This window comes from Girardinichthys multiradiatus, chromosome 2 (assembly GCF_021462225.1).
Source record: "Girardinichthys multiradiatus isolate DD_20200921_A chromosome 2, DD_fGirMul_XY1, whole genome shotgun sequence".
NCBI lineage: Eukaryota > Metazoa > Chordata > Actinopteri > Cyprinodontiformes > Goodeidae > Girardinichthys > Girardinichthys multiradiatus.
This window is the reverse complement of record NC_061795.1, coordinates 23,911,080-24,195,648: the sequence shown is the minus strand read 5'-3', so window position 1 is coordinate 24,195,648 and position 284,569 is coordinate 23,911,080. Positions and strand designations below refer to the sequence as shown.

The 284,569-nt window shown below is 38.9% G+C and overlaps 15 protein-coding genes across 26 annotated transcripts in view; 6 read left to right on the top strand and 9 right to left on the bottom strand.

Annotated features, from left to right (window-relative positions):
• Window positions 1–11,294, bottom strand: part of pidd1 (p53-induced death domain protein 1) — a 13,880-nt gene extending 2,586 nt beyond the window's left edge. The window contains exons 1-14 of one of the 3 annotated variants that reach the window (XM_047347237.1): window positions 9,739–11,294; window positions 8,229–8,642; window positions 7,942–8,094; window positions 7,809–7,860; window positions 7,507–7,708; window positions 4,977–5,126; window positions 4,720–4,893; window positions 4,504–4,651; window positions 4,286–4,421; window positions 4,044–4,194; window positions 3,775–3,898; window positions 3,528–3,643; window positions 1,227–1,334; window positions 763–959 (exon numbers count right to left, since the gene is read on the bottom strand). In XM_047347237.1, coding sequence (XP_047203193.1) covers window positions 763–959; window positions 1,227–1,334; window positions 3,528–3,643; window positions 3,775–3,898; window positions 4,044–4,194; window positions 4,286–4,421; window positions 4,504–4,651; window positions 4,720–4,893; window positions 4,977–5,126; window positions 7,507–7,708; window positions 7,809–7,860; window positions 7,942–8,094; window positions 8,229–8,642; window positions 9,739–10,333 — 2,720 coding nt within the window. In that variant the 5' untranslated portion in view covers window positions 10,334–11,294. The remainder of the gene's footprint in view (window positions 1–762; window positions 960–1,226; window positions 1,335–3,527; window positions 3,644–3,774; window positions 3,899–4,043; window positions 4,195–4,285; window positions 4,422–4,503; window positions 4,652–4,719; window positions 4,894–4,976; window positions 5,127–7,506; window positions 7,709–7,808; window positions 7,861–7,941; window positions 8,095–8,228; window positions 8,643–9,738) is intronic. The other 2 variants (XM_047347256.1, XM_047347248.1) reach the window with 2 other exon arrangements.
• Window positions 11,295–11,430: 136 nt separating this feature from the next.
• pnpla2 (patatin-like phospholipase domain containing 2) lies at window positions 11,431–27,457 on the top strand. The gene is made up of 9 exons (XM_047347269.1): window positions 11,431–13,293; window positions 16,951–17,183; window positions 19,385–19,450; window positions 20,940–21,149; window positions 21,389–21,449; window positions 21,825–22,031; window positions 23,567–23,699; window positions 24,638–24,760; window positions 25,327–27,457. Exons 1-9 carry the CDS (start codon window positions 13,107–13,109, stop codon window positions 25,646–25,648), a joined length of 1,542 nt encoding a protein of 513 aa, XP_047203225.1. The 5' UTR covers window positions 11,431–13,106; the 3' UTR covers window positions 25,649–27,457.
• A 4,598-nt stretch (window positions 27,458–32,055) lies between these two features.
• zmp:0000001167 (protein phosphatase 1 regulatory subunit 12A) lies at window positions 32,056–55,848 on the top strand. 4 transcript variants are annotated; one of them, XM_047393156.1, is made up of 24 exons: window positions 32,057–32,457; window positions 41,088–41,218; window positions 41,336–41,454; window positions 43,283–43,439; window positions 43,547–43,691; window positions 43,789–43,863; window positions 43,984–44,063; window positions 47,295–47,464; window positions 47,602–47,711; window positions 47,798–47,992; window positions 48,158–48,240; window positions 48,325–48,414; window positions 48,607–48,708; window positions 50,232–50,333; window positions 50,407–50,497; window positions 50,584–50,700; window positions 50,779–50,881; window positions 52,192–52,295; window positions 52,390–52,428; window positions 52,527–52,613; window positions 52,689–52,793; window positions 52,896–52,946; window positions 53,179–53,229; window positions 54,723–55,848. In XM_047393156.1, exons 1-24 carry the CDS (start codon window positions 32,182–32,184, stop codon window positions 54,807–54,809), a joined length of 2,670 nt encoding a protein of 889 aa, XP_047249112.1. In that variant the 5' UTR covers window positions 32,057–32,181; the 3' UTR covers window positions 54,810–55,848. The 4 variants fall into 4 exon arrangements, with proteins under 4 accessions (XP_047249123.1, XP_047249112.1, XP_047249132.1 ...); XM_047393145.1 differs by having other exon boundaries at window positions 32,059–32,457; window positions 47,271–47,464; XM_047393167.1 differs by lacking the exon at window positions 53,179–53,229 and having other exon boundaries at window positions 32,056–32,457; window positions 47,271–47,464.
• Window positions 55,849–64,539: 8,691 nt separating this feature from the next.
• pgghg (protein-glucosylgalactosylhydroxylysine glucosidase) lies at window positions 64,540–72,512 on the top strand. 2 transcript variants are annotated; one of them, XM_047381370.1, is made up of 14 exons: window positions 64,543–64,757; window positions 65,475–65,773; window positions 65,849–66,059; window positions 66,969–67,404; window positions 67,487–67,606; window positions 68,025–68,156; window positions 68,229–68,340; window positions 69,592–69,664; window positions 69,959–70,095; window positions 70,180–70,313; window positions 71,498–71,593; window positions 71,666–71,763; window positions 71,853–72,076; window positions 72,189–72,512. In XM_047381370.1, the coding sequence occupies exons 2-14, from the start codon at window positions 65,530–65,532 to the stop codon at window positions 72,263–72,265; spliced, it is 2,094 nt and encodes a 697-aa protein (XP_047237326.1). In that variant the 5' UTR covers window positions 64,543–64,757; window positions 65,475–65,529; the 3' UTR covers window positions 72,266–72,512. The 2 variants fall into 2 exon arrangements, with proteins under 2 accessions (XP_047237334.1, XP_047237326.1); XM_047381378.1 differs by lacking the exon at window positions 71,498–71,593 and having other exon boundaries at window positions 64,540–64,757.
• Window positions 72,513–73,968: 1,456 nt separating this feature from the next.
• On the top strand, window positions 73,969–85,786 carry LOC124861187 (inner centromere protein). Of its 4 annotated transcripts, none has more exons than XM_047354716.1 (21): window positions 73,969–74,223; window positions 76,060–76,208; window positions 76,306–76,416; window positions 76,506–77,137; window positions 77,241–77,286; window positions 77,899–77,965; window positions 78,068–78,215; window positions 78,344–78,380; window positions 78,535–78,622; window positions 78,739–78,879; window positions 79,023–79,040; window positions 80,718–80,827; window positions 80,912–81,029; window positions 81,113–81,220; window positions 81,582–81,712; window positions 82,471–82,591; window positions 82,759–82,845; window positions 84,323–84,358; window positions 84,576–84,632; window positions 84,731–84,887; window positions 85,073–85,786. In XM_047354716.1, the coding sequence occupies exons 2-21, from the start codon at window positions 76,069–76,071 to the stop codon at window positions 85,246–85,248; spliced, it is 2,529 nt and encodes an 842-aa protein (XP_047210672.1). In that variant the 5' UTR covers window positions 73,969–74,223; window positions 76,060–76,068; the 3' UTR covers window positions 85,249–85,786. The 4 variants fall into 4 exon arrangements, with proteins under 4 accessions (XP_047210672.1, XP_047210681.1, XP_047210669.1 ...); XM_047354725.1 differs by having other exon boundaries at window positions 73,974–74,223; window positions 77,247–77,286; window positions 84,573–84,632; XM_047354713.1 differs by having other exon boundaries at window positions 73,979–74,223; window positions 84,573–84,632.
• Window positions 85,787–87,679: 1,893 nt separating this feature from the next.
• On the top strand, window positions 87,680–92,808 carry fth1b (ferritin, heavy polypeptide 1b). 2 transcript variants are annotated; one of them, XM_047352539.1, is made up of 5 exons: window positions 87,680–87,702; window positions 90,844–90,947; window positions 91,034–91,180; window positions 91,340–91,465; window positions 91,557–92,808. In XM_047352539.1, exons 2-5 carry the CDS (start codon window positions 90,846–90,848, stop codon window positions 91,713–91,715), a joined length of 534 nt encoding a protein of 177 aa, XP_047208495.1. In that variant the 5' UTR covers window positions 87,680–87,702; window positions 90,844–90,845; the 3' UTR covers window positions 91,716–92,808. The 2 variants fall into 2 exon arrangements, with proteins under 2 accessions (XP_047208495.1, XP_047208492.1); XM_047352536.1 differs by lacking the exon at window positions 87,680–87,702 and adding an exon at window positions 88,876–89,044.
• Window positions 92,460–98,995, bottom strand: best1 (bestrophin 1). Its single transcript, XM_047352525.1, has 9 exons — window positions 98,694–98,995; window positions 96,270–96,364; window positions 95,948–96,181; window positions 95,600–95,754; window positions 95,435–95,512; window positions 95,189–95,341; window positions 95,021–95,101; window positions 94,773–94,924; window positions 92,460–94,692 (listed from the first exon to the last, which is right to left on the bottom strand). Exons 1-9 carry the CDS (start codon window positions 98,843–98,845, stop codon window positions 93,606–93,608), a joined length of 2,187 nt encoding a protein of 728 aa, XP_047208481.1. The 5' UTR covers window positions 98,846–98,995; the 3' UTR covers window positions 92,460–93,605.
• Window positions 98,996–99,740: 745 nt separating this feature from the next.
• On the top strand, window positions 99,741–118,427 carry rab3il1 (RAB3A interacting protein (rabin3)-like 1). Its single transcript, XM_047349859.1, is given in 15 exon segments — window positions 99,741–99,864; window positions 100,080–100,381; window positions 106,430–106,613; window positions 106,749–106,844; window positions 107,093–107,170; window positions 107,278–107,514; window positions 107,707–107,737; window positions 107,740–107,775; window positions 107,778–107,815; window positions 114,921–115,049; window positions 115,196–115,308; window positions 115,515–115,538; window positions 117,073–117,172; window positions 117,269–117,335; window positions 117,422–118,427. Coding segments are annotated over 14 exon segments (1,416 nt in total). The 5' UTR covers window positions 99,741–99,864; window positions 100,080–100,184; the 3' UTR covers window positions 117,508–118,427.
• A 141-nt stretch (window positions 118,428–118,568) lies between these two features.
• On the bottom strand, window positions 118,569–129,024 carry epx (eosinophil peroxidase). Its single transcript, XM_047349846.1, has 16 exons — window positions 128,937–129,024; window positions 128,786–128,876; window positions 128,543–128,715; window positions 128,132–128,264; window positions 127,247–127,376; window positions 126,966–127,172; window positions 125,394–125,760; window positions 125,147–125,307; window positions 124,290–124,548; window positions 124,040–124,210; window positions 122,520–122,757; window positions 122,238–122,449; window positions 122,007–122,171; window positions 121,311–121,394; window positions 121,127–121,223; window positions 118,569–119,935 (listed from the first exon to the last, which is right to left on the bottom strand). The coding sequence occupies exons 1-16, from the start codon at window positions 129,022–129,024 to the stop codon at window positions 119,878–119,880; spliced, it is 2,634 nt and encodes an 877-aa protein (XP_047205802.1). The 3' UTR covers window positions 118,569–119,877.
• Window positions 129,025–135,878: 6,854 nt separating this feature from the next.
• hps5 (HPS5 biogenesis of lysosomal organelles complex 2 subunit 2) lies at window positions 135,879–156,291 on the bottom strand. 2 transcript variants are annotated; one of them, XM_047351791.1, is made up of 23 exons: window positions 156,085–156,291; window positions 153,114–153,256; window positions 151,609–151,719; window positions 148,412–148,476; window positions 148,103–148,295; window positions 147,722–147,852; window positions 147,083–147,301; window positions 146,936–147,007; window positions 146,747–146,835; window positions 146,320–146,498; window positions 145,705–145,863; window positions 145,268–145,424; window positions 144,214–144,331; window positions 143,703–143,837; window positions 142,078–142,146; window positions 141,424–141,986; window positions 141,223–141,343; window positions 140,897–141,046; window positions 140,697–140,816; window positions 137,917–138,030; window positions 137,724–137,830; window positions 136,606–136,897; window positions 135,879–136,353 (listed from the first exon to the last, which is right to left on the bottom strand). In XM_047351791.1, the coding sequence occupies exons 2-23, from the start codon at window positions 153,219–153,221 to the stop codon at window positions 136,293–136,295; spliced, it is 3,333 nt and encodes a 1,110-aa protein (XP_047207747.1). In that variant the 5' UTR covers window positions 153,222–153,256; window positions 156,085–156,291; the 3' UTR covers window positions 135,879–136,292. The 2 variants fall into 2 exon arrangements, with proteins under 2 accessions (XP_047207747.1, XP_047207755.1); XM_047351799.1 differs by having other exon boundaries at window positions 153,114–153,226.
• A 5,033-nt stretch (window positions 156,292–161,324) lies between these two features.
• gtf2h1 (general transcription factor IIH, polypeptide 1) lies at window positions 161,325–169,860 on the bottom strand. Its single transcript, XM_047381982.1, has 15 exons — window positions 169,661–169,860; window positions 169,190–169,358; window positions 168,916–169,108; window positions 166,937–167,102; window positions 166,740–166,833; window positions 165,688–165,837; window positions 165,505–165,584; window positions 165,270–165,403; window positions 165,100–165,187; window positions 164,927–165,015; window positions 163,470–163,587; window positions 162,628–162,718; window positions 162,421–162,536; window positions 162,170–162,262; window positions 161,325–162,089 (listed from the first exon to the last, which is right to left on the bottom strand). Exons 2-15 carry the CDS (start codon window positions 169,341–169,343, stop codon window positions 162,003–162,005), a joined length of 1,653 nt encoding a protein of 550 aa, XP_047237938.1. The 5' UTR covers window positions 169,344–169,358; window positions 169,661–169,860; the 3' UTR covers window positions 161,325–162,002.
• Window positions 169,861–172,487: 2,627 nt separating this feature from the next.
• LOC124881484 (intestinal mucin-like protein) lies at window positions 172,488–186,544 on the bottom strand. Its single transcript, XM_047387062.1, has 19 exons — window positions 185,120–186,544; window positions 184,517–184,725; window positions 182,408–182,579; window positions 182,060–182,304; window positions 181,786–181,969; window positions 180,157–180,355; window positions 179,893–180,071; window positions 179,670–179,739; window positions 178,480–178,607; window positions 178,354–178,385; window positions 178,100–178,268; window positions 177,404–177,508; window positions 175,037–175,077; window positions 174,812–174,934; window positions 174,189–174,290; window positions 173,952–174,080; window positions 173,671–173,710; window positions 173,063–173,186; window positions 172,488–172,965 (listed from the first exon to the last, which is right to left on the bottom strand). Exons 1-19 carry the CDS (start codon window positions 185,259–185,261, stop codon window positions 172,788–172,790), a joined length of 2,571 nt encoding a protein of 856 aa, XP_047243018.1. The 5' UTR covers window positions 185,262–186,544; the 3' UTR covers window positions 172,488–172,787.
• Window positions 186,545–191,530: 4,986 nt separating this feature from the next.
• On the bottom strand, window positions 191,531–205,901 carry LOC124883469 (mucin-5AC-like). The gene is made up of 27 exons (XM_047390571.1): window positions 205,886–205,901; window positions 205,537–205,798; window positions 205,312–205,426; window positions 203,382–203,472; window positions 203,193–203,299; window positions 202,893–203,106; window positions 202,679–202,804; window positions 201,081–201,198; window positions 200,844–200,982; window positions 200,552–200,656; window positions 200,330–200,399; window positions 200,080–200,217; window positions 199,836–200,000; window positions 199,664–199,758; window positions 199,415–199,541; window positions 199,069–199,324; window positions 197,087–197,136; window positions 196,898–196,998; window positions 196,646–196,797; window positions 196,410–196,548; window positions 196,229–196,336; window positions 195,167–195,343; window positions 194,843–195,082; window positions 194,562–194,718; window positions 192,433–192,561; window positions 191,712–191,862; window positions 191,531–191,582 (listed from the first exon to the last, which is right to left on the bottom strand). Exons 1-27 carry the CDS (start codon window positions 205,899–205,901, stop codon window positions 191,531–191,533), a joined length of 3,600 nt encoding a protein of 1,199 aa, XP_047246527.1.
• Window positions 205,902–214,593: 8,692 nt separating this feature from the next.
• Window positions 214,594–242,480, bottom strand: LOC124883408 (mucin-2-like). Its single transcript, XM_047390537.1, has 36 exons — window positions 242,417–242,480; window positions 241,948–242,203; window positions 241,724–241,841; window positions 241,359–241,449; window positions 241,101–241,234; window positions 240,796–241,000; window positions 240,497–240,622; window positions 240,304–240,418; window positions 240,068–240,218; window positions 239,833–239,940; window positions 239,676–239,745; window positions 239,443–239,580; window positions 234,768–234,865; window positions 227,919–228,155; window positions 227,669–227,825; window positions 226,068–226,175; window positions 224,835–225,809; window positions 223,046–223,688; window positions 220,996–222,964; window positions 220,658–220,838; window positions 220,095–220,342; window positions 219,685–219,868; window positions 219,416–219,602; window positions 219,108–219,283; window positions 218,891–218,960; window positions 217,944–218,044; window positions 216,623–216,654; window positions 216,358–216,535; window positions 216,164–216,268; window positions 216,023–216,063; window positions 215,824–215,946; window positions 215,610–215,708; window positions 215,366–215,494; window positions 215,237–215,276; window positions 215,037–215,154; window positions 214,594–214,946 (listed from the first exon to the last, which is right to left on the bottom strand). The coding sequence occupies exons 1-36, from the start codon at window positions 242,478–242,480 to the stop codon at window positions 214,736–214,738; spliced, it is 7,986 nt and encodes a 2,661-aa protein (XP_047246493.1). The 3' UTR covers window positions 214,594–214,735.
• A 5,459-nt stretch (window positions 242,481–247,939) lies between these two features.
• On the bottom strand, window positions 247,940–278,048 carry LOC124883397 (mucin-2-like). Its single transcript, XM_047390529.1, is given in 37 exon segments — window positions 247,940–248,150; window positions 249,882–250,006; window positions 250,098–250,138; window positions 250,233–250,337; window positions 250,430–250,607; window positions 250,691–250,722; window positions 252,061–252,161; window positions 255,008–255,077; window positions 255,206–255,381; window positions 255,492–255,699; window positions 255,782–255,965; window positions 256,148–256,395; window positions 256,792–256,966; window positions 260,911–262,061; window positions 262,161–262,431; window positions 262,519–262,955; window positions 264,865–264,981; window positions 265,429–265,585; window positions 265,672–265,911; window positions 266,227–266,406; window positions 268,492–268,546; window positions 269,982–270,237; window positions 271,013–271,136; window positions 271,260–271,354; window positions 271,489–271,653; window positions 273,451–273,588; window positions 273,681–273,750; window positions 273,840–273,947; window positions 274,039–274,189; window positions 275,766–275,880; window positions 275,964–276,089; window positions 276,355–276,571; window positions 276,667–276,800; window positions 276,885–276,975; window positions 277,301–277,418; window positions 277,529–277,784; window positions 277,985–278,048. Coding segments are annotated over 37 exon segments (6,690 nt in total).
• Window positions 278,049–284,569: the final 6,521 nt, after the last annotated feature.

Genomic DNA, 284,569 nt, shown 5'->3' with positions numbered 1-284,569 from the left:
GTGAATTTTTTTTTAAAGGCAAATAACTAAGTTTTCTGTCCTGATGCTTAAAGGTCTCCATTGTTCCACCAGAATGTTTCCCTTTTCCAAAATTCTTTCTTTTTTGTTCATACTTAGACCCAATTGATTAGAAACATCCAGCATCTTCTTGTCACTGCTTGTGTACCGTCATTAAGGATGTTGTTTTAATTAAATTTAAATTAGATGTTTTTTGGACACAAAATAAAAAACTACTTACTAAAAATCCTTAAAATGTAGTGACTCCAGATTGTTGTAGAAATATAATGATTACAAAAAATAATAAACCCATAAACCAACAGTCTGGAGTTCTGGATACTTTTTGGGGTTAATAAAAAATAGATAAGGATTAAGGACATGCTTACATTTATAAATGGGGATAATCTAACAATACTTTCATTAGTCATTTTCTGTTGGATTCAAAACTACTATCTCTAAGAACAGGAAGGACATTTTATGCTTTTTTTTACATGTTGTGAAAAAAAAACAACAACAATTGTTCAAAATCTGACTTTACAGGTCAGACCTTAATAAAAAAGTAAATCAGCATTAACCAGGAAAGGCCTGCTTTGTGTATGTGTAGTAAGTTAGTAAAGTAAGTAAGTAAGTAAGTACAACTTTATTTATATAGCACCTTTAAAGATAAAAATCACAAAGTGCTTCAAACTCACAAATTTTGTGTGTCCAAGTGTGGCCTTAAATTCAGCCCATCATAAATCATAACTTAAGTTATTTTATTCTCACCTATATTTGTATTGTATGCGGTCCAACTCTTCATAGCTCATCCCAAGGTTAATACCAATAACACGCCAGTCCTGTCCAATCTGCAGAGAGATGGACAGCAGGTTGGCTTCCGTAAGGTAACCACTCTCAGGGTCACCCAGGTTCAGGGGAGGATACTGGAGCTCCTCCATGTTAAAACTGTTCTCTGAGTTCAGATCCTGCAAGAGACATGTGTAAATGTCCCCCTTTAGGTGGTGATATTATTCATAGAAAGTAGCCTAATGAGTGGCGGACAGCGGTTTAACTTCATAATAGCTGTAATTTTGTCAGTGGAATAACCATATAACTTAAAAAAAGTAAAAAGAGCAAATTAAACAAGAACTGTGCAAATATTTCACATTTAAATGTAAAAATTGACTGAGCAACACGATAAAGAAAAGCAACAATGTAAATGAGGAGAGGGAACAAACAAAATTTTAACTGACAGGAAGTCTTAACGGTAAAGTCGCAAGCCACTGGCTGTCAGGTCCTTTCCTCTTTCTGGCTACTTCCTCTGGCAGATTACTGGGAATCTCCCCTCTGTAAAATGACACCTGGAAGATTAATGAAAAACAAAAACATTTAGATGGAAAACTCCAATTTGGCCACATATGTTTGTTCCAAGTTTAGTTTTTGTTGTTTATATGTGCAGAACTCCCTCCAAATTCAAACCAAAACCATAAAAGAATGTCAGTAAGTTTGTTGAAAGCACGGACTGTACAAAAGGCTTTAAGCCGCATTATCAAATTTGTTTCCTATAAACAAGTACAGAAAGTACTCCTCTTTCAAACTTTACCCCACTAAGGACAGTATGAGCGCTGTTTCAGCCACGACCCTGAGAACACACTGATTCATGCTCTATCCAGCTTCCAAGAATGACTTCACTGATAAACAGCTGGGAGTCCATCGTTCCTTCTAAAGCTGCAACTATATATTTTTTTATCTTGTGACAAAGCAAGCAACATGAAAGATATAAATAGATAAAAATCTACCCAATAAAACCAGTAACTCTTTATTCCCATCATCCAATTAGTGTAAAATCAGAGGGGTGAGGTGTGACACTTCTCTACTGTTTAATCCTGTGGTAGAGTCAGCGGAGCAGTACTGATAAAGATCACAAACCATATGTAGCTGCCACCACTCATCCAGTTACTGCACCTTGATTAATGGAGTTATCAGATTAATTATGTGCAGCGGTGGCAGAACTCCCAGTGGGTACCTCGCTGATAACACCTGCAATCTGTGCAGATGCAAAAATAGCATTGTGCAAACCTCAGTTACCTTTAAGTACTTTAAAATGAACTTTTGTTACACATCCTATCTTCCCCAGAAGCCACCAATGGTTTCACCAACAGAAGAAGAGTGTTATTTGTGACAGAGGGCACTGAGAAAGGGAACCAAAAAGCATGAAGTATCCTCAGAACATTGGGATTGCTGACAAAATAGTGTTAGCACTTAGCCAAATATAGATTGTGAAATAGAAATATGGTAATGAGAACCTGCACTACTGTAGCTGATTATTAAATACACTGAATATTAAAGATATTGTGTTTCATTTCTCTTTTCCAGTGTCACTAAAGATGACATAAGAAAAAAAAAACATGTTTTATCCCTGCCACCATATACACATGTTTCTAAAGCATCTTCTAATTAAAAAAGTCTTTTCTGCACTTAAAAGTTCACATTTAGTAACTAGTTGAGATTTGTGAAGCACATAAAAGGAAAAGATTCCCACATAAAAAGTAGAAGGGTCCAAATTTTCTTATATCCATTTCCTTCTTGGAACGATCCAACTAATCTGGAAAGTCAAAACAGGCTAGTCCTTGATTTGTTTTGCTTTTCCTACAGGCAATAAATAAAATCAGCAGGTACATGTCATTATTCAAACACCAGCTCATAAATAAACCCAAAATGTGTTATATAAACAAATTCATAAATGCAGTTCTGTCATTGCATGGTAACATCATATTGAACTATTTCTGTGTTTATTCAAGCGCTTCATTTCTTTGCTGCACTGCACCATGAAATCATTGAGGGTGCCCCTGTGGCTCCAACATCTGACTGAATCTCCTTCACAATAAACCAGTTTCAGACCAAATATCTTCTATAGAGCAGTTCTGATTCCACCCACAAGATTTCTTTCTTAATATATTCGTTAAAGAGCTTATGGATTTGTATCCAATTTTTATTAAATACTGACACATTTGATGCATTTTTAAAGAATTGTGGCACTTTTGGATTTCCCTAGACATGCTCCGGCAAAATGTGGACTGGAAAATAGTAAATGGGATTGTTACGATTTTTTTTCTCTGAAGTTGGAAATTTCAAAATTCGGTTAATTTAAAATCGATCGAAATTCATCAGTTGTCAAAAGCAAATCTAATCAAAGTATATGGTAAATGGACTGAATTTATATAGCGCAGTTATACCGACCCCTCAAAGTTCTTTAAACTGGAGCCACGTTCAGCCAATCACACTCATACACATACATAAACCGATACGCAGATCAGTAGGCGAGGTTAAGTGCCTTGCTCAGGGGCACATCGACATGTAGCAGAAGGAAACTGAAATCAAAGCCCCAAATTTCGGATTACAACGACTACTATTCCCACTGAGCCACAGTTACCTGGAGCAGAGCAACAGCCCTGACCCTAATCAATTTTGTAAGTACTCAATGTTAAACTAAATTTTTATGCTCTTTGCAGACCAACCCATTATTATTTTATCCACTGTTCTGTGTGTCTTACCTGTCCCCTCACCGGTCCTTTTTGTCCCTGAGTAGGACAGACGTATACTTCCTTCACATTTTTTAGACTGGAGTAAAACACAAAACACAGACGCCCCTCAACACAATCCGGTCTGTCTGAGAAAGAAATAATAATAACACACTGAACTATATTAATGCACGACATCTTAAAAAATAACTTGTTTAGGGACAACTGTTACACAGCAACACATAATTCAACATGAAGGGCGGCAAAGATGGATTCCAACCTGTGACGATGTCTAAGCCCCTCTCAAAGCCAGCGAAGAACTGCTCTCCTTCCAGCAGGTCACACAGGTCTGAGGGCTGGGGTCCGTCATATTGCTCAGACAAAGACTGAACTCTGACCTCTATCTGTGCAGAAACCCCCACAATTACTGTTCAGCATCTATGCTGGAGGTTTCTAAGAAACTCATGGCCATGACAAACAAGATGAGGTTGATACCAAGGGGGAACTTATGATTTCAGTAAACTTAGCAATGAATGGAGGATGCCAAACCTTGTTAGCAGGGAGGCACTGCACCAGAACCTGAGCGGGATCCATCTTCCGCTGGAGGGCGAGGAACTGGACTTTGAACTGTTTTAGACGTTGATACACCTTTCTGACCACCCCGCTAACACAGCGCTTTGAGGTGTACCACAGCCAGTACCTGTGATAGTGCAGATATGGCTAAGTTACAGTACAGTCTAGAATCTACAGAATGTAGATCCCAAAGTGAGGAACATAGCACAGGGGCTTACCAGGAGAAGTGTGTAATGTAGAAAATGGCGTACAGATGGGTAACATATAGAGACACTTGTGATGTGATGTCAGTCCAGGTTTGGGCAGTGGGATCTCCGTGAAGCAGATGTAATAGAGACAAATCAGCTGTATGCCCTGAGGGTGCACTGCAAATGTTAATGCATGCTAAAATATTCTGCTCATGCACGTCTGTGAAAAGCATGATGGCTGATTGTACCTGTGACTCCTGGTGGGAGAGGGATTTGGACCCTAACTGGCTGCAGGAAATGTAAAGTGGGAGTCTGGGAGAGGCAAAGGAGGGGGCTGACTCTGGTCTGAGGATCACCACACAGAGCCTGCACCTCTAACTCAGACACCTGCAGCACCTACAGAAAGGGAGAAGCGTTAAAAGTCTGGCAAGGTTAATAATTTTACTGCTGCTGGCTGAAATTACCTGTAAAGTTATAGCGCGAGTCTGCGCTGTGGAGTCAGGAGGGAAGTGAAGCTTTATACCAGGGTCAGAGCTGGACACGAGAAGAGCTCCTGCCGGTGTAACAGAGCAAGTATCCCGTACAGGTCTGGACACTGCCATAAACCAGGAGAAGTGGTTCACAGAGGAGCACGCCAGCTACAAGCACAATTTTTTTTTATTCCACCAGTAATACGGTGATCTGCATTAGAAATGTTCAATTTTTAGATTTTATGGTTTACCCTGGCTGGACGTCCCCCAGGATGACAACTATGCTCCTCACTTCCTCTCCTTAGCTCAGTCGGCAGAGTGCTCCATGACTGCCCATCAAACGTGCGCAACACCACCTCCCCTCGTTTTGCCCGATGATACGGCACACACACCTCCACGGGCTAACATAACAATAACAACTGGGATTAAAACTTAATGAAAACATTGCTAACAAACAATCGGACCACTTGAATGTGAAGTGGACGAATATTAAAAAGTTTTCACATTTTTTAACAAATAAAATCTAAAAAGTGTGGCGTGCCCTTGTATTCAGCCCCCATCACTGTGACACCCTAAATGAAATCCAGTACATTCAATGAAGTATTTCTGTTAATGGAAACCCAAAAAAAGAGGCAAGTTCAAGTAATAACTTGGTATATTTTAAGGAAAACGTCTTGGTGACCTCAGCGACATAATAAGACCACAGAAGACATCAATGGAGATTGTTATATAGCCTGTTGAAGAGGTACGTGCTCTCAAACTATTTTGCTGAGTCTAAGTCCCATAAAAAAAGCAAATCGAGGTATTTACCTAAAACAGCAGAGTGGCAAGTTTAACGTTTGCCAAAGGCTCGTTGTTAAAAACCACATTAGCTGGGAAATGAAATTGTTTTACACACTTGGAACCAGTGGACTGTATAGGAATGAATGGCTTCCAAAGACAATGAGACAATAAAATACCCAGAAGGGCTCTGAAGTGTTCAGTGAGATTTAAGCACAAGGATTACAGGTGGAACAATCAAATAATACAGTTTAAAATGATGTTGAACATGAACTTATGTCTGCCAATAGTACCTTAAAAGCCAGAAAAATTTTTATATTCAAGGTACAAGGATGGCCAAGCATAACCACAGGTAAAACTGTTTCTTTAGTGAAGTCCAAATGTGTAAACTCTAGCTAGTCACTGTGTGTAAATGATTTTTCATAGGAAAGAGCTACTAACTAGCATTTAATCTCCATTTGAGCCCCTAAAAAAGAATAATATATCATAGGCATATGTCTCTTACTGGTTTACCAATACCAAGTTTAATGACAGTAAGATTTTCATTATACTGTTAAAATTTTGTTGTTGAGTGGCCTGAGAAAACAGACTTTAATCCGGTTGTATGAAGCAAAGAGCACAGGTACTCAAACTGTTACCACACACTGCTTGCAAGCTGGCTAACACAAGCTGCCCTTGCTTACAGAAAAGACCACACTGCTGTTTGGAATCAGTCATAGCATGAAAACGAAGAAAGAAACACCCAGTACTTCTATTAAGGTAAAACAGTTTTGATGCTGCCTCACATGTTTCTCAGTGAGGCTGAAATATTCACGTTAATGTTTTATGCCTCACGCAGCTTTTGCCAAAAGGGTCAGAGAGTATAATTTTGGGCCCATCTGACCAGAACACCTTCTTCCAAATTTTTGCGTCTGCCTTACATGGTTTAAGGCGCACTAAAAAGGAGGCTTCAAATGGTTTGCTTCTTGCCACTCCATTTAAAGGCCAGAGACATCAAATGGATGTACTGTTGACAGAGCTGTGGATCTCTGCAGCTCCTCCAGATCTACCATGGACTTCTCTGACCAACACGTGCCTTTTCTGTTAGTTTAGGACAGGGGTGTCCAAAGTGTGGCCCTGGGTCTTATTCGCGGCACCTGGATTTATTTTTGTGTTGCTCCCCAACTGCAATTCAAGGGTGATACAAATTTGGTCCAGCACAGGTGGTTGATCAGATGGAGACATTTTATTTTCAATTAAATCAAAATTATTACTTACAAATTCAAACCTTCCTACAATAACTTCAAAGTAAATAGGGCCAAATCTATACAGTGACTTTTACTCAACCTAAACCTGCTTTTAATTAATGGATTAAACTTGGGTAGATACAGTGAGCGTTTTCAACCTAAGCGTGATCCAAAACCTGTTCTTACTGCTGAGGATAGACAACATTTTTCAGTCAAGGCCAAAAGAATTGGATCCCTATCTTTTAATAAGGCAAATGTGCAAAACCCACTTTCAGTTTTGGATTTACAATGATTTACACAGCCGTTTCCTACAAAATAATCGGACTACTTTCTTTGTTTAGTTAAAATATTGATTGCTTAGTTTACTATTGGGCAAGGAACACTATATCATTTTTTTTTTTTGTTAATATTTGTTTTTGTCCCACAAACGATTTGTTGCACACGCGCCAAAAGGTTTGGACACCCCTGGATGGCAAAAGCCTTTAACAGAGCTCTGTGAAATATTTGCTGCCTGGGATATGGTTTTATAACTTAACTCTGCTTCACTAATGTTATATAACATCAGTCCACATTGGTGGCTAACCGAGTAAGTTCTAAAAGCGACTGCACCAGATTTTATCTTAAGGATATAAGAGTACAGTTGGGTGAATACATATACATGCCTCGCTTTACTATCTATTTTATCCAAATGTTCAATGGGTATTAATACTTTTGCAAGGCACTGTACATACCAGAGAGTCTAAATGTCATAAGCCATTTAGAATCACTTTCCTACCTTTAAAAACCCAACTCCGTGGGGACGAAGTTCCAGCGGACGACTCAGCAGGATGTCGTGTTCCTCCAGCCACACCCACTTTCTGTCTGGCCTTTTCTCAGCCCACCTAAATTTGGCGGTTGTCATCAGGCATCCGGGGGGGAACATCAGCTCTGCCCCCCCTGGGAGAAACACATGACAACCAGCAGACGAAACAAAGAAACTAAAGAGCAAAGAAGAGGGGACACGTTTGGTTACAGCTTGCAAAGCTTGAGCTGACGGTCTTAATTTAGAAATTTGCTCACGTTGCGGCAGAGCCGTACCTTTGCTGGTTGAGTTTAAGGTGCAACTTTGGAACTTTTGTCTGTGTGTGATCTGGTAAGACAAAACAATTGTAATAATACAGAATACAAAAAGTGCATTTATTCATTTGAGGCTTATTTTATCTCTGCTCACCGAGTACGAGAGGCAGAGGAGGCGGTGTCGGAGGTTTTCCCAAAGGATTGTCACGAACGTACATTTTAAGCAGAGGGAGTTTGTTCAGACAGTTTGGGATCACCCGGAGTTCATTGCTGTAGATGACCAGTTCCCTGAGAGAAACAAGAGAGCCTGTGCAATAAATAAAACGGAGTTACACCTTTTAACAACTCGTCACCAACCTAACTCCCAGCAAATAAAATATCCTGTTTATTTCTAAGGCAGTCTATAGCTCTAAAATTGGTCCTTCAACCTTAACCCCTTACCCATGCTCTCTGGCAGCTGTTTCAGCTTGTTGTGAGACACTTCCAACTTAACAAGCTCCCCCAGGGAACCAATTTCATCAGGCAGTTGCTGGAGAACATTATGTGATACATCAAGTATCTGCAGTGCTTTCAGCTGGCCCACGCTTGGGGGAACAGACAGCAACTTATTCCCCATCAGGGACAGGTAGGTTAGACATGATAAGTGGCCTAGATCAGGAGGCAAAGCTGAGATGTGGTTGTGACAGAGAAGTAACACGGACAGCGCTGGCAGTCGGAGCAGGCATGGTGGCACACAGGTGAGTTGGTTGAAGGAGAGATCCAGGTGTTTCAGGTGAGACAGAGTTGACACTGAATCTGGCAAAGTGGTAAGGAGGCCAGGCAGGGGGTCACCTTGTGAGTCACAAAGGCAGTGTCCTTTAATTAGAAAGAAAAGTAAACACAGAAGATGGTTAAAGCCACAGAGTGACTAAAATCATAAGGCAATAGTTAAAGAGGGATCGTCAGAACAAATGTTTGTCATTCAATTCCTACTAGTCAAAAATTTAAAAAAAAAATAGCTATATAAAACACCTTTGGTTCAGTCCACTAACAACATTCATGCAAACAAAACTCAATCTTGCAAAGACAAACGGTGTCACCTTTCTAATTCCGATGCGTTGGCAGTCAGCTCCAGATATCAACAAGTAGGTTTTCATTTAGAATAAAGCTTGTAGATCGCTGTAGATCTAACTACATTTTAATCTGAAAATGAACGTTCGCTCTTCAATAAGAGTTATTCTGCATCCCTGCTAATTACCTTTCTACTAGTCCAAACTTTCATTTAAAATTTCCAAAGTAAAACGCTAATCCTGATATTTCTAATATACCTTTGTATAAAATGTAAACGGGGAACTCCAGTGTTTTTTTCTGGCCAACCAAAAAAGATAATTCAGACATCAGTAGTTAAAACATTATTACCTATATCAATTTGGATGTCGACTGAGGACTTGATGGTGGAGGGTAAACATAAAACTGGCGAAAGTAAAATACCAATGGGTCACAAGATTAATGACAATATCTAAAATGTAAATTTCCAGCGTGTTGCATGTCCCAGTGGTGCAGAACCTGCACCTTATATTGAGGCCATGGTCCTCAATTCAGATGCCCTTGAGTCCCTACCCTAGGTCATCTACTGTCATTCCAGTCAAGCTGCTGAATAAAGGCCACAACGCCACAAAATATTTTTAAAAAGGCAGAAATAAAAAATAAAAAAAAGAATTTCCCCTTATATTTCAGATACAATGTTTATTGTGGATAGCTAAAATGGACATTGCGGATATCTAGAGCTAAATTTGATATCATGTGTCCTTAAGGGTGTTTTAGATATCTGAAATGTTGCTGGGATATTTTAAAAAAAAAGCAACATTTATCAATACATTATTAGTTTTTGTTTTAGTAGGATTTACCTTAAACTAAATGCTAAAATATTGTAAACAGACAATGTAAGGCATGCTAACGTGTTGGTATTTACCCCGGATGGCCAGTGAGCGAAGCCCCGTCAGATGGGGAAGCACATCCAGCGCAGCATCAAGCCCAGATTTATCCTCGGAGCCCAGTCTCAGGTACTGAAGGTCCCTCAGCCGCTCAGGGACAGACCCCCATAACAAAGGCAACGCAGCTGCTCCTTCCTGGTACACATCCAGGGTCAGTCTTGTATCTGTCAGAACCGCCGATAACTCCACAGAGGGAGGCAAAGGTGGCGTCAGAGACAGGACGGAGCCACTGGAAGATGAGGAAGATGAAGAAAGGAAAGGATGAACAATTGACGAGAAAGAGGAGGACAGGCTTGAGATGGTGCGGTCACAGGGGTCCTCCTTCTCTGGTTCAACTACTTCAGCTTCGCCTCCAGACGCATGTCGTGATATCCCCAATCCGGTCACCGATTCCCTACAAGCCAGCGAGGCTGTGGGGACTTTCTGATTTTTGGACGCTGTCCTCGATGCATGGCAACCAAGTGTAACACCATCATCTCCATCCTCTGACCTGCTTTGTTTTAGAGTCCAAAGAGGATTGTCGTCTCCACCTTCCTCATGAGGAGCTGTGTCTTCTTCAATCTTTCTTTCCATAAAAGATGTTTATAACAGCACTGATATCTGATTGACTGTTGGGATACTGTCTCTGAGGATTTCTCTCTTTATTACTCGTTACATGACCGATATGAAGCTCAAAGCAGCAAGGAAAAGTAGACAACTTCACTGTATGAAGAAAGTGTAACCGTTACTGTTGCAAGCACTGTTCGTAGGTAAACTTGAGCCATAACTATCTTTAAATAGTCGACCAAAGATACATATTATGGTTTTATTTTTTATTATTTTTGTTTTCTCTTAGCTATCGCAGTTTTACATGATAAAAACTGGAAACTTTATTTACGGGCTTGACTGTTCTCCGATGTGCGACGCCACTTCCTGGTCCCAGGACGTTTTGAAAGCAAAGCGTTTGCGTCACTGTGGCGCGCTTGTTTCAAGTTACGTCGTGTGCCGGTTAGAGCGGGGACTAACGCGGTTATTACAGTTGCAGCTCCCGCCCCTCTCTCCGGCTCTTGTTTGTCCTTGTATATCATAACAAGTAGGAAGTTAGTAGCGCCGCCAAAGTTTCGATTAAGGGCGGGACAGCTTTGTCAACGTGTCAAGTCGACGCAACTTACCGTTTAGCCATGTGGTGGCGCTGTTTATTCTGACAGAAAATGTGACATTTTGATTGCTTATAATTTAAAACGTTGTTGACAAAATGTAGCTTTTTTGTTTTGCTTTGGTTTACTATTCATGCAAAAACATATATATTTGTGTTTCATGGGCAGGGGTTCCGATCAGATGTTAAAGCAGAAGGTTTGAACAAATTTTTAATACTGTTTAAAACAAACGTGACTGCAAACATCAATACAATATTGAAAATGTTATTTAAGACAGAATGTAATTTGTTTAATAATACCTTGACTTAAAGCTACTTACCAGACCATTCTGTAAAGTCAATGAAAAACTGGATAGTTTTTTTTAATTTGATTTTCTATTTTGTAATAAAGTTATTTAATCAAGATTAAACCTGATCTCCAAAAAAGAAGCTTCCATTGACACATGCCTCTAGTAACATCACATTTTTTCTTTCTCATTACTCATATTTTTCATTAAATTCTTATTTAAATTTATTTATTTGTATTATGCCCAGCTGCACCGAAACATTCGAGCTGGACAATACAAGGATTTAGGGAAAGTTCCGCAGCAATAAAAACTTTAAAAGTATTATGTAATATCTGTAGGACCAGGGCTGACTGGAATAGCCAGAATTAATTATCAAAGATTGATCATTTTAGCTACATTGGGTTTTTAGTTAGTTTTTTTGTTTGATTAAGGTGTTTTTCAAGTCCCAACATCACCCCTGACATCCACTGAAAATAATTGACATGCAGACAGACCTATAAAGGATACAAATCCTTCCAGTTAGTCCCACCATGTTGTCCTATGAACCCCAATGGCAAATATGCAAAGAAAAATTCAAATATATTAGTGTCATTATTACCATCAGTTTCCCTATCAAAGGCAATTTCCACCATGGCTTTTAAGGAGTCAAACTTTGGCTCAAACGAAGTAGCCTGAACCAGTTTGCAGCTTAAGTGCACCTTGATAACTTTACGTTATCAGAGTTTAACAACTTTATATGATGATATCTTTCAAAATGCTGTTCATCTACCATAATGTTTTCTAATGTTTACTAATGTAACCTTTTCATCCGTGCATTTAAATATAATAGTGAAATACTGTAGCGGTAATTTAAATATTTAGCTGTAGTTTTTGGCCGTCTGAGTGACACATCATTGAGTAGTATCCCTACAACTTAGTAAAGAGCTCAGGGAGTTGCATTTTTAGTAACATGAACTGTAGCTGCTGCTACTTTCACAATAGAATGTCCTAATATGGACCTTTATCCTTTCACAACATGGACTATTTGTTGTCTTATTCTGTGAACAGTTTATTCAAGGAAGTGACCAGTCAGTGACATTTCAGAGTGCACTTTCTGTACCAGATATTTGGGGGGTTTATCACCTTTTTAACTTTCCATTAGTGACAAAACCTTCTAAATATTTGTTAGTTATATTAAAATTTGAATATCTTTCGATGTGCAGGCAATGCTTAAAAAAGCCACCTGCTAAAAGTGTCTCTATAATGAATAAAAAAAAAGGTTCATATACCGCATTGTGGTTTAAAGCGATCGATATGTCAACAGAAGGTTCCAGAATCCCATGTAGGAAATCAACACACCTTTCTTCTAATTAATGTTATTTTCTAAATACATGTATTGTAAAAGAACTTCCAAATAAGTCCTACTCTGGTCCCTGAAAAAAAGTCTAAAAATAAAGTAGGAACATAAACACTGAGCAAAACAAAACAAATGTTCCGCCAAGGGAAATAACTTCACAACGTTAGAAAAAGTGACCGCGTACTGACTTCACCCATAAATCTGCGATCTGACCTATAACTGGTTAAAATTACAACTTGGCTCAATTCTGATTGGTTACGGTTCTTTTAAGGATGAAATGAGATTGGACAAGCTGTTCGTCCTGTACCCTCCCTCTCGATTATGCAAACAAAGCGTGTGAAATAATAACAATCGCCCAAAGTTTACTACGTATTTATTACCTCGATCCGAGCTAGGTTTAAACTAAACTTGCTAACAACTTTAAGTATCAAGGAATTTGCGTATTTTTTTTTCTAAATTATGTAAACTTGAAGTGGGTAACTGTCAAAGGGGAACTGCTAAAAATATAGTCTTTAGTTGCAAAATAAGTTATTTCGTGAACGATAACATCTAAATTCAAAGCGAGGCTCTTTTTTTGGTAGGCGCAGGATGTTCCCTTTAGACACGCCATGGAGCATCTCCTTCGCAGGCTGCGGCTTCCTCGGGATCTACCATGTCGGTGTGGCCAGCTGTCTGCAGGAGCAGGCTCCTTTCCTGGTGCAGAACGCCAGACACATCTATGGAGCCTCTGCTGGGGCCCTCACTGCCACTGCTTTGGTCACTGGAGTGTGTCTTGGTAGGTACCTGTCATTGTCTTTATGCACCTACATAGAATAGAGAGGCTATGAATCCAGCATGAATGGCAAAAGTTTAGGTTCCATTTAAATTGGCTGTATGAATGTAGCAGTAAACCCATACAAATAACACACAATTTAATTTAAATTCCAGCTTTTCAAGTCTTCTACAACAGCTCATTTTCTGCCACAGTTAAGGCTGATAGCAAAACCAAAACAACGACTAACTAAAAGGCACATAAAGTCTGCCTCCTCTTGTAATGCAATATATTTCAACATGTCACTGTAAAACTCCACAGCAAATCTTAATGCAGAAATGAAGCTGCTACAATATTTAACAAAATAAACACTTGGGTCCATCAGGTAACTCTACATGAATAATATCGTTTTATCATTGAATAATTTAAACTTTTGTTTTTGCTGAGGTTCAAGCTGACCTGAGCAACAATGTGGATAAGACTGAGACCATAAACCTACAGTATTCACCACAGCTAACATTGCTTCTACCAGTATGTGTTCATCGTCATACAGGAAAAAAATGCAACGTTATGTCACATGTTCAGTGGTCAAAATAAACATTATTCTTTGTAATTGGTTAGTGTTACTTAAGTAACCTAAGACAACAACATTCCTCACTTGAACTGAGTTGGTACATTTAAGATATAAGTTGAGTCAACTTAAATGCAACCTTCTTTTGAAGAGAAAAACATTTAGGTTAATCTAACTTCATTTGTGATGAAGTACTTTGAGTAGGACCCAAAATGCAGACAGCAGGACAGGAGCACTACAGTGCGTAGAAAAAATTAATTCAAACAAGGCAAAAGCTTACAGCATGACATGAGGCGATGTGGACATGACAATAGTGCAGAAACAGAACAATTCAGAAACAGAACATACATATAGCAAAAACAATAGTTGAGTGGCATGAGTGTGATAGAGGCAAGCAGAATGAGCTTGATTGTATTGAAGCAGAGACAAATTAACACATAGCTGAGCTGGAAATAAGGAGAAGAGATAAACAGAGTTATTCTTATTCTATGAATAATTCGAAATGTACAAAGAACATATGATTAGAACTAAGACACTGAACACAAAAGCATGAACTAATGCAGCAAGAACCTAATGGCAATAATCTGTTAGGGTTTGCGAGATATTGGACCCCATAATGCAGACAAGCAGGCATTGTGATGGTAAGTGAAAAAAGGTTTAATTACGAAAACTCACATTCAGCAGGAGGTCAGGAACAAAATAAACGGGCAGGCAAGACAGGCATGGCATGATCAAAAAGACAAGACTTGGTTTGCGAACAAGACATGAGCATGAGAAATGTTTCCGCAACAACTAACTGAACAGGTGTGTATAAATGGAGCATGGTACAGGTGGAAAACAAAACTGATTAACATGGTGCAGGTGAACCGAATAAACTTAATTGACAGACAGAACAAAATGTGGCTGCGGCAAAAACAGAGACTCTAATATACAAACAAAACTTGACAAAACATGAACAAGACTAAAACATGACTAGAAAAATAATAAACAAAAGCATGATTCAAAATTTAAGAAGAATACTAACAAAAGAACGAGTCAAAACCTTAACTGTGAAAAACATAAGAAAAAAACAGAAACCAAAAACCAAACAACCCCAAATCATAACATAAACAACATTAACCCAGAGAAAATGGTGAAAGAGATCATAATAAAATAATCAACATACACTTACTGGTCACTTTATTAGGTACACCTTGCTAGTACCGAGTTGGACCCACTTTTGCCTTTAGAACTGCCTTAATCCTTCGTGGCATAGATTCAACAAGGTACTGGAAACATTCCTCAGAGAGTTTGGTCTATATTGACATGATAGCATCACACAGATGCTGCAGATTTATCGGCTGCACATCCATGATGTGAATCTCTCGTTCCACCACAAAATCACATCCAAAGGTGCTCTATTGGATTGAGATCTGGTGACTGTGGAGGCCATTTGAGTCCAGTGAACTCATTGTCATGTTCAAGAAACCAGTCTGAGATGATTCGTGCTTTATGAAATGGCGCGTTATCCTGCTGGAAGTAACCATCAGAAGATGGGTACACTGTGATCATAAAGGGATGGACATGGTCAGCAACAATACTCAGGTAGGATGTGGTGTTGACATTATGCTCAATTGGTACTAAGGGACCCAAAGTGTGCCAAGAAAATATCCCCCACACCATTACACCACCACCACCAGCCTGAACCGTTGATACAAGACAGGATGGATCCATACTTTCTTGTTGTTGACACCAAATTCTGACCCTACCATCTGAATGTCGCAGCAGAAATCGAGACTCATCAGACCAGGCAATGTTTTTCCAATCTTCTATTGTCCAATTTTGGTGAGCCTGTGTGTCAGGAGTGGCACCCGGTGTGGTCTTCAGCAGCTGTAGCCCATCCGCCTCAAGGTTCGACATGTTGTGCGTTCAGAGATGCTCTTCTGCATGCCTTGGTTGTAACAACTGGTTATTTGAGTTACTGTTGCCTTTCTATCAGCTCGAACCAGTCTGGCCATTCTCCTCTGACCTCTGGCATCAACAAGGCATTTGCGCCCACAGAACTGCCGCTCACTGGATATTTTATTTTTTTCAGACCATTCTCTGTAAACCCTAGAGATGGTAGTGCGTGAAAATCCCAGTAGATCAGCAGTTTCTGAAATACTCAGACCAGCCCGTCTGGTACCGACAACCATGCCACGTTCAAAGTCACTTAAACCACCTTTCTTCCCCATTCTGATGCTCGGTTTGAACTGCAGCAGATTGTCTTGACCATGTCTACATGCCTAAATGCATTGAGTTGCTGCCATGTGATTGGCTGATTAGAAATTTGTGTTAACAAGCAGTTGGACAGGTGTACCTAATAAAGTGGCCGGTGAGTGTATAAACAAACAAAAACCAAAACCCAACCACTTTAAAATTGTGACATTCGCTAATACAAATTAAATGACTGACTGAAGTGAAGTTCTCGTAAAATTATTCAAATATTTTATTTTAAATCAAACAATACCTTTAATTTATTCAAGGTATAAATATACTTTACTTGTTTTAGAACATTAAGTGACTCAAGACAAGTTTCCATAGTTGAACTTAGTCATTCAATTTAATTTTATGTTTAAATAATAGAAGAAATAAGCTTTGTTTCTTAGTTGAGCCATGTTATGTTTTTCTGCTGGGTTTTTAGAATTACATGGATCATCTAATGACTTAATTATCACCATATAATTAGGATTTTAGTGCATAAATATGAAACAAAACAGTGCTAATTGTTGTTCTTTATTGTACCTTGTCACTGTTATTGCTATTTACTGTTTAAATTGTTACTTATTGGATTTCTTTTCTAGCCTTAGGCTCTGCTCAATAATTCCTATGTACCCAGATGATGTGTATGCACATCTTATCTAAGATCTTTTCTAACTGTTTAGATCCCCTCAGTAGTATACTTATTAGGTGCTACATTTACTTTGCATTCTAAGTAAAGCAGCAAGATGTTGTTTATTTGTCTAGAAGATTTCGCATATCTAACACCAGTCTAATAATTTACTCTCACTAAAGCAATATGTGTTGTCCAACCCTGATCTTTGGTTGCTGTTCACATGATCATGAACGTCCGTTCCTTCCATATCCTGCAGGAGATGCTGGGGCAAGCATCATTGAAGTTGCCAAGGAGGCGAGGAAGCGGTTCCTTGGACCCATGCATCCCTCCTTTAACCTGGTGAAGATTGTCCGTCATGTACTGAGGCGCACTCTGCCCGCCGATAGCCACCATCGGGCCAATGGGCGGCTGGGAATCTCTCTGACCCGAGTCGCAGACGGAGAAAACGTCCTGGTGTCTCACTTCAACAATAAGGAGGAGGTAGTGCAGGTATTTATAACATAAAATTAGGCCTGGGACACTTTTTCCATAACTTCCAGGGTTGCCAATTCTCACTTCTCTGGAGTGAAACAAGCTTTTCCTCTAATTCTCACGCTCTTACTCTTACATCTTACGTCATGTCTTGCTTAAACTAAGAAGCAGTTATGCTTTTAAAATGTTTAAAAGGTTTTCTAGAAAAAGTTTTATTGACTAAAACATATAGTCTTGTTTCTTAAAAATCAATATTATTAGGTGGTAGTAGCATACTACTATTTATAATGTATATAGTGACTTTGCAATAGTCAGCTAAAGATTGTATGGGGCCCTAAGCAGAATTTGATCCAGTATATTTAGAAGTAGATTTTATCCTAAATATATAACATTTAAAAAAATAATAAATTTAATAGGAAAATTGACTATGTTGTCAAGTGAGTTTGGTTGATTTTCCAGAAAGGTCTAGCTAGTGGCTTTCATTGTCTTTTGTCAATGAGTGGTTCTACTAACTAACTCACAGACTCTTTAGTACTACTGGCCCTAAAGATGTACAATGCAACTATCAGAAGGAAGATAGACCATGAGTGATGTAATTTTAGAGAGTGGTGCCATTAGCACACACCCCTTGTTGTTGGTCCATTTGCTTGTGCCTTGAGCCAGCTCTGGAGCCCACCTGCAACCCATTTCCTGCCAAGCTCTGCTCAAAATCTGTCTACACTTTATCCTGAGCTGGATGATAACTAATTAAATATCAAGATGCGTTTGATATTTTTTATCTTCATTCCAACTCTGAGAATTTTGTTAGAAATCCCATAAGTGCTTTAAGATTTTAGTTGTTTTTCAGATTAAAAAGAAAGTTGCACCAAAGTGCTGCACTGCACCAAAGTGCTGCACTACGAAAGAAATAAAATAAACTCACATCTGTAAAGACAATCAACTATAGGCTTAGGCTGCTGGAGGACATAATGACCATTTTCCCTCATTCTGCTACGTTCTCCTACTACTTTCCAATTTTGGATTATTTACTGTTATTCAGCTTTTTACTTTATGTTCTCTCTATGTTTATTTCTCTTCATAGAAGCCCCACCTGGTCTGGCTCAGTGTTTAGCACCTTCCCAGAAGGGGGCATTGACAGAGCTACTACTGATAACTACTTAATGTTCTTCTTCTACAGATGATACACTTGGCCCTGTCTTGCAGTGTTTAACCCTGTCTCCCCTAGACAGAGCGACTGGTAGAGCCTTTACTATGTCTAACTGTATGTGCTCTATTTCATACTCTAGACTTTAAAACTGGCTCAGAGTTTATCTGCTTAGCTGTTTTTTCTCTCATAGATGAAGCCACCAAAGGAGCTACTACTGCTTTTAAAGTTTTTATTTTCTTTTACACAGGAAATAGTCCTGGATCAGTGCTTCTGTGCTCTTTTGTGTTCTCCTGAAGGTTTCTTCCTGTTAAAGGGGAGTTTTTCTTTCCTCCATTGCTACATGTATGCTCAGTATGAGGGATTGCTGCAAAGTCAGCAGTGCAATAGAAGAGAGTGTCCACTGTTTCTGTCCTCCTCATCCAGGAGGAGTAAATGTTGCAAGTCGCTGACTCAATGCAATCTGCTGTGTTTCCTTAAGATAGAAAACTTTTTAGCCAGTTTGAATAATAAACTGAATTTGTCTGTATTGTTTGATGACTGGGATCAATTGGAATATATGTACTGACGTGAAATCTGTATAATTTAACTGAATTGACTTCGTAAAGTGCCTTGAGATAACGTTTTGTGTTCTGGTGCTATATAAATAAACTTAATTGAATTTAACTGAATTTAACCAAATAATCTTACATGATAAGTAAATACTTCAAAGATATGTTAATAAAACTTTATTCAAATAAACTAGAAAAATAAAACATTCTGTATTTGAGTAAAAAGGTTGTTTAAAGAGTTTGAGCGATCAGGTTTTGCCCCCTTTTTTGTAATGTTTTGTTTGTTTTTAATTCAGAATATGTCCTTGTGTATATTTGAAACCAAATTGTTTGGGGGGAGCAAATAATTATTTTAATGTCTAAAAAACAATTAAATAGTATCAAAATTAAAAAGCTGCCACTGACTTGATTCCAGTTGAAATCAATTAATCAATTCTAAATTGTTTCATTCAGTCAGTATAACCTAATGTGATTTATTACAGTGTAAATATATCTCTCTGTCTGATGATGTGCTTTATTATTAGGCATGTGTCTGCAGTGCCTACATCCCAGTGTATTGTGGTCTAATTCCTCCCACACTTCAAGGAGTGGTGAGTAAATTCACTTGTGTCCCTTTTTCTGTTGTTGCCATTCTTCTGTTTTCAGGCTAATTAAGCTAAGTTTACCTCAGTGATTTGGGAGGCTTTACATAATAAAATGACATCAGGGATTTTTTTCTAATGAGATGTAGGGGTAATTTGCTTCTTTTATTACTCACAGTGTTTCCCCTCGTTCTGTTTTGTTTTTGTTCCTTTTGGCACATTTTCTCTGTCTGTATTTGTGCCCACTGGGGCCCTCCCTTCCTTCAGAATGTGTTTGTTATTAATGGCATGAGTGCGTAAACAATAATTATAAAATTCCACTAGCATTAGTGTTTGTCCAAAATTTCACTCTCGGAGGGGAGGTGGAAAATATACTCTTTCCTCGTTCTGTCATGTTGGGCGTGTTTCTGGTACAAAGGTTTTTTCCTTAGAAATATTATTGAGCAATGCCAGCAGTCCCACCCACCTACTGTGACCTTTGTGACGAGATTTTCAGAGTTTACCATGAGTGTGTGCGTGTGTATGTTTGGCTTGAGTCAAAACCTATAGAGCCAAAATGTGATCAGGTAGCTTCACATGTGTTTTGTTTGCTCAGTGTCCTCTTGTGACTTAAATCCTGATGTCACAGTTTGTTCGTCAGAGTCGATGTTTAAAGAGAGCAACCAGTGGTTTATTTTTCTCTTCTCAGAAATGCACACTGACAACAAAAAACCAGCATGGGTTTCGACTGCAGGATTTCACACAATACTACATATTTGAAAAGCACCCAGAAGAAAAACAACAGATTTGTGTGAATTTGGATTTTTATGAGATCAGCCAATCAGCTGGGATTATTGTAAATTATAGTAGACAACTATGCGACTTTTGAAATATTTTGACAGAGATTCAGAAGCACTTGAATTGAATTTGAGCTGCAAGAAATTCAACTCTATGTGTTTGAGAAAGATTCGGATTCTACTAACCCCCCAAGCTATGATAAAGAAAATGGTGATATTGGCAATAATTGTCTTCTCGCATGAGGTTCAAATGCTTAGCAGCAGTTGTGCCTTAATCCAAGTGCACACCTTCGAGGAAGAAATGTGCTTAAAAACATGAGAATAAAGAGGTAAAAACGAGGAAAATACAAACTGTATACAAACAACTGTGAGCCTTGTGCCTTATGTGATGTCACTAGAGACATGTTTGCAAGGAAGCTTCTGGTAATAATCTTGATTAAATAACAGAAAAAAGAAAAACAAATAGAAAAACAGATATTCTGAAGGGGGTAAACTATATCTAAAGGGAGTCTGATTGATTTTGCAGAAAAGTCTGCCTGGTAGCTTAAACCTTTCATAATGTTTAATAAAAACAAAGCCTGATCAATACAGAGGATATGACCTTACTATTATCATATCCTGTTTATTTTCTGTTTTGTGGATGAATGTCCCCTTCTGGAAACGTTGTGCATTCATTGATCCGACTCTGTTTGCTCTGTTGCTATTTATCTTTTACCATTCAGCGATACGTGGACGGAGGAATCTCAGACAACTTGCCACAGTACGAGCTGAAAAACACCATCACGGTGTCGCCCTTCTCTGGAGAGAGCGACATCTGCCCCCGAGACACCTCCACCAACATCCACGAGCTGCGCTTCACCAACACCAGCATCCAGTTCACCCTCACCAACCTCTACAGGGTCTCCAGGGCTCTCTTCCCACCGGATCCAATGGTAGGCCTGTCTCATATACAGAAAACTATTGCCTTTCAACTTTAAAATTATGTGCTTAATTGTGTAGTTCTGTTACATTGAATCCCAATAAAATACATTAAAGTTTGTGGCTGTAATGTGATCAAATGTTAAAAACTTTAAGGGGTGTGAATAATTTTGCAAGGCTTTCTAAGATGGAGTGAGAACACTGGACTTCTTTGACACATGACAGATTAATATAAATGTGTGTTTGAATGCAGGTTATGAAGGCCATGTGCAAGCAGGGATATAAAGATGCTCTGTACTTTTTAAAGAGAAATGGTAAGAGTCTTGTTTTATTCTGCCAAAAGCCTCAAAGCTCCTATTAGTAAATCTTGCTGCAAACAAACATAATTGATTTTGTGTTATGACCACAAAAGTTTAGCTTGTACACAGCGTGTTGCCCTGATACACTATCAGAACTCGTGCTTCCTGTTGCCATGTCAGCAAATCAATAGATTCCTTTCCTTGTGATTGCGCTGAAATTCAGTTATGTTCCCTGTAGTTATTTAAGTTGCACCCAAACCAACATGGTTTCACCAAGTCAGCTTGCAGTGATTATTATAAGGTTGTTAAATAACACATTTACCAGATATATTATTTTCTGTACAGACTGATGAGCGAGTAAAGCTTATTTCTATTTTGTGTCAAATTCAGGATTGCTTAATTACACTGGGCCTCAAACAGACCGGCCATTGTTGGCCAAAAAAGAAGAGAGTAAGGCTTACAATGAAGGGAGGGATGAGAAAAACAGTGAGGCTGAAGCTGAAGATAAGCCACAGATGGAGGCAAAAGTGGTGCTTCATGCCAGCTCCTCACTAGATGAGCATATCATCGAGTATCTCCCACCCGCCATGCACAAAGGTAAGATCAGTGTCAGCACTAGAGAACTGACTGTGGCTCAACCTGACACTGTATCAAAAATAAGATATCCATTGACAGTTTTGTGTGACAGTCTTTTGGGAGCCTTTGTTTTTTTTTTTTACTTTTCTGTTTTATTGAAATCAGATTTTTTTAAAGGTTAAAACAACACTTAAACATGTTTTTTTAATTGTATTTCAAAGTTTTCAGTCCAGCTTTTTTTTTTAAACCATTTTCAGTATCTAACTGCTTCCACTGAAGGTTTTGTTTGCTTGCTTGTTTGGGTACTTAACAGACATTTTTCTTGACAGTGTTGGTGTGTACCAACTTTTTTCTAATAAATTAGCTTTTTTTGACCTTCTTAATAATTGCCTCTGTAGATGAGGAAACATTGGGTCATTCAGATGTCAGCAAATTGCTGCTCAGCCACATGTTTTGTATTGCCATAATCAAGCATCTGGCTTAATTTTGGCTGGATAAATTTCTTCTTATCAGAAATGGTAGAATGATTTAATTTTTTTGCTGAACTTAAAAAACATTTAGTTTTTAGCATTGCACCATTACCCACTGTAGAGAAACAAGCCCTCAGCATAATACTATCACCACCATGCTTAACAGTTGGTGCAGTGTTGTTAGGTGTAAAAGCTTCAACTTAACTTCTCCGAACATATTTCCTTTGTCAATTTCACAAAATAGCTTGAACTTTTTCTTATCTGAATAAAAGGAAATAAAAAGATTTTTTCTTGAGGACATTTGGATGGCACCCTCTAAGTTCATACTGATGTAAAACTTGCTTCACAGTGGCCAGTGAAATTGGTGTTCCTATGTGTTTGTAGACCATGGCAGACATGAACTTTCATGGATGCTGGTTTGATCCTAAGCATCTTAACAAGTTTCCTCTAGTCTGATGTTAAGAGGTTGGAACAGATTGTTTAAAGTTGGACAAAGTTGGGGCTTCCAATGGGACAAAGGTACCAAACACATCAAAACTGGGTTTGCAAGCTTCCTGATCAGTCTAACTGAAAAACTGTCCTAAATGCTGTTAAAAATGTATGGACTGTGCTTAAATGCTAGGTCTATGCAAACAAACTATCCAGTTTAATTGAACTCTAACAATTCTGCCAGGAAGAATGTGGACGAGTTGGACAAGGTGCATTTATCCAAATACAAGTTAGGGCATATGTGTATATTAAGACCAGTGTGTAATAGAGAAAATTCACAATGAATTCAAACTTTTTTTTTAAATTTAATTAGACGTTGCATTATCATTCCACATTGAAAAAAAAAATGGTTCAAATCCCTCATTAAATGCAATGCAAAGTTAATACACATTCACGCCCCTGGTGGCTTTATATGATATGCTAATTTGGATTCCAACAACTGTGGCAAAATGCTTTTATTCAGACGGGGTAAATTATATCCACTAAACTGAGCAATTGTATACATAACATAACTTATGAATCATGTTAACTTCTTTGAGATCTGCACTAACACAAAGACACAGAAGGTTAATTCTGCATGTTTGGCGCCCCCTGCAGCTTTACTCGAGGCCTGCATGGAGAGGAGGAGCCTGATGCAGTCTCTAGGCAGCCTGCTTCCTGTCAGGATGGCCTCAGCCATGATGCTCCCCTACACTCTCCCTCTGGAGTCTGCCTTGTCCTTGACTCTCAGGTTCTGTGTGACTTCATCACATCTTACCCCATTGTTTTTGAAATGCAATGTGTGTTTGCTTGTATGTTTAGTAATTTAAGCCATTTTTAAGGAATACTTTTTTCTTATTGAAACTGGATAGATTCAAAATGTATTTTATACGCTTTTTTTGTATGAAAAATATCTGAGTATCTGTAAGCATTACAGCTCCCTCAGTTATTTTCACCCCTGGTAAAAATGTGGAAAAGGCTATAAAATAGCTCACTTTTTATAGTGTAGAACCTTAACACTGAAAAATGTAGAAAGACACAACTTAAATTAAAGTAAGTTTATTAATTATGACTGGTGCAACAATCATTGGAACCTGTAGAAATGTTTCTTTGCTCTCTTTTAAATTTGACCACAGTTTCTAGGAACGTTTAATTAGTAATACATGACTTCATATTTCCCTGGGATATAAATGTGATAATATGATGATACAGTTGCCCATTTCTCTCAGCCACTCCTCAAAATCAGAAAGACAGGAGAACATCTCATTCTGATATAGCTGTGGCTGTATATATATGCTGTATATATATAGCTGTATATAAATGTGGGTTCAGGAGACAGAATACGGCTAAAACAAAAATGCTAATTGCCATAAATGTGCCCATATTTAAATTCATATCAACAATTTATACATTTAAATTGACTGGGAGTGAAACAAAATCAAGGCTGGATGAAGACCCAAGCCTATCTTGAGACCATGAATAGTGAGGAGTATGGTTAAATCATCTCTTAAACTCACTGTTATAGAACTACAGAAAAAATGGCACCAAGTCTCCATAATTTCACTTTATTTTAAGGCTTTTGTGCAAACTTTACCAAGTGTAGCATTGATAGTTGAGGGCAATGTTTATCGCTATTACTGGGGATACCTACTTTGTGCACTGACTGATGATGATGTCTTCCCTGTGCAGACTTCTGGAGTGGCTTCCAGATGTGCAGGAGGATGTGGGCTGGATTCGAGAGCAGATACTGAAAATCCTGAAGCGTATTCTCCATCAGGCTTCCAGAAACTTTTCCCAGCATGTGTCTGCCAGGTAGTTAAAACTGCTTCTAAACCAACAGGCTCAGTTACAGTTACAGCCTAATGCTGTATACATTTCAGACTGTGGTTTTGACAAGTCTGTACACACCTGACTGGCAGAGGTTGCTGTTGGCAGCGTGCCATCTTGATTGGATTTCAGCTTCGCAGGACTTGCAGAAACATATTTTAGCCGTTGAAGGTGGCATGAACGCAGAATGACTGATGTGTCATTAATCAAGCTGATACCGGATGACAGATTGTTGCTAACTGGCACATCCAGTTGTCAGTGTTTTTGAATAAGACAGTAAACATACTACTTTAGCTGTATGTTTGCCTCAGCTCGCTCCAAATAGAAAAACAAATCTTGCACCACTCTGCTCCTCAACTGTATCTACTTCCCATGTAGTAATAATCTGGATTAGTTTGGGTTTTGAGAAGTCTTTTCTTGCTGAAAATGTGAATGTGACGCTTTGAGAGCAAAGTTATGCCAGCACAAAATTTTACCTATCATGTAATTATAAAAAATATATTTTATGTGCATTTATTTACAATAATTTCATTTGCAACCCTTTCCGAAAGGTTGTTCTGTCACCTGGAGCTGCACCATTACAGGTCCCTCCCATCCAGGGCTAGTTCCACCAGCCTCTTTCCCACCTGGATGAACAGCAGCGGCTCTACAGTCCAGGATCTCTTCGACTGGTACAAGAACCGGCTGATGTCTGGGGTTCTCTGCATCGATATGGACCTGCAAGGCTCCTTCCAAACCGGAGTGATGCCACCAGATAAAAGCCGCGTGGCCAGCTTTTTCCAACAAGACTTCGCAGAACGCAAAGGCTATTTTAATAATTCTCAAAGTGACAAACCTGCTAAACCTCTGAGCAGATCAAAGAGCTTTTGGTAGGCTTCTGCTGTGATCACACTCCTGATCTAGAAACAGTGAAAAACAAAAATAAGGCAGAATGGTTTGTCTGTGTTCTGTCTCACACTAAGATATGTTAAAGCTTTAATGTTAATATTGCATTTGAAAAGCAACCAGCTTCTTTGTGTGGTGTTTGGAAACAGTCGCATTTATACCTCTGTAAACTTTACACCAACACAATGTTGTCAATAGTTCTGAAGTGGAAGAAAAAGTATATATAGTTTTTTTTTTCTTTTTCAAAATGAACATAATGAAAATAGCATGCATTTGTAATTAGCCCCCCTAACTCAATGTCTGTGGAACCACCTTTTGCTGGATTTACTACTGGAAGTGTTTTACACAGCTCTATACATTTAAAGATGGACATTTTTGTCTATGTGTCTTTGCAAAATAGCTCAAAACTCAGTCACAATGGATGAACCGCAATTTCAAGTCATGATGTCGACCAGATTCCCAACCAGATTTAGTTCTGGACTTGGACTGGACCTTTCCAGTGCATAAATATGCTTTGATTTAATCCATTCCATTGTAGCTCTGGTTCTATTTTTAGAGTCGCCTGCTTAAAAGGGAAACTACATCCAAGCTTCGAGTCTAAAGCACGCTCAACATGTTTTCTTCCAGGGTAGCCTTGTTTTTAGCTCCATCCAACTTATGACGGGCTACCCTATCCCTGCGGAAGAAAAGCCTCCCCAGACCACGATGCCGCACTGTTTCACTGTCTGGGTGATGTGTTCAGGGTTATGTGCAGTGTTTGTTCCCTGCAAAACATAGCGCTTTTCAAATGCATGCCACACTTTTCAAATTTGTAAATAATCTCAACAACCATGTATTTTTTTCCTTTCACTTCACAGTTATGCTTCACTTTGTTTTGTCTTTCACATAAAATCCCCCAAAATTACACTGACATAGTTAATTGTCGTGACGTGACAAAATCTAAAACAGTTCAAAAAGCATAGATTGTTTTTTTAAAAGGCACTGTCATTTACTCGGCCCACACTCACTGGGGGTTAGACTTTTTTGGACCAATGCCTCATTCTGAAATAAGCCATTAGCTTCAGGCAGCCAGGGAGTGTTACATCAACAGAAACACACTTAAACTTTGCACAGGTACTCAGTCATGCACAAACTTGAATTACAGGATGTTACAAAGAAATAGCACAGTTAAAAAAAAGTGTTGATGTTTTTATTTGAAGGCAGTCAGGCACAAAGTGAAGCAGCATTTTCCTGCTTCCATTTGCGTCTGGCTCACAGGAAGAGCGGGACAAAATGGAAAACATTAGAGCTGGTTTGTTTCAGGCAGTTACTCCATTTATGTGATGCAATTTTCAATGCATTATGCTTTAAAAAGACTTATTTTTTCTGTTTATTTAAACAAATGTAATAATGCAAATGTCTAAAACCAATTGGTGTGCATAAAAGAAAATACTGTAGCGAATAATAGAGTTTGGTCATGTTCATTTCCAAATGCTTTTTATGAGTTTTAATTGTTTGTTTTTTTATTTGCTACTTAGACTTATTTTTAAGATATCTTTGGTGTGTTGTTAATTGACATTTGTAACTGATCAATCAGTTTGAACTGCACATTTCCTACTTATGAAGTAACCGAGCTCTTTAAATACGCATCTTGTACAGTGTGATTCATTTTAATCCAGCAATCAGGCTGTCTGATTTGCTTAAAACTTCCATATACACTGTATATTTATTTGCCAAGTCAATGTAATGTGCTGAAATTGTCACCAGGTGTCATCATATTTACAGTTTGTGATCATGAAATAAACTGGTACTCCTCAAGATTGCTCATGACTACAACTCGGTTAAACAACAGTAACTCCTGCTGTGAAGAGAAAAACTGCCTTACAAGACACTGACGAACAGGAGCAGCAGTGTGCATCTGCTGCAAATTATCCAAGTTTGATTATAAACCGCAAAGCCTCTTTCGATGTATGTGGTTCAAGACACATAAACTGCAGCTAAGGAGTTACATTGAAGTATAAAATTATAGAAATGCTAATCAAGTTCAAAAGAAGAAAAACAGGAATAAGTTGCTGGCAGATTTTTTTAAGCCCCGATTTAATACTAGATTTATTTCTCTGACCTCTAAAACCACTATAGCCTCCTGAGACCCAGAAGAAAAAGGCTTTTGGCATCTAGATTTCTTTTAATATTTTAAGTATTAAAGTTGAAAGAAACATATTGCCACATTGTTTTTATATAAATGTTATTTATTTAGATTGTATCAAACGTCTTACACTGGACATTGGGTCTTGCTTGGTATAAAAGTTTTCTTCACTTAATGAGAATGCAAAAATGATAGATTCCATTTCTTTTCATTTTCTAAATACTTAAAACACATTAATCCTTTTTTAAATTCACAAACATTCAGAACACTGGAAAGAATTGCATTAAGAAGTGCTTATAAAACCAGTTAGATGTTTGAAGCACATCTAAACATCAAAATACCATTACAAATCATATTTCATTTTGGAGATTTCCGATTAAAATGCATTCTCTGTACTTGACTGTGACCCAGAGATGGGGCCTTTGGCCATATTACACAGCAGTAATAACACTACATGTGTGGTATAACATAAAGCAGTTTTTTTGTTTTAGACACGCACAAAAACATGTTACATTTGATGCACTTGACAAATGTTTTCCCACTGGATCCTTGTCTCCTGCACCGTGATGAATGTGTTGTCTCTCCCATCGTTGGCAAATGGAGAGCCCCATATTTTTTTATACCATCACTGGGCGGGGGTTCAACATGCCTTGTCATAGTATTTGGAATGTAATCTTCATCTTCATTGCTCCTCTAATCATCATCACTGGCCACCCTGTCAGCCTGCTGACCTATACCCTGTGCCTGAACAATCAGGTCTTCAGCCAGAAGCAACATGAACTCAAAATATTGGAGCTTCTTCCTCTCTGATTTCCCAGACACCTGGCGGTCTGACCTGTACTCAATCCAGCTGCTGGTGGCTGCCAGGTCAAAAACATGCATGACAGTATGAATGGTCCATTTTTTAGTGCGGCTTGACATTGAGTAAAAGCTGACCATGAGATCGCACAAATTAACCCCACCCATGTTTTTGTTGTACTCAGCTTCAACAGCAGGTCTGGGCACAAGAATGTGGCAACTCTCTTTTGCTGACCATCTTCTGCGAATGTCCTGGACCTCTATTCCATAGGCACTTGAAGCCATCAGAACCACCTTATTGTCCTGCCACTTTGTCACTGCATCCTCTGATGTTTTTTGACAACCATTTCAGATGTGCCTCTGCCTTGTTCTTGTAACATTTTTATCATCTGACACCGCTGACTTGCACTGTTTTTTATAATTGTTCCTGTTGCTTTTTAGCATATCCACTACATTGATTAAGGTAAAATACCTATCAAAGAACAGATGTGTTCCCTTTGCAACGGACTGTGCCAATTGATCGAATGCATTCCCTCCTATTTGCAGCTGCAGATCAGTGAATGTTTTCTTGCCTTTGTAACCTCATAATCCAGCACCAGGCCCAGAGCTTTCCTGCAAGACATTCTCCTCCACAATAGGGCTGAAACTAAGTTGATGGAAAAAAAGGAGCAGTATAGTTTAACATAATGCAATATATTGTATAATTACATATATGATTCCCATTACAAAGTTGTAAATAGTTGTGTGTATGTGTCTCAATTTAAAAAGATCAGATTTTCCTTTGCAGACACTATTTACAATAAATTCCACGACCCTAGCTTACACATTGCTTTTCATTCATAATCGTTGGCAGGTGTCTTCACTTTGTTCCTGTTCAGGCTCCTCAAAAGCTGTTATGTCTTCCTCTGAACTTTCACCTTCCTGCTCTACTATCTGGCATTCCTCCTCATCATCTCCTGATAGTTTTTATGTCTGATTCTCCTTCCACAATTCTCATTAAGATCCTCTCTGCCTCACTCAGCCCTCTGTTTCCTGAAGCATTAAAAGTGGTTAAAATAGTCATTAGCAAATCCAGCTGTCCCCTACAAATGACACTTGATAAAACTTGTGTTTTGACAGGGTTAACATTATTGTATATTTCTTAAATTTCACAAAATATAGAGGAAGGAAATGTCATTTTTAGCAACAGACATGAGTTTTGAAAAAAAAAAAAAAGAGCACTTACCTCCTCTGCTGCCATAAAATGTGGATGCAGGGATTTTCTCCATTTTGAAAGTTAAGTGCATGTGCTCCGTTAGCCACACTCCACAAATGTGGCATCAGTAGAAAGCCCAGGATGTCCTTTTTACAGCACAGTGGGACTAACATAGGTTGCAAATGTGATGTCTAAATTAGAGGGCTGCAAATCATGTCCCAGTCTCAGGATTGTAACACTAGATGTTTGTGGGTTTTTAGCAATTCAGCCGCCTCCATTATGAACCAGATATTAAAATGCAATTTAGCATGAAAGAGAAAGAAATTCAAAATATATTTTTAGGTGTATCCCTTGTTATATTCAGTGTTACAAAGTAAAACCATTTACTTTTTTTATGTAATTATTTTACATTGTAACATTGTAATACAAACAATTTGTAGAATTACATCCGTCCTTCCTTGCAGAGAACACCTATCACATGGATACAAAGACACACACTACAAACAGCCATTAACACACACTCACTTCTAAGGGCAATTTAGAGAGTCCTACAAACCTAACTGTCATATTTTTGGACTGCAGGCGGCAGCCGGAATACCCAGAGAGAACCCACACATGCATGAGAAGATCACGAAAACTTCATGCAGAAAAATCCCAGGTCAGGATTCAAACCTAGGGCCTTCTTGGTGCAAGACAACATTTCTGTAGCATTACATGTTAGGCACAACATAGTTATTTAGGCAGGAGATATTCATGTGGATTAGTAAACACTAAAACAAAAGGAAATCAGTTAAGTGTAAAGCAATTACAGATTTCTAATGCAGGAACCTGAAATGTTTATTTGAGTTGATAAAACTAAATTACATCTCCTTATCAAAACGTTTAGGATGATTTTTTTGGGGGGGATTTTTTTACTGTGTGTTTTTGTTGCTGTTTTAAACTTCAAATTAGTAAACAAAACAAAAAAATACAATATTGTATTACAAAGGTTAATTTTGTAATGCTTTATTGAAATCGGTATGACAAATATGATGACATTAACAAGATGAGAATGCCAATGTCGAACACTCAAGTAGCAGATAAGCTGTGAAGGTATTGTGCAACACTATAGATGGCAACATTCGTAAACCAACGAGAAAACCAAAATGTAAGTATTTGAAGACAACAAAAATAAATAAGATCACATGAAATTTGGATATCCAAACTTGATGTGGTCTTCAGATTTGCCCGAGATCAATGCAGAGACCAAGCAGCTGCATCCAAGCCTTACATCACCAAGTGCAATAGAAAGCAGATGCAGTGGTGTAAAGCATGTCACCAAAGGACTCAGGAACTGAGGAAGTGTGTTCTCTGAAGTGACTAACCACACTTCTCCACCTGGCAATCCCACTGATTACTCTGGGCTTGATGTTTGTCTGGAGAAGCCACTTGCTTGACTGCACTGTGTGAAATTTACATTTTGGGTGCAGAAGGGATAATGGTGTATTGCATCAGCATACCAAGACATTTTGGACAGTATAATACTCCCAACTCTGTGGGAACCGTTTGAGGACGGCCCCTTCCTGTTCTAACTTGACGGCACACCAGTGCACAAAGTAAGGTCCAAAAGGACATGGATGAGTGAGTTTGGTGGGACTTGACTGGCCTGCAGAGTCCTGACCTCAGCCTGGTAGAACACCTTTGGGATTAGAGGAGAGCGGATATGTTGACACATGGGCTCACTCAGGGCGACAGTCATACAAGACCACTGCTAATATTATTTGTTGGTGAGATGATGATAACTGAAAGCTTTTTAGTTTTAACAACTACATCAGACTGGAGTTTGTATTCATTTTGACATTGTACTAAAGAGCGGGGTTTTTATATTAAAATCTACCTTTGCGCCCATCTTACATGGAGTCCAGCTTATAAACTAAAAGTCTCGTATTGTAGTTTGTAAACGACTCCATCTGAGGTGGACTCAGACCAAAAACGCATTAAAATTGTTCTTATCGGGCCCTTAAAATTTAAATTACGGTTCACAAATCGCCAACTGTTTTCAAAGAATATGTAATTATTATAAAATATTTAGGCTGAAGTGTGTTAATTCTAATTAGCGGTGTCATTAAAAGCAGCAGAAAAGCTGTTTAGTCAAGTGCTGAAACTGAAGCAACATATTGGATGCTATCTTCAACGTCGTTAATCCTCGTCTGTTGTCATAAATTAATTCCGAGCAACCCCTGAAGGCACCGCGGAGGCTGCCTCTGAAGTTCTCAGGAAAGTTTGCGGTTTCACTTCTAGAGTTCGTCCACCAGGTGGCGCAGCCCGGGCGGGGTGTGAGAATCCTCAATCTAAACACCGCACTCCGCTCTTTCTCCTGCTCGTACCATGAGCTGAATTTGTCCGGGGACTCACCAGGGAAACATGGCGGCCACTGACCATTCCCGGTCCGAAGCTGCCAAACAACGACGGCAGGATCAGCTCCAGCGATGGCTGGGCTCGGAGACGGACCAGACGGGGTTTGAGGGCCGGAAAACCACGGGCGGTTCTGGGACGCGGCGGGCGAAAGTGCAGTTCGCGCAGGGAGCCGTGTTTATGGCCGCCTGCTCCGCCGGGGACCGGGAGGAGGTGGTGACGCTACTCCGACAAGGAGCTGACATCAACCACGCCAACGTAGACGGGCTGACAGCGCTTCACCAGGTGGGTAGCTTTTGGCTTTGTGTCTGTCATCAGCAGACTTTGTTTTTGTTTTTCATTTTTACAGGCGTCCGACTGTCTGTAAACTAACCGCAACGTTGATCCGTTAATGAGATGAGGCGTTCAGGTTATCCAACTCGTTAGGTAAAATGTGTTGCTTTCCCGGAAAGGAAGTCAACATTTGCTTTATGTCTAACGAAGCAGGTTCTGCAGCTTCAACGGAATGCTTGGATTTGTTCAGGGAGGTTCAGGCAGAATATGTGGCCTGTTTGTAGGTTGTCACAGTTTCTTTACTTTAGTATGACACGTCGGCCTTACTTTTCTCTTTGTTAGTTCTAAGCTGCTTTTTTAGTCTTGTACCACGCAGTAAAATGAGGTCATATCAAAGCTGCTGGGATTGTTTTTTATTCTTTTATAGACGCAGACTGACAGGGTTGAGGCAGGCACTCCCTTTATAGTGAGATATTGTAATTATCTAGTCAACAAACAGGTCCTCATGTAAAAAACCTAAATGCACTGGAGGGATCTGGAATTATTTCAATGGATCAGGATTCTTCAACTTTAAGTGTATAGATTAAGCATATCGATTATTTAATTTCATTTGTTTGACTAGGTTTGTCCCATTGAGATCACAGGGCTCATCTGGCCAAGACAGCAGGAATACAGTTCAACACTTATTCTTATAGTCTCCGCAATTCCAGATTATCAGGGCATTGAGTTCACTCAGGGAAGGAAAGTTTGGCAGATGAAGAAAACTTAACTTGCAAAATTTTCTGAATGAAGTGAAATGATTAATTAAACTTCATTCTCATAGTTTTTGTTGCAAATTAAGATTAAGTTCATCCTGAGCTACGTTCTTGTACCCTGTTAAAGACATGTTGGAGCTACTCAAAAGACTTTGCAAGACTGGGTGTAGTGGAGGGAATTACATTGTCGTTAGCATGGAAGTGAAAAGCTGAGTTCACAATGTGCTGTTCTGAGTTATTTTTAGATGGACAACAATCATGGATCAAGTATTGAGCCTTGCAGAACTCCTTTGCGGACTCAATTTGTGTTTGTAGCTATCTGAACTGCCTTGGTTTTGTCCCTATGCTAATTTGCAAAGCTTCCAACTGCTTGTTTTAAAAAACACAATATTTGTAAGATGTTTAATTAAAATCAAATGATTAGCAGTATCAAAGGCTTTTGAGGAATCCAAAGGCATAGAAAGATGGCACTGCTTGTCATCAAGGGCTTTTGTCATGCCATTGATGATCTTCATAGCAGCAGTAGAAATGCCATGATCTTTATGATAACCTTTATGATATTGCGAGGGTAAATGAACTATAGCCATATCATTTTTCACTTGTCCACTGACCGAGGATTACTGCACTTCAAGAAATGTTTCTGTCTTCTTGCAACTCCAGAGACCCTCCCTACTTTCTACTTCAGTCTCCACAGTGAGCCGCACTCTGGATCACGTCACTGTCACACAAGCTCTCTGTGATGCTGCATTTATAACGTCATTTATAACACAGTGTGTCAAACACTAGTTGTCTCATTATGCAACCTGAAGGCAAGGTCAGATACTGTCAGAGGTGATATTTAAGAAGAAGTGATATTTTTTCCTATATTTCAGGTTCCCAAAGGAGCTGCAAATGCCCCACATTTATAGCTACTAGTCAGACTCTTCTGTGAAAGTAACTAAACTTACCATAGTTTTTCACCTGGAACAGGTTCTCAAGGTGGTATTGGTATTTTTTTCCTATTTCGTTGTTCATTCAAGAAAAACTGCACTCCCAAAATCAAGCTTCCACGCTCACGTGCCTGTTCGTGTTCCACGTAGATGATTTTCAAACCCAAACAATATTATATATATACCCCTGCATCATCTGCCAATCCTGCTGACAGTGATCGCAAAGCAAACAGACTGATTATGACCCTATGCTACCAGTTAGCCCCAAGATGCGGAGAAGGGCCTTAATTGTTTTACAAGTGGCGAATATGTACAGGAACCACCCACATGGTACAATTTAAACAGGAATAATCAGATTTGTTCCAGTTAAAGTTAATCGTCTCTGTTTGCTTCAGCTTTGCCATCCACGGCGTCATCCATCATGGCTAGGGGGTCACTAGAGTCACATTCAGGCTCAAATATGTAAAGTAAAACCCTCTTTCAACTCAGATGTGACTTGAATGCTGTAGAATCAAACGTTGTTAATCCACCATAATGTTTAATAATCAGTTATTGTGTTTTATCAACTTGATAATTGTGCCTCTTGTGATGTCATTGACCCAGATTAAACACAAAGCAGAAGTAGCGGTTTGTTTTCACAGTGCCCGTTTTTTAAAACTGTGTTTTGTGAGATCCTCCATCAGAAACCTATACACCTTTACCCATCTGTGTTTATATTGCCTATCTCCCCCGTTGTTAGGGGGAAGAATATACCACCGGGTGTTATTTTTAAGGCAGTGGAAGTTACCCCAAGTTAAAGGTTGTGTGGTGCGTTCCTGTTTTAGTTTGATCCCTGTGCGGTACCAACTCACCAAGTGAGGTCTCTATCCATCCCGTTTTATCGCTGTTCCTCATCTGTTGCCTGGCAACTTGAATCAAATATAGGCCTACACTCTCCAAATTTTCCATCCTCACCAACCAAAGACTTTCTCTACAACACCGCCTTTCTCCTCCTCCTCCTCGTCTGACTGCCTTGTTCTCTCTCTTTCTTCCTCCTTCCTCTTTGCCAGCTCCCTATGGAAGGGACTTTGGGGATTTCGGATGAAGAAATGGAAAACATTCCTCAAACAGCACAAGCTGCTGTTGTCAAAGGCGATTTCTACAATGAGTCACTTGATAACTTGGAGAAAGAGTCTGCTTGGAGGGTCTGTGCGTACCTCTGAAGCCTTCAGGGGGGCAAGAAGTGCCCTCTGTTCTTTCATTGAGAGTGGAGCGGCTACTTGTTTGGATACCCTCCCACCAAACAGACACATAGCCCCTAGATTTGGGGGAATAATGCTTTTGGCACCGCTGCAATTATCCAATTATCTCATATTGTGATGAACGAAAGAAGGCTTGTAACATCTTTGTGAATAGTACATTTAAACTAAAAGCAAAGCCTTTTAGGTGGCTTAAGTCACTCCTGCAGGCTACGGTTCGGCGTGGGGCTTTAACGTCTTGTAGACATTCTCATTCCTCTAGGCTCAATTTGAGGAATAATAATCACTGATGTTGAAGTGACATCATTTACTTCAGGTTGGTAAATTCTGCTATCCATTTCCAAATTAATGAGACGGAGAGGAGGTTTCTCAGCAGCAATTGCCAGAAAATGTTCCCAGAGGACAATTCCTACTGGTTTTGTGGTCCACTCTCTTCTCTGACCACCGGTTGTTGTTGCCAGTTCAATGTCTTGACTTCTACATAATTTATCCTTTTAAAAGTTGCTGCAGATATCCCCATCCTGCTCGTGATGTATTGTCATCCCTCGGCGACCCCTTAACTTTTCATCTGGTGCTGGGAGAAGGTCAAAACTTCTGTTTTTTCAAGACATTAGTTCATGAGCAAACACTTGCAAAACTAACAGCATCCTCATGTCTCAGCTGTGTTTTTTTTTTTTTTGTTTTTTTGTAAGGTCAGGCTATTTTTAAGCAAAGCAGCCTATGTATGGGCTTAGAGAACTTGGCGCATGCATCTGTGGAGTACAAATACTTTTCCTGAAGACAAGTGCGGGAACTTCCTGTGTGGTCATTGCTAGAACGATCTGTCAACAAACGAAATGTGGTTCAGCTGCTGTTTTCTTAATGAAGTTAATATCTTGCTTATAAAGTAATGAGTTGATTTCTCTCCGACTTTGATGAGAAAATCCATAACAAGTAAAAATGACTATCTGGCACTGTTGCATTCATTTTAGTGTTTGCTTGAAATCACAGAAGGGTTAATTGTTGTTAATAAAAATAAGATGTGGGGAATTAAATGACAACGTCTCGCTAACTCACAGTTAGATTTAGGTCTAGTCAATACTGGGTCATTCTAACACATGAATAGGCTTTAAACTAAAGAGTTTCTCTTCCATAAAGCCTAGATTTGTGCATTCTTCTACCTGAGCTGTGGATTTCTGCAGCTCCTCCAGAGTTACCATGGGATGCTTGGCTGCTCCTCTGATTAGTGCTTTGCTTGCCTGCCCTGTAAGTTTAGGTTGACAGTCTTTTCTTGGTAGGTTTGCAGTTGCCAATTTCTGACTCATTACTAAGACTGACATTAAAATGCCTTCATCTCACGCTTATTTGGAGCTGCAAGGTGCTTTTTGTATCACTATACTAGATGAGCATCTGCCCACATAGCAATGGACGAAGAATCCTGTTTTCCTTTACATCGCATGATGTGACACTAGGTGTGCACTGTTTGTCATCCAGCGAGGCATTTGGTGAGCCATGTGGTTCACACACCTTTTTAAACGTCACATCAGCCGGTGTACCCAACAGCGTGAGCAGGGGATTTCAACTTCAACCATGTGACTGACATAAACACAGCGGACCTGTTTGGGTGCTGACATAAAATATATTTTCCAAAAATAAAGTCGGTGAATCTGCAGAATATAATGAATTCCGGTTAATAATGCAAAAGAATGCATCTCTGACCACCATTTGTCACTCATTATTCACTAGCCAGGTCATCTACAAGATGACTATTAATATGCCCACTTAATGCAAGACAACTTCAAATCAATTTGAACAATTATTCAGCCTTTTCTTCTCATGGACTCTCAAGTATTTTTTGGTTATTTTTTTCCTGAGGGACTAAAGCATTTGTGGATGCACATAATTAATGTATTCTTTTTTTTATCACACCTGTGCAAATCCTTTTTTCTACTGGTAAGCAAGGAATACACAGGTTTAGGTGCTTCAGTTAAAATTGAAAGAATCTAAATACCTCAGTCAAATGAATAGCCTTGCTATGTCTGAATTAGACCCAGTTTTTAATGTCAGCTTTTTAAGAAAGCTTCTCTAATATTCTGTCAACACATCAGCTAAAACAGTCATGGCGTTAACTTTTGTTTCTAAAGATATATCTGACTTGACAAAACAACTATAGTTTTCAGTAAACTCTATTTTTTTCCCCTGCTGGCAATGTTTTCATCCAGGGCAATTTTCTCAAAAGGAAGGCTAACATTAACATGCTTACACTCTGTTTTGATACGACATTTTGATAATTCAGCTCCTAACATATTTCACTGTGGTTCCAGTTTATCAGGCGTGGGAAAAAAAAGTTGTCCCCTGCTTCAGAAACTTTGCTTTAATTGTTATAGTTAGACAGGAAACTGCAGCAGCCAGTACAGTCTCTCAATCACTGGAAATGTCATTGTAAAGGGTGAAAAACACTTAGATTGTTATTGAAAATAATATGCACACTCTATAATGCTGTTTTGCAAGCTATGCAAATGAGAAAAAAGTAGACATGAAAGATGTATGGCTCTGTGGCAGAAGCTATGGGAGCGGCTGGCATAAAACCATTAGCTACAGGCGCTGTGAGTTGAGTTAGGTCAAGGTCCAGGGTGCAAAATATGCATTAAACCCATTTAACTGTTCATATATGCAAACTGAGCAAATAACTTGATGAGCACCAGCATCCTTTTGAAAAAGTAGCGGACACCAACTCAATGAAACGCATAGATTTAGTTAAACTAAATAAATTTGCAACCTTTTAGTTCAAAGCAAAATAATGTACACCTTTAATTGTGTTGCATCGATTTCTCAGTTTTAGAGCAAATATACTTTTATCAGACTCGTTTCTTTTCGCTGTTTGTAGTTTTCTTCCATGTTTCAATCAGAGAAATGTTGAATTAAAAAAGGATGCACGTGATAATCCCAAGGAAAATCTTATAATGACAGTCTGAATGTGCTCATCAGTTATATGATCCATGTTATTATCTTGCATCAAGAGTTTTGTTTGACTTTACTGTCATGTTTACAGAAATAATATATTCAGCTGTGTTCTTTGCTCATAGTAAGTAGGAAAAACCACAATCACCTTTTTTTTGAGGATTGAGTTTTCCTTGATTCATTAAATTTCTGTGTTTTAGGAACTGATGTTATGCATCGTAAAAATTTTTGTTTTATTTTATTTTGTGAGAATGATTATACATGGTGTAAAACAGATTTTTCCCCCTTGCAGATTTCTTCAGTTTTTTTTCTTATTTTGTCTTGTTTTGTGTCAATAAATACTTTTATATATTGAAAAAATATAACCCGAGTAAATAATGATTTTCTTACTATAGAATATGATCTTTCCAAACAACTTGCCCTATCTGACAAAGTAATTGTGCCATAAACCTAAAAACATGTGACAACACCTTTTGTGGCAACATCTGCCATCGGGCAATATGATAACTGCCAGTGAGTCTTTATTTTTTTTACATTTTTGTGAGGGGATTTTGACCAACTCTTCTTTCAGTTTTTTTTTTTGGTTGTGTGTTTGTTTGTTTGGTTTTTTTTAGCCAATCATAGGTAGACTTGTTAGTGTGCTCTGTGTCATAGTCCTTCTGCATAACCAAGGTACGCCTGATCTAAAGGTGGCAAACAGATCGTCAAACATTCTCCTTCAGGATGTTGTGGTAGAGACCATGGCTCCATTAATCACACCAAATTGACTTGATGTGTTATAACAAAGCTGCCCCACACCATCACACTACCATCACCATGTTTGACTGATAGGATGATGTTCTTTTTCAAAAAAGTGTTCTCTAGTCCATCTACAGAATATTTTCCCAAAAGGTGAACTGCTCCCTCTGGGTGACAGTCTCTGTGTCCAGCAGAGGGTTTCAGTGTCTTGGTGTTTGGTTCTGGTTTGTGATGGTAGAATAGAACGGGAGGTGGACAGACGGATTGTGGCCTTGTCTGCAGTAATGCGGGTGTTGCTCAGGTCAGTTGTGGTAAAGAAAGAGCTGAGCCAGAAAGCAAACTCTCGATTTCCGACCTTAACCTATGATCATGAGATATTGATCATGAACGAAAGAATAAAATCCTGGATACAAGCAGTCGAAATGAGCTTCCTCCGGAGGGTGGTTGGTCTCTGCCTTGGAGCTCCTCACCAAATTTCTGTCATCTGGGGAGTACAAAGTAGAGAAGCTGCTTCTTCGCCTCGAAAGGAGTCAGCTGAGGTGGTTCAGGCATCTGATCAGGATGCCCCCTGTGTGCCTCCCTGGGAGGAGACTCTGAGGAAGATCCAGAACTCGCTGGAGGAAACGCCTGGGAACACCTTGGGATCTCCCAGAATGAGGTGGAGGATGTCACCGGGCAGAGGGATGTCTGGGGTTCCCTCCTGAACCTGTTGCCCTGCGACCCAATCTCGGATAAGCGGAAGGCGATGGAGGAAGGTTTGGCGATCATCAAAATGTTTTTGGCAAATGCGAGATGGACATTTCTGTTCTTTTTGATCAAGAGTGGTTTCTCCTTGAAACTCTCCCATGTATGTAATTCTATTCCTTATTGCTGAATCATGAACGCTGAACTTATCTGAGGGAAGTGAAGTCCGCAGGGCTTTAGATGTTCTGGGTTCCTTAAGGTTCCTGGATGAGTCATTGATGTGCTCATGTAGTAATGTCGGTCCACTGACCACTCCTAAGAAGGTTCAACCCCTTTTCTTCTTTTGTGGATAATGTCTCTCACTATGGTCCACTGGATTCCCAAAGCCTTAAAAATGACCTTCTAACCTTTTCTAGACTGATGGTTGTTAATGGCTTTGTTTTTCATCTTTTCTTGAATTTCTTTAGATCAAACCCCAATTTGTTGCTTTTTGAGATCTTTTAGCCTACTTCATGTTGCCAGACAAGTTCTACGTATGGTTTCTTAATTCTAGAGGTAAGGTAGTAATTAGGTCGTTGTGTTGCTGGTAAAATTTAACTGAAGTTAATTCATGATTTAAATTGCAATTTGCAGGTAGTCAGGTTTTCTTTGATATTGAAACTGGTTTAGTGTTCTGAAACATTTAAGTGTGAAAGAAGCGAGAAACCAATCTTTATGGGGGGAAGTACTTTTCCACAGTGCTGTAAGTAGTTCACATGGTACATTGATCTGCATCTTAATGAACAGTAATATTCCAAGCATTGTTTGCATGTGTGTGTCCATTTCACATATATTTGTGTTTAGGTGCTTAAGTCTGCAACTAACAGACTAATACGAAGCAAACAGTTTTTCAGGATGGGTATAATAGAGATCCTGTCTTCTGATTTTGTTCATAAATATTAAGCAGCATAAAATAATCCCATGAGATTCACATGCAATTTATCTCGGGGCTTTGGTCGAATCACATTGAGATTTTTAATAGACTTTTCCTCGGGAAAACTGCCCAACAGATCCACTGTTCCATTCATCGCACAAAATGACAATTTTAGAACTGACTTGAGGGCTTTTAGCTGCCCATTTAGCAGAAAGTCGTTACAGCTGTACACAGTGTGGTCATTGTTTTAACTCTGCTGCTTTAGTTAGGTTTAATAGGTTTTGGAAATGTCTAGAGATTTTTCCTTTCTTACTAACAATGTAAACTGTTTATTTAGTAGGCCAGAGACCTTCTGAAACATACATCTGCTAAAGTTTGGACTTTTAGGAATAAAACAAAACCATTTTCACAGCCATGTCAATGTGTTTGTTTGTCTCCCTGTCAGGCCTGCATCGATGAAAATGCAGAGATGGTGCAGTTCCTGGTGGAAAACGGGAGCGACGTCAACAGAGGAGACAATGAGGGCTGGACTCCTCTTCACGCTGCGGCCTCCTGCGGCTTCATCCAGATCACCAAGTGAGTGCCGACCATCCTTAACCTGGCTGCTGCTGAGTCTGTATACACCTGTGTTTGGCTTCAGGTTATAAATGATACGTTATCTAAATGCTCTTGGACCACATCTTTGTTTTGAAGATACCTGATAGATCACGGTGCTAATGTTGGGGCAGTTAACAGCGAAGGAGAGCTCCCTCTGGATGTGGCCAACGAAGATGCCATGGAGAGACTTCTCAAAGCTGAAATCAAAAAACAAGGTGGGGGCGTTAAACACATCCTTTTACTTCTTCAGATCTGAGGCTGAGTCTGTCCTGTTGAGTCATGGAGGGGATTGTGACCTTAAAATGAAGAGTAATCTTAGATGCATTTAATCGCAGCTGCGCTTGTGTAAACTCCCCATTTATTTATCATTTAGTGTTGAACTGATCCGTTTTCATTTGTCAGGATGTAAGAAAATGTTTCTGGGTCTTTTTTGAGATTTGTTGGAAATTTATTTGGTTAAAAAGTAAACTTTTGATTTGGTTTTCATTTCTATGGATGGTTAATGTTAAGTAAACATTAATTGGAGTTGTTTGAATAAGAGTAATTTTGGTGTTTTACTCCTCCTTTGCTTTTATATATCCTCAAGACTGTTTTAAATGACTTTCTTGACATCTTTACAATTTGACAGGATGGCATTTGAAATAGCAACTTCTTAACTTAAGTTAGGTGGGCTTTTCTTGTCATTAACTGATTTTATTTAGAGATGCACCGATCAGAATTTTGTGTCCAATTTCCAGTCTTTACTTTTAAAAACTTTAACATACAGAGTTTAACCTGTTTTCTTTATAAGAACTATAATTTAAGAAGGAACAACAATTAAAATATTTGTTCTAACCGTTATTTTTTTTTTCTGACATTAATTGATAAACACCAACTGTCATTAATGCAGAATTTAACTGATATTTTGAAACCAAAACCAAATAATTGGTGTTAACATTTTGATCCGTTTAGCATCTTATATCAGGGTTTAGCATGGTTAGCTTTACTAATCTAACAAAAATCTTTGTGTGAATTCCTCATAAATGTAGATCCTTTCCTTAATATTAAACTTTCCAAAAGGCTGCCAACATTCCCAAATCTAGAATTTTCCACGACAGCCAGAGGCGGGAAGCTCAAACAGATAAACAGAGCACCTTTGCTGTACTCCAAACAGCCTTCCTGTTGGAGGTGAAAGTCTTGCTCTCTCTTGTTCTCTCGCAGCCAGAACATGTCGAGACATGGCAAATGGTTTCTTACATCTTCCTCTGACTTTATTTTTAAAGCTCACACTGATACTGAAAACAGGTAACAATGAGTGTCCTTCCATCAGTAGCATATACGCCGAAGATTGTCATTGTCAGCTTGACCCATTAACCCTAATATGTTCACTGATTGGAAGAGGATTGGATTTTTACGTTTTTGACCAACTCTGGTCAGGAGCCATGTTCTTGTTGCATCTCTAATAGTAAAAGGTGACAGAATTGGAGTATTTGAGGAGAAATGTATATTCACTCAGTTTGCCATAAATTAAGCAAATGTAATTGTTTGTGTTACTAAAGTTCCCATAAGTAAATACCAACATAAACAAGGACTGTGTGATATCAGAAAAATCATGTAATTGCGATACTTTTCCTGAATATTGAGACGGCGATATCGATTACAGTTAAACCATATTTACTTCATCACAATGTTTCCACCCATATTTGAGCTTTCGCATCTTAACCATTAAAATGATACATCAAGTGCAGGCATCAAGGGCAGTGGAAGTCCGTGCAACATGTCAGATACACTATTGGTATGCAGAATAGTCTACTTAAAAACATAGTAGCATCCTACCAAATATTGCATCCAAGTAGCGCGAAAATTTCACACATTGATATTAGAATGAAGATTGTGATTAAATATTTAAATCCGAATATTAAGTAATATTTTTGGAGAATTAAATAAAATAATCTCAATTTTATTTTTTATTCTGGTAAGGGTCTTAATTGAATAAATTATGAATTTATGCATTTTTTATTTTATTTTATTGTCATTGCCTCTCTGTTTACTTTGGTCTCACAGGGATAGACGTGGATAAAGCCCGGAAGGAGGAGGAGAGGATCATGCTTCAGGACGCCAGAGCGCTTCTGGAAGGAGGTGGCTCCCTTACTCCTCACCCGAATACCAGGGCTACGGCTCTGCACGTGGCCGCAGCCAAAGGTTACATTGAAGTCCTGAAGTAAGAATTAGTGCACACCCAAGACCAACGAGGGACTTTTGTCTTGTTTTGGCATCAGCTTTTGTTCACAGCTCTGCTCCTCCTCCTGTTCTTCCTCACCCCGTCAGGGTACTGTTACAGTGTAGGGTGGATGTGGACTGTAGAGATATAGACGGGTGGACCCCTCTGCACGCAGCAGCTCACTGGGGACAGGAGGAGGTGTGCACCCTGCTCGCTGACCACATGTGCGATATGGCTGCCGTCAACAATGTGGTGAGGCCGACTGAAATGACCTTTACACGCAATTAAATCAGTCGCTGAAGCTTTATTGTTTGTTCCAGCTGATAAAACGCTGCTAATTTCCTTATAGGGGCAAACGTCTCTAGATGTTGCAGACGAGAACCTCGCGGACACCCTGGAGGAGCTACAGAAGAAACAGAACGCTGTAAGTCTGCCTTCAAACGAACCCCGCAGCTATAATCACCTGCTTAGATAAACCTGATCTGATTGATGGTGCTGCGGCAGAGAATGTTCTGTGTTTATGTCTGTTTATATTCCTCTTCAGTTACGCAGCGAGAAACAGAAACAGAATTCTGTTATTGAGACCAATCAACCAATCTCCATGGTACCAGTCCGCACTCGCAGGTTAGTGCCACTGTGTTTGTGTGTGTGTGTATTGGTACACGCTTTGCACGTCCTTAGCTGAATCCCGTAAAACCCAGTACCAGTCGTCTGCATGCGACCAGCTGTTTTTAACTGTCCAGGAGTTCCTGTGAGCTGTGCAACTTCAGTCCCCCAAGGCGGGCCTGAATAGATGTACTGTGGAAGTGACTGTGTCTGCCTTGGTGCCATACTGGGTACTTCTGAGTTTAAACGTGTAGCATCAGAATTCATAGATGGAGAATTTAGAAGTTAAGAAAAAGAGAGAAAAAAAAACAGTGTTAAATACAATCATTTAAATGGAAAGCAGAAAATGGGTTCGGATCATTTTATTTGTGGAAAACTCTTCATCCTCCGTAAACATTCTGAAGTTTCAAATTCATTTGTGTAGCAGTGAGCTGAACCTTTGTTATGTTTTATGTGAAGTACTTTATTAGTAAAACGTCTGGTGCGGTTCTTGTTATCGGTTTTTGATCAGCAGTTTTAAAGTGGCTACTTACTGCTGTCAGGCGGTTCTGGCACTTTTCCCTTTTAAATGCTTGTACTAAGAGCTGTCTGCAGTTGTGGATGAGAGGTACAGATCAAACCATTGAGTGGCAGAGGACACATTGTGCTGTTATTCTGATTTACAGAGTTCCAGTGTTAACTACTTTCCAGCTCTGCAAAAGTATGGAAAAAGTAATTGATTCCTGATTTCTTGTCCTTGTCTCTACTTGATAAGATATATGAACTTCTTAAAAATAGTCCCTCTGTCTGTCTGTCTATTAATCCATCCATCATCCATCCATCCATCCATCTTTGTTTATCTGTCTGTCCGTCTATTAATCCAACTCTATATATCCATCAATCTCTGTCTGTCTATATGCCATCCATCTAACCATCCATCCATTCATCCATCCATCCTTTTGTTTATCTGTCTGTCCATTCATCCGTCCGTTCGTCCTTTTTTCCATCAATCCTTCTTTTGGTCCATCTGTCCATCCATTTGTCTGCCTATCTGTTTTTGATCAATCCATTTGCTGATCCACCGGCCATTCCCATCATCAACCCATTGTTACATCCACCCACCCACCTATTCATCCTTTAGTCTGTTAATTTGCTCGTCATCCTTCCATCCATGGGTCAACTGTGGTATTTCCGGCACCATAGTAAATAACCTACCATTCAAATGGAACGGTTTGAATAAAAATAGACTGCAAAAATTGTAATTTTAAAAGGTGTGGAATTGTATTTAAGAATCTGTTAATCCTGAATTTAATGTTAATTTTAAAGTTTAGGTTCTAAGTTTCATAAAAGATGGTGGAAAACATGTGATTAGCCTGGATTCTGTTTAACCACAGAACCGCGTTTTGTTTTGAATAACAAGACATTATTTCTTCACAGCTCTGTGCACTCATCCCTCTAAAAAAAAGTCAAGCTCCATTATTGGCTTTCTGTATGTCCATTTAGCTCTTCTAACTAGACATCATGCATCATACTTTCACAGCAGTGCATACTAGTTTGAACATTTTTGGTTGGTGTCAGTAAACAACAAGTAGCGGCAGACACTACTAGAAAGTCTTTAAAACTTAAAAGGTCACCGAAAAATCTTAATGCTCTGCAGAGCTCTTTCAGCATTGATGTAGTATATATTAGACTGTGCATAATGTTTGTATTTATGGTTTTTCTTCTTTAAAAATGTCCCTGTCCTTGTATAATGATGCAAAGATGAGGTTGCCTGTCCATGTCCCTCTTTACTGTAAATATTTTTGGCTCTTGGACCTTTCTCAACATCAGTGTTTTAAATCAGGACAGGGATTACTTGTCTGTTTCCCAAACCACTCAGCAGTCTCTCAGAGCGTGTTGTTTATAATGTAACAGCTGCACACAGTGTTCTTCATTTGAACTGTTAGTACAGTTTCAGCAATGCTTATTATATGGCTGCATTTAAAAACAGTTGTCTCAGCCGAGAAAAAGAGTGTCTTTCTGTTTTTTTATGTTTTAATCTAAAACTCTGAGCCCTCTTGAGAGCAGCTTATATACTAGAACCATTAAAAACACCAGGTTAACAAATAAATAGAAATCTTCACAGGAACTAAGTTTTGAACGTAGTAGAACAGAAAACTTAACTTTATTTCTATGAAGCTCTGTATGCAGTGCTTTGCAAAAGAGCTCATATACCTGCAATACATGTCCTGTTACAACCACAACCTCTAATATGTTTTAATTAGGATGTAATTCAGGTGTCAGACCAGCAAAAAATAGTGTAAAATGTTAAGTGGAAGAAAAATGATACATTGTTTTAAAAATGTTTTTTGAAAATCTAAAAACTATGGTGGGCATTATATTTAACCTCCCCCCTTTTACTCTGAATACTACAAAATACGTTCAGATGCAATTTGTTGTCTTCAGAAGACAACAAATTATAAAATACGGTCTACTTTGTGCTCAATTTATTTAAGAGAAGGGTATGGGACAACTGAAAATCGATAAAGAAGTAACGGGGTGTGCAAAGAAGAGCATTAATCAGAAAAGCAGCCTGGAGACTTCTATGGTAACTCGGAGGAAGCCACAGAGATTTACAGCTTAAACAGGAATGTCCGTCGAGAGCTCAACTGTTAGTTAGACACTCCACCAATCTGGCCTTTGCAGTTTGCCTCAAACAACGTAGTTCAAAGTTGCTCTGGTCACATTAGACTAAATCTGACCTTTTTGGCTATCCGGCAAAATTATATGTGTGGTGGGAGAACTAACATCCCCCTGAACACAGTATCTCCGTAGTAAAACCTGGTGGTGGCAGCGTCATGCTGTGGGGATGCTTTTCTTCAACAGGGACAGGGGAGCGGGTCAAGAAAAGTTGTAGTTTGTCGATGTTACATGACAAAATGTGATCAGGATGTTGATCAGGATGTTGATTATTAGTTTATGGCGTGACACTGAGACAAGGTATTGTTTTGTCACTTTTGTTGGTGATCTTTTGCTTTTTTATGCAAATCAAAGCAAAAGAAATGATAAATTGAAGTTCCATTAGTCAATCTGTTGACATCTCTACAAAGTGCATTAGAAAGAATCTAACTGTTCCACCTGCTGATGTGTTGATTGATGCTTGCTCGCTTTAATTGGCTGCACGTTGTACGGTTGCCCTCACTGATCGACTCCCTGCATGCCACCTGTCGTCCCTCCCAATATTGGGCTCCTCCCCCTCCCCCGCAGGACCTCTATCTCTCGCATGAGTAGCAAGGAGAAGATAGGCCTCCATGAGCGGGAGAAGCACCCACCTCCCGCCCTGCCGAGCAGTCCGGCCGTGGACGAGGAGGAGGAAGGCCAGACGGGGCAGAGCCAGGCAAAAGCCTCTAGCAGCTCCAGCTCAGAGGAGGAGAGCGAGTCTGAGAGCGACACAGAGTCAGGTGGGGGGAGCTGCTGCTGTGTTTTGTTTTGAATTTGAGATGTCCGTGCCAAAGTGCATGTAGGATTGTAGAGCTGCGTAATGTTTTACCGGATCGGATTTTTTTTTTTTAACCTGTAGTCACTTCTCCTGTTTCAGAGAAAGCAAAAAACAGAGAAATCATAAATAACTTGAACAATAAACGAAATACCACCAGCGGGCTTTCTACCTCCATGTCAGCGAGTGCCACTGCAAGCCAACTGAAAAAGGTAGCCTGTGAAGATGCTACATGGATACCAACTGCTTATTGTGCTTCACAGAGTTATGTAATCTTGGATTTTTACATATGTGGCAGGAACCAAGCAAGCCTCCAGCCACCGAGTCTCCCGGCTCATGGAGAACGTCCCTGAGGAAAGCGGGCAGCTCTGTAACTCTGGGCTCAGCCGGGCTCTCAGACTCCATCCAGGACACGAGCAGGACCACCGATTCTGGACTCGGAATGAGCCGCTCCGCCTCCAGCCCCCGTCTCAGCTCTGAAGCCGAGACAAAGGTACACACTCGTTTACAAGATTTATGCGCCCACAAAAGCACGACCGTTCTTTTATTTTGAGAAGAACATGATGGGCCAAATAAAGACATCTTTTACAGCTTCCACTCGCTGAGCTGCATAAATAACTGATAAACAGACCAAAGTCTCCCTCCTTTGTGTTTCCAGGAGCCAAGGCTCGCTCGAGTGCCGCCGACTCCGACACGGAGACTCTTCAGTATTCCAGATAATAGCGCTGACAGTTCCAACAGGTGGGATTTAACTGCTCTAGGTAGAGAAGCAGAATCTAAGTCACTGCATAAGTGTCCCTGTCACCCTGTCTCCCTCTCTCTTAGTTGGCTAAGCCGTAGCTCGTCTTACTCTCGGCGACTTCATAGTCAGTTAGGGAATGAGTTCACTAGCTCCACTCCATCTTTGCTACACAGGTCAGTCAAGCTGCTCACCAGTCATTTTGTATTTGTTTGCTCTGCTGTTTGTGTGTGATTGTGTTTGCATTGTCACGGCTCACCACAGCACCCCCCCTCCTTCCCACCAGAGCTGCAAATGCTAAATTGTTTGTATATGTTACTGTGAAACGGGTGCCTTTGTTTACCTTTCCTGTTTTGTCCTTTTACTAGCTCGTCTTATGTAAAGAGACTGGATGATGCCAGCGTGACCTCAGCAAGTACAGGAACAAGCTCTGCTGGACTCAGTCGCCTTAATAGTCTTTTAGCTCAGAGGTATTTTACTTTAAAAGTGCAGATATCTTCATTTTTTTACAAGGTTTTCTTTCCAGTTGTGTTCAGGCTTGTAGCTTCAAAATGTTGCTCCCAAATGCCTAAAATCAGGGAATATTTAAATAAGAAAAGTTTGAAAAAAAAAAAAAAACATGCAAAAGGCAGGCAATCTTACTGAAGAGTGATAAGGTTATGTTTGGAATGCATAACTCTAGCATCAATGCATAACATCGTGTCCACCGAAGACAAAGGTAGCGAAACCAAAGTCTTCAGTTTAAACTGAAGATTTATGTGCCGATTTATACAGTGAGGGGGAGGAAGTCATTGTTATCTGATGGCAGTAGTTTGGAGACCTTAAAAACCAGCAACTGGTAGAGGAATTTAAAGGTGCTCTGTAGCATTCTCAGTCTTCCTGTAATTCACCACAGATCATTCAAAACGCTTAAATTTAGACAGCGTTCAAATAGCCATTATAGTCCTTGCTCCATTTCTGACCAGCATTGTTACTCTGATGCATACAGACTTGCATTAGCACGTTTGTCCCAACAGGTGTGTCAACAGTATAACTTACTTTTATATAATAATCTGCCCATGTTTTACTCGTGGGAGTTTCAAAGCACCACAGTAATGTAGTTTTCAAACCACCATCCGCCACACTGTTCAAACTCTGTTAGCCCACTTGTTAGTTTCTTGGAAACATGTTGTGTGGCGCTAAAAAGTCACTATAAGCTAATGCTACAATTTGGGGTGGATCAAATGGAAACTAAAATGCTGATATACAATCAGACTGCAGGCAAACTGTCTCTCCTTCATTCGGCCGAAGCTAACTTTGGTGCTGGAGGATTGTTTGGAGAGATAAATTATTGAGATCTGTGGACATCAGCAGGTGTTTGGTACCAACAGAGAAGACAGAAAGAAAAACACGTTGTAAAAGAAATTATTTTCTTACCTTATAAACCTTTTGATCATAACAACAGCTGTGCTTCGGTGGTCTAGCTGGTTACTCACTGCTCAAGATGTCTGCACTAGCTGAGGTATGAAGTGTATTATGTCCTCTTCCCTCAGCTTTGGGTTGTTCCTTCTCATAAATCCAAGATTCTAGTCTTTTCATAACCCTGGTGCAGAAGTTGTTTATTTCACCTGTTTACTTTCATGGAGCTCATCCAAATTTTCTGCATAGTTGACCTTCGTAGCAAAAGTGATTAAACGTTGACCAAACATCTATTAAGCATAGTTCAATGGAAATATTTTTGTCCAAAAAGTAATCTGTGTTCCGTTAGCAAGAATAGTACAATTAAATCTACCTATTTTTAAGAAAGGAGTGGTTACAAAGTCTTTTTTTTATTGTCAAAAAGGGCTTTTAAAGTTACTTATCTGCTTTTAAGAACAATGGCAAGGTTGCATATTTTTTATGTTCCCTACTTTCAATATTTAAAGTTTTTATGGCCAGAAAACATGTGCCTTTTGAGCTCTGGGTTTTTCTTGTCTAATTTAAAACATAAACACCTTAAAACCTTCTCCCAAAGAATTCCTCAGGAACAGATGGAAAAGAAGGAACCACCCTCCACCAACACCTCAGTCTCTCAAAGCATGACGACAAGCGAACAGGAGAGCAAACAGAGGCGCAAGTAAGAGAAAAACATCTAGCTACAGGAAGATAGTAGTGCGGCTTATTCACTGAAAGCGATTCTGATCATGTAGGTCGTATCTGACACCCGTACGAGATGAGGAAGCGGAGGCGCAGAGAAAAGCTCGCTCCCGGCATGCACGGCAATCCAGACGCTCCACCCAAGTAAAGATTTACCTGCACACATTCCCTGCCTGTGAACCTCGGTTGGGCTGTGTGCGCCTGGTTCATCACTGTTTTTTTTTCCAAAGGGAGTTACGCTAACAGACTTACAGGAGGCAGAGAAGACCATAAAGACAGACAGCAAAGGGAGAGAAAAGAACGAGGAAGAAGAGAAGGAAGCTAAACAGAAGAAGGCAGATGAAGGGGTAATAACCCTTTTTAAATGGATGATTGGGCTGTTCATGTTTTTATCATTATGCAAGATTAAAACGATGCATTCACAGGAAGTGAGCTGGAGATCCCGTATTGCCAGCCTGCAGAAGTCGGACTTGCTTGGTCTCACACAGCCTGCTGGCTCCGCTCGTCCTCAGACATCTGAAGGAAAAGGTAGTTGCTTCTACAGTGCCCTGCAAACGCATGTTACATTCAAAACTTTAGTGCACTTTATTGGGATTTTATATTATAGAGCAATAGAGTGAAATTGCGAAGTGGAAGGAAAATAAATTCATAATTTTCAACTTTTGATGACTAAAAATCTGAAAACCGTTGTGCTTATTTGCATTCAGCCTCCTTTTCTCTGATACCACTAAATGTCCCAGGCTTTAACATGTCACTGAGGGCTGTTCAGTTCATCTGAAAATGTGAAATAGTATTGCACAATAGCAAACCTACCAAGACATGAAAAGAGAGCATTATTCAGAGAAGCAGCCAAAAGGCCCAATGTACCTCTGGAGGCGCTACAGAGATCCACAGCTCACGTGGGAGAATCTGTCAACAAGACAAATATTATTCTTGCAATCGACAAATCTGGCCTTTATGGAATAATGGCAAGAAGAAAGCCATTGTTGAAAGAAAGCCATTAGACACTGTTGCAGTGTGCCACAAGTCTTGCATGGGAACACAGCAGACATGTGGAAGAGGGTGCTTTGGTTAGAGGAGCCCGAAATTGAATGTTTGGGCCTACCTGGGCTTCTGTGTAAAACTAGCAATGAAGATCACTCTGATAGCACCATCGTTATGGTGAAACACGGTGGGGGCGCCATCATACTGGAGGAATTCTTCTGCAAGGATTAGAAAGCTGGCAAGACTTGATGGATGGAGCTAAATCTAGTGCAATCCTGGAAAATACAGTTTAGAGGCTGCAAAAGACTTTAGATGGAAGTGGAGGTTCACCTTCAAACAGGATAAGGACCCTAAACGTACAGTCAGGACTACAATGGAACAGGTTGGATCAAAGCATATTCAAGTGTTAGAATGGCCCAGTTAAAGACCAGACCCAAATCCAATGTATGTCTCCAGATGTCTGACTGAGCCTGAGCTGGTTTGTCTAGAAGCTAGCAAAGCTAGGAGAAACCTACCCTAAAAGACTTGAAGTTGTAATTATTGCAGAAGGTGGTTCTACAAAGTATTGACTCAAGGAGGTTGATCACAAATGCACACCACATTTTTCAGTTTTTTATTTCTAAAGACCAAAATTAAAGCAAAGTACACTTTTCGTTCTACTTTCTGATTAAGCAGCCTTTTGTATTGTCAAATAAAATCCCAACAAAACACAAGTTTGTGGTTCTAAAGTGACAAAATAGGAAAGCTCAAGTGTTATGAATACTTTTGCAAGGAGCTGCATGTTCTTTTTGTAATATAGCATAATCCTTCAAATACTTATTTTCACATCTGACATGCTGTGTGGTTCTGCTCAGATGTTGAGTCCATTACAGGAGAGAGCGAGACGGAAAAATGGGCCAGAGAGCGCAGGGAGAGGAGACAGGCTCGGGCCAGGAGGAAGGCTCAGAGGACCGGGGAGGTAAACACTGCAGACAGTCCTCATCGAGAAAAGTGCTGCAGGATGGTTTTACTGTCGTGTTTAAAGAACGTTTTATACCATCTGTCGTCTTCAGGGTGAAGACATTGAACCCAGTGGAGACGATGAATGCTCAGTAAGTGGGCTGGATCCACAGGTTGTACTTCCTGGGTGTAATCTAAGAGCATTCGACAAATAAAGCAACTGTATTTACCCTTTTTCTTCTGTACGCAGAAAGAAAAAGACACAAGTTCAAGGTTGGACACCTCGTATAACAACCGCGCCCAGAGAGAAGGATTGGAGACTAAAGATTTTAAAAAGGTCAGCAGCAGGAGTTGATTGTAAGTCTATGTGGTGATATTTCAATTATTAACTGCCTGCTTGTGTGTGTGGCAGTTGTTTGAGGAGGTTTCCAGAGAAAACAGCCAGCTCCAAACTCAGCTGCAGGACACGCAGAGGATTATAAATCAGACCAGGCTGGAGCTGGAGAAGGCAACACAGGTGATGAAGAAGTTGGGTTCCCTGTTTAAGATTTTTTCAATTATTAACTCCTTGAAGACCTTCTGTGGTGTTGTTGATGAAGTACTTGTTTTTTCCCAACAGAGACAAGAGCGCTTCACTGACTGTTCAGCACTACTGGAGCTAGAGAGAAAGGTAAAACCAACTCCTATCCTCCCTGCTGGTATTTTGAGTTGCTTGGTTTGTATTTTTGTAGTTCTTGTAGCTTCATGTGCCTCACCACCGCCACCTCTGCTGTCTGACACACTCCCCTCTCTTCCCCCACTTAAACCACTTCCTCACTTGTTTTCACTCAACTTCTGTCTCTCTGTCTCTTGCTCTCTGCCCCCCTCCTCACCCCTCCCCTCACGCTGTTTTCCAACACCAGGACCGGAGGATGTTGGAGCGGCGCATGGCAGAACTGGAGGAGGAACTAAAGGTGAGGAACGGATCCGTGCGAGTCTTATCAGAACTGCTGACACTTTGCTTGCTTCTCTGCTCGACTGGCCTGGCTTTGGCTTGTGGGAACACACTGCAGAGAGCTGCCTCTCACTGTGGTCAGGTGGTGTGATAAGGTTGGTGCTTAGCGCCTGCCTAGCCAGTTTTACCTGCGTGTTATCTGACCTCTGAGATGTCGGTGCTTAGTTTGCAGGTATGATGGTTTAACAAGATAGCTGGTAAACAATGCAAGTTCTTTTTAAGAAGTTTAGTATCTACCCTGTACTGTAAGTATCCTGGCTGTTGCAGCTTCTGAGTTATTCCTCGCTTCCTTATTGCATAATTTGTTACACAACAGAATAATTTTACCTTAAGGCTTTGGTACAGATTCAAGTGTTGGCAGACTCCTGCCAAACTTGTCAGGTGACTTCATGAACCACAAGGAAAACACCACAGATTTTCCTTCTCTACGCAGGATAGCCTGTATTTCCAACTTGTTGTCTTAAACCAGACATATTCAGCTAGTCCAGTGGCTGAAATACTTTGATTGTGGTTTTCAGAGCCTGTGAGAAGTGTAGAGTAATGCAGTTCCAGCCCTCACCCTCCTGTTCCTGCGAACTCCTGATCAGCTGGCTGAAAGTGGCTGACCAAGAGTTCCCCTTACCTACAAGAAAGACTAACTTGTCTGTCTGTAAAACAGTCATAATGTGAAAACCATAGAGAATCTCTAGTAGTTTATGTTGTTGTTGGCTCTTATTGTGAGATCATCAGTGGGAATACACACTGTTGTATTAGCAGGGAAATCCTTCAGCTTGTTACTGATTAGCTGTGTTTAGTATCGTACAGGTGCTGAGGACAAGAAAACACCACTGCCTTGTCTTTATCTTTCGGTTTAACAGGCTGTTGGTTAAAATTTCTTGTTCAATGTCATCTATTTAAACATTGAAATGTATTTCTGGACTGAAGATTCCACTTGACTTCTGACTGATTAAAGCTCTTAAAATAGGAAGCAGTAACGTATCTCTGGATACTAAGTAACCTGATGCCATGTAAGAGCAAAATGTGAAGTTATCACTTCTTTCATTTCATTTACCTAAATTTGAGAATAAAGAAATTGTTCAAAGAGAACCTGTCTGGCAAAATGAAGTGGGCTAAAAGTAAACATCATGATCCTATTAAAAGAAATTCAAGACCACATAAGAAACTAGTTTGAGGGCATCACTTAATTTTATATTTTATGATGGTACCATTCAGTTTAATAGGGGGCTATTATTTTAGATCATCTTAGTAAACATGAACATTGGTTCTTAATAAATGTGAGTATTTAAAGTCCTGGGATCCTCATCTTGAAACTGTTGTTACTGGATGGCGTTTGTCATCTTCATGGTGAGTCCAATTAGGCACATGTGAAACATCCCAAGTGACTACACACTCTGAAAACCAATGCTTCCTGTTCAGGCTTGATTTAATGTGAGCTTTAACTTCTACCTGCAGGTTCTGGTTGATCTGAGAGCAGACAACCAACGTCTTAAAGATGAAAATGGAGCACTGATCCGCGTCATCAGCAAACTCTCCAAATAGACTGAGAGAGGCGACCACCAGGGAACGCTCCCTCCCCACTCCTTTCATCCATCCCACAGTTTCCATACATTCCTCTCAGTGCCAAAGAGTGGGGGGGGGGGGAGCAGTGGAAAGTTCTACGCACATAAGCATGACAGCTTCACTTGGATTGTGATGCCTCTTCATGAACAGCTGGAGTGTCTTTTGTGTGCCTTATTGCTCAGTTGCCACAGGAGGACCTGTGACGATGTACTGTGACCATTTGTCAGGGAAACTGTGCACGGTCCCGCTGAGTGCATCCTTCCTTCCCACGATGCACATTCCACTGAGCACACAACATGACTTGTTTCTCCAAGAGTCCACTTTGTATTTATTCTTTGTGAACACATTCACATCACATCACACGTTGAGAAAGTTTCCCCTCACCAGGTCCAAAGTGTTTTTGTGTTTTCTTCTTCTGTCACATAACTCTGGGCTCCACCTTCTGTATTAAGCCATGCCATGAAGGCGGGGGGGCGTCGGTGAAGCTCTGTTGGGTTGTTTTGCTGCCACATGCAAGTGTTTGAACCCACCTACCTCTCTCCACCTTTGCATTTCCCTGCATCTTTTGTTTGATTTCTGTAATCACAGACATGCTACATGCTCTTAAAGACGAACCAGGTCGGTGGACCACAGCACTTTACTCCCTGCAAAGCAATAAAGAAAGATATGTGAGCCTTTGCCCGGTCTTTCAGAAAAACGACAATAGTCCACAGTAACATCATCACTGAGGAAGTAGCCTAAGACCATCCAAGTTCAATGGTTGCAGAAATTACTAATTTGTCCAGACCTACTATGCTATGAATGGTTTTTAATTGGTATAATTGGTTCTTTTTTTATTTTCACCATTATTTCCATTTTCAGTTCCTCTTTTACTAAGAAGCATGGTTAAATATGTAAATGTAAGTCTATAATATTACTCTTTTGAAGTAAAATTCTATATAGCCTTGCTTCACATGTTGGTTTTCTAATATATATTAAGTGGATCTGTGCACCCTAATAAAAAGTGTTTTTCAGCCTGCTTTTATCCATCAAAGATGTTTTGCTATCTTTCTATAGGTGCGTCTCAGTAAATTAGAAAACAGCTTATTGTACTTACTCAGGTTGTCTTTACTCACTAATAAAATTCGTTTGATGATCTGAAACATTTCAAAACAAGTTCGACAAAAAAGCAAAAAGAGAAGGAATCTGTTAGCGGCAAACACTTTTTTACAGCAGTGTGTGTCTAAATGAAACCCGAAAGAATTAAAAATATGATTTTTAATACAAAAATGTTATTTTTTGGCCTACAGTCATTGGGATAAATGCTGACTTGACAGTTGTCCAGCAAACGGCTACTGAGGTGGGTATGCCGCAAAAGGTCATTGCTAAATATGCTGTCTGTTCAGAGTGCTGCGTCCAGTCATATTAGTGGGTGGGTTAGAACCATCACATTACGTGACCAAGATCAACAAAACAATTTTAATACAGAAATGTTGGCTTACAGAAAAGTGTCCATGCACTTTACCTTTAATGCTCTCAATACTTGGTCAGGGCTTCTTTTGCATGAATTTCTGCATGTGCAATGTGGGTTGGCATTGAGGCCTGTGCCTTTGCTAAGGTGTAATGAAAGCCCAGGTTGCTTTGATAGCAATAGTGTCTCCTCTTCTGTAGACCAACACCAGCAAATGACATTGCTCTCCAAAACATCACTGATCCCTCCAGTGATTTCCAAATTAAATGCAGAACGTGTTTTAATCTGAAAGAGGGCTTTGGACCGCTGATCAACTGTCCAGTCTTTATTTTCTCCTCAGCTAAAGTATGTATGCTTCTTACATTTTCTCTGGTTCAGAATTAGTTTAACACGAGAGTTTTTCCTTCCACTCCACTTTATATTTGCAAAGGTACAGCACTCTGTAAACAACTAGCTTCTTTAGCAATGACCTTAATTGGCTCTTTCACCATGTGGGTAGTGTCTGCTGGACAAGTGTCAGGACAGCAGTCTTTTCCATGATTGTGTAGGCAAGAGCATTTACAGGTCCTTCTCAAAATATTAGCATATTGTGATAAAGTTCATTATTTTCCATAATGTCATGCTTAAAATTTAATATTCATATATTTTAGATTCATTGCACACTAACTGAAATATTTCAGGTCTTTTATTGTCTTAATACAGATGATTTTGGCATACAGCTCATGAAAACCCACAATTCCTATCTCACAAAATTAGCATATTTCATCCGACCAATAAAAGAAAAGTGTTTTTAATACAAAAAACGTCAACCTTCAAATAATCATGTACAGTTATGCACTCAATACTTGGTCGGGAATCTTTTTGCAGAAATGACTGCTTCAATGCGGCGTGGCATGGAGGCAATCAGCCTGTGGCACTGCTGAGGTCTTATGGAGGCCCAGGATGCTTCGATAGCGGCCTTTAGCTCATCCAGAGTGTTGGGTCTTGAGTCTCTCAACGTTCTCTTCACAATATCCCACAGATTCTCTATGGGGTTCAGGTCAGGAGAGTTGGCAGGCCAATTGAGCACAGTGATACCATGGTCAGTAAACCATTTACCAGTGGTTTTGGCACTGTGAGCAGGTGCCAGGTCGTGCTGAAAAATGAAATCTTCATCTCCATAAAGCTTTTCAGCAGATGGAAGCATGAAGTGCTCCAAAATCTCCTGATAGCTAGCTGCATTGACCCTGCCCTTGATAAAACACAGTGGACCAACACCAGCAGCTGACACGGCACCCCAGACCATCACTGACTGTGGGTACTTGATACTGGACTTCTGGCATTTTGGCATTTCCTTCTCCCCAGTCTTCCTCCAGACTCTGGCACCTTGATTTCCGAATGACGTGCAGAATTTGCTTTCATCCGAAAAAAGTACTTTGGACCACTGAGCAACAGTCCAGTGCTGCTTCTCTGTAGCCCAGGTCAGGCGCTTCTGCCGCTGTTTCTGGTTCAAAAGTGGCTTGACCTGGGGAATGCGGCACCTGTAGACCATTTCCTGCACACGCCTGTGCACGGTGGCTCTGGATGTTTCTACTTCAGACTCAGTCCACTGCTTCCGCAGGTCCCCCAAGGTCTGGAATCGGCCCTTCTCCACAATCTTCCTCAGGATCAGGGTCCGGTCACCTCTTCTCATTGTGCAGCGTTTTCTGCCACACTTTTTCCTTCCCACAGACTTCCCACTGAGGTGCCTTGATACATCACTCTGGGAACAGCCTATTCGTTCAGAAATGTCTTTCTGTGTCTTACCCTCTTGCTTGAGGGTGTCAATAGTGGCCTTCTGGACAGCAGTCAGGTCGGCAGTCTTACCCATGATTGGGGTTTTGAGTGATGAACCAGGCTGGGAGTTTTAAAGGCCTCAGGAATCTTTTGCAGGTGTTTAGAGTTAACTCGTTGATTCAGATGATTAGGTTCATAGCTCGTTTAGAGACCCTTTTAATGATATGCTAATTTTGTGAGATAGGAATTTTGGGTTTTCATGAGCTGTATGCCAAAATCATCCGTATTAAAACAATAAAAGACCTGAAATATTTCAGTTAGTGTGCAATGAATCTAAAATATATGAATGTTAAATTTTCATCATGACATTATGGAAAATAATGAACTTTATCACAATATGCTAATATTTTGAGAAGGACCTGTACATGTTAGAAGCCAATTTTATTGGTCTTATGCAATATTCAGAATTTCTGAGAAACTGAATATTGAGTTTTCATTAAACTATTATCAAAGTTAGTAGAAATAAACGTATATCACTGCATAATAAATCTGAGTTTCACTTTTGAATAAATTATCTTTTTAATAATGTTCTAAATCATTGAGATGCACCTATCTACCATACTGTATGTGTCCTGCTTGTGTCTCTGACTTCTCTGAAACGTGGATTAGTTTTCAATTTGCTCCCTTTTGCTTTGCTTTACTGCATTATCCATGCATATAGTGTAGGTTTTTCTGTATGCTGGTACACCGATGGCCAAAATTAGTTGTGGAAGAAAAAAGAAGACAACAGCTGCAGCAGTAACTGAAACTAAAAGAGGAAATGGAGCTACACAGATGTATTTACAGCATGTCTCTGCAGTAATCTGCTGCTGTTCCCAGGTGTACCATTCATCACAGGAGTTTGAGGAGACAGAAATGAGTTTATGTGCTGGAGGAGCACATCTGGGGCAAAGCTGCGTGAGACCTGATGCCTTTTGGCACCGCAGCGGATACAAGTTATCCGTTTGGCAAATCCGAGAGCAGAGATGGACCACTGTCCTGGATGGTAGGAGATCTGACAGCAGGCGAAGCTCCTAAAAAGGAAGAGCGGGCCAGCCAAGACGCTCTCTCTGTAAATATCCCTCAGGTCTGAGAAAGGCTGAGGAAGGGAGCTGGGGAGGAAGAGGGAAGCGGATGGATTGCAGCCTTATATGGATAAAGCGCTGCTTTTCCCATGGTTTGTGGTTCTGACACCCGGCATGATGCCAGATGCTGCACAAGATGGCTCCCTGGTGCCACCAAGGGGTTCAACTGATGTAATGCTCCAGTCCAGCTGTGAAAACGTGGTTAGGATTGTCTTATATTTATACAGATGGGTTGTGTAATCATACAAACACAATTTAAACAAAGCTGGATTCTCTCTTAGTGCCTCACGCAGACATTTGCAAGTCATTCAAGTTGTTCCTTATAAAACGCTATAAATGAAACATAACTAAAAAATGTTTACATGTATATTTTTTAAGTTAATCAGAGTGACAGTCTAACCTCACAGCCCACACACAGCAGACAACTGGGCCATGCTGTTTCTTGGAAGAAACTATGACCCTTTTCTGCATGACGTGGCAAATGTTTGTTCTAAAAATCTCTCAGTTTATCTCCCTGCCACTTCCTGTCAAAAAACAAAAAAAAAGATCAAAACTATCTAATATCAATATAATGAGATATGAGCTGCAAGGTGGTGCAGTTGTTGCCACTGTTGTCTCTCAGCAAGATGTAACTTGGTTCAGATCAGTGCCAAAGAGTTTGCATGTTCTAGTGCATGCCTAGGTTCTCTCCTGGTACTCCACAGGTTTAACGTAATCCATGACTTCCTATTTCCCTAGTATGGTACAGTTAGGTGACTCTTCAAAATAGTAAAGGCAAAAGAACATGCAGTTCACGTAAAGCTGAAGTGTTTTTAATCTTGATAAGAATAGAAATGGCTTTAAGAAAAGAGGTACTTGCCATAACTTGCTCTTATCACCAGTCAGAGTAATAATTAAAAATTTAAAACAACAGAATAACAGTAAGGGAGGTAAAAGAAAACATCCAAAGCTTACCTCATGAAGCCACTCTTCGGCTTTTTAGGGGTCACCAAGTCTCCATGACAACCATTTAATGCCATCTACATGTCAACCAGTTGTTTGAGAGTGATACCAGGAAAAATGTCTTTTCATCCCACTGACACAAGGATAAATGTGTGAAGTTTGAACTACGGTACTTAAACTAAAACTGAGTGCTTTAGTCAGAGGAGACCTTTCAACAACAAAGATTCGGGTGGTTTGTAACGAAGAGCAATCATGAACATCATGACATTATTAAGATCAAGAAACTTCTGTTTAGTGATTAATGACTTGGACCTGTACCTGGAACTGTGACAAACAAGGCTGAACGAGAACCCACGTTTATCTTGGCAAGATGCACAATGAGTATGATGATGAAAGTAAGTAAAAAGTCAGCAAACTTTTAACTGCAAGAAAAGGTTTATTTTAATGTTTTACACATCTTTATATGGTGCCCAATAATAGCAAGAACATTGTAGATTTCCAACTGACTTTTGCACTTTGCTGTATCTTGTAAATGTACAATGGTGAAACATTGGTAACCAGTTAAGCCCTCAAAGTTGTACGCGTTGACATCTTGTCTGTTAGTCTTACATAACATAATATGCTATTTAGTAAATAGATTATCTTTAATTAGGCCTTTATGTACATTGATTTACCCAGTAGATTTAGACAGTACCCCTACTACATATTTTTGTTGCAAACAAACAGACACTAAACAAACACGGCATGCCGTGGTCTAAAATGAGCGATGTCTGTTTCAAGGTCTGGGTTTTGCTGTTCTTCAGTAAAATGAAACATTTGCAAAGCTAAATCAAGCCTCTTAAAAGTCTTGCATACTATAAGTCTAAATTGACTTCCACCATGTTTTTGAGGGCCAGTTCTGGATGTGCAGAAAAATGTTGACTTCCTGATACAGATTGGTGGTAAGAACCTATTTTGTCTTATTTTACAGAAGGTTATTGTAATCCTGCAAATTTTTTCTTTACCATAGGCATCATTGGGAAACATTTGAACCTGTGGCAGAATGTAATTGAAACCACCGCCTTTCACTGACTTTGTACGATTGCACTGCACATACAGAACAGGCTCATAATTCATAAGAACTCCTGTCGCTATCACCACAACTGGTCAAAGCTAGAAGATACCTCTTATGGAGCCCTACCTTGGCTCCTTTAATGAATGAAATCGACATTTGTGGTGGCCAAGAGCCAATGAGTCACCTTTGCCCCCTGCTACCAAACCAGCAAGTCTTTCATTGAGCAAGTCATGAACTAAAAGAGAACATGTTTCATTTACAAACAGAGCCATTCAATTTGATTTGATGGTTTCAGCTTTGATTAATTAAAATATTTGCAAGTTTACTTTGTGAAAGTGCTAAGACTAATCTTCATTGTTTGAATGTTGTGTCAACATAGTTACAATCTGATGCTACTATTTTAATCTTTTCTTTGTGTTGAGCTTGGTTTATTCAGCAAACATTAATCCGTTATCTGTGATTGCTACTAAGCTCAGCCATTTAAACTTGGACCCCTCTCCTGGATTCCACCAAATCAGCATTATCGGCTGTTCTGGTGGTGATGTCCTCAACAAGAAGAGGGTCCCAAAATCAAATTCTTTAATAGACTGAAACATATAGTTAAATATTTTGTATTATTTTAAAACCAATAAAGGTTTATGGCAGACCTTTTTGTGGTGTCACCCTCATTTAGGAAATCATTACATAGTTTGACTTCCCAGCTATTTTTAGAGTAAAGAGTGAATCTCTGCATTAGTAGTAAGTGCTCATGAGACATTTATCCAACACATGCTGATGTTTCATAGAATATACTCATAAGACAGGAATTCACTTGTCAGATAAGTGAGATGCTGGGCGATCCTGTCAGCTGCATGTATTTTCACATGGGTTTGACTTTGATAGTTGCCACGAGGCCGATCCTCTCTGCAGCTCTCTCCCTGACTCAATTAGGGTGGCAGAATTTTACTTTATTGGCATTTATGTAACTGATAGAAGTAGTGTGCAAATGTGATTTTTAAAGTTATTTATATATATTAATTTTTTATGTATCTTTTAGATAGTAGTCAGACAGGAAATGGCGTGGAAAGAACGGGGTAATGGAGTGCAGAAACCATTACTGGGCCAGGATTTGATCCCAGGACAGTCAGCGTAGGCGTCCATACATGAGTGCGCTGAACCCCCTGCCCCACCAGCGCTGATACATGGTTTTTCTTTCTTTTTGACAAATACACATTTGAAGAGTGTCTCTATCAACTTTGCACACCTAGAGACTGACGTTTTTGCTAATTCATGGAAATTTGGTCGGGTTGAATGGAGCGCATCTGTGAACAGCAAATTTTACACCTTGTTAAAGATCCTCGGTTGGATTTAGGCCTGGACTTTAAAAATACCATTCTAATACATTAATATACCTCGATCAAAACCCTCTGCCCTGGTCTTAAGTCTTTGCAACTTAAGACTGCCAAACACTATTTGTCCTCTTTAAATTAGAGTGCAAAACCAAGGAGCTAAAGCCACAAAGGCCTTTAGATGGACTAATTAGCTGCAGACAGAAGAGATGATTTAGTTTAGACCAAGTGACGAGATGAAAACATAAACACTCTTACTGGGACCTGCAGAGTATTCTACTGCCTCTGCCAAGTCATGCCATCCTGCTGCTCGAACTGTAAACACGCACACACAGATGACAGCCTTTTAAGCTCAAGACATGATGATCAATGTCCAGAGTAGCCATGGAAGGAGGACATTTCAATACAATCTACAGGTCCTTCTCAAAATATTAGCATATTGTGATAAAGTTCATTATTTTCCATAATGTCATGATGAAAATTTAACATTCATATATTTTAGATTCATTGCACACTAACTGAAATATTTCAGGTCTTTTATTGTCTTAATACAGATGATTTTGGCATACAGCTCATGAAAACCCAAAATTCCTATCTCACAAAATTAGCATATTTCATCCGACCAATAAAAGAAAAGTGTTTTTAATACAAAAAACGTCAACCTTCAAATAATCATGTACAGTTATGCACTCAATACTTGGTCGGGAATCCTTTGGCAGAAATGACTGCTTCAACTGCTGAGGTCTTATGGAGGCCCAGGATGCTTCGATAGCGGCCTTTAGCTCATCCAGAGTGTTGGGTCTTGAGTCTCTCAACGTTCTCTTCACAATATCCCACAGATTCTCTATGGGGTTCAGGTCAGGAGAGTTGGCAGGCCAATTGAGCACAGTGATACCATGGTCAGTAAACCATTCACCAGTGGTTTTGGCAATGTGAGCAGGTGCCAGGTCGTGCTGAAAAATGAAATCTTCATCTCCATAAAGCTTTTCAGCAGATGGAAGCATGAAGTGCTCCAAAATCTCCTGATAGCTAGCTGCATTGACCCTGCCCTTGATAAAACACAGTGGACCAACACCAGCAGCTGACACGGCACCCCGGACCATCACTGACTGTGGGTACTTGACACTGGACTTCTGGCATTTTGGCATTTCCTTCTCCCCAGTCTTCCTCCAGACTCTGGCACCTTGATTTCCGAATGACATGCAGAATTTGCTTTCATCCGAAAAAAGTACTTTGGACCACTGAGCAACAGTCCAGTGCTGCTTTTCTGTAGCCCAGGTCAGGTGCTTCTGCCGCTGTTTCTGGTTCAAAAGTGGCTTGACCTGGGGAATGCGGCACCTGTAGCCCATTTCCTGCACACGCCTGTGCACGGTGGCTCTGGATGTTTCTACTCCAGACTCAGTCCACTGCTTCCACAGGTCCCCCAAGGTCTGGAATCAGCCCTTCTCCACAATCTTCCTCAGGGTCCGGTCACCTCTTCTCATTGTGCAGCGTTTTCTGCCACACTTTTTCATTCCCACAGACTTCCCACTGAGGTGCCTTGATACAGCACTCTGGGAACAGCCTATTCGTTCAGAAATGTCTTTCTGTGTCTTACCCTCTTGCTTGAGGGTGTCAATAGTGGCCTTCTGGACAGCAGTCAGGTCAGCAGTCTTACCCATGATTGGGGTTTTGAGTGATGAACCAGGCTGGGAGTTTTAAAGGCCTCAGGAATCTTTTGCAGGTGTTTAGAGTTAACTCGTTGATTCAGATGATTAGGTTCATAGCTCGTTTAGAGACCCTTTTAATGATATGCTAATTTTATGAGATAGGAATTTTGGGATTTCATGAGCTGTATGCCAAAATCATCCGTATTAAGACAATGAAAGACCTGAAATATTTCAGTTAGTGTGCAATGAATCTAAAATATATGAATGTTAAATTTTCATCATGACATTATGGAAAATAATGAACTTTATCACAATATGCTAATATTTTGAGAAGGACCTGTATATAGACCTTTGAGTCCTTGCTGCGCAGCAGGGTTGAGACGGACTGGGATTTAGTTTCCATGTTAAATCCATGCCAGGTTTTTCAACAGACCACAGCTAGGTCCAGTTTTTTCCATGTGGCACAAGAAGGGGCCTGTTCTTGCAGCAGAGATACTACAAAAATAATTTGGATCCACTTTATGAACATCTCTGTGTTATTGTGAAAGCTGAGAGAACCCAGAGCACACAGGAAGTCTTCTTGAACTCATGATGTAAAGAAAGGGCGGTTCGGGAACTTCTTCAGGTTGTTTTACCATTGTTTTTCTTAGATTGTTCTTTGTGTCACAAACATATCTTTCTTCCTGTTTATGTGACAGTGAAACATTCCAACGTTGCTGATGTACTGTGTTTAGGAGAATAACGTGATAACTGGGCTTTTAGGAATGTTTTCGACAGAAAAATGCTATAGTTACTCTTTTTGCTTATTGCTTAGTCTGCGTTTGATTTTAAGCGTTTTACTAAAGCACATGACTAAAGCTTACATTTGGTCATCTTGTGACATTGAAAGGGTCAAAGTTCACAGCCCCTAAAATTGATCCGGTATCTTCTTGCTTTGTGAGCTTAAAACATACACATTTTGTCACACTTGAAAATTTCAGATTATCTAACAAAATGGAAATTTGGGCAAACATAACTTAAGTAAATACAAAATTCAGTTTTTAAATTCTTATTTATTGAGGGAAAAAACTTTCCAAGCCAATCTGAAATTATAACTACCCCTTTTGTTAAATTATGAATCAACTGTGATTACCTAAATTTATTTGGCCAGTTTCATTAGTCACACCAAGGCCTTATTACTGCCAGACCTGTAGAATCATGAACTTCTATGACAGCAGGAAGTAGGCAGAAACACATGAGAAAAAAAGTTATTGACATCAATCAGTTTGGAAAGGTTTACAAAGTAATTTCTACATCACTGTGTACACACAAAAAATAATGACATTAACTGTGGTTTCTTTAGATAAAAACATTCTGTAACCCTCATCAAGTGACTGTGAGAGGAGCACCTCCGAACCATGTCATGTAACTTGGACCCCTACATCTTCACCACTGACACCCTTCCCAGTGACCTCCGTTTCCTCCCTCCTCTTGCAAATGGGCTCCTGGGCTGGAAGGTGTTCAACAACATCATGCACATGGGTGGTGTTTACAACGGGGAGGCTGGACATTGCCACAGAGCCGATGTCCCCTGCCCTCTGGCTGTGAAGATCGAGACAGAGGACCATGCCCAACACAGCTACACCCTGGACACCCACACAGGTAGTCTCTGCAAGTGTAAGTGACTCTTCCGTGCATGCTCGCTTGTTTTTTTTATCGTTTTCTTCTCATCTTCAGGTATTTTCTCCCACGATCTGAGATCATCCACTGTGACCGCCTCCCAGTCCCTGTATTCTCACCGTTTTTACCCCAACATCTTGGTGATGGAGGTTCTGTTGGAGCGCCATGTGACCTCAGAGGAGCCAGTTATAGTTAATTTGGTCAGTTCATTCACCCCTCAGAGCAAAGACATTCAGTTTGAGTGCTCTCCTGACTACAAAGGCGGAAGGTAAGCAGTGTCACTGCTTTAGGAGAATGGTACATGGTTTAAATTTTTTATTTGTCTTATTTTTACAAATATAAATCTGAAAGTGTGGCTTGCATTTGTCTTCAGCCCCATTTACTCTAATACCACTACACAGAATCTGGGGCAATTTGCATAAATGGAAGAGAGGCAAAAAGACAGCCTCTGTTGAAGAAAGACGTAACAAACGCCCTCTGCCTACATTCAAAATGCTATGTGTGGTGCTAAAACTGACACCTTACCCTGAACACACCATCTCCACCAGTGGGGATATGAGATGTGTCACTCTCTGACCAGGGAAGCATGATCTTGGGTGCACTATTAGTATTCAAGTACAAAAACAAAAAATCTAAGGAAAAAAAGGATTTTCATTAGTTCTTTCAAAAATATGTTTAAACACTAATAAACAAACCTAAACAAAACAAGCTATCAATGTTTTTTGTTTTTTTTTCTTGGAATTAGGAAAACCTTAAATAGAGAAAAACATTAAAAGCAAATGTCATGTATAACATTTTTTGTAAAGCACAAGACATTCATGCAAGAACCACCACTGAACTCTATAGTGCAACATAGAGGTGACAGAAAAGCAGGTGGAAAGTTGGATGGCGCTAAATACATGTCAATTCTAGATGAAAACCTTCTAGAAGCTGCAGAAGTTTTGAGACTGAGGTTTAGGTTTAACCTCTTGCAGGTCAACAACCATAAACATACAGCCCAAGCTGAAAACTGGGTGTCATTTTACTTCTACTTCACAGTTCTGCTTGGTTTTTGTTCTATCCCACAAAATCTCAATAAAATACATAAGTCTGTGGTTGTAATGACCCCTTATGTGAGAAAGATCAAGCTGTTTGATATTTTGCACTTATGTCCTGTACAACCATGTGGTCCACCCAGGCATATTCAAGGACAAACCTCCACAGCTGAATTCCCAGGGGGCTCCTGTCCCACCGTCCACCTAATCTGGACCCCTGTGCCTTCCACTCTGACGCTACCACCAGAGCAGACAAAAGCTCGCTGGGGGTTCATCCTGGTCGTGGCCAACAGCTTGGAAGCTGCCAGGTCCAGCTATGATGAGGGCCTGAACCTGATGGCGACTGGAAACCTTCGCCCGTCTCACGAGAAGGCCTGGAAGGAGCTGTGGCTCCAGAGCAAGGTTGAGGTAACAGGGTCCCAGACCCTCTGCAAAGCTGTTATTGGCTGCATGTTCTACCTTCTTAGCGCCTTCCCATCCATCCATGACACCTCCAGCTGTTTTGGAGGGGTGAGTCCAGGTGGGCTTTCCAATGGCGGAGATGGCCAAGATTACTGGGGTCATGTTTTTTGGGATCAGGTGAGGCTCCAGGAAGTTGATAGCAACCTATGTTGTTTATTTGCTATATGTATCACAAACATTGCTCCTTTCTTCCTGACAGGATGTTTGGATGTATCCAGGAATAGCACTTTTCTACCCTAAACTTGCCCGATCCGTGCTGGAGTACAGGGTTAGGACAATAGATGGTGCGAAAGACAACGCCCAGAAGCAGGGCTACAAGGTGAATGGTGCCACCATCCAAGATGTTTTCTACTACAAAACCATGAAACACTGAATGCAGTATTTGCTTAAATCTGTCTGTCACAAAACCAAAAAGTTAACTATTTTGGAGACTTACGTGGGTCTGCCCCACACAGTCATGATGAGAAGAAGGTACAAAAATGCAATTAGGACATATTAAAAATCTTGTCTTCACAGGTAGATGAAATATTTAACCTCAAGTGAACAAAAACACTCAACAGATTAAACATTTTCATAATTTATTTAGCTAAAATGGAGAATGTGTGTGTTTAAAACTAGATTACAGACTTTGACAAGCTGCAAAGGAACCCTTCTGCATGCAGCTCAGGTTCCAAATTTTAGCAATTAAAAACAACAACATTGTCTGAGTCTTCTTAAGAACAGGTGCCATTTTCCAGGGGCTGAAGTTCCCATGGGAGAGTGCTGTGTCAGGGAGAGAGGTGTGCCCAGAGGACATTTATGGGCAACAAGAGATTCACATCAACGGAGATGTCACGTTGGCCTTCCAACACTATCTCTACCTCACTGAGGTAACAATCACTGACCCCTACTTCCCATCACCTCATCTGCCTCTGTGAGGTTAACTGAGCTGTTTGTTGCAGGATCTGTCCATGTTCACAGAGGGAAAGGGCAGCGAGGTGATCTTCGGCGTGGCTGATTACTGGGTTTCCAGGGGGATGTGGAACCCTGACGACCAGAAATATCACCTGATAGGTAAGAATAAAGAAGCTACCTTTGCTGTATTTAAGAGGTCCAAACTATAAAAGTGCTGTAGATTTTCTGTTGTTTGTTCTTTACATCTAAGAATGTAACATTTGTCAAATGAGCCAGAACAGAATATTTAAAAATTCAGAATTCAGGTTTACTTTTATTCAGTCGTGTTAAAAAAATCTGTTATTTTAATGATGAAGAACTAGAGGTAATTTGTGTGTATGCAAGTATATTTTAACAGTAATTTAAATAAATTTAGATAAATGACTGTTTTTTTTCGACTGAAATCCAATGTAAACTGAACCTGTTCATTGTGCTGAACCCTTATAAGACGTTTACCTTAACAGGCAAAACAAAATATTTTCTTGAAAATGTCTTTTTGGATTAAGTTAAATTACTTAACAAGCTTAAAAGATGGCTGACTAAAATAAATGTAATGATGTTAGAGTTTGGTTTTAAAAATGTTACATTAAATGAAAACACAAATGCTCATCAATACAGAACCATTTAAAACAGAAATAAGGATTTTGGAAACATGGCTGTTCGTAGGGGACACTTGATGCAGTAAAAAACAGAAAAAACTTTTTTTTTTAAGTCTCTTGTCATGGATACTGGATATTATGCACAGCTTTAGTAATTATACAGTTATTGAAAAGGACTGAGGGCACATCTTTTACGTTGATTTTTGGAAAAGTTATAACAATAAAATGCATTTTGAACATATTATTACACTCAACTGAAGTAGATTTGTTGAAACAAAGCACCGGACCGGCCCACAGGCTGTATCCTCAGTCACTGAGGCTGCTAACCAGTTGCCCCCCTCCTCTCTCTGCCCCATCCAGAGACACTGACCATACCTCACTATTATAATAGCTGTGAACTGGACATTGCATTAATCAAAACTTCACTCCAATAACTAACTGTACATTCTCTCTGTGTGTTGATATGCTTCTACATCCTTCAGTATCACTGTTACTGTTTATTACACTGAACTATTTATTGCATATTATTGTGTTTATTGTGCTAATTGTACAGTGGGTGTTTATGGGACTTGGAGAAGGCCTTGCACTATTTTTGCACTTTATTACATGGTTGGTATCACATTTGGTTTGTTATATTTATAATGACAATAAAGGATTGAATTCAAATTGAATTTGATTAAAACATGCTTATCATTTGTATGAATTAATTGTTTTTGTTGTTCATAATTCATTAAATGAACACTTACAAAGTGTTTCACTGTTTTGCATTTAGGTGTTATGCCACCAGATGAATATTACTACAACGTCAACGACTCAGTGTACACAAACACAGTGGCCCAACTCAGGTATTTGTGTTAACGTTAAAACATTATAAGAGACAGTTCCTACTGCTTTTACTGGCACCTTGGTAAAAGCTTGCGGAAAGCTTTAAGAAATTTATGCAAAGTCTCCTCAGTGATTGGCTTCCCTATCAAATCTACAAAATGTGTGTATGTAATAAAAGCTGAATTTACGCCGCGTTTTTCAAGTTGTTTTTTTTTAACACACTATTACCATGGGTGCCAAAGAATGTAAAGGGAGCAGTATATTACAAGGTGGCTCATAAATATTAATGATAAAAGTAGTTTCTCCTCGGTTAGTCTCCAGTTTGCTGTCGAGCTGGCTGATCTTCTCCAACATCCGGCACCAAAAGAATGGCAAGAAGTTGCCAAGCGCATCAACATACCTTTTGACCAAGAGCTGCAGTACCATCCTGAGTTTGATGGCTACAGTAAAGGTTTGTGCCTCTCTTACACCAAACCTCAGAGAAGGATCAAGCATTCCGATAACATCCAAATGTTTTGTTGGCTGTCACACGCAGGTCAACCAGTGAAACAAGCAGACACAGTAATGCTGGGGTATCCCCTTGGGGTGCCGATGTCTCCGGAGGTTAGGAGGAATGATCTGGAAGCCTATGAGCCAGTCACAGACCCAAATGGGCCAGCCATGACATGGGTAAGTCAGACTTAATGAATTGTATTTTCAGCACAAATTGCAAACACTTTTACAAACATGAGCACTAAAGTACACTGTCTTGCAAACGCTTTCATACCCTTTCAACTTTTTCCTCATTTTCTCATCTTACAACCACAAACTTTGATGTATTTTATTTGGATTATACATGATAGACCAACACAGAAATGATTGACATTAACACCCTGAGCAGACGATGCCCACCATGAAGCATGGTGGCGGTAGCATCGTGCTATTCTTCTGCAGGCACAGGGAAGTTGATCATAGTTGATCAATATACGACAATCCTGGAAGAAAACCTGTAAGAGGGAGCAAAGGACTTGAGACTGGGTGGTGGCTCCCCTTCCAGTGGGACAATGAACCTAAACACACACGCAGAGCTATAATGAAATTACATTTATCTATCCATTTGTGTGATAGAATGTTCTAGTTAAAGTTCAGGCCTAAATTCAACTGAGGCAGAAATGTGAAGGGGGCATCATCATGCGTACACATTATGCTGCGGCATGTTTGTTGTTGTTGATTAGTGTTTTTTTTAAATACAAAAGATATCCAGAAAGCTAAAACCAGACCAGCACAATTGGATCTGGTATTGCTCAGAACATGCGCAGACATTATTGGAAGCAGGTGCTCAGGCAAAAAAGGGCATCCATTCCCAATTTTGTTTTATAAAATTAGAATAAAAAAATTAAAAGATATGTTTATGTTTTTATAGCCTCGCTTTGCTTGGCATTATGCTGCAAAATTTGTAAATGAAATAAATCAATATTCTGCTATGCATTGTACTGAATCAGGTATATATTATTTGACTGTTTTCTGACAGAGTTGAAACATTACACTAACAATAAACCATTAATAATATAAATATCGTTTACATACTATATATCGCTTAAATATTTCCTTTAGACTTTAACATCAAAATAATTAAATGAATACAAATGCACCCTACGCCTTTCAGGTTGTGATTCAAAAAATCTTTTGAAAGCTATGTATAATTTTTCTTCCACTTGCCAATTAGGCACTACTTTATGTTGGCACATCATATAAAACTATGAAATACTTTAAAGTTTGTGGTTGTAAATGTTGAAAGGTAAGTGCAAAACCCAGCATTCTGAGTTAAAAGTTGATGTTTTTGAACACAACTCCTTTTTGCTTTCCATTGTCAGGGTATGTTTGCAATAGGCTGGCTGGAGCTGGGCGAAGCTGAGAAGGCTCAAACCTTACTTGAAAAATGCTTTAAGAACATCCAGGGGCCTTTTCAGGTACGCAGTGACTCGCACGCCCTCATTACAGCAACATTAATTTAATGAATGCTTCATCACCTCTCCTCACAGGTATGGAGTGAATCATCAGACGGATCTGGAGCAGTAAACTTTCTCACAGGCATGGGAGGATTCCTGCAGGCTGTGCTGTTTGGGTACACGGGCTTCAGGTTGGTTATTTATCCTGCCAACATGTTTAGCGTACAGATAATCATATGCCTGCTGTCAGCGCTTTAAGGGCTTTACTCACTGTTTTTAGAGTTAAGAAGGAATGCTTGGCCTTCTCCCCGCTGCTTCCGGATGAGAACTGGGAACTGTGTGTCCGTGGGATTAACTATTTGGGCAATCAGATGGACTGGCTTATCAGAAAAGATGACATCTGCATCATACTCAGGGAGCAGACTAGCCGAGCTGGAAACACTCACCCCCATAAGCTGCAGGTTGTCCTGAAGGCATCAGGAGCTAAAATCCCTCTAACACCAGGTAACACAAGCGGCAGCACGCAACAGCAGTGTTGTGTTCAAGTTAACAAACATTTAAGTTAGAAGAATTAAAAAGTATTATGTCTTTTAATACTGCACCTTTGTGATTTCAGGGCAGCCGGTCACTTTTCCTGGAGAGGCCGGCTATGTATGTAAAATGGATCCCCCGTCTTCCTGCTGGCCACTTTAAAACAGGAGTTGGATCAGTCCTCGTCATTCCATCAGCAGAAAGACATGCAAAGTTATTATGTCTTTAATATGCGTCGTATGTTTTCCATTTTCAACACCGAACATGGAAAATTATATGTAATATTATAAAAGGGCAATAGGAGATAAAATGTTGGGATTATTTTTGCTTTTTCTAAGAGAACATTTTCACAAATGATGTGCAAAATGTTGTTTGGTTCAATAAAATAAGTTTGACATTGTTTCTTTAACTGAAATTCTGAGTGATTATAATTAAACAAATGGTTTGAAGAAGCATATATTTGACCTACTTTGCTGTTGCAATGTTTATGGTCTTGGCTCAATGCTACCTTCAGTAAATTTAAGATACACTGATGAAAAAAACCCACAGCAGGATTTCACAAAATACAAAGATTTTAAATCCGCACTGAAGAGAAAAAAAACACTCATTGATTCTGCCTTGTGCATATTTGTGTTGATGACATCACTAAAGGCACAAGAATGGGTGAGATCAGCTGGCGTTACTAAACACTATGGCCAACTAGCAACTTTTGACAGATTTTGACGCATTCTGAAGCTTTCTAGTTAAAAGGGATCCAGCCTTACATGTTTGAGCCAGAGCGACTCAAATGACCCTGAGCCATGTTGAATACTGATGAGGAAGATGAAGTTTTCCATTTGATTTAAGTTCATTTGATTTAAGTTCATACTATCCACTTGTAAAATTAGTAAATTATGTATTGCTCTTGTGTCACCCTAGGGTGACACAAGATGGTACAGGCTTTACTGCATGTGCACGTATGGTGGGGCTTATTAATCAGACTGGCTAAATAGAAGTCTGCCTGGTGAACGTTTTGGAGGAATTTAATAAATATACATATAATATACATTTAAAAAAATGTAAGGGTACAGTTTTCACTGATGCACAGCCTTTAAAAAAACAGAAAAAATCTTATTCAAATGAAATGTTTAAGGTGCAACAGCCATGTTTTTGCCTTTAATTTAACAGTCAATAGGACCACAAACATCCAGTGACTTTTACTAAAAAGCAGGCTTTGGCATACCCATTTATCAAACCTAGCAAAATTAAGTAAGAGTAAGTTATTTCCTGTACTTGTTGCTGAAAAGAATTAAAAAAAAATCTAAACAAAGATGATCAACCTGAAAACTTCAATTGTTTGATTCAAATATTGCATGTTGGGTTTATTTTCGAGCAGGTAAAAATTTGAAAAATAAATTCGTTTTTGAGATTTTAATAAAAGAAAAACAAAATAATCATGTTACGGTCCCCACTTCTGGTCGGCACTGACCCAGATTAATTTGATGTTGAATATACTGTTGAATTGATGCGATTCATTGCTACAAACACCCTGAACTGAAGACTTGTTTAAGGAGAGTAAACTGCACCTGTGTTCTCGTTTGCAATAGAAGATTAGATAAAACACATATAGAAGTCGTTTTTATTATTTACAAGGTTTAAAACATTTGAGACCTTTGTCACTGTGCAACACTGTCGTGAGACGGACATGAAAAATCTAACCAGTCAGTGATTGGTTGATTTAAATCTGACTCGTACGCCATAACCCCGCCCTGAGCTTCCGTTGTGTTTGTATAATAGCCATTCAGACCAAGTAACTGTCTCTCCCCGCACCATGCACTGCTATTGTTTGCGAGGTTAGCTCCGTTCATCTCGGATGTCACGGTGTAAACATCGAGCAATTCGAACGGCTGTTCCGCTCTGTGATTGGCTACTGAGGCTTGAACTATTTAAAACGGTTTCAGCGGGTTGTTGGAAGGATTGCTGCTGGCTTCCCTGAGTGCTAGCAGTCAAGTATTTACACGCGAAAGTAGGGATCGTTACCGTTTAGCTCGTTTTTTAAATGTAGGTATGCGATTGATTTAGTTTTTGTAAATACCAGAGCAAGTCTTCGTAGCCGTTTTAAAGAAACGTGGAAATTAAAGGTAAATATTTAAGCTTATTGGGTGATTGTGAACGTTACCTAGCTAACATGTTAACATGGTGTTTTCTGAAGGAGTTAAAAATAAAAACGTTACTTTAAGTGTATCTCACAACTCAGTCGGTTGTTTGAAAGTTTTATTGTCTTTTGTTGTGGATGTTTCTAGTTTTATTTGTATTACCTTTCCTCTTACGAATTTCCCCCTCAAGCTAGCATGCTACACGTCGAAACTCAGTAGTTTCCTTTGTTAACTTTGCTTACGTAATTCTTCAGAGTGTTTCAAATATAACTAAGGTATATGGGCGTCAAACCTTTATTATATTTCAGGTAATCTGTGTTTGTTATTCCTAGTTGCTATGATTCTTCCATTGTTGCAGATACGACATCCCAAACTGCTGCTTGGTGCTTCCGGTTCTGCTGGGCACTAACAGATCACTGTTCAACATTTTTAACTTAATTAAAAATGTTATTAAATTGTTTATTTTTCGACTAAATCTCTGCAGTTTAAATACAAGGCACAACCGGACAAAACAACAATACAGATGGCATTAAAAGGAGTTTAGGACTTTATCGTTTGTGCCTCAGCAGTGAAAAGGTTTTAATATACTTCAGGTTAAAAGATTTTGAACCATCATGTTCATGCATATAGTTTTTTACAGCACAGTTGTAAAATCATTTCTTTTTTTTACATGTTTTAAGAAGCATGGTAAAGCACAAAAATATTCACGCACTTGATAGATTTAGATTTAAAGTTATTTTTATTCAGCCAAGACGTTTGTTTCTGATCTGACATGTCTTCCAAAGGTAAAGATAATAATAAAAAAAAAAAATGGGAAAGCCTTTATTAGTATTACAGTAAGCAAAAACTTTAATTGCTGTCAAGTTTTTTTTTTTTTTTGCATGTCTCTACTTGTATTTTTTGCTATTCATCTTCTACAAAGAGCTCCTACTTGCCATTATTCTAATCTTTAGCTCCTTCTGCGAATTTTCTTTTAGATTAAAGTCGGGGCAATGGCAGGGCCATTGAAAAAAATAAAACTTAAACCAGTTTCAGTCGAAAGAAACATGGTAAAAGATTACTTTGAATCTAGATTTCCAAAGGGGTATGCATAACTTTGTCAAAGTTAAATGGCCATAGCCCTAAAAACAACAAAGTGCAACATGGAAATACACTTGACTAAAAAGTAGCACTTGCTCTAGAAATTAGCAGTACTGTATTGTTTAAGATCCGCTGTTTCAAAAATGTAAAAATAAATAATGAATCCACCACAAACACTGGACAGCCTGCGATTATGGTGATAAACTCCAATTAACGTTTACCTCGAAAAGCAGTTGGACAACGCAAAAATGTACCTTTTAGTTTGTGTATAAGATACATTATTATCAAGTTATGGATAGTTTCTTAAATCATGTTGTAATCAATGTAGTTCTTAAATTTAGATATTTAAAGTCTTATGGACTTAGTGAACTTGCAAAAATCAAAACACAACAACATTGTAAAATCTTAAGGCTATATTTCCTACAACATATTAACTTACATTTGTCTTTGCTAGTATCTGTGTACAGTAACGTAATGACAAAGGACTGCTTTAATAAGACACTATTTCAAGTGTCATACATGGATATCTGACATATATTTAGCCACAAAAGAGACTTTTGTTATTGGTTAAGAAAGAAGAGTCAGTAAAATGTGGGTTAATCCTAATCATCCCAATGTTTAGCAATAGAATCGCAATTATATATTTAACTGGTATTGTGCAGCCCTAAATTTGAACATTGTCTCACATTTTGTGAAAGTATATTCTCTAGTCAAAATTTTAATCACTGTTTTCTCCCTCAGGCTGCCACCATGAGCTCCGTACTGTCGTCAGTGCATTCCCTCATGCAGATGTTTGATGGGAAAGCGCAGGAATTCATAAGGGAGATCGAAAATGTCCACTTGGTTTGGCTCAAAGAAATCCAACAAGAGGCCAATTGTGTGTTCTCTAGGTAGGCTTGTCCTGATGCAATAAATGTCTGCTAAATGGAGTGTATTGAACTTTTTTTTTTTTTTTAATCAATGTACCTCTCCTGTTTCTTATTTAAGCGACTCTAATGCTGAACCGGAATTGATGCCAAAAACACCGTCACAGAAAAAGAACAGCCGTAGGAAGCGTGTGTCTTTAGGGCGTCAAGAGGAAGGTCAAGCAAGGAGAAGGTTTGTTAGTTTAATTTTTTGGGGAAAAGAATTTGAATTATGTTGTACCTGTGCCTCTTTAGCAGCTTATCTTTGTGTTTATAACATAGGTTCTCAAAAGGAAAGCGTAGCAATCTTCGTGGATCATCTGTTAAATCTCTGAACTTAATTGCTGAAGAAGAAACTATCCCTGAGGCTTCAGCCTCAAAGGCCAGTAACGCCGTCCAGCCAAAACGCACCACTCGTAAAAACAAACAAACAAATCCTCAAGATGTAGAAGATGAGATCCTGTCATCCGGTGACACCATTAAACAAGATGAGGTGCAGAACAAGAAGCCAGAGCTAGTTGAGGAAGAAGATGAAGTGGACAAAATTAAAAAAGTGAAAGATGCAGAAATCAAATCGGATGATGGGTGCAACACTTCTCAGTCTCCTCCAAAGATACCTTCGCCTAAGTTAGTCGTCAGCATCTCAGCAGAGGATCGCTTGTCTGCCGAGCTCGCCAAGAAACCAGAGGCCTCTCCAGGTCGTATGGCTACAAAGATGGCAATAGCTGATGTTACTCGGCGCTCAAGGCGGAGCTCTGCACGTTGCTCCCTCAAACTGCGCCACTCACTGGCCGGTCTTCGTCACAGTATGACCCAGGAATCTGTTCGCCGGGCTTCACGCCGCTCTATGCTTAAAAGGATGTCTACTCGCATGGGAAACTCCACAAGCAGCAGCAACAGCAGCAATGTTGGTGGTGAGTTATTCAATCTTTCAAATACCAACGTCTTTTTTTTTTTTTTTACAAATTCTTTGTCATTTTCATTTAACTCCTCTGTCGTGTTTGACTTTTTGCGTAGGAGCAGAACCTTCCATTGATGCTATGGATGAGGACGATGGAGAAGTGTGAGTAAAACCACTTTCTTTTCTTTGCATTTACTTTATTTTGTTTTCCTGTAGAAAATTTAAACCATTTTGCGTATTTATAGTTTCAGGAATAGATGTCCCTTTAAGGTATAAAATGGGGTCAGTTCTGTTTTTAATATGAGCTGTTATTTTTCAGAAATTACAGCCGTTTAAAATAAATCTTAGATGTTCCTGAATTGATGAGCTAGATGAAAAATTGCAGATTTTTTTTTCATAGAAAATGATGGTAAATCTTTTTCAATTAGGGATACTAACTATACAACCGCCAATGAAAGATACTTTATAATATGTTTATGTACATATTACATACATTGCTGTGTTTATGAACTGGAAATGATGGGAGTTCTTAGTTTTAATGCATTTGATTTAGAGATGTAAAGCTCTAATTTATAGCTAATTCAGATCGTATTTACATTGTAAAAATTCAAATTTTCTGTTGACTTTATCACCAGTGATACTTGTATCACAGTTTCAGAACCATGGCTCCATGTTGTTTCTTTATATTGCACCCTGTGCCGCTAGATACTATGATTGAATTCGTGAATCTGGATCCAGTGTCCCTCACCTTTTCTGTTTTATTTAATTTCACAGCCAAACCGAGACATTAACTGCAAATGCTGTCGATGATTTGCCTAAAAAGACAAAGGAAGCGCCAGAGGTAGGAAAACTTGCTTTTGTTTATTTAAGGTGTTTAACTTATTTTTTTGAATTTTCTTCCTTGATGATTACTTTTTTCTCCACTTTTTTTTTATCAAACAAGCCTGATACCAAGCTTAAGACCAGTCACAATGTCCCTGTGTCTGGTTTGGAACGCGTAACCCGCTCTGTGGCGGCTAATTCTCCCAAACTGGCACCCCCTCCGTTGTTTTGCTCTGAGACAAAAATGAGCACTCCTGTCAAGAAGTCGGGTATGTGATCCTTTTTGTATTTTTGGTTTTTACTTTAATTGTATTCTGTTTGATTATGGTTTTACATTAAACACAACTTCTGTCACTGTTGTAAAGTGATGTTTGCATTTTTTTTTTTTTTTTTTTAGTGGCTGCTGACAAGAAACAGACCCAGGCAGTTCGAAGGTGTGTGTTTGTTCAGCTGTAGAGTGAAGTGATTATTTAACGATTGGACTTACTGTCCTAAATTACAGATACAAGTCCACTGTTTCATGTCTACAGCAATGAGGACATCTCACTGCTAGCATCTTTGTTGAAGAAACATTTCCCGTGTCTTTAGATCAAGCCTCAGTACGAAACGGAAAGCCCCGGATACCGTGGAAGACAGCCCTTCAAAGCGGTTCTCTCCGCCGAAGAAAAGCCAAAGTGTACGACAGAAAAATCTCGTTGGGATTTTTTTCAAGCGTTAATACGGGAAACTTACTGAGTGGATTTACTGACGAAGTTATTAATACATGGAAATTTTCGTTTCTCTAACTTATAGGCAATCAAACCGAACATGAGGTCTTTTCTTCACACTGTGCATAAGAATCAAATGCTGATGATGACTCCTACCTCTGTTAACCGATCCGCTGTCATAAAATCCTTTATCAAACACACCACGCCTCTGAAGGCGGATCCAAAAGTAAGTTGCTCTCTCTAATCACACCTCGTCACTGAAGCCTGAAGTTATATTCTGTTGGTTTCCCACTGGTAGTTAATATTGTGTATAGATTGATTCTGTTAGTTTTGTTTTGCCTGGTTTAAATGTTTTTGTTTCTTCCTCAGATGAACATGGGTACTGTGGTAAGTGTAATGTTAAAGCTCAGTCTGTAGGAATCTGGAGGTGTCTGAATGGATTAAATGTCACTTGGCACAAAAAGCCCCTTTCCCACAGTTGCATCCTGAAAAAGGCTCCAAGGATATATTTTGAAAATCTGATAGAGAAACGAAATTAGTCTTTGCTCAGAAAATGAGCCTTAAGGCAAACAGTGATTCTATGTCACAAACACTGTCATTGTTTGGGGTCCATGTGTGGAAGGGTCTGGTAATTGACACGTTTTGCCAGCAGGTCCTATATTAGAAATTAATAATTGGTTTTTTGCTTCTAATTGCTGTCTGAGTTTCAGTATTTGCTTATTAAAAACTAATATTTCACCATAACCTAACAGCTGTATTTTGGATCACACAGATTAGTTCACTTTGGGTGTCTAGTCAAGATTTGGGGTATCTGGTGTATGTGTTTTTTTTTTGGTTTTTTTTTTTTAAAGTAATACATTTTGAAGTCCCTCTCGGGTAACGTCCAACATCTTATTTGTAACGGACATCGGGTATTTGTTTCTTTCTTTTTTTCCTGAGTCTCAGGATCTGGTTTTGATTTGTTCTGTTTTTAGGTGTATGGTTTTTTTTATTTTTATGTTTTATTCCAATTTTTAAAGAGCTCTAATGCCCATTCTATGCTAGCAGGGTCGTGGCTTAGTCAACATGAGCAAAAAAGAAAAAGTATATCCAGATCTTTCAGTCTACATTTGAATTCCAATTGAATGCGTCTTAACTAGTGTGTGTGGCTCACACACCAGTTCCTCTGTAGTTGTTTCTGGCACAGAATGCTATATTTAGCATAAAGTGAGCCTTGATGTCGTCATTTTTATTTCTAGATATCATGACATGTTTTTACCCCCTTTTATTCATTTAAAAAAATAAAATAAACTTTACAAACAAATTTTTCCTTCCATTTGGCAAAACATCCATACAGGTGTGAACAGAGCCTCAGAGAGAATTCGGATTACTTTTCGCATTTCATTTCTAAATGTTCTCCCTGCAATAAATTTCAAGTGTTCACTTGGCTCTCGATTGGAAATGACAAGGATTCTTGGTTAAAACATTCCACTACGAATTTTGACAGTCCTTTATGATAGTTTTTATGCCATACTTTTTAAGTATGTTTAATTTTGCATTTAAAAAAACACAATTTTTTTCTGTATGCTTAAAACTACCGTCGATATTTAGCTTGCAAACTATGCCGACATCTAAAGATGTATATTTTTAGTGCAGCACAGCTTTATAGCATTTTGTTTAATGCATTCCTCTGAAGAGGGTAAACGTTCTGCCGTCTTCTGCCTGCTAGAGATGGACTTCAAGAAATTCCTGCTACTCTACTATGATGGTGCACGGGATGGTTTTCTTTTCGGTTTTATTGTGTTTTTAAATCACTTTCAAACGTTCTCATTTAGTTTAAACATCTTCACATTAGACATGCATTGTACCACATTTATGATGCATCCGTCTTCCACTAAAATTGTGTATCCAAACATGATTCATGTTTTTACATCACTGGTTGCTTTTTTTTTTTTTTTTTTTTCTCATCACAGCTATCTAATGTTGCCTCAGTTTATCAATTAAATCACTTTTTACTCTTTAAAGCTTACATGTAATTATAACTACTGTATTTTTATTATCTGTTTCTGTATCGTTTTCTTTCAGGCAAAAGAGCGCCTCAAGCTGGAAGCACTTAGAAAGAAGCAGGAACAGGAGGAAGAAAGGATGAGGAAAATGGAGGAAGAAAAGAAGAAAAAACAGGAAGAATTGAGAAGGTTTACACTGCTTTAAAAATAGTCTAGTTGTTAGACCGTTTTGATTTATTTTTTATTCTCACTTCGAAAAATTTGATTTCACAGGAAGAGGGAGGAGAGGATAAAAAAAGTATTTGAGGCCAAAGTAAAGGAAGAGCAAAGGGAAGAAGAAAAGAAAAAGAAGATTGAACAAAAGATGGCTCAAATTGAGAAGAATGATAAAGTATGTAAAGGGTTTGGTGGCTCCTCCGTTGTTTGTAAGCTCCTTAAGTCTCATTTGAATGATTGATTATTGTGGCTTTACAGCGTCAGGCTGATGAGAAGGCTAAAAAGAAGATGGCAACGAAGCGCCAAGAAGAGCTGGAGCAAAAGAAAAAGTTGGAAGAAGAAGCCAGAAAGAAAAAGATTCAGCAGGTGAAGACTTAGTTCGTATCATCTTTGTTTTGTCCTTGCGTCTGGTTATTTGATGCATCATATGTCTCCGGATAAAAATCTTTTATTGCAAAAACAAAAGTGTTGACTTGTAGGTCTACTAACTCAATAGCCGCTTCATATTTTAATGTATCGTTTTCTTTTTTTTCCTCACTCCTCCCAGCTGAAATGTTCAGAAGCTTACTTTATGCTCATTTTATTCTATGCTGTTGTGTTTAGCTAATAGAGCTGATTTCTATTCCATGTGACAAAAGCTAAAAAAAAATAAAACCAACAACCCAGAAACATTGAGACATTAGCGTTTCCAACAAAATGAGTTCCTATTGTCGTCTGAACCATTCAGGAGGAAGAGAAACGACAGCAGGAGCTGGCGGCAAAAAAGAAAGCAGAGGAGGAGGAACAACAAGCTCGCAAAGCACTGGAGCTCAAGAGGGAGCAAGAACTGGAGCGAGAACGGCAAGCTGCCGCTGAAAGGTCTGTTAGAAATGGGATTGAACGGATTGCAATGACCACAATTATCTGTAGTGTTATTACAGTACTATTACAACTTTTTTTTAAATTAAAATTTACTCTAAAGATGGACATTTAAAAGTTTTCATTTTTTTATTTTAACAATAGTTGACGATGCCTCCAAAACCCAAACACCGTTAGTGTGACTAAGATGGTTATACTGCAGTTCAAACTATCTCTCTGCTATTTATACCATGAACTCATCAATGAATACTAGATTTGTTTTAAAATATGTTTACAGTAAAGTTAAAAGCCTACTTAAAACTACTGAAGTGCCCGATTTAAAGATGATCAAGTTTTATTTCTGTGAGATTGACTCGCTGTCGTCTGTTTTTTATATGTACAACCACCCAACCTAAAGTGTTGTGATCATGCCCTGTATACCAAATAATTTCATTGTTTTAATTAGGGCTCGGATTAATTGTGATTATTCGATTATTGAAATGATCTTCAACCAGTTTAGTCATCGAATAATCGTTAACTGGAGGATACTCCTCAAGTGGCATAGCTTTATCTTCACCTGGTTCATTTTGTCAAAAATCTCCTATGAGGCACCTTTTTGGGATCTGATTGTTTATGGGTTAATCGAAGAATAGTCAACAGATTAATCAGTTAGCTTAATGATTGTTAGTTGCAGCCCTAATTTTACTGACACCCATCCAAGTGCAAACGGGTTTAGTAGTTGCATATTGAATTTACCTGAGATACCTTTTTGTGTGCAGAGAACGGGTGGAAAAGGAAAAGGCTCTTGCCTTACAGCGTGAACTGGAGAGAGCAGCCAGAGAGAAGGAAATGAGAGAGCTGGAGCAGAAAAGGAAAGCGTTGGAAGAAAAAAGGAAACTAGTAAGAAATGTTCTAAACAAGTCTGTTGCGAAGCTTTCAGCCTATAGTAACAAGTAAGACCCGGACCATCAGCATTATCCGGAAATATATGAAAACTCTTTGGATATTAGATGTTAATGTTTGGTGATTTGTGTTATTGTGTAATTTATTGTTCTGTGTTATTTCAGGAGGAGCAGCAAAGACTGGCTGTGAAAGAGAGAGCTCTTAAAGAGAGGGAAGAAGCGAAACAGAGAGAAGCTGCTGCTAAAACACGGGTAAGTCAAAGGGCAAAAATAAAGCTGCAGTCAAACCCTTCTCACAGCGGCTGAACTGCTTTCTGTGTGTTTCCATTGCATTTGTCAATTTTATTTTCTATAATGAGCTCCAAGTCTTTGAGGTGGAAAGACCTGCTTGCATCACTATAATCTTCAGCTCCCTTCACAGGTTCTCTATCAGATTTAAGCCTGGCAATTTGCTGGACCACTCCAAAATGTTAATATTACTTCCAGTCAGAAGAAACATATTGATCAAATAAAGGATTACTTTCAACCTAAAATCTGCCTGATACGATTAGATTGACTTTGTAAAGTGCCTTGAGACGACGTGTTGTGAATTGGCGCTATATAAATAAAACTGAATTGAATTGAACCTCAGTCTGTCAGGGTGTGAATAATTGTTGGCCCGCTCATATAGGTAGAATGTACTAGGTGGTCAGAATAAATCTGCAGCTGGCAATAAAGAGATCAAACGTTTTCAGGTTTTTCACCTTAATCAACAAAAAGTCAGTGCTTTTTTTTTTTTGGTTCCATTTGGCCTTTAAAGGACTTCAGTGCAATGCTGATTGGAATGGTGCTGACGTATACCTGGACTGGTTCTGATTATCTGTTAAGGTTCCAGTGGTTAACAGAGGCTGGTGTTGGAGCCGGTTCTTATCCACTTGTATAAAAGAAGTCGTTTGGTCTTCCTGAACCATAGAGCCAACTCTGGGCCGTGTAATTAAGTCACCATTAATGTGTCATTATTTAGTTTTTTGTTGCGTGCAGGGAGACAGTTTTACTACAGATATCACATGATTTACGTATACATGTTTCCCTACAACTGGAGAGCCTGATATCAGTAGCTCAGTTCATTAATGCCGTTGTAAATGAGCCGATCTGAGTCCGAAAACAGGTTCATGGATTCAGCTGAAAGTGTCTGCTGTGAGCTACTTTAACTCTGACAGCCAGGTGATTATAACTACATTAGAATATGGTGAGCCAGTATTATTACTGTTCAAATCCTGCGTTATTCATAGCTTCCTAAAAAGCTATGAAATGGTAACAATGAAAACACAATAAAAACAAGTTTCTAAAGAAATCGGGCTCATAACCTCCACGTTTTACTCCTTTTTTCTGCAAGGGGTTTTCTTTTTATTTTCTTTACTCAGAAGTGCTAAACATGGCTGACATAACATTTGGACTTGCCGTTGACCTCCATGAGCCTCCAGCCCCTGACTAAAGCTGGAGGGGGGGGGGGCTCATGAGTTGGAGCCAGGTTAGCACCAGTTTAACCAGTGAAACCACTAAGAACAACCTCTAGCGCCAGTGAGTACTGGTGGAAGAACCTCCTGAGTTATTAAATGTTTTGTTTAAATGTTTTTTAGGATGTGAAATATTCGATTCAATAGACGGTTTTGTGTATTTATGCATTTTATTGTCTGATCTAAATACTTCTTTTTTTTTTTTTCTCTTTTGTCTCTCAACTGTATTAAAGCCTGCTGACCTGCTGAATAAAACCGTTGATATTGAGGTAAGCGTCACAAACATCCCATAACCCTTCTGTAGACGCCCTGCTTTGGGTGTGTTAATAGCCTAGGCATTTGTCTGCTATTTTAGGGTTTTATTTTGCGTTCTTTACCCAGTTAACAAGTAAAGAAGCTTACACATGATCAGTTTTCATGTAACTTCTTAAACATGTTATTTTCCTGATCCTCTGTCTTTACCTGTGTATTTTTTCCTCCCAGCAGTCGGTAATGAAGACACCTGTAGGGAAGAGTGGTCTAAATGTTACTGTGGATTTACAGGTATTATTTTGTTCTCTACACATTTTTGACACCATTTTAATTGCTAATATTTTTCATCAGAAAGGCTCATTGTGTGCTTTCCTTCTTTTCTCCTGCAGGAAATGTCTCCTCAGTCATATAGCATCACTCCTAACGGTGGAAATAAGAATTTGATCATTTCAAAGAATCCAGAGGATTATGGAATGGACCAGAACAGCGACGATTCTACAGACGACGAGTCTGCCCCGAGGAAACCCATTCCCTCCTGGGCCGAAGGTGTGTATCACAAGTTTGGGTATTTTGATCAGGGTCTTTTTGAGATTTCTGTCCTGTTTTTCTGGGGTTCTTGGTTGATCAGTGTGGGGCTTTCCAATCATCATTGTGGTATTGTGTATTAGTCAATTACATGCTTGTATGCCATTTTAAAACTGGCAAACAACTTGTTTTGTTCACTTTTCCAGGTCCTATTCTGAAACAGCTAATAATGAAGCAATACTTCAGCCCTCCTGATTTGGATGCTTTCTTTGGGCCTATTGAGCCACCCAGACTGGAGGACATTTTCTACAAAAGCAAACCCCGATACTTTAAACGCACCAGCTCTGCAGTGTGGCACTCTCCTCCAGCTGGAGCTAAGTGAGACCTCTACACTGACACGGAATGGGTGTTGTACACTGCTGTATAAAGTTTATATTTTTGTCTGTTTCAAATAAAGTAATATGCATTTTCTGTGCTTTTTCTTTCTTTTTTTGTTTGTTTGTTTTTTTTTTTTTCAGATATTGAGAACTTGTGAAATAGATGACTTAGCGATAATTTGTTTGTAACATGGGGAGAAACGTACAGTGCTGGGAATGGGGGGATTTATTCTGCCTGGTTGTGTTCTGTTGAATTTCATCTCATTAGCAGTTTTATTCAAAATATGTGCTAACCACGTGTCACTAAGCAGTTAAACAAGTGTGATTCGGTTTTTTTTCCTTTTGATTTGAATGAAATGCTTTGAGAAAACCAGCAGAGTGCAGTATTTACCAAAAAGTTTGTAACCCTGATGTCTGGGATGGTTGCTGGTTTGGAAGCTGCGCTGGTCTCATGTAGAGGATTTAAAGTGATATTTTTAACCTTCCAACACTGTAACATTGATTTGATTTGCAATAAAACTGAAGGCTATCAGTGTAACCTAATCCAGTCATTATCTTGCATAGCTTGCTTTTTTATCTTGTTTTTAAGGTGAACTTCAACATGTGATCATATAACATTTCTTATCTCTACTGTTTTGAAAAAGAAAAGTTATTTACCCTGTACAGATTTCTTCTGTTGCTTTTTGGTCACACTTAATGTTGCCATTCATCAAATTTTACTGTCAAAAATGACCTTTGTAAATTAAATTACTTTTCAAATGGTTTCTTTTAAGAGAAATGCTATGTAAAAATGTAACTACCCCCTATTGACCCACACTTATTTGTAGAGTTCTTTTGATTCAGCCACATCGCTTGACTTTTAAACATGAACGACTTGTTCAATGTCAGCTCGATTTTAGTCTAAAATTTGACCAGGCTGCTATAAAGCCTTTTTTTTTTTAACTGAAGATATTCAGGGGTGAACTTGATAATGATCATTATTCTGATGGATGGTCATTCTGTTTTAGGATTTTGTGCTAGAAAGTAGAATCCACTGTTTCATCAAGAACAATAAGTTGTCCAGGCATATCACACTACCACCACCGTGATTAAATGTACAGGGGTTGGACAATGAAAGTGAAACACCTGGTTTTAGACCACAATAATTTATTAGTATGGTGTAGGGCCTCCTTTTGCAGCCAATACAGCGTCAATGCGTCTTGGGAATGACATATACAAGTCCTGCACAGTGGTCAGAGGTATTTTAAGCCATTCTTCTTGCAGGATAGTGGCCAGGTCACTACGTGATACTGGTGGAGGAAAACGTTTCCTGACTCTCTCCTCCAAAACACCCCAAAGTGGCTCAATAATATTTAGATCTGGTGACTGTGCAGGCCATGGGAGATGTTCAACTTCACTTTCATGTTCATCAAACCAATCTTTCACCAGTCTTGCTGTGTGTATTGGTGCATTGTCATCCTGATACACGGCACCTCCTTCAGGATACAATGTTTGAACCAGTGGATGCACATGGTCCTCAAGAATGGTTCGGTAGTCCTTGGCAGTGACGCGCCCATCTAGCACAAGTATTGGGCCAAGGGAATGCCATGATATGGCAGCCCAAACCATCACTGATCCACCCCCATGCTTCACTCTGGACATGCAACAGTCTGGGTGGTACGCTTCTTTGGGACTTCTCCACATCGTAACTCTCTCGGATGTGGGGAAAACAGTAAAGGTGGACTCATTAGAGAACAATACATGTTTCACATTGTCCACAGCCCAAGATTTGCGCTCCTTGCACCATTGAAATCGACGTTTGGCATTGGCATGAGTGACCAAAGGTTTGGTTATAGCAGCCCGGCCGTGTATATTGACCCTGTGGAGCTCCCGACGGACAGTTCTGGTGGAAACAGGAGAGTTGAGGTGCACATTTAATTCTGCCGTGGTTTTATGTTTTTTGGATACAATCCGGGTTAGCACCCGAACATCCCTTTCAGACAGCTTCCTCTTGCATCCACAGTTAATCCTGTTGGATGTGGTTCGTCCTTCTTGGTGGTATGCTGACATTACCCTGGATACCGTGGCTCTTGATACATCACAAAGACCTGCTGTCTTGGTCACAGATGCGCCAGCAAGACGTGCACCAACAATTTGTCCTCTTTTGAACTCTGGTATGTCACCCATAATGTTGTGTGCATTTCAATATTTTGAGCAAAACTGTGCTCTTACCCTGCTAATTGAACCTTCACACTCTGCTCTTACTGGTGCAATGTTCAATCAATGAAGACTGGCTACCAGGCTGGTCCAATTTAGCCTTGAAACCTCCCACACTAAAATGACAGGTGTTTCAGTTTCATTGTCCAACCCCTGTAGATTATGTCCTTCGGATATTAGTTGGTTTCACGCCACAGTTACCAGATACTTCAAAGAAGTTCCTCAGTCCACAGATTATCATTGAAGTCCTGCAATTCATCAAGGTGATTCTGACAAATGTGAGACAGGCTTGTGTTTCTTTTGACTGGCTGTGAAACTGTCCTAGAGATATAATTTCTTGTCCAGTCGTTGGATTGATAATTATTTCCAGACTGATGGAAGTCATTTTATTCCCCTCCCCCCACTGATCTCTTGAATATCAGAGGTTAGTGCAAGGTGTGTTGCTTTATGGGATTTTCTTTTAGCTCATCCTGTGGGGGTTTTTAAGTGATTTTTGTTTCTGTATTCTATATGTCTGGCTTGTGAAATTGAGCCAAAAAACTGGGTAATCAGAGTTAATTTATGATTTAACATGTGTGCCAATTTATGTTCATAAAGAATGAGGTTGGTTTGAATAGTATTTTACTCTTAAAATAAAAAAATAAAAAATCCATTTACTAAGGTTATCTTTGATATTAGGATTCGTTTGATCTCAGGGTGATGGTTCTTGACCAAATTGACCAGGGGGGCAAGAATGGGGCCAGTGTTTTTTTTCATGGGGGAACAGAACAAAAAATGAAACACAAAAAACGGCAATATTTTATCAACCTTCATCATCACGTTGCCGACCCCTGATCTAACAGATAAAATCGATGATCCTGTCCTAATACGGCTGAAGCTAAAAGTGCCTTACATCTTAATTTTTAATTTACTGTGAAATCTGTAAAGATAAAAAAAATAAAGTGGTCCAAATGACCAATTATTTAAGGTTTCTGTGCCAGCCCATATCATCATAGGAAATTATTTTAGTATGTCTTCAGTACTGAGGCCCGGACCAGTTCTAGGGGCATTGGCCCTTCTTGGCCCCTGTCTAGAACCGCCCATACAAAGAAATCTGTAAAGGGCTATCATATTTTCACAGCACTGTGCGAAGTTTGCACAACTGCACATTGGAGAACATAAATGCACACGGGAAAAACAAAACACGTCATTAACTCTAGTTATTGCTACTTTCAAGTCATCTCGGACAGGGGACATGCGACCGTATTTGTGATTTTTACACGATTTTGCCACATGAGGTTGACAGTCTCTATTTTTAGTTAAACCGATAAAAAAAAAGCATCTAAGTGGTTTGTTTCAAATAAAGAACGACAAGATAACAGTCACAAACGATGACAATGGATTGCAAATGAGTGTAGCTGAGTTCCCACGGTCAGTGAATGCAACATAAATGTCAACTCCACCTCCTGACGTAATTGCACGGTGGGCGCCTTTACTAACGGTTGACATTGTGTAACATTCAGGTAGCGTGCGTCTCTTAAGGCTTTAACATTAAAATCATTTAACTGAATTACAGCCAGTAGTTATCCAGGCAGGGAGGAAGAAAGTGGACAATATTTAAAGCAGGTAGGTTCATGCTCCGATTAGCTGCATAGTTTCTCAGCTAGCTAGTTCCGTGTTAACTCCTGTTTATAAGATGTGTTAGCTAGAGCTCCTACTGTCCTGTTTAATGGGTTAGCTCTGCAGGATGTAGACCTCATTCAAATGCTGGGCCCCTTTTATGCGATTTAAAAAAAAAATAAAAAAATCATTTGACATTCAGAGGTTGGAAACCATCTCAAACGGGTTTAATAATAGTTGCGCGGATTATTAACAGATGCAGGGCACGTTTGGATCAATATGGTTGCTGATTTCCCTTCAAAGTCCAGTGCATCCAAATGTGTAATAAAATCGGTCAAATGAAATAATGGACTTTTCAGATTTTGTCATGTTATAACTGCAAACCTGTATTATATATAGGGTTTTATATGATGGGCAAAACGTAGTGCTGAAAGGTGAAGTAGAATATAAAGGATTTATGGTGCATTGGTGTTAGGGTGGAATGAGCGATCAAGTCAAACCACAGTCAATCAAACAGAAGTCTTTCTACTCGCTGCGAGGGTAACTGACACCAGCTGCAGTGTGAAGATACAAAAGGTGTAGACTCTCGTCAGGGTTTATTATACAGAAGAGTGAACAAACATTTTAGGTTACAAAAAGCGAGTATGCATGACATTTAGAGATTCTCAGCTAGGGAGTAGATACAGAAGCAGTTGCATACAGACCAAAGTAACAATTTCAGTACAGACTGTTCCAGAATACTGAGTCACATCTGCATGTGACTTTCTAGAATGCAGGGAAGGCTGCATGTGAGTGATAATAGTGAACACGAATATATATATATATATATATATATATATATATATATATATATATATATACATTCAACCTAACAATTTGTGTTTAGGCCCCTGTACTCTGATACCTCTTAATAAAATTCAGTGCAACACACTGCTTTAGAATAGAACTAAGGTTCTGTGAAGGCCTCAGGGGTTTGTTAGTAAACAAACAGCATCATGAGGACCAAGGAACACATCAGACAGGTCAATTTGTGGAAAACATTAGGCTGAGTACAAGTGCATGCCACACTTTTCAGATTTTACATGTAAACGCTGGATCCTTTTTCTGTTACTGTACAGTTATGCTTGACTTTTGTGTTGGTCTAACACATATAATCCCAATAGAATAAATTGACTTGTGGTTTTAAAGTGACAACGTTCATGGGGTGTGAATACTTTTGCATGATGCCTACTTATGCCACAATGTAAACAAAATGGTCTGTCTGTGTCAGATGAGTTTGTGTGTGCGTCACCAGCACTGATAAGTGACTTTGTTTTTCTTGAGGTTAGTCCTTTAAAAGTTGGATGACATTTCAGTTTCAGCATCTCAAATAGAAGCTCAAATTAATCAATTCAGTTTTTCAATTAAGTTTTATTTATGTAGCGCCAATTCACAACGAATGTCGTCTCAAGGCACTTCACAAAGGGTTTGGAATGGTGTAGGGTTGTTGGGGAGGTTAGAAGAAACTACTGAGTGTTAGAGTTTGGCCATTTTAGAATGGACTATGTGTAGGGGTACTAAGTAAAATAATAAACTGATAAAGTTTGTCCATCTACAGCACACTGGTGGCCATTGTTATACTAAAAACCACAAGGATTGGGGGTACCTCTTTCTGTCAGACTGATTATAATCATTGGAAAAGAGAAGGGGTCGCACAGGTAGCAGAGATGGAGGGTGTCTTACCAATCCTGGTATATTATGTATTAGATATGTCCTGCAGACGCCTTGTAAAGTCATTCTCTTATTTAACTTTGTAATCTTCATAGAAATGAGTTCCCAAATCCGACAAAACTTTCATGAGGACTGCGAGGCTGCAATCAACAGACAGATAAACTTGGAGCTGTATGCCTCCTATGTTTATCTCTCAATGGTGAGAAACACTTAAAAGCCATTTTTGTTATGTGTTTTATAATTTTGTGGAAAATGTATTATTTCTTCCTATGTTTTCTCTTTCAGGCACACTATTTTGACAGGGATGATAAATCCCTACCAAATTTTGCCATATTCTTCAATGCACAGTCGAAAGAGGAGCGTGAGCATGCAGAGAAGCTGATGAGTCTGCAGAACAAGCGTGGAGGCAGAATTTTTCTGCAGGACATCAAGGTATTCACTGATTGTTAATAAGTTATTGTTCTCCATAGTTGGGGCGTTCCAGATTATAAAAAATGATTTTACAACCAGTGGTGCCACTTCTGTGTGTTCAACCAGGTACTCTTGAATAAATAGATGATTTTGTATTATCATGAATTATTTGTGTGTTAGAAACCTGATAGAGATGAGTGGGGGAGTGGCCTTGAGGCACTGGAGTGTGCCTTTCAGCTGGAGAAAAGTGTAAACCAATCCCTGCTGGACCTGCAGAAAATGGCAGCCGAACACAATGATCCTCATGTGAGAAACAACCTAGAACAACATCCTGTTTGGTATCTGTCACTATGATCTGACATTGTGGCAACATAATGTGTTTCGTCTTCCCATACAGATGTGCGACTTCATAGAAACACATTTTCTGGATGAGCAGGTGAAATCAATCAAACAACTGGCAGACTGGATCTCAAACCTGCGTCGCATGGGAGCCCCTCAGAATGGGATGGCTGAGTACCTCTTTGACAAACACACCATGGGAGAGGAAGCCAGTTGAACTGACTGCGAATCGTCATCCTTCTCTGCTTGCCCTACTCACCTCTGGAGATGCAAGCATTCTGTGTGTTAAAGATCATGCAACATTTCTGCAGATATGTCATCTAACATTACAGTTATTTATGCATCAGCCTCCTGTGACATGATTTAGATAAATAGGTGTGTGCGATTTAAACCATGACAACGTAACATTTATTGGTTGTATGATGTAAACCAAAAAAAAAAAAGTCCCCTTCACACCGGATTAACACCACCCTATGATCTCCACTCAAATATAAATTCACTCGAATGTCCCTGTAAATCACTGCAAATTTGGGAAACCTCGTTTTAGTGTGGAAGCAAGCAGTACGATACTGTGCTCATACATTGTGCTTTTAGTACTTGGCACATACATTTGTCCTTACTGCTTTGCTGGCTATCCTACCATTACATCTACACTAGGATTTTTCCTCATAATCTGCAGAATTGTTTTTCTGGACATCTGTCATCAATTTTTTTAGCTTTACTGTAGAAGAGGAAACATTGACAAAATTGCTTATTGAAATACATGCTTCATTTCCAGCTGTGAAATAGTTCTGCTTCTTTTGATATAGCCAATGATGCAATGTTTTTTTTTATTAGCTTTAAAGCCATAATCTGCACTTAGAAGTGAAAATATGATGAAATACAATCCTACAAAACAAGCCATAAACAACAAACTCTTGATATTTAATGCACTCAATATACATATTGAAAGCTTTAATGATTTTATTTATTTTTCTCTCAATTGATCTTTTTATTATTTTAAGAGGTGAGTGCCTATGGCAGTGCTGTTACCAGTTTTTCTGTTATATATTTATTAAATAAGTACTTTGTCCGTTATTGAAAGAACATTGGTTTAAAGGGATTTGTCTGTAATTTTGGGTTTTTTGGTCATTTTCTTTCCAACGTTCAAATTTGAATTATTTTTGCCGTTACGTTATAAAAGTGTATATGCTTAGTTTTTCATATATGTTATAGTGTATGTATAAAAAGCTTGTTTTATGAAAATGAAGCAATATTATGCAAATCCTTTGTGGGCTTCATTTTTATTTAAATAAACAATGATGAAAGTATCACAGCTTGTTATTTAATATGTAAATTAACAGTACACTGTTGGGACACAATGGTAAAAATCAGGATACAATCAGTTTAGATTTTTGTTGCTCTGTTTTCAGCAAAAACGTTTCTGCTGCATTGTTGACTCGGTGTCAGTTGAGTCAGTTACGGGGAGTTTTGCATAAGAAGTAGGTCAATTTTGAGAGTTAATTCGGGAAGTAGGGTTTAACACAAAGTCTTTAATAATTTGCAGATTTGAGTCTGTTGACTTAAGCAGTAGCATTGTCCAGTTTGAAAGCAACGAGTCACACATAGAGGTGTAAGAAGTCCAACTAGACTAATTGAACAAGTGTTAGATTGTTTTACAAAAAGCTAATTCCTTTTTTCCATGATGTGTCTCATTTTATAAATTTCAGTCTAAATTTATTGATTGAACACGGTTCCAGATTTAAATATACACTACATTGCCAAAGTGTTGGGTCACACCACCAAATCAATGAATTCTGGTGTTACAATCACTTTCATGGCTACAGGTATGGAGAAACTTGACTGGCCTGCTCAGAGTCCTGACCTTCAACCTTTTTGAACACCTTTGGGATGAATTAGAACTGAGGCTGCAATTCTGGCTTTGTCATCTAATAAGAACACACTCGTAAACCTTGTGGAAGATGTTTGCAGAATAAGTTGCTATTGCTGGTAATGGAGGGTTCTTCAACAACCTTATAGATCAAGAATAGGATGTCATCAAAGTTCATGTACATCTAAAAGTAGACAGACAAATACGTTTGTCAATATAGTGTATAATGGCTTCAAATTAGTTAGTTTGTTCTTCAGTCCTGCTCCCTTTCTCTTCCTTATTCATCCCACCATCCACCAGAACTCCCAGCAGGTCCCCCTCAGCCAGTGAGATTCCCGAATCATTGGCTGAGTTTTGCTGACTCGCTTCTTGTGATGGTGCAGATGTAGAAACTGTGTTCATGTTGGTGCTCGGCCCGCTGCTTGTGGCCCCATTGCTCGTCCTCGGGATTGAGGTGACGTTTCCATGGTCACTAAAACCACTGTGGCTTGTTCCATTGCAAAGACTTCCTGTTGTGCCAGCGCTGTTGGTGGCTGTTGCATTAATGCTGCTGGAGCTGCTGTTGGGATTACCAGGATTTGGTACCGCTGCGTGAGAGGGGGGAGTGAATGAAAATGTCCTTTCACCTTCGCCTCCAGTAACCCGAGCACTTGGGGGACCTGGCTGACTGTCAACAGATGGGAGGGTTTCTAAAGTGAGGCGAGGGGGAGGAGGGCGTCGAGACAGGAGGCCATGTCCTGGTCTGAGTTTAGATATTGGACAGAGTTCTGGTGCTGAGTCAGGGAAGGAGAATGCCGGTCCACTCTGCGAATCTCCCTCCCCACTCACCCAGGGAAATGCAGAAGATGGTGGTGGTGGGAGATGGCTGGGTGTGTCAGGAGCCAGTAACTGGGAGCCCACTATTGGAGGGGCTATAGAGCTGCAGCTGCGATCCCACTCATTTTGGGTCCTTCGGGCATGCCGAGGGCGAGGTACTGCAGGGGGGACACAGTGAATGGGTGTTTGGGGGCAGCTGTAAAATCCTGGTCTCTCATACATGGGCACAGTGGAGAAGGCGTAGTCTGGATCCCGCTCCTGGTTCAAAGGGTGGCAGGCGTGATTAGGGGTCGATGGTGCTTCTGGGTGCAAATATAAAGGGAACCGGCTCAGTGGAGCTCCAGGGCGGTGACGCAGCAGAGGAACCCGGGATGAACGAGTAAAGTTTGGGTACTGGACCCCCAAAAGACGACCCAACCCTCCAAGCAGTGGGGTGGTATAGTTGGCTTCTTCATTTTCTTTGATCTGCTCCAAGTTGGACTGAAACTCCATCTCCTCCTTAGGAACACTGGATGGCATCAAGTAGATGATTACCCAGATGTAAAGCATTCTTTGATTGTTTTTAAGGAAATAAACACGATAGTTTACCTGATATCTAGAGCTGAGCCCATGAACGAAGGTTTACGATGTTCAGCAGTGGAAGGAGTGTAGGGAGGCTGCGGCTCCGACTCATTCCAATACATGTCTCTCTCAACCAGTGGAAGGCTGTCGTACATCTCATCCACGGACAACAGAGACACCTGAGACACCATGAAAACCACCACAATTCAAACAAGACAGCTGCTATTTATTAGATTTAAAATACAGCTGGGAAATAGTTTGGGCCAGATCCGCACCTGCAGGTTTCGATCAACAAGCCAGTTTGTTTCAAAGTCATCATCGTCTTCACCAAAAGGGTTTATGAGTTGCTCAGCTACCTGAGACCATCAAAACAAAACCCAACTTTAATAATAGCTAAAAGTAAGGAAAGAACAAGTGATGATCATCTTTTAGCTCTGTCTCACCTTCAGCCAGCCAACATAGAAAAAAAACTGCAGTAGGGTAAAAACTGGCAGGTAGAAATCCACATCATGGCCTGGATATCCTTGAACGGGATCCAAGAACTGTCGACCAATCAGACATGCCAGAAAGAAGCTGTAGACCGCAACTGTTGCCACCTAATTCAAAGGGATCAGTCATGTTTTTTTACTGAGTTTTTCAGTTTGCATTTTTTATTGAGATCCCCATTATAGAAAACAAACCCCACCAACCTGAGTATAGACGAGAGGGAGGCTAATCCAATCGTACCCGTACAACTTCATACACTTTGCCCTTAAACTGTTCAGCTCCTGAATTGAGAAAAACAAAAAAGGATGAAGGATATTTATAAGCTGATGCTCATCTTGCCTGCAGAATGATGTAACATAAAGACCTACAGTGAGAATGGCTGTGAGGGCCACGTCATTGTTGATGCGACCCTCAGTCCGTGCTCTCAGAGCCAAGTTGACAAACCATGTACAAGGCACCCAAAATTTGTTATGAGGGGAAGGTAGACCCTCCAGGTATCTCAGTTCCTCTGAAGTCATCAAACCTGAGAGGACAAAACACACAGATGAAGGTTTGTTGTGTGTCTGTATCCATAGTTAGGACCACAGCTCTGTCCCTGGGTAATGTTGCCTTTGAAGCACAAACCCAAATTCTCAAAAGACGTTTGAATGCAAAATATGTTGGATGTTTAGGTCATTAATGAAGTCCTTAATGAAGGTTTTGTGATCATGCCCTACCTGCCTGTACCAAATGCTTGGTGGTTGGAAACCTCTTGTAGACAGCAGTACTGACAGAGCGGTAGATCAGAACTCCTGAGAGGTTGACATAGCGCATTAGGGTTCTTCGGGTCAGCCTGGCAGCCTCATCGGTCCCACGGACATGGCCTCCAACTAGTGCTGCCAAACGATCTGGCCAGGGTATGTTCTCGAATTGGCCCCACCAACGAGAGACAACCAGAGTAACATAGAAACCTGGTTTAAAAAAAGAAAAAATCGACAACAGATTTTAATCACAGTTTTAAGAATATTAGTTGGACTTGACACCAGCAAACCAACTCACCCAACACAAACGACACAGGAATGAGTTCTGCATAGCGGTCACAGTATATTGACAGCTTCTCAAACAGCCTCTTCTGCTCGCTGCTTAATAGAAACCTGGTGGAGAAAAATACTAACTAAAGTTCATTTATAAACACTGAGGGGTTTGACATGCTCCTAGTGGATTTTGGTGGTGGCTATACTGTATCTCCAGTGGGTAATGGCTGAGAGGTGCTCCCTGAATCGGTATGCCAGCCCATCACAAGGCAACATAGGGACATACAGGGGTTGGACAATGAAACTGAAACACTTGTCATTTTAGTGTGGGAGGTTTCAAGGCTAAATTGGACCAGCCTGGTAGCCAGTCTTCATTGATTGCACATTGCACCAGTAAGAGCAGAGTGTGAAGGTTCAATTAGCAGGGTAAGAGCACAGTTTTGCTCAAAATATTGAAATGAGCACAACATTATGGGTGACATACAAGAGTTCAAAAGAGTAGAAATTGTTGGTGCACGTTGCTGGCCAATTTGTGACCAAGACAGCAGGTCTTTGTGATGTATCAAGAGCCACGGTATCCAGGGTAATGTCAGCATACCACCAAGAAGGACGAACCACATCCAACAGGATTAACTGTGGACGCAAGAGGAAGCTGTCTGAAAGGGATGTTCGGGTGTTAACCCGGATTGTATCCAAAAAACATAAAACCACGGCTGCCCAAATCACGGCAGAATTAAATTTATAGAAAAGACCTGGCTAGGATTTGAACCCCTGACATTTTCGATGTAAGGCAACAGTCCTACCAACTCTCTTTCCAAATGAAATTTCAGTTTCCCATCAGCTCTCGGTTTGTGTGCTGAAACTCTCAAAAAGGTCTTACTGGTTCTGTGAAAAATCTCTTCCCTTTGAAGTACTAAGAGATTTACGCAAGTCTCTGAAACATAGCAAGTGGTCACAAACAAGCTTTAAATATTTTCTTTCTTTTTACTAACTCACATAATCCTCCTAGTTTGTGTCAGGAATGTTAAAAAAATCATGCCAATACGTCTCTCATATATGAAGTTCTACCAAACCTTATATGTTGTCTCAGCTTTTATAAATGGTAAAACTGCCCTTGAATGTTCAGAATGATTCTTAAACCGGCTAATGAGAAGAATCACTGAACATTAGGAAAGATATGTATTCAGTTTAAGTTCAGGTCTTAAGGCCAAATCTGACCTTAAATCCGCAGAAATTGTTCACCCAAAGGCCCTTCAAAATATCTTTGACTGACCTTTTTACCGTAACCTCAAGTGTTCTACTAAAAGAAGTGTTGTTTGAATGCCTGTAAATATGTGTCAAAGTACAATCCTGTGAAAAAAGCATTTGCCGCTTGTACATGTACATTTCTGATCATCAAACTAATTTTAATATCAAAGATAACCTTGTTAAAAGCAAAAAAGCAGTTATTAAGAGATGATTTAGTACCTTAAAAGAAAAAAAGATGTCCAAACCATTCTCGCCCTATGTCAAAAATAAGTGGCCTCTAAGCCTTCTGACTGATCAGTCTTTTACTTTGTTATAAAGAAATTTTGGCCCACTCTTATGTGGCAAATTGCTTTAACTATTTGCCTATAAAAGGTTATGTTTACAACAGATGTAAGGGGACACTGTATTTCCAAAGAGTTCATTTTTTCCTTGTCACTCCACAGAACATTTTTCCAAAATCCTTGTTGGTCATCAGTCGTTGCTGTGGACATCTCTCCCTTTTTTGTATTTGACCTTGTTGGTTTGAAGAGCTTTTTGCCCCTAAAAAAATAAATCAGCATTTGAAAACTGCTTTTTGTAGTTACTCAGGTTATCTTTATTTGATACTAAAATTTCTTAATTTTTCTGTCACTACTGTGACAAAAAGCACAAGGGGCAAATACTTTTTCTTTTTTCCTCTCTCAAACGTTTTTCAATAAAATTAACATAGATTATATAATTTGTGTTTGTGTTTAAATAATTGGTGTGATTAATAATCAACATAATCAAATGTATTATTTTTCATGATTAATTAATTCTGAGAAATATGCAGCATCTCCTTTGCTTCTTTAAAATAGGATGGAATCGTAAAATGGGATAGGTAATGAATTCATCCTTTAGACGCAATGGTATGATTAATTGTAATGCTGATTATTCACATACATTGTTACATTTACAGTAGCATATCTACACTATGAATCTTTCAAAACAGCTAAGCCTCTTTCTAACATGGATACAAAACAGCTAGAGTTTTCAATGTGAGGAAGAAAATTATTTACATAAATAATATGCACAAACATTCAGTTAAATGGCATTAAAATGAATTTGCTCCTGATTTTATTAAAGCTAGAGCTTTGATCAGGTTTTATACAGAGTACTACCCTATTCCTTTTAATGGGAACTTGCTGGGTTTGAATGATCGGTACACTCAGTCTGCAGTTACCTGTAAACAATGCTGAAGAAGTAGTAGAGCACAGTGAAGATGATGAGCTCTCTGTACAGCAGTTTATAGATGCTGCCTCTCCATCGCAGGAGCAGGTGAAAAAAGGTCCCCAAACCTGCATCAGCAACTCTTCGAGAGTATGTCACTGTCATTGCTGCTGCTTATAGACCAATCTGTAGGCAGTCTGTGGTCCAACATGAAAGAAACTAGTGTAGCTTCTTCGATTTTTTGGGCTACGCTTGAGCTCAACTTCAGTGTTTGGCCCAGACCTCATAAGGTCAACCTGGAAACATATCTACAAAAATGAACAGAGGGTTTAGTTTTATAAAATATGACACTTTTATTATTATAGAAGTATAGCTGCATATTGACCTGACATACAGCATTGATCTCATAAAAAATCTATTTTATCTAATCAAACTGTCATTAAATATTGATTTTATTAAATGTTTTCCAAATTGAACGGATAAAACGCAGCACAGAGTCAACTTTTAAAGTTATTCTTTTAAAGCGTTACTATTTAACGCTCAGAACTGATTGATGCACTCACCAGTAAAAATAAAAACATCTAGCCATCCTACTTGCTGTTGCTGGAGATGTGGGATGGCAGCGCCCAGGGACAATGTTGAAAACGGGAAAGAAGGAAGGGAAAAAGTAAGCAAGGCTCTCTCACACCTCCGGTCACTTGATGTGTTAATCTGTCTGTGCAACAAAGCTGTATTGTGAGGCCAGATCCAGTTAATCTGAGGAAATCTAAGCACCGCAGAGCTGCCACAAATAGATTTGATTGTGGAGTGCTATGATTCAACTCTGAAGAGTAAATCTCATAAACGTTTGATTCATGTGCACACACACACATACACACACACAGTTATTTTACTATATTAAAATAGCATCTTGGACCACATCATCTCTGAATGTCAGGAAACTTGATGTTTTTGACTAGAATAGCCGTGAGTCTTCAGGTGAAAGTTGTGTTCGACCCCCTCAGCTGGAAGAAATGTGTACAGCTGAGTTATTACTGGTCAGAAGAGGTTAGTGATTAACCCTTCCTTCCAAGTCTTGAAGGAGGGCGAAGTACGTAGTTTAGTGAGCTAAATTTGTAGGATTAACAAAGCAGAAAACTGCTGTTTTGCAGATTTTTGTGCTCTGGCAACAAGAAAGCATCCTGGTGAGTTTTTCCTTTGTATTTCTTAGTCCTAAAGATCCTTTAAACATGTACAATTAGAATATTCTATATGCGTGGTGCTTAACTTATGTCTGGTTATTTTCAAGAGATGTATCTTCAGCCTAACGTGTAAAGAAAAAAAAAGTTTTTATCCCTGTGGTGTGGATTTTAAGGTATTGTTTTTAACTTTTTTCTCTATCTTGTGCTAAAAACCACAGAAATCAGCTTTATCCTACTCAACTTTAACAACTTGCCAAACCAAATCTTCACAAAGGGATACATTGCTGCTTCTGGCTTGGACTGCTTGAGAGAGAAAGAAAAACATGGATGCTTTTGAGGGAATTCACAGCGTCCATATCTCCTCATCTCCAACTTCAACCCCAGGATATGAAGTCCTCAAGGCAGGACGGTCTGGAATAACAGTCTACTCCTCTCCTGTCTTCTTCGGGACATCTAATGGGCCAGCAGTTAAACACAAGTCCAGCAGGGTCACAGAGGAGGAACGCTGTGCTGTTGGACAGTAAGCTTAACTTGCTTAGCAAATTGTGCCAAAAAGTCTGTTCGATAATGCCAAAAATTAAAGGTACTGTGTTATGTTTATACATGTATTGCATATTTGTTTTTATTAACTACATAGTATATATCAATATAAGTGGGCAATAGCAGTATTCCATAATGGCAATGTGGCTTTCTGCCCAGGGCGGCACACAACATGGTGCAAAAAATTATAATTTTGCTTTTAGTTGTTAACCTATCCAAGTTTCTGTTGGTCATTTGGATGCCCAATCCATAGGAATAAACATTCCAGTATGGAAGCACTGTAAAAAAATATTGCTGTGGTTTAAAGCTTTTACATCTTATGCGGTGGGCGGTGCACACCTCTTGAAATCTGTTGTTCTTCCAGGACAGAGTGAAGTTGCTTTGTGCCAAGGTGAGGGACAAGACGCGTGCTTCTCATTCCTGAGCATGCTGGCCTGCATCTACACCCAAGTGATGTCATATATATGCCTGAATTCAGAGACAACCTGGCACATGTCCAGGAAGTCCAAAAGGGAGGGACACAGGCCTCAGTATCTTTGGCATTTTAGCACAAACGCTAAACCAGTTTCTGATAAGTTACAGAATGCCGCATTATAGAAGGGGTGTGTTTAATTGTGTGTTGGGTCTCAAATACAGATGCTCGTCCATGATATCAGTCATGTTAGGACTACCATAATTAAAAAGCAGTTTGTATAGGAGCTGCATCGCAGGTTTTGTAGTGCTAGCATAACACAACTTTCTTTACTTCTATGGTTTTCACCTTGATGCGAAAGTTTAGTAATAAAAAATTTTGGAGCCGAAGTGTGCTTTAAAATTGTGCATAAAGTGATCAGTGACAGTGTCGGTGTCTGCTGGGATGAGTCTGTCGGGGAACTGGGAGTGGAGGCGCTGTCATGTGACCTGAGAGGAGGGCAGACGGAGAGGAGAAAGTAGTTTTCTGTCTTAGGAAATAATGATTTAGAGAAACGGAGCAATACTCCTGGAAGGTTGTTTTTTTTTTTTAAACCAAGCTGCTTTATTTTGTTTTCGTGTCCTGCGCCCCCGCTGCTGCTGTTTTTTCTTCTTCTTTTCCTTCTTGTCGACGTCAGCGTCCGCATTCCTCCGCTGTGATTTAAAACGGCTGGCTTTAGTTTCAGTGAAACTAGCTAACCTCAGTTCACACTCTGCTCCGTCGATTGTCTGTCTAACGACGAGAAGAGTGGAGGAACAAGAGGAGAGGCGAAGCTGAGACGCGTGGGGACACCAGGGGGACATTTATCTGCTGTCCTGGATTCTTGACAGGGTAAGGCTGGACATTAAAGATTATCGACTTGGACCTGACAGCTAACTAGCTCAGTCTGCTGAAATCTGCTGCTGTTCCGTACAAAAACTTTGGAATTTAATTTAAAAAAACAAGAAATTTTAAGGCTGCTAATGCAGAATCAGAGGTTTCCAAGCTGTGGTTCGGGGTCCCTCTGGGGCCCGAGGCTGGAGTGCTGTTCTAAGTGGGAACAGATATTAAAGCAAGAAGTGGGCATTTTAGAAAATTCAGAGGGGTTGCATGTCAGTCCTAGAGGTTTCATTCAAAGAGCATTTGAGAAACGTTCAAATGAAATCCAAATACTCAAACGATGCACGCATGAAGAAGATCATGTGTTCAGGTTAAAAATTAAGATGGTTACAATGTTCTAAAAGCTGAACTTGCTCCAGGTCAGTTCGCAACCACACTTGTAAACAAACCATTTTGTACCCATAAATCTAAACCATGGTGTATCCATGCAATTTTTGCTGCATAGACGACCTTTTGCTTTATTTACTGAGAAAATCCCTGAATTAACACATTTAATTTAATTCAGTTATTTAACAGGTACATTGCACATAAACAGCATTGCTGCAAATGTACCAGTTTGCCAAAAAGCTGTTTTTTATCTGCAGTTCCCAGGACAGAAAAGTTTGATTTTATTATCTGAAAAGATATTACTCTGCATTCACAATTATCTTGGCTCTGATGCCTGTTTGGACCAGATGATTGTTATAAAATATGATAAATTATGACCCTGCTGGTAGACAATATGTATTGAAGTCACAAAATCTAATTTTTTTAAAATTAAGCTCAGATTTTTTTCCCCCCTATGGATACATCAATGTTATCTCAGTAACATAACATCAAAAGTAATGTAGCCTGTACTTACAAAGGAAAACACTGTGAATTCCACATCCTTGATCCCAGTATACATGCACTATTCCAAACTGGAGAGGATAAAAAACGACGCACACCTCTGAGACATGACAGGATTTAATCTTCATCTCCTCCATTTTAGACCCACTTCATGTGTTTTTCATAAAATCAGCATAAATGGCAAGGTAGGAAACAATGTGACATCTTGAGATAGAAATTCCATTTTTGATGGAAACCAAACCTTGTGTGGACTACTGAAACATTTGCTCATGTCACAAATGAGTTGACTTTTTAGTACATAGGTACTAGTAAACATCTTACTTTCTCTTTGGTCGATTGTTGGACCAAAACCTCAACAATCAGCCTATTGTATATTTATACCCTCAATGTGAATTCTCGAAACTGCAACCTGGATTGCAAATAAAATACTTTTTTTTTTTCCTTAGGGGACATCGCAGCCAGTAGCATAATCATCAGTCAAGCGATTGGTGAACAAACACCAGTTTTACTGGTGCTGTCTGACAACATTATTACTACAAATATGTACGAATGACAGGAAAACAGCTTTGTTTGGAGTTTTTAGTTTTTACATGTTACAGAATACCAATAGTGATTTAGAAAAACATCAAACAAAGTAGTGCCTGAATCTTCTAGCTGCTTTTAATCTAGGGTCTTGATATTGTGCAAGTTGACTCACTAGGAGTTACCGAAAAGGACATTTATATTAGAGTTGTCATGCTGTCATAGAACATTGTGGTCTTTCTTAAAAAAAAAAAAAAAAGTGGTCTATTGTTAAATCAGGTACAAAAAGTCTCCACAGAAGGTACAAACTGATGGACGGTCGGTGTGAAACGTCCTGGGACAGATAACATATTTTCTTACCCCAAAGAGTTGTATTTCCATTGCATAAAATTTAAACAAACTTTCATATTTTACTAACATCTTGCATCTAGCTTCAAAATGGGAAGAGTTGCAAAATTCTAAATTCAAGGATGAAAAATATCCCTTGATGTTTTTACTTTCTAGGTCATATAAGCCTGAACTAAAATGCCGTTTGGTTGTTTAAAACAATAAAACGTTGCATTTACATTAATCAGTGTGCTAGGTGGTAAGATAAACTGAGGTTCTCATCGAGCTGTATATTTCCAGTTGTTTTAAGTTGTTTTCTAATTTAGTGGTTAAATGGACGTTTTGGCCAGAAGGTATTTCCTTGCAGCCATTTTCTGATCAACACATCTGCCCTAAAACTGACGCAAACCGTGCAACTTCAAAAACTGTAGAGGACTTGAACCTATCACACTTCCTGAGCATGGAATGATACAATCTTGATCTGTTACACTGTATGATGGAAGATACCAGACTGCGTGAAATGTTACTGGAGCAGAATCAGAAAGGTCAAATGAATCCAACAACAACAGGAAAGCAAGTTATGGCTCTTAATGCTCTTATTATTAGCATTAAACTCTGAGAAGAGTGAGAGGAGGACGAGGGAAATGGAAACAGAAAAACAGGGCAGACGTTTGTCACAAAGTCATGCTGCGAGATTTTATTGTAGATCGTTTATGGTCAGGGGAATACTTTTGGTTCAGCTGTCGCACAAAACAGCAGAGGACCTTGTTGAAGATGGTGGATAATTGTGATTTTTGAACTCAGGCTTTCATGAATACTTTGTTCTCTCGAGTTTCCTATTTTAAAGAATGACAGAACCAGGAAGTCGGAGCTTCCTAATTAAAACACACCTCAATCAACTTAAAGAATGCATTGAAAAAAGCCTTAGTTATGTAAATTTCTTTTATGAACTTTGAGGGCTGACTGTAATTGGTACCAGTAATTAAAAAAAAAAAAAAATGTCCCATCTAAATAAATGTACTCAAAGTTCAATGTGAGTTTATGCTACTGCAATAAAAACTGTTTATTTTAGGGCGTTTTACACCTTTTTTACCAGATATTCCAAGAAATCTGTCCAGCACTATGTATGTATTATCTGTGGACATACAGGTCCTTCTCAAAATATTAGCATATTGTGATAAAGTTCATTATTTTCCATAATGTCATGATGAAAATTTAACATTCATATATTTTAGATTTATTGCACACTAACTGAAATATTTCAGGTCTTTTATTGTCTTAATACGGATGATTTTGGCATACAGCTCATGAAAACCCAAAATTCCTATCTCACAAAATTAGCATATCATTAAAAGGGTCTCTAAACGAGCTATGAACCTAATCATCTGAATCAACGAGTTAACTCTAAACACCTGCAAAAGATTCCTGAGGCCTTTAAAACTCCCAGCCTGGTTCATCACTCAAAACCCCAATCATGGGTAAGACTGCCGACCTGACTGCTGTCCAGAAGGCCACTATTGACACCCTCAAGCAAGAGGGTAAGACACAGAAAGAAATTTCTGAACGAATAGGCTGTTCCCAGAGTGCTGTATCAAGGCACCTCAGTGGGAAGTCTGTGGGAAGGAAAAAGTGTGGCAGAAAACGCTGCACAACGAGAAGAGGTGACCGGACCCTGAGGAAGATTTTGGAGAAAGGCCGATTCCAGACCTTGGAGGACCTGCGGAAGCAGTGGACTGAGTCTGGAGTAGAAACATCCAGAGCCACCGTGCACAGGCGTGTGCAGGAAATGGGCTACAGGTGCCGCATTCCCCAGACCTGGGCTACAGAGAAGCAGCACTGGACTGTTGCTCAGTGGTCCAAAGTACTTTTTTCGGATGAACGCAAATTCTGCATGTCATTTGGAAATCAAGGTGCCAGAGTCTGGAGGAAGACTGGGGAGAAGGAAATGCCAAAATGCCAGAAGTCTAGTGTCAAGTACCCACAGTCAGTGATGGTCTGGGGTGCCGTGTCAGCTGCTGGTGTTGGTCCACTGTGTTTTATCAAGGGCAGGGTCAATGCAGCTAGCTATCAGAAGATTTTGGAGCACTTCATGCTTCCATCTGCTGAAAAGCTTTATGGAGATGAAGATTTCATTTTTCAGCCCGACCTGGCACCTGCTCACAGTGCCAAAACCACTGGTAAATGGTTTACTGACCATGGTATCACTGTGCTCAATTGGCCGGCCAATTCTCCTGACCTGAACCCCATAGAGAATCTGTGGGATATTGTGAAGAGAACGTTGAGAGACTCAAGACCCAACACTCTGGATGAGCTAAAGGCCGCTATCGAAGCATCCTGGGCCTCCATAAGACCTCAGCAGTGCCACAGGCTGATTGCCTCCATGCCACGCCGCATTGAAGCAGTCATTTCTGCCAAAGGATTCCCGACCAAGTATTGAGTGCATAACTGTACATGATTATTTGATGGTTGACGTTTTTTGTATTAAAATCACTTTTCTTTTATTGGTCGGATGAAATATGCTAATTTTGTGAGATATGAATTTTGGGTTTTCATGAGCTGTATGCCAAAATCATCCGTATTAAGACAATAAAAGACCTGAAATATTTCAGTTAGTGTGCAATGAATCTAAAATATATGAATGTTAAATTTTCAACATGACATTATGGAAAATAATTAACTTTATCACAATATGCTAATATTTTGAGAAGGACCTGTAAGTAGGTTATCAAGAGTAAACGCGTTTCCCCTTTTTAAACAGTAAAGACATCTACAGTTTACTGCACTCTCTCGCTGTAAGGACTAGTTTTCAGTTTTGTGTTTTCAAATAATTTAATGATCCCAACAATTAAGAAGTGTGGAAGCTGTACATTAAAACCTCCCCGAAATAGCCTAATTTAATTCCATAAAGTTGCATTATACTGCATAAGTTTATGGTGTGTACTCAACTAAATATGTTTTCTATTCTACTTCTAAGTTGATATTTTTGCAAGCATTCTAAGTATTTTTGTGTGTTTTTTGCAGGTTGGTAGATCTGGATCCAGAGCCAGTGACCATAGTGGAGGGAGGAGGCCGGGATGGACCCACCTCTGGCAGGCCCCACGGCGATCTCTGCCGGCTCCGCAGCTCCTCACTGGAGATTAAAGAAAAAGAAATCAGAGAGAAGGGGTCAGAGATCCTCCGGGAACAGCTAGACGCAGCAAAGAGGGTGTTGTAACCTACTTTACGTTTGCACGCATGGGCACACTGAATATGCTTTGGAAATGAACAAAGAATAAAAAGCTGACACTGCAGAAGTTCTCCAGTAAAATGCGTTTCTGTCGTTTGCTTCTTTGCATCTCAGGAACTGAAACTGAAAGACAAGGAGTGCGAGCGTCTGTCGCAAGTCAGGAATCAGCTGGAGCAGGAGTTGGAGGAGCTGACTGCCAGTCTGTTTGAGGTCAGCAGTGTTCAACTCTTTCTGCTGATTGTAACTTTGATAGATGCTGACTGAGAGTCGTGCTGTAAAAGTTGTAAAATTAGCACAAATGGTTGTGTTTGAACCCACGTTATTGTTTTTCTAGTATTCCTCAGGGCATAAGGTTATGATAAAGGTCATAAACACAATAAATGCCAAACGTAATGCCAGATGTAGAAACGTGGGAATGAAACGTCCTATGTTAAGCATCTGGAGACTTTCTTTGACAGGAGGCCCATAAGATGGTACGTGAAGCTAATGTGAAACAAGCAGGAGCAGAGAAACAACTGAAGGAGGCTCAAGGAAAGGTGTGCCAAGTTATTGTTTATCTTTTTCATTATGAAGGCCTTTTATCCAGTTTACCCTTCTATAACACAAAGTTAATTAATATTTGTGTCTGCATTTTGTTTCCCAGATTGACGTTCTGCAAGCAGAGGTGACCGCGCTCAAAACTCTGGTGTTGACATCCACACCTTCCTCACCTAACCGGCAGCTGCATCCTCAACTGCAGTCCACGGGTGCCGGAGGATCCTACAAACGTGGCGCAGGCCACATCCGCAACAACAGCGTCAGCGGAGCCTTTCAGACCTCATCTGGAAAACCCGACCCTTCAGCTGTTTCTGTTCAGTCTGTGGCTAATGAGGAGCGAGAGGTAAGTTGTAGAAATATTTTTCTCTCCTCTCTGTTCTTCTGGACTTGTGCATTCCTCTTTTCCTGTTCATTCCTCTCTTTTCGAGCCAGATCCTTTGCATTCAGCTGAGTTGTCTTTTCTCTTTTTTCATCTGCAGCTACTAACCCCTCCCTGACCTGTTCTTCCTGTCACTGGTGTCTCTTCCTTTCTCAGCCTGCTGTTCCTGCTCTCCTTTCTCTGATTCTCCGCTGCTACCAGGCCAGTCAGTCAGTGTAAACGCTGGCAGGACCAGGGGGAGGGCCTAGGTACTGATAACAAACAGGTAACCTAGTCATAAGACATTTATTCTCTATACTGTAGTGTGTCATTTGTTAAGCGAGAGTATAATTATTCTACTTTCAGGTTTTTAAATGCATCATTAAATCGTACCATTTTTTGTTATGAAATATAAAAATTGTTCCCAGTACCTTTTGATAATGAGTCACTGAACATCTGGAAGTTCCCAGACAGTCGGTCGATCCTTTAAATATGTAAAAAACAATATGAGACGGTGACATCAGAGCAAGAGTTGTGTCTCCCATTCTGACGCAGCTGAACACTGTGCAGTGTTAATTGTGTTGATAAAAGATTCATGGTTTCTGTCAACAACCGTTTTTTTTCCTAGATGAAAGCTAAATAAAAAATCTTACAGATCGGCGACATCAGCGATTCAAAAAAGAGACCCAAATATGGGAAGGTGATGAAACAAACAGATGTAAATGTCGTCATGTGGAAAAAAAAAAAAAAAAAACAGCCACTGAGACTGAATCCTCCTCAGCAGAGATGGAGTTTACATCTTTCTATTGAAGGATCTTATGATCGAGAGAAGAAATGCTCCTGGACCGATGTGAAAAACAACAGAAATAGTCTTTGTGGAGCTTTTGGTGCAGGGACACCTGAGAGTAGGCCCTCCTGAAATCCGAATTCTTAACTTGATGAGGAATATTGTTTGTATTTTGTAAACAATGCACATCATATGTAGGAGTTTTAGTTTTTGAAACATTGTAAAAAAAAAAACCCTAATCCAAATGAAGTTGTGTTATTTCGCAAGACATGTGTCTATTTCAAAACATTCCTTTACTTTAGTTTTATCCTAGGATAAATATTTCATATAGATGTAAAAAATAAATATTCCTTTTAAAATGTCAGAAGCCCTAAAAACACATTTTCTTGTAACTAAATTGATATTAATCGACTTAGTCATATTAGTCAACTAAAACAGGACAGAAACCTAATTTTAAATTTTCACTTCTAGCATGCTGCTTTTGGACACGTGTGACTTTTGCTTCTTCCTAGTTTCATGTGTAATTTGATTTAAAAGTATTTTATAATTCCGAAGGAACCTAATTTGAAACTAAGTTCTGGGTGTAAATCGGAGATATATTTAAAATCACCGCCTCTGACTAATAAACTCGCTCTGTTACTATTCGCGAGAATTATTTACTGTCATAAGCTGGTAGCCACATGACAGAAATACCAACTACTATAGAAATATTTAAATATATATTAATAGAAACTGTGTCTTTACACATTAATAGCCATTCTATGGTAGGCATGTTTAAATATATGGGTTCAGTTATTTAAACACAATGAAAAAGTAGTTTTACTGAAAAATAGTGTCACCCCTGGGAAAGATGTGTACAGATGCCCTAAAATAATTCACTTTTATTGGGCAGTGGCCCAAGATGTCCCTTTTTGGAGCTGTTCTTTTACCTCCCGTACTATCTTCATCACTGCGCTTTAGGTGGTAAGATAAACCATCTAGCCTTGTCAGAGTCCCAGTTGTTTTAAGCTTTTTAATTAAAGCTTTCAATCCCTGGCATTAATTTATAAAACTACTGGACCTTGCAAAATAATTTATACCATTTGTATTTTTTAACATTTTGCCACATTACAACCAAACACACGGTAGTGCATCATAGTGAAGTGAAAATGAAAACGGTTGGTACATGTGTATCCAGCAATATTGCTGTCAGAAGTCACCTGATCAGCAAAGAGTTAGGTAATCAGGTCACCTATGCTTGTGTTAATCTCAGTGTAAACACAGCTCTTTTATGAAGGCCTCAGAGGTTTGTTAGAGAAGACTTTCAAAAACCATATATCTTTTTCCTTCTGCTTTAAAGTTTTATGTTTCTTTGTGTTGATCCATAAAATCCTAATGAAGCACCATGAGGTTTGGGTTGTAATGTGAAAAAGTTCAAGGGGTACGATTACTTTTGCAAGACAATGTAGGTTTATCTGTCAGCGCCAGTCATTTTGACCAATCTAGGACCACATACCAGAGGACACAGAACCTTTTATTTCACAAGTTGAAACATTTTTAATCAAATTGTTTTTCAGGCACTTTGCAAATAGATTTGGAAAAAAGAACATTCGGCACCTTTTAGAAGGAGAAGATTATCACACGGGCACAAACGGTTCCTATTGTGGGAGCTCACACTACCACAACCACTGTGATAGAAAGCCAGGAAATGAAGTAATGGTTGAGGATTAATAACTTCTTTTTGAGGTGACTCTCATACGGTTCCAGTCAGAGGTTTACATGCAGTCATCATTAATGTATATTCATGGTAATCTTCCTAATGATGCCAATGAACCCTTTTTAACACTTCAATGACTGTATAACATACACCGTCAAAGAAACAAAAAGAAATTTGACCATAACTTGTTCTTCAATGTGTATTTTTGTCAAATCCATGAAAGGATATTTAAAAGAAATATGTACATACACCTGTAATACACCTCTAATATTTAGGTAAATGTTTCTTAGTAAGTTGCACCTGGAGTTTGGTAACCATCTACATGCTTATGTCTTAATCTTAATTCTGGCTGAATATTTGACCACTTTTCTTGATTAATTTGGTAGAGATGACTTAAATCCCCTCCTTGAACCATCACCTTAACGTGGTGGAGGGGTTTGAGTGCTCAAATGATCCTAGAGGCTATGTTGTCTGGGGCCTAAATGCCCCTGGTAGGGTCTCCCATGGCAAACAGGCTCTAGGTGATGGGTCAGACAAAGAGTGGTTCAAGAATCCCTCATGAAGAAAAAAATATCGAGGCACGTGACGTCGCCCAGTACGGCGGAGCCGGGGTTCCACCCTGGAGCCAGGCCTGGGGTCGGGACTCGTCGGAGAGCGCCTGGTGGCCGGGTTGCTCCTTGCGGGACCCGGCCGGGCCAAGCCCGAATGAGAGACGCAAGGCCATCCCCCAGTGGGCCCACCACCTGCAGGGGCAACCGTGAGGGACCGGTGCAAAGAGGATTGGGTGGCGGACGAAGGTGGAGACCTCAGCGGCCCGATCCCCGGATGCTTAGGCTGGCTCTAGGGACGTGGAATGTGACCTCGCTGGGGGGGAAGGAGCCTGAGCTTGTGCGGGAGGTCGAGAGATATCGACTAGAAATAGTCGGGCTTGCCTCCACGCACAGCGTGGGCTCTGGAACCCATCTCCTTGAGAGGGGTTGGACTCTCTTCTACTCTGGAGTGGCCCACGGGGAGAGGCGGCGGGCTGGTGTGGGTTTGCTTGTTGCCCCCCAGCTCAGCCGTCTCGTGTTGGGGTTTACCCCAGTGGATGAGAGGGTCGTATCCCTGCGCCTTCGGGTTGGGGAGAGGTCTCTGACTATCATTTCAGCCTACGGGCCGAGTGGCAGTGCGGAGTACCCGGCCTTCTTGGCGTCTCTGTCGGGGGTGCTGGATAGTGCCCCTCCCGGGGACTCCATTATTCTGCTGGGGGACTTCAACGCCCACGTGGGGAACGACAGTGACACCTGGAGAGGCGTGCTCGGGAGGAATGGCCTCTCCGATCTGAATCCGAGTGGTGTTTTGTTATTGGACTTCTGTGTTAGTCACGGTTTGTCCATAACGAACACCATGTTCAAACATAAGGTTGTCCATCAGTGGACTTGGCACCAGGACACCCTAGGCAGGAGGTCGATGATCGACTTTGTTGTCGTATCATCAGATCTTCGGCTGCATGTTTTGGACACTCGGGTGAAGAGAGGGGCTGAGCTGTCCACTGATCATCACCTGGTGGTGAGTTGGATCCGCTGGAGGAGGAGAAAGCCAGTCAGACTTGGCAGGCCCAGGCGCATAGTGAGGGTCTGCTGGGAACGTCTGGCGGAGCCCTCGGCCAGGGATGTATTCAACTCCCACCTCCGGGAGAGCTTCGACCAGATCCCGGGGGATGTTGGAGACATAGAGTCCGAGTGGACCATGTTCTCCGCATCTATTGTCGATGCTGCTGCCCGTAGCTGTGGCCGTAAGGTCTGCGGTGCCTGTCGCGGCGGCAATCCCAGAACTCGGTGGTGGACACCGGCAGTAAGGGATGCTGTTAAGCTGAAGCAGGAGTCCTATCGGCTGTGGTTGGCTTGTGGGACTCCTGAGGCGTCTGACGGGTACCGTGAGGCCAAGCGTGCTGCGGCCCGGGCTGTGGCAGAGGCAAAAACACGGGCCTGGGAGGAGTTCAGTGAGGCCATGGAGAAGGACTACCGGTTGGCCTCGAAGCGATTCTGGCAAACCGTCCGTCGCCTCAGGAGGGGAAAGCAGTGCTTCGCCAACACTGTTTATAGTGGGGGCGGGAGACTGCTGACCTCGACTAAGAACATTATCGGGCGGTAAAAGGAGTACTTCGAGGATCTCCTCAATCCTGCCATCACGCATTCCGTGGTGGAAACAGAGGCTGGGGACTCGGGGTCGGACTCTTTCATCACCAAGGCTGAAGTCACCGAGGTGGTTAAAAAGCTCCGCGGTGGCAAGGCTTCGGGGGTGGATGAGATCCGCCCTGAGTACCTCAAGTCTCTGGATGTTGTAGGGCTGTCATGGTTGACACGTCTCTTCAACATTGCGTGGCGGTCGGGGACAGTGCCTCTGGACTGGCAGACTGGGGTGGTGGTCCCCCTTCATAAGAAGGGGGGCCGGAGGGTGTGTTCCAACTACATGGGGATCACACTCCTCAGCCTCCCTGGTAAGGCCTACGCCAGGGTATTGGAGAGGAGAGTCCGGCCGATAGTCGAAACTCGGCTTCAGGGGGAGCAGTGTGGTTTTCGTCCCGGCCGTGGAACACTGGACCAGCTCTATACCCTCTACAGGGTGCTCGAGGGTTCATGGGAGTTTGCCCAACCGGTTCACATGTGTTTTGTGGACCTGGAGAAGGCATTCGACTGTGTCCCTCGTGATGCCCTGTGGGGGGTGCTCCAGGAGTATGGAATCGGGGGCCCTTTACAAGGGGCCATCCGGTCCCTGTACGAGCGGAGCAGGAGTTTGGTCCGCATTGCCGGCACTAAGTCGGACCTGTTCCCGGTGCATGTTGGACTCCGGCAGGGCTGCCCTTTGTCACCGGTCCTGTTCATAACTTTTATGGACAGGATTTCTAGACGCAGCCAAGGGCCGGAGGGGGTCGGGTTTGGGGACCAGTGGATTTCGTCTCTTCTTTTTGCAGATGACGTGGTCCTGCTGGCCCCCTCTAGCCAAGACCTACAGCATGTGCTGTGGCGGTTCGCAGCCGAGTGTGAAGCAGCTGGGATGAGGATCAGCTCCTCCAAGTCCGAGGCCATGGTACTCGACCGGAAAAGGGTGGCTTGTCCTCTTCAGGTTGGAGGGGAGTTCCTGCCTCAAGTGGAGGAGTTTAAGTATCTCGGGGTCTTGTTCACGAGTGAGGGAAGAATGGAGCGGGAGATCGACAGACGGATCGGTGCGGCTGCCACAGTAATGGGGGCGCTGTGCCGGTCCGTTGTGGTGAAGAGAGAGCTGAGCCGAAAAGCAAAGCTCTCAATTTACTGGTCGGTGTACGTTCCTACCCTCACTTATGGCCATGAACTTTGGGTCATGACCGAAAGAACGAGATCCCGGATACAAGCGGCTGAAATGAGCTTCCTCCGTAGGGTGGCCGGGCACTCCCTTAGAGATAGGGTGAGGAGCTCGGCCATCCGGGAGGGGCTCGGAGTAGAGCCGCTGCTCCTCCACATCGAGAGGAGCCAGTTGAGGTGGCTCGGGCATCTATACCGAATGCCTCCTGGACGCCTTCCTTGGGAGGTGTTCCAGGCACGTCCCACCGAGAGGAGGCCCAGGGGACGGCCCAGGACACGCTGGAGGGACTATGTCTCTCGGCTGGCCTGGGAACGCCTTGGGCTCCCCCTGGAGGAACTGGAGGAGGTGTCTGGAGAGAGGGACGTCTGGGCGTCTTTGTTGAGTCTGCTGCCCCTGCTGCCCCCGCGACCCGGTCCTGGATAAAGCGGAAGACGACGAGTACGAGATTACTTAAATTTGTCGGTTTCTGGATGCAGAATAGGACCGAAGTTAGGGCTTTAGGTAGGCCAGTCCAGAAGCTTCAATGTTGTCTGTTTTGTCCAGTTTTGATGTGTGTTTGTTGTGCTGTTGAAACACCAAACACATAACCAGTTTCAACCACTTAACCCAAACTGGTATTCTTAGATGAAAGGGAGGAAGTTGGGATGTTTAAGAACAACCTTGGAAGCACTGAAGCTCAACTCCGCCCTGAGCTGGAAACTGGAACACCAGCATCTCTGTCCACATTGAAGCAAGTGTTGCTGTGGAATGAAAGGACGCCAACCAAAAAACAAGCCCCTTCACCAAAATCAACACTTTGTGGGTTAACATGCAAAGCTGCCCACAAGGACAAAGCAGACACGTTTTTATGAACGTTTTCTGGCTAAACTTGACAGAAATTGAACTATTTGCTTACAATGACAGAATGTATGTTCTGAGAAGTTAAGGTGATGGTTTCAATGCTTAAAACACTACCAGCTGTCAAGCATGGTGGTGGTAACATTATGCTGGGGGTCTGTTTCACTACAGGTGCGTTGGTACAGGTGCGTTACATAAAGTGGTTGAAATAATGAAGGAGAGCTACCTCCAAAATCTTCATCGGCTTCTCATCAAATAAAAAGAAAAAGCTAGATTAGTTGTTCTTGAACGTCCCTTTTTTCCTTTTCCTAAGGGTGACAGTTTGGGTCAGATGGATAAAATGTATGGCTATTCCAACAGGATAATGAATCTAAAGGACATCAAAATTAGTTTTTGAAAGGAAGAAGTAGGTTGATAATTAACCCCTTGAGATGACCCTCAAACCACCGACATCAAGGCTATTTGAAATGTGTTGACTAGGTTTAAATTTCAAGTCCATGCCAGGAAACCAACCAAATAAAATGAAGTGTGCCAGTTTTGCCAAGAAGAGTAAAATATGGGTTTTCATATGGTGGAGTATTTTTAACGTCTAACACAAATTTATTGTCTCAAACACAAGAAATATGTTTCATGTAAACCTTTTCTGAGAGCACATAAGGGTTCTCATACAGACTTGCTAATTAAAAGAGGTTAATGTAGATTGTACCTTCTGGACCCACAGAGAGTCAATTTACTAATTTGTCTCTACAGATGGACTCGGTTCTGTTTGCAGAGTTTTTGTTGTGGAAGGAACATCCGAGTCGGGACCGATCCACCGCCTTCCTGAGTCGCATTTACAGAGAAGACATCGGACCCTGCCTCTCTTTCACAAGATCAGAGGTCAGAACCTCACTGACTTGCTCCTCTTATATCTGTGTGTGTGTGTGTGTGTGTGTGTGTGTGTGTGTGTGTGTGTGTGTGTGTGTGTGTGTGTGTGTGTGTGTGTAGGGCGGTTGTGTTAACGTTAATGTTGCTGTTTTCCACAGCTGTCCCAGCTGATTCAGAGAGCCGTGGAAAACAACTCCCTGACTATCGAGCCTGTGGCCATGTCAGCTTTACCGATGGTTAAAGCATCTGCTTTAGAGTGTGGAGGTCCTAAGTGAGTCTGCATGTTTGCCATCAATAGCCATTCTGTCCTCTGTTTCACCACCTGGCGGCTAAGTCGATCACTATTTTGGGTCTGGGCTCATTCACTGATGATTTCTGATCCTTGCTGTAGTTTTTCCACTGTCTCACTGTTCAAGCAGTTGAATCAATTGGCTCATTTCCAGTCACTGTCTGACCTATAACCTTTTTCTTTTCCAGTGGATTTAGGGGTTCGGTAGAGACGTAAGTCCCCTCAGGAATCAGTCATCCCTTGTAATTTGCACTAACTTGTGTTTCTGTCTCCCCATCCAGATGTGTTAAAAACCAAATCTTTAAATGTTGCATGTCTTTGCATGAATACAAGCTACAACTCTTTCCTTTGCTTTCTGTGACTAACTCTCTGTTATCGTTTACCTCAGTTTTTTTCCTGAGTCTCTTTGAAAAGCTTCATCTCTGTGAAGTCCTTCAGTGTCATGCAAAAGTATTCACACCATCAACGTTTTTCACATCTTGTCATGGTGTAACAGTAAACGTCAATGTATTACATTGGGATTTTTTGTGATACACCAACACAAAGCCGTTCATGATGGAAGGACAAGGATGTTTATTTGTCATTGTATTGGTACTGCAAAAGTTTGGTGGCAAAACATCCTGACTATAGTATCCTAGTAACTATAATAAATGTAAAAAAAATATTTAAAACTAACGTAAAAACAACACAAAAATATAAAGGTGCAGAAAAATAGTACATAATTTAAAAATTTTTTTCATAGAGAATAATTCTTTAGATTTGTATTCAGTCCCCTTTAGTCTGATACCCTTAAATAAAATCCAGTGCAACCAATTATGTAATCTTATAATCAACCCAAGACCTCAGAGGTTTGTTAGAGAGAAATTTGTGAAAAATCAGCATCATGAAGACCTGCTGATAGGCAGCTGATAAGTCAGGGAGAAAGTTGTAGAGAAGTTGATAGCAAGGTTAGGTTATAAAACAATATCTCAAGCTTTGAGCATCTCCTAGAGCCCTTTCAGTCCATCATCTGAACATTGAAAGAGTATGGAGTAAGGAGCCAATATGACTGCGGTAACTATGGAGGAGCTGCAAAGTTACTATGTAGGCGAATCTATTAAGAGGACCAACATCAGATTCCACAAACCTTGCCTTAATAACATAGTGGTGAGAAGAGAGACATTGTTGGAAGAAATTCATAAGAAGTCCTGTTAACGTTTGCCACAAGCCATGTAAGGGACATAGGAAGCATGATGTGGGGAGATCTACAGCAAGGTCAGAGATGTTGGCCCCATGAAAGATGTATTAAAATATTTACAAGAAATTTGAGGGGTGTACTCACTTTTGTGAGAGACTGTATTTAGTCAAAGTCTAGTCTTAATTCCGATTGATGCTGACAGACACCTTCCATCCAATCTGACTGAGCTTGAACTATTTAGCAAAGAAGAATGGGGAAAAATGTTCTTAAGTATAACCGAGATGTTCAGAGTTGGTAGAGATAATAACCCAAAAGGGTTGCAGCTGTAACTGCACCAAAGGCTGGTTTTAGAAAATATTGACCCAGAGGCTGAATACAACTGCACTCCGTCTCTCCACCTTACAATTATGCCCTACTCTGTGTCACATCAAATCTCAAAAAATACATTAGTTTGTGTTTGTAACATGACAAAATGAGTAAAAAGTTCATAGAGTTTATTGTTTTGTTAAATACTGACTTTCTACATATTGGAGCAGAAATAGTTTAACAGCTGATCTGTCTGCTTGTAGAAAATGCGCTCTAAGCGGCTTGTCGCGAGTCTGCCGGCATCGCATCAAGCTGGGCGACAAGGGGAGCTACTATTACATCTCTCCATCAAGCCGAGCTCGGGTACCCACTGCTGTTTATTTACAAACTTCGTCATAAATAGTTGTGTTGCTGCTGTGAAAAGCCAACGAGTGTGAATGTTTTATGTCATCGTTCTAGATCACGGCTGTGTGTAATTTTTTCACTTATATCCGGTACATCCAGCAGGGCCTGGTGAGGCAAAATGGTAAATTAACACAATCATCTGGCTTGTACCTTTATTTTACCGACAGGGATCTTGTTTGATTGCATGTTTTTTCTGTCTTCTTCCAGCGGAACAGATGTTCTGGGAGGTGATGAGACTTCGCAGAGAGATGACCGTCGCCAAGTTGGGTTTCTACCTCACGGACCAGGGTTAAATAACTTGACGGTCATCCTGTCCTGATTAGCCACACAAGTCTGGGAGTTACAGAAGTCTAATTTCAGTTTTTGATCATTAGTGCTGAGGCTTAGCTCCGCCAACCAAGGGAAGCAAGACAGATGGCACTTTTGGGAATGTAATGAGACAATCAAACCATCACTGTTGGATAGCGACCTGAAAATAACAGTGAGGTTATTGCTGGGATTATTATTAACTCCACTCACAGTATCTATTAGGTAATACGAAGGCTAGCTCTAAAGAAATGTTCTACACAACATCTTATTGGAGCTCAGTGGGTTTTTTGTGGTTCAGAGGGACCCAACAGAATTAAAACCCTCTATGGAGTTTAGTTTTCTCTTAACTTGAAATATGCAACATTTGTTTCTCACTAGATGCTTAACCCCCTACCTGCATCCTAAACATCCCATCCAACACTTCTTTCTGTGTCAGCAGTCTTACTTGTGTGCTGCCCTGCCTTGTGTTAACATCATAAACTAGTCACCTTCAGCCTCTTACAGCTTCCTGTGATGCCTTCATGTAACCAGATGTGTTCTCATTCACTCTCAGCAGTCAAAGCTTTACAGTGTACAGAAGATAATAGAGCTTTATTACAGTTAATTACAATGCTTCAAATGTAAATGTGCACTATTCAATGAACAGTACTATAAACAAGCCATAAATTACATAGCCATATTAGACAATGAAGATTTACCTCAGAATGTAAATGTCTTATAATAGCCCATTTTTTGTTTTGAATAAAAATCTTTTGATGGTGAAAATGAAGGATTTAGTGTTAAGTGCAATATTTGCTTCTTAGCCAAATTATTGATTTGATGTTTTTTTTTTTTTTAACTCAATGTAATGATGAATAATTGTGGAAACACTCCAATAAACAAAGGCACTGTTGGTAAAATGTGATGTTTGTGTCATCTGCTGGTTTTAATGACAGGGTTGTTTATTACGCCCCAGCGTAAGACAAAGGAAGGGCCACTGGTTTCTTTTCACGTTAATGTCAGGACCGGCCTGAGGTATAAGCAATCTAAGCTATAAAGTGTGGAAATATCAGGAATTTGATATCAATATGTTTAAGGTCTGTAAAAATAAAAGGATATGGGAAGATGTTTGTATTTGCAGACTTCATTCTATGTATTTTCCTTCCTTATGTTCTACCATCCTTCCTCTGATCATTTTATCTTTGTCTTTTACCTCTGTTGCTTACTTGTTTCCCACTTCCACTCCTTGTGTCCTTCCTTTTATTCCTTCCTTCCTTCCCATTTCCTTGTTTTGTAGGTATTTTTTATAGATACTAAAGCTATAGAAACATTTGCCAGAAATGTATAGGGAACCTTTAGTATTTAACATTTTGACATGAGTTTAAAGGACTGGGAGGTCTGGGAAGCTGAGTCTAAAATTTCGACCTGATAAATGTGTTGGAACCTTGTTTGCTGCTGCTGAAGGTGGCCACAAAGAGAGCTGGATTTCTGACACAACATAGATCTTAAACCTTCAGATTTATGTTTTTTCACTAAAAACACTTTTCTAAAAGTAGTTGATGAGCGTACTAATTATAAACACAACATATTTCTGCTGCTTGGGTCTGTGCTCGGTCACATTTCATGCATAGTGAAACAAAAATATCTCTTTTAAGCGCAGCTAATTAATCTTGACCCCTTCATCCTTACACCACCAATAAAGATGTGTTAAACACTACCGTACACAAGAAACCAGATAAAATGAATAAAACCTGTTAAGAAATAACATTACATTGTGGAGGCAATGTGCTGCTGAGTTAATAAATGCACAGTGACAGATATAGTGAATTTAAAACATTTTGTCAATTTGGAAAATCTGTTGTTGGCTCATTAATCAACTATGTGAACAGTTTTAACTGGACAGCGTGCAGAAGATCAAGCATATAAAGAAGATGTTTGTGGTGTTGTGAAGACTGATGAGCTAAACTTGAAGTGGTCCTTGAAATCAAATAGTCTTTCAGGTCCCATCCAATCTTCTGTCTCCTCACCATGATAGAAAAACATTCTGACCCACAGTTGCCTAACATATTTGTAAGCAGTAAACAGGCTCAGTCACACTAAGACTGGAAATCTGTTTTTGGAGCAAACATTCCTGTAAGATTTCCAGTTTCCGGATTAAAGCAGGTTCTGTAGATTTCTGTTTTCATGACCTGCCTGGACCGACTACCGGAGACATGTACGAATAGTTTGGCCTGGGGTTTTATGAATGGATGCTGTCGTCATGTGGGGATAAAATGTGACGTCACGTGTCATTTAGGAGGGACTTATTATTAAACCATGGCTTGTTTGGCCACTCTGTGGCACCTTTGTAAGTAAGTGAGAACAGATTATAAAGGTCAACTGTTCCCCTGGTTGCATTCAGCAGAGATCAATTCTTCAGACTTTGGAAAGTATCTGCAAGAAACAAATTTAGATATTTGTTAACATTAAATCAACCGTTTTTAAAAATATTTTGATATTAAAAAGCTTTTGAAATTATTGTTAACTTTGGGTTTGTGGACTTGCATTATGTTGCAAAAGTAAAATTTTCACACTTTGTGAAGTTTAAACTGCAGCCTTCAGTGTATTTATTGGGATTTTACACAGCAGACCATAATAGCACGAACCTGGGAAGTGGAAATGATACATGGTTTTTGAAATTGTATATATTCAGCCACCTTCACTTCAGTCACAGCTGCGAGTGTTTTTTGGATCTTTCTACCATCTAGAAACAGTTATATTTGCCCATTCTTTTTTGCGAAATAGCACAGGATCAGACAGACTTGATGGAGAGAGTTACTGAGAAATAACTTCCATGGCTTCTCAATTGGATTTAGGCCTAGACTTTGACTAACATAATTATGCTTTGATCTAAACCATTCCATTGTAGCTCTGGCTGCATGTTTAGGGTAATTGTCCTGCAGGAAGGTGAACCTCTCCTCAAGATGAAGACATTCAGCGGGACTTTGAGGTGGAGACATGGAATGATAGGGCGTACGCCCATAATGCTGCAGGACTGTCTGAGCTCAACATAAAGCACACAGCAAAACAGATACGGCATAAGTCAAAAATTTCCCGTTGCCTTTCAGAACAATGGAAACAGAAAGCACACAAATTACTCGGGATTACTTTTACCCGAATAAAAAGATTCCAGGTATTTAAATCCTGGGACTCAGGTTTTCATCCATGATTCCTCTGTATTTAGCTCCATCCATCCTCTATTAAAGTCTAACATGGTTCCCTGGTGGAAGAAAACAGCCCCACAGCATGATGCTGCCAACACCATGTTTCACCATAGGTATAGTGTGTTCAGGGTGATGCACCGATGTAGCTATACTGAGATCAAATTTAACACAGGAGGACTTTATTATCTAATTAGGTGAATTGTGAAGGAAGTTGATTGCACTAAATTTCACGTAGGGTAAACAAAGTAAAGTAGCAGTACATGCCCCAATTTTCTGAATTTTATTTGTAAAAGATTTCGAAAACCATGTATCCTTTTCCATCAATTTCACATGTGTGAAAATGTTCAAGAGGTATAAAAACATTTGCAAGATACTACGCAGAACTCATGTATAAGCCCTGTTTCAACGTTTGCGAACACACCTTCGATAACAGATCAGAACCAACACCAGTCCAGCTGCACCAATGACCACCACTATCACTGCAGCCACAATGGAGACAGCAGACAGCGAAGAGGGCTCTGGATCACAGCAGTTCAGGATTAGAAATGACAGATGTCACTACTGATATGTACAATGTTTACATTCTTTCATTCTTCTGAACTGACCTGAGCAAAGGAAGGAACCAGCTGTGTTGAAGCATTCCAGATGTTGTTGACAAGAAGAGATCAGTTCCTCACACTCATTAATATCTACAGAAAAAGGTTTTAACCATGATGCAATAGTTTAAAAAGTCCATACTTTATAAAGAATTTACTTTTTTAGACAATCATTTTCACAAAGTATCCTTAAAACATTACTTTTATTGCATTGTTGCAATCATAAACTTTATAGAGATAATTTGCAGCACATATAAATGTCAACTATTAATCAAAATACTGTAAGTTTTGTCTAGTACATTCAAGTCTAAATGAAGGTATATATGTAGCGCAGTTTCTATATCGGTATTTAAAGTACAAAATAAATCAAGAAATCCACTAAAAACAACTTATGCACTAACCCATGAATTACATACACACATTTTCTCTTTAAAACATTCAATGATATTTCATTTATTTTGCTCTATAACTCTAATAAAAACTACTTAATGTAACCATTTTACTTCATGAAAACTGCTTCTTAGGAATAAAATTGGCACTTGCGACGTGCAATACTCTAATCCTCCATTAGGGGTCATAACACAGCAGGGTTTGATGAAAATACCAACAGGCAGAGGTCTCAGACATTGACTTAAAGGTACATTTGATGTTATAGGGTTGTATGAACAATTTGCAATGAATGGGGTTAGCAAATGTTTATTCTACCTTGACATGTTGGAGGTGGGGAGCTCCACTTCTGGCTCTCTGCATCACAGCTGATGGATGGAGAGCCCAGGAGCTTGAATCCAACTTGACACTGATAAAGGATGGTGGAGTTGCACAGTAAGGAGTAACCAGAGTGAATCCTGGGTATTGGGCCACAGGCAGGATCTGAAGGAGACCCAGTTTTAAAACAAAAATACAGATTTCAACATCTCCTCTTTTCCACTTCCTCACCTGTGATTGGCTCTTTCCAGGGGCTGAGGTCGAGATGAGGGATGAGTGGATGGGAACAGGTCAGCATGTCTTCAGGGCTTTCAGTGCGTGAAAAAGGGTCCACAGGAACACGGGTGACGTGGCTGTTGTCACAAATGATGCGGGACAGAGAGACGTTGTGCAGGTGTCTCCTCTGGGTTCTGGTAAAAACGCCATTCCTCTCCCACCAGAACCTGGACAAACAAAAACATATTAAATTGTCCCCTTCCTGTAAAATTATTCAATTTTGTTTTTTACTCCTACCTGTCCCCATCTCTCAGTGCTCTGAACTGTCTGGCCAGGAGGCAGGACAGCAGCGGTCCCACTCGTCCTCCGGGCAGAGCTGGCTCCGATATGGCCCCCACCCACACATCAATGTTGTGTGGGGTCCCGTATAAGATCTTGAATTTGTGAGCCAAAGTGAAGTTCCCAAAAATTTCTGCCATATCCGACGTCGTGTTGGGAACAGAGAGATTACAGAACCTTCGCCATGAGCTGTATCCTGATGGATGAGAAGAGAGAGGTAAGAAGAGATTTTCATAGTTTTTTTTAAAATATTGAATGATTTCCAGGACAGCTGGAGTATATTTCAAAACAGTAAAAATGGTTTAGGCTTTATGTATGTATTTGAGTTTGCATGTATAATTTTGATCATGTGTGGTTTAGAGCAAATCCACACCCAATTCCTGTTTTTAAAGCAATGCAAGTTTTATGTTGTTTCAACCCTGAAATAAGAATGGCTATAAAGGTAAAGAAAGTCTAAAAAAGGGGGTTCTCAAGGTCCCTCTTGTGGGGGAAGGAATATTGCAAAACAAAACATGAGAAGTCTTATATCCCTGTGAAAATATACAATAGATCAAACTTAGAAAGTAAATTACCAGAATGTTTTGGCATGACTTGAGATAAAAAAAAAAAAGAAAAACAGGTTTTCTAAATAAGTTAAAACAGAATAATCTTATCCAACAACTTTCTGCGCAGCTAATTTAGGGCTTCCTTAACAAAATACCTAGTCCTTCAGAACAAAGGGTGGATTATGTAGCCGTGTTTCATAAACTATACTAAGTTTCTGTTTTTGTTACTTACAAATGAATGCACTGAGATTATTGTGCATCAAAACAAGGCAGTAAAACTGGATGACATTAATCCTTAAACCTAGAAGAAATTTTAATGCGTTTTAATGGGGCGACGGTGGCCACGGTGGTAGGGATTGTGACCGGTGGGGTTGCTAGGGTTCGCTCCGTCCCTCTCAGGCACTGTGTCCTTGGGCAAGACACTTCTCCCCCTTGCCTCCGGATGGTGGTCAGAAGGCCTGGTGGCGCCTGTGTATGGCAGCCTCGCCTCCGTCAGTGTGCCCCAGGGCAGCTGTGGCTACATTGTAGCCTACCACTCTCAGTGTGTGAATGTGTGTGTGACTGATTGTAGTGTAAAGTGCTTTAAAGTCCCTGGACTTGATGAAGCACTAAACAAGTTCAAGCCATTTGCCATTTAACATTGAATGTGCCAGACGCTTATTACTTTTACATACAGTGCCTTGGAAAAGTAAACTTATTTGTCATGTAACATCCACAAGAAATGTATTGTTTAGATTTTACATAATAGACCAACACAAAGTAGTGCGTAATTGTGAAGTAGAAGAAAAACAATTTGTTTGATTGGTTTTCTGAATTAAAAGAAAATGTAAAAAGGGTGGAACTTGTCCATTAAGCTCCTGAGTCAACACTCGATTTACACTTGAAATACAGCTGCAAATCTATGTCTATATATGAGGTAAGAAAGCTGATTACCAGGCAAGCCATGGTCCCGGCCCCTCTGCAGGTTTAGGGCCCCGAGGTCAAGAGGCATTCCGCCCTGTGCCTGAAAGAGCCTTTCTGTGAGCTCCTCCACCATCATCTGACCTGGAGTCTGCAGCTTGGCGGGAGACAGCAACATGCCTCGCAGCACAGGGTCAATACCACCTAAAAAAATATCAGGAGAGAATGAATGACAAATACTAAAACTTAACTAATGTAGTTTTAGATATAGGCCCTTATTTACCTTCCTGCACAACCCTCCATGAAGCAAACAGAGAGTGATGCAGAGGCAGAGGCGGATACTTGGAGTTAAAGGTGTATTCTGGACCAAGCCGGGTCACTACTGGCTGCACTGTGACGTGGGCAAAGCGAAATGCAGCTGTAGCGAACGTGTTGGCGATGCTTGGGTCCATGTCTGGATCATACCTCTGGTAGGAGGGCAATAGCCTGGACATGGCTCTCTCACCAAGCACTCGTGGCAGGTAGTGCTCCCAGGTTAGGATCTGGAAAAGGAAATGAATTGGAGTCACTTGGATGTGAAAGGATGTCTAGTTTAGGGGTCTAAAGAGCCATTTGTGGCTCTTAATAGCTGACTCTCTTAGTAACGTTGTCTAAAACTTATAAACCAGTTAATGTTTGTAAATATAGATATAATAGTAAATGCAGGTTTTAACAGTTGGTCAGTTTTTTCATGAAATATTCCACAACGGAATGACACTAGAAATACCAGTAATAATTTTAACATCTATTTTTCCTGTCATTAGATTGGAAACTAAACTAAATGCATTTTTAACAAGATTTCCCACAAATATCAACATCCCACAAAATAAAATGTATCCATCCTTTTTTGCAAAGATTGTACATTTTTCTTTATTTGAAAACCTAAAAATAGAAATGAAATTGTGGTTCTTTAAAAACGACAATAAATATCCAATGGTGGATATTTATCAAAAAATATAAGTAGTCTTTTTTCATAAGGTCATGTATCATTTGCAGTTCTGAACGTGTTTGATTCAGCTGGACTGAAGGCAAAAATGCAAAAATGGCTCTTTGGATGTATAGGTTACAGGCCCCGGGTCTAGTTGACCCTTCTGTAAACACCTGGTGAATGGCTCCTATGATCTTTCTTGCTTCCTGATAGAGGGTATCTGGACTCCAGTGGGGGTTGAGCTGGTGCAGCTCTTTGACCAGCCGATTGTGTTCTCTCAGAAAGAGTGTGTGCAGCACAATCAGTCCCAGGTGCTCATTGACTCTTGAATCACCTGTAAAATAGATATTTAAGAAAAACCCACTAATCTGTGTGTAAGTCTGCAGAGAGTTGGATGATTCACAACATTCTCTAGCTCACCAGCGTGAAAGCATGAAGTGGTGTTCTCTCTGAGTGCAGATCTGCTCCATGCCCCCGATGTAGTGGAGATACGGGGACCGCAGGGGTCCAGGTGAGCTTGTACACGGGGGAGGAATGGCATGTAGGGCAGCTCCTCATCCCAGTACTGGGAGTTGAGGGCCATGGAGCCCAGAGGAGATGAGCGGTTCCTGAGAGCCGAGGCCAAACTGGGTGAGCTACCGTACACCATGCTGGCATCTACGAAGGAGGTGATGGCGTTGAGCTGCTCCCGGTGGCGATGAAGCAGGACTTGGTTATCACAGCTGGGGGCAGAGCGGAAGAAAGGCATACAGCTCTGGACCCCATTGCGAGGATCGGACAGTGGGATCTGGGAGGGAAATTATGATGTTTAACACTGGTGCTGCTGGAGAAACAAGTAACCACTGAGCAGATAATTTAGCATGGGAGAATTATACCTTCTATGTACTAATTTACTTCTAACCATAAGAAATATAATGGCCATCTACACTGTAGGATGCTAATATGTTAGAAGGTAAGTGAATAAAAGTGATACATTAATTTATTCTATATCTGTTCTTAGCATTTAATGAGTATGGTTGACACACAAAAAACTCATCTTGACCTCACATGAACTACAATGCCTTGCCAAAGTATTCATACCCCATGATTTATTTTTCACATTTTACTTTTATGTATTTTATTAGGATTTTGTGTGACCGACCAACACAAGTAGTTGATGAAGTGGGAGAAAAATCATACATAGGTTTGAAAAATGCTGAAACTTTTGCTGCAGTTACAGCTGCAAGTCTACGAAATTCTTGACTATTCTTGTTTGCAAACTAACTCATTTTTTTCCACACAGTTTATGTTCTGTAATCACAGTTGTTTCTTGGACGATTGATTTAGCAGCGCCTTCCTAACCTATCTGGTGTGTTTCTTGATCTTAATGATGCTGTTTGTTCCTAAATGTTCTCTAACTAACATCTGAAGCCTGCAGAACTTCTGCATTTATACTGACATTAAATGACATACAAGTGAAGTCTATTCATAAATTAGGTGACTTGTGATGGCAATTGGTTACACTGGATTTGTTTAGGGGTATCAAAATAAAAGGGGTTTAAATGCAAATGCACACCACTCATTTCATATTTTTATTTGAAAATAATTTGATAACCATGAATCAGTCTTCTACCTCACAGTTATGTTCTACTTTGCATTGGTCCAGCACATATAAATACAAGTAAAATACTGTAAGGTTTGTGCTTGTAACATGACAAAAGTTTAAGGGGTGTGAATTCGTTCTTGTTTAAAGCATCTATAATTTGTTTTACAGCAAGAGAGACCAGTGATTTATGGAGAACTTTACCACTTAAAAAGAGGAACAGATTTTCTTTTCCTAACATAGTTCTCTCAGGAGATAAAATACAGTACACTTACAGATAAGTTGTGCCTGGTTGCACAAAAGCAGAACAGGCATGATTTGAAAACGTTTAGTGGTCATATATAGCATCAGGCATAAAATGTGTCATATTAGATTTAATGGAGCAAATGAGAAGACTGAGTGAAGTGCACCTGAATAGGGAAGCAGGGCGAGTCCTGGCTGCAGCTGCGGGTGCAGTCGGCTCCTGTCTTGAAGGCGGTCGTGCTGGGGCTCTGAGGGGTCAACACCATGTCGTGGTCTATCCACTGACCCCAGTCCACCAGCAGGTGGGACAGAGTGGGGTCAACAGAGATCTTATCATTGTGAGTAAACAGAACTTCCTGCGACACGAGCCTCACCTGGATGGTAAAGAAGATGAGGAATGATTGAGGTGGACACAGGGTGAGAGTGTGAGCTGCAGTGGGGCCCTTACAGGAGGCAGGCTGAAGTTGTGGTAAGTGTGTTCAGGGTCCCAGCCTCTGGGCATCCCCCACAAGTCCTCATATTCTGGAGGCAGCCAGCGGGAATATGGGACGTTTGCAGCGCCCCATCTTGGATGTTGCCTGATTGGCACACAACAGACACAATTAACTGGGATTTTATGTAACGGGCCCAATGTAAAAGCAATCAAGACAACTCCATCTACTGAAACTGACCAACCGGACAAGCTGGGCATTATTTTAGAAATGCAACCAAGAGGCCCATGATGTCTCTGAAAAAGCCACAAAGATGCACAGCTCAGGTGGGAGAATCTAAGGACACTCAAAAAAACTCTCATCTACATAGTGGTGGCAGCATCATGCAATGGGGATGCTTTTCTTCAGCAGGGACAACGGAACTGGTCAGAGTTGATGGGAATATGGATGGAGCTAAATAAAGGGCAATAATGTAAGAAAATCTTTTAGAAGCTGCAAAAGACTTGAGACTGGAGTAGAGGTCTGCCTTCCAGCAGGACGAATCCTAATATACTGACCAGTAGCAAATCATTTTCAGATCTGTTGGGCTTTACTTTAGCTGCTTTGCAAAAAACAATTATCAAAAATCTGTCTTTAAACGTGCAAAGCTGGTGGGGACACACCCAGAAGACCGGCAGCTGTAATTGCAGCAAAAGGTGGTTCTACAAAGTATTGACCTAAGTAGGCAAAAGAAACTTTTTGTTTGCAAAACAGTTTTAAAACCATGCATATTTCTTTTCTATTAAGTGATACTTTGTGTAAATCTATTACATATAATCCCAATAAAACACACAGAGGTTTGCTGTTGTAACATGTTACAATGTGATGATTTCAAGGCCCTGCATCAGTGCCTGCACTCTCACCTGTTATTGCACTCGCCTGTGATGGACCTGTAGCGCTCAGACATGCAGTCTGTCTGACAGCTGGGTGTGTGCAGCTCAGCGGAGCAGCCCGTCATCTGCAGCAGACTCTCCACATCTCCCTCACTCAGAAGCTCTGAGGACACATGAAAATGAAACAAAGTGACCTAAAATAACAACAGCTTGAAGAAAATATGTCCATTAGTTTTACTTCATTAAAAATATATACATATTTCTTTATTTAGATTAGATCATTAAATTATATGTTTTTTCTCTAAACTGTGTTTAGATTTCAGTTTCAATAAGATCTGCAACTGTTTAACAATACATGGGACTGAGTTACACATTAAACTGTGTTATCGTGAATGATCTGACCTACAGGTTCAGATGCTTGATTTGAGAAGTGTTTGGTACCATGTTGATTGGGCTGCATCATAGTGTTGGTGTAGACCATCTCTCTGATTAGATCCACCGTGTTGTCCAGCAGTTCAGAAGCATGTATGTGAGTCCGGGTTCTGGTTTCAATCTGTTTAAACTGGGCCAGCAGGTCACTAGGTCTGAGGGAACCTTCAGAAAAAGACGTTCTTCTGGAAATGGGAACAGTTTTCCAGTGAGACATTTTCAGACTTATTCTAACCCATAATTAAGAGGTTTTACCTCTCAGTTGTGTGGGCATAAGCAGCATCAGTCAGCTCAATCGCTCTCTGAAAAGCCCGGTGGACATATGCCGAACCCAAATAGGCAGTTTCTGAGAACAAAGTTGCAGTCAGCACAGGTCTTTCTTGAAATAATCAACCAAAAGTCCTACCTGAGGTGTTGCCAAACACTCTGCTCGTTGCACCATGCTCCGGAAAGGTGACCAGGACAAAAGCAAATCCAACTAGAAATGCAGACATCTGAAATGAGACATGTGGGTTGCATTAAACTGTTGAACAAAATACATTTAAAGAAATTGGAATAAAAAAAAGAGAAACTTACTATGGGTGTTCTGTAAGCTGTCCTAACTCCACAGAGCTCGGAAAATGAGTCTCATTCACAGTTTCTAACAGCAGTTCTCACTTTGACTCCTCTTCAGAGGCTAGCAGGTGTTATAGTGTCGGGCTCCAAGTGTCGGGGATGCTTTGGATACACATGCAGCGGAGCCAACAGGTATGTGCAGAATCTCCTTATCTTTGCTTCTGGTGACAGCAAGGCAACATCAAACACTGGACTCCATGCCTAGACCCCATAACCTTTCAAATCTGTCTTCTCACCCATGATGAAAACCTTCTGTCAAACCATGATTTCCAATAAATTCATTAACTGTACATTTCCCTCTCATAAGAACAGAGACTGACTCGGACAGAGCCAGGTTGAAATTGATATGGTTTAATTAAATGTAGAGAAAAACAGTGTTTCACCAAAAAAGTACCTTGAAAAAGCCTTTACAACCCTTGAACTTTTCCAAATTATTTGACAGCCAAACACTTGCATTTTGATGGGGTTTTATATTAGAACAACACAAGAGTAAAGATAATTGTGAAGGGGAAGCAAAATTGAGACATGGTTCACATTTACAAATACACATTTTTACAAATAAAAATATTTAGCTGTGTTCAACCCCCCTTAACAATATTTTGTAGACATTTTTGCTGAATCTTCATTGCAAAACAGGTCAGACTGGCTTTTACCTCAGCCAGACTGTAGGAGCATCAGGGTTTTTTTTAGGTCTTGCCAATGATGCTTGACTGGATGTAGATCTTGAAACATATATGCTTAGATCCGAACTCTTCTACTGTAGCTTCTTATGTTTATAGTTGTTGTCCTGCTGGAAGACGAACCTCCACCTCAGCCTCACGTCTTTTGCTTCTGATGATATCACCCCTATACAGGTCCTTCTCAAAATATTAGCATATTGTGATAAAGTTCATTATTTTCCATAAGGTCATGATGAAAATTTAACATTCATATATTTTAGATTCATTGCACACTAACTGAAATATTTCAGGTCTTTTATTGTCTTAATACGGATGATTGTGGCATACAGCTCATGAAAACCCAAATTTCTATCTCACAAAATTAGCATATCATTAAAAGGGTCTCTAAACGAGCTATGAACCTAATCATCTGAATCAACGAGTTAACTCTAAACACCTGCAAAAGATTCCTGAGGTCTTTAAAACTCCCAGCCTGGTTCATCACTCAAAACCCCAATCATGGGTAAGACTGCCGACCTGACTGCTGTCCAGAAGGCCACTATTGACACCCTCAAGCAAGAGGGTAAGACACAGAAAGACATTTCTGAACGAATAGGCTGTTCCCAGAGTGCTGTATCAAGGCACCTCAGTGGGAAGTCTGTGGGAAGGAAAAAGTGTGTCAGAAAACACTGCACAACGAGAAGAGGTGACCGGACCCTGAGGAAGATTGTGGAGAAGGGCCGATTCCAGACCTTGGGGGACCTGCGGAAGCAGTGGACTGAGTCTGGAGTAGAAACATCCAGAGCCACCGTGCACAGGCGTGTGCAGGAAATGGGCTACAGGTGCCGCATTCCCCAGGTCAAGCCACTTTTGAACCAGAAACAGCGGCAGAAGAGCCTGACCTGGGCTACATAGAAGCAGTACTGGACTGTTGCTCAGTGGTCCAAAGTACTTTTTTCGGATGAAAGCAAATTCTGCATGTCATTCGGAAATCAAGGTGCCAGAGTCTGGAGGAAGACTGGGGAGAAGGAAATGCCAAAATGCCAGAAGTCCAGTGTCAAGTACCCACAGTCAGTGATGGTCTGGGGTGCCGTGTCAGCTGCTGGTGTTGGTCCACTGTGTTTTATCAAGGGCAGGGTCAATGCAGCTAGCTATCAGGAGATTTTGGAGCACTTCATGCTTCCATCTGCTGAAAAGCTTTATGGAAATGAAGATTTCCTTTTTCAGCACGACCTGGCACCTGCTCACAGTGCCAAAACCACTGGTAAATGGTTTACTGACCATGGTATCACTGTGCTCCATTGGCCTGCCAACTCTCCTGACCTGAACCCCATAGAGAATCTGTGGGATATTGTGAAGAGAACGTTGATAGACTCAAGACCCAACACTCTGGATGAGCTAAAGGCCGCTATCGAAGCATCCTGGGCCTCCATAAGACCTCAGCAGTGCCACAGGCTGATTGCCTCCATGCCACGCCGCATTGAAGCAGTCATTTCTGCAAAAGGATTCCCGACCAAGTATTGAGTGCATAACTGTACATGATTATTTGAAGGTTGACGTTTTTTGTATTAAAAACACTTTTCTTTTATTGGTCGGATGAAATAAGCTAATTTTGTGAGATAGGAATTTTGGGTTTTCATGAGCTGTAATCATCTGTATTAAGACAATAAAAGACCTGAAATATTTCAGTTAGTGTGCAATGAATCTAAAATATATGAATGTTAAATTTTCATCATTACATTATGGAAAATAATGAACTTTATCACAATATGCTAATATTTTGAGAAGGACCTGTATATAAATGGCAAATGGCCTGCAATTGAATAGCGCTTCATCAAGTCCCCAAAGAGCCCAAAGCGCTTTACACTACAATCAGTCATCCACCCATTACACATTCACACACTGACACTATATTGCAGCTTATCACAGCTGACCTGGGGCAGACTAACAGAAGAGAGGCTGCCATACAATCAGTGCCACTGAGCCCTCTGACCACCATCTGAAGGCAAGGGGGGTCACAACAACTGAGACAGACAGAGCAGGGGTTCAAACCGGCAACGGGACGAACCCCTGCCACTGTCGCCACCGTCACCCCATCTCCATCCATCTTCTCTGACCAAGGTTCCTGTCCTTGCTGAAGAAAGCATTCCCACAGTGTGATATGTCCACCACTATCCTTCACAGTGAGGTTGGTGTGTCCAGACTGATGTGTAGTATTAAGTTTTTGCCATGCAGTGTCTTGCATGTAGGCCACACTTTTGGTCTCATTTCATCAATGTACCTTTTTTCCACGTTTGCTGTGCTCTGTATGTTTTGTACAACTGTGTTTATGTCTGCCAATAGTCTTAATCTGATCGTCCCTGTGCCAGTGACACAGACAGGTGGATGAGCGGGAAGAGGAGGGAGGCAGAGATTCTGGGAAATAATGAGAAGCTGAAGGTTATGTTTAGAAAAAGGGGGGGAATCCAAAAAGATATCAGTTAATTAATGCTGGAGTCGTCACTCGGCGACTTTGCTCTGTTTGAGCCTTTAAAAGTCAAACGTGACGCCCTGAAGACATCAGGCTGCCCAGACTTGCCTCTTTGATGGCTCCAGGTGTGTGATAGCATCAAATGGGTCGCTGACCTCATTTCATTACTGTTATTAATTTTATCTCATTTGACCCATATTACTCATTCTCTAATGTTGAGGGAAAGAAAAGATCTGCTCCCAAATTAATAATAAAATACATTTGACCTGCTGCTGACATTATTAATTAAACTTTTTTTTGCAAAAAACAGCCCCCCTTACCCTCCCTTCCAAAATGTTACATGGTCATATATTTTCATATCCGCCTCCTCCTCCCCTCCATTGAGTTCAGTGTTTGGGTCGTTGTCACCTTATGGTTCAAACCTGTCACCTAGTGATGCCACAAGTTGTTTTGGTCACATCTCAAGGAGTGAATGGTTGTAAAACCACCTGGGGACATAAGTTAAGGCTGTTAGACAGATGAAACCTGAGGCCTCCTTCTCTCTTTAGTATTCATTTTTATTGGTTAACTTAGATGTTTGGATGATCAGGTGACAACGACCCAACACAGAATACTCAGCAAATTTTTCAACAAAATCAAAGAGATTTATTTAATTGGGTTATCTTTATAATTCTTGTGAACAGATTTACCATCAGGATCCTCCAGGAGGCTGATGTCATCCAGCTGACAGATGGTGGAAAATGCTTCAGTGCAACACTGCAGCTCTTTGCAGAGGTGTGTGATAGCATCAAATGGGTCACTGACCTTATTTCAATACTCTGTTATTAATTTTATCTCATTTGACCCATATACCCATCCTCTAATGTTGAGGGATAAGAAACAATCTCCTCCCAAATTAATAATAAAATACATTTGATCTGCTGCTGACTATTAATTTTCTTTTTTTGTGCAAAAAACCGCCAAAGCAAGGACAGGAACCCTTGTCAGAGTAGATGAATGGATGTTAAATACAGGGACAAAATTATCAGCAGCAAAGACCCGAGACTGAGGTGGAGGTTCGCCTTACGGCTGGAGCACTGTGTCTTCAGAAGAACTGCACTGGAGTGGTTGTTGTCTCTCTGGCAAAAGTTTCTCTGCAACCCTTGGAGAATCTACAGGTCCTTCTCAAAATATTAGCATATTGTGATAAAGTTAATTATTTTCCATAATGTCATGATGAAAATTTAACATTCATATATTTTAGATTCATTGCACACTAAGTGAAATATTTCAGGTCTTTTATTGTTTTAATACGGATGATTTTGGCATACAGCTCATGAAAACCCAAAATTCCTATCTCACAAAATTAGCATATCATTAAAAGGGTCTCTAAACGAGCTATGAACCTAATCATCTGAATCAACGAGTTAACTCTAAACACCTGCAAAAGATTCCTGAGGCCTTTAAAACTCCCAGCCTGGTTCATCACTCAAAACCCCAATCATGGGTAAGACTGCCGACCTGACTGCTGTCCAGAAGGCCACTATTGACACCCTCAAGCAAGAGGGTAAGACACAGAAAGACATTTCTGAACGAATAGGCTGTTCCCAGAGTGCTGTATCAAGGCACCTCAGTGGGAAGTCTGTGGGAAGGAAAAAGTGTGGCAGAAAACGCTGCACAACGAGAAGAGGTGACCGGACCCTGAGGAAGATTGTGGAGAAGGGCCGATTCCAGACCTTGGGGGACCTGCGGAAGCAGTGGACTGAGTCTGGAGTAGAAACATCCAGAGCCACCGTGCACAGGCGTGTGCAGGAAATGGGCTACAGGTGCCGCATTCCCCAGGTCAAGCCACTTTTGAACCAGAAACAGCGGCAGAAGCGCCTGACCTGGGCTACAGAGAAGCAGCACTGGACTGTTGCTCAGTGGTCCAAAGTACTTTTTTCGGATGAAAGCAAATTCTGCATGTCATTTGGAAATCAAGGTGCCAGAGTCTGGAGGAAGACTGGGGAGAAGGAAATGCCAAAATGCCAGAAGTCCATTGTCAAGTACCCACAGTTAGTGATGGTCTGGGGTGCCGTGTCAGCTGCTGGTGTTGGTCCACTGTGTTTTATCAAGGGCAGGGTCAATGCAGCTAGCTATCAGGAGATTTTGGAGCACTTCATGCTTCCATCTGCTGAAAAGCTTTATGGAGATGAAGATTTCATTTTTCAGCACGACCTGGCACCTGCTCACAGTGCCAAAACCACTGATAAATGGTTTACTGACCATGGTATCACTGTGCTCAATTGGCCTGCCAACTCTCCTGACCTGAACCCCATAGAGAATCTGTGGGATATTGTGAAGAGAACGTTGAGAGACTCAAGACCCAACACTCTGGATGAGCTAAAGGCCGCTATCGAAGCATCCTGGGCCTCCATAAGACCTCAGCAGTGCCACAGGCTGATTGCCTCCATGCCACGCCGCATTGAAGCAGTCATTTCTGCAAAAGGATTCCCGACCAAGTATTGAGTGCATAACTGTACATGATTATTTGAAGGTTGACGTTTTTTGTATTAAAAACACTTTCTTTTATTGGTCGGATGAAATATGCTAATTTTGTGAGATAGGAATTTTGGGTTTTCATGAGCTGTATGCCAAAATCATCCGTATTAAGACAATAAAAAACCTGAAATATTTCAGTTAGTGTGCAATGAATCTAAAATATATGAATGTTAAATTTTCATCATTACATTATAGAAAATAATGAACTTTATCACAATATGCTAATTTTTTGAGAAGGACCTGTAGTTCTTCAGCTCCTCTCACTTAAGGGGTTCCTCAGGGCTCCATTCTGGGGTTAATTTCATTCTCTTTGTATATGCTGCTTTTAGGTTATATTTTCAGAAAATATAAAATTTATTTTTATTCATGTGTTGCTCAGACATACCTTCAGTGGAAGCGGAGCCATTTAATTTCTTTAAAACCGTTGCCTCAGTGTCTCACTGAGGTCAAGGCTTTGATGGCTTCAAATTTCCTCAACTTCAATCAGTGCAAAACTGAAGTCATTACTTTTGGACCCAGCGGTAATCTCAGGTTAAAGATTTGGGAGTTAAATCTGATTCAAATTTAACTTTGAAAAACAGATCTGGTCTGGGAGCCTTTAATCTTAAGTGAAATAATTTTTCTGTTTTAAATAATTCAAATGGGTGATCTATGCTTTTAGCAAATCCAAGCTGAATCATTGTAACTCTTTATGTGTTGAGGTTAGCCAAGCCTCAACACATAAGGCTCAGAATATTGCAGCTCATCTTTTGACAATAATTGTTTTTCTACTTCATGTACAACTTGGTCAGTGTTGCAGTTGCTTTTAAATGTGCCCTCTAAATAAACTTGAACATTGGATCAAATAATTATTTCCCCTGGAGTATAAGAAATGGTTTAAATATTGGTTTCTAGCTTTGTGGATTCTCCTAAAACATAAACCCATTAAAAACGCAGATTAGCTGCTGTTTATGTAACTTTACTCATACTTTTACATTAGGGTTTATCTTGAACCTTGTTTTGTACAGCCATGACACAAATTAGCAAACAAGCAAAAACCTCTCACTCAAAGCCTTCAATTAAAAAAACAAAACAAAACAAGATAACAGTTTTCACACAGACATTTATTAATTATTTATTAATCGGATAAAACCTGCTTTTAACATGATTCTTCAATTACTTCAAGTATATATTTTGCATAAAGCAGGAAGACACGATTTCTTTGGCCTTTAATAACAGGTAAATCAAAGATGAGATATTTTACTGCTTGTGGAAGCATGCAGCATCAGTCTGAAATAGTATACAATGAAACAGTAATGCAAACGTATGCAAGAATACTGACAAAACCTGCAAGTCAATGATATGAAGGAGATAAAAAGACCACACTTCCAACTAAAGCATAAGTACCTTCTTTTTGCTCTGACAGAAATCACAGTGTATAAATAACATTCAAGCTTGAACAGCAGTTAGAGTGACATTTTACAGGAGGTGTTAAGTTAATTGATGCACCAGTCAGGATCTAGGCGTGCTGAGACCAGAGGAACCGATCACAGCGCTCAAGCATGGTCTGAATCATCGCCCTGAAAAACAAAAACAAGAGAAAACATCTTTGACTCTGAAGGTTCCTCTACAAAAACAATTTCACCTGTTATTGTAGACACCTCTAACATGTTTTAACTTTAAATCTAGAGGAATATATGAAAACAAAAAACCTGCATGCCATATCTCAAAATCAGTGGTGAGAATTTAACATTTCAAATCTGCTCATCAGCATCAGCCCAACTAGTAAAAACTGGTGGATCAAAGTCGTAAGAGTCAACAGCCTGACACACCTCTGCCTCCTCTCTGCGACTCTCAGCAGGTCACACACCAGTTTGGATCGGGCTGACAGGACCACCTGCACCCCACATTCATCTAAAACCGCCAGGGCTCGGTCCGGCCCGACCATCCGCGCCAACATGAGGATAAGGCTCTCCGGGCTGATCCTTCCGTCGCAGTCTGTGGAGCCATTGGACCACCTGCTCCCATTCACATCTGTGGCCAGCTGTGAGTCTGCCACACTGCAGTACTGCTGAGAGAGCTGGATCAGGAGCTTCCACTCATCCAGGTTCTGAGGCTCAACACCTGAAACATGTTAAATGATCTTGGGTCGTTGCTACACGAAAACATACATGTAGTCTATGCCTTGGTCTAGTAATGTTGCTGTAAAAATCACAGGGAATTAAACATGAACATTTCAGATTTGCATGACATACATGTACAGTGGATTTTTTAATAGACTTTGCTGTGACAAGTGGCATAATGAGTTATTAAGTAAATATATAGTAAGTACTATGGGATTTTTCTGCTTGATATACAACTTTTGTCTACTTAACGCTGTTGTTTACACAAGTGCTGTGTATAAGTAGAAATTCATATTTATTTAATGTAATATATTTTTATTTTATGGAATCGACACATAAAACAACACGGCCTGATCAATATGGCCCAACAAAAATGCACAACACTCTACGCCATTCAACCTCCCTAAGTGACGTAAGGGTCACAAATAGGGTGGTTAGGGGTCACAAATAAAGAAGTTAAGGTCACATGATTCACTTGCTCTTCCCCTTCATTGAGTTCAATATTTGAGACGTTGTCACTTGATGATTTAAATATTTCATCTCGCGATGCCACATGCAAGTTGTTTTAGTGAAGCTTCAAGGAGTGAATGGTTGTAAAACCACCTGGGTAGATAAGTTAAGGCTGCACGGCAGGTGTTAAGACAGATAAAACCTGAGGCCCCCTTCTCTCTTTAGTGTTGGTTTTTAATGATGGACTTAGATGTTTGGATTATCAGGTGACAACGACCCAACACAGAATACTCAGCAAATTAAAGGCCCATTTTTCAACGAAACCAAAGAGATTTATTTAATTGGGTTATCTTTATAATTCTTGTGAACAGATTTACCATCAGGATCCTCCAGGAGGCTGATGTCATCCAGCTGACAGATGGTGGAAAATGCTTCAGAGCGACACTGCAGCTCTTTGCAGAGATACAGGTAGCCCATCCAGTACCTGAACAGACATGCACATTTCACAGGCAGCATACGGCCAAAATCAGGAACGCTAAACAGTTTTCCTTTGGTGAAAATCAGACTTACCCATGACTGCGGCATATCTCATTCATCTTCTCTTTAGATGAAATGTCTGCAGGAAGACGAATCAGCAAGGACAAAAGACGTCCGTAGCCCCAAGTGAAGCAGTGTGAATGCCACCTGCAGCAGGAAACATTTACACTTACGCTTTTCTATTCTTGAATTCAACCTTCCTTTTAGCATCTAACCAGTTTCTGGTTTAACTATAATACAGTTTTTAAAATCTGTTCACCTTGTATTGTGTTCACATATACATACAGGTCCTTCTCAAAATATTAGCATATTGTGATAAAGTTCATTATTTTCCATAATGTCATGATGAAAATTTAACATTCATATATTTTAGATTCATTGCACACTAACTGAAATATGTCAGGTATTTTATTGTCTTAATACGGATGATTTTGGCATACAGCTCATGAAAACCCAAAATTCCTATCTCACAAAATTAGCATATCATTAAAAGGGTCTCTAAACGAGCTATGAACCTAATCATCTGAATCAACGAGTTAACTCTAAACACCTGCAAAAGATTCCTGAGGCCTTTAAAACTCCCAGCCTGGTTCATCACTCAAAACCCCAATCATGGGTAAGACTGCCGACCTGACTGCTGTCCAGAAGGCAACTATTGACACCCTCAAGCAAGAGGGTAAGACACAGAAAGACATTTCTGAACGAATAGGCTGTTCCCAGAGTGCTGTATCAAGGCACCTCAGTGGGAAGTCTGTGGGAAGGAAAAAGTGTGTCAGAAAACGCTGCACAACGAGAAGAGGTGACCGGACCCTGAGGAAGATTGTGGAGAAGGGCCGATTCCAGACCTTGGGGGACCTGCGGAAGCAGTGGACTGAGTCTGGAGTAGAAACATCCAGAGCCACCGTGCACAGGCGTGTGCAGGAAATGGGCTACAGGTGCCGCATTCCCCAGGTCAAGCCACTTTTGAACCAGAAACAGCGGCAGAAGCACCTGACCTGGGCTACAGAGAAGCAGCACTGGACTGTTGCTCAGTGGTCCAAAGTACTTTTTTCGGATGAAAGCAAATTCTGCATGTCATTCGGAAATCAAGGTGCCAGAGTCTGGAGGAAGACTGGGGAGAAGGAAATGCCAAAATGCCAGAAGTCCAGTGTCAAGTACCCACAGTCAGTGATGGTCTGGGGTGCCGTGTCAGCTGCTGGTGTTGGTCCACTGTGTTTTATCAAGGGCAGGGTCAATGCAGCTAGCTATCAGGAGATTTTGGAGCACTTCATGCTTCCATCTGCTGAAAAGCTTTATGGAATGAAGATTTCCTTTTTCAGCACGACCTGGCACCTGCTCACAGTGCCAAAACCACTGGTAAATGGTTTACTGACCATGGTATCACTGTGCTCAATTGGCCTGCCAACTCTCCTGACCTGAACCCCATAGAGAATCTGTGGGATATTGTGAAGAGAACGTTGAGAGACTCAAGACCCAACACTCTGGATGAGCTAAAGGCCGCTATCGAAGCATCCTGGACCTCCATAAGACCTCAGCAGTGCCACAGGCTGATTACCTCCATGCCACGCCGCATTGAAGCAGTCATTTCTGCCAAAGGATTCCCGACCAAGTATTGAGTGCATAACTGTACATGATTATTTGAAGGTTGACGTTTTTTGTATTAAAAACACTTTTCTTTTATTGGTCGGATGAAATATGCTAATTTTGTGAGATAGGAATTTTGGGTTTTCATGAGCTGTATGCCAAAATCATCCGTATTAAGACAATAAAAGACCTGAAATATTTCAGTTAGTGTGCAATGAATCTAAAATATATGAATGTTAAATTTTCACCATGACATTATGGAAAATAATGAACTTTATCACAATATGCTAATATTTTGAGAAGGACCTGTACATTGGTTTTGAGATTCACTGTCTGGAATTTTGTGGTCTAGTTCCCATCTTTCCTTTTGAAGCGAGTACCAGCTGATACAGATTTGAATCGAATCTAATTTCTGTTTAAAGAGTAACTAAACCCCCGAATCAACTTTTTATTTATGTTTTTGCAGATAAACTGTATAAATTGGGTCTTAAAGGTTTTATCTTTATGTCACTGTGCAGATGTAAACCTGTTTAATTCTGTAATATTTGGCCTTTAACTTGGTCGTGCCCCTCAGTGTCTCTTGGCACCGCCCACTTTGGATAATGTTTTCAAAATTTGTCTGGGGGCGGGGTTATGCTTTAAATCATGCTTAGTTACATTTCAAGAAAAACGCTCAGTAAATTAAAAAATACTTCTCCAGTGATCAATTAGTTGTCAGTTGTGTGGGGAAACTAGGGTTTTACTTTAAAACAAACAAAACAATATTACTGATTTTAAAGTGTCTTCAGGGTCAGCGTTTAGTGCCGCCAACATTACTAAAAACATCAGTGTCTGTGTGTATTATCCAGAGAATGAAGATCCTTGCCTCAAAACCAAGAGAAGGTCTGCCAATATTTCTAAATCAATGTTTCAAAAGAGAGGTTGAAAGTTTTTGTCTCATTGTGAAAATCCAGTTTTTAAAAAAAATCCCTCAAATGTTTCCATGAGTCGGAACAATTTTATTTATGAGCCATAAATCAAACCCCAACATCTTCTTACACTCCTTTGCTTTCTAATTCTTTATCTGAAACACGTGACTGAAACTGAAAATGGCTAACGTTAGATGTTCTTCGCTTAGTTACAGAGTCCACACTGAAGAGTTTTGCAGTCACCCGTCAGGGCCGATCAAGCTGAAAATCTGCTAATTTTGGACAACATTTTTTTCAATGATTTGACACAGAGTATAATACCTGGGTCTTCCATCAGAGGTCAGGGTATCAGTGCGTTGAGGGGCATCGTGAGTAAGTGCCAGCTCCAGCCAATCCTGTCTCAGTGATTCAGGGTCAAGAAGCGAGTGCAAAAATGACAACCTAACAGAAACAATTGGCTATAAATCCTCCCAATAAGGTATATATATTAATTTGCCAAAAACATGAGTATGAAGACGCACCTGTGCTCCTCAGCTCTCGACTGTACAAGGTTATCCAGATATGCCAGGAAGTGGCTTCGCTGAGCCACCGTCGCCACGTCAGCAGGAGTTATCATGGGATAGAACTGGGAAAACGAGCGCACAGCTGCCTCACCATGCTTCTCATATAGCCTGTAATATTAACATGGATTTAAGATGCTGTCAGTATTGCTGAAATGAAGGGCTCAAACTCTTACTAAACCGTTTTCCAACCTTAATATCTGATCCCCCTTTTTTTTTAAACTTAACATTAGAAGTCATAATAAATATATCAGACACGTCGATACTTTGGTAACAAATGTTGGTACCTGTGGAAGTGAGCAAGGAGATGAGGCGCTCCCCAAGGCTGCAGCTCTCTGAGGCTTCGCAGAGATTTCAGCAAATCACCTTTCTGAATAATTTCCACCACCTTGCAGGACTGAGTGAGCGCTACACGGAACAAAAACAAGTTGCAGTGTTTTTTTTGTTTTGTGGTGTATAGTTCGTTTAAAAAGAGACAAGTTTCTGACCTAGCATGGCCTCAGAGAACGAGCGCATCATCTCGGGCTGCTGCTGATAACAAAGCAGGCACATTCTTCTCACTCGCTCCTGGTCCAACAGGAAGAAGTAGCGACGCAGGAAGGTTGAGCATCCCAGCACCTCCTGCTGGTTCCTGAAGCAGCTCAGCTCTGTATACAGAGTGGCAAGCTCTGTCAGATTAGCTTCCAGATCTGATGGTAAAGGTGTAGGAGATGCCACTCGGATGGGCTCAGGATGAATCTCTAGTGAAGTGACATTTTCAGTTGTGTCTAACGTGTGTTGTTTCTCACAGAGGACTTCTTTTTCGCCAAGCTCTGCCTCTTTTGCCTCCACTGTAACACTTTCTGTTGAATGTCTTTGTTGCTCTGTGCAAGGGCTTAGATAATCCCTCTCCCATTTCTCTTCTTCTGACCCATCCAGGTTTGAACTGGTTACAGAAGCTGACAGGGGATCAGCAGGGCCCAGTATTTGCTCCAACACTGGCAGCCACTCCATCAGAGCTTCTCTAAGACAGACTGGATCCAGGACCACCAAAGGATCTTGTATATGTAAACTGATGGGTGAAAAACATAACATAATAAGTGAAAGAAGAGGTCCCATTGGTGGGAATAAAAACAAAAACACTAAAAGCTGTTAGTACTTACACAGCCTGCTCTGTTGCTGAACGAAGTTCGTCCATGTCAGCCTCCGCATTTGATATGTCGTTATAAACTCTGTAAAGACAAATATCGGAATCAGATGTATTGGCCAAGACTACAAGCAAGGAATTGCCTTCGGTTTTATGCACTTACAGTTTACAGACATTAAGCATTAATCTATAACCTGTAGAGGAAATAAAAGCTAAAGAAACAATATGGACATATATCTGAATGTACATTCCCCATTTTATTCTTTTTGTTCAAATAAAAGGTAGGTTATGGTAGTCCAAATACGCTTATTTTGTTTCAAAGCAGAGTAGCTGACTACTCTGGCTGTAAAGTGATCACGGTGTTCATCAGAGAGAAAGCCTGGAGGAAGAATTAGTCTCTGTGGCGGCAGGCTGAAGTCTAAACTGTTTGTGTTCAGGATGTGTGAGATCTGCAGAGATGTTAGCTGCCCTTTTCCTCACCCTATACCATATTGGCCTGGTTTGAGAAAAAGTGCTTTCACAAAAAGGTGAAGCAGAACAAAAGAGGTCAGAGTAGATTCACTTCTCTTTACGAAAACTGTAATTAGAGCACTTATTTGGATATAGTATGTCTTACAAAAGTAGTCATTTGACAGTGAATTTTTTCACAGTTTCACATTACAAGCAAAAACTGCAGTGCATTTTATTGGTATTTTAAATGATAGACCAACACAAGGTAATGCATGATTCTGATGTAGAAGGAAAGTTAGAAATAATTTTAAGAATAAAAAAAAATGTGAAAGGTGGGAAATGCATATTTATTCAGTCCCCTTTCCTCCAAGACACCTAAATAACATCCAGTTAGAACTGTTGCTTTCACAATCAATCGAACAAGTAATTAGGCTTTATCCACATATAAACACTGTACAACTGTTCTGTTTCTGGCCTCAGAGGCTTATTAGAGAACATTAGAAAAAAAAAACAGCATCATGAAGACCAAGGAGCACAACAAACAAGTCAGGGAGTCATGGGGGGGGGGGGGTTACAGCTACCTTGACTCCACAAATCTGGCTTTTATAAAAAAGCGGCACGAAGAAAGCAATGTTAAAAGAAACCCTAAAGAAGTTCAATTTGCACCTTGCCTCAAGCCACAGCAAACACATGGAAGAAGGTGCTCTGGTGAGACCACTGAACATGGTCTACATGCAACACTGCATATCACCCTGAATACACCGCTGCTATGGTGGTGCCTTTCTTTAGCAGGCATGAGGAAGCTGGTCAGAGTTGATGGGAAGACAGATTGAGCCAAATACAGAACAATCCTACAACATATCCTGTAAGAGACTGTAAAGGCTGGAGGACTGGGGCAAAGGTTCAGGCTTCCAGGAGGACAGTGACCTAGTCAATGTCTAGACATAAATCTAGTTGCAGGCTGTGGCACAAATTGAAAATCAATGTTTACAAAAGCTCTCCATACAATCTGAGAAAGCTTGAATTATTTTACCAATGGAGAGAACATTTCAGGCTAGATCTGCAAAGCTGTTAAAGACACATCCACAGCTGTAATTGAACATTAAAAAGAGGTATGCATATATATTCGAAAGACACTGTAGTATATGGCATTCTCCTTAATGAGGCGACTTTTAAAAGATCTGTACTTACTGATTTTCCATTTCCTCTGAGTATGACGCTGCGTCGGGCTGCGCGCCCTCTTTAAATTCAGGCCGATGTCGGAGCTCAGAGTTCATCTGGAGGGTGTTGATCTTCTCTGTCGTCTTCTTGACAAAACTTGAAACACTAATAAAAACAAAACGGGAATAAAAAAAAAATTTAAGAAACTTACATTGTTAAATAATAAAAAAATATAGACAGAGACAAAGGAAGCAGAACAGTGATCCAGCTGTTTCACGTGAAGAATCAATGAGGGATGCCCAGATTGAAATGTGACAAATGGAGCAAATCAGTGGAGGCAAATAAAAAAAAAAAACAGAGTCTTGTTCTCAGTAGAATGAGGAAGTAGGCCCCTTCAAGCACAGCTGCACTTAAGTTTCATTTCTTATTATAGTAAAAAAAAAATTATAGAATTATTATAAACCAGAAAACAATAATTTATAACAACCATTACGGCACATGGCATCTGGTTCGCCGACTCTTTGTTTTGGTTTTCATTCACCTGTCTTTGACGGCCTGCAAGGCTATGCGGGGGGGTTTGGGGCGGAATGAGAGTGGGAGGTGGAACTGCAGCCCTTGGTCTGGTCGATCGGCCTCCATGCGCTCACCGCCCTGTGGATCTGAGTAAAGATGGGGGCAGGAGTGGGAGGAAAAACACAGATGGATGGAGTGCTGAAGGGGAATGATGAGAGGCAGTGGACACTATGCAAGCAGAGGGAGATTGTAGATTGTGGACAGACTGTAAATCAAATACTGCATGAAACCAAAAAAAAGCAGAACCAGAATGGCGACAAATGTGAGATGCGGTGGAAGAGATGAGACATTTAACGTAAACAATTTAGCAGAAATGAGGCAGTTTTTTTGATTATTCAACTTTGTTTACTACGACTCCAGGAGACGCAGCAGCAAAGCAAGTCCATATCAACACAAAGAGAGTAAGAGTCGAGTTATTATCAGTCACTTCCTACTGTTACAATTTGCAGCAAAACCCCAATTTGTGATTGTTTTAGCTTTTGGTTTGGATTTTGTGTGACAGGTGTAGGCGTTAAATTGAAAATAACTTCACTCTTATTCAACACTATAATCAGAGGCAGAAAAGAGGTTTCCTCCTGCTTCACGCATTCACACAAATCACGTATTTTATATACAGACACGACATAAAAAGAGAAAAGTAACGAATAAAAAAAGAAATGTAACGGGGGCACATTTTTAGTATTTATAAATAGAAGAAACTGTTGTTTTAACTCAGACATGTTTAAAGCTCCCTGAAGTTACTTTAATTGTAGAAGGGTACTGTTAATCCCTCCCCATCCAGAAACATCTCTCTAGAAATTGCCTTGTGATTTAAATCACTGCAGAATCATAGCCAATAAGTAAAACGTGAAGATAAAAATGTCCAACAATAATCAGATTTTATCCTAAAGCATTAAACTCCAAGCAAGATTAGAACAGTCTTAAGCAAATGAGCTCAAAATTCAGTTTTACATCTTGTAAAATGACAATTTCTTACAACACTGATTGAAAGTGAATGTAAGAGGTCGAAGCCTGTTTCTTACCGTGATCCACTTGATCCTCCGGAGCAAAGCTGAAGTCTTTGAGCCGCTCCTCCTCTGACACAGACTGATTCATCAGGGAGCTTGTCTCCTCGTCCGACTGGCTTCCTCTGCGGCTGATTACGCGGTAGATGCCACAGTCCAGGACGTTGAAACTCTCCTAGATAACCATGGATCATATTTCACATTCATTTTTACTGCAATTCTGCACAGAATGACACACGAGTTAATTTCTAGTTGCAAAAGGTAATGTAATAAAACTTTGACGTATACTTTTAGTGTCTGATGTGGGATGGTTCAGAAAGAAAGACTTTACTCGTTAGCTAAAGAGCCTTCACTGCAAATAATCCATGAAAAATGATTAGAAAGATTATAAGGAAGTGTTTCTGTCATACACAGGTCTCTAATCTGAAAATCTTTCAGCGACAACATATCCTTACATGTGAAGAAATGCTGCTTCTGCGGCTGCTGGACGCAGAGTCCATCGGTTCCAGCTTCAGGATCACTGCCTCCAGCTGGGTAATCAGGTCCGTCTGCGTGCTGGAACTGAGCTGAGACTTCATATGTTCCAGGCGATCGATGGGTATGGACTTCCTGGCCTGAATCGAATAAGAAGGATTTTTTAAATCACACCTCGAATGACACCTGCTAAATAAAACCTATTTCCAAAATAACAGGCTGTTGGCTCTTGTTTTGTGCTATCTTTGGTGGATTGCACTTAATGCAGTCTGTTTGGTTCCTCAGATTTTATTTGGATCAAACTAAACTTGTTATTGAATTGATCACAAATATGATTGTTGTGACTGAAATGATGCAATCTGATTTGAATTTTTAAGTTTTCACGCAAGTGGCTTTAGGCTACATTTGGTTGTGATTTGAAAAAATAAACCTAACAGAATTAATTCACATTTGTTGCTTTTTAGCTCCACAGTTCTAAGTTAAGCTTTTTATGTGGTTGCAAAGGATTGTAAGAATATAAATATCTAAGACCAGGAAAACCTGTAAAGTAATCTTATACTCCATCCAGTGTTGAAGTCATTCACCAAACGTCTTACCCTGCTCGTCATGATTGTGTGCTGGAACATACAGCAGACAGCAGCGGCCAGGGTCCAAGACTCTCGACGCAGCAGACGTTCAACACAGCGCTCGGCAGACAGCAAAGAGAGGTGGGACAGACGGCCACTGCTGTGGAGGCAGAACAGCTCGCCGCGGTGGACTGCAACATCAGCCAAGTCTAGTTCAAATCAAACACATTCGTTTTAGAGTAAGCGACGCAGAAACAAACGTTTTGCATGACGTTCTTGTCTCTTTGGTTCATGCAATGGGATTCTTAGGATTATTATGAATTTATTGTTGGATAAAATTTATGTCAAAATGACACACGTGTAATTACATCACAGCATACAAAGTTTGTGGTAAAATAATCGTTTGGCAGCTGAGTTTCTCCCTGAGGGCCTCAGGGATTTAGGGTGGAACACAAACCTTTAATTTCAGTCCACAGCAGGACTTGTCCATTCTGAGGTGTGAAGATATAAATGGCTGAATCAGTCCAAGTAAGCAGGTTTTGGTCTCTGAAAAAAATACATGAAGTACAAAGTTAATCCACGGACAGGTTTCTGTGAAGTACAACTCAGAAAACAACCTACATTCTAAAAAGCTTTTGGATCTTACCCAAAATAAAGCAGTTTAGGGAAGCCAAGGGACTGCGGACCCCTCTGTGTTGGATTGTAATTTGGTTCATTTCTGCAAAAAGAGGTACAGAAGGTACATTATAAGTCTGGTCTTTCTTGGAACACAATAAGTGAGAACAAAATGTACCTGAAAGTGATTAAAGGCAGTGGTGGGCAGGTGAGAAGTTGTTTGAACTGGTGAGTACTCAGAACCTCGCCGTTGAAATTGGCCTCCCATATTCGAGATCCCGGCCGGGCGCAGTACAGCAGTGGGGGCTGTCCCACTAATAACCCCCTGCTCTGGGGGAAGAAACATGCTCCGTATTCCCCATCACGTTCCTTATTTCCCACACGCCAGAATTTCTCCCTGCAGGCCAAAAAATACAACAAAAACCTCTGAGGTTGCTAAACTACTTCATGCTGGGGAAGAAAAGGAAATAAACAAATGCTGCTTTTAATGCTTGTTATTCCTGAGGACAAATCAAACAAAGACTTAATATTTAATTCTTTACATAAGGGTAAAAATTGTTGCGGTCATTAAAAAAAAAGGCAAATATCAAAACAACAAATTCTAATTTCTTACTAAAACCAAGAAAATCCAATTTTCATGTAGTGCTACGATGCTCTGCAATGTGAAAAATGCACAGTTTAAAACTGGTAATTTCTATTTCTTCTCATTTTCAGCTATTGTGGATATTGTGTTCATATCTTTGAGAAATTTGAGTTTTTGTATTCATATAAAGCTTCCAAACCTCCCCAAGAAAAATAGATGCTTAAAGATACTTACTTCTCTGTGTCACAAAGGTAGCAACGACTAAGAGAAGACACTAGGAGGCGCCCATCTTGATATCCAAGCTGAACCACTTTTGAGTCCACAGTGGTAACAGTCTGAACGGGAAAGATAACAAATGCTGATCCCTAGAGACAAGGAAGAATATTAAACAGCTGGATTAGTCATATATTTGATGAATCAACATGAATGGGTGAATCATAGAAGGTAGGAGCAACACTGGTTCAGTTTGCTGGGCTCAAGAAAACCATCACAAATAATTAAACACGCACAGAAAGATTAATAAATGCAGCTACAACACAGATATATAATAGTAAGGAATAACATCTTTACATTTTGCTTCTTTTGGAGGTGTAAAACATCAGCTTTTGTCATTACCTTGCCTAGTTTAGATGAACCTGCCCGCAGATAAGACACTTTGCCTACTGAGTCTCCAACAAAAACCTTAAGTGTGCTTGTATCCCAGCAGAGGGAGGTGATGTTGTGTCCTCTGTGCTCAGAGGATACACTGACGCGCTCTGGACGACCACGCCGCTCCAGCTGCAGCTCCCACACCACCACCAGACCTTGACTGGACGGCAGTCACGAAGAATGCAGAGAACACAAGGAAAGAAAGAATGAAGATTGCAATCAGACACATTTTACTCAATGACAAACATCTCATTAGTTCAAGGAAAATACCCTGACCTTGTTGCAACTGCAATAAAATCTTCGTCATGAGGGCAGCACGCCACTTGAGTGATAGATCCCTCCTGAGAAAGACAGAGGTCAAACCAGGTGAAACATAGAAACATCTCTAACTTGACCTTTTACCATTTACTTTAATGTGTTTTATTAGGACTTTATTTGACAGACCAACACAAAGACGTGCATAATTGTGAAGTATGAGGAGAATAATGTTTTTTTTTAATAATTTTTAGTGTCATGTATATTTGTATATACAGGTCCTTCTCAAAATATTAGCATATTGTGATAAAGTTCATTATTTTCCATAATGTAATGATGAAAATTTAACATTCATATATTTTAGATTCATTGCACACTAACTGAAATATTTCAGGTCTTTTATTGTCTTAATACGGATGATTTTGGCATACAGCTCATGAAAACCCAAAATTCCTATCTCACAAAATTAGCATATCATTAAAAGGGTCTCTAAACGAGCTATGAACCTAATCATCTGAATCAACGAGTTAACTCTAAACACCTGCAAAAGATTCCTGAGGCCTTTAAAACTCCCAGCCTGGTTCATCACTCAAAACCCCAATCATGGGTAAGACTGTCCGACCTGACTGCTGTCCAGAAGGCCACTATTGACACCCTCAAGCAAGAGGGTAAGACACAGAAAGATATTTCTGAACGAATAGGCTGTTCCCAGAGTGCTGTATCAAGGCACCTCAGTGGGAAGTCTGTGGGAAGGAAAAAGTGTGGCAGAAAACGCTGCACAATGAGTAGAGGTGACCGGACCCTGAGGAAGATTGTGGAGAAGGGCCGATTCCAGACCTTGGAGGACCTGCGGAAGCAGTGGACTGAGTCTGGAGTAGAAACATCCAGAGCCACCGTGCACAGGCGTGTGCAGGAAATGGGCTACAGGTGCCTGCATTCCCCAGGTCAAGCCACTTTTGAACCAGAAACAGCGGCAGAAGCGCCTGACCTGGGCTACAGAGAAGCAGCACTGGACTGTTGCTCAGTGGTCCAAAGTACTTTTTTCGGATGAAAGCAAATTCTGCATGTCATTCGGAAATCAAGGTGCCAGAGTCTGGAGGAAGACTGGGGAGAAGGAAATGCCAAAATGCCAGAAGTCCAGTGTCAAGTACCCACAGTCAGTGATGGTCTGGGGTGCCGTGTCAGCTGCTGGTGTTGGTCCACTGTGTTTTATCAAGGGCAGGGTCAATGCAGCTAGCTATCAGGAGATTTTGGAGCACTTCATGCTTCCATCTGCTGAAAAGCTTTATGGAGATGAAGATTTCATTTTTCAGCACGACCTGGCACCTGCTCACAGTGCCAAAACCACTGGTAAATGGTTTACTGACCATGGTATCACTGTGCTCAATTGGCCTGCCAACTCTCCTGACCTGAACCCCATAGAGAATCTGTGGGATATTGTGAAGAGAACGTTGAGAGACTCAAGACCCAACACTCTGGATGAGCTAAAGGCCACTATCGAAGCATCCTGGGCCTCCATAAGACCTCAGCAGTGCCACAGGCTGATTGCCTCCATGCCACGCCGCATTGAAGCAGTCATTTCTGCCAAAGGATTCCCGACCAAGTATTGAGTGCATAACTGTACATGATTATTTGAAGGTTGACGTTTTTTGTATTAAAAACACTTTTCTTTTATTGGTCGGATGAAATATGCTAATTCTGTGAGATAGGAATTTTGGGTTTTCATGAGCTGTATGCCAAAATCATCCGTATTAAGACAATAAAAGACCTGAAATATTTCAGTTAGTGTGCAATGAATCTAAAATATATGAATGTTAAATTTTCATCATTACATTATGGAAAATAATGAACTTTATCACAATATGCTAATATTTTGAGAAGGACCTGTATTTGGGTTTTCAACTGCATGGACATGCTTTAATTAAAAGCACGTCTATTTTAGGTCTGGTTATATAGTTAAGAGTTATTGTCCGGTGAAAAGGTGAGCTATCACCCCAGGCTCATGTCTTATATAGCCTCCAACAGGTTTTCTTCCAGGACTGGCTTGTATTCAGCTTCATCCATCTGCTCATCGACTTGAATTAGCTTCCCTATCTCCGCCAAATGAAAACATGATGCAGCTCCAAACATAGTGGTTCCATAGTGGTAATGGTGTATTCAAGGTGCAGTGTAAGTTTCACCCCTCTCCTAGTATTTAGCCTTTAAGACAAAAGATTTATAAATGGTTCCATCTGACCAGATCTAAACCTGACACGACCTTTGGTAAACTGGACTTTGGGAGGTTTGAGGTGGGGTTGCACGATATCAGGAAAAGATGCAACATCCGATAATGTTGGTGGAGGTCATGATAACAAAATGACTTAGGATAAATAAACTTAAACTTAAATAATAAAACTGTGTTAATATCTTTCTGCATAGGGCTGATAGCAAACATAAACCCTAGACAACACATAGTGTATCCAGCAACTGGAAAAAAACTACTTTTTTTCACCTCAGCAACAAGCTTTAATTCAAAAAGTTGTTTCTTGTGGACATCTGTTGTTTTGGCATAGAAACAAGTTACTTGTAGTTACTTAATGGCTTTACAACCTATCTACCCTATAAAACATATTTATGCCGCCTTAAAAAACGGGTGTGATCCAATATACTTATATAATAGAAAGCTTGAATGCATGGTACTTAATTATTATGCATATTGCATACAGTGTATATAATAATACATTTCTGACACATTGTTCAGGCCTACTTTGCCGTTGCTCCATATTCTATGAAATTTCAGATGATGGACTGGAAAATGCTCTGTTATAACCTAACCCTGCTTTTAACTTCACCACTTAATCCAACAGCCGTGTTCCTTGGTCTTTATGATGCTGGTAGTTCACTAATGTTCTCTAAGAAACTCTTAAGGCTTTCACAGACCAGCTGGGTTTTTAATGTGGTTAAATTACACACATGTAGACAGAAAAAAACTGTTTGCGCCGAGTTTCACTTTGGGGTATCAGAGTGAAGGGGGATCAATACAAAAAGGTTAGATTGTACTGATATTTATCTAAAAAACAGCTCTCCTTTCTCTCGCCACATCAGGATTATTCCTTACTTTGCGTTGGTCTATTACATAAAATACAATGCAGACACATTTTATGTTAAACTAGAGGACAATTCGCGGTTTTATCCGCTATCAGCAGATGAAACGGTTCAAAAAACGACGAAACATCTACCTTGTGAGTCAGAATAAGTCTCTGTTTCCAGCCCTCCTTTTGAATCAGGTGCAGCCCTCCTGCTGAGGTTCCCAATACAAGCCACTTCCTCGACACTGCCAGGCAGGTACACTGAAACAACACGGTCACATTAAAGAGAGACAGAAAACATTCCCACAAAATATATCGCAAATGTATTGCCATCACAATATCACTGTACGCAATATGCATGACGCTAAGAACTGCAATAAGCTGTGAATTCAGGCTTTTTATGCCTGTAATATATATGGTAACTGCAGGTGTTTAATGTAGCATAATTAGTTTTTAAAAAGGTAAGCAGATGTTCAAACCATTAAGAAACTCTAATAAACTTTGCTCGAAGGTGAACAGCAGCAGCGGCCAGAAACAGCATTTTTAATAAAACCTTGCTGCTGAAATGGAAATATTTAATTTTTTTTCAGTAGCTGGATAAACGTTTCCTTATCTGGGATCTATGTGCCATAAACCCAATACTAAAAAGACTTCAACGCTTTTTAATTACTTGTTTATATAGCAGCGACTTCAGGACACAAGCAAAAAGCCGCAGAGAGGCTGAGGTCGGGCCGTTCTTTGTGCGACGCGCTGGGTAAAAAAGATCGTCTGAGAAAGAAAAATGCCATTCATAAAAAAATAATGAAAAATTTAGAATTTATTTCTTCAATCGTAGCGATCTTGATAGGCGGCTATGAACAACAACAAAAAAAGAATAAATTATACAGCAGCCCACTCTCCTTCCTTGACAATCCAGCAGGTAGGTTAATATGCCCAATTACAAAAATCTCCGCTCATATTTAGTTGATCTACATATTGATAAACAAACAATAAGAGAACTATAAAATTTCTAAACCTGAAAGAAGGAACATCCGACAGTTTAATTTATGGCTCCTACAATTTATTTATTATATTATTGCACCTTTTCCTAATATTGTGCAGCCATATCTCACATTGGTGCCCAAACATTTATTCCACTGTAGGTGTAGATAAAAAAAAAACAATGGAGTTATATTCAATAAATTAGAATAAACTTTCCGATGAGGCTCATTTGTCAGATTTGAAACACCTTTTGAAAATAACTTTTAAGCAGGTTTAAACATACTTTTCATTAACCCCACATTTAGGTTTAAAAAAAATACTTTTTTAATTGGTCTGATGTCATATTCTAATCTTTTCATTAGCTGCAAGTGGAAAATGATCAAAATTAACAGAAATAATGGAATTTAAACATCCATCTGTGTGAGATTAATCTATATAATGTATTTCACTTTGTGAATAGTTAATGAACTTCTCAATAATAGTCCAATTTAATTAAGCTACAACAACATATAATTTAAATAGGGATTAATAAAATATTTCTGAACTGAATCTGAATTAATTGAATATGACTATTACTCAAAGATACTGAAGGACATCAAAAAAGCAACTATAGAGCCTCTGTGTGTCTTTCAACTGGAAGAATTTATTAGATGTGATTTGATGGCCGATTCTACCTTGAGCCTGCCGGAGTCAAAACGTAGAGCAGAGAGGAGCGGATCGAGGCAGTCGAACTCTGCCAGTACGTGACTGTGGTTCTCAGGCACAACCGTTATCAGAGGCATCCTCACTGCAGATCCAACAACAACTGAGTCAAAGTCTGAGTGAGAAGAGAGCGACAACAACAACAAAAACATGTTAGGGCAGAGTGTCATCGCTGACATGGAGACATGTGACGCTGTGGGATATCACATGACTTTCACTAGTGGACCTGCCCTCCTAAATTGCCCAGCCGTGACTTTATTTTTCACTGCGGTCTAAGGAAAACAGCTTGTGTGAAGCAGATATCTGGTTTAGAAACCTCAACCTAGTAGCTGTGTTTTCTTCAGAATTCAGTATTGTTTGTAGCCATTCGCACCACAAACAAACTGAAACCAACAAAGCACTAAACATGTTGACAGCAAACAGCTACACCTTGATGCAGTTTGGCCTGGACTGACTTTTCATTTTGAATGAATTCATGAGGAAGCAGAAGTGAAACTACACCTTTGACCAACCACAATAACTGTAACCTATACCATAGTTAAGACAGTTGAGGGGAAAATGTTTCAAAACAAAACATTACACTAAATAACTGCTTTCCAGATTTACAGCAGTTGAAATAACACTTCAGATGATGCTGACAAGTCAACTCCTACCACTACCCTTGTGTTTGCTAGCACTCTACTGCTATATGATTGCAATTTGTTGTGAGAAGCTACACCAAAATGCTGCAACATCCTTGAAATTCTTGAAATAAACTGCTTAAAAAGCCAGAATCTGGATGGTAACACAGGCCCTTATGAAAGGTTGTAAAATGTTCCTGCTCTACAAATTAAAGTCACTGAGGCTTGTCATTCCAGATAAGCTCTCCTACTTTAAAATACATTTATAGTGTATCACAGGAAATAACAAATATAATTAAGAAAGTTTAATCAAAAAGCACTTTAGAGAAAACAATTATTCTAGGTAATTTTATACAAGTATTTGTTTTTTAATAGTACTATCTATAAACACAATGCAGAAGGCAAAATTCCCTTTCATGTTTTAGCTGATTTAGTTGAAAAAACAAACAAAAACTACATTTTGTAGCAAATGTTTTAGCTCCCAAACAAACAAAAATACAACGCATTTTACTAAATTTTGTATTATTGCAACCGAAAAAAAGGATAAAACTAGTTCATTCTCACTGAATCAAATAAACCTGTCTTATAGTTTATGTTTTTTCTGTCATTTTGAACGAGCTTTTGTGTCGCTTACCAACTTTTAATTATCGGAGGAAGTTTAAACCACACTTAGGGTGGTAGGTTTTGCTTGTTCTTAACCTAGACGAATTATAAAGGTCTAAATCAGGGCTGCTTACAGACTCAAGAATGACCCATGTCTAAATGACGTCTACGTTTAGTCTCAACGCTGAAATCAGGTGCAGTTCTCAGGGAGAAGGTGGTCTGTCAGTAAAGTGGTCTGTCAGAGAGATGGTCTGTCAGTAAAGTGGTCTGTCAGTTAAGTGGTCTGTCATAGAGCTGGTGGTCTGTCAGTTAAGTGGTCTGTCAGAGAGATGGTCTGTCAGTAAAGTGGTCTGTCAGTTAAGTGGTCTGTCATAGAGCTGGTGGTCTGTCAGAGAGATGGTGTCTGTCAGTAAAGTGGTCTGTCAGAGAGATGGTGTCAGTCAGTAAAGTGGTCTGTCAGTTAAGTGGTCTGTCAGAGAGCTGGTGGTCTGTCAGTAAAGCGGTCTGTCAGAGAGCTGGTGGTCTGTCAGTTAAGTGGTCTGTCAGTAAAGTGGTCTGTCAGAGAGATGGTGTCTGTCAGTAAAGTGGTCTGTCAGAGAGATGGTGTCAGTCAGTAAAGTGGTCTGGCAGAGAGCTGGTGGTCTGTCAGTTAAGTGGTCTGTCAGAGAGCTGGTGGTCTGTCAGTTAAGTGGTCTGTCAGTAAAGTGGTCTGTCAGAGAGATGGTGTCTGTCAGTAAAGTGGTCTGTCAGAGAGCTGGTGGTCTGTCAGTTAAGTGGTCTGTCAGTAAAGTGGTCTGTCAGAGAGATGGTGTCTGTCAGTAAAGTGGTCTGTCAGAGAGATGGTGTCAGTCAGTAAAGTGGTCTGTCAGAGAGCTGGTGGTCTGTCAGTTAAGTGGTCTGTCAGTAAAGTGGTCTGTCAGAGAGATGGTGTCTGTCAGTAAAGTGGTCTGTCAGAGAGATGGTGTCAGTCAGTAAAGTGGTCTGGCAGAGAGCTGGTGGTCTGTCAGTAAAGTGGTCTGTCAGAGAGCTGGTGGTCTGTCAGTTAAGTGGTCTGTCAGTAAAGTGGTCTGTCAGAGAGATGGTGTCTGTCAGTAAAGTGGTCTGTCAGAGAGATGGTGTCTGTCAGTAAAGTGGTCTGTCAGAGAGATGGTGTCAGTCAGTAAAGTGGTCTGGCAGAGAGCTGGTGGTCTGTCAGTAAAGTGGTCTGTCAGAGAGCTGGTGGTCTGTCAGTTAAGTGGTCTGTCAGTAAAGTGGTCTGTCAGTAAAGTGGTCTGTCAGAGAGATGGTGTCTGTCAGTAAAGTGGTCTGTCAGAGAGATGGTGTCAGTCAGTAAAGTGGTCTGGCAGAGAGCTGGTGGTCTATCAGTAAAGTGGTCTGTCAGAGAGCTGGTGGTCTGTCAGTAAAGTGGTCTGTCAGAAATCTGACTAAGGGGCGGCTCCAGTTATTGATTCAAGGCAGTTTGCATCACGAGACCCATCTGGTTCCTCTGCTGCTAACAGTGCTATCAAAACGACCAAAACCATTGTTAGTCTTTTTATTTCCCAAACATTTTCTATTTTTTTTTTGTCATTTTATTTCTATGAAGATAAAGCGAACAACTGTTCAGCGTCAAATCACTGAAGTTTCATTTTAAACTGAGGTACCGACGGGTTAGCAACCACTACTAGCATAAACACAGCCGTTGGAACTAACTGGCAGCTGCTTTGCCTCCTGAACTCACCAAATGGACGGAACGACACTCCGGCGTTAACGGCTCTGATTTACATCCCGTGGTGTGTGGAGTTTTGCGGAGAAAGTCAGCGGTCAGCCACACTGACTTCTGACCGGGTCAGCCCGGAGACCCGTGACAGCTGATCCGCTCACTCAGCTGATGGGACACTTCCTGAATGCGGCGCTGCAGCTTCCTCACAGCCGCTCTGCCTGCTTTGGATTGTCAGAACTAGGGCCCTATAGAGTACTATTCAGAACCAAAAACGGAACCGACCTAGCTAGAATTAAAAATAAAGATTCATTTAAACAGTTCTGGATAGTAGGTCAGTGGTTTCAGAGCGTGTTACAAAAAATAGCAACTCATTTAAAAGAAAAATTTTAAACAGTGTGACCAGTACTTTAAATATTTTAGTTTGTTGTGTTATGTCACAAAGAAAAAAAAAAAAAAACAATACATATATCATAAAAATAAAATCTAGAAAGACGTTCTAATCGTTCATAATCGTTTTCTGCAGAGAAAAGTCTGACTACCAAAACATGCGTCGTACATTTCAGTCCTGAATTAAACATACTCCTCGGAAAGTTCAAAGTTTTTTTTTTCAGATATCACTTAGAAGTTGATAAAACGATATAAAAGGAGTACAATTAAAAATATCTTTATTTACATTTTATCTAAAAATGGCAAGTCAAAAAATATTTACAGGTCCTTCTCAAAATATTAGCATATTGTGATAAAGTTCATTATTTTCCATAATGTCATGATGAAAATTTAACATTCATATATTTTAGATTCATTGCACACTAACTGAAATATTTCAGGTCTTTTATTGTCTTAATACGGATGATTTTGGCATACAGCTCATGAAAACCCAAAATTCCTATCTCACAAAATTAGCATATTTCATCCGACCAATAAAAGAAAAGTGTTTTTAATACAAATATTCAACCTTCAAATAATCATGTACAGTTATGCACTCAATACTTGGTCGGGAATCCTTTGGCAGAAATGACTGCTTCAATGCGGCGTGGCATGGAGGCAATCAGCCTGTGGCACTGCTGAGGTCTTATGAAGGCCCAGGATGCTTCGATAGCGGCCTTTAGCTCATCCAGAGTGTTGGGTCTTGAGTCTCTCAACGTTCTCTTCACAATATCCCACAGATTCTCTATGGGGTTCAGGTCAGGAGAGTTGGCAGGCCAATTGAGCACAGTGATACCATGGTCAGTAAACCATTTACCAGTGGTTTTGGCACTGTGAGCAGGTGCCAGGTCGTGCTGAAAAATGAAATCTTCATCTCCATAAAGCTTTTCAGCAGATGGAAGCATGAAGTGCTCCAAAATCTCCTGATAGCTAGCTGCATTGACCCTGCCCTTGATAAAACACAGTGGACCAACACCAGCAGCTGACACGGCACTCCAGACCATCACTGACTGTGGGTACTTGACACTGGACTTCTGGCATTTTGGCATTTCCTTCTCCCCAGTCTTCCTCCAGACTCTGGCACCTTGATTTCCGAATGACATGCAGAATTTGCTTTCATCCGAAAAAAGTACTTTGGACCACTGAGCAACAGTCCAGTGCTGCTTCTCTGTAGCCCAGGTCAGGCGCTTCTGCCGCTGTTTCTGGTTCAAAAGTGGCTTGACCTGGGGAATGCGGCACCTGTAGCCCATTTCCTGCACACGCCTGTGCACGGTGGCTTTGGATGTTTCTACTCCAGACTCAGTCCACTGCTTCCGCAGGTCCTCCAAGGTCTGGAATCGGCCCTTCTCCACAATCTTCCTCAGGGTCCGGTCACCTCTACTCGTTGTGCAGCGTTTTCTGCCACACTTTTTCCTTCCCACAGACTTCCCACTGAGGTGCCTTGATACAGCACTCTGGGAACAGCCTATTCATTCAGAAATTTCTTTCTGTGTCTTACCCTCTTGCTTGAGGGTGTCAATAGTGGCCTTCTGGACAGCAATCAGGTCGGCAGTCTTACCCATGATTGGGGTTTTGAGTGATGAACCAGGCTGGGAGTTTTAAAGGCCTCAGGAATCTTTTGCAGGTGTTTAGAGTTAACTCGTTGATTCAGATGATTAGGTTCATAGCTCGTTTAGAGACCCTTTTAATGATATGCTAATTTTGTGAGATAGGAATTTTGGGTTTTCATGAGCTGTATGCCAAAATCATCCGTATTAAGACAATAAAAGACCTGAAATATTTCAGTTAGTGTGCAATGAATCTAAAATATATGAATGTTAAATTTTCATCATGACATTATGGAAAATAATGAACTTTATCACAATATGCTAATATTTTGAGAAGGACCTGTATATCCTTTTCAATAAGCAATTGAAAAATATGATTATTTGGAGATGAACTCCAGGTCTTTGAGGTTGGACAGCTTACTTGCCCTTTAGCTCAACCCACAGATGACTTTAAACCTAAATCTGCTAGATGTATGAATAACTATGTGCTTAACTATAGGTTCTCAGAGGCCAGTAACTCATCAACCTTGATCTAAAAATCCAATATGGCTGCTTTTCATAAAACTTACTGATAGCTGCTGTAAAAAAACAAACAACAAAAACGCTTGTTTGTGCTGAAAATTTGTATTTCAAATCATTCAGACATACAGCTCTAAACAACATCCTTTAATGAACATGCTGCTGCAGAGTTTAAAATCACAACAATGTAGTTATTAGCTTTCGCTGCCAGCAGTAATTGGCACAGTCACTTAGCATATGAATTAGGGAAATATCACACAGGTTTTGCCAACTTGGATCTGGAAACAGAGTTAGATTTGTTTTGATGTCATTCCTGAATCAAACTTTTAACTTTCCAGGTGAAAACCTGTCTGCTAAAACCAGCCGCCAGAGACTGTTTCCCCCCCCCAGGCTGTTTCTCTGATGAAGACTTGGCAGTCCAGAACAACACCATGCATACTACTGATCTCACATTATATTCTTATGTAACGTCAATTGTGTATATATGTGGATTTAAAAAAAAAAAATTTATTTCCACCATTATACACTACCACTCAGAAGTTTTAGAATGCCTTTCTCACTTAATAGGTCTCTTTATTTTCATTATTTAAATTGCAGATTCTCACCACAGACAAACCTGTGAATGAACACACATGGAATTATGTAGTAAACAAAAAGTGTGAAAGAACTCTAAAAATTTTTATATTTTAGATTATTACAAAATATCTACCCTTTGCTTTGATGACTGCTTTGCTCTCTTGGTGTTCTCTCCATGAGCTTCATGAGGTGGTCACCTGAAATGGTTTTCCAAAGAGTCTTGAAATAACTTCCCAGACGTTCATTGAGAGATAGCCAAAGGTCATCACAGCAAAGGGCGGCTGCTTTAAGGATCCCAAAATATAACACTAAATTTAAAGTTATTTTACAATTTTTGGTTTGCTACATAGTTGCATATCTGTTCATTCACTGTTTTACCTTCAGTGAGAATCTACGTACAATGGAAATAAACATAAAGAAAACCAGTAAATGAGAAAGGCGTTCTAAAACGTCTGATCGGTAGTGTATATACCAAAAAAAAAAAAAAAAAACTTTCCCGAAAACAAAGTGAACCGTAGTCAATTTCGTTGTTTGTCTGTACAAACTTGGCAATAAAGCGGATTTTTATTCTAAATGAACGTGGTGTTCGACACGTTCCTAGTTCACAGTCCTTCGCTTTAGTTCGTCCTTGAAAGTTCCTCCACTGCACTTTACTTTTGAATAGTTTCTGATGAAGCAACAACAAATGTACTTTAACAATTTTCTTTTGGCCACAGGAGCCTATTAGTTCCCTGGGAAAATGGCTTTCTGCCCAGGGTGGAAAAATATCACATGGGGACGCTATGAGGCAAAAACAAAACAGGTTTTGCTTGCTTTCTTGCTAATTCAAACAATAGGAATGGGGCCCCCTTTCAGTCCAAACACTGTGAGAAAAGATTGCAGTTTCTATCTATCCATGTCAAATATCTTCAGTTCTTCATGTTTCTAAGAAGTTAAATGAAAAGTTTAGTTTTTTTATGCAGAATGGGCTTCATTGGGGGGGAGCTGGCACTGCTCCACATCATACAGTGCTTCACCCCACTTTAGCTTTTTACCTATTTTGTTATATTCCATCCCTGTAATCTTTAATGTTTTTAAATTTTATTTTATGAGATGGATCTGCAAAAAATAGTCTAAACTGGTTAAATGAAACAAGACAAAAAAAAACCTAAAGTTAAAAGATGAAAAAAAAATTTAAATTGGTATATGCATATGTATCCACCCCCTTTGCTATGAAGCCGTTAAAAAGTTCTGGTGCAACTAATTACCTTCAAAGTCACATAATTAGCAAAATGAAGTCCACCTGTGTCATGATCTGTCGGTATAAAAACACCTTTTCTGAAAAGCCCCAGAGGCTGCAGCACCACACCATAAAGACCAAAGCGCTCTCCAAACAAGTCAGGGACACAGTTGTTGAGAAGTCAGCGTGGGCTTATAAAAAATGTCCAAATCGTTGATGTTCCCCGGGAGCACCATAAAATGGAAAGCACAAAGAGAGAGTCTGCACACCAAAAACTCACAGACTGCACAAGAAGGGCTTTAATCAGAGAGGTGGCACAGAGACCAAAGGTAACCCTGAAGGAGTTGCAGATCCACAGCAGAGATTGGAAAATTTGTCCACAGGACCACAGCAAGCGGTACACTCCATAGAGTTGGACTTTATGGAAGAGTGGACAGAAAAAAATACATCACTGTGTTAAAAATTAGAAGGCATATTTTGAGTTTGCCAAAAGGCACGTAGGCAACTCCCCAAATGTATGGAGGAAGGTGCTCTGGTCAGATGAGACTAAAATTGAAGTTTTTGGTCACCAAGGAGAATGCTATGTCTGGTGCAAGGCCAACACATCCCACCACCCCCAGAAAATACTATCATAGTGCTGGCTGCATCATGCTGTGGGAATGTTTTTTAGCTGCAGGGACTGGGAAACTGGTCCAAGTTGAGGTACAAATGGATATTTGGATATCAAAATGGATGGATATTCTCAAGCAAATCATGTCAGGTTGTGATTTGAGTCTGGGACAGAGGTTCACCTTCCAGCAGGACAGTGACCCAAAGCATACTGCAAAAGCAACACTCGCAACTCATATTGACCCTACAAATAACTGGTACTCACATTTCTTCTGAGAAGAACTATTGGAAGCTCAAGCATAACAATTGTACCATAGCTGTAGCTCTTGCTGTCCTACAGCAGACAAACTACTCTCAGACAATTCAGTTATTACTCTCCACATTTATAAAACAAAAATTAGGAGCTGCAGCTGAAGACACAGAATGAATTACTCCATTGAGAAATGACACTGGCATGAACCTCATTTTAATTGTTGTTTTTTTGTCTTCAGTCCAGACAGCTAGTGCATTAGAAACCAGTGACAATTTCCATTGACTCATACACACTAATGCACTCAAATGTGAAATGTCTTAACAGTATTGCTTTGTTTACGCGCCATCTTGCTTCAGATTTTCTTACTTTTACATCCCCCCAGTTTTATGGGGAGTGTTTGTGTTAAGGTATTTTTTTCTCCGCTCTGTGCACAACAGCCATCCACCACACGTCTCAGTGTGTCGTTCTGGGAGCCTTTTGTCCAACTTCCAGCTGACGTTTGGTCATATTACAACACTTTCAAAGTCCTGCTGCTAACCCGTTACAAGCACATCTCAACAATTAAGGAAACACAAAGAAAACAATGAAACTAATAGTTATCTGTGACTGAGATGCATTTATACTCTGTTGAACACTTTTAGGCTGCAGCAGCATCCCTCTAAATTCTCATTAAGCCCTTGTGAACTATGTTCCATCGGGTCTTCTCACGGCACAGAGGATCTTCTCAAGTTGTTTATCCAAACTTTTAAAGTGTCTCTCTTCTTCTCCTTGACAAAGAAATCCTAGGTCAGGTTTTCCTCATCATCCTGCGGGTTTGCCAAATATGAAACTTGCCATAGGCCGTCTGAAACATGTCCTCCAGGTGCCCTGTAAGCTGTGGGATAGTCAGAGATTTAGTTTAGGTACTGCCGAGTAGAAAGCTTCTGAATCACTGACAATACATCCGTGACTTACATTTGTACTCAAGTACTGACGTTGGATTTTCTCCTGAAACGGACGGAGCTTGGTCATTTGAAATCTCTCCAAGTTTGTCTTCATTTTTGTCACCTGTATGGTAAAAAACATATAGATAGAAAGTGCAAAAAAAAAAAAGAAATAAGTTAACACACATGACAGTTTGCTCACATGCATTATTTTTCTTAGACAGAAGAAATCATGAGCATTCATGTTCTAACATCACATTAAAACAACTGAATATCTGTCACCTTTTCCTCCAAAAATGGTGTGTTTACAGGAAAACAGGACCAGAAGTGTCTCAATAACTCCCCGGCAGCAATATAAAGGTGCTTCAGCTCTCCTTGAATATCAGTGGGTAACATTTCTGGAAAAATAAAAAAATACAATAAAAACAGTGGAGCTACTTCATCTGACAAAAAAAAAGTACTTAAATCACATCTTTATTGCACACTTACGGTTTATGGATTGCTGTCCGACAGGTTGCATAAGGACACCTCCTGGAGACAGCGCTGCAACGGCAGAAGTTGCTGTTGTGCTGGACAACACCTAAATATTTGTAAAATAAAACAGACTGTTTTACAAACCAGAAAAAATGTATTGGTTACAGTTTTGTACTTTAAAAAGTGCTTTGAAACCTCCCCAATATGCAGGCAGTTGTAAATTACCATATGGGGTAACTCTTAGCTCAATTATATTTGTTATTTTGTATCAGATCCCATATTTTGCTCACATAAAAATATCATCTTTTAATTTTCTCAAATGGGAACAGTTCTATACTGTGTTGTGCCTACAGCAAATCTTTTTTGGATTTAGGTTATTATTGGATTAATCTCAGACAAAGAGAAATACATTTTAAATGGACATTTCATTTCTATATTTCATAATATCTAATATCTCAAAATGTAGTTTACAGAAGAGTCTTTCTTCCCTTCCAGAGAGTGACTCTATGTCCCTCTGAGACTCAGGAAACAAATAAATATGCACATTTTCTTATATAATGCACATTAAATGTTACAAAAACAGAAGTCCAAAAAGGAATAATTAGACCTGTTGGAATAACTTGAATTCTTATCTTTATCTCTGTTAAAACAGACAAAACTGTCATCTGAAAAGTTTGTTTCAGAAGCCTGTGGCTAAAACAAACAATATGAGGTTAGTCACTAGTGCGAGCAAACTGGATTTGTTGTAATTTGATTACTGTGTGGTGTTTTAACCTTGTTAAGGTGTCGGGGTGACTTTCACCGTCGAAACAAAACAATGTGTGACAAATATCCAGAAGAATGTAGCATAATCTAACCCGGGTGAGGCTGGGTTTGTAATTTGCCATCTCTTGCCGGATGCAGTTGACAGAGTTGATGATGTCTTGGCTGGTTGTATACTGTTGGGACTGAAGTGGAACGGGACCATGAGCATACCTTAGGAAGAAAGAAAAGAGATAGTATTCATTCCCAGGACTTTGTGACAAATATACATATATTCATCTGTTTTGATTAAGTAATACTCTATTAGCAATTTTAACAAATACAGATGGTTTACAATTAAACATTTTTTGAAATACTGGAGTACTACTCCTGGTTGGTGCTTTAAATTTCAAAAAGGAACAAAGTACAGAAAAGGCTTGTCCTCTTCAGGTTGGAGGGGAGTTCCTGCCTCAAGTGGAGGAGTTTAAGTATCTCGGGGTCTTGTTCACGAGTGAGGGAAGAATGGAGCGGGAGATCGACAGACGGATCGGTGCGGCTGCCACAGTAATGGGGTCGCTGTGCCGGTCCATTGTGGTGAAGAGAGAGCTAAGCCGAAAAGCAAAGCTCTCGATTTACTGGTCGGTCTACGTTCCTACCCTCACCTATGGCCATGAACTTTGGGTCATGACCGAAAGAACAAGATCCGGGATACAAGCGGCTGAAATGAGCTTCTTCCGTAGGGTGGCCGGGCACTCCCTTAGAGATAGGGTGAGGAGCTCGGCCATCCGGGAGGAGCTCGGAGTAGAGCCACTGTTCTTCCACATCGAGAGGAGCCAGTTGAGGTGGCTCGGGCATCTATACCGGATGCCTCCTGGATGCCTTCCTCGGGAGGTGTTCCAGGCACGTCCCACCGGGAGGAGGCCCAGGGGACGGCCCAGGACACGCTGGAGGGACTATGTCTCTCGGCTGGCCTGGGAACGCCTTGGGCTCCCCCTGGAGGAGCTGGAGGAGGTGTCTGGGGACAGGGACGTCTGGGCGTCTCTGCTAAGTCTGCTGCCCCCGCGACCCGGTCCCGGATAAGCGGAAGATGACGAGTACGAGTACAAAGTACAGAAAATAATTAATTAAAAAATGAATCGGTTAATCATTAGGTATAAAACAAATCTGACATGTTATTAAATTCCTATCTCTGCTAGTTTGAAAATATTTTTACCAAATGTTGAAAACTAAAAAAAGTATAGAGGTCGCAGTTTGCAAAATAATTGTCACTGAAGTTACCTTGTTTTACCTAGGAAATCTAAACATTTTGTTTTAAAATAACAAACTTAACATTTACAAACTCTACATTTTTATTTATTACATTCCTGCCATTTGAGTGCAAAAAAAATTTACCTTGTAGGGTGATGTTGATATAAAAAAAAAAAAGCAATCAAGGCTGGAGACCTTTTTTCCATACCGCCATAATTATAATGTAGTGGCCCGACCTTCCAAGGCATTCATGTTCCAACATCTATTAAATTAATTTGATAATCCAACCTGTTTAAAATAGAACAAAACAGAGCAAAGACTTTACCTGTCAGACTTCTTCAGGTTTAACGCCACTGTTTTAGGTGCGTTTTCCCTTTGCAGATCCTCATATTCTATGGCTTCTTGTAGTTTAACCTAGAAAAATAGGTAAACACACATCCTTTTATAGCGACAATCGTAGGGCAAAAACTAGGCAACAAGCCTACAAAGGTATCATACCCTTTTCAGAGGAGGCTGAAAGAAATCAGAATCTCTGGAGTTGCCGTCTGTGCTGCTAGTCTCACTGGCTTGGTCGTTGGGTACATCTCTTTAAAACCAGAATACAGTTAGCAGATAGAAGACGACGGGAGGACAAGCGTACTAGGTTTGTTTGATTTGCTGTTGTTTACCCCCTGCGTGAGCCTGCTGCCAGCACCATGGCACTGTGATGGTTGAATCGCTTTATAATGGCTGAGTTACTACTCTCTTTCACCGACTTGTTTGCATTTGAAGTTGAAGGTAGGGTTTTGCTTATTCCATAACCCTGTATCACAATACATAGTTGTGTTTGAGGTGGAAACGAAAAAGGTTTATAGTTAATACATAAGAGGTTTCTTTCTCTTTACTGCATCTGACTTTTCTCACCTCGTCCAACGTCTTATCCTCCAACGACAAAAGGTCAACCAATGGATTCTTTACCCCCTGGGTCACTAGAGACTTTAACCCTGCAAATTAGAAAAACAGCAAAACAGTATAATTAAATACGGTTTACTATGCACAGGCAAATAAATACCTGCATAACCGATTTAAAAGCTCTGAAACAGCTACCTTTCTCATCCTGCTTGGCACATTCTGAGAAGATATCCTGTGAACCTGTGTTGATGCGGTCTCTGTGGAAATAATGAGACTGGAAAAAGCGGGTCCAGAACTCCTTCTCCGTCAGGTTATGAGGCACATTTTCACTATACTTCTGCTTCACTGCAAGACAGGTTTAGAAACATGAATTTACTTGATCATGTTTTATCAATTAAATAGTGAAGAGTAATGGATATACTGGTTTTCCTTTTTTTTTGGTACAAATAAAGGTCTGAAAAGTGCGACGTGCATTTGCAATCTGGGCCGAATCCTCTGTTTCTCCCCCAGGTAAAATCTAGTGTAAAAAACTGGCTTCAGAAGTCACGTGATTTTATAAACCGTTTATAATCTAATCTTGGAACAAGTTTGTCTACGTCAGGACACTGTACATCACCCTGAACACACCATCCCTATGATGGTGGTGGCAGCAACAACATGCAGTGGGGGTACTTTTCTTCAACATTTACAGGTAAAATGATGGGAGTTAATGGAAGGATGGTGGAATAAATACAGGATAAAACAGAAAGAGGTGGTAAAAGACTTCAGACTAGGGTGGAGGTTCGCCTACCAGCAGGACAACAACTCTATGCCCAAATATAAAGCCAGAGATAGTCGTTTACATCGAGGCAAATTCATGTGTTAGAATAACCCAGTCAAAACTCAGTCCTAAATCTAACTAAGTATCTGGGCTAAGACTTAAAATTTGCAGTTCACAGCCACTTCATTCAGTCTGACAACTTTGTTTGTGCCTACATGTTTGAGTCGTGCCACAAAAGAATTGCAGCTGTAACTGCAATATAAGGTGGTTCCACAAAGTACTGAATCATGGAGGCTGATTACAAATGAACAGCAAACCTTTCAAATGTTTATTTGTCAAAAATGTTAGAAAGTCTTTTCCATCCACATTGTTGCTATCCACTAATTTGTTTTGGTCTATCTTAATAAATTTGAAGTCTATTTGCTGTGACAAAAGAAGAGGATTATAGGGAGTGTGAATACTTTTGCAAAACGCCTTTTTTGTTTACCTGCGGGATATGTTCTAAAAATGGACTCTATAATGTCCGCTGTCAGATTATATCTCAAGCCGTTGCAGCCATCAGTCTGTGGTCTGATGTCGGCCTGTAAAGAAAAAACATGAAGCTTATTCAACTGCAGCAGTTTCTTAATACTCAAAACAGTCATCAGTAAGCATAAAGTAGTGGATCACATCAGATGTACTCACTAGAAATGCTCCAGATATTCCAACTTCCTGTTTGTTGTTGTAAGGTGCAGGTTCCGTGTTATTCACGCCTCCTAACCGGTTGGCCCAAAATTCCTCAGCACTGATCACTTGGCTCACCACAAGGTCTTTGTATAGTTGGAATAGCACAGGATCTTCTTGAAGCATCCTGCAGGAGCAACCGCAAACATTAGAGTGAGGCAGCAAGTTCCCACATTCATAAATAAAGCTGGCAGTCGCATCTGACCTGCCTTTACTATATGAAGTTCTCCTTCAGCTCTATAAAACAGTTAAACTTACTATCATGATACATAGTAAGTACTGTATGTCATCTTTTAAGGTATACTTTTTTTAAGACTCATGTTATAAATATGAATCATCCAATCTCTACAACAGGCCTTACAATTTGACCTTAGACAAACATAAACAGGAAATATTACCCTATGTCATTATTTGCTTTGAGTCTAAAGGCAGATATCATCTGAGCTACTTACACCCCCCCCCCTTCTTAAAGACTGCTCTCATTTCACTTTAAATGAACTCACACCATGTCTAACTAATTAATTTATTCACATGTATGAGTCTGGTGTGCATCCAATGATACCTGATCAGGAGATTTGAAAATAAATTCAGCACCCAAACGTTTACACTAGCATTCAGCTTTAGCCTAACAAAACATTTGTGTCTTTCCCCCATTTATCTGACTAGTATTTTGGAAAGAAAAGGGGCAGTTTTAGATATCTCACAAATAATCTTTAGAATTGTTGGCCACTCATCATACTTTTTGCGGATTTCATTTTTCCACTGTCGATGTTTAAAAACTTTAAAAGAAAGCTGCCTTTCTCTTCGACAGAGTGAGTGAAAACACAAGAACAAACATTTGACTTGTTACTGAAAATCTGTCTTATTACTCTGTGTGGAATAAGACTGATACACGGTTTGGTCGTTGATAATTCAACTGAGCGATATCTTCTTAAAGAATGCACGAGAATAAACAGCAGTTGTGAAGACGTGCGACCATAAATGAACGCTTTCTTCTCGCATCTCTCTAAGACCAAGTAGAGGAGTCAAACTGCATCGGCTCCTATCAACCGCTCTCACCACAGCGTTTCCCTCTCAGTTACACTGCTTTACTCTGTAAACATGTGATGTGGCAAATAGAGGATTTATTGTTGCATGTCCTCCTTTATACAATCTTTACCAAGCAATAGTGTTTATTTTTTCATCTAACATTCACACTCACGTGGACAACAAACAACAGATCAGAGCTAACAAGACAATCAAAGCGTTCCTTAATGACACTGTGGAGAGACATTTGGAGTAAGTAAAGTAGGATCTAACAATAAACCTTTAATGACAAGGACCCCTGTTTCTGAGGATCGTTGGAAAGCTTAATTTGGTGTGTTACTGTTATGAAACAAGAGAGTGATTCTACTGAGGGAAATTAAACTCCAAGCATTTATTTTAAAGCTGTAGAAGATATCAAACTGCAATCATCATTGCAACACCAATGTGTGAAACAATGCAAATGCGATGTTAACATAATCATCTTACTTGCATCAACACTCTGCATATAACCTGGACTCTGACAGCCCTTCATGCCCAAATCTGACATACATTTTTGTAAGTGAAATGCTTAAGCTCGCTGAAAGTGATGGAGACATCATGATGGTGGAAAAAAAAACAAAAACATAAGAGTGAGCAAAAAACCAATCCCAACATTGCAACCTTAAACAACTACATCACAATAACATGTTTCCCTAATAAGGCGCAGTTCTGATTTTCTGTTATATTCTTTTGTATTGGATCTCCAATTAATAAATGTTTAAGGGATATTCTCCCTGAACTGCAGAGGGTTAAATATTAAAAGGATTCTTTTAGATGAATCCAGTCGGTTTTTTTGCATAGCAGAAAATGAAAAATATTCAAGTGGTTCTTTAAGATGTAACGTGATCAGTCCAAATTCAGAGAACGCTTCTTACCTGTTTTTCTCCTCCAGCTCCTTGTTGGCCTTCTTCTTGAACTTTGGCAGCAGCTGCTGCAGCAGCTCCTTGGCAGCATCTCGGTCTTTGAGCGCGGTGCTCTCATTGGCAAAGTGGAATGTGGTACTCTCTCCGGTGTGAAGGACCAGTTGGAGCTGAATCTTGGATTTGCCATCAGGACTGATCTTCTGACCTGAAGACAAGGAACAGTAAAGTCAAGTTTTTGTTTTGTTGTTCCTCTGCTTGTGGTTAGGGAGCATAACGGTGGACTCACAGCGGATATCTGAATACAGGTGGCTGACAGTGAAGCGGTCTTTGCCTTCTGGACCCCAGGCTATTCTTTCAGCCATCAGGTAGAGGGTGCCATCTTGCTTCCTCTGACGGACTTTCTTCACCACCAGCAGGACCTCCTCTGACAGAGATGCCATGGCCCAAACAGGTAACTGGGAAAACAAGACAGCCAACGTAACAAAGTTTAGAAATAACCATTTGTTAACTCATAAAGATCCGCAAAGCATGACGGAAGCATGAAGACTTCACTAAACCAGTTAGCTGTGTGTTTAAGATGTAGGCAAAAATCAGTCCAACAAATCATATAATGCTAAATATATACATCATTTCCCTTCAGCGAATAAATCCTCCGCTAAAAAACATAGTTCATCTCCTTAGAGCAGCTAACCAGACTGAGGTTAGCTAACACAGAAGAAAAAAAAAAGGCTGAGACTGAAGTCGGCAGCCAACTTACTTTATCTTAAAATAAATCAATACTGCAACGATTACGTCCTTCCTACTGAACACATGATGTCGAAATGATGTATCTTGGGCTAACAGAACTGCGGACTGAACTGTTGTAGGATCAATTTAAACTACAGCATCAGTAAACGATCCGACTTTAGCGCCGGGCGACATAACTGCCAGACGGTGTGTGACACTGAAAAGATTCCGAGTATGATAAGCAACGCTCGGCCAACAGTTCCACCCAGGACGGCGTCCCCCAGAAACCAAAGGCTCCAACGCCACAGCGTCACACAGTGGCAGAACCAAGGAAGAACATCCATCAGATGGGAAACCTAGAAAACAAAACATCCGTCCTTTTATTGTCGTTTAGATTTATTTAGACTTTAAAATCGTGTTTTTATTTTTTGTAAGGTTTTATAAAACTATGTGTTTTTTTGTATTGTTCTTTCTAAAATGCATGTTTTTCGATTTTATTAAAATAATTGTTGTGTTTATTCAGAACATGAATCTGGGAATAATATCAAACCTAAATTAACCGTGCTCTAGTTCCATGTTGGAAAACTAGTGAATTGTTCAAATTGTTATCTAATTAGCGACCATTATGAAGTAGTCATGTCATGTTTCAATGTAGCAATATGTTCCCTAAACGAGGTTGTATGGTAACTTGTGGATGATTTGTGGAGAGACAAAAACATCAGAAATGCAGATAAATAGTGTTTACTGGAGCGATTTATTATTATGTTTCTAGTCATACCTATCGCGACATTTTGTGGTGTTTACTTTTTTATAACAATTAAAGGGATGATAAAAAGTATTTAAAAACCCATTGCAGTATATTTTGGAAACAGTCTTTATGGGTGGGACTACACTTAGTGGCAGTCACAACTAAAACATAAATGAAAAAAGAATAACGTCAAAGGGGTTGGTATTAATTGAGGACATTATATTGGTAACAAATTTGTCTCATTTAGCCAACTGAAAGGTAAATACAATCTGCAGGTCAGGCACTAAATCCAATCCAAACTTGAGAACTATAAAACTCTTCTGTTGGAGCCTGCCATTTATGACATCATTAAGAGCCCTTCTGACTGTGGGCATCTTTTCACAAAAACTGAACACCCATTGGAAGGAAGATGGATGTGTTGGAATCCATGAGGAGTAGGTGTTTGTCCAAAATCCATTCCTGCTTTATAAACAGGCATCAATGAATTCAATTTAAAATCATCCACTGGTTACACTATTCCATGATCAGACTGCATAAGATTTATCCCTCTGTCTCCCTAATGGGTGACAGGTGTAACTTGTTGGAAGCTATGCTGTCTCAGGCCTTTGGTCTAAAATATTTTACCAGGTTCTCCAAGGCATACATGAAGCCCTTACAGGCTGAACCTGGACTTTTAATTTTTAGATGCTCTTAAATGCCGAGGACAATCCCTGCTACAAAGCGGTAGGCCATTGGAACTAGGACTGATTGATGCCAAGAGACTAATCCTGAGAGAATGAAAGTAGTCCACTCCTCCTTCCTTTCAATTGTGGGTAGCCAATATGATATCTGAAATACAAATGGAAATATTCTGTAAAGGCTCTAAAGGCACTCCTCTGAATACCTGGAATCCTTTTCTAGAACATTTTGCGAAGGCCATATTAAGTTAACTGGACTCCGATCCTAAAATTCTACCTTCTGCCACCCTTTTGGTATTTTGTATTTTCTTAACTTAAGTGTTTATTTTTAATAATTAAGGTTTTGCCAGTGCATCTGAGCCCTGTATGTTTATTTGTTAGTTAGAATAGAAATCAAAGTATCAGTCCAAATAATTCCTTTAGTTCTGGAGGTTTGTCAACATTTTTAAGTACAGTTTGTCGTTGTCACACTAGATCAGAGTTCTCATGACAACTACCAGAATTTCCACGGAACATGGAACTGTTGTGAAACCCAGAGGAGGTTACTTTGAAATAATCGAAGTCTATGCAAGTGAAGCAAGAGTCATGTCTTCTTCACAAAATAAAATGCTAGAGACTTCCTATGTGAATGCCAGTGTTCAACGTGGTTTGCCTTTGTAGTCTAATTTTATCACTTTTAGTAATTTATTCCTCTCATTATTTTACCGTTAGCTAAAGATAAATACTAGCTCCATTGAATCATCTTTATCAGTTTTTGTCTCATAAAAATACATTTTCCCTTAGTCTTCTCTCCATCACATAGAGTTAGCATGCCTGTCTTTCTCAAATGAACTTCTATTAAAACCAGCCTAAATTGAACCGTTTGCATTCAATTCAGAAATACCAAACACTGTTCAAATAAAAAGACAGCCTACATCTTTTTTTAAGGCCTATGGTCTCAAAATTGCAAAAATAAAACCTGATTCTCAGGTTTCATGGTAATATGAATGGTAATTAGCACATGTAGGGGAATGCATACAACAAATTCTTGGGCAAATCAATGTGTAACTTATTGTTTGGCAAGGTTTGTTCACAGCTGCATTTTCTTAAATTAGTGTATTAGTGTATATCAAAATTATTCCTAAGCATCAAAGGAAAATAATTGCTGGATAGGCTTAGTCTCGTTTTTGGTGAAAAACCCACTGTTTACATCTGGTTGAGGCAACAACCAGTCAACAAATGGGGATCATCCACAAACATGTGTGAATGAGTGTGGACCATGATCTGGTATTTATTTACATGTCAAACAATCTTAACTAAGAATCAGTAACTGAACAGCAATAATGACCCACTAAAAACAAATAATTAAAATTCAAATGTTGCCATAAAATTCATAGAAACACTATGTCAATGTGAGTTTTGTATGTAGCACAGTAAAAAACACAACACTCAGATCACTGATGAATTAGAATTTTACTAAAGCAAAAGACAGAAGTTCAAAACAGCGCATGCAGCAGTTTCCTGCCACTCAAAAAGTTAATATGCATTAAAAGTTAAAGAAAGCTATTGCACCCTATGGAAATTTATAAGACCAGCACATCTCTGCTTTTCAAAACGTTTTTCAATCTGTTCAATCCACACAGCAGTGTTTTTCAAAGCATTAGCATGCAAGCGCTTATAGAAATTGTAAAACATTATTAATCAGTTTCCCCTAAAGAGCTTAATATCCAGTTTTTGCTTTTTCATGTGTCCCTTCAACGTTTAGCCCACTCTTTACATTCAGCAACTCGGCAGCCACACTTGTCAACTGAAATGTATGTCTGTTTAATTTTGCTGCCATCTTGACACTTCATCTCCACTTCTTTCTTCCTGGTGGCAATCTCTCGGCAGCAGGTACACGAATGCATGAGACTGTTGGCCTCCGCTGAGTACCTGCAAATAAAGACATAAAATTATTATTAGGAGATTTTTAGTACAACCCAGAAGATTCACATGCTTACTCCTCAGTTAAATATTTGACAAATCTTACATTGACCCGGATGATCCACAAGATCCTTCACAGGATGTGAGCTCCACTGGCTCAACTGACTCGCAGTTCTTAGTGTACAGTTTGGTGTTGTTCCTGTGCAGCTGACAGTTGTAACGTGGTGTACCTGTGAAAAGCAAATAATTAGTTTTAGAAGCACACAGCTGCAGGGAAATAATGATGCACTGCCAATAGCATCCTTCATGTGCTTTGCAGCTTGGTAAGGTCATTAGGTCAATGTAAAAAATGCTTAAGCAAGTTTAACATCTTTGTTTCTTGTCTAAAAATGTAGTCTTAGTTGTTTAAGTTTCTCTTCTGTTTGATAAAAATCCAAGCATCTTTATATTCTTTTAATCTCTATTGACTCATTCTGTCTGTGTGATTGAGTCACACAGACAGAATGAGTCTGTGTGATTTATTAAACTACTTTTAGTAGTTTAAAATGAAAAAAGTAGTTTAAAATGAGTAGTTTAGTAGTTTAAAATGAAAAAAGAAACTGTATTTAAAGTTGTGAAAGATATAAATCGATGTTGACATTTCTATATATGCTAACATCATCACAACAACATTATGTTGTGTTTTGCAAGTTTACTTTGTTGTCCTATACTTACAGGTTCTGCAGCATCCATTCATGTCACTCATTTCTGTTCCCTGTAATACATTAAGAAATCATATGAGTGACCAAGGTCACAGATGCTTGCTATTACTGATTGATAAATAAAATTCCAAAATTTTAAGACATTAACTTATTCAAATTTAAGTGACTGAGTCAAACTGAGTCAAATTTAAATCATGAACCAAAGTTAGATACATAGAAACATTGTGTACTTTATTATCCTCTTAAACTAAATTAATGATATAAACTGTCTTTTAAGCAAGTATTCATACTCACTGGAACACAGTTTTCAGGATCAAACACAGGACATGAAGTTTGGTTTCTGGAAACAACGAATTCATCCTTCACCTTCTGGCAGTCATATGTGGTACAGTTGTCGTTTGGTGGTGAATATGACTGTGAAGGCTGTGCAATTTGTACAAGATGTCTTTTAGTGAAGTTCTGATTTACAACACAGCTGAAGTTTACACGCAGTTTGCATTTTTTTATGTGTTTGTATTGTGCTTTAATCACCTTCAGAATTACAGGGGTTTTCAAGCCCGGGACGTCAACAATACAGCTTGTCTGTATACATGATCCACAGCATTGTCCAGGCTGATCTACATACACGTAACCCTATCAAAAATGCACAGATTAATAATGGTTCTAACTTGGAAATAATTCAGTCTATTTATTATTAACGAGTGTTTGCTCTGTGTCAAAATATGGAAAATAAGTAAAGTTCAAAGATCATCAGGTGGTGTAAGTAAATGATGATGTTATTTGGGAATAACATGCAAAGAACACCCACTCTGCTGTAACACTAACACGCATCAAACCAAAGAAAACAACACTAGCACAATATATTGACCTGGATAACTTACTACTGTTTCTTATTTTAGTAATTGTTTTATCAATAACTGTATCAGTAATCGTACATTTAAGCGTGTTATTTAATAGTTAAAGAGTCATTATAAACCTGTTCCCATCAGCACCTAAACAAAAGTGATGTATCGTCATGCATATGGCATCAACTTTTAATATTTAGAAAATAAACTGTGTCAGTTACTTATTTGATCTAATGAGTAACATTTACTATGATTTAAAATATTCCCATCCAATTTACAACTCATCTGTCATTAACGTTAACTAATTACCTCTTTACAAGAACTGGAACACTGTATTTGATGACACTCCATGGTGTTCAGCTTAGTTTTGGGATCCTGTTTATCGGTACAGTGGCAGTGTTCGCATAGGCTTTTGGAGAAGTTCGTACCCGGCTGTAGAAAGCACAGTGAAAAGTTGGAGGCAGAACCATGTGAAAGCCTTCTAAAATATATACAATGTACAGTACATTAAAACTCTGTAAAAACTGTTCTTACCTTATACTCTGTGTGATTGTAGACACATACAACCTTTGGTTCTACATGAAACAACAAACAGGATTAGGTTAATGTTGAGCTTAGTTTTTGAACTCACAAAAACTCACAAAAGCCCAATGCTGGGTTTCTGCTGTTTGAACAGAAGCTGGATAGCTTTAACCAATTTCGACAAAATTTCTTAAACCATTTTTTAAATTTTTTTTTCTCGCTCTGCTCTGGGTGGAGGACGCACAGGTTTTCTCTCCCTCCCTCTTGCCTGCTTCTGCATCTGCTATGGTCTGTGTTTTTCCCAGAGCCTCACTTTACATATCTTCCAAACTTGCAAATTATGGATTTGGTCAGATGGTCTCTCAACGCAATTGATCAAATTTTTTCCACGGGAAGACAGGGTAAAGGAGACCCTCTTGCCCAGCCGGTACATTCTTCTCTGGATACACAATGGATTCCTGGCAACAGTGGAAAACTGTGTGCTTGACTACAATGTCGGTTGAGGACGCAGAACACGTTTATATATTTGGATTTTTGATAACAGGATTTCTGCTTTTTGGAGCCGGCGGTTACCTGACTTATTGAGTGAGTAGCAAAACGTGGGCAGCTGTTCAAAGCATCCCAAAGCTGCCTGCGATGCCGGATGGAATCTGCAGAGTGATCAATGCTCGGACTGAATTGATAAGAGAGCTAAGCCGCAAGCTGGACACGATTCTTAGAATTGTAGCCTGGAAGCAGTTTTTGGACTCAGAGGTGAAAGGATTTAATCATGGAGAAGGTTGTTCGCTCCAGAACTGCGGGAAAGTCACAGAAATTTGGATATTTGGATTTGCAATTGAGAGATAACAGTAAAAACTCTTCAAGTGGTTGAAAATCCACACAACTGCTTGAACCAGAACATTTATTGTTTTTCTAAATCTGGTGCCCCAACGTGGCTTTGGCAACATCTGCTAAGTGGCTATCGACAAAATATCTCCTGGATGTTATGTAAACATGGCGCTCTTTCCCAGCACCGCCGAACAGCTGTGACCCAGATAAGACTTTGCGGCCGATTGAGAAAACTTCCACCTCTCTCCTCAAGGACAATGGCGCTCTATCTGTGTTGACAGTCTAATTCTTGCACACACACTCACAGTTATATATTCACACCCCCAGGATTCCACCACACTCTTGCAAAATCTTTTCTCTTTGTGTGTTGCTTAGCCCTGCACCTAATTGCGTGATTTCATTACTTTTTCATAGATTTTTAGTTTTATCAGAAGGATTACCAGCAAAAACCAAACATTATTAGTAATAGAAAATTTGGACTATAGCTGCTTATACATCAATGACCTAGCTTTCTTAGTTAGACTACAATAGACTGTTATTACTTAATTCAACTTCAGTACCAGTAAAAGTAATATATTATTAGCACCTGAAAATGTGGATTAAAGCTGTTTTGTACCAGTCACTCAGCTTCCCTAGTAAGAATTCAGTGGAATAATGAGACTATTAATATTATTATCTTCTTTTAGCATAAGATGCTTTATTATTAAGAGTGGCTTGGAGCCAATTTCTACCAGTAAACCAGGAAGGATTATTAATTATTATTTCTCCCAAGGATTATTAATGTCATTTGATTTGTTTTTCTGTGTTTGATTTTCTGTATCATTGTAATGTTTTCCTCATGTACAGCGCTTTGAGTGCCTTGTTGTTGAAAAGCGTGATATAAATAAACTTGACTTGACTTGCCTAGAAGGAGCTGCCATTTTGAACTGCTCAGCTACATAATCTGATTTCCCTGAATCTCTTCCATGGGTTGAAATAATAAATGGAGATATACAATTTTTAATGTACAATCATGTTAATATCACTGGGTTGTGTTAATGAATTTAGCTCACAGTAGAGCGTCACTTAGGCATTAGCATTTTACTTGGTAAACATAGGAAGATTAGGAAAGAATAGTTATCTCTCCTTTTAGATTTCTTGCTCTTTGTTTAAGCTTTACTCTTTTATTAATCAATGACTTTAGCCTTTTACTTCGTAAGTAATTAGTACAATCTAGTGCTAGCTTACACTTTGTCAAATGAGCATGTTAGATATTATTAGGTGGTTAGTCTCTCTTTTTTTAATCTGATCATTTTTTAAATGTAGAATAATGCCTATTATTGCAACCCAAATATTACTTATTTCGTAATCAAGGTTATGATTTTCAATAGTAGACATTAGTCACTTTAACCTCTTATTTTCTACGGTTTGAAACCTAACCCAGTCGCTGGGTCAAACCCATCATCCAGCCTTGTTCTGTTAAATTAATCCTGGACTGGGTTTGCAAAGCAGTGTATAGAGTGTAAGTATTTCATAAATATGCAGTAAATAAAAGTTGAATGGGAAGCATACCACAACTGTAGACTGGGCAGCAGTTTTCACTGGAGACTTGGACCTTCAACTCAAAGCCAGGTTCACACACGTGTGTTGGTGATGAACAACGATTCTTATCACACTCTGTTGGTTAAAAGATCAAACATTTTATTGGATGACTAATTACAAACTCAGTCATTTTGACTTATTGCTAAAATCTACTGACATGGTTCTTCATTGAATACACTTTTCAATGCAACAAGATTTTTATGGAATCAGTGCGTAATACTTACATTACAATACTAAATTTACAGTGCTACCCATGTCGCAAGAAGATACACAAAGACATATAAAGAAACAAGCCAATGTTAACGTCAATTAAGAATTAAAATAACTAATTAATTTACTGTTCAGATCAGTCTAAAGTATGTTCTTTTATCCTACTTTATACAAACTCATTTTACCAAACTTCATTAATGCTGCATAATGTTAGGAAAACATGCAATTGCAATATCATTGTGGAACATTGTGATGAGAATATTGATTGTGATTAACCCCTATTTCCCTACTTTGCATCTCAGTCACTTATCACATATAATTCAGTTTCAGCTATGGGCCTCAAGGGAAGGTGAAAGCCATCAAATTGAAAATATTGGAAAATATATCATAGCAACGCAGAATTGACAGTTTTATTGTTGACTCTTTTGTTAAAACATGTTATCTAAAATCACTTACCACATGATAGTTCCTGGCAGCAATTAACCGTTTGGTTTACCAACACTTCGCCATCCTGTGTGCACTTTATTGGTTTTTGTGTAGGGCACACTATAGGCTGGCACACAACACTCAGAGTGTTCTTGTCACAGCTGCACTGCTTGCAACCACTTTTCCATGTGTCACCAATCTGTTTGTGTTATGAAGAAAACAAATAACGTTACATCAACAGACACCCCGATGATAAAAAAAAGAGAATTTATGTTCATATTTACTTGTTTAGGTTCACCAGCAGGTCCAGCGCAACCTTAATAAACAATGAAAAAATTTTTTTATTTAAATATTCATTAATGAAAGGTACATTATTCATTGTTCTTAAAAAGAATAGAAAATATTCTCACAGGATGAGACACAGGTATTAGAGTCTGGACCAAACAAAATCTTCCCTTCAGGGCAGAAACATCCTTCCATTGTTCCACTGCAAGCAGCGCCTCCTCCTTTACACTGCTCTTTGAGCTTATTATTGTATCTGAACATAAAACAAATAACAGTTACAAAAACCTCAACATTTAACTATTCAAGAATGATGGAACTGTAATGTAACATAGCACATTCAAGAAAACATATGCCATATAAACAATAAATAATGTCTACAGAATTTTTGGTCTTAATTATTGCCTCTGATTCACTTGTCATTATTGAGCTTTAGTAAAACACATGATAAAACATTAAAAATACACCAGGAACAAGAACAAGAACAAGAACAGAGATTGCTCTTTCGATGTTTCACGTATAACCTTCAGAAAACTGATCTGCTTTTCTTTATAACTGTTAACTATAAACTGTATTTAGGACAACAGCCATGCTTGATCAATTTTATTTTTAATTCTTAGATTCCTTGCTGATGTGACATCAACTGTTTGTCATCACAATAGGAAATTGGCTTCAAAGATTAATTAGCATAACTTTGATTTAATTACTTTTGTTCCTTTTAAGGGACTATGTGTGGTTCCAGATATGAAGGAAACACGATGTTGGCTAAGTAAGGGATTGCACCATGTTGAAACCCGATTTAATGCTGTTAAGTGCTGTTAATGTCATCTAAAGAATCTATAAAGTATTTGCTGTGTCCATTGACCTTAACCCCTTTTTTGACTGATCGCTGGACACTCCGGAAACTAAATCACATCACTCCTGGTGCTGTAAAAATTTATTTTAGAATTTTTTAGATGAGTATTGTTAAATTTTTTTCAGAGCTAATAATTAGTCAGAAAAAAGAGACAAGTTATTTTGTACTATAACTGCTAAAGATGATTATGGCTATATATTTTAAGTTAATGAGTTTTCATCTTTGCTCAGACAGATTATTAATTACATTTTCATAGTCATATTTGAAGATTTTCAATAAGCATTCAGTGGTCTGCAATGTTTTATTGTCTGTGGCTACTGTTGGCATAGTGTGTTTCAGCAAAAATGGAAGCAAACAAACAACCACAGTAAAATAAGATAGTACTGCACAATGTAGAAAGTAGACAAAACGAGACTGACAGACAGACAGGCAGGCAGGCAACTGCCAAAGCAGTGTCCTTACCCTGCATTACAAGATTCGACAATAGTTGGACCACAAGGCTTGTAGACTTTATTCTCTGGACATTTGTAAGCTGCAACAAATGAAAGTTCATGTTACATCAACATGCATGGAAAATATCAAAATAAAATACATTCATTTAAACTAAAAGTCAAGTCAAGTCAAATTTATTTATATAGCACTTTTCAGCAACAAGGCACTCAAAGTGCTAAAACAAAACACTTACCACACTGTCCATTGGTAAGGTTCCTCCAGTCAAAGCAGATAGATGCCTCAGCGCACATCAAGGCGTATGTCTCCAGACTGGAGCAAGTAATGTTGGAATTTGGCATGTGGCAAGCATCAAATTTACAAGCTTCATAAAATGGCTCAGGAGGAATTTTCTTGTGGCAATTCTTGAACATCCTTATTGCATTAATTTAAAAAAAGAGGTTAATCTGGGTTTACAGCAGAATGATTTTACATGTTCATCTAATTTTGTGATTCTTACTCGTGCTTTATGATTTCACAGATGACTGGGTTGCATGGTACATGTGGAGGTGGAGATGGAGATGTTGTAGGCAGTCTATCCTTACAATATGGTTTACTCTTAGTCTCTACACGCCAGTCATATGCCATCTCAGAGCATAATGGATGGATCCTCCCATTTGGTAACCTACAGTCATTAGTCTTATTATTGTCGCAGTAACCTTGTAAAAAAAAGAAACATGAACAAGAAATATATTACAAACCCACAGATAGACACGGTTCATAATACCAATAATGCTAATGTTCAGTGGCTATTTATTCAAAATAAAATAAATAATAATAAAAGTATTTCCAAGACTACAATCTTTACTTTTTCACTATGACAAGCAATTTAACAGTGGTGTATATAGTTTTTGTATCTAGTGTATCTTTAAGTAATTTTGTTTTCTTCATTGTTATGTTGTGCAGCAAAGGTTTTTCCTACTCTTAATTCTTGTTTAAAGTTATTTTTTCAAATTTTTCTTTGATTAATATCATAGTTCTTGAATCTCTTGGCTAATTTTATAGTTTTGCCTATGTACTTTTATCTGTTGCCATAAACAGAGAACTGCAACAAAGTAAACTGATGGATGTAGGAACATTATGTCCAAAGGTATGCTCCAATACCTTAATACTTTTTTAAATATTACTTCTGGATTTTGTCAGGATCTGGGTGTGTGTTTGTGTTTGTGTGGTTGCTACATGTGCTCATTCTCAGGTGTGCTGGGTGACAGGTGCGACTTATTCCACTGATTGCCAGGAGGAGTACTTAAGCAGGAGGCTGCCAGCACTTCAATGTGAGAGTATTTTGCCACAGTGGTACAAACTCAAGCCACACTCCAAGTCTATGCTTTGTTCTTTGGCCTCGTTTAACTTTGTTTTTTGCTCCTCTGCAGGTTTTGAAAGCCTAAGTTTTGGATCTATGTCACTGAGTTTTCTGGACTATGTTTCTGAAAGTTACTCTGGATGATCAAGCCTGTCTTTGTTCTGAGGATTCCTATCCTGTGATCTACCTTCGTTTGGATTCGCATCAAGCTGGCAGCTTCCTGTACTCTCCGTCTCCTGAGCCAAGCCACAAATGTACCCTGTCCACCCTCCAACGTAAGCCAGCACACATCGAATTTGTTTACTGTAACCTGAGCTCCACAGAACAGCACCAAGTGAACTCTCTACTTGGTGTTACAGGTCTACAGGTCTTAAGCAGGTATATACCTGCTTAAGACCTGGATCCTGAATCTCATTCCCCCTGGCGACCTGACCATCATAACTCAGTAAGCCGATCTCAGTATCAAACTACCCGTACTCATCTATTCTCTTCACTTCTCTCCTTACAGTGAGATATTTCATCTGTTCCGTTCCTGATTATATCTTCAATAAACAACCTTTTATTTTACTTCTTCCCCCTGAGTGTTCTCTGTGTGTGGGTCTGAGCTATTGCGAACATGACAGATTTTAACTCAGAATTTATTTATTGTAAATACATTATAAGTTTTTTTTTTGTTTGTTTTTTTTTTTACTAAACAATGCCTTTTATATATTCTATTATGATATAAATCACTTATTTTTTGTTTTTTTTGTTTTTCATTTTTAAATGGTATAACGGTGAGCTTACCACATTGTCCCTCTGTGTTGCTGTGGAAAAGTGAAAATGGCAAGTCTACAATGAATGAAAGCCCTCTGAATGTAATAGTGGCTTCAATCTCTGGGATTTTTAGAAGCATCTCAATTGCTGTAGATGTAATGATGAAGTCTTGAGTTGAATAGGTAGGAATCACTTTCTGGCCATTAATGGACACCTAAACATGTATGACAGGTGAAATAGACATGATTACATTTGAGTAGTACAAACAAATTATTTGGAAAATGTTTTGTGTAGTAATGCGTACCAGGTTCTCTGTTTTTGGGATTCGATTTTGTGTAAGAGTGACTACATGGTTTTTGTAATATACAATCAGAGCTTTGGGGCATGTCACAGTTCCAGAGGCATCACAATTTTCATTGTCGATAAGAACTGTTAAATTGTATCTGGGATTTATCTCTTTGACCAAGACGTACGTGCAGTTCTTCTGGAAACTGTAATATTCGCCATCAAATGTATTGTAATGGGGATCTCCCCAACCAGAACAAACACCTGCAAACATTATGTTAACATTACATTGTATTTTATCACAGGAAAAACTAGAATTGTGTGTTCAGCCCTATTTAGCTGTGTGAAACCCTTTAATCAAACTCACATTTACACTGGTACTCAAAACAGCAGCCTCCTTTATCATAAACCTTGACAGGTGGGAAGCCATTCGTACAAACTGGTATAGGTGTTGAATTACATTTCATGTATTCTGTACGTACTACGCCATTTTCACAGGTGCTGTGGGTGCACTTGTCTGGATGCCACAATTCACCATCCTGTAAAATAAAGTTTTACTTTTAGTAATATACAACCACTGTCTTTATATTTGAACTCTCTACTTGCAAATATTTATATAGTTAGAATACAGACACCAACAATTTTATCTGCTATAATTTGATTAAAACACTTGTTTGCCATATAACAAAAAAAATTAATAAATGTGGTCAAGCAACTGAAGTTAATTTAACCATAAAAAAGAAATCAGAATTGTAAAAAGAACAAAACAACCCATTTTGAGAGTAATGCATGAAGCAAACTATACTTATAAATCATGCTGCCAAAATCAGTGTAAGGATTTGCCTCAGCCATTTTAGAGTCAGGAATACAACATTTTGCTCAGCAAGTCAATTAAAATGGTACAATGCATTTTAATCTGGACAAAGCGGCTCCAGTTGGAACTCTCTATTTCTTTGGCATTGAGATAATTTCCATATCCATGAGAGACATTTAAATTTTGATGTTGACTTCAAAAACATAGGCAATGTTTATGAACCCCAAAGCACTAGCTTGAGCAATGTAATTATTGGATCAATGCTGATACAATTTAGGAGAATTTGTATAAATTCTATAGAGGGGCATTTGTGATGAATATATGGTGTTTCAGAGTCCTTAAAAACTGCTTGGTAGCCTGACTTACTAGGTGGGTAGATTTTTGTATTCTACAAAATTTTAAATGATAGTGCTCTGTGGAGTGTTTTGAATATTATGTACCCTAACCCTGCTTTAAAGTTCTTCACAACTTTATCCCTGACCTGTCCAGAGTGTTCCCTGGTCTATATGATTCTCTGTGTTTACTAATGTTCTCCAACAAGCCACTGAGGCCTACCTTGGTGGATATTTTACATATTAGGTGACAAGGATTTTATTTAGGAGCATCTGAGTTACGTTTTGACTAACACATCACAGTTATGTACAACTTTGTGTTGATCCATCACATAAAATCTCTGGGCAAAATATTGAAGTGAGTGGTTGTAATGTGACAAAATGTAAAAAAGTTCAAGGAGGACGAGTACTTTTGCAAGTCTCTGTGTATGACCTGGAACATTCTACTAGAGCACTCGAATTAGAATAGAATAGTCTTTATTGTCATTGTACTGGGAGTACAATGAAATTGAGGATGCTCTTGCTGGGCTACCATACACCACAGTAGGATATACAAAAAAATATACATGCTTATGTGTGTGAGTGTGTTTGTTGGGGTGGGGGTTGGTTGTGCGTCTGTGCTTATTTGCGATGTGTATTGCCCAAGGGAAGAAGCTGTCTGTCAGTCTGCTGTTGTGGGATTTTTTTTACCTGTAGCTCCTCCCAGAGGGCAAGAGGCGGTTGACGGGGTTTGAGGCAAAATGTTCTCTTTGAACTATCTGATCAAAGACTACTTAAAAAAGGTTTTTGATGCATAACCTTGTTTCATGTCGGTGCGCAATGAGCCTCTCTCTGCATTTTATTTTTCTGTTTTTATTTTTTGCATCAAAACAGTAAACAACACTAAGTTACTTTTTCCAGTCTCCATAGTGGTGTATTGCTAGAACACTGTCTATATAGTATATTTATTAAACAAGGCGTGAAATCCAGTTAAAAACTCTGCTGTTTCCATGGTATCTGTCTGGTTAGTGGGTAGTCCACCAGTGAGCACAAAGGACAGTTAGGAGTCAGTCTCCTGAGCACATTTAGAGGAATTTGCCTCTGCACACCCCCCAAAATGCTCTGATTGAGTCTTTAAATACTTCCAATGGATGTTGTCATCAGTCTTTTAGGCCATCCAAGGGTGATCAGATCACCTAAAATAGATGTTAGTGCCAGGTCTTAATGTAGGCTTTTATTGTCTTGTGGTTGTTATTATCTCAGGAGAATCAAGCTGCTTTACATTGTAAACTGACCTGAGTGATGTAATCTTTCTTTTATCAACAGTTCTTTAATGCATACGGTTGGTTACCTTTCTTGGTGGTGTGAGAAATGTACAGTCTTTCCTTTTAGGTGTTGTTGAACTAGTGGTCGCTGTAGTGGTAGACCTCGTCGTGGAAGCAGGAGGACTTGGAGTAGTAGTGTGACATGGTCTGGCATGCTTTTCAACTCCGCATGTCAAATTGCAGTATGCAGTAAAACACCAGCCTTCTCCATCAGTCTTGTTGTACATAAAGGTACCTATATTACAGTAAAAACAAGACATCATAGGATACCATTAATAAATAATGTCAGAAAAAAGGAAGAAATAAAGATTTGTGGTAAAAAAATTGTCATTTCATGAGAAGATATAGATTGTTTATAAAAGATGTAAAAAAAAAAAAAAACTTTAAAAAAATCAAGTAAGAGTATAACTCATATGTGAAAATTTAATCCTTATCTGCAAACAAGTGCACAAGTCAAACTGTGTTAAAATATAAGAATCTCTCTCATGAATAAGTAGTATGCTACTGTAGTTTTACTACAGATGCACATATGAGTATCTGTCCATTATATATGTACAAGATGTAAATGTCTATATCAATAAACATAAAATGTAACACCAATTACTGATGAAAAAAAGTGCATAGCTTACCAGGTGAGTAATTCTGATTCATGTATTGGCAGGAGCACAGAGTTGTTCTGCCACGTGTTGAAAATTCTGCAGTTGTACTTTCAACACTGGGCCTTTCTGTAGTTATTGTGGTTGTCAAAGGACTTGTGCTCGCTGGTGTCATTGGTGTTTCAGTGATGATTGTGGTGGATTTATGTGTGATTGTTGTTGAGGTTTCTGATTTTTTAGTGCCTCCTGTTGGGGTATGTGTTTCTATAAGAGATGTAGTGGACTTTTCTGTAGTTGGTGTTGTTGTGGGCTTTCTAGTTCCTGATGTGGAAGAGATCACTATGTAAGGTGTTGTGATGAGTTGTTCTGATGGGGTTGAAGTTTCAACAGGAGGTGTAGTGGATATTTGTGTTGTTGTTGTTGGTTTTTCAGTCCCTGTTGTTGGAGTAGGTGTTTCAATATAAGGTGTTGTGGTGACTTGTTCTGTAGTTGTTGTAGTTTCAGGACTAGTGCCTTGTGATGTTGAAGTTTCAACATGAGGTGTAGTTGATATTTTTGTTGTTGTTGTTGGTTTTTCAGTCCCTGTTGGAGTAGGTGTTTCAATATAAGTTGTTGTGGTGACTTGTTCTGTAGTTATTATGGGTTTTTCAGTGATTGTTGTTGGACGAGGTGCTTCTGTGTTTGTTGTTGTTTTGGTGGTGGCAGTGGTGTTCACAACATTTTCTGCTGTTTGAGGTTTTGTGGTCTTTGCATTTGTAACGATTTCAGGAGATGTTGTGGTTTCAAGTTTTTTAGTGCCAGTTGATGGTGTTGAAGTTTCAACACGAGGTGTAGTGGATATTTTTGTTGTTGTTGTTGGTTTTTCAGTCCCTGTTGGAGTAGGTGTTTCAATATAAGGTGTTGTGGTGACTTGTTCTGTAGTTATTGTAGTTTCAGGACTAGTGCCTGTTGATGGTGTTGAAGTTTCAACACGAGGTGTAGTGGATATTTTTGTTGTTGTTGTTGGTTTTTCAGTCCCTGTTGGAGTAGGTGTTTCAATATAAGGTGTTGTGGTGACTTGTTCTGTAGTTATTGTAGTTTCAGGACTAGTGCCTGTTGATGGTGTTGAAGTTTCAACAGGAGGTGTAGTGGATATTTTTGTTGTTGTTGTTGGTTTTTCAGTCCCTGTTGGAGTAGGTGTTTCAATATAAGGTGTTGTGGTGACTTGTTCTGTAGTTATTGTAGTTTCAGGACTAGTGCCTGTTGATGGTGTTGAAGTTTCAACACGAGGTGTAGTGGATATTTTTGTTGTTGTTGTTGGTTTTTCAGTCCCTGTTGGAGTAGGTGTTTCAATATAATATGTTGTGGTGACTTGTTCTGTAGTTATTGTAGTTTCAGGACTAGTGCCTGTTGATGGTGTTGAAGTTTCAACACGAGGTGTAGTGGATATTTTTGTTGTTGTTGTTGGTTTTGCAGTCCCTGTTGGAGTAGGTGTTTCAATATAAGGTGTTGTGGTGACTTGTTCTGTAGTTATTGTAGTTTCAGGACTAGTGCCTGTTGATGGTGTTGAAGTTTCAACACGAGGTGTAGTGGATATGTTTGTTGTTGTTGTTGGTTTTTCAGTCCCTGTTGGAGTAGGTGTTTCAATATAAGGTGTTGTGGTGACTTGTTCTGTAGTTATTGTAGTTTCAGGACTAGTGCCTGTTGATGGTGTTGAAGTTTCAACACGAGGTGTAGTGGATATTTTTGTTGTTGTTGTTGGTTTTTCAGTCCCTGTTGGAGTAGGTGTTTCAATATAAGGTGTTGTGGTGACTTGTTCTGTAGTTGTTGTAATTTCAGGTTCTTCAGTGCCTTGTGATGTTGAAGTTTCAACATGAGGTGTAGTGGATATTTTTGTTGTTGTTGTTGGTTTTTCAGTCCCTGTTGGAGTAGGTGTTTCAATATAATATGTTGTGGTGACTTGTTCTGTAGTTATTGTAGTTTCAGGACTAGTGCCTGTTGATGGTGTTGAAGTTTCAACACGAGGTGTAGTGGATATTTTTGTTGTTGTTGTTGGTTTTTCAGTCCCTGTTGGAGTAGGTGTTTCAATATAAGGTGTTGTGGTGACTTGTTCTGTAGTTGTTGTAATTTCAGGTTCTTCAGTGCCTTGTGATGTTGAAGTTTCAACACGAGGTGTAGTGGATATTTTTGTTGTTGTTGTTGGTTTTTCAGTCCCTGTTGGAGTAGGTGTTTCAATATAAGGTGTTGTGTTGACTTTTTCTGTAGTTGTTGTAGTTTCAGGTTCTTCAGTGCCTTGTGATGTTGAAGTTTCAACATGAGGTGTAGTGGATATTTTTGTTGTTGTTGTTGGTTTTTCAGTCCCTGTTGGAGTAGGTGTTTCAATATAATATGTTGTGGTGACTTGTTCTGTAGTTATTGTAGTTTCAGGACTAGTGCCTGTTGATGGTGTTGAAGTTTCAACACGAGGTGTAGTGGATATTTTTGTTGTTGTTGTTGGTTTTTCAGTCCCTGTTGGAGTAGGTGTTTCAATATAATATGTTGTGGTGACTTGTTCTGTAGTTATTGTAGTTTCAGGACTAGTGCCTGTTGATGGTGTTGAAGTTTCAACACGAGGTGTAGTGGATATTTTTGTTGTTGTTGTTGGTTTTTCAGTCCCTGTTGGAGTAGGTGTTTCAATATAAGGTGTTGTGTTGACTTTTTCTGTAGTTGTTGTAGTTTCAGGTTCTTCAGTGCCTTGTGTTGTTGAAGTTTCAACACGAGGTGTAGTGGATATTTTCGTTGTTGTTGTTGGTTTTTCAGTCCCTGTTGGAGTAGGTGTTTCAATATAAGGTGTTGTGGTGACTTTTTCTGTAGATGTTGTAGTTTCAGGTTCTTCAGTGCCTTGTGATGTTGTTGAAGTTTCCACAGGAAGTGTAGTGGATATTTTTGTTGTTGTTGGTTTTTCAGTCGTTGTTGTTGGATTAGGGGTCATTATATGAGTTGTTGAGGTAATTATTGGGGTTGTACCATGGAAACATGTGTAAATGCAACATTTGACTCGAATTTCATAATCTAAACATGGCAAAGGTACACTTTGATCCTTATTATTACATATTAGTCCATCTGTTAGATTACATGTTACTTTTTGACCTATGTTCTCTAAAGGGATATCTTTATATTGTGTGGCCTGACATTGAATTTCTAAAGGCTTCAAATCTGGATCACAAATGTTGGCAAATGTTTCATAATCTCCTTCATGCAGACCTTGTTTAGGGTAATTATTGTTAGTCCATTTTGACCACGTGCATTTATAGTAACAACTAGGTGTTGTTGTTGGTTTTTCAGTCCCTGTTGGAGTAGGTGTTTTAATATAATGTGTTGTGGTGACTTGTTCTGTAGATGTTGTAGTTTCAGGTTCTTCAGTGCCTTGTGTTGTTGAAGTTTCAACACGAGGTGTAGTTGATATTTTTGTTGTTGTTGTTGGTTTTTCAGTCCCTGTTGGAGTAGGTGTTTCAATATAAGGTGTTGTGGTGACTTGTTCTGTAGTTATTGTAGTTTCAGGACTAGTGCCTGTTGATGGTGTTGAAGTTTCAACACGAGGTGTAGTGGATATTTTTGTTGTTGTTGTTGGTTTTTCAGTCCCTGTTGGAGTAGGTGTTTCAATATAAGGTGTTGTGGTGACTTTTTCTGTAGTTGTTGTAGTTTCAGGTTCTTCAGTGCCTTGTGTTGTTGAAGTTTCAACACGAGGTGTAGTGGATATTTTTGTTGTTGTTGTTGGTTTTTCAGTCCCTGTTGGAGTAGGTGTTTCAATATAAGGTGTTGTGGTGACTTTTTCTGTAGATGTTGTAGTTTCAGGTTCTTCAGTGCCTTGTGATGTTGTTGAAGTTTCCACAGGAAGTGTAGTGGATATTTTTGTTGTTGTTGGTTTTTCAGTCGTTGTTGTTGGATTAGGGGTCATTATATGAGTTGTTGAGGTAATTATTGGGGTTGTACCATGGAAACATGTGTAAATGCAACATTTGACTCGAATTTCATAATCTAAACATGGCAAAGGTACACTTTGATCCTTATTATTACATATTAGTCCATCTGTTAGATTACATGTTACTTTTTGACCTATGTTCTCTAAAGGGATATCTTTATATTGTGTGGCCTGACATTGAATTTCTAAAGGCTTCAAATCTGGATCACAAATGTTGGCAAATGTTTCATAATCTCCTTCATGCAGACCTTGTTTAGGGTAATTATTGTTAGTCCATTTTGACCACGTGCAATTATAGTAACAACTAGGTGTTGTTGTTGGTTTTTCAGTCCCTGTTGTTGGAGTAGGTGTTTTAATATAATGTGTTGTGGTGACTTGTTCTGTAGTTGTTGTAGTTTCAGGACTAGTGCCTTGTGTTGTTGAAGTTTCAACACGAGGTGTAGTTGATATTTTTGTTGTTATTGTTGGTTTTTCAGTCCCTTTTGGAGTAGGTGTTTCAATATAAGTTGTTGTGGTGACTTGTTCTGTAGTTATTATGGGTTTTTCAGTGATTGTTGTTGGACGAGGTGCTTCTGTGTTTGTTGTTGTTTTGGTGGTGGCAGTGGTGTTCACAACATTTTCTGCTGTTTGAGGTTTTGTGGTCTTTGCATTTGTAACGATTTCAGGAGATGTTGTGGTTTCAGGTTTTTTAGTGCCTGTTGATGGTGTTGAAGTTTCAACAGGAGGTGTAGTGGATATTTTTGTTGTTGTTGTTGGTTTTTCAGTCCCTGCTATTGAAGTAGGTGTTTCAATATAAGGTGTTGTGGTGACTTGTTTTGTAGTTGTTGTAGTTTCAGGACTAGTGCCTGTTGATGGTGTTGAAGTTTCCACAGGAGGTTTAGTGGATATTGTTGTTGGTTTTTCAGTCGTTGTTGTTGGAGTAGGTGTCATTATATGAGTTGTTGAGGTAATTATTGGGGTTGTACCATGGAAACATTTGTAAATGCAACATTTGACTCGAATTTCATAATCTAAACATGGCAAAGGTACACTTTGATCCTTATTATTACATATTAGTCCATCTGTTAGATTACATGTTACTTTTTGACCTATGTTCTCTAAAGGGATATCTTTATATTGTGTGGCCTGACATTGAATTTCTAAAGGCTTCAAATCTGGATCACAAATGTTGGCAAATGTTTCATAATCTCCTTCATGCAGACCTTGTTTAGGGTAATTATTGTTAGTCCATTTTGACCACGTGCAATTATAGTAACAACTAGGTGTTGTTGTTGGTTTTTCAGTCCCTGTTGGAGTAGGTGTTTTAATATAATGTGTTGTGGTGACTTGTTCTGTAGTTGTTGTAGTTTCAGGACTAGTGCCTTGTGATGTTGTTGAAGTTTCCACGGGAGGTTTAGTGGATATTGTTGTTGGTTTATCAGTCGTTGTTGTTGGAGTAGGTGTCATTATATGAGTTGTTGAGGTAATTATTGGGGTTGTACCATGGAAACATGTGTAAATGCAACATTTGACTCTAATTTCATAATCTAAACATGGCAAAGGTACACTTTGATCCTTATTATTACATATTAGTCCATCTGTTAGATTACATGTTACTTTTTGACCTATGTCCTCTAAAGGGATATCTTTATATTGTGTGGCCTGACATTGAATTTCTAAAGGCTTCAAATCTGGATCACAAATGTTGGCAAATGTTTCATAATCTCCTTCATGCAGACCTTGTTTAGGGTAATTATTGTTAGTCCATTTTGACCACGTGCATTTATAGTAACAACTAAGTGGTTCAGTTGTTGTTTGTATTTCAGGTGTTGTTGTTGGAATAGTAGTCATTTTGGAAGTGACTGGGGTGGTTTCTGATGTTGATGTTGGTTTAAGGGTTGTTGTGTATATTGGGTTGGGACCTGTGGGGCTTTCAGTGACTGTAGTGGTTGATGAAGATGGAAGTGATGAGGATAAGGGCAATGCTGTAGTTTTAGATCCTGTTGAAACTCTTGTAGTTGAGAATGGCAGAATTGTTGTTACAGCTTTAGTTGTGACAGTAGAAATAGGTTTAGTTGTACTACTGGGCTGTGCTGTAGTACTTTCTGTGAAGGAACAAAAATACCAACTTTTATTTAAAACACTGAAATGCTCTAAAATTAATTCTGCTACAAGATTTGTGTGTGTCTGAACTGACCAGTTGTGGTAAAATCAAAGACTGTTGTTGGTGTATGAGGATATGGAGTTGTAGATGGAGTACAAGGTTCCACTGTTCTTATAATAGTGCCGTTCTCCCCACAAACAGCAGACATGCAGGTTCCATGTCCATCATGTGTGTCATAGACTTTATCTCCATATTTGTAGGTTCCATTCATATAGACACATGTGCAAGCTGCAAAAGTATGACAGGGCTAAACACATTGTAGTTTCAAGAAACCCACTATCATTTGTCTTCAAGAATATTGCACTGACAGTACAAAATAATCTAGTTGCTGATTTGTATTACCTATGTACACATATGTGTCTTACTCACCGTTCACATCATATGTACACTTTTTCACTGTTGAAGAGCAATAACTGAGGAAAGGAGATAATGAAAACTTATTTTGAATTAATGTATAAACAAATTTAACAAGTTTTATTTGGATATTGTTTTGGGTACTTTAGTAAAAAGAGCAAAATTTGTATAACATTTGTATAACCTACCACTTGTGACAATTTTTTCCTGTAGGTATTGACTCTCCCTCTCTATAATGCTTCCCCTCATCATCATAGCAGCCACACTCTTTTTCGGACACACACTTCATGGTAACTTCATCTAGGTATGGTTGCTCAAATGGGCATGTGGGATAGCAGCCTTAAGAAGTAAAATATCAAACAGAAGATTTAATCATGTCTTTTGCCTCTTTCAGATTATACTTTCACGCCTTGATCTGCATATGTTCTGCATGGCTAGGCAATCTGCTGTGGTGACATAGCATGAGGATGTAGATGATAACATGTTGGGGATGACACACAAAAGCTTTGCCTGTGTTTGCTGCACTAAATACATTTTGGCAGGCAGCAAGAGAAATACAACACAGAGCTAAACCATTATGGGGGTACAGAAGGGCACACTTAGTACTGTGATATGGGATGGACTTGTACTATAAATGATAAAGTGAGCTGCTAGGGAAGATTTGTGTCTCTGTTTTTATTGCAGAAGTATGATTAAATAGAGGCTCATGATTAACCTAACTTATAGCAGTGATAGCATTTAAAATCTCATCAACATTTCCGTAAACAACCTTGAATTTAACTGTGATTATATCATGAGATTTACTTAAAGAGCTTTTAAAAAAAATCATGGGTCCTTTTTAATTAATCAAAAAAACAAAAAAATAAATTGAGAATGCATGAATGTTTTTCTTTTTGATATCATTCTTACCTTCCAGTGGTGGAAGTTTATTGTAGCATTTTCCTGAAGGATTCCTGCATGTCTTCATGCATGATTTTCCACATGGAGCATAGTGCCACTCACACTCTCCATCAGGGTTGTAATAGTCACAGAACAGAGCTGATAAAACAGGACAGAAGCAAGCTGAATATGTTGTACATGTACATGTTTTAAATTATATATGTAATAATTGATTGAACATTCCTGCATTAGTATCGTGACTCACTAACCCTGTCACTAACCATTAGCAGTTACTGGAGATGGCAAGGGACCTACAGAATATCTTTTGAAAATCCTTTTTACCTGTTTGTTTAACCTACTGTTGAAATGCATCATGCACATACAAATAGACACACACAAACAGGTCTTATAAATGGAGGTTTTTCATTATGGATTCAAAACAACCAAAGCTCACAGTTTATTTTTATTAATTTTTAAAATTATATTTAAGGCAAAAAAATGGGGCGAATTATAAAACCGATAGTTAATATGGCATCACTCTGTCAGAAATGACCAAGCACTTAATGACAAAGGACCTTAAAAATGACCGTGATCTTTTCCACATTTAATCTAATTAATTTTGCAGACTTAATAGTTCATTACATTGTTGCCTGTTTTTCCAAATTTTTTATAAGTACAAATATAAGAAGTGTGGCATGCATTAGTGTTCATTCCCCTTAAGTCAGTACCACCTTTTGCTGCAATTAAAGATGCAAGTCTTTTGAGGTATGTTTCTGCTAGCTTTTTAGATCATAAATATTTACAAAATAGCTCAAGCTCAGTAAAATTTGACAGAAAGTGTCTGCGACCAATTTTCATGTCTTTCCTCAGATTCTCAATTAGATTCAAGTCTGGACTTTGACTTTTTCATTCTAAAACATGAACATGATTAGAGCTAAACCATTCCAACTCTCACCGTATGTTTAGAGTTATCCTCCTGGAAGGTGAATCTCAGTCAGTCTCAAGTCTTTTGCTGCCTCTAAAAGGGTTTTTTCCAGGATCAGCATTTATTAAACTGAATCCATCTCACCATCAACCCTGACCAGCTTCTGTCTCCCAGCAAGATGCTGCTACCAAAAAACAGCATTTTGGATGCTGGCCAAAAAGTTTAGTTTTGGTCTTATCTGATCACAGAATCTTCTTTCAAATTGCTCTCTACATGGCTTGTTACAAGCTCCTAATAGGACTTCTAAAGGTTTTGTTTTTCAACAATGGCTTCCTTTTTGGTAGTTTTTCAAAAGAACTGCGTTTGTGGAGCACGTAATTAATGGTTGTCCTGTCGATAGATTGTCTCACCTAAGCTGTGGATCTCTGAACCATCTCCAGAGTTACCTCGGATCTATTGACTGCTTCACTGATGCTCCACTTGCCTGGCCTGTCTGTTTAGGTGAATGTTTAAAGCTTGGAACATAATTTTTTGAGCTACCCCTAAAATGTCAACTCGAATCAACAACTTTTTCTGTGATGTTTTCTGTTACATGGTGATGATGCACTTAATACAGCAATGTCTTCTAACAGTCGTCTGAAGGCCTCAGAGGTATACTGACGTGCAGTAACAGCCTTAAAATCTATTGCTAAAAAAATCAATAGGTTCTAAATACTTTTCATTATCATCAGTATTATGGTAATAAAATAAATATCAAACCATATCATGAAGAACTTTTAAGTCCCTATCACCCATTCTTATCTCACACATTTGTGATCTGACGGCTTTCATGTCACTTAATATTTGTACTAAAGGTTGACTTTACTTCAGTGCTAGTATCTTTGCTAGTATTGTATTTAGCTTTGTTCCTAACACTGGTCTAGTTTTATTCCTGCCTTACTTATGACTGTAGTTCTACTTTTGTCCTTTGTCGGCAGTCTGGTATTGCAGCATTTAAGTTTGGTTATAAAAGCCAGTTGTCTTATTTTGGCAGAAACAAAGCTCCTATGTGTGAGCCAACTTTTTGATTTTTCTCTGTAGGATTTACTTAAAAATAAATGTTTACATAGAAGAAATACAAAAGGTAAGAAGACGTCCGAAGCAGCACGTCAGACCTTTAAATTAAATAACATGTAAGTTGGTGGAAGTTGAGATATTGGCTTTCATGCCTTCTCAAAACCCAATCTAAACTTACGGCAGATGGTGGGAGTTCTCCAATTCACACAGGCTCCAGCCTCATTGCATGTGGCTGCATATGCTCCCACAGCTGAGCAGAAACACTCACAATCTCCTCCCGAATTGCAGCCACATGTATCTGTCACACAAGCATCATAGTACTGGCTTGGCTCCACCTTTTTGAAAGAAGCAATTGTAAGCGCAGGTGAAAAATGTAAAATATTGTGGTATAGTTTGTTCTGCATGAAAATGAATTCAGCGACGGTGACATTAAGGTTGCATGCCTTTGGTCTTTCTTACCTTGTTGTGGCAGGCCGAAAACACCTTACTTTTGATAATGCTGCAGTGTTTTTCTGCCCATGCACGTCTATTAGAGTATAGAGCACAGGGGTTCTGTGTTGCGTTTACTTCTGGGCAGGAAGAAGACAGCTTCCAGCTGTTTCCAAATACTGTTGGATTAACTACAATTTCGTTGCTTCTAGTAGTAAAATCATTCTTGATAGCCCCATCATAATTTCCACACAGGCCACACACTTTGCCCTGCAACACAACAAAAGCATGCCCATCAATAAATCTAAAGCACCTAAGCCTTTGTCCAAGAACCTTTCCGATGTCCTCACTCACCTTGAATGCAGAGCTGAGTTTGATCATGAGTGTTGTTTTTTTATTCCAGATGAGAACAAGGCCATTGTTTGCCTCAATGACGACATATATACCCATAGTGTGGACTTTAAAGGGTATGTCCATCCCTTTGCTTTGACTGACTGTGACACTTTCGTCTGACAGAACAATTTCATTGCTCTAAAATAAAATAAATAAAGCACATAAATCAAATAAAACATTCACACAGAGGAAATCAGAGAACAAAAACTAACTTTAGAGCCTAACTTAAGGCCCCACTGCTGGACTGGAAGCCTCATGAGTTCCTCTAATCACACAGGGCAAGTTGGCAAATGCAATAACCCATTACTGCGTAATCCAGAATGGGGCTTGGTGGGATGTTGATGGGATTACCCATTCAAGGGTATGGTCTTAACAGAATGCAACTGGCTGAGAGACCTCTATTAGTCTTAGTACAAAAACTCTTGACAAATGTTCAGGTTGTACTCATACTAAAGAAAATCAACACATTCTGCTACATAAGCAGTTAATTCATTTTTGTCTTAGTAGTACCTAAGTGTAAAACGTGTTTTGACCAGAGTGCAAATAAAATCACTATAATCTACTATGATAGATGCTGCAAACAATAAATACTTCATGAGGTGGATATAGGTTGTATATATAGTGGAAATTAGCCTTTTACTGTCAGGCGTGAAGTTGTTTGTGAAAATACCTTAAAGAGGATATTTTATTAAAAATATTTCTCTTGTGTGTTTGGTAGCTCATATGTACAATTTTATGTCATTAAGTACTTAAGCCTAAAATAAAAAAATAAAACAATCTAGTTATTCTTTTTGGGTACTTTGGTTTGAAAATATCTTGAGGAGTTACGATTTGCAGAGGAAAATCTATGTTACTCCTGTTCATACTAATTAAACAAAAAATAAATAAATAAAGCACTTCTATACTGTCTAAATCTTTGCTTATTTGAAAAATATGGCTTGGTAACACTAAAACCTTTTCTTGCATATAAGCACACATCATCATTTTCTTTTGTGAATGCAGCGTTTCCCCATATTTACATACCCCCAAGTAGAGCTTGATACTGGTGGAGCAAATGCTTTCGCTTCCAATACATGGGATGTTTTCAGTCCGGACCCTGAAGGTACCATTCACATCGTCTCCACAGTAGTCCTACAACATTTCTAAGTCAGTTTAACAAAACTTACGTAGACACAACGACTAAAAAAATCACAACAAAGTGTACCTGAGAGAAGATGTAGCCACAATCCCCCTTAAATGCAAATTTCTTCTTATCAAAAGTGATATAATGCCCCTCTCCATATATCGTACAAGTTCCACCACAGTCATTATCTGTGCATTGCCACATCCTGTTTTTGCATGTGCTAGGATTTGAATAAATATGTCAAGTTAATTGTCACAAGAGAACATGTGCTATGTCACAATAATCTGGGATTATTCAACATGCACATTAAATCTCACCATTTATTGCAGTCCATAGTGATAGTTTCTCCTGGATTATAGTACTTTCCTTCATGGGGACAGGGACAATCTTCCTCTGCCACACAGCCTTCAGTCCCATTTAACAGCAGGCCATTAGGGCACACACATCCTGAGACACACTGTGAACTAACCTGTGCAATATGATCAATTTATATAAAAAATTATTCAGTTGCTTATACATACAAGTCTTCCTTATTTAGAAGTACTAATCAACCAGCAACACAGTCTTACGCATTCGGAGTTCAGGGTCTGGCAGCTGTTCTGGCACTCCGACCCCTTTTCACCGGTCTTTGCATCGGAGCAAGTGAAGAAAAACATTGGACTGGTGCAGGCTGATGACATTGATAAAGTGTTAAAAGGAATGGCAATATAAAGCATTTTGTTGTTTATACTGGTCTTTACTAAAGACTTTCTACCTACGCTGTGTTATTTGTTTCCCTTCACAACGTAATTTTCCGGCATGACAGGAGCTGCATTACAAGACAGACAAGAAATACAATAATTAAAAGAGTATAATTATAGTCTTTCAATAGGTGTTGAATCAAAACAAAAAAAATATCCTTAAAGTCACACTTTTTTAGATTTTTTTCCCACACAAACACTTCATTTATACCTTAATGCAGTCGCATTCTAAATCCCCTCTTAAGGTTAAGAACATAACAGTAACTTCTGTTAAATTGAGCAAACAGTTGTTATATGTTAACAGTTGACACTAGGGTGTGACAAGATTTTGTGACACAAAATTTTATAATTTTAAAATGCAAGATATACTTGCAAAGCACAATCCAAGTGCTTTCAGTAAATACATTCCTCAGCTGAAGCAAGTGTGAGCTACAGTGGCCCAGGATATGAAGGTGTGTATTTCAGGCTTGACACCCAGTTGTATCGAGGTATGTTTCAGAATCTTATTTTGAAGTAGTAAAGGAAGTAGTTCTTGAGACGACCTGCAGTGTTGTTAAAGTCAGCGATTAACGCCTTCTTGTTGGGTTGGCTGATGACTCTCTTATTTGATGACATAAACTTATTTACCATTTATAAATAGTCTAGACTGCATTTGATCACCTCTAGTTCAAAAAACAGGTCGCTCTTGTAAACAAGACCTTGTATTTCAATAAGATTAGGCTTTCAAAGTGACGGTAAAAAATTAAACACTAAGATGATCAATTGGGACATAAATTTACCTATGAAGTTTTACTTGCATGATATTGGAATTTATTGGAATTAATGTAAAATAAAAATAAAAACATATTAAATGCATATACATATTAATTATATAACTGGATAATAACACATTTTTTATAGTTAAATTGGCATTTTCTGCACACATATTTAGGCTGATGCAAGATCCTGAATTAAACATCGTGGTCAAACTAAAATTTGAAATCTCAAATGTAATGCATGGATTTTTTTTAACATAAGTTCGCAACACAATAGTCTTGTTTACACAGAGTCTGTTCTCAAAGAAAGTTTGGTTGTGTAGAAATAAAAATCCATGATGAACTTGGTTCTCAGTCTAAAAAAGGCTGAGAAAATAATTTTCCAGAGGATACTGACAATAAAGATACCTTTAAATTTGGTTTGTTATCACATTGAGCATATTTTTAAATAATTCACTGAATTGTTAAATCTGATACCTACACTGAAGTCTAAAATAACAAGGTAGCTGTTAGCTTTTAAAGAAAACATGGCTATATTACAGTTTTAATTAAGGTTTCAAGTTTTGGTGTTCACTTGCATATTTGTGGAAGCATGAAGGTGGACATAGGTATGTCCGAGTGTTACGTTTGCAAGAAGGGGGGTGTCAATATAAGTAGTTGGAAACAAGTGCTTCAGAACAGTGTGAGGTTTATAAAACCCAAAAAGTGAGGACCATTTTTTTCTGCATTTAGACTGACTAAAAATCATTAATTCATTCATTCATCTTCTTTACCGCTTATTCCATAGTGGCTCACAGGGGAGCTGGTCACCAATCCATCGCAGGGCAACACAGAGACATAAAGGACAAACAAGCATGCACACACTCATTCACACCTAAGCACAATTTAGAGAAACTAATTAACCTAACAGTCATATTTTTGGACTGTGGGAGGAAGCCGGAGTACCCGGTGAGAACCCACGTATGCACGGGGAGAACATGCAAACTCCGGACTAAAAATCAAACAAGCATAAAAACTACGGTATACAAACCAGGATATATTTTGACTAGAATAGTTCACAATGATTATATATTTGTTCAAAATACAGTATGCAAATTAGAAAATCTTTCTAGTAAAAAAAGTATTCTTAGTTTTTCCAAAAATATTTCTAAAATATTATCTTGTATTAACCAGATATCGTGTATCATCTTGTCTTGTGAGCTGTATATATTAGTATGGCCCGAGTTGACACAAAAAATTTCTCACCAAGTTTGTCCTTGGACAGTGGCCGTCTCCCCAGGCTGTATCAATGTGTTTCCTGCATGACAGGAGCACTCTGAAGCCGATACACACAGTCCTTTCTCGTTTAGAAAAGTTCCTTTAGCACAGCCACAGCCATCAACGGGGGTAACCATAACCTCACATGTCAAGTCTGATTGACTCAGAGAGCGGCAAGTTCGACCACAGCTTGTCATGTAGTATTTGTACACAAACGTAGCAGGGCAGTCTGTGGTGTATTTGTCTGTAAAAAAAAGTTAAGAAATATGCGGTGCATTACTACCTTATTGAAAAGACAGTGCATTTATGCCAATTTTCTTTGGCTAAAACATACTGCAGATATCTTTTCTCCATCCTTTCAGGAATACATCTTCAGCTGCACATGCATGGACATATGAGGACAAGGCAGCACACACGCACTCCTCACTGTTTTCACATGCACAAGTGTCGAAAATGCAAGACTGTGAAGACAAGTAATGTCAGATTAGATAAAACATTACAAGGTGCAGTTAATCAAAATTAAAACAAAAAGACATGTTTATTTAAAGAGATTAGATGTGCACAAAAAGATCAACATGCTTACAGTTTTATACTCTTCTGGGTCTACTTTAGAATGGCAAGGTGCAAAAATCCCATTTGTGTCTGACAGAAGGGAGCACCAGCTTTTTGCGTATTTTTCTACAAAAGAAAACAAAAAAAGTTGATTGGTTGAGCATTATGAATATTATACATAGATAATAATGTCATTGATTTACCTTTGTCAATGCTTAAAGTGCAGGGGTCTGTGAGATCAGTTTTTACATCTGGGCAGGTTGCTTTGGCCCTCCATGTGTTGGCAAATGCCACCGCTGTTCTTTCAGGTAGTCCACTTGTAGTTTTAAAGTCATCCATTGAGTCATCATTGAAATCTCCACAAAGACCTAGATGCAGGCAAAACTTAAACTTGGTGTCCTATTAAAAACACCATACAAAACTGAAACTCCTAAAGAATAAACGTACCTAATATTTTTCCCTTTAAGGAGACACCGGCTCTGATGTAGATCTGCATAGTCGGTACGAGCTGAATCTCAAGATCAAGCCCAAAGCTAGTGTGGATTACAATAAAGAATGTAGATGGGCGGAAGATTGCAATGTCATCTGCAAAGGGAAAGAAAATGTACAACATCAAAAACATTTAAATAAACCTTGAGCAAAACCAGTTTATGTTGCATTTTTACTAAGGAAGGAATACAAATAAAAAATTACTCACGCAGAAACAAAGGAAGTTCAAAGACTTGTTGGTTATATAGGACTTCTTTGTTGGCTTTAACTTCAATCATCTTTGGGAAAACACAAGTTTTTATAGCTATACATATATATATAAATATATATATATATATATATGTATGTATGTGTATACAGACACACACACACACACACACACACACACACACACACACACACACTCCTAGAGTACACATAGATATTTTACCGTGTGATTTTGATACAGCAGAGTGACGGCAGACAGACAAGTGGATTTATCGGATTTTTCACATTTGTCAAAATCACCAAGCACAGTAAAAGCACTGTTTTCATCCTAAAAACCACAAGGAGAAAAATACACTTAGATATCTAATTATTATCTGATTTAACTGTAATGTGATGCAGTTAAAAACAAAATTCAATTCAATTCAATTCAAAATTGAATTGAATTTTGTTTTTAACTGCATAACATAAATTAACATATATTTTCCTTTTTATGTTTTTCATCCACATCTGTTTACCTTGGACAAAACATAGGAACATTTTCCATGGAAGGTATATGTCTTATCATCGTAGGTGGAGAAGTGAGATCCTCCTCGGATGGAGCACATAGCAGGACAGTCTACTTCTGTACAGCTCCACTCACCCTTTGAACAAGTGCTGTAAAAAGACAGTCAAATCGTATTGTCAGTTCGCTGGATTTGCCATCTCAGAAACAGATATTGAATCATGCTGAAATCTTCTTTTATTTTTTTTACCAATTTTTACACGCCATCATGACTGATTCCTCCGGTTCGTATGTCTGGTCGTCATGGGAACAAGGGCACTTCTCAACAGGAACACATCCACTTTCTGAGATATCATCAAATATAGTTCCTTGGAGGAGACAAGAGTTAGTAGTTTATCAATCATATAAATATACAACTCCAATCCTATGTTTTATATGAGGGAGTGTTGTGTTTAATACAGTAGTTATTAGAATGTTTTTGACATGAACATATGCTGTTATTTTTTAAATGGTTTTAAATAAATTCCTAACAATGTGCAACAGTGTGGTAAGGGTAGGAGTGTAGTGCTGTGAAAAAGGTAATCAGAAAACTGAAATAGGGATGCCTGAATGTATCTTCACTGCTCAACACAGTCACTTTAAAATCTGTATAATTTTAAAGGGATAGCTCAGATTTTTTGAAGTGGTGGGTACATTGGTATTTCATCCTGGTGGTATACCAAAACACTCATCCGTCCAAACATGCAACCTTTCTTTTGTTTTTTTGTGCTAAGGATAACAAATTACAAGCAGTTTGAGATTTATTATTGAACTCTCTTGAAGCCACAAAATAGTACTATGCACATCAATTTACCTGTTTTATTTACTTTGTTAAATTGCTCTTGACATAATTATATTATGTTAGTACAATAACTATCTAGTATGACAATTGTTCAGACACTACTAAAGTAAGTGTCGTAAATAAGCACTTGAAAAAAAAAACATTTAACTGCAAATCCTAAGAGAATAGACTGTTAGCAGGCTGTACTAAAGGTTACGACAGGAAGAAAGGGCTAGCAATAATATGGATGTGTCACCATTAAAGGGCCTTTAGGATACCCAGGATAAACCCATATGACTTGTTGTTACTGTTTCTGGAGTTGTGGGATAGATAACAATAACTACTCCTAATTCAGCCATTGAGTTTAAGATCCATGTAATAAAGTATCGATCGAAGCACAGAAACATGTCAAGCACAAATGGCAATAGGTCCTGATAATAACCACTGAAAAAGACTGACTATTTGGATCAAATCTTTGGTAAATTCAACTAATCAAACGCTGTCATTGACATATCAACAGATTTCTGCTAGTAGAACGTAACATTTAATGTATATGGTAGATTCTACAACGATTCAAGTCAATATCCTATACAAGCAGGAGCTGTTTTTAACAAAGACTCCTATACATTTTATATTTCAGAATTCCACTCTTTTTAAACTTAAATACGTGTTTCTGGTGTAAAAGCAATGAATTCTTTATGTATGTATTGTATTTGCACACTGAGTTACCTTTCCAATCTGGAAGTTTGCCAACTACTGTTTGTCTAAGGCAAAATGCTACAGGTGAGAACATGTAACAACTATGCTCAAGAACATATTGTACACACTCAAAGTACTATTGTGTACTTTAAGTAAATAGAACAGTTAATGCTAAGAGTGCACATTTATAAGAGGTTTAACCTAACAATCCAATTCTGGCACATAGAGACCCATTCAATAACAGCAAGAACCTGTTCCTTTCAATTTGTATACACACTATAAAATACTAAACAGTTAAATTACAAATTAATATTAATTGTGAAACTAACCAGGTGGACAGAAGCATCCATCAATGCAGTGCTCATCACACAGCTGACTTTTCTGCCGGTATCTGCAGGTATCAGTGCAGGGCCTACCACACTCCTTGTACTCCATGTTGAAAGGGCATGATTTTTCTGCTCAGAAGATAAAAAAATTGTTTTGAAGGATTCCAATGTAGCTGTAGTAGAAATATAGACAGTTCAAAACTGCTTCTTCTTTTACCACAGAGATGATGTGTCTTCCACTGCTGTGGATGGCCACCTGCATGGGCGCACTGTCGGGAGTACTCAGACACAGTCGAACACAAGCATGTGCTGTCGTTGCTGTTGCAGTTGCACATGTCTTTCACACAGGCTTTTATGAAGGACTCAGTGTCAACCAGGTTGCGACAGCTGCGGAACGCAGGTCCATTCAGCAGTTCCTTGCAGAGGTCTGTCTGTATATTCAAGTTTGTCATATTCATAAATTGTATGAAATTATAGATCTAAAACAATTTTTAAAAGTATAATTTGGAAAAAGTACCTCATTTGAGCATTCATTTGCAGCCTCAGAAGAGAGTTCTTTACACATTTCAGTTGGACTATCAACTTTCCATTTCACTGCATATTCATCAAAACTTAAGGAAGTCCCTGTGTTCAAAAGGAAAATATGAATTATTAACTTTGATGCATGTGTGTCACTTTGCTTATAGCTTGAGTGTTCTGTATTTACCTGACTGGATGAACTCATCATTAAGCTGGATTGTATTAAAGTCACCACACAGGCCACAAGTTTGATTGTTGAATTTGGCATCTAGCTCCACCTTAAATGCGTGCAACATTGAGATTGAAATTAAATTCAGATCTTCAGATGGAATCTTGCACAAGTCTTTTTACACCTAGTTTGACCTTTGTTTGGTGTTCTGTTTAAACTGTTTTTGTTTCGGTACTCAGCTATGTTAAATAAAAACCAAAAGAGCTAAACTTTACAAGATCGCAGTTCAAACATCCTCTGATGCTTGTTTGGTGTGATGCTTTTCAGCAGTAGTTTGTTGAGCGGTGAAATAGCTTTATATTTTTAATGAACCGTTTAATTTTCTTTTAATATTATGTCTTATTGTCTTGTAGTAAAGATGTTGATTTTACAACTTTCACATTTAGTTGTGCAGCAGAGGCGGTGAAGAGTTTCCCTGGTCCAACCAGGGTTTTTAGTATGTTTGCAACAAAAACATCCAGCACACCAACAGAAAAAACAAACAGGTAAACTTTAACAGATCAAATAATATGTAAATGGAGAAAAAAGAATACATTAGTTTTAATAGTTTATTTAATGAATAAATACAGGGTTTCATTGTGGGCCATTAAACAACCAACTGAAGATTTATGTTACTTTCCCACACATAGAAGATAAATCAATAAAAGGTAAATCACTAGGCCAGCTGTGGCTTAATGGGGAGGGTTGTCATCTTGTAGTCAAAAAGTTGAGGGGTTGGTCCCAGTTTCCTCGCTTATCACCTAGGCAAGGCATTTGGCCCCAAGTTGCCTGCCAATATCGTATCGGTTTATGAATGTGCGCGTGTTTGTAAGTGTGACTGGGTGAACGGGGCTTTAGTTGCATTGGTAAGTATACAAAATAATAAAATGATACCAAATGGGCTGATTTTTACAAATAAAAACCCCAAAGCAAGGTCTTTCACAGTAAACAGATGTGGTTGTATTTTGTACAATGCGATGCCATTTTTAGGAAGTCTGATTAGTTTTTAAAACCCTTTTTTATGCTTCATGATGAGCCACAGATCAGAAGATATTTCCTTTACAACTTTACTCACTTGTACTTACTAAAATTAAAGTACTTTCTGACAGTCCAATGATTAAGAATGTTTAAGTAAAACATGTATTTCATGCAAAGCATAATAAATGTTTTTAAAAAAAATACCTTTTAGTTTTTTTCTGAGATGATAATTAATGTCATGACATTGGACCTGTGATGGTTTATCTGATCCAAAAAAGAATTATAGTTTCTTATTTCATGGTTTCAAGTTTTCGCGTGTATCATGTCAAAGATGTTGCTCCTTTGTTTTTTGTGCAATCCATTTAACTTTGTGGTAATTAACATGGAATTGACATTCCTTAACTCTAATGAGTTCAGCATTGTCACATGAATCCAGTTTATGTATTTTTAGGCCATGGCACTCAGCATGATAAGTCAGTCAATAAATCATGAAACATTTTGCATTATCTCTGGGGATCTACATGTTATTTACACGTCACTAAACAAGGCACTGAATCATCACAGCTACCTTTGACTTAAGACATTAATCTGAAAAAGGAGGTGCCAAATGAAATTCAGAACAACACTTTATTGATTTATTTTAATCTCTAATGTTTTACCAAGCTGCATTTTACAATCAACTGATTTTGAATGTACTGTAAATACATTAAAAACAAACTTACCTTATGTAATTGGAGCTGGCTGTATAATTGGATTGTACTGAAATCTATATAATTGGATTGTACTGAAATTATCAGGACTAATCTGGACTGATTTGGATTCTATATAAGTGGATATGAACTCAATCAGTCTTATATAGTGACTTGAGACTAGATAGCTCAAGTGAACTTACCCTATTTTTACAGTGTTTAACAAAGCAAACAAAACTTACCCAGAGTGAGTCCGCCTGATTCCACATGAAAACCAGACCCAAGTTAGCCTTAACTTTAATGTAGGACATCGTTTCCAAAACTGAAATGCCGCCCTGACTGAATGGTAAGGAGACACTGGAAAACAAAAATAAACAATAACACTGATGATAAAAAAGGAACCACAAGTCAAACTTGTAGATTAGTTAGTAATGGAAAAAAGAAAAAGATAAACAAAATGGACTCACAGTTTATCCATGACTTTTACTGAAGCGTTGGTTAACTCCACCATGATCCCATCCAGTTTCATAAGAATTCTCTTGATGCTGATTACCCCGTCCACCTCCTGTCGCTGGAGTTGAATATTGAAACTCTCATAGCTGCCCTTACACTGGGATGTAAGGATGTAGTTACAGGTGGAGGGAAGGTGGAAGAAAGCTCCATCAAAGATCTTGTAATGGAAGTTTCCCCATGTGCTGCAGAACTGGTTGATGTGGGACTCTCTCGCTTCTATTTTTGGAGAACAGAATTTTCCTCATATAAAAGTTCAAAGTTCACAAATATCCTAAAAGAATCATATTTTATTTAAATAATCACCTTTTATCACTGCCATTTTTGACACTTTTTGAACCATTACTTAAAAAAGAAGAAATAAATTTATATTAGAGCTGCACAAAAAACAGAAATTAATACAAGGATGGTGTTTTATGTGTCCGGAGGCATGTATAAATCTCTCATCATGTCCAATTAGGTTACATACCAGAGGAGGCTGCAGATAGTCCAAGGCTTAGGATGAGCCATGGTATCACCCCTCCTAGAAGGATCCTGACTTCTCTCATGGTCCTTCAGTTGTCTCTGTCCTGTGACTGGTGAATTTCAGATGTGTCATGTAATATATTCCTCTGATGTTTACAGTTTAGGTGGGGTTAACAAGATTCTGGGTGTCAACGTTCGTGACTGGTCTCCATGAATATCACACCCATGAAATGTTAATAGACCTCCTAATACCAGGACATCTTTGTGTAATGAAACGTTATTAGTTAAAGTTTTGTAGAACATTTTAGAAGTTAAAACAATGATGTCAACAACAAAAATGGGTTTATAGTTACAGCAACAATAATATTTTAGCAAGTACACACTTTCAGTAATGAACAAAACTATTTGAACTTGTAGGTTGTGGCTCCATATAACAAAAAACTAAGCAAATCTTTTTTGAGATACATTTTTAAGATAAATCTATAAAAAGGGGAGTCTCAAGCCCCTTTCAGACCCTTCTTTTGTTCTTTGATATAAAGATATTCTTTACACTGCGCGATCAACTGTGAGGGGTTGAAAACACTCAACCAGAATTACACATAATACCCTGAGCTTCTTTGGGAGGGGTAATATGAGATTGCAGAACAAGTGTGGCATAGTAATATGATACAAAGTGCATTGAGAGCAGATACGCCACATGATTTGCCATTGTGCCTCTGATTTGAGAAATATGTTGCTCAGCTGAATCTGATGCAGATAATAACATGTTGAGGGTGAAGCGCAACAGCTGGGCTTGTTTAGGCAATGAATCAATTAGAAAAGGCTGCATTAGGATTGTGATAAACTCAGCACTTTGGGGACAAATTTAATGCAATACTCAGGTGAACGCTGTGAGTTGGAAACCACACCAGCTTGGGTTCTAGATTCACATAGCAGGCTGTGTAAATACACGGTGATCATAGGTTCGTGGTTGCGTGTTTATTGCAACCACGAGATTAAAACCCTTGTAATAAATACTTTGTGATAGTATAAAAGCTTAATCTGTGTAAGGTAAAGATTTAGGCTATATTAATTAACTTGTTTTCAGATGTAATAATATCTATCTGTCTGTCCGTCCATCTATCCAGTGAGCTCCCACCTGCACTGCTTGCGTCAAAGGAGAGAGAGGTCTTCTCCTCAAAGTTTGCCTTCACGCCCAACACCACTCTAGTTTCCTACCTCCCAAAGAAAAACAAGAATGTAGTTCTTCTGAGCACACTGCACACAGATGGTGACATTGGCGATTGTGAGGACAGGAAGCCAATCATCATTCTAGACTACAACCGCAACAAAGAAGGTGTGGACAACCTGGATAACGTGATTGGAACATATAGCTGCAGAAGAATGACTGCCCGCTGGCCCCTGGTCATCTTTCACAACATCATTGATGTTTCCTCCTACAATGTCTTTGTGATTTGGAGAGAGATCAGCCCAACCTGGATGTTTCATAAGCAGAACAAGAGGAGGTTGTTCCTAAAGCAGCTAGGAAAGGCACTTGTAACTCCACTCATTGAAAGAAGGAAGAACCCTCAGCAGCAGTTGTGAAAGCTATTCAGAGTGCAGGAGCTCCTGATCAACCTGAGGATACATCTACCACAGCCACTTCCCCAGCTAGGGCAAGTAAGAGGAAGAGATGTCAGTTCTGCCCTCAAAAGAAGGACTGTAAAACACATACTGTGTGCTGCAGATGTAAGAAATATATCTGCAAGGGCTGTGCACTTGTATACTGCCCTACATGTGCTAATTAGTTGAATGGGTTATGTTATTTTTCATATTTTTGTATTGTACATTGTCTTAAATTGTTCACTGGAGAAAAAAAATGAAACTGAGTCATTGGGCTGAATAAAAATGTATTCAAAACTCCTTTTTGCACATTTTGTTTCCTTTTCTTAAGCTATAGAAATTCAGGTGAAGAGGGAAAACTCAAGTATTCACACATTTTGAGCTCAATGACAATATGCAAGATGAAATTTGGTGTTTAATATTCAGTTAAGCTGTTTATGTTGGGGGTTTAGTGAAGATGGGTCATTTTGACCCGGAGGTCACAGGGTGTATACAGAAAATGAGGACAACAGGAGGGTTAAGATATTTATGTTGCTTCCCTGTATTTCTCCATGTACCTGCTCATCTGTATAATTAGTCTCCCTCCTTCAGTTGCTCTGCATTTTCCTGCCACCTGCTGCACCAGATTTTATCTGATTGGCTAGTTAAATGGTCTATTCTCCACTCTTCCTCTATATTCATACTCTCTGGTTTCTATTGCTCACCACCAGTGTTGGGAATGTTACTTTTAAAAAGCACTTAGTCATAGTTACGAGTTACTTCTTCCAAAAAGTAACTGAGTTAGTCACTGAGTCACTCCACTATAAAAGTAATAAGTTAACAGGGAAAGTGACTAGTATGTAACTTTTTTTAAGTTTAAATATGTCTACGAATATAGATTTTTTTCTAAGGTTTTACAAGCCACTTGCACGAAGTGAAATTGCATAGACAAGTAGCCTACTTACACTGAACTTTTAAATATTTACTTCACATGTACCTTCTTGACTTTTACCTCAAAGAGAATAAAGTAGTGTCTGTACTTCCACTTTCAAAATGCATTCTTTCCCCTTCGGACCCGCCATTGTTGCAGCTTACATCTACTAGTTTGCCTGAGTAGGGCTACTGTGTGCATTTGTAGTTTGTGTGTTAACTGAACATTGCCTCTGATTGGCTAACAATGAAAGCTGACTCTACATTAGCCAATCATAATCACTTGTGCGATTGTCTTGGCCCTCGCTCTTCCATTCTCCAAAGAAAAAAAGCTTAGCTCCTCTGGTTGTGAGCCACATGAGTAGCTTTAGTTTATAATGCACCCCGTTTAATTGACGTAACGGTAATGGCGTTGTATCGCTGAACAAAGTAATTCGTTTGAATACCCCTTACTGAAAAAAGTAACGCTGTCAGTAACACCGTTTATTTTAAGGCTGTTATTCCCATCACTGCTCACCGCTGGATTATACGATTTATCATGCCCAGCCTGTTGTTTACCTGCTCCTTCTCCTTTACCTTGCCTATATTCTTTGTCCTACCATTACCTGTAAGTTTGCCAGCTTTCACTACTAAATATCTGTACTTACCATGCTGCTTCTATGCTCTTGTCTGCACCTTGGTCAGACTAAAACCCAGCCATACATGACAGAAGGATCCAGTCCGAAAAAATGACCAAGGGGACAATCTAGCCTTGAAACTGGCCCAGTGGATCCAGAGGACGTAGAGATCCTGCCATCTCCATTCCTGCTCAAGAAATTGCAGCGGGTTTTTTGGGACTCTAGGCTGACGATTCTACCTTTGGAATTGCCTTGCGGCGGTATATCTCCTCTCTGCATCCTCGAGGTAAACCGCAAGCCTGCCACCTGACGAAACCAGCTTCTCCAGCCTATCTAGCTGTTGGAGCCTATGCTAGATGCCTTGCTCTCTCCCCCCATTCTTCTGGCTTTCACGTTGTTTTCAACGGTTCCAACGCAGATCTCAAGGGGCTCGTCGATGGTTCCAGCATTGGTCTTCAGGACCTTGTCAAGGGTTCCACTGCAGATTCGTGGGTTACATAGCCATTCTCCAGAGCTTCATTGTGGGTTCCGCTCCCCAGGAATCCTTCGTGGGTTCCACAGCCTTCTCCAGAGCTCTTTGTGGGTCTCACTGCCGTTCTTCAGAGCTCCATCATGGTCTCCAGTCTCCAGAGCTCCACCGTGGTCCCAAGCTTCCAGAGCTCCACCATGGTTTCAAGTCTCTATGGGATTGACCTTCAGCCAAGGTTCTCAGAGGGTCCTCTACACTGTGTGGCCAACCTTCAGGCCCGGGGTCCTCTACACCTCTCAAGTGAAATCCTGAAGGATTCTTTGCCATCAACCCCCAGGTTTCTTTTGTAGGTTCTCCCAGTTCCTGGCCAATCTCCAGACTTACCATGCTGTTGGCCTCCTGGGCTTTGCCACCGTCACAGCCAGTCTTCTAGGCTGAGTTCTCCATGGGTTCTCCATGCTCCCCTGCTGGCCGTCCAGGTTCCTGCACCTCTGCCACCATGAGTCTCTAGGCCTCCTGAAGTGCTGTGTTGACCTCCAAGGCTTCACCTCTGATCTCCAGGGTCTGTGTGAACTTTGTGCCTACTCTGGCTGACCTCCCAGTCACCCTCCTGAACTCTTGTTTTGTGTATTTTTTTTTTTTGTTATTCTATGATTTTCATTGCTCACTACTCGATCCTACTATTATGGATCATGCCCATCCTGTTGTTTACCTGCTCCATGTCCATTACCTTGCCTATGTTTATGTCCTACCGTTACATGTAGGTTTGCCAGCTTTCACTTTTAAACATCTGTACTTGCCATGCCGCTTCCACGCTCTTTACTGCACATTAGTCCACGTAAAACCCAGCCATACATGACAGAGGCGTCTGTCATTTTCAGATCTCTTCAGAGATGTTCAATTGGATTCAAGTCTAGACTCTGCCTTGGCCTTGGGACCTTCAATGCAGTAGATATTTTTTCTTCATGCATGGTTTATATATATCTATATCTATCTATATATATATATCTATATGTATATATAGATATATATACACTGCTCAAAAAAATAAAGGGAACACTCAAAAAACACATACTAGATCTGAATTAATTAAATATTCTCATTGAATACTTTGTTCTGTACAAAGTTGAATGTGCTGACAACACAATCACACAAAAATTGTCAATGGAAATCAAATTTATTAACCAATGGAGGCCTGGATTTGGAGTTACACACAAAATTAAAGTGGAAAAACACACTACAGGCTGATCCAACTTTAAAGTAATGTCCTTAAAACAACTCTAAATGAGGCTCAGTATTGTTTGTGACCTCCACGTGCCTGTATAACCTCCCTACAACGCCTGGACATGGTCCTGATGAGACAGCGGATGGTCTCCTGAGGGATCTCCTCCTAGACCTGGACTAAAGCATCCGCCAACTCCTGGACAGTCTGTGGTGCAACGTGACGTTGGTGGATGGAGCGAGACATGATGTCCCAGATGTGCTCAATTGGATTCAGGTCTGGGGAACGGGCGGGCCGGTCCATAGCTTCAGTGTCTTCATCTTGCAGGAACCGCTGACACACTCCAGCCACATGATGTCTAGCATTGTCCTGCATTAGCAGGAACCCGGGGCTAACCGCACCAGCATATGGTCTCACAAGGGGTCTGAGGATCTCATCTTGGTACCTAATGGCAGTCAGGCTACCTCTGGCAAGCAGCCCTCCAAAGAAATGCCACCCCACACCATTACTGACCCACTACCAAACCTGTCAAGCTGAAGGATGTTGCAGGCAGCAGATCACTCTCCACAGTGTCTCCAGACTCTGTCACGTCTGTCACATGTGCTCAGTGTGAACTTGCTTTCATCTGTGAAGAGCACAGGGCGCCAGTGGTGAATTTGCCAATCCTGGTGTTCTCTGGCAAATGCCAAGCGTCCTGCACAGTGTTGGGCTGTGAGCACAACCCCCATTTGTGGACGTCGGGCCCTCATACCATCCTCATGGAGTCGGTTTCTAACCGTTTGTGCAGACACATGCACATTTGTGGCCTACTGGAGGTCATTTTGCAGGGCTCTGGCAGTGCTCCTCCTGTTCCTCCTTGCACAAAGGCGGAGGTAGCGGTCCTGATGCTGGGTTGTTGCCCTCTTACGGCGTCCTCCACGTCTCAAGGTGTACTGGCCTGTCTCCTGGTAGCGCCTCCAGGCTCTGGACACTACGCTGACAGACACAGCAAACCTTCTTGCCACAGCTCGCATTGATGTGCCATCCTGGATGAGCTGCACTACCTTAGCCACCTATGTGTGTTGTAGAGTCAGTCTCATGCTACGAGTGTGAAAGTACCACCAACATTAGAAAGGGACCAAAACATCAGCCAGAAAGCATAGGTACTGAGAAGTGGTCTGTGGTCCCCACCTGCAGAACCACTCCTTAATTGAGTGTGTCTTGCTAATCGCCAAAGATTTCCCCCTGTTGTCTATTCCATTTGCACAACAGCATGGGAAATTGATTGTCAATCAGTGTTGCTTCCTTAGTGGACAGTATGATTTCACAGAAGTTTGATTTACTTGGAGTTATATTGTGCTGTTCAAGTGTTCCCTTTATTGTTTTGAGCAGTGTATATAAGGCTTATTTTTATATATATATATATATATATATATATATATATATATATACCAGCCAGACTACTATAGCTTCTGTGACCTTTACCAATTCCCCATCAGCCATGGTCTCTTATAGGTGTGCACTGGTCTTTCCTCCTTCTGATGCAACACTGTTGTATTGACCTTCATTGACTGCTTGTCAAAGGTGGTTCATCTGGTCCCCCAGAAAAAACTCCTTTCTGCCAAAGAACTCACTGGGTTCCTGGTGTGTGAGGTTTTCCATCTTTACAGATTGGCTTTTGACATTGTTTCGGACCGTGGTCCCTTATTCATCTCGCAGTTTTGTAGGGAGTTCTGCAACAATTCCGCAAATTGATGGTTAAACAGATAGAATAAGATGGTGGAAACCAAGTGTTGCATCCTTTGTGAAGGTGACACCATCAAGTGGTCACATAATCTACCTTGGGTTTAACACACTATCAACATGCTTCCACACTGTATTCCAGCTGCTGTAAAGGTAAATGGCGCCCTGTCTAATAGATTCAGATTAGAATGCGGCTGTAAACAGGGTTGCCCTTTATCACCCCTGCTATGTGATATCAGTATTGAGCCCTTGGCACAGTTAATCAGAGACATCTATGACATCAAAGGGATCAACATAAATGGGGAGCAGCACAAAGTGTCCATATATGCAGATAAAGTGATATTATACCTGTCTAATCCTTAATCTACAATCCCTGCCCTTAAAAAACTAATTTCTCAATACGGTTATCTTTCTGATACAAAGTTAATTTAGACAAAACTCTAGCTATGGATATGGGGGGGGGAAATACTACAAAGTTTTAATGACCATAGTGGGTTCAAATGGCCTAAAAGCGGCATTAAATCTCGGTATTCAAATTCCCCTGTCAGTTGAAAATCTTTACCATGTAAACAATGGGATTGTGATTGAAAAGATTAAGAAGGATCTGGAGCGATGTCGGGTAGAAAGCTTACGTATGAATTTGCTGTCCAGACTTTTTTTTTACCTCTTTCAGGCGTTACCAGTAAATGTGCCTAGCTGTATTATTGCCCAATTAGATAAACTCTTCTCCAAATTTATTTGGCCAGGAAATGGCTCAATATTGAAAAAGTATTGAAAAAGTATTTGCTAAGCCCCTTGATTCTCTGCCTTTTTACAACATCTCCCTAAAAGACCTCAGTATGAGCATTTGGACCAGGGCTTCGCTTTTAATTTGGCGGCGAATAAGACAGGCTTGTAGATTTCCAAAAGAAATCTATGCTTATCAAGTATTTGTTTATTGCAAGGATAGCTGATAGGGGTTTTAGCAATTGGATAACATACGGTCTCAGCAAACTGCACAATGTAATCACAGACGGATACTTAAAATCATTTGAACAGTTAAAGAAGGAATTTCAGCTTCCCTGTAAAGATGTCATCAGATATCTACAACTTAGGAGCTTCTTGACAAAGCATAAATAATGGAATATGATACTGCACCTCTCCCCAGTTGTGGTGACCAATTCAAATTCATGGAGAGAGTTTAAGTGGAAGGTTATTATATGCTTTTGTAGGACAACAGAAATTGTGGCCAAAATTAATCCTGAAAGATCTGACACCTGCTGGCGGAACTGTGGCGCACATGCTGGGAATCATACCCATATCTTTTGGACTGGCCCAATCATTAAATCTTTCAGGGATGTTGTGCTTGCAGCGCTGAACTCAGTATTTCCCAAACAATCCAACGTTGGCCATCTTAGGGGCTATCCCTATTGACTTGTTGGAAACAGCAAAAAATCTATTATGAATTCTGTTGACTGCGGCTGTTAAATGCATCACCATCAATTGGCTGAGCTCAGATCCTCCCACCTATGACAATTGGATTGACAAAAAAAGAAAACATGCTTCCATCTAGTGCCACCAGTCTTTCTCTATTTTACATGGTTTATAGATTTCAGACATTGTCCATGAAAGTCCATAATTCCCTCTGCCCATGCACCAGTTTTGCATTGTCAACATGTCAGGAGTAAAGCCAGTAAATGCCTTCTCACCAATTCAGCTGTCTACTTAAGGGCAGCTTCCTCACTCTCCAGCTCCACAGTACATACATCACCTGGCAGAAGGTATGGTTGTCCACCTGAAACATTTCCCTTAAATTGGAATGCAAGAAGCTTGCTCCTCGGTTCATTATCCACATCCCAAACACCAAAGTTTTATACCTAGTGGCTGTTTGACTGCAATTATCCACCCTAGTGGATAAAAAAGCTCTGTAAATAATTTTCTTTTGGCATTTTATTTAGTACCAGCTCTGTTAGCTCTTGTGCATGATAAACTGGCACAAACAAGACAATAAAACTCAGGAGACTTCAACTGAGATGCATCTTTTTATTTAATCAGCTGATAAATGAACTCCACAAAGTCAGTTACTTTGTGAGAGATTTAATGATTATTTAAATGTTACTGGTAGACACAGGTACATTCAACATCTGTTACTGTGAGGAAAGATGAATTTATCACAGCAGTGTGAAGCTTCGCTTTCTGCGAATGTTTTGCCTAGCAGGGGTGGTGCACTCTGTGTGGCTACAGTTGCACTCCTCCACGTGCATATAGGTGAAAGAGACCTGCCCACCATTTTCACACACAAGGTCAACAGTACGATTGCTTGTGCGTGTCTCCTTACAACAGGAGCAGGAATGTTCCATAGCATCTGCTGCTTCAGAGTACCTGAACAAAACAGGAGCAGATCTTAGTATACTTTAATCCTACAACAGGATAGATAAGCATAAATTAAAACTACAAGTTTGTCATCCTTACTTGACAAAAGTATTGCATGAACCTTCACAGTACGGCATATCCACTTTAGAAATACAACCATTTCGATTTATAACAGTCTCCATGGTCTCTAGTTTGCAGGCCTTCTCTTTCTCCACACCTTTTGAAAAGTGAGTTTAATGAAAAATAGCTGTTTATATTTTGTCATTTTAATTGAAAAAGAAGAAAAATATCATACTCACAAATTTTACAGCAGCCATTTGCTGCAGTTTGAATTGTATCCTGTGCAGGGAAATCCACAACAACAAATATGTTTTAGCTTTTGTTCACATATGATTAAGCAGAATTAATTAAATGAGACCTCCACTTACACTCTTGCAGTTGTTTTCTTGGAATGGTGGGCAAACAGTGTGCGATCTAATGGCTGTGAAAGTTTTAAGAGTTCTAACACAGACGTAACGCTCACACCTATTTTCAGTTGGTGACCACATTTCTCCTGGCTGAAAATCAGGCACACAGGCACAAACATCAGCACAAAAATGCATTAAAACAATGAGATTTTATAAACTAAAACCAAAGTTACAGAAACCCCCCAAAAGTGATCATCCAATTTACCTTCAAGAGCATCTCAGTACCGTTAACATTGATTACACAGTGTGTTTGTTCACAATTTCCACAGCATTCATCTGGGTTTGTTTTTTTATACTCAAATCCCTGGGAGAATGAAAAGGGAAAGTAAATTCCTTCAGACGTTCAAATGAATATTCACAGTAAAATACATGGCACATGGTATTTGTTTCATGGATGAGAGTCATATTTTCATGCTTACATTTGGACAGTTCAATTCTTTGCATTGTTGAGGTGTGCACTTTACTTCCATCAGACCGTCAGATAAAGAATTTGTGGAGCAGGTGCAGTTCTCACATTCCCGTCCAGGAACTGAAGAACCAGGCTGACAAATGCATACATATTACTACACAAAATACTAAAGTTGGTGCGTTTATAGTCTCCACACATTTCTTTCTTACCGGATATTCAACATTGTTGGAGACACAGACTCTTATAGATTCTAGGAAAGACATTTAACATAAAATACAAGAACAGTTATGTAACAGTGATCCTGTTGTCATTTGGCTATATGAGGTTTTAAACTGAATTCATGGCCTTACCACATTTATATTCTGGACAGCATTTTCCCTCAGGGACACTGATGTTTAACCTGTATCCAACTGGACAGTTCATGCTGTTGATCGGGCAAGTGTTGCTCTGACATTCTGTGAAGATGAAGAAGAAGTCAGTTCAATACAGAGTTCAAGAATTACACATTACAGGCAATAATTAACATTATTGTTATATGTCTTACGGCAAACATGGACAATGCAGCAGGGATCTGATGGATCAGTTTGATTTACGAGAACAAATCCTGGACCGATGCATGTTTGTTCTGCTGGTACTGGGCACATCTTAGGTTTGCAGATCACAGTTTCGGTGGACTCATCACAGATGCAGTTTTGACATTTGTATTCAAATGTCTCATTAAACTAGAGGGATAAAACCAAAATAGTGACTTAAATGTCTCAAATAACAACATGGTTAAAGACTTTATATGAAAATCCCATTTGGCTCACCTTACGGGGTTTCTTATCAGGATCAAGACAACCTGTTCAAAGACAGAGTGTAAATAAATGATACTTCATTCTCTCCATTTGTAAATTTTGCTGAATTGCTCCACAAGATTTTAACCATTTAATGACTGTTTTTACTTGTGAGGTGGATTAAGATGGCTTTGACTGTTACCCTGGTGTCACATTGTTTCCTATTTTGCTATATATGTTAGTGTATCTTGGCGAGAGCAGATGTTTGCATCAATTACAACAGGCTCTACCCCCCATGTTTGACTCAGTATGATGATCTTATTTGCAAATGGTCTGTTAATGCCAGAAGTAATGGGAGAAACATCTTCCAAAATGTTGAGCTTTTGTCTCATTGGTCCAAAGAATTATCCCTCAAAACTCTTGGGGACCATCAAGATAGTTTTTGGGATATTTGAGATGGGGCTTTCTAATCTTTTTGGGTATCAGTAGTTTTTACCTTGAAACTCTCCAGTGATGCCATTTTTGCCCAGTTTCTTAACCCTTGTGTGGTGTTCATATTGTTTTTACTCAGCCAATGTTTCTGGGTCTAGTGGACCTGTTGCATTTTGTGATTTTTAATGCCTCACAATCAAACATTTAATTAAAATCATGATATGAGTGGAAACAAATTTACAAAAATATACATTAATTGTATAATCTTTCCTTCAGTAAATAGACCTGAACACCACACAAGGGTTAATTATTGTTAAATCATGAACACTGGCCTCCAGTGCTTTAGATGTTGTTTGTCTTTGGATTGCCTTTTTTCTCTTATTACATTAAATCGTTATTTCAATACACTTTTATATTTAATGTGTTAATAACTGTGATATTAAAATTTGTTTAAAGATTGAAACATTCAAGTATAACAAAAAAGCAAAAACATATTTTTTCACAGAACTGTAATAATGGGCTTATATATTTAAAAATAAACAAACATCTTATTTTTGGCTAATCTGCACAAGCTTACACATTTATTAGAATGAGAAGCAGAAAATCTATGACTGATTGTTAACTGTTCATTTGTTATTTAGGGGAATGTGTTATGCGTCATAAAAGTTATTTCTTATTTGGATCTGACAGATTCAAGGTTGGACTTTTAACAATTTTGGAAACAATAGGTACAATATCAGTAGGTTTCTAAAAGGAAAAGTACAGCACTGCATCAGAGGGGAAAAATACTCAAAATGTTTTAAAGATGACATACAATGAAGCAAGGATGCAACCTTGAATCCAAAGAATTAAATGTACCGTTAGCACTCTATGTGTTCTTTTTTAATACTGTCAAAGCTGTATGATTTAAATAAATACTCACCACAACTTCTAACACATATATTAGATTTCTTGTTAAACAGTTTCATTCCTTCAGGACAAAAGCAGCCTTCAGTAGTGTAGTTTATGCTGGGCTCGTTGGAACTGCAACATTCAAATATCAATAAAAAAAATATTATTCCTGTTAAAACTTTATTTCTTATCTGTACTGCTGTTGCACAAAGCCAGGGTCAGTGCTATACACAGCAAGAGGCAATATATTCACACATTTTAAGACACATAAAAACACAACTATATACCCTCTATGGCGAAAAATGAATGAACTGAAAATAATTAAATTTAACACAACATGTGGCAATTCAAGGTGACTTGGTTTAAAAATAACATTTATGACGTGAGAAAAGCTGAAAAGGTGCCGATGATCTGAGAACTAATAGGAACACAGTTCTGAATATTAGGCACATGTTGGCTTTACCTTGTACCTTATGCCATCAAAATAAAAACAAAAAGCCCTCTTCAGAAATACCCTCTCTAACTGAATAAATATGATCAGCAATCAGCAGCAAGTATAAATTCAGAAGTATAAAACTACAAAAAAACACAATAATCACATTTTGTAGTATCTGGGTGTTTTCAGTGCTCCCTTTGCGCCATCCCATTTCAGCTAAAATTTTCACTGACACTCTTGTACTTGGTTGTTACAAATCATATATATTGACAGACATGATTTTAACAAAGGATAGGTAATGAATTGAATGGGTCATATAACCAAAACCAAACACAACCTTGCTAGAACTAAACTCAAGATCTTTTTAATAATTTTGTTTAGATGTTCAAGTTTTTTAAACCAGTTTTGATGCAACAGAATTCTTGCTCTGATTGCTGCTTTTTCTTTTCTGTGCTGTCGTTTGTTCTGCACTTGCCAATATTTACTAAGCAGATGCTCACATGTGTGGTTAAACCTAATGACAAACATTTCCAATAACTTACTTTTGCTCACAAGTTGGCTGTTCTGCAGGACCACAAGGCTTATAAATTTTGTTTGATGGGCATTGGGTCGCTGTTGACAATGAAAAAAACCTAGTTTAGTTCCCCCAAATATGACATAAAACAAACATTTTCAGTATGTTTGTAAAGCTATTGAAATAATAAGCAAAAAATGTACTTTCATTTCAATAGTGCTATTATGACAAAAAAAACATTGTACCACATTGATTAGTGTGGTTCCTCCAGTGAATACAAACTCCAATCTCTGCACACGCAGCAGCATAAACTTCCAAACTATTGCACACCACTGCTTTGTTGGACACATGACAGTTATCAAAAACACAGCCTTTATAGAAGTTGGATGGAGAGATCAGTCGATGACATTCTGCAAAGACCCTGTAGTAGAAAATGGAACAAAAAAGCGGAGTATAAGCACAATTTTGTTTATTATAAAACTACCATGCATTTGCAATATATGTATATTTCAATTACCTTAAGTCTGACCACATAAGAGATTGTCTACCATACCTGCTCCAAAGTAGTTCACAAATGGAGTCTGGCTGGCATGTAGGTGGTGAAGGAGTTGGTTTGTCAGTCCTGCAGCCAGGTCCTTCACTGCCTGGTAGAAGCCAATAATTTGCCATGACTTCACATTTTGTTTCTTGATGACCTCCAGGTAGCATACAATCATCAGTCTGATTATTTGTACAGGTTCCTAAAAAAAGAAACGTTTTTAAGTCTACTTCCATCCAAACCAATGTAGGTAGGAATGTGGCTACCTGTAAGGCTGTTCTTACCACAATGACCCTGTGTATTTCTTCCAAAGTACTTGTATGGAAGGATGATATTAAAGCCAGCTCTTCCAAACTTAATGACCACTTTGAGATCAAGGATCTCTAAAATCATGTTAAGGTAAGTGCTTATCACCTTAACCTCTTGTGTGACGTAAGGTAGTTTAAGGATTTCTCCTTTTTTAATGGCCTGAAAAAGAAAAAATTTCAACTAAAAGATTAAAGTTAACATTTCCTTCTATAAGAAAATATGGTTTCTTGTGGATCTACATAAAACACATTTTCTGAAGAGCAGTTTTTCCTAACTGACAAACAATGTTCTTTGTGAAATCATTATTGTATAACTTATATTACTTGGAATAATGTATTTCAGGTAAAGACAAAATAACATTTCCAAAGTGCTCCTCTTGTGTTACCTGCATGGCTGCTGGTCCATTGAGATTTTGATTTATAAGTTTGATATTTTCTGTTTTATAGATGACAGTCAAAGATCGCGGACAGGAAACATCTTCAGTGGGATCACAATGGACATTTTCAATATGAACCTCCAAGCCATACCTTGGTATAATTTCTTTCATCAAATAATAACTGCAGTTTCCTTGGTAACTGTAGTATTTGCCATCAAATGTCATATAATGAGGATCTCCCCATCCTTCGCACACACCTGTTGTGACATAAAATCTTGGTCTGTAATTTCTTTAAATCAGAAATGTGTTACAACATACATTGATCAGCCACAATATTATGACCATTGCATAAATTTAGGAGGGTTCAATTGTCAGCAAAATGGATTGAGCTCATGGGGACTCAAAAGACCATCTAAGGATGCTATGGAGAGTCTGGAACTGGTGCAATTGCTAAGGCATAACAGTAATTTCGGCTATGTCCTTTGTCACTTCCTTCTCTGGTCAGTGGTCATAATATTATAGTTGATGTATACTGATGTATATTTCATGCTGTTTTTAATCAAAGCACTTACAGTCACATTCATAATGTTGGCAGCAGGGATACTTATCATCATCATATACTAGAACAGGAACTTTTCCATTAGAACAAGTTATGCTCTTTATGGGCGGGCATATATAGGGCATGGTTTCCACGATATTGTTCCCCAAACATTTGCCCATGGTACAATTGGGTAGAAAAAATGTCTCATTTAGCTGCAATAAAGAAAAACATTAGAAAATATTTAGTAGTAGCTTGCATTTATGAATTGCAGAAAAAAATGTTAAAAACCTAAAATAGTTGTCAATGAAACTAAACAGCATAGTTCACCTGCCCAGTAATTGAAAGCTTAGAGTAAGTAGAGTCTCTTACCCTTTTATTCCATGGTAGACAGTCAATGGTTGAATTATCTGTTGATGGTGTTGTCATTGATGCAGTGACTATAGGGGGTGATGTAGTGATTGTAGTTGGTGTTTCAGTCGTAGTTGTAGTGGTTGTTGTTGAAATGGTTTTAGTTGTAGATTCCGTTGATGTAATGGGTGTAGTCGGTGTTTCAGTTGATGTATTGGGTGTAGTTGGTGTTTGAGTCGATGCAGTGATTGTAGTTGGTGTTTCAGTGGTAGTTGTGGTGGTTGTTGTTGAAGTGGTTGTAGTTGGTGTTTCAGTTGATGTATTGGGTGTAGTTGGTGTTTGAGTCGATGCAGTGATTGTAGTTGGTGTTTCAGTGGTAGTTGTGGTGGTTGTTGTTGAAGTGGTTGTAGTTGTAGATTCAGTTGATGTAATAGATGTAGTTAGTGTTTCAGCTGTAGTTGAAGCTGTTGTAGTTGGTGTTTCACTTGATGTAATGATTGTAGTTGGTGTTTCAGTTGATGTAGTGATTGTAGTTGCTGTTTCAGTTGATGTAGTGATTGTAGTTGGTGTTTCAGTTGTAGTTGTAGTGGTTGTTGTTGCAGTGGTCGTAGTTGTAGATTCCGTTGATGTAATGGGTGTAGTCGGTGTTTCAGTTGATGTAATGGTTGTAGTTGGTGTTTCAGTTGATGTACGGATTGTAGTTGGTGTTTCAGTTGAAGTTGTAGTGGTTGTTGTTGTAGTGGTTGTAGTTGTAGATTCAGTTGATGTAATAGATGTAGTTAGTGTTTCAGCTGTAGTTGAAGCTGTTGTAGTTGGTGTTTCAGTTGATGTAGTGATTGTAGTTGGTGTTTCAGTTGATGTAGTGATTGTAGTTGGTGTTTCAGTAGATGTAGTGATTGTAGTTGGTGTTTCAGTTGTAGTTGTAGTGGTTGTTGTTGAAGTGGTTTTAGTTGTAGATTCCGTTGATGTAATGGGTGTAGTCGGTGTTTCAGTTGATGTAATGGTTGTAGTTGGTGTTTCTGTTGATGTATGGATTGTAGTTGGTGTTTCAGTCGTAGTTGTAGTGGTTGTTGTTGTAGTGGTCATAGTTGTAGATTCCGTTGATGTAATGGGTGTAGTCGGTGTTTCAGTTGAAGTAATGGTTGTAGTTGATGTTTCAGCTGATGTATTGGGTGTAGTTGGTGTTTTAGTCGATGCAGTGATTGTAGTTGGTGTTTCAGTGGTAGTTGTGGTGGTTGTTGTTGAAGTGGTTGTAGGTGTAGATTCAGTTGATGTAATAGATGTAGTTAGTGTTTTAGCTGTAGTTGAAGCTGTTGTAGTCGGTGTTTCAGTTGATGTAATGGTTGTAGTTGGTGTTTCAGTTGATGTATTGGGTGTAGTTGGTGTTTTAGTCGATGCAGTGACTGTAGTTGGTGTTTCAGTGGTAGTTGTGGTGGTTGTAGTTGAAGTGGTTGTAGTTGTAGATTTAGTTGATGTAATGGGTGTGGTTGGTGTTTCAGTTGATGTAATAGTTGAAGTTGGTGTTTCAGTTGATGTAATGGTTGTAGTTGGTGTTTCAGTTGATGTAGTGATTGTAGTTGGTGTTTCAGTTGATGTAGTGATTGTAGTTGGTGTTTCAGTTGTTGTAGTGATTGTAGTTGGTGTTTCAGTTGTAGTTGTAGTGGTTGTTGTTGAAGTGGTTTTAGTTGTAGATTCCGTTGATGTAATGGGTGTAGTCGGTGTTTCAGTTGATGTAATGGTTGTAGTTGGTGTTTCAGTTGATGTATGGATTGTAGTTGGTGTTTCAGTCGTAGTTGTAGTGGTTGTTGTTGTAGTGGTTGTAGTTGTAGATTCCGTTGATGTAATGGGTGTAGTCAGTGTTTCAGTTGATGTAATGGTTGTAGTTGATGTTTCAGTTGATGTATTGGGTGTAGTTGGTGTTTTAGTCGATGCAGTGATTGTAGTTGGTGTTTCAGTGGTAGTTGTGGTGGTTGTTGTTGAAGTGGTTGTAGTTGTAGATTCAGTTGATGTAATAGATGTAGTTAGTGTTTTAGCTGTAGTTGAAGCTGTTGTAGTCAGTGTTTCAGTTGATGTAATGGTTGTAGTTGGTGTTTCAGTTGATGTATTGGGTGTAGTTGGTGTTTTAGTCGATGCAGTGACTGTAGTTGGTGTTTCAGTGGTAGTTGTGGTGGTTGTTGTTGAAGTGGTTGTAGTTGTAGAATTAGTTGATGTAATGGGTGTGGTTGGTGTTTCAGTTGATGTAATAGTTGAAGTTGGTGTTTCAGTTGATGTAATGGTTGTAGTTGGTGTTTCAGTTGATGTAGTGATTGTAGTTGGTGTTTCAGTTGATGTAGTGATTATAGTTGGTGTTTCAGTTGTTGTAGTGATTGTAGTTGGTGTTTCAGTTGTAGTTGTAGTGGTTGTTGTTGAAGTGGTTGTAGTTGTAGATTTAGTTGATGTAATGGGTGTGGTTGGTGTTTCAGTTGATGTAATAGTTGAAGTTGGTGTTTCAGTTGATGTAATGGTTGTAGTTGGTGTTTCAGTTGATGTAATGATTGTGGTTGATGTTTCAGGTGTAGTTGTAGTTGTAAAACATGGAACTGTCCCACAACATACCCGTATCTTGTAGTTGAAACACTTTTTCAATTTTAACTGTTCTTCTTTTTTACATATCAGCCCACTGTTGACATCACAAGTCACCTTTTGGCCAGTTTCACTCAGATAAAAACTCAGCTCTAATTCGGGATTTTCAGATGATCTGCAATCAATTTTTTGGGGATTGTAGCATATGGCTTTGCCACTTTCTCTAATGTTGTCATATGTTTCATTGTCATTTTTGTCCTTGGTTGGGTCATGTACGTCATACCATTCGGACCAATTACAAGTTCCAGGACTACATGAAGGAGTAGTACTTGAAGTTGAACTGGTTGTATTCGGTGTTTCAGTTGATGTAATGGTTGTAGTTGGTGTTTCAGTTGATGTATGGATTGTAGTTGGTGTTTCAGTCGTAGTTGTAGTGGTTGTTGTTGTAGTGGTCGTAGTTGTAGATTCCGTTGATGTAATGGGTGTAGTCGGTGTTTCAGTTGATGTATTGGGTGTAGTTGGTGTTTTAGTCGATGCAGTGATTGTAGTTGGTGTTTCAGTGGTAGTTGTGGTGGTTGTTGTTGAAGTGGTTGTAGTTGTAGATTCAGTTGATGTAATAGATGTAGTTAGTGTTTCAGCTGTAGTTGAAACTGTTGTAGTCGGTGTTTCAGTTGATGTAATGGTTGTAGTTGGTGTTTCAGTTGATGTAGTGATTGTAGTTGGTGTTTCAGTTGATGTAGTGATTGTAGTTGGTGTTTCAGTTGTTGTAGTGATTGTAGTTGGTGTTTCAGTTGTAGTTGTAGTGGTTGTTGTTGAAGTGGTTGTAGTTGTAGATTTAGTTGATGTAATGGGTGTGGTTGGTGTTTCAGTTGATGTAATAGTTGAAGTTGGTGTTTCAGTTGATGTAATGGTTGTAGTTGGTGTTTCAGTTGATGTAATGATTGTGGTTAATGTTTCAGGTGTAGTTGTAGTTGTAAAACATGGAACTGTCCCACAACATACCCGTATCTTGTAGTTGAAACACTTTTTCAATTTTAACTGTTCTTCTTTTTTACATATCAGCCCACTGTTGACATCACAAGTCACCTTTTGGCCAGTTTCACTCAGATAAAAACTCAGCTCTAATTCGGGATTTTCAGATGATCTGCAATCAATTTTTTGGGGATTGTAGCATATGGCTTTGCCACTTTCTCTAATGTTGTCATATGTTTCATTGTCATTTTTGTCCTTGGTTGGGTCATGTACGTCATACCATTCGGACCAATTACAAGTTCCAGGACTACATGAAGGAGTAGTACTTGAAGTTGAACTGGTTGTATTCGGTGTTTCAGTTGATGTAATGGTTGTAGTTGGTGTTTCAGTTGATGTATGGATTGTAGTTGGTGTTTCAGTCGTAGTTGTAGTGGTTGTTGTTGTAGTGGTCGTAGTTGTAGATTCCGTTGATGTAATGGGTGTAGTCGGTGTTTCAGTTGATGTATTGGGTGTAGTTGGTGTTTTAGTCGATGCAGTGATTGTAGTTGGTGTTTCAGTGGTAGTTGTGGTGGTTGTTGTTGAAGTGGTTGTAGTTGTAGATTCAGTTGATGTAATAGATGTAGTTAGTGTTTCAGCTGTAGTTGAAGCTGTTGTAGTCGGTGTTTCAGTTGATGTAATGGTTGTAGTTGGTGTTTCAGTTGATGTAGTGATTGTAGTTGGTGTTTCAGTTGATGTAGTGATTGTAGTTGGTGTTTCAGTTGTTGTAGTGATTGTAGTTGGTGTTTCAGTTGTAGTTGTAGTGGTTGTTGTTGAAGTGGTTGTAGTTGTAGATTTAGTTGATGTAATGGGTGTGGTTGGTGTTTCAGTTGATGTAATAGTTGAAGTTGGTGTTTCAGTTGATGTAATGGTTGTAGTTGGTGTTTCAGGTGTAGTTGTAGTTGTAAAACATGGAACTGTCCCACAACATACCCGTATCTTGTAGTTGAAACACTTTTTCAATTTTAACTGTTCTTCTTTTTTACATATCAGCCCACTGTTGACATCACAAGTCACCTTTTGGCCAGTTTCACTCAGATAAAAACTCAGCTCTAATTCGGGATTTTCAGATGATCTGCAATCAATTTCTTGGGGATTGTAGCATATGGCTTTGCCACTTTCTCTAATGTTGTCATATGTTTCATTGTCATTTTTGTCCTTGGTTGGGTCATGTACGTCATACCATTCGGACCAATTACAAGTTCCAGGACTACATGAAGGAGTAGTACTTGAAGTTGAACTGGTTGTATTCGGTGTTTCAGTTGATGTAATGTTTGTAGTTGGTGTTTCAGTCGTAGTTGTAGTGGTTGTTGTTGTAGTGGTCGTAGTTGTAGATTCTGTTGATGTAATGGGTGTAGTCGGTGTTTCAGTTGATGTAATGGTTGTAGTTGGTGTTTCAGTTGATGTAGTGATTGTAATTGGTGTTTCTGTTGTAGTTGTAGCAGTTGTTGTTGAAGTGGCTGTAGTTGTAGAATCAGTTGATGTAATAGATGTAGTTAGTGTTTCAGCTGTAGTTGAAGCTGTTGTAGTTGGTGTTTCAGTTGATGAAATGGGTGTAGTTGGTGTTTCAGTTGATGTAGTGATTGTAGTTGGTGTTTCTGTTGTAGTTGTAGCAGTTGTTGTTGAAGTGGCTGTAGTTGTAGAATCAGTTGATGTAATAGATGTAGTTAGTGTTTCAGCTGTAGTTGAAGCTGTTGTAGTTGGTGTTTCAGTTGATGTAATGGTTGTAGTTGGTGTTTCAGTTGATGTAGTGATTGTGGTTGGTGTTTCAGTTGTAGTTGTGGTGGTTGTTGTTGTTGGTGTATTGGTTGTAGTTGTTATGCATGGATCCTCATTACATTCTTCCACACATTCCTGTTTATTCTCATCAAACAATGGCTTCTCTTGTGGACATGCAGGATAACAGCCTGTGGAAAATGCATCATAAACATCATGCAAGTTATTGATGGGTAAAATACTAAGAAAAATACACAAAATAGAATGTTTAAAAAAATAAAAATATGTTGTCGGTTTTCTTTAAAATAATTAATGGTTACATAAAATCTTCATATGTTTTTCCCACAGAAAGGCATACAATTACAAACTTCAAGATTTTAATTAGCGTATACAACAGATTCATCAAAACATATGTTGAATTATTATCTCACCTTCGAGCTTTAAGACAGTTTGGTTGCAGTATGGGCAGGGATTGTACTTGGGTGGAGGAAAGTTGGAGTAGTGCCATGTGCATTCGTTGGGATTATTGTAGAAATCACAAAAGACAGCTAGAAAAAATGTTTTAGTTATAAATACATTTAACTAATGATCAATATAATGTTGCTCTAAAATTTCTTTGAACTTATCATCAGATCTCAGTGTGCAAACAACCTCTGTATGTATCTCTATTAGAGATTATGATCACAGGTCTAGGCTACAAGTATTGTCATGCATTTATTTAAGTCATGTGTGCAGCAGCAAATCAGTTAAACATCTACTTTAAATAATCTGTTTATAAATAGCTCTTTTATAAAAATATCCAATTATGGTTTAGATGGTATTTTAGATATTACACCAAGAATGATCAAATGCACTCCAATTTCCTTAAAAACTCTAAAATAGCCATATAACTTAGCACAAAGTTAGGACTTTTCCATCTTTACTCTGTTGGGAACTACGGTTAGCTTCCACCCAAGAAAAGTAAGTCATTCTTGCCTCTTTAGGGCTAATATCACTAGACAAAGTCAATTATGAGACAGTTGTCAGCTTGGCGAGAAAATGTTAATTACACTTTATAAGACCTTCACAGCCCTACAACTGATCATTTCAACTTAGTCATTAACGTTTTTGACTTACAAATCAACATGAAATCAACAGTAACAGAGACAAGACAAACCTAAAAAGATGCGAAAAACCCATTAACACAACGATATTAGAATGAAACAAAAACATGTACATTTTGTTTCTGTCCTTTTCAAATGTTACTATATTATTGATACTTGATGAAAAAAATACTCTATGCCTTTAAATTGTAGTTTTTGTACTTCATTGTTGACTTACATTCGCAAGAAACATAATAGCATTAATGTTAGCTATAATTCATACATATAGATATATACTGTAATTCCAAAAAAACAGATCTACTTACGACAGATGTCCGGAGTTCTCCAAGCAATATAAACATCAGCCTCATTACAAGCTTGGGCGTAAGCTGCAACCGCTGAGCAGAAACACTCACAGTCCCCTCCAGAGTCACAGGCACATGAGTCTTTCACACAGTTATCATAGAACGGACTGGGATCTACCTGTTTATTATTCAAAAGGATCCTTTAACTGTTAGCACTTTGTTTATTAATTCCAGCTTTACATTGTTTTGGCACAGATGGTTCAATCACTACCTTGGAGTGGCATTCTTCGAATTGATCAGTGATGATGCTGCACTTCAGTTTTGCCCAGTGATCTCGATGGGGTGCTCTTTCACAAGCGTCAACGTTTTTTTCAACATTTGGACAGGTGCTGTGCACTTTCCAGCTGTTTGCAAATTCGAATGGATTGCTTACTTCCAGCCCACCCTGAGTAGTGAAGTCGTTCCCTCCATTACCATCAAAATTTCCACACAGGCCACACACTTCACCCTGTAAAAGTACAGTAGTCAATAAGTTATTGGTATAACTTGTCGGATGTTAATCAGCTGGATACTTTGTTGCCTTTTTTCTGTCTTTGATTTCAAAGGCAAACCAGCCCTCCTAAGCCTCTATCACTTTATGGATTTTGAAGTTAAAGTCTTCAAAGTTCAACCACTCCCACCACATTACCTAAAACAAGTGTTAGAGCTCAGTACTTTAAACTTAACAATGCTGGTTTTTATATGACAGATGAGTTCATGATCTATATTGTACTTTTTAAACTCTTCTTCAAATTAAATTTGATAACTAAACAAAATGTATTTATTTTTACCTGGTTGAACTGAGTTTAGAACTAGTTCTTGTTAAGGATGAACTGACACAACCCTGGTTAAGACAAACATAGTGATATGTCTTTTGTTTGTGATGCCCAGAGCCCAAAACAGGGGAATTCAGACCCAATGCCAAACCATCAGCCTCTAATCCTCTGTTGGTATCTGGCATTGTCTCAGATGTCTTAATTGACATTAATTAAGGCTTTGGGTGAAATGAAAGAATTGGTTGAACGTAGTGTCATTAAAACAAACTGACCAATCACAATTGTTGAATATTCAATTACAGCCTTTTCAGCAGGTATCTGCTCAACTATCAATTAGCTGGGCAACTCTGCATATAATAAACAACTTTCTGTGTTAGCGCCAAGCATTCACTCAAAAGTAAAATCAAAATTCACTTTTAAATAATTTTTAACTTTGTTACATTTGAAGAAGGAGGTTGTCTTTTAATAATGATAGTGGGACAAATAAAAATTTTACCAGCATAAACCAGCTTAAACTTAGCACAGCTGATTGACACCAACTTTCATCAATGTGGGGGACTGGTTGACCTTTGATGACCTCTGTACATTTTTATTCATATCTTTAAAATGATAATGGCAAAAGTTAAAAACTTTGCAGCACAAACATTTAACACCAACTTTGTTACATTTGAAGGAGGTTGTCTTAGCTCCAATATGTCTGTAGATATTTTACTGCTACTGTTGCTGCTACCAATGATCTCCAAATCCCTAATATCAGTATTTTAACAAATATTAGCAAGGACAAATAGAACACAGATGAGGCAAAAAATAGTCGCACTGCATCAAATGTTCATTTAAATAGTTGTGGTCTTAAACATTCATGCAAGTATATGCTGACCTATATGCTGTTCAACTGCTGAGTGTGGAAGGCTCCTGTTGCGAAAATAAAAAGCTCTGACTTTCAGCTAAAAACACATCTGTGCACTTTGTGCCTGATCTTCAAAGATTCCAAATAAGGAGAGCTAAAGTGCTTGTGGGTTAAAAACAAATTGCATGTGCAATAAGCGGGTCTACAAAGACAATGGATAAGAGGTGCAAAAAAAAAAAAAAGGAAAAAAGGATAAGAGGTGCAGAAAAGTTTCAGCCACTGTCAGACTTCATATCGAAATACAATTCTAAAACAATTGTATTTACCTCCACCAACACTGGAGAGCTTTTAGCTTTCTTTCTGTGATAAGTGATTTGATTTGAGGAATATGACTCGCTTGACCCAAACATTGGGTCACACTTGTTGTTTTGGTTACCGAAACAATAATGTAGGACCATAATAATTTAATACAACATAAATGTGCTTCCTACAGAGGCGTAAAGGAACTTTGAGGGAGAAAAAAACTTGAATAATCTCTCTCTGACTAAGAGGGCACAGGACAGTTTTTCTTATTTGTTTTTTCTTCAATGTCCTTTTGGTTTGGAGCATTGGGTCATTATCTTATGTTTTGCATTTCATGAAGGCAAACACTCTAAACACTTTGTGCCCGCTGCTCTGCGGATTTTACACACACAATTTGATTTGCGCCTGGTTTGTAGATCAGCTTTGTCCACAAAATCTTGTTTCAAGTTTGTGGTTTTGTACAAGCAAACGTTTTGAAGATATTCACCGAAATATGTAAGCCAAACAAATTTCAGGCAATTTTATTACTGTAGATGTCAGACATTTTGCACTTTTGAGATGAGAGGAGGCATAGCACCAGCTGGGATTACAATCTCGTGTTTATTGATTATTTCAGCAATGTGAACACTCTCAGGCAAAATTCAGACGTAAACGTAGCTACCTCAACAGTTTGAACATCCCTAGTTATATTCATAGTCTTGTATTATCAGTGATTCAAAGTCTTCTACAGGTAGGGTGAAAGGAAAATTTGAACTGCGGACGATTTCATAATTGGGGGGAATGACAAACGGAGAGGGTTAAATAATGGTCCCAGAAAACTACCCTGGTTCCCAGAAATGGTTCCCTTTTCAGAAAGATGCCTTTGGAGAAAAGAAAAACAAAAAAACAGGAGCTCTCAACCCACAGTCCCCAAATTAGCCACAACCAGGCCAACTTTAACCTCATATGCATGACACTTTTCACTTTGTAAACAATTGATGAGACTTACTCTGTAATGTGGTTGCAGTTGGATCAAAAAGAATGTTTTGCGATCCCATATCACTGTCAGACCAATATAGGAAGTCACCACAATATACAAGCCTTGCTTCCTTATGTTATAACTTATGTTGCTGCCATGTCCCAAATCCTCTTCTTCATATCGGCCATTTGTGAGCTTAATTTTATTTCTCTGAAATGTGAAGGAAATGTTCATAATTGTAAAATACTATTCTTAATACTCACTTTTTTGATAACACTGTTCTTATAATAAACATGGTTAATTCGGTTCCCTTTTTAAAATGATTTTATATGCCTGTACTTACCCCCAGTTGAATTTGAACAGTTTTGGAACAAGTTGCGCCTGTGGATCCACATGCTTCATCTTCTGTGATAACTTCAAAGTTATCCTCTACTGTTTTATTGGAACATGTGTTCTAAACAAGAAGAAGTTAATTAAATATTGTGCCTCTCTATTTCAAAAATAGCAAACACTGATCAAATTATCTAATATACAGACATAGAATTCAAAGTTATGAAAAATGATAAAGATGCTTTTTTTCACCAGCTTATTGTAACAGGTTGCAACATAGGAGCAGTTTTTGATCTATTTTTACCAACTGAAACAACAAATGTTATTTTGTTACAGACAAGCACCCACTGGGAACAACTTTGCATTTTCACACATGCAGTCACAAATCATTTTTCACAAATACGTTTTGTTCCTTTTTGTGCACACTGTAACATTTATAAAAATGTAGTTTTCCAGTAAATATACAAGTTAGTCAGTGCTGACTTTGTGCCAACCTTCCCATGTCCAAAACAGCATTCCAATTTTGGAGCCTGCCTGAAGACTTGGAATACACTTATTATTTGAATTGTTTTGACATTATTTAATTTACCTTGACAGCCACATAGGGACACTTTCCTTGAAACTCATATGCTCGCTTATCAAACGTTTTGTGATGTCCACTTCCATAAATAATGCAGGTTTCTGGACATTTGTTTTTTGTGCAGTCCCATCTTCCATGTTTGCAAGTGCTAAATGTATTGAAAACAGGTACAGCAAATTATATAATTATAACATAAAACTTTTCTTTTTAATAATGGTTTTTAATTTGAAATCATGGAGTTGGTGAAAATAGTTTTCTTACCATCTGTTGCAATCTTGAAAAATGTGATGTCGAGGTTTATATAATTGACGGTTATGCTGACATGGGCATTTATTCACATCTTTCACACAGGAACCTTTGCCATCATCAATTTGGTCAGCCGGACACATGCAGCCAGATTCACACTCTGATGAGTCCTGAAAGAGTAGGAAATATACAGCAATTGGAATACATAAACAATAAACTATTTGTGATTGGTGTTTTGTGTTTTTTGTTCTAATTGTTCAATTAACCTCCCGCAGTCGAGTGACTGGCGAAGCGCTTTGTACTAGCGGTTAGCCAGTCACTCGACAGTCACTCGTCAGTCACTCGTCCTTTCATCCCTTCCTACTTAATGTTCATTTCGAGGATAATACCATTGGATTTTGTATGCCTGTTAGAAATCATGTTGCATAGCATGTTGGTCTGCTTAACATGGATTTATGGGGCATCTCTGAGCTAAAACCAGACCATAGGCTGGATGGAGAGAGGTGCTGCGTTGGTGTCAGGAGGCTGTTCATTTATATTCACACCAGTATTTATTGTTCCAACAAACTCAGCCACTAAACATTTTAGCATATGTCCAACAAATAAAAACAAGCCAGCAAACTAAAAAAAAACAAATATGACACATTAATAAATCGCATATTTAGGATTTTTGTTAGACATATAAAATTAGTAATTGAACTGAATTTTGATTTCATTTTAATGGGTGGACTGGAAGCAAATAAGTAGAAGCCTCTTATTGTATTCAAAATTAAAATTTTGTAAATATAATCTAATACACTAAAATACAAATCTGACTAAATCTGTTTGTTCAGTGTTTTTTTAATCTCCTAACATGGGGCTTTACAGCACATGTTATTTCTGGTGCTGCATTTTCCTTCATGTTGTTAGACATTATTACATTATGATATTATTTCTTTTTGTCCATTCTGCAGAGTAGACAGCAGTTCATTATCACCCCATAAGTGGCATTTTCCATTAAACCTGTTCCAGTGCTTACCTGGTGCTAATATATAGTTAGCACCAGTTCTTTGTTTGTCCTCGCTAAAACTCGGGAACTTCTTTTATTATCTGCAGTGTTATTAAAATGGGGAGGTGATATCAGGGCATCTCTTTGCAGGAATACTTGTAAAAAGTGTGGTTAAATGGTCTCATAACACTATAACCCATCACAAAAAAAGAATAGAACTGGAGGATCAAACAATAAATGAAAAGACACATTTATAATGCTGCTCTGACTTGGCCCTTGGGTGCCGAAAAAGCAAACTAGTGCTTTTTAGAGAACCAGTTAAGAACTGGCTCTAGAACCAGCTCTTTGGTGGAAAGGCCCTATAAAAGGCTGTAGTGAATATAGGGTATATCTAAGTGGAGCTGAGCTTACAATAGCAGGACTGGAACGTGTGCTTGTCTGCAAGGTCTGAGCTGCTCGTGTTGATTGATGCAGAGAGGTATGTCAAGGTCACATAAGATCAACAAGATGGCAACTCACACAAACATTATTATCCAGATTTAAACAAGTTCGAGCGCATTGCGGTCCGAGGCTCCCAGCGCTGGCATTAGAGCAGTTGAAGTACACTTTTGGATGAAGACATTCTGTACAAAAAGGAAAAACTCATTACATATTGAAATTGCTACCTAAATTAATTATGTAATTAATTATGTAATTTATTATCATTAAATAAGTAAAGTAAAGTATAAATGTGAGTAGCCTAATAACTGACCTATTGAGCTGCTTTTTTGAGAATGGCAATGAAGTCTTCCTTTGCTGCACACACTAAAAATAAAGCAAACAAATATTAAAAAACAGGAAGGTATAAAATACTCCATCTATTCAATTCAATTTTCAATTCAGTTTATTTATATAGCGCCAATTCACAACACCTGTTGTCTCAAGGCACTCCACAAAGTCAGGTACATACATTCCAATTAATCCTAACCATTGAACAGTGCAGTCAGATTCAGTTATTTATTCAAATTGGATAAAAAGTTTCTCTGTCTAAGGAAACCCAACAGATTGCATCGAGTCAGAGACTTGTAGCATTCACTCCTCCTGGATGAGCATGTAGCGACTGTGGACAGTCCCTGGTGTTGACTTTGCAGCAATCCCTCATAATGAGCATGCATGTTACAATTAAATATTACAAACATGCCAAATAAACATTATAAAATTTTTCTTCTAACTCACCAGTGCTCATGATTTTGGTTGACAGACTTTCCTGCCTTAATGTAATCTCCATTATGGGAACAGGAACATTCTTCTTTGGGCACACAAGTGCCTTTTTCATTTAGATAGAGACCATCAGGGCAGAAACAGCCAACCACAGGCAAGAATTGTGAAGTGCAGCTCTGCTTCTCTGAGCTCAGCGAACTACAGGTCGGCTGGCACCTCCGATGATTGTAAGTGAAGATCTGATTTGATGGACAGTTCTTTGTGTGTTTCTCTATTTTGTGGACAAAGTGAAGAGGCTGTTTTATGACTTTCAAGTTACAGATGACAAGTTGACTATTAGTTAAATAGTCATCTGTGTGTCTCCTGAAAATTAAAAATTCCTTACCACACACTTGTCCAAAATCTGCCACAAACTTTCCTTTTGCTGCACAGGCCCGACCATAAGAAGTCAAGACAGCACATAAGCAGTCCTCGCTTTTCTCACAGTTGCAGGTGGAATAAAGGCAACGCTGCAGATAAAGGAAAATACTTCCACTAAATTACAATGCAATTAAACATTATAAAAGGTGATAAAGAAAGGTTATGTTGTACCTCGTAATAAATTTTAGGATCCAATTGTAGATGGCAATTTGCAAATGTCCCATTTGGATTTCGAAGCATGTCGCACCAGTGTTTAGCATATTCCTCTACAGGTAGGTAAAAAATTATTTTCACACTTCAATTAACTTTCAAAATGCTGAAAAATTGTTATGCACATTGTTTGCTTATCGGAAAGAGAAGTTTTACCAGTTCTCAAACTGTGACTACAGGGACGATCGAGTCTTTCCTCTCTGTCTACGCACGGTGGGCTTGCCTTCCATGAGTTACTGAAGGTTACTGGAGATCCTTCCACGATCCCCTGAGGAGTCTTCATGTCATCATTAGAGACCGCGTTGAAGGTACCACATAAACCTAAAAAATTGGTTAGAACATTAAATGGTAGGACATGCTAAGACAGAACTCAGAGCCCAATACATTTTACTTTGAGGTTTTTTTTTTTTTTATTCCATGACTACATTAAACAAACATTATTGTTCAGGATCAAGAGCACAAACTATTTAATAATAAGTATAAAATAAGGTATAATTGACTGCACAGTGAAATTAAATAATGGTTAAAAAAGGAAGCAAAGTTAAGACAGTTAAATAAATAATGATTATTTCCATGATTTCTTTTTCTAATACACTATATGTGTAAAATGTCGGAATTAGAGTAGCCTCATCATCGTAACAAGTATCAGGGTGTGGATCCAAACCCGGGTTGATCAAAGCTAACTTGCCTCTGGACAAGTAGACTCCGTGGAATATTTTAAGCTGTAATGAAGACTGGTCACACAAAGTAATGTTAGATGTACCAAGTAAGAGCTGAACCTCAATCATTTCATATAAAGTTGTGTGGGAAAATTAAAACATGGCATTAAGTAGTCAGTTCTTAAAGAAAAAGTCTAATCTCTTTTTTATACTTGTGATTTAAGTGATTTAAATGCAGATTAACCTGAGATTAGCCTTGTTTTATTCATCAAACAAGTTTATAAACATCAATGTGGATTCAATACATACGTTGCTAGTGTTACCCACAGTATTTAAATAATATCAGTGGGATGCTTCTTCTATCCATCTACAACTCTATGGTGGATTCTTTGATCGTGAACTCGTCAGGACCTGCTGCTGCAGACTATCCCCAAATTATGACATGTCCACCATATGCATTAGTGTTGGTAATATTTTCTTAGAAAGATGCATGTAGTTTTTGCTAAACATCTCCTCTGTGCTCATCTCCAAATATTTCAATTTTAGACTCATTTGTGCGAAGTCCATCATCACATTAGTCCTGGTCTTTGTCTACGTTCTCTCTGGCAAACATCATTCTGGCCTTCAGGGTTTCTCTTGGGAAGCAAATTTTCCTCCGTGCATCCCTCCCATGAAAGATAAACATTTCAAATTGTACGGGCATGACCTTCATTCATCAACAGTCTGTCCATGATGACATTTTAAGGTTTTGTTGAGCAATGATTTAATCAAGTGTATCTGATGTGATACACCTGTGTTTCTTTACCCGTTCCAAGTGGGAATAAATGAGGAGTTGTCCTCATTTATTCCTCATACAGAAATTTCTTTTTTTATGCATTTTACTGATTTCTTTACACTTTTCTTTATTATTGTTTGTTTATAGTGCTTAAATTTCTCAGCATTGTACAAATTAATGTAAAATAATTAATTAATTAATTAAATTATTTAAAAAAAGCATTCCTATGTAAGTCTTTCTACTTTGCAGATTTTATTTTCTTCTGAAAACTCTGGACTTGTTCCACACAATGTATTGCAAATGAGCGGGATTTGATTTTTGCCTGAAGGTTGTAAAATAAACTTATCGGCTAGTTTGGTGAGCAGGTATCTAGTAAATTGGGAAGGTGGGACTGAAGAAAACTTGAACTGCGGATATCTTATGTTATTTCTTTGGAAAAATAAACTTTGTGGAAAGTGGTTCAAATTATGCTAATTTGTACTATTTCAAAAAATCTTTCAAGAACATAAAGCCTGCTTTATGCCATATATAAAATCTGAGCCCACGCCTTAGTGAAAAGTTAAAATAGTAATAAAAGTTGAAGTTATGGGCTGCCTATCCACCATGTTGTTTGTATTTTTTTTTTAGTGTATCTTAAATACTAAGGGTATTATCTTTCATGTTAAATGAAATAGAGGAACAGGTTGACAAAATGGATTTGGTAATTATTATTAAACAGGTAATTATTGAAATAAATTGAAAAGCCTAAGAATATATATTTTGATTTACTAAGCATGTTGTGTTTTTTCTCACACATTTTGCTGTCGTGTAGAGCAGGATATATACACACTTTCTTGTTTGTGGTTCTTCTGCTCACAAATTTGCTGTTTTTCAGGATGCTGGAGAAACGTCATGTTAAAAGAACATAATTACACTTGTCTGAAGCTGATGCAAATGGTGGATTTCATGAATATTGGTCATAGATTGAATAAAATGGTAGGTCTATGATTGCATTACACATGACTGGATTGGCATTACATTCTTTATTCACACGGTTAAATATGTAGTCAACAAACCTTATTTAGCTTCAGCTTCTCTGGTTAGGCTTTTCACAAGGCTTAGGAGTGTATTTTATTGAGTTGAGGTAAGGACTCTCTGTAGACCTGTCAAGTTCTTCCACACCAAACTAGTTTATCTAAATCTATACGTTTGTAGACTGTCCTCTGTGTACTGGTCTGCAGTTGTGTCGGATTTTGAAGGGCAATCCTCAAACTGTTCTCCACAAAGGTGGGAGCATGATATTATTGAAAATATGAAGCGAATTCATCCAAATTAATATTAGATACCGGTATATACTCTCTTGCCTTTAACCCTTAATTAAATGGCTAATAGTTTGACAGATTTAGCATTATATGTAAAATATAAACTCTTGCTTTTTAAAAGTCACCTCTCAACCTCATGATTTGAAATTAAATCACCCTGAGTTTGATTGTCAGTACATTTTCTATAAACATCAGGGTTTCTAGTGTGCATATTGAGAATCTAATTAGTTTATTTTGCCATATAGCTCTAGTCTTTCTTTTTGGCTTTTTCTCTGTTGGCTGTTTATGAAATGATCGGCTTTCAATTCTTGCAATACAGTCACACTGGAAAGTTCTAGAGAAATATAAAAAAGAAATCCTTCGATTATTTAGAGAAAAAGCCTGGTTTTAATTAAAATTCAAAACAGGATCTATGCAGCAATTCAAGTGTCCACCAAGTTTTAGAAAATGTCAGTCCAGGTCAGTCAAACCGGAAGAAAAATCTTCAAAAAACGTCGTCTCAGTTGAGAATGTATACAAACACCAATGTAACTTGCATTATACAGTATTTAATCACCCTAAAATAATAATAAAAGTGTCTGGGTGTATCTGATGCTATATTATGTTCTATCATTAGAACATTTGAGCTGATTAGAATGAAACCTCTTCTGGCTATGACCTGAATGGATGAATTGAACTGGTGTCCTGCCCAACATGACTTTAATTATCAGAACATACAATGTAAGATACTTGTCAAATTGTTTTGCGAAAAGACCTTATGTTTCCTAACTGGATGATTTAATCTTCTGATATTTAAGCTAAGAAAATTTAAGGTATCAGTCATAAATGTTTTACAAAATGAGCAAGGTAGGAATGGAATATTAAATAATTGCAATATAGATTTGGCACAATATAAAACACATAATATAAATGGCATATACATGGCCTGCACTTACAAAGTGTACAGCGCTTTAATAAAATAACAGTACAATCAGTCATTCATCCATTTATACACACATTCACACACTGACAGTGACAGCTGCCCTGGGGCAGACTGACAGAAGTGAGGCTGCCATACAATCAGCACCACTAAGTCTTTTGACCACCATCAGCAGACAAGGCAGGAGAAGTCTCTTGCCAAAGGACACAACAACTGACACAGACGGAGCGGAGGTTTCAACCTGCAACCCACCGGTAACAGAACAAACCCATACCACCTGCATACCTATGCATCCAAAGCCACTGCAGAAGGAAATCTTTAAAAAAAGTGCCCTTGGCATTGTCCGTCATGATGAAGAAGGCAAATTAGGGTGATTATTGAGGTATCTTCAAGCTTTAACTGCCACCTCTTTTTGTTGAATAATGCCAGACGGAATATACAGAGTTTTTTAACATCTCTGGTTATCCAGTTCAATGATTTTAAAAGGTAGCCTGGTGTGACATTAGATTTGTGGTGTGAGCACATATTTCTATGTGAACAAAAACAATAATTTGTGGTGTGTGCTTTTAAATCTCAGACACACTCACTCAGTAAGTGTTAATGTAAGAATGTAAGAATATTTAGCTAAGCAAACAAATTTGCTTACTTACATTCTACATTTTAGATAAAATTTCTAGAGTGGCGTATGAAAATAATTTCAAAATGTTACAGTAGACTTTATGGAATAAAGTCAAAGTGGCTCACAATCTCATACCAGGATATGCTTTTGTCTCATTTTCAGCGTTTATTTATTTTATATTGATATGTTGTTTTAATCCAACATGCAGTATTTGTAATGGAATAGAGACAGCTTTTCAGAGGTGAGAATAAGTGACTGCCATGCTCTTTCTTTAATAAACTGATGTCATCAAGTTTTATTCCATTTAGTTGAAAGATGCTCGCAATTCAGTCTTCAGCTCGTTTTTAAGGCTAGCAGAACTGAGCACCATTTGAATCAAATTTGTATTGTCATATAAGTGCATAGCAGACAGAACCCTATCAATGTTCAAAAAATCAAGGCTTTAGAAAGCTTTAGAGCATAATTTAATTGAAAATAAGGAAGCCAGAGCACACTAAACATCTATTCCATAATACTATTGATCAGACGTCTTGTGTAAATATTTTTTTCTTCATATTAGCAATACTGTGTTTTCAATTGTAATATGAAACATGCAGGGTAGGATCAAGAGTAATAGAACACTTACCATATGTCTTTTCTTTGTAGCTATTTTCCAAGCTGATGTAGACTTGCATGACAGGGATACGCTGGATCTGAATTTGCACCCCAAACTTGGTATAGAGCAAGATGTCAATTGAAGAAGCATGAAATATTCTAAATTCCCCTAAAAATAAAGTCATGGAGATTAGGTCCTGATGTAAAATAAATGAAAGCTGAGAACAGCATGGTTAACTCATTATTTTTAATCAGCTCACCCACCTGAGTAGTATGGTAAACTGACAACGACCATATTCTCCAGAACTGAGCCATCAGATTTAAACATTAAGACCTGGAGAAATACAGAGTAATATCAATGAGCTTCAAATATTAGTGTGAACTTAGAAAGGGAATCCATTAAAGCTAGTATTTTACTCACATGGTCTTCACCCAGATGGAATTTTATAGCCTTCAGACAAGTGTCATATTTTTCTTCGGCACATGGTTCTAACAAGGCTCGGATGGTAAAATTTGGACTCACCCCATCCTGAAATATATGAATTTATTAAGATATATATAAATATATATATATATATATATAAATAAGAAGCCAACTATACTTTTTTACTTTCATCTCTGGGCTGTATTATTTTATCAAATTATGCCTCATTTACCCTGCTTTCCACCTTGGCCAGGGTATAGTGACAGCTTCCATGAAATGTATAGGTTGTACCATCAAAGGTTGTGAAATGTGAACCTTCCTCAACTGAGCATGTAGCGGGTGTTTCAAAACTCTCACATTCCCACCTCCCCTCTAAACAAGTACTGAAAAAGAAAAAAAGTCCGTACAACAAACAGTCTGCAAAAAAAAAAAAAAAATCATTCTGTAAAAATCTTCAGTCATACATACCAGTTTGTTTTTTCGTGTTGGTAGACTTCTCCAGAGTTATAGATTTTGTCATGCTTGCACTGACATTCAGACTGAGGGATGCAGCCCCGCTTAGAAATATCATCAAACACCGTTTCTAGAAAGAAAAAAAGTTTGAATTGGGAGTAGGTGAATTAACTACAGAAAACACATTTCCCATGTGAGGAGAACTAACCAGGAGGACAGAAGCAACCATCTATTTTGTGGTCCTCACACATTGATCTCGTGTCCTGATGTGTGCAAGTGTCCATGCAAGGAAAAGCACTTTCCTTATAACTCATGTTGTAGGGACACTGTTTAGCTGTAAAGATAAATGGTGGAATAAATAAGGGAGGTGGTAATTTCTGCAAGTTGTAAGGCAGCATATAAAGCAAGAAAATTACTTTTGTTGTGACGTTCAAATATATGTTGTTTAGTTGTTTAAAAAAACATTTTAAAGAAAACACTAAACAGAGAGACGAACATAAAGCATACCACAGAAATGAGGTTCCCTCCAGTTGGGAGGCTGTCCTCCTGTGTGGGAACACTGACGAGAAAACTCAGACATTGTGCTACAAGCACAATGTCTGCTGTTGTTGCAGGCACACATATCAATCACGCATGCCTGGATGTAATCTTCAGGCATAATCAAGTTGGAGCATGAACTCCAGGACTCAAACATTTGTTCACAGATGCTTTGCTTTAAGCAACAACAGAGACAGAAGACAGAGCAACGTTACTTTCTTTCTCACAAGCAAAACACATCGCCTAATGCCAAATTAACTGGTTAACAAACTCACAGAATTCTTGCAAGTACTTGATACATTCACAGCCTTCAATGACTCGTCTTTGTCTTCACGGGGGTCATTGCAGTCATCATTTGGCAGATGCACTTTGTGACTATTTCCAAACTCGACTTGGCTGATTTTAATACCTGATCATGATGGTGAAGTAAAACAATAATAAAAGACCTAAATGTGATCATAATTAGATGATGCAGATGATAGATTATTTGAATTCTTTATACATTGCATAAAGGTGTTAGGTGAACAACAGACCATTGTTAATGAGCTCATTATAGACAGGAACACCATTAAAGTCTCCACAAAGTCCACAAGTTTGGTTTTTATAGTTGTTTGAAACTTCCACCTGAAACACACACAACAGAAAAGAAAGGGTCTTTATATTTTTTCGGTGTTACCAAAGTTAGCAATCAGTTCACCTTCTATTTTACAACAATGTTAATCCTATGCACAATAACTGACAAAATCAAATTTTGTGTCATGCAGATATTCAGCTCTCTGCAGGGATTACTTTTTGTTTCTCCATGGAAAGGTATTTTCTTTTGTTAGTCAATAACTGCGAGTAAATGATTTGGGTCCAATGTGATATCAAAGGAAGATGTTTCTTTTTAACTTATTACCATGACTGCATCTTCACGGTTCCACATGACAGAAATGCCAACTCTGGGAGCATCAAGCTTGATGTAAAATGTACTTTCTTCCACTTTTACCCCCCCACTGTAGTGTGGCAGAGTGACTCTGATAAAAAAAATAAATGAATAAAGTATTAAACAGGGAATTCTTTCTCAAATGTTTTAACTTTCTGAACAAATGCATCTTCATTTCTCTGGCTTATTTTACTTACAGTTCATTGTTTTTCTTGACCAATTTCTTGGTTAGGTTGAATGTATTTTCATTGACAGTTACCACTGTGTAACTTATCGTAATTATTCCATCATTTTTCTCCCTTTTAATGTGAACTGAGAACTTGCCCTGGGATCCGTGGCAGTCTTTGACCAGGTTGTACTCACAAAAGCCAGGAAATTGGTACACATCACCATCAAAGGTTTTAAAGTGCTGTCTGCCCCAAGTGCTGCAGATGTTGTTAACATGGTTTCGAACTAGAAAGCAAAAATTAAACAGTAAAATATATATTACTCCTATATATTTTCCCACATAAGTTTAAAATAACATACTATGTACTTGTTATATCTTTTTGGAACAGAAATTTAACATTGAGCATCTCTTCAGTATTACTTTGAGTAGTAGAAACACAATATTAATATTTGAGGTAGTCATGTAGTCCTTAAAACTCTTAAACATGTAAGTCTTACCATCTACGGCTTGAATCGCAGCAGAAAAACTCAAGAAACACAACCACACCACAGTCCACTTCATGGCTGCCACTGTGGGCTTGTTGTCCCAAAGCAGATCAAAGTGAGGCTGATGGTAATGGCTTTATATACTAAGATGCTCAATAATTTTGGAACTGCCTTTTTGTGTGGCTGCAGGGAATGTCAATATTATTTATGTATTTTAAAATAATACTTGATAATTTTACAGTTGCAGTACTGTCATTTCCACATCATGCATATCTCTAGATTAAACAGACAATTATGTGAGATGTTGATGGAGAGTAAACAAAAGATGTTTGATTTTCTTCAAGCTTCAGTGTAAGGTTTACTCTTTAAGTTTATATATCTAATAGATTCAATGTATTAGTCAATATAACTACTATATTTCTCTTAAATTGTTTGTTGCAGGAACACCTGATGTTTCATGTCTTTAACATTTTCTTTAACATTTCCTTCTTCTGTCTATTGAGAAGAAACAGGTAAAAGGTTTAAGCTCTGAAACATGGCTAATTCTTAATTTATGGGCACTAGTGACCTATAACTCTTTGAAAAAGTACTTGTCACCTGACAGATTTCTTCTTTTGTTGCTTTTTTTTGTCACACTTAAATATTTCAGATCATTAAACTCTTTTCTCTGATCAGACAAAGATGAAATCAAGAGTATTATAAATAAAGAATTGTTCTTATTTTTATGAAATACAAAACTAAAACATAGAATATAGTGGGTAGAGTTATTTACAAACACATTTTTGACAAAATTCTTACCCCATAGTTTCACCTTCTCCTATACCATAAACCTACCAGGGATCGTAGATTAAAGTTTCATTTATTGGCTAAATCTGGCACATTTATATAATAAACTGAAATACTTATGTTACTTATTGTGCTTTGTCCCTTTTAAATAAACAAAAAAATATATATTTCTTTTCTACAAATGGTTATGCAATAATTTGTAAGACTGAAACTCCAGCAAACCACAGTGAGAGTTATTATCTACAAATGAACAGTGGTCAACCTTCCCAGATTTGGTCTGGCCTACCAAAATAACTCCAAGAGTGATGATTTATCCGTGAGGACACAAAAGAACCCAGAACAACCTCCAAAGCACTGCAGACCTCAATTGCCTCAGTTAAGGTCAGTGTTCATGATTCAGCAAGAAGAAAGAGACTAGGAAAAATCTTCATCAATTCGAGAGGTCATTGGTGAAAAGCACTGCTGACCAAAAATAACATAAGGTCCATCATTTCATTTGCCAAAAAACATATTGATGATTACCTAAACATTTGAGAAGATATTTAGTGGAGAAAAGTGGAACTGTTTTGAAAGTGTGCTTCCAGTTACAGCTGTCGTAAAAATACACTGTATTGAGTCACACCTCCAAGACGATGAATTCCAGTGTTACAATCACTGACTCAAACCTTCTTGAACACCTTTGGGATGAATTAGAGCTGAAGCTGCAATTTTGGTTTTCTCATCTGTCTATGAACACTTCAAAACCTTTTGGAAAATGTTTACAGAATAGTTAAAGCAGCAAAAGTTGCTATTGCTGGCAATGATGGGTCCATCAACAAACTGGACCTTATGGATTAAGAATAGAATGTCAGTAAAGCTCATGTACATGTAAAAGTAGACAGACAAATCATTTTGGCATTATAGTATAAGTCAGCATTTCAGAAAAAGAACATCATACTGATATGCCATTGGGAGGGTGATAGGCTGGGCCTTCTGCTTTAGGACCTGAACAACTTACTAGAATTTATGGCACAACAGTTTATAAGGCTCAAGGGGTAATGGTCATATTGGTTTGAGTAGTTTTTTTCCCTCTTATTAATAAAATCAACATTTAAAATTGCATCTTGTGTTCACTCAGGTTCCCTTCATCTGAATAGTGACGTTTCTTTGATGATCTGAAAGTGAAGTGAACTGGTTGGATATATGTGTTGATTTTCAGCTAGCAGCACTTTTCCCCAACTGTTACTAAAACAGGTTGATGTGACTGCCATATTAAATAATGTTGCCCTCTATGCAATGTTATTCAAGTTGCTGTTGGGTAAAACCAGTCGATCAGATAGCTGCAGCTGATCTAGAACGCTGTTGCCCGTATCCTCACTAAAGCTAAGAAAGTTGAACACATCATCCCCATTTTAAAGTCCTTGGCTTCCTTTACCTCAAGGAATATACTTTAAATTACTAATGTTAGTTTGTATATCCCTTACTGGCTTAGCACCAAAATACATTTTAGATTTATTGCTGTAATATCAACATTCCAGACCTTTTAAGTATTCTGGTTCCAGTCTACTCTGCATCCCCCAGACTCAGAACCAAAGATGGAGAAGCAGCATTCATTTCTTATGCTCACTGTGGAACAAACTTCCAGAAAACTGCAAAAATGCTGAAACCGAGTTCTTTTAAATCAAGGTTAAAAACCCCTTTGCTTAGAGTTGCCTTTGACTGTTCTATTTAAATTATTAATTAAGACATTATTAATTTTAGTCTGTAGTCCAACTTTTCTTTACCTGCCTTTATTATGCCACTGCACTGTACTTTTTTCTTATGTTTTATTCATGTAAAGCACTTTGAATTGTCTTGTTACTGAAACAAATAAAACTGTCATGTGCAGATATCAGTTTTAAAATACATTTTCTAAAATAAACATGTTTTTTCCTTCTTACTTTAAATATTAGACTCATCATCTGCAACAAACGTTACCCAGAATTACATTAATTGTTTAGGTCAAGTCAAGTCAAGTTTATTTATTTAGCGCTTTCCAGCAACAAGGCACTCAATGCGCTGTACATAAGGAAAAACATTACAATAATACAGAAAATCAAACAACCGAGGTAATAAAAAAAAATAAAGAGAATAGAATGATGGATAAGAAAACGAAAGGAAAATTGGACTGAAAACTTAACTTATAATGTTTAGATAACACATTCAAAGGCCACTCTAAAAACATAAGTTTTTAATGTTGATTTGAAGCAACTTAGGGTTTCTGCGTTTTACAGTTTTCTGGCAGTTTATTCCAGATTAGTGGAGCAAAGAACTAAAAACTGCTTCTCCATGTTTGGTTCTGCTTCTGGGTGTGCAGAGTAGATTTGAACGAGATGACCTGAGAGGTCTGGCTGGTTGATACACTGACAACAAGTCTGTAATGTATTTTGGTGCTAAGCCATTCAGTGATTTATAGACAGGCAGTAATTTAAAGTCTATTCTCTGAGCTACAGGGAGCCAGTGTAGGGACTTTAGAACCGGGGTGATGTGCTCCACTTTCTTAGTTCTAGTGAGGATGTGGGCAGCAGCGTTCTGGATCAACTGCAGCTGTCTGATTGACATTTTAGGCAGACCTGTGAAGACACCGTTGCTATAATCAATTCTACTAAAGATGAACGCATGAATTAGTTTTTCAAGGTCCTGCTGAGACATTAGTCCTTTAATCCTGGAGATGTTCTTTAGGTGATAGAAGGCTGACCTTGTTACTGTCTTTATGTGCCTCTGAAGGTTCAGGTCTGAGTCCATCACTACACCCAAGTTTCGAGCCTGATTGGTGTATTAACTGAAGCTGTGTGCTAACTTTTAAACGCTCGTCCTTTGGTCCAAAGATTATTACTTCAGTTTTGTTTTGATTCAGCTGAAGAAAATTTGGCACATCCAAGCCTTGATTTCTTCTAAGCATTTACCCAGCGCTTGAATGCGTTCATGGTCACCTGGTGACATTGTAACGTATAGCTGTGTGTCGTCTGCATAGATATGATAACTTATGTTGTTGTTTATTAAAATCTGAATTAGGGGGTGCATGTAGATATTGAATAGGAAGGGCCCAAGATGGATCCTTGGGGAACGCCACGTGTGATTTTTGTGGTCACTGATGTAAAGTTACCTACTGACACAAAAAAGTCCCTGTCCTTCAAGTAGGATTTAAACCAGTTGAGTGCTGTACCAGAAAGGCCGACCCAGTTTTCCAGGCGCTCTCATAAAATGGAGTGATCAACAGTGTTGAATGCTGCACTAAGGTCCAATAATACCAGCACTGTGGTTCTTCCACAGTCTGCATTTATACGGATGTCATTGAACACCTTGACAAGAGCAGTCTCTGTACTGTGGTGAGCAGGAAGCCTGACTGGAAGACATCGAAGCGGTTGGTCATTGTTAGGAAGTTGTTTAACTGCTGAAATTCAGCTTTTTCAATAATGTTACTGATGAAGGGGAGGTTTGATATAGGCCTGTAGTTCTGTAGTAGCAGCTTGTCCAAGTTGCTCTTTTTCAATAGAGGTTTGATAATTGCTGTTTTTAGGGCCTGGGGGAAAACACCTGACAAATGGACGTGTTTATTATTTGTGTTAAATCAGATGTAATGACAAGCAAAGCTTTCTTAAGGAAAGCTGTGGGTAAAACATCGAGACAACAGGAAGAAGAGCTTAGTTGCTTTACGATTTCTTCGGAGTTTTTGTAGTTTATTTGGTGAAATTGGGAAATTTTGTCAAAATCCGTTCTAGTTGGAGACAACATTGGTACTGGAGTTGATGTGGATGTGCTGACTGCCTCTCTGATCTTTTGGGGTTTTTCAGTGAAGAAGTTAGCAAATTCATTGCAGCCCCTGGTAGAGTGGAGTTCAGATGCTACAGTTACAGGAGGGTTTGTTAACCTGTCGACCGTGGCAAATAATGCACGAGCATTGTTAATGTTTTTGTTGATGATCTCAGAAAAGAAAGATATCCTTGCATTTTTCAGTTGTAGGTTATATCTATATAGTCTCTCTTTATAGATAATATAGTGAACCTGGAGTCCAGTCTTTCGCCACCTGCGTTTAAGGTAATGTAATCCAGTTTCAGCCAGAGTCGGGTTACTGTTAACAGCTTGGCTGCACCAAGGGTAATGTAAATGTTTAAAGCTTTCATAAATCAACAGATGCAGAAATTCAAAACCATGAGCAGTAATCCTGCTTCACCCCAAACTGTAGGAGATAGTCAGAACATTGCAGCTTAATCCAGTTTCGAGAAACTAATGGTAGTGATCTGGGAATACAACACTCAATCATTAGTGTAAAGTACCCAAGGGTCTTAGAAAAAGATGAAGATGAATCTGAGCTGAGTCTTTTTATGCACAAACCATGATCTCTGAGAGTTTTATTTTGGAAATGAAAAAAGAAACGTTGTAGTTCTCATGAGATAGTCACTGTTAGTATTTAGATTTCCAAGAGTGTCTAAGTCAGGTCATTCAGAAATGACTGATTAATCAGAAGATGTTACAGCAGCAATTATGCTGATTATTATTCAGAAATTATGAATTGATAGTAATTATTCTAACAAAAAAGAACAGGAAGTAGTAACTTTGTGATAAACAAGATAGTACAAGACAGAAGACTTGATCTCAGTTGCATCTTTTTATTTGATTACATTATAAATGAACTCCAAAAAGTCAGTTATTTTTGGGAGATTTAATGATTGCTCAAATGATTCTTGGAGATACCTCTGCATCCCACATGTATGAGTAAACATGATTGTGTCACAGAAGTGTGAAGCTTCGCTTTCTGCGAACATGTTGTCTAGCAGGTGTGGTGCACTCGGTGTGGCCACAGCTGCACTCCTCCACATACATATAAGTGAAGGGGACCCTCCCACCATTTGGACACACCAGGTCTACAGTGCGATTGCTGGAGCGAGTCTCCTTACAGCAGGAGCAGGAATGCTCCATAGCAGCTGCTGCTTCAGAGTACCTGAACAAAACAGGGACAGATAATAGCACATTTATACCTCACAACAGCTTCATACATGGTTGGTGACTTTCCAGAGGAAGACCAACTACAATTAATGTTAACCTTACTTGGTAAAAGTGTTGCATGATCCTTCACAGTACGGCATATCCACCTCAGATTGACAGCCAATGTGGGTAATAAGAGTTTTCAGGCCCACCAACCTGCAGGACTTCTCTTTCTCTACACCTTTAAAAATGTGCGATGAAAGAAACATTTCAGTTTGTCTGCTTATCTCAGCATCTTTAACTCTAAAGAATAAAAAATCATACTCACAGATTTTACAGCAGCCATTTGCTGCAGTCTGAATTGTGTCCTGAAAAACAGACAAAATAAATTGGAACTTTTCGTCATATATGCTTGATCTAGGTTCATGTTTTAAATCAGGCACTTACATTTTTGCAGTTGCTCTCTTGGAATGGTGGACAAACAATGTGTGAGCTGATGACTGTAAAAGTCTCACCGCTGGTAACACAGGTGTTAGTTTCACACTTATTTTCATGTGGTGACCAGGTTTCATCTTCCTGAAAATTACCACACAGACAATAAAACACTGAGGTGTTTTTGACTTACTTAAATTAATACAAACTCACAGAGATAATTTACCTTCAAGGGTATTTTGGTGCCATTAACATTGATCACACAATGTGTCTGTACACATGTTCCACAGCAATCATCAGAGTTGGTTTTTACATATTCAAATCCCTGAGAGAAAAAAAAAAAAGCAAATTTACTCCATTTGAAGGTCAAATAAAAATACAGTTCCTTGTAAATACGTTCACACCCAATGACCTTGTTTAACATTTTGTCAAGTTGTTACCACAAACTTTTAAGTTTTTTATTTGGATCTCATGCAATAGACCAAATCAAACTAGTGCATACAGTAATTTTGAAGTTGAACAGACCTTGAACAACCTTCTGTGGGAACTACAGTTGCAAATTTTTTGGGGTACAGCTTTGCACATCTAGATTGGTATTTGTGTCCAGTCTTCTTAGTGAAATAGCTCAAAATACCTTCAGTGTTTAAACCTTGCCAATGATTTTCCAATTAGATTTATGTCTTAACTTTGAGCGTGCCATTGAAACACCTAAATATGCAAAGAAATAAACCAGGCGTTGGCAGTTATTTTCCTCTAAAGGCCACATGAACAACTACAACTGCTGTCATGGCTTGGACCACAGGCTGAACACAAGTTTTCTAACCATATATTTAATAATAAACAACAATAAACATTGCAACTGAACAATAAAAAGTCACCCACCATACTCACAACTGAGACTTTATACAAAAATGTTTCAAAACTGTGCAAAGTATTGTATTTTACTTTATTTTTTGTTTTTCTGATTTCCCCAAACTGAGCACAGAACGTTAACTTTTGTAAATACTAAAGTCCATATATTATTATAAATTCTGCATTCTGAATCCATCTTTCCTTTCTTTACATGAGCTGGCATTTCCTAGGGTAACCTATGTTCCTCTGGTTATCAGTGCAGAGCATGTTAAATGGACATTTTCATGTAAATTTGCCAGATTGTAGCTAAAGCTAATTTATATCTGTGGTACCTAGAATAATAGTTGTCATGTCAACACATTGTCCCATCTGAGCTGTGGGTCTGTGTTGCTTCTCCAGGGTTACCATGTTACCATACATGTTACATTGTGTATGTTTAGAGTATGAGAATCATATTGACTACCTGACCTTTTTGCATGTTTCTTCACACTGTTGAGGATTACACTCTATTGCCATCAAATCTCCAGATGAAGAGTTTGTGGAACAGAAGCAGTTCTCACATTTCTGGCCTGGAACTGAAGAACCAGGCTGAAAAATGCACATAAATTCATTGTTACACCACAAATTAAAAAATATATTTAAACGAGATATTTATTTCCTCAATACATTTACTCCTTACCCAGTATTCAACATCATTTTGGACACAGACTCTTTTACGTTCTAGGAAAGAAATTTAGCATTTATTCAAACAAATCTAAATAATTTAAAAGTGAATTATGAGTTATGTTGGTTCAAACGTATTTCATGGGCTCACCACATCTACGTTCTGGACAGCATTTTCCCTCAGGAACAATGATGTTTGACCTAAAACCAACTGGACAATTCATGTTGATGACCGGGCAAGCGCTGCTTTGACATTCTGTTGAGACAAAGAAGAAAAACTTAGTTTATTGCAAATTTCCAGTGGGAGCAGCAGCAAACAGTAATCAGAATTATTGTTATATTTCTTACGGCAAACGTGGACAGTGCAGCAGGGATCTAATGGATCAGTCTGATTGGCAAGAACATATCCTGGACCAGTGCATCTTTTTTCAGCTCTTACTGGGCACATCTTAGGCTTGCAGATCACGGTTTTGGTGGACCCATCACAAACGCAGTTTTGACATTTGTATTGAAACGTCTCATTGAGCTAGAAGAATGAAACCAAAGTGTTGACTTAAATGTCTCAGAAAACAAATAGATGACTTTACATGAAAATCAGGTTTGGCTCACCTCACGAGGCATCCCATTAGGATCAAGACAGCCTGTTAAAACATAGCGCAAACATAATTATCTGATTCTCTTCATTCTCTGCATATGCAAATGCTGCTGCTGAACTCCTCAGTGAAATTTGTCACTTTTACTTGTGGTTTGGATCAAGATACTTTGAAGTCTTTTCAATTCCCTACACTACAAACCTAAAAATATTATTAAAAAGACTTAATAACTTTCTAACATTAGTTTTTGGTATTTGGCAGATTTTCTATTAATACACAAACAATCACATGACCTAAATTTATGGTTTGAATTTCCCTGTGAAACAAGAAGTTCAAACATTACATAAAATGCACGGATTATACATTTTTATGGAAAATTTCAACATTAATTTACCTTACATGAGCTTTTTAATAAGGGGTTAGTTAGCAAATATTGCACAGATACAGTAAATATCTACCAGTCCTGTGTTTCTAAGTGAGTTTTCACTTCATGAATGATTTTTCATGTCTTCAACTGGACACTATATTTGGTTCCAGGATGTATAAGTTTAAACATATTACTGTGTTGTAACACATATAGTTTGTGTTACTTTTCCAGATTACATCTGCTTGTGAACTTTAGGAAACTCTTTTGCTTTGCTGTTTGAAAGAAATAGTAAATGCACACTAATGCTTTGTCTTGGAAACAAACAATTACTAGTATTAGTGGTCTACAGTGATACCTTTATTCTCTGGGTATATTACAACTACTAAAATATGTTAAGTTGGGACAAAATCCCCAAGAAGTACTGTCTCGCACAGATAATTAAAAAAAAGCTGCAAGCAAACAGTACATCTTTAGATGGGGAGGGGAAACCCAAATGATAAGTTAAACAGGCTTGATATGTTTGCACACTTTTTGGGCCTGTTGAGTTTATATTTTAGATAAAGCACTTCCAAGGTAATTCAAAGGCAAACAGACAGTGTTAGACATTGCAACCATAGAACTACACTTATTTTTGTAGAGAAATATTAAGTTCTTGTTTGTTATCTTTACAAATGTTTTTGATTGACAGCAAAAACTAATTGATGGATTTAAATGGATTGGTTCTTAACATAATGTGTTTTGTGGTGTGGACATTATTTTTCTCTCATTACGATCTAGCAGGTGAAGGTTTGGTATTTCAATAATTCTGGAAAACATAGTTGTAATAACAGCTAATTATTTGGGATACAGAAATTAGTTTTTAAAAATAGAGGGAATGCTGAAGAACAGCACCAGAATGTTGAAGACATCAATTAGATGCAAAGACAGTTAGAGAAGCAAACAAAAGGAAGCCCAGAGATTCAATATTGAATCTTAAGACAGAAACAGACCCTCAGAATTGTGGTTAAATGGCTACTTACCGCAAGTTTTAACACATATTTTTGATTCTTTGCTGAACAGCTTCATTCCTTCAGGACAAAAGCAGCCCTCAGTAGTGAAGTTCATGACTGGATCATTTGGACTGCAACATTCAAATATCAGAAAATCAGTTATTCCTTATAGCACTTTAATTGCTTCTTTAATTGTTAGTGTTTTAGTATTAATATTGCTATCGTTGGTTTTATTATTATTACTGCTATTTATGCAACATCTTTACAAGATGATGACAGCATAATCACGCACGTTCAGCAAGTTCTGCTAATGACCTAGTCACTTGATATAGATGTACTAAACCAGAGACAAATCTAAAAGTTACAGGGCATCAGCCCATGAAAACAAGATTTTGATGCCTCTGCTCTGAGTTTGAACATTCAGTTAATTTCTTGAAAATTTATAGTAAAAATAATTGCTACTAACCCAGTCTTCCACTAAAACACTCAAAATCACTATAATCTTTCAGCATAATGGAGGCATTCATTTTATATTGTGACATTGCATGGTGAAACATGATAAAACAATAAGGACAAGGATAGTTTTTCTGCAATAAACACTTGTTTCACATGATTAACATAGTTCAGATGGGTTTTCTAAAAATAATTTATTTCTGTATTTATTTATTTTTTCTGGAAGCACAACAAACTTCCTTTATAACTTGCATAATGATGTGTTCTCCATCACAGAGCGCATGCATTGTAACAAAAACTCAACATAACAATGTCAATTTTTGGCATTACAGGCAATCTATACTAACTGCCTCGATGAGCTTGCATAAATTGTCACGCGCTGGATTTGCAAGTAGAAAGAAATCAGTTCAGACACTTGCTTTAAGTGTCTTATACGTTAAGAAAAGTCCCAAAACATTGTAATTTTACAGCATTTTGCAACATTGCACACAACATTTTGAAGGCTTTTGAAGTGAACAACTCTGCCGACGGCTGCTTTGTGATGTAAGCCCAGGACAACCTTGGAAAACAACGTGGGCGAATGTTTACACAAGGAGAAGCAACATGTGGAGCGTATTCTAACACAACAAAGAAGATAGCTTCATCTTTATTGTCATTCCTCATACATATGGACAGTACAAAGTGGAACAAAATGTTGGTGCCACTGGCATCACACATTTCTTTAAAAAAGCACCATGGGAACAATAAAAGTGAAATAAATAGAATAGATAAAAAATAAGATTAGAAAAAAGATATATAATGTAAAAAAAGCTGTGCGATTTGAGATACATGTGCAGATTTGTTGTAAATAAACGTATATAGGTGGACAATCCTTATATATATTATGTGTGGTAATGTGTGTGTGCGTTTGTGTCTGGGAGTCACTGCAAGTTAGGGGGGGGTGGGTTCACTGTAATTCCAAAAGTCTTATTGCCAAAAAGGCTGTAGAGGAAAATAGATGTCCTGCGATGAGTCTGAACAGTCTACGGTTGGGGTGGGTGGGATCATTAATGATTTTGGTGGCTTTTAAAAGGTAGAGACTGTGGGCAGTTCCCTTAATGCGTTCGAGGAGAATACCAGTAATCCTCTGAGCGGCCTTCACCACTCTCTGCAGGGTCTTCAAGTATGAAGCAGTGTAGCTTGCATGCCAGATGGAGATGTCGTTGGTAAGTATGCTCTTCACTGTGCCTCTGTGGAATGTTTTGAGGATGGGAGAGGAAGATGCATTTTCCTTGGCCATCTTAAAAAGTGAAGCCTCTGTTGTGCTCTCTTGGTCAGGGCAAATGTGTATTGGGACCAAATTAGGTACTTAGTGATATGCATCCCCAGGAACATGGTGTTCTGGGTAATCTCCACAGCTCCTTTATAGAGAGAGAAGTGTGGGTGGACTGATTTTTTTTTTTTTTTTTTTTAGGATTTTACAAGAATTTTCTTCTGGCCAGAAGTAATATTAATGTTTTACAGTGGTCCAGCCAGAGTGCAGATCTGAATCTGATAGAGAATCTATGGAGGTAGCTAAAACTAGAGATATGGCAAGGAGGGCTTCCAACCTTAAAAACGTGGAGCTCATCACCAAAGAAAAATGGTCAAAAGACCAGTGGAAACATGCAAAAAAGCTCGACATTAATTATAAGAAGGGTTTATTGCCATGTCGTTTTTGATCAAAATGTAAATAACGTTTTTTTTTTTCAAAATTCTAACTAATTTTTGGCTGCATATTGGATGAGTTGCTTGCAACTTTGCCCAGCTGGAAGATGGTCTTGGGTTTGGATTGCAGCTTAGGGGTCTTTCTTCTCAAAGTTTGCATGTTTTGCATGTCTAAATTGCCCTATGATGAACCTCACATCTTACCCAATAGCCCTTAGAATCAGGCACCAATCCCCCACCAAAATCCCTGAAGGAATAAGTGGGTATAGACATTGAATGGATGGATCATACTCCTTTATATTGTTTTATTATCTTCTGAAAATCTCAAAAGAAGAAATTAGGTTTCCTTTGCTTTCATTTCCTTTTAGAAACTCAATTATCGGTCGAAAGAAATAATTAATAATCTCACTTCAAGGGTATGAATAATTTTGGCCTTAACTGTAACTAAATGAAGGATAAATGCTGTAATTACCAAGGAAGCTTGTTGAATGATTTTATTTATAAAACCAACCAAGTTAGATGTAATCAATTAACAATTTGAGAGGTAATTGACAGAGGTAACTAACACAGAAGACAACTTTCTTAAAATGAAGCCTATTAAGAAAACATTCAACTACAGTATGTATTTTGTTTTTTAATCAGCATCACCTAAAATTGACCAAACTCATTTTGATTTTAAAGCAATGTGTTGATATTAATAGGCTCAGTTCACTGTTTCTTTACTTTTCTTTTTGATTTTACTAACAACAAACAATATTCAACATTTTCAATGATAATAGTCTGAGGAAATGTCTGTATGTGTTAAAACGAATTAAAAATACTTTCTATAAGAACTTACTTGTCCTCACAGGTTGGTTGATCTGCAGGTCCACAAGGCCTATAAATTGTGTCTGATGGGCAGTCGCTGGCTGTTTGTAAAGGAAAAACAACAAAGTAACTTTTTTTTAAATATCAAACTCTGACCACAGTTTAAAATTTAGGTTTGACATAAATTTGATTCTAATATTTCTGTAATGAGAAAAAAAAAGTAATGTACCACATAGTTTAGTGTAATTCCTCCAGTGAATACAAATTCCAATCTCAGCGCAGGCAGCAGCATAGATCTCCAAACTTGTGCACTCCAAAACCCGGCTGTGAACATGGCAGCTATCAAAAATGCATCCTTTGTAGAAATTGTCTGGAGACACTTTTGGATGGCATTCAGCAAAAACGCTGTGGTGGACATGAAAATGGAACTTCATTAAAGAAATTAATGATTTAAAAAACTACAAAACGTACTTTAATGTAGAAAATTACACAAATTAAGACTATTTGTAAAGTACCTGCTCTTAAGGAGTTCACACACAGAACCAGAATTGCATGGAGGTTGTTCCAAAGGAAGTTCTTCTTTCTTAGGCAATGTATTTGGGATTTTGCAGTCAGGTTTTTCTCTGTCTTCTTTTAGCCAGTAGTTTGCCATTACACTGCACCTTTCCACTACTGTGCCTCCCGGCAACATGCAATCATCTGCCTGATTGTTGGAGCAAGTTCCTACCAAGTAATTTTCAAGTGTCATGGTCTACATTCAGACTGAAATTTCTACATAGATGGTCTGCGGATAGTGAATTCTTACCACAACGACCCTGTGTGTTTCCTCCAAAGTGCTGATATGGTAGGGTGATGCTAAAGCCAGTTCTTCCAAATTTAACAATCACTTTTAGATGAAGGATCTCTAAAACTAAATTAATGCCAGTGCTCATCACCTTAACACCGTGTTCCCAATAAGGTAGCTTTAGACCTTCTCCATTCTTAAATGCCTAAAAATGAATCACAAAAGTTCAGATATTGAAAAACCTAAACCTGCAGCCATGGAAGTGATTGGAACACCAGAATTCATTGAATTGATGGCATGAACCAATACTTTTATATGTCTGTATGTGTGTGTGTGTGTGTGTGTGTGTGTGTGTGTGTGTGTGTGTGTGTGTGTGGTGTGTGTTACCTTCAAGGCTGGTCGACCATTGACATTAAAATTGATCAGTTTGATACTTTGTGCTCCATAGTTTACAATTAAAGATTGAGGACAGGAAACATTTTCGGTAGAATCACAATGGACATTGTCAATATAAATCTCCAAGCCATGTGTTGGTACAATTTCTCTCATCAAATAATAGGAACAGTTCCCTTGGTAACTGTAGTATAGCCCATCAAATGTAATGTAATGAGGATCTCCCCAGCCTTCGCACTCACCTGGAGTGATAAAAAAAGAAAATGTTTATTCAGTTCAAAACAAAAACTTTTATCCACTGATCACCCATGTAATTATGACCACTGCACATTTTTAAGGAGGCTTCTCATTTGAAAAAATCTTATCTATGGTTTTCATGAAGTGTCTAGAAATGGTACATTGGCAATAAGTTATTTGAGCTGTAGGGAAGAAACCCGTTTTGAAATTAATCCAGGATGTTTTTATAGAGCCTACTGCTTTGATGCCTAATTGCTACTGTTGGTACAATTAATCTACATTATGATGAGTTTGTTTTGTAATATAATGACTTCACTTTGAATTATATGATGCAGACATGGCTTTGTACTCAAATAGCAAGCATTTTTACATTTGTAACAGATTTTAACCAGATAACTTACAGTCACATTCATAATGTTGGCAGCAATGATATTCATCATATACAAGAATAGGGGTTTTCCCATTGGCACAAGTTATGTTCTTCATGGGTGGACATTCATAGGGCACTATTTCAAGAGTATTGTTTCCAATGCATTTGGCCATGGTGCAGTTGCAAAAATAAAAGGTGTCGTTTTGCTGTAATAAAGTAAAACAGGGTTATCAGTAGTAGGGTACGTATAGAGATGTATTAACTGAACTTTAAACATGCAGCAAAATAATAGTCGGAAGGACATTAATAATTACAAAATTGTGCTGGTCAACAATAAAATGTTTGATTTAGGGGTTTTTAAGCTGTACAACAGACCACTTTATTCCATCCAGGACAAGTTGTGGAAGGTGGAGTTGTTGTTTCAGTTGTAGATTCACTTGAGGGTGTTGTGGATTCTACAGTTGTAGTTGGTGACATAGTTGTAGATTCAGTTAATGTGGTGGTTGTAACTGTGGTTGTAGTAAAAGGTGTTTCAGTTGTAGATTTAATTGAGGGTGTTGTGGATTCTATGGTTGTAGTTGGTGATGTAGTTCTAGATTCAGATGATGTGGTGGTTGTAGTTGTGGCTGTAGTAGTAGGTGTTCCAGTTATAGATTTAGTTGAGGGTGTCATGGATTCTGTGGTTATAGTTGCGGATGTGGTTGTAGACTCAGTTGATGTGGTACTGGTCGTAGTTGTGGTTGTTGTAGTTATTGGGGTCGTAGTTGGTATTTCAGTTGTAATGGTAGATTCTGTTGCTGTTGTTGTTGATTCTGTAGTTGTAGTTGCTGTGGTCATTGTAGTGGTTGTAGTAGTAAATGTTTCAGTTGTAGATATACGTGAGGGTGTTGTGGATTCTACAGTTGTAGTTGGTGACATAGTTGTAGATTCAGGTGATGTGATGGTGGTAGTAGATGTTGTGGTTGTAGTGGTTGTAGTAGTAGGTGTTTCAGTTGTAGACTTAGTTGAGGGTGTTGTGGATTCCATGGTTGTAGTTGGTGATGTAGTTGTAGATTCAGTTGATGTAGTGGTTGTAGTTGTGGCCGCAGTTGTAGGTGTTTCAGTTATAGATTTACTTGAGGATGTTGTGGATTCTGTGGTTATAGTTGGTGATGTAGTTGTAGACTCAGTTGATGTGGTACTGGTCATAGTTGTGGTTGTTGTAGTTGTTGGGGTCATAGTTGGTATTTCAGTTGTATTGGTAGATTTTGTTGCTGTTGTTGTTGATTCTGTAGTTGTAGTTGCTGTGGTCATTGTAGTGGTTGTAGTAGTAGTAGTAGGTGTTTCAGTTGTAGATATACGTGAGGGTGTTGTGGATTCTACAGTGTTAGTTGGTGACATAGTTGTAGATTCAGGTGATGTGATGGTGGTAGTAGATGTTGTGGTTGTAGAGGTGGTAGTAGTAGGTGTTTCAGTTGTAGACTTAGTTGAGGGTGTGGTGGATTCCATGGTTGTAGTTGTTGATGTAGTTGTAGATGCAGTTGATGGGGTGGTTGTAGATGTGGCTGCAGTAGTAGGTGTTTCAGTTGTAGATTTACTTGAGGATGTTGTGGATTCTGTGGTTATGGATGGTGATGTAGTTGTAGACTCAGTTGATGTGGTACTGGTCGTAGTTGTGGTTGTTGTAGTTGTTGGGGTCGTAGTTGGTATTTCAGTTGTAATGGTAGATTTTGTTGCTGTTGTTGATTCTGTAGTTGTAGTTACTGTGGTCATTGTAGTTGTAGTAGTAGGTGTTTCAGTTGTAGATATACGTGAGGGTGTTGTGGATTCTACAGTTGTAGTTGGTGACATAGTTGTAGATTCAGGTGATGTGATGGTGATAGTAGATGTTGTGGTTGTAGTGGTTGTAGTAGTAGGTGTTTCTGTTGTAGACTTAGTTGAGGGTGTTGTGGATTCCATGGTTGTAGTTGGGGATGTAGTTGTAGATTCAGTTGATGTGGTGGTTGTAGTTGTGGCTGCAGTAGTAGGTGTTTCAGTTGTAGATTTACTTGAGGATGTTGTGGATTCTGTGGTTATAGTTGGTGATGTAGTTTTAGACTCAGTTGTTGTCGTACTAGTCAAAGTTGTGGTCGTTGTAGTTATTGGGGTCGTAGTTGGTATTTCAGTTGTAATGGTAGATTCTGTTGCTGTTGTTGATTCTGTAGTTGTAGTTACTGTGGTCATTGTAGTGGTTGTAGTAGTAGGTGTTTCCGTTGTAGATATACGTGAGGGTGTTGTGGTAGTTGGTGACATAGTTGTAGATTCAGGTGACGTGATGGTGATAGTAGATGTTGGGGTTGTAGTGGTTGTAGTAGTAGGTGTTTCAGTTGTAGACTTAGTTGAGGGTGTGGTGGATTCCATGGTTGTAGTTGGTGATGTAGTTGTAGATTCAGTTGATGTGGTGTTTGTAGTTGTGGCTGCAGTAGTAGGTGTTTCAGTTGTAGATTTACTTGAGGATGTTGTGGATTCTGTGGTTATGGATGGTGATGTAGTTGTAGACTCAGTTGATGTGGTACTGGTCGTAGTTGTGGTTGTTGTAGTTGTTGGGGTCGTAGTTGGTATTTCAGTTGTAATGGTAAATTCTGTTGCTGTTGTTGATTCTGTAGTTGTAGTTACTGTGGTCATTATAGTTGTTGTAGTAGTAGGTGTTTCAGTTGTAGATATACGTGAGGGTGTTGTGGATTCTACAGTTGTAGTTGGTGACATAGTTGTAGATTCAGGTGATGTGATGGTGATAGTAGATGTTGTGGTTGTAGTGGTTGTAGTAGTAGGTGTTTCAGTTGTAGACTTACAACAACCACAACAACTTCAACTTAGTTGAAGTTGTTGTGGATTCTACGGTTGTAGTTGGTGATGTAGTTGTAGATTCAGTTGATGTGGTGGTTGTAGTTGTGGCTGCAGTAGTAGGTGTTTCAGTTGTAGATTTACTTGAGGGTGTTGTGGATTCTATGGTTGTAGTTGATGATGTAATTGTAGATTCAGTTGATGTGATGGTTGTAGTTGTGGTTGCAGTACTAGGTGTTTTAGTTGTAGATTTAGATGAGGGTGTTGTGGATTCTGTGCTTATGGTTGCTGCTGTAGTTGTGGACTCAGTTGATGTGGTACTGGTCATAGTGGTGGTCATTGTATTTGGGGTCGTAGTTGATGTTTCAGTTGTAGTGGTAGATTCTGTTGCTGTTGATGATTCTGTACTTGCAGTTGTTGTGGGCGTTGTGGTCACAGTGGTTGTAGTAGTAGGTGTTTCAGTTGTAGATTTACTTGAAGGTGTTGTGGATTCTATGGTTGTAGTTGTTGATGTAATTGTAGATTCAGTTGTTGTCGTACTAGTCAAAGTTGTGGTTGTAGTTATTGGGGTCGTAGTTGGTGTTTCAGTTGTAGATATACTTGAGGGTGTTGTGGATTCTACAGTTGTAGTTGGTGACATAGTTGTAGATTCAGGTGATGTGATGGTGGTAGTAGATGTTGGGGTTTTAGCGGTTGTAGTAGTAGATGTTTCAGTTGTAGTTTTAAATGAGGATGCTGTGGATTGTATGGTTATAGTTGGTGGGGTAGTTGTAGACTCAGTTGATTTTGTGGTTGTAGTGATTGTTGTAGTGGTTGTAATAGTAGGTGTTTCAGTTGTAGATTTTGTCGAGGGGGTTATGGATTCAGTAGTTGTAGTTGGTGATGTAGTTGTAATTCCAGTTGATGTGGTAGTGATCATAGTTGTTGTCATTGTAGTTGCTGGCATCGTAGTTGGTGTTTCAGTTGTAGTGGTAGCTTCTGTTGCTGTTGTTGATTCCGTAGTTGAAGTTGTTGTGGTCGTGGTTGTTGTAGTGGTCGTAGTAGTAGGTGTTTCAGTTGTAGATTTAGTAGAAGGTGTTGTGGATTCCATGGTTGTAGTTGGTGATGTAGTTGTAGATTCAGTTGATGTAGTGGTTGTAGTTGTGGCCGCAGTTGTAGGTGTTTCAGTTATAGATTTACTTGAGGATGTTGTGGATTCTGTGGTTATAGTTGGTGATGTAGTTGTAGACTCAGTTGATGTGGTACTGGTCATAGTTGTGGTTGTTGTAGTTGTTGGGGTCATAGTTGGTATTTCAGTTGTATTGGTAGATTTTGTTGCTGTTGTTGTTGATTCTGTAGTTGTAGTTGCTGTGGTCATTGTAGTGGTTGTAGTAGTAGTAGTAGGTGTTTCAGTTGTAGATATACGTGAGGGTGTTGTGGATTCTACAGTGTTAGTTGGTGACATAGTTGTAGATTCAGGTGATGTGATGGTGGTAGTAGATGTTGTGGTTGTAGAGGTGGTAGTAGTAGGTGTTTCAGTTGTAGACTTAGTTGAGGGTGTGGTGGATTCCATGGTTGTAGTTGTTGATGTAGTTGTAGATGCAGTTGATGGGGTGGTTGTAGATGTGGCTGCAGTAGTAGGTGTTTCAGTTGTAGATTTACTTGAGGATGTTGTGGATTCTGTGGTTATGGATGGTGATGTAGTTGTAGACTCAGTTGATGTGGTACTGGTCGTAGTTGTGGTTGTTGTAGTTGTTGGGGTCGTAGTTGGTATTTCAGTTGTAATGGTAGATTTTGTTGCTGTTGTTGATTCTGTAGTTGTAGTTACTGTGGTCATTGTAGTTGTAGTAGTAGGTGTTTCAGTTGTAGATATACGTGAGGGTGTTGTGGATTCTACAGTTGTAGTTGGTGACATAGTTGTAGATTCAGGTGATGTGATGGTGATAGTAGATGTTGTGGTTGTAGTGGTTGTAGTAGTAGGTGTTTCTGTTGTAGACTTAGTTGAGGGTGTTGTGGATTCCATGGTTGTAGTTGGGGATGTAGTTGTAGATTCAGTTGATGTGGTGGTTGTAGTTGTGGCTGCAGTAGTAGGTGTTTCAGTTGTAGATTTACTTGAGGATGTTGTGGATTCTGTGGTTATAGTTGGTGATGTAGTTTTAGACTCAGTTGTTGTCGTACTAGTCAAAGTTGTGGTCGTTGTAGTTATTGGGGTCGTAGTTGGTATTTCAGTTGTAATGGTAGATTCTGTTGCTGTTGTTGATTCTGTAGTTGTAGTTACTGTGGTCATTGTAGTGGTTGTAGTAGTAGGTGTTTCCGTTGTAGATATACGTGAGGGTGTTGTGGTATTTGGTGACATAGTTGTAGATTCAGGTGACGTGATGGTGATAGTAGATGTTGGGGTTGTAGTGGTTGTAGTAGTAGGTGTTTCAGTTGTAGACTTAGTTGAGGGTGTGGTGGATTCCATGGTTGTAGTTGGTGATGTAGTTGTAGATTCAGTTGATGTGGTGTTTGTAGTTGTGGCTGCAGTAGTAGGTGTTTCAGTTGTAGATTTACTTGAGGATGTTGTGGATTCTGTGGTTATGGATGGTGATGTAGTTGTAGACTCAGTTGATGTGGTACTGGTCGTAGTTGTGGTTGTTGTAGTTGTTGGGGTCGTAGTTGGTATTTCAGTTGTAATGGTAAATTCTGTTGCTGTTGTTGATTCTGTAGTTGTAGTTACTGTGGTCATTATAGTTGTTGTAGTAGTAGGTGTTTCAGTTGTAGATATACGTGAGGGTGTTGTGGATTCTACAGTTGTAGTTGGTGACATAGTTGTAGATTCAGGTGATGTGATGGTGATAGTAGATGTTGTGGTTGTAGTGGTTGTAGTAGTAGGTGTTTCTGTTGTAGACTTAGTTGAGGGTGTTGTGGATTCCATGGTTGTAGTTGGGGATGTAGTTGTAGATTCAGTTGATGTGGTGGTTGTAGTTGTGGCTGCAGTAGTAGGTGTTTCAGTTGTAGATTTACTTGAGGATGTTGTGGATTCTGTGGTTATAGTTGGTGATGTAGTTTTAGACTCAGTTGTTGTTGTACTAGTCAAAGTTGTGGTCGTTGTAGTTATTGGGGTCGTAGTTGGTATTTCAGTTGTAATGGTAGATTCTGTTGCTGTTGTTGATTCTGTAGTTGTAGTTACTGTGGTCATTGTAGTGGTTGTAGTAGTAGGTGTTTCCGTTGTAGATATACGTGAGGGTGTTGTGGTAGTTGGTGACATAGTTGTAGATTCAGGTGATGTGATGGTGATAGTAGATGTTGGGGTTGTAGTGGTTGTAGTAGTAGATGTTTCAGTTGTAGACTTAGTTGAGGGTGTGGTGGATTCCATGGTTGTAGTTGGTGATGTAGTTGTAGATTCAGTTGATGTGGTGTTTGTAGTTGTGGCTGCAGTAGTAGGTGTTTCAGTTGTAGATTTACTTGAGGATGTTGTGGATTCTGTGGTTATGGATGGTGATGTAGTTGTAGACTCAGTTGATGTGGTACTGGTCGTAGTTGTGGTTGTTGTAGTTGTTGGGGTCGTAGTTGGTATTTCAGTTGTAATGGTAAATTCTGTTGCTGTTGTTGATTCTGTAGTTGTAGTTACTGTGGTCATTATAGTTGTTGTAGTAGTAGGTGTTTCAGTTGTAGATATACGTGAGGGTGTTGTGGATTCTACAGTTGTAGTTGGTGACATAGTTGTAGATTCAGGTGATGTGATGGTGATAGTAGATGTTGTGGTTGTAGTGGTTGTAGTAGTAGGTGTTTCAGTTGTAGACTTACAACAACCACAACAACTTCAACTAAGTTGAAGTTGTTGTGGATTCTACGGTTGTAGTTGGTGATGTAGTTGTAGATTCAGTTAATATGGTGGTTGTAGTTGTGGTTGCAGTAGTAGGTGTTTCAGTTGTATATTTACTTGAGGGTGTTGTGGATTCTATGGTTGTAGTTGATGATGTAATTGTAGATTCAGTTGATGTGATGGTTGTAGTTGTGGTTGCAGTACTAGGTGTTTTAGTTGTAGATTTAGATGAGGGTGTTGTGGATTCTGTGCTTATGGTTGCTGCTGTAGTTGTGGACTCAGTTGATGTGGTACTGGTCATAGTGGTGGTCATTGTATTTGGGGTCGTAGTTGATGTTTCAGTTGTAGTGGTAGATTCTGTTGCTGTTGATGATTCTGTACTTGCAGTTGTTGTGGGCGTTGTGGTCACAGTGGTTGTAGTAGTAGGTGTTTCAGTTGTAGATTTACTTGAAGGTGTTGTGGATTCTATGGTTGTAGTTGTTGATGTAATTGTAGATTCAGTTGTTGTCGTACTAGTCAAAGTTGTGGTTGTAGTTATTGGGGTCGTAGTTGGTGTTTCAGTTGTAGATATACTTGAGGGTGTTGTGGATTCTACAGTTGTAGTTGGTGACATAGTTGTAGATTCAGGTGATGTGATGGTGGTAGTAGATGTTGGGGTTTTAGCGGTTGTAGTAGTAGATGTTTCAGTTGTAGTTTTAAATGAGGATGCTGTGGATTGTATGGTTATAGTTGGTGGGGTAGTTGTAGACTCAGTTGATTTTGTGGTTGTAGTGATTGTTGTAGTGGTTGTAATAGTAGGTGTTTCAGTTGTAGATTTTGTCGAGGGGGTTATGGATTCAGTAGTTGTAGTTGGTGATGTAGTTGTAATTCCAGTTGATGTGGTAGTGATCATAGTTGTTGTCATTGTAGTTGCTGGCATCGTAGTTGGTGTTTCAGTTGTAGTGGTAGCTTCTGTTGCTGTTGTTGATTCCGTAGTTGAAGTTGTTGTGGTCGTGGTTGTTGTAGTGGTCGTAGTAGTAGGTGTTTCAGTTGTAGATTTAGTAGAAGGTGTTGTGGATTCTTTGGTTGTAGTTGGTGATGTAGTTGTAGACTCAATTAATGTGGTAGTGGTCGTTGTAGTTGTTGGTATTTTAGTTGTAGTGGTAGGTACTGTTGTTTTTGATTCTGTGGTGGTAGTTGGGGATGCTGTAGTTGTAGATTCAGCTGATGTTGAAGTAGGTTTAGTTGGTGTTGGTGATTCAGATGATGTTGTTGTAAATATTGTGGTTGTGCTACCTTCTTGCGCACAGCCTAGCACACATTTCTTTTTATTTTCATCAAATACTCCAGCATATATTGGACATTCAGGGTAACAACCTGTAAAATTTCAGCATAAACATCGTAAATACTTTTGATGGTAAAATAGTTTTAGGTAAAATATAATCTTTTCCTCATAAGGTTAGCCAAAGAGGTACCTAGAATTAATTACATTTTTATAATGTTTGTGATTCTTAAAGGTTTTTATTCCCAACTTACCTTCAAGATTTGGAACGTGTAAGAAATAGTTTGAACAAGTCTGGTATGTGGTTGGAGTGCAAGGACTGTAATGCCATAAACAATCATGTTGTTCATTGTAGTAATCACAAAAGACGGCTAAAAATAAAGGAACAAAATGTCAACTTGAAAAAATATTTTCTTTCGAATGACACTATTATCTCATAAAAGCATTGGTGTTTGCTATTCTTACACATGTTTTGGAGGAAAAAAAATAAATTTATTTTTTTATTTATTTTTAGTACTTGGTTTTTGACTCATTTGTTGATAAAAATTAAAATAACTTTTGTAGTAACAATTCTTCTTTAAAAATATGACTACACTGAAGTCATTTATCCAGTAACAACTTACACATAATTTTGTTTCAACAAACCTTGTTTCAATCAAACTTTAATTTCGGTTTATTAATAACAATAATAACAATAACAATGTCTATCTTTAACACTATTACCTGGCTTTTAAAATTTAACTTTTTTATTAGCTACCTGAGTCAAAAAAATGTCTAATCACACGTGACTTTAATTAAGAAGAAAATAGTTCTCTTACGACAGATTTCTGGAGTTCTCCATGAAATGCAAACACCAGCTTTGTTACAAGCTTGGGCATAAGCGGCAACAGCTGAACAGAAACATTCACAGTCCCCTCCAGTGTCGCAGGCACATGAGTCTTTCACACAGTTTTCATAGAACGGACGGGGCTCTACCTGTTCAGGCATTCAAAAATAATATATTTTTAAGTCTATAATACTTTCAATTTACATTTTCATTGCATAAATGACCATTGCACTACCTTGGAGTGGCATTCTTGAAATTTGTCTCCATTTATGATGTTGCACTTCATTTTAGCCCAGTGGTCTCGATGAGGCGCTTCTTCACAAGCGTCAACAAGCTTTTTCACATCTGAGCAAGAGCTGTCACCTTTTCAGCTGTTTGCAAATTCTAATTGGTTGCTCACTACCAACCCACTTCGGGTGGTGAAGTCATTCTGTCCGTTACCATCAAAATTTCCACACAGGCCACATGCTTCACCCTGCGCAAACATAAACAAGTCAGTCATTGGCGCATCTTGTATCATTTAAAAAAGCATATTATTTTACTGAGTTTATTTCTATCTTGCATTTTCAGTCAATGTTTGATACAGACATATAATCAATTCTCCATTAAAGTGGAACTAATATCAATAAACTGGTAATCTGATCAAGATGGGCCAAAGTTACGGTCAGTTAAAAAAGAAAATGTCCACTTCTTTCTACAGTTTAACATCAGCCTCAACCAGGCCATGTTTGATCTGATATTCATGGCTGCAGGTCTTGGCTATGCCCAGTAAACAATTGCTGTGACTCACCTTGTAATGTGATTCCAGTTGGATGACAAAATATGTTTTGCGATCCCAAATCACTGTTAGACCAATGTCAGAAACCAGCACAATATAGAATCCACGATCTGTTATATCATATGATATTTGAGTGCCATTTTCCAAAACTTCCTTTTTACTTTTACCATCTGTGAGGATGATCACATTTCTCTGAAATTGAAAGATTTCACTCTTTGTTAAACATGAACCCCAATTATTACATTACATTTAGTGCTAATTGAGTGCTGTCCTTAATACCTAATTTTACTTGAATGATTTGTTAAATCTAGAGATCGCATTTCATGTGGTTGTATTTTGCCTTACCCCTAGCTGAATTCTGACAGTCTTCGAACATGTTGTGCCTGTGGATCCACATGGCTCATCTTCTGTGATGACTTCTATGTTTTGCTCCACAGTTTTATTAGAACATTTGTTCTGAACAAAGAAAGGTTATTTACTGTTTGCATTAGTATTGAAAACAATAGATGCTGATAGAAATTATACTTCAATAAAACTCTACAAACAAAAATTCATTGCTCCTAAAAAGGACACATTGTCACACTGTCCTATTATTATGGCTGCCAAGCTTTGAAGACAAATGCATCCTTTTGGAAAGCATAAATATTTAATTGGAGCAGAAAATGTAATTTAACCTTACTGTTTCCATGGAAAAGAATAACTACGCTTTGTGCATTCCCAGTATTTAACCTTTGGGAAAAAAATCCAACATACTCACACCTTCAGTCTCAAAACATACCTATTATGTTTGTTAATGTGCACAAAGTAGTCAGCCATTTTTTACTAAAAAAGGTCCAGAATAATTATCTGATCAATATTCCCTGTATCCTACCAAGTACTTTCCTGACAGATGTAAATTTTGAAAAGGGATTGAGATCCCTACTTATTGCACTCCCACTAACTACGAGGAGCCAGTGGGAGTGCAGCACATATACAGTGAAAGGCAAAAAATATTCTTTGTCATATTTATTATACATTACAACCACAAACTTCAACATATTTGAATTTTGTCTGATTGACCAGCACAGACAAACAAGCACATAAATGTGAAGTAACAGTAAAAGGATCCATGGATGGATTTATTTTTTGTTTTATTTTTCTAATAAAAATCTGAATGTGTGTTCTTTGCACAATGGAAGTACTCCTGGATCAGTGCTTCTGTGTTATTTTTGTGTCTCTGCTTTGTTCTCTCAAACCCCCAGTCAGTCATGGCAGATGGCCACTCACACTGACCCTGGTCCTGCTGGAGTTTTCCTTTCCACTGTCGCTACATGCATGCTCAGTATGAGGTATTGCTGCAAAGTGAATGCATTTGACTGTCCACTGTCGCTACATGCTCATCCAGGAGGAGTAAATGCTGCAAGTCAGTGACACAATGCAATCTCTTGGTTTTCCTTAGAAAGCCTTTTAACCAATTTGAATACTAAACTGAATTTGACTGCACTGTTTGATAATTAGGATCAGTTGGATTGCATGTGTCTGCGATGGACTGGCGACCTGGTGTACCCCACCTCTCGCCCATAGACTGCTGGAGATAGGCACCAGCTTCCCCGCGACCCAATATGGAAGAAGCGGTACAAAATGACTGACTGACTGATGTATTTAGCCCCCTTTACTTACATAGCCCTGAAAGAAAATACAAATAATTAAATAAATCCATGATGTGTGTAGTTGTGATGCGACAAAAATGTGTAAAAGCCTAGGGGTATGAATACTTTTGCAAATCACTGTAGCTGTACATTCAAATACCTAATGTGTTTTGGTTAACTTATTTCTTTGTGGCAATATTCCCATTACTTATTTAGTGAAGAATCACATTTCCATTCCAATAATTAAATCTCAGCTGGGGACAAATAATGTTAAAAGTGTTTCTGCATAAACGTACCTTGAAAGCAACATAGGAACAGTGTCCTTGAAACTCATACATTCGCATATCAAACGTTTTGTGATGTCCACTTCCATAAATAATGCAGCTCTGTGAACAATTGTTTTTTGTGCATATCCAGTTTCCACCTTCGCAAATGCTAAATTCATCACAAATGGATGGAGTAAAATAAAATTACTAAATGCATCACATTAAAACCTAAAATAAAAATGTTATTTATTTATAATAATGCAGCACAAGTAGTATATAAATTACCAGAGGTTGCAGTCTTGATAAACTGTCTTTAGGCTTATAGAATTGACCATTGTGCTGGCATGAACATTCACTTTCATTTTTCACGCAAGAGCCTTGACCATCATCAAGCTGGCCTGAAGGGCACATGCAGCCAGGTACACATTCTGATGCATCCTGGGAGGATAAAAAATATTAAGTAATAATAAGGTATACAGAATTAGTTATTGACATTTTTTGCAGTAGACATTGATTTGTTGGGTGACCCTATTAGAGCTACATTACTTTCTCAAGAGCTCTAAAATACATCTGTGAAAGACAACAGTGCAGAATCACACGCTACAAAAGGTCTATTTTATTACTATGACTCTTAGCAGTATGCACCTTTTGTTTAGTCAGTTTGAAGATCCTTGGACACCTAATAAAGAACCATCTGCATATAAGCAGATGCATGCTGACTAACAATTTCAAAGAGAAAACCTTAGACAGAAGCGTTTAAATCTTAGAAAGTAAAAGGCAAATGAGCAATAAATGAAGGAATAAGAGAGAAACCTAATGATACAAATACATGATTAAATAATTGTATTTTATGATAATGTTATCGTCTTTTTGTTACATATGTTGTTAATTGTTTTGTTATTTCATTAGAATTAATAGCTAAAATGGTAGAACACAATCATGTACACGCAGACTTAACAAAAGTAGTAGTAGGATTTGTATTCCCTATAAGTCAATCCGGACAGAAAATTTTAACATTGCAGTTTCATCTCAAGCTTTTTAAATTCTTGGTAAACCTCTTCTGCTGGAGGAAGATGTCCTGAGCTTTTCACCATCCATTAAAAGACGATGTTGGACTTTGTGGATGTTTTTCTGTTAGCCAGAATCACAAAGGCAAGACTTATCTATACCACAAGTACTTTATATATCAGTAAAACATGTGCAAGCTCTGGGGTATAGAGGCTTTTGGCTGGACAATTAAGCAGCTGAGACTATCCATTAAGCCTCCAAAATTGCTTTCAAAGTAGAGAACAGCAGAAAATAACCTTGTGTAGGTCTTCCATAAGTGTGTATCTCATGTATATCTCATAAAAAGAAATCATTGCTTTATTTTAAAACAATCAGTCGCCTCTGCTCAGGTGTACTTAGTGTTTACAGGATATTAGTTTGTTTTTTGTAAGCGGTGGGCAGAGAAAAAGTTCACACAGTGTTAAAAATAAAAACATATCCGGCGCGCTGATCCTTATCAAAGCTTAACAAGACAAAAACTCACACAAATATTATCTTGCAGATTCAGACATCTTCGGGCGCATTGCGGTCCAGGTTTTCCGGCACTTGTAGTGGAGCAGTTGAAGTACACTTTTGGAGGAAGACATTCTGTACAAAAAAGAGGTACTTGTTCAATGTTCATAAGACTACACAAGTATCAGAGTTATGGGAAAGTAATGAAGCGCTGATTTACCTATGAAGTCATTTCTCCAGGAATGGCAGTGAAGCTTTCCATTGGTACACACACTTGGAAAACAGCAAAGGTATACGATGAAACAAAAATGCCCCTCAGGCTGCATCTATGCTAAATAAAACATTGGTGACCGTATTGTTTATTCTGACTCACCAGTGCTCAGAATTGATATTGACAGACTTTCCTGCCTCAATGTAATCTTCATTATGGGAACAGGAACATTCTTCTTTGGGTACACAAGTGTCTTTTTCATTCAGATAGAGACCCTCAGGGCAGAAACAGCCAACCACAGGCAAGAAGTGTGAAGTGCAGCTCTGCTGCTTCGAGCTCAGTGAACTACAGGTCAGCTGGCACCTCCGATGATTGTAAGTGAAGATCTGAGTTGATGGACAGTTCTTTGTGTGTTTCTCTATTGTGGATAATATGGGAATAGTTATGTGACTGTCTTATACCTTGCAAATAATGAAAAAAAATATATTTTGTTTGGATTTTTTGAAGTGAGGTTCTGTAAAGTTGTTATTGGTAAAACAGTACTTATCTGTAGATAAATGTCATATCACTGTAACATTACCTGTGTGCTTGTTGAAAATGACTAATTATATCCTCAGGGTGGTGGAAGACTAACAAGCTAACAAGACATACACTGTATTAAGCCATGTTCTCTGCCTATTTGGTTCAGCTGAGTGTGAGTCTGCTAGGATTATTTTAAAACTATGAGACCTAAAAAGCACAGGGAACATACCATCATCGATAATGCAGCGCATCTAGGGCGAAATCCAAAATTTCATTTATTTCTTTACGAAGCGAAAAGGGAAATGAAGAGTCACAACTGACCTGGTGGACTGATACAGCCGGTTGGCATAAAACAACATTGTTAATGTCCTCTAACATAGCATTATATTCCACTGATATTAACAGTTATTTTTAATTAATAGATTAATAGATTCAGCTTGAGCAGACGGTTTATGTTTGCCACCCTGTTAGCGTCCAACCACTTATAGAATGTATTTACTTTTTCAACATGTTCTCTGTAATATGACATTGTATTAGTGGTAAGATAACTGGTGCCAGTATTAACGTTACAGAATCTCACTTTGAAATATCAGGACCAGCCCTTTAACTTGCTGATTACACTTAAAAGGTCAACACTCATCTGGGCATCAAGAAAATAAGAAATATCTCACCACATTGATTTCCAAAATCTGTCACAAATTTTCCCTTCGCTGCACAAGCCCGACCATAAGAGGTCAAGACAGCACATAAGCAATCCTCGCTTTTCTCACAGTTGCAGGTGGAATAAAGGCAGCGCTGTAGAAAAATATGAACACTTCAAAAGAATACTTCGAAAGAATACTTCAAAATGAATGCTTCAAAAGACTTACACTCAAACCAAATTTCATTGAAAGTCTGAAAGTAAAGGTTTTGTTGTACCTTGTAGTAGCTGTCAGGATTCACCTCTGAATGGCAATTTGCAAATGTACCATTTGGATTTCTGAGCATTTCGCACCAGTCTTTGGCATATTTTTCTACAAATAAATAGCAAATTATTTTTACGCTTTTAATAACCTTAACTAAAACAAAAGCTTTAATGCTAAATATAATGCCTCCAGAACAAGAGCAGCCTACTGGACTTGGAAAAAAAGTCAAAATTTTTATTTACCAATATTTATACTGGCAGAACAGGGGTCAACGAGTCTTTCCTCACTGCCTAAACATGATGTGTTCGCCATCCAGGAGTTACTGAAAGTTACTGCAGTTCCCTCCACGATCCCCTGAGGAGTCTTCATGTCATCATTTAAGACCATGTTGAAGCTTCCACATAAACCTGAGGAACACGTTTAGAAAAACAACTGCTAATGCTCTGAACTACGCTAAACATAGCTAGCTGTTCACTTTTTTATTTTGTCAGGACATTGTTAGTTCTGTTCCAGCGCTTTGTGTCATGACTTTGTATAGCAGGACAAATTTCCAGAGATTTAATAAAAAGATCAATGAAAGTCAATTCAGGTCAAACCAGTTTTATCCTTTGACAAATATTGCAAAACAAATGTTATAAATCAAGTCATGTTCAATAAGTTGAAAAGTATTCAATTATTTCAGTAACTATTTATTAAATGAAACACATTATGTCGATTAATTACACACACTGATGTTTTCAACCTTTATTTATGTTAATTATGGTGATTTCCTGCTAACAGCTAATGCAAACAAGATATTTTAATACAGAAAATGTAGGCCTAACAAAAAGTATGTTTGATACTTGTAAATTTCAATAGTACTTTTAATCTGACAAACGAGCCTCGTCAGATCATGACTGTATGTGTCATATTTCGTTGTGGTTTTGTTTGGACCAAAGTGCAGACAGACGTTCGGGAGCAACATGGTGAGCTGAAGAGTCTTTCCTTTAATAATACTTAACAAGAACAACGTACATGGCTAAGCCAGACAGTGAAATGGACATGGAGCCAGGAAGCAAGCAGGGTAGCAAACAGGGTTGATAGAAGGGATGTAAACAGGAAGAACCAGCAAGGAACAATGAAAACCAGGAAGGTAAACAATGAGGGAAGTGGAGTAAGAAACCAATTAACCAGGAGATGAGCTAATCAGGGGAATGTGAGACAGCTGGTGACCAGGGATGCAGGAGAACTGAGGAAGAGTGACTTCTTAACACAGAAGAGCAGTGAGTAAAAGGAGGTAACCAAAACACATCCAAATGAACTGAAGCAAGTAAACAAGAAACTAACTTGAGAACATAAACAGGAGGCAAACCAGGGCTAAAAGGAAATGTAACTAGACACCTCTAACACTGGAACCCAGGACGCAACAAAACTGAACACAAGTAACAAAAACTAAGCAGAAGGAATGTAACAAACACGAATGAACAGAATAGCATCTGGCTTCGAAAAGAAAACAAAAACATAACACTGGCTAAGAAGAAGGCAATAAACAAAATACAAACACAAAAACCTAACACTGGCAGATCATGATACCATGTCTGACTTTTAAAATAAATTTCTAGTATCAGCTGTTGCAGTTCATCACCTTAGAAAAAAATCTGAAGTAAGGCAAAATGTTTGGTTATTTTTTAAACCTATGAAATTACTGTTTTGCATTTTTGTTGGAAAAAAAAACAGACTGGTAAACTTAACCTGATTTGACAGAATGCAGACTCAAAACTATATCTAAAAAAGGCGTGAGCATATTATACATTGTGTCCAGGTTACCCTTGTAAATACGTTTTACATCTCAATGTGTGTGTCCTGGTGAAATAAAGTAATAATAACAACACATTTGTCCTCAATGTTCCACTTCAGCGCTGAATTGTTTTAAAATATTTCTGATTGTTTTAAAGCTTTAAATGTCCTGGATCTGTCCAATGTTGGTGAGCTGCTTAATTATTACTTTTAGATAGAGTCCAAAGGATTTTATTTTATATGTGGCCCTACATGTTTCTTTTAAGCGTATTTGTTTGTTGTATTTAAGTTCTCAGGAACTGCATTTATGTTTTACATGTACTGTATGTTTTGTTTGTGGTTTCTCTTTATTTTTGAGTACGCTGATTATTCAGTTTATATGATACAGGGACTATAGCTAAAGTTGGCTCATCTTCGAGAGAACTCACCATGTGTCTGTTCTCTGTAACTGCTTTCCAGACTGATGTAGGCTTGCATGACAGGGACACGCTGGATCTGAATTTGCAGACCAAACTTCGTGTAGAGCAAGATATGAAAGGATGAAGCATGAACTATTCTGATGTTCCCTATGAATGAAAAAAATGTGATATTACACAAATAAAAGTTCAAACACTGAGAACAAGGTGCTTAAATCAATTGTTTTTCTCGTCAGACTCACCTGAGTAGTAGGGCAAACTGACTGTCTCCATATTCTGCTTAACTGCACCCTCAGATGTGAACATTAATACCTGGAAAAATACAGAATAAATTTGCAAAGACTGGCAAATAATACTGTGAACTTGCAATGTGAATCCAAAAATGTTAGCATTTTACTCACGTGGTCGTTATCTAGATGGATTTTAAGAGCCTTTAGACAAGTGTCGTACTTTTCTTGGGCACATGGTCCCAAATGGGCCCGGATGGTAAAGTTTGGACTTACTCCATCCTGAAATATGTAAAACGTTTGAGGACAGAGAAATCATCGTTTTTACTTTTATTTCTGCATTGTATTGCTTTATCTACAGTAAATTATATACCTTGCTTTCCACCTTGGCCAGGGTATAGAGACAGTTTCCATGAAATGTATAGGTTGCACCGTCAAAGGTTGTAAAATGTGAACCTTCTTCAACTGCACATGTAGCAGATGTTTCAAAACTCGCACATTTCCACCTCCCCTCTAAACATGTAATGAAAAATACAAATCTGTTTACAAGGCCTTGCAAAAGTATTCCAGCCCATTGAATTTGTACACATTTTGTCAAGTTACAACCACAAACATCAATGTATTTTAAGGGGACTGTATGTGATAGACCAACACAAAGAAACACATTATCATCAAGTAGAAATAAAAGAATCTAACATTTAAAAATGTTGTGCTAATAAAAATCAAAGCATGTGGCATTTCCCTAGCTTTGTAGTTTTCACAGAGGAAACACTTGAATTCATCCTGAACACAGCATTTCCCCTTTGAAGCATGATGGTGGTATATGCTTTGGCGATGCATTCCATCCCCAAAGCATGCGGGGATGCCTTTCTTTAGCATGGACAAAACTAATTTGTCAGAGTTATGTCCCCCTTTCCATTCAAGGTTCCAGCTCTGCACGGCTCCACTCCACTCAGTCTCTCTACTCGGTACGGTACCTGTTCTGTTTCCTCTGATTCACTGACAGCTGGAGATGTGGCTTGAAGCCTCGCCTCCAGCCGTCAGTGTAGTGCCGCTATTAGCGGTGTGACATTGTCACTTTAACCTGTGTGAAACAATAAATAAATAAATAATAATAAATAAATAAATACAAAACATATAAACTAAATACAAATGTTTGTATTATTGTATATTCAAGAATTTCCTATATATGTTTTTTTCATGTATAAAATGATCCACTGGGATAATAATCTGGACCCCAGCCAGCTGATTTAAGGTGGTGATTGAATACTGCACGCCCTCGCCTGTATGTAATTCAGAAAGCTTATGTGTCCCTTTTTTTTTTCTTTCAGTAAAGTTCTTTTCTTTTTGTAAATAGTAAAATTATATTTCCATTTGACCCGTTCCTACTATTGTGATCCTTAATATTATTTTAGTAGCTCTTGAGTTTTATGAAGTTTTCCCTGCACTACCTCTTGGAAAACCTTCTCATTTCTCCTCGTCTCATAGCCAGTCAGTGAACAGCAGTCTATTCACTTCACAAGTAGTACTTACTCAGACCCAATTGTGCCTGAGCAAGTTCTAAAAAAGCAGGTACCGGGCCGGAAAAAATGGTCATGAAAACGCTTGCAAAAAGGGCTGATGGGAGTGGAGCTGGTCTAAATAGAGCCAGTGGAAAATCGGCATTAATAGGACAATGGGTGAGGTAAAATTCAGTCGATCCTGAAAGAAACCCTGTTAGTGGATGCGATAGACTTGAGACTGGGTCAGAGGTTCACTTTTTAGCAGAACAACACTAAACAAAGGGGCCCAAATTTCAATCTCTTAAAATACGAAAGAACTAGAAATGTGTACCCGACTAAAAAAGGCTGACTACAAATGCATATTACACTTTCAGATTTTTTATTTGTAAATAATGTGGGAATGTATATGTGTTTTCTTCCAGTCCACAACAATGTTATTTTGCCTTGCTTTATTGTATGCAATATCAAAAAAATAAATTAAAGTTTATTGTTATAACATGAATAATAGTGGAAGAACGAAGGAGTTTTGTTGCGCTCTGTAACAACAAAGGATACACTTACTGTAACGAACACATTCTGTAAACATTTTGAAACATACCAGTTAGTTTTTTCATGTTGGTAGACCTCTCCGGAGTCATAGATTCTGTCGTGCTTGCACTGACATTCAGACCGAGGGATGCAGCCCCTCACTGAAATATCATCAAACACCGTTCCTACGGGGAAAATTTTTTTTTTAATTGGGTGAAGGTGAATTAATAACTACAGAAAACACATTTCTCATGTGAGGAGAACTAACCAGGAGGACAGAAGCAGCTCTCTATTTTGTGGTCCTCACACACTGATCTTGTGTAATGTTGTGTACAAGTATCCATGCAAGGAAAAGCACTTTCTTCATACATCATGTTGTAGGGACACTGTTTAGCTGTGAAAATAAATGGTGCGAAACTTAAACAATAAATAATATAGATGGTTATTTATGCGAGTTATTAAGGACATTGTCAAGCAGGAACTTTACCTGGATGTAATAAGTTCACATTTTCAGTAATTATGCATTAGCATCTTTTTGCGTTTTGCTTCAGTAACATTTTCCCCGTTCCCTTTATTCTGTGATTTATTAGGCAAGCTGTTAATTGTTTTGTTAACATTTTCACAAAAAGACAGAATAAAAATACGAACATGAAGCGTACCACAGAAATCAGGTCTCCTCCAGTTGGGAGGCTGTCCTCCTGCGTGAGAACACTGTTGAGAAAACTCAGACATTGTGCTGCAAGCACAGAAGTCATTGCTGCTGTTGTTGCAGGTACACATATCAATCACGCATGCCTGGATGTAATCTTCAGGGTTAATCAGGTTAGAGCATGAACTCCAGGACTCTGAGAGAAACATTTGTTCACAGGTCGTATGCTGTAGGAAGCAAGTTAAACGGAAATTGAAATCAAATGTTAGCATCTTGTTACATAACATTTTTACAGGAAAAACTGACTGAATGTTAAACGTACAAATGCTTTGCATGGATCTGTCCCATTCAGAGCCTCCTCTGACTCATAATCTTTCACAGGGGGGCCTTTACAGTTATCATTTGGTAGATTGACTCTGTGACGGTTTCCAAAGTCAATGGGGCTGATTTTAAAACCTAATGATGAAGTAAAACAATAAAGGTGAGGCAGATTTTAGTTTATTTTCCAATGCATTGCATACACCCAAGTGAACTACAAACCATTATCCATGAATTCATCATAGACAGGAACACCATTGAAGTCTCCACAGAGTCCACAAGTACGGTTCACATAGTTGTTTAAAACTTCCACCTGAAACACAAAGCAGAGATGATCATGTTTCATGTTTTGTCTAAAGAAAATGTCAAAGTCATTGTTTGACTTCAGTGTTATTTAACCAACAACCCTGTAGACAATGTATCTTGTTTTCAAAGAAACGTCCTCCATAATTATTTAAAATTACCTATTTATTTATCGTAGTTAAAACAGTCCATCATGTTGAATTTAGCTCTTGGTAGAGATTAGTTATTGTATCAAAATGTTTTTCATAAAAAGCTTGTCTTTAGTCTGATCTTTAACCATTAACTCTATAGTGATTTAATGAAGTTAAAATAGGACGGCGAATGAAGATGTTTACCATGACTGCATCTTCGCGGTTCCACATGACAGTGATGCCAACTTTGGAAGCTTGAAGCTTGATGTAAAATGAGCTTTCTTCCACCTTTACCCTTCCATTGTAGTGTGGCAAAGTGACCCTGATAACAAAAATCCAAGTTAAATAATTAAGAAGAAAAAGGCAAAATTAAAAAGCTTTAGATTTTTTTTTGCTAATTGTATCTTTGTTGTATGTGTAGGTTTTACTTACAGTTGGTTGTTTTCAGTGACCAGACTCTTGTTTAAGTAGAATGTATTTTCATCGATGGTGACCACCACATAATTTATTATAATATTTCCATCATTTTCCTCTCGTCTAATGTGAACTGAGAACTTCCTCACGGCTTCGCGGCAGTTCGTGACCAGGTTGTACTCACATGGGCCAGGAAATTGGTACACATCACCATCAAAGGTCTTGAAGTGATGTCTTCCCCAAGTGCTGCAAATGTTGTTGACATGGTTGCCAACTGGAAAACCACAATTAGATAAAATGTTTACCATCATGATTATGTCTTCATGTGCACACGTTCTTATTTTGAAAGCAATAATTATTTTTTGGCAAAAAGAGATTTAAGATCCTAACACGTGTTGGGCATTATTTAGAAACAACAGATTAATAATTTCAGAGACAGCCATGTAGTCAGGATCTAAAACAAGTCAGTCTTACCCAGTTTGGCCTGGATTTCAACTGCAACACTGAAGAAACACAACCACACCACACTCCACTTCATGGCTGCCACTGTGGGCTTTCTTTCCCAGAGCAGAAAATAGAGATGCTGAAGCAAAGGCCCTTTTATATCAAGATTGTTCATTGTTTTGATGACACCTTTTGATGACTATTGGTCAGATGCTAAGATGATAAATATTGTCAGTATGGTCCTCTGATCTTATCACAAAGGCTGCATTAATCAAACGTCAAGCTCCCTGTCACACATGTAGTCCCAGAATTATGTTGACACAATCTTCAGCAGAGTGCAGAAGCCAGGACTCATCCATGATTTTTTAATCTTTTTCTTCAATTTTTTTTTTTTGTAACAATTAATGGTCAAAATTTATTCTGGTATTCTTCTTAATTGAGTTGAGAGAAATATTATTTGTCAGATAGGCCACCCAAGTCTGAGCTGTGAACCATTTAAACAGAAAAAGGCATCTAACTTAAAGTGATGAACCAGCATTGTGTCCATGTAAAACAGACTTAGCAACTTAGCAAATCACCAAAGATTTTGACAGACTTGTAATTGTATTTTAACACCAACAATGTAATTCCCTGAAAGGCATTAGTTGAAAACATTGCATAAATCTACCACTGTAAAAGATTAGTTGAAGGCTGACACGCCTCACTGGTCCTGTGTGAAGTCTTTGGTGGACCCTTTTGCAGAAAAAACAATTTAAAAGTTCAAAATAATCTTCCTAACACTTGAAAAAAACTGCTGACCGAGTACTAAAATACGTAATACCAGAAAGTCTGGCTTTTTGGAAGGATGGTAGAAATGGTAAGTTAACACCTTAACACGTTTTGGATGAAAAGTGTTGGTCAACAAAACTGTTAATAGTAGTCTATAGAAATTCTACTTTATGAGACTTTTAATGTCAAGACAGGAAAGATGCAGATATATTCACTGTTCTTATCTTCCAAACATCATGTTTGCTTCTTTATGAATAATTGGAAAAGAGATCTAGAAACCTTTACCAAATTAAAACCAGAACTTATGAGACTGCAATAATGTCCTTTGTGTCATGTTGCTGTAGTGAACCTCTGTTTGCATGGGATGCAGATGTAAATGTGAATCTGTGAGAACTGTCATTCCCTACCTGTAGTATTATTTAAAACAATGGCTTAATAGAGGTGTTTATTCAGTCAGGCATATATAAATATGAAATAATGTGCAAATTGTGGTATTTTTAAATAATAAAAGAGCTAAAATAAATAAAATCTTTACTAAATTGAAATGAAATCACAAGAAACAGACATTTTCAAAACAAAAAGCTTTTAAAATCAACACCTGCAGTAGGTAATGTATGCAGGCCCACAGACAGTAGGGGACAAACGGGTCTGTTGTCCCAGGCCCAGATAGGGGAGGAGGCCTATGCTGGAGGGGGACCATGCAGAAGCGCTGGTAAATTAATCTGTATGCTTAATTTACCTGTGTCATCAACTCCACCATACGCCCCTCCCCAGGAAGATGGCTATCAAAACAGTGCACTGTTTCCAGTCAAAATATATGATGTATGTTGAATATTTACTTAGCCATCAAATTGCACAGAGTAGCCAAAAATGTTCTCATGTAAGAGCAAAGTAGTAGTAAGAGCAGAGTAGTAGTAGTTTAGAATAATATTACTCAAGCAGAAGTAAAATTTATGGTAAAATTACTTCTAGAAGCAACTTCTTTGAGTAAATAAGTAAATTTAAGTCATTACTACCCACCACTTTATAATTATTTGTAAATAATATCTAAGGTATCATCACTTTCATTTAAACATCTGTATATATTAAGTTTGTTTTCATGTTGTTTTTAGGTCAAGTGGTGTTGGCTTTAATGTTCTCTCTTTTAAGTGTGATGTCAACCTTACAGGCACTCAAGATGTAGTCATAATGACTTATGGTTGTGAAGGACCAATGTGCAGACAAGAGCGTGGGAGCCACATGGTGAGCAGAATAATTTTTATTGATGGAAACTGGTTAATTTACAGAGACACAGAAACACAGAACATGGGCTGGAAATCAGTTAAAGACAGGCCGGGCATGAAAAATGGTAGGATCCAGTGGTGAGCTATGAAAACCAGAGAGTCTAAATATAGAGACAAGTTTGGATAAATGACCAATGAACTAGAAGAGCTAATCAGATGAAATGTGGAGCAGCTGGTGGCAATGCAGAGCAACTGAAGGAGGGAGGCTGATTAACTCAGAGAATTAACAAAAATATCTAAACACATCTAAGTAAAAACAACAACAACAAAAAAAACTACAACGAATAAGCTAAAATAACAGCAACTAGGGAACAAAATCAGTGAGGAATCAGATCCCTAAAGAAACTCAAACACCTGACACATGCGAAATCACGACAGATGTAAATTATCAGCTAAATCTAAAACATTTACAAGGTTAATTTATTTGTGTCATTCTTACAATAAGCCTGAATACAATAAATACCTTGACCTTTTAAACTTAAGGAAGTTTGCCCTTGAGCCATGAGGAGAAGGTGCGGAAGAAGGATATGAAAAATAAGACTAATCTTCTCAGCTCCATTGTCCATCAAATCAGAGGCAAGTTCAGAAGAACCTAACCTCCAAGCCACAGTCTCGGAGGACCCCGACACACCACCTCTGAGTACAACACTAGCAACAGATGACTTAAACTTATCAGCTGCCGTTTTGGTGGTACAATGGGCAGATGACCATCCGTTGGCTGAGAATGGCGTTACAATACTAGTTGAACTTGCAACCTCACCCTGTGACTCTTGAAAATGTGCTGTCACCCAATACTTATCCTGATACAGATGTGGACATTACACTCATGTTGGCCACTCCTCAAGAAATCTAAATGATGTAGTTAATTGCTCTCCGAGGAACTTGAGAGTTTGATGCCTGGTTGCATGCCTTTGCTGACACAAACCTTTCTTTGTTGCTGCTTATACAGCTTTTTGTTTTCCTAATGCACCTTTAATTGGGAAAATATTCTATGGAGTAGTTAGACAAAGAAAAAAAAACAAGTCATAATGACAGGTAGGCTGGTATTTGTGTGATGGTAAAAGGCTACTTTGGTGCTTCAGGACTTGGATGAATTGCCATCAATGATGACTTCTGCTCCTGAAGGAGAATGTCTGGACATCAGTTTGCATCCATAAATACAAGTTCACTCTGGTCATGCAGTAGGACAGTGATCTGAAGCTTACCAGCAAGTGCCACTCAGAATGGCCCGAAAAAATTAAACAAAATGAAGATTTTCTAGGTCTAGTCAAAGTCTGGACATTATCTTGAACAAACCTGTTTATTGTCAAAATCCCTCAAATGTGGCTGAAATAAAAATAATTCTGTGGGTAAAACATTGGGTAAAATTTTTCCAAACTCACATTAAACACTTGACAGCGGATACTAGGTTTTAAGGGTAATTTCTTTTTCACACACTGGTTTGGAAAACTTTTTTTTATCTTAATAAATTAAATCATTTAAAAACAGGGTTATGTATTAACTTAGGTTATCTTTGATAAAAATTTGTTTGATAATTGGAAACATTTAGGTGTGACAAATAAAAGCAGAAGAAATCTATAAGGGGGCAAATACTTTTTCACACCATTGTAATCCTATATGGAGATTAAGCTGTCTAATATTTACTGATGAAATTGTAATGGAAATTTGAGTTCTGTTCAGTGATATATCTTTATTTAAATCAGCATGACCAAGACATCTACCGCCAGGTGAAATAGTTCATGTCAGGATGTTTGACAGTGTGGCAGTGGGGTTATACACATGTAACTGACATCCATGTAACTTGAGTTCATCTCCTGTCTAAACAATTTTTGTTAAGACTTATTCTTTTGGTACAGTCTTCACTGACCTGTGTCATTTAAAAGGAAATGTGTTGTGATTCCCTGATGAGTAATGAGGGAGAAGTAGGTGTCTAAAAAGCATGAATGTTTTTATTGCTATCTATTTGTTATCCTGCTGCTGTACAAGAACCAACATCTATGGTAAGTTGTGCTACTCTTGGTAATGCAGTAGAGGATATTAAAATTACCACTGCAACCTGAGATGGCAAAGCAGCACAGTCTCATTAAAACCCCTAGAGAGAAAACGTTTGCTTGATTCAGGCTATGTCTGATTTGAAAGTTTCACTTTAAACCTTTCAGCTTTTACTAGTTTTATACCATGGTAAAGCAGTTACAGGCATTGTTTATGTTTAAATCTGCTTTCTCAAATTTCATTGCCTTGGAATAAATGCTCTTACTAAACATATATTTCCATTTTCTTTCGTTGTAAGTGACACATCCCTCTTCAGTTTGATGTTTGTACACCCCATTTAAAATCTAGGAGTTTACAGATTTTGTCTGAATCTAGGGTTTTTGGATAGTAGAATATTTTTCACAAACATTTTGGCTTAATGTTTTTATTATATTAAAAGAGGATGAACTTTGTATTTTTCATGACCATAAGTATTTTAGGATTTACCTATGTCTAGTGATGGGTCTTATATTTAGAGTTGCTTTGTTTTGATATTCATCTCTGTTTACTTGGTGTATATTTAAGTTTGGTTTGTTCAATGTAATAATACGTATAGTTTATGGCCTTGTTTATACGACAATGATCTATTCAAAAGAATGTAAAGAAAAGTAAAGTTGGACTACAGAATTAAATTATTGACCTCAGCTTTTTGTAAAATTGTAAGACCAAACAGCATCTCTCCAGAAAAAATTAAATCTACAACCCATTCATTGATGCACTCAGAGCTTTTTGGCCCATTATATGTCTGGGAAATGGGGAGATTTTCCTTTAAAACTTGTCCACGTGTGGACCAAGAGTCAGAGCCTTCTCGGCGCTCTGCAACCTTCCCCCTTACTACTGTCAGGAGAGCCCAGCTCACCCACGGTCAGTCTGGGAAGGGTCTTCGGCAGTGAACTGCTTCTCACCGCACACAGTGAGGTCTGCCTCGCTCAGTTCTAAGGTGGAAAATCCCAAATCACCTTTGTTCCGGGTAGAAAACTGTGTTATGATTTTAAATGTTTAATTTAATTTGCAAAATATATTTTTCTTTTTAGACCTTTGGTTATATTTTGTGTTACTTTTATGCAATCAATGCTTTTAGGCCCATATTTTCCTAACATAAAATACAATGTTTCTCCCTGGGGAGGAGGCAACTCGTAAGTGTTTTGATCCATTATAAGTCTTGATAATGAGGCAATAGTATTTTTAAAAATGGTCCACGTCTGGACCAAGAGTCAGAGACTTTCCGTTGCTCTGTACCTTCCTCCTAACTTCTTTTAGGAGAGCCCAGCTCAACCACAGTCTGTCGGGAAGGGGTCTTTTACAGTGAACTGGTTCTCACTGTGGACAGCAAGGTCCTTTACGCTGTCTGTTCCAAGGTGGAAGATCCTAATTAACTTTTATCCCCAGTAGGAACATTTACCAATATGTTTTAGTTGATAAACAGAACCCCCAAAAGCAACTCCGAACTAATGGGTTTTTAACCATAATTTAAAAGAGATTCAGCGTTTTTGCAGTTTTGTTGAAGTTTGTTCCAGATTAGTGAAGCATAAGAACTGAAAACTGGTTCTCTTTGATTGAGGATGCAGAGTAGACTTGAACCAGAAGACCTGAGGTGTCTGGAAGGTTGATACAACAGCAATACATCTTTAATATATTTTGATGCTAAGCCATTGAGATATTTATAAACTAACATAAGTATTTTAAAGTCTATACTCTGATATTCAGGGAGTCAGTATAAAGACAGCTGGGATGAGGTTTTAGTGAGGATGCGGCAGCAGCAATCTTGATCAGCTACAGCTGTCTGATCGACTTCTTAGGGATACCTGTGAAGACACTGTTGTAGTAATCACTTCAACTAAAGATAAATGCATGGATGAGTTTCTCAAGATCCTGCTGGGACGTTAGTCCTTTAATCTTGAAAATATTCTTCAGGTGATAGAAATCCGACTTCGTAATTGTCTTTATGTGTCTCTGAAGATTTAGATCTGAGATCACCCAGATTTCGGGCCTGACCTGTGGTTTCTAGCTTTAGCAACTGAAGCTGTGTGCTGACTCTTGATCCCTCCTCCTTTGGTCCAAAAATAATGATTTCAGTTTTGTTTTTATTCAACTGAATTATGGCACATCCACACACTGATTTGTTCTACGCATCTATTTAGCCCTCGGATAAGTTCATAGTTACCTGGTGACATTGTAATGTAGAGCTGTGTATCATCTGCATAGTTGTAACCTATCTTGTTGTTTGTTATGATCTTAGCAAGGGGGAACATGTAGATATTAAACAGCAGGGGTCCCAGGATGGAACCTGGGGGAACCCCGCATATGATTTTTGGCAACTCTTATGTAAAGTTACCTACTGACACAAAGAAGTCCCTGTCCTTCTATAGTAAGACTCAAACCATCCAAGTGCTGTACCAGAAAGACCGGCCCAGTTTGCCAGACGCTCCAGTAATGTACTGTGATCAACAGTTTTAAATGATGCGCTGAGGTCCAATATTACCAGCACCGCATTTATGCATTTATGCAGACATTTATGCAGATATTATTGAAC

Bases quoted from the DNA above. Each gene is read 5' to 3' on its own strand.
- epx (XM_047349846.1), bottom strand. From the start codon at position 129,024: ATGTCTGCATTTCTAGTTGGATTTGCTTTTGTCCTGGTCACCTTTCCG. The intron at 125,761-126,965 runs GTGCACTTCACT...TTTCCCTCCCAG, and splicing joins CGCCCTGCTTCCCTATTCAG to ATCCCACTGTCCGATCCTCG. The intron at 119,936-121,126 runs GTGTGTTCGCAA...TGTTTCTTGCAG, and splicing joins GTTCTGATCTGTTATCGAAG to ATACTTTCCAAAGTCTGAAG.
- gtf2h1 (XM_047381982.1), bottom strand. From the start codon at position 169,343: ATGGCATCTCTGTCAGAGGAGGTCCTGCTGGTGGTGAAGAAAGTCCGT. The intron at 167,103-168,915 runs GTAAGAAGCGTT...TTGCTCCTGCAG, and splicing joins GAGCTGGAGGAGAAAAACAG to GATGCTTCAAGAAGATCCTG. The intron at 166,834-166,936 runs GTGAGTACATCT...TTTTCTTTACAG, and splicing joins GAATATCTGGAGCATTTCTA to GCCGACATCAGACCACAGAC.
- hps5 (XM_047351791.1), bottom strand. From the start codon at position 153,221: ATGCCTCTGATAACGGTTGTGCCTGAGAACCACAGTCACGTACTGGCA. The intron at 143,838-144,213 runs GTGAATGAAAAC...TGTTTTTATTAG, and splicing joins TTGCAGGCCGTCAAAGACAG to TGTTTCAAGTTTTGTCAAGA. The intron at 136,898-137,723 runs GTAAATCTGTTC...AACATGTTTCAG, and splicing joins CCTCCTGGAGGATCCTGATG to GTGTTGAGCCTCAGAACCTG.
- LOC124861187 (XM_047354713.1), top strand. From the start codon at position 76,069: ATGAGCTCCGTACTGTCGTCAGTGCATTCCCTCATGCAGATGTTTGAT. The intron at 78,381-78,534 runs GTGTGTGTTTGT...CCGTGTCTTTAG, and splicing joins CAGACCCAGGCAGTTCGAAG to ATCAAGCCTCAGTACGAAAC. The intron at 81,030-81,112 runs GTATGTAAAGGG...GTGGCTTTACAG, and splicing joins AAATTGAGAAGAATGATAAA to CGTCAGGCTGATGAGAAGGC.
- LOC124883408 (XM_047390537.1), bottom strand. From the start codon at position 242,480: ATGAAGTGGACTGTGGTGTGGTTGTGTTTCTTGAGTTTTTCTGCTGCG. The intron at 219,284-219,415 runs GTATGGTAGACA...TTTCTACTACAG, and splicing joins TGTGAACTACTTTGGAGCAG to GGTCTTTGCAGAATGTCATC. The intron at 215,709-215,823 runs GTAAGCATGAAA...TCATTCTCCCAG, and splicing joins AAGAATTGAACTGTCCAAAT to GGATTTGAGTATAAAAAAAC.
- best1 (XM_047352525.1), bottom strand. From the start codon at position 98,845: ATGACAGTGACATACTCTCGAAGAGTTGCTGATGCAGGTTTGGGGACC. The intron at 95,342-95,434 runs GTTGGTGGGGTT...CCTTTGAATTAG, and splicing joins TCCCTCTCGTCTATACTCAG to GTGGCAACAGTTGCGGTCTA. The intron at 95,102-95,188 runs GTGAGACAGAGC...TGATGGTCTCAG, and splicing joins TCTATGTTGGCTGGCTGAAG to GTAGCTGAGCAACTCATAAA.
- zmp:0000001167 (XM_047393145.1), top strand. From the start codon at position 32,182: ATGGCGGCCACTGACCATTCCCGGTCCGAAGCTGCCAAACAACGACGG. The intron at 47,465-47,601 runs GTGGGGGGAGCT...CTCCTGTTTCAG, and splicing joins TGAGAGCGACACAGAGTCAG to AGAAAGCAAAAAACAGAGAA. The intron at 52,614-52,688 runs GTCAGCAGCAGG...TGTGTGTGGCAG, and splicing joins AGACTAAAGATTTTAAAAAG to TTGTTTGAGGAGGTTTCCAG.
- LOC124883469 (XM_047390571.1), bottom strand. The intron at 200,218-200,329 runs GTGAGTAATTTT...TTCCCTTTGCAG, and splicing joins TGAACTTCCTTTGTTTCTGC to ATGACATTGCAATCTTCCGC. The intron at 196,999-197,086 runs GTAGGTAGAAAG...CAATGTCATCAG, and splicing joins AGGGAAACAAATAACACAGC to CCTGCACCAGTCCAATGTTT.
- fth1b (XM_047352539.1), top strand. From the start codon at position 90,846: ATGAGTTCCCAAATCCGACAAAACTTTCATGAGGACTGCGAGGCTGCA. The intron at 90,948-91,033 runs GTGAGAAACACT...TTTCTCTTTCAG, and splicing joins CCTATGTTTATCTCTCAATG to GCACACTATTTTGACAGGGA. The intron at 91,181-91,339 runs GTATTCACTGAT...TTTGTGTGTTAG, and splicing joins TTTTTCTGCAGGACATCAAG to AAACCTGATAGAGATGAGTG.
- LOC124881484 (XM_047387062.1), bottom strand. From the start codon at position 185,261: ATGACACCAGCGAGCACAAGTCCTTTGACAACCACAATAACTACAGAA. The intron at 182,305-182,407 runs GTGAGTTTGATT...TAATGTTTGCAG, and splicing joins TTTTGAGTACCAGTGTAAAT to GTGTTTGTTCTGGTTGGGGA. The intron at 173,187-173,670 runs GTAAGTATAGGA...TGCTTTTCACAG, and splicing joins GAATGGATGCTGCAGAACCT to GTACACCACGTTACAACTGT.
- pnpla2 (XM_047347269.1), top strand. From the start codon at position 13,107: ATGTTCCCTTTAGACACGCCATGGAGCATCTCCTTCGCAGGCTGCGGC. The intron at 21,150-21,388 runs GTAGGCCTGTCT...GTTTGAATGCAG, and splicing joins TCTTCCCACCGGATCCAATG to GTTATGAAGGCCATGTGCAA. The intron at 21,450-21,824 runs GTAAGAGTCTTG...TGTCAAATTCAG, and splicing joins GTACTTTTTAAAGAGAAATG to GATTGCTTAATTACACTGGG.
- pgghg (XM_047381370.1), top strand. From the start codon at position 65,530: ATGTCATGTAACTTGGACCCCTACATCTTCACCACTGACACCCTTCCC. The intron at 66,060-66,968 runs GTAAGCAGTGTC...TGGTCCACCCAG, and splicing joins CCTGACTACAAAGGCGGAAG to GCATATTCAAGGACAAACCT. The intron at 69,665-69,958 runs GTATTTGTGTTA...CTCCTCGGTTAG, and splicing joins AACACAGTGGCCCAACTCAG to TCTCCAGTTTGCTGTCGAGC.